Raw genomic sequence first — 213,879 nt, 5'->3', positions numbered from 1 at the left:
ACATAGCCTATGTAAAGCAATTTTCAACTTTTTTTTTAAGTTATACAAAATTCAACATTTTTTTTAGAAAGTCAGATTAATGTTGGCTAATTTAAGTTGATTTTACTTTTAATTTACTTTTAACTTAATTTAATTTTAGATCTTCTGACAGTTTTCTGTCTCTTCTCTTTGTGTATCTGAAATTGGTTGAATCTTACCACACCTTCTCCTCCATGCAGGTGTAAATTAAGTCTCTTCTCAAGAAAATTCCCAAGATTATTAAAATGAGGAAATAATAAAAAAAAAACCTCCATCGTATGACGTCAAGAGGGCAGAGTTGACAGCGAGGCATGACAAAAATAACTTGGGAGGATCACCAAGGTTATCAAAACATTAAGAGGTTCAAGAGGAAAGCATTTAATCCCCAATAAAAGGCAAAACAAACAATATGATAAATAGGATTATGATTTCAGATGTTAAACCATAGCATTCTTTAATTATAAACACAACATCATCATTATTACTCATGGCTATTAACATAATTCTTTCAGTGTCATAATCAATTATCAAATAATTTTGTTATTGTTCATCAAGAGTGGCCCACTGAAAATGTTTGTCATCATACATTTATGATATAATACATATCACATACACACATGTTAATTGAATAAATGTAAACCCTCTTTTACTTTAGTTCTTCATTATTTTGTGAAAATATTTTGGAGTTTTAAAATACTTTAACCCTTATGAAAATTAAACATGTTTTTTACTACAAATAAAACCAACAAACTGTGGTTATTGTAGTAACCACAAATTAACCATGGTTTTGCTAAAACAACAGAAGTTTAACCATGGTATTTGTAGTAAAACTGTGGTTATACAAATGGTAATCAATCCGCCAAAAAACTGTTTACTACACTTTTACTGTAATAAAACCACGGTTATTTTTTGTTAAAACAAAGTAGGCTAGAAATAAGACAACAAAGGTATGCTCGTCTACAGTATATATGCCAGAATATTTACTATTTTATTGTCCTGGTTTACATTTTGTTTCGAGACAATTTTTCCATATGAGTATCATAAACTACATTACCCACAATCCCCAAGCGCTGTGGGTTTTTTTTTTTTGGTTTGTTTCCGGGCGCGCTTCGCAAAACTCATAACGGTGTTTTTTATTAAACCAAAACCTTAAGCTGTCTCTATCATGTGTACAGTCGTTACCGAAGGTTGTAATTTATCCTATTATAGATATAACAAGATCTCATAACTCTTTTAAGGTTTTATGTGTGTGTTTCAATGGCAAGCAAGAAGTTACGGAGGACGGGCGTCTCAGCTGATATCTGCGAGCGACTCAAGCGGCATCAGGTGGAAACCTGCCAGGTAAGAGAGTTCAACCATCCCGACCTGCTCTTTTATCATATTAGTGCCCATCTGTTGGAGGAACCGTCGTACAGTGAAGACTTGTGTAACTCTGCCCTTTAGGATGTTCTGTCCGCCACTCCCGTGGAGCTCATGCGTCTGGCCGGACTCAGTTATCCCGCTGCTCTGGAGCTCCTGCTTCTGGTCAGTAAAGCTTGTTCACCGGCCTTGAGAACTGTAAGTCACACACCCCATTAAGTCTTGTTGACTTAACGCGCGAAGCCTTACATTAGTAGTAATGTTGTTTTTGATGGCAGGCACTGGATTTATGGAGGAAAAAGGGAGAGCTGTGTTTCTCCACATCACTTCCTGTCCTGGACAGGTTACTGCAGGGAGGTCTGCCACGGGGTGCTCTCACTGAGGTACAGTGGTCTACTTTTGTATAATTCTAAATTGACATTATGCCAATTATAACCCCTGTCATGGTGTTGAATCCCGTTTGTAACGTTACCACTAAAGGAAATGAGAATCTCTTGTAAATTATTATTATGAGATACACAGTCGAAATTATGACACACTAAAGCTAGGTGCACACTATGGGTTAAAACTCTTTGACTATTTTTCAAATAAAAACTTTCCTGTATCATTTATTGATGAGCTTTTGCTTAATAACAACGAAAAAGGCCCTACTTTCTCTAAGTTTAAAAAAAAAATCACCTCAGATAAACAATTGGAACAACCATATAACAAATGTTACTGCTTGTAAGTAAGTAGCCCTTCCTAAAACTTCCTAGAACTGTTTGGAACTTTCTGGAATTTTCAAGAACAATCAAAATCTCTGTATATAGGGCACAGGGACTGAAAGAGAGAGAGAGAGAGAGCAAACTCAACTTGATACTGTTTGATATTTGTTTCAATGGCTATATTTAATGCTGCACAAGGTAAGTGATACTATCTTACAGAAGAATAAGGCTATCTAGTGTCTAGACTAATAATCTTGTGAGATCTCACAAGAGAAGAAGAAGTAGTGTGTCTTTAGAAGAATCTTCACTAGAAGAAACTCGCAGAATGCCACGTCAAATGCTAATTATTGGACGGTACCAGTTTCTTGGAGCAGAAATCAAAGGAAGCCAGGAGCGAATGGTGGTCATTTTAATAGAAGTCACAAAATTATGGAGGAACAAATTGAATTTTCCAGTTGAATTTATTCTTCCATAATTTTCTGACTATGTACATTTCCTCTTTCATGTTTTTAAGCGTTCATCGATTTATTATACAGGAATAGTCAAAAAGTTATAACACTAGTGTACTCTGTGCGATTTTGGACATTATTTGGCCATCTGAGACAAATTTTGGGGATCCTAAAAGATATCTTGCAGTCTTTGATCACTAGTTTGAAATGTTCGCTGACAGCAAGTTTGATTAATGACCATTGCGAAATTCTGGCAGTGTCAGAAATTTTAAGGCACAGTCCTACAATGTGCCTTCTCCTACAATAACCATCAAATAAAAAAACCATAGGAGCGCAGAACATAACGACGCGTAGTGAGACAACAACAAACTGCCACTTGCTATACACACACATCTTAGTTTTTTTCCCCTAGTTTTCTTTTCAAGAAAAGCCATGATCAAAATTAATGCTAGAAATTGTTTTTGTTATCTAACTACAATTTCATTTGAGTTTCATGAATGTGTCATGGATTGATGATTTAAAACTCCAGATGAATTTTCTTGCGTGCGTTCGTTTTTAATGCGTCTTGACTGCCGTACGGTCTGACTTTTATGACATCTGTGATCCTACAGTAGGGCTGCACGATTAATCAAATTTTAATCACGATCACGATTTTGGCTTCCCACGATCAAATTAGCGTGATCAAGCAATATTTAAAATGCGTCATTCCGTTCACAGAATGCTCCGTATAAAATTTTTTTTTTTTTTTTTTTTTTTTTTTTGCAAAGCCAATCTAGCGCTCCATAAAACACTGTCTGATCACGTGCCTCCATGAGCCACAGTGTGCTCGAGAGACCGAGTGTGTCTGTGCGCGAGCGACAGAGCTCGAGAGTGATGTCCAAGAGCGTGCTCCACAGTGCGCAAGTGTGTCTGTGTGCGAGCGACAGCGCGCGAGAGATACCGAGTGTGTCTGCGCGCGAGAGAAATCGAGTGTCTGCATGCGAGATATACCGAGTGTGAGCATTAGTAAATTGTATTAGTAAATTGGTACATACTAAATAGTAATACATAATTTGGGGTCTGGCCAATGGGTCTGCCCTATCTCGGAAGACTCTTTCATGCCTGAATGCTCGTCTGAGTATTAAAACTTCCTCATCAACTACATCATCCAACAAAGGGCAAGCCATTGTGAAAAACAAATCTTTAGTCTATATATACTACATATTGACCTCGTTACAGACTTATTGAAACCACATTTACAACTTAATGAGCCATTTCTTATTATCTTATCAAGTGCAATAAAATAGCCTGTAATATATTGATATTTTTTCTCATTCAACTGTACATTTCTACTCTATACTTGCATAGATATACATAGTCTATATTCTATTTCTCATATTGTATAGTTCTTTTGCATTGTGTTGGCATTTATTGTGGACAGCAAAGTTATAATTTTTTCAGGAAAATCTGCTTTCCTCACTGCAGGTGTATGCCAATAAACACTTTAAATCTTGAATAATATATATATATTCATCAAACCTCTGACAGTGAAATGAACAACAGTTTTCAATAATAACTAAAATAGCAGTACGCATACTTAGATGAATGACAGTATATCTAGTATTTTAATGCAGGATCATGAAGTGACATTAATATCTAGTAGGATTTAGGGAGGAACTAGCCGATAAATCACTAGGATTAATCTTAGCCTGGTTGTTAGCCTGCTCCAGAGCAGGCTAGCTGCAAAGTGTAAATCTCCATAGTAACTTAATGTAGATTAATTTAGCCTCCCTTCATGCAACCGAGTCAGGGCTAAATTCAGCCAGGATAACTGAAAAATCACAGCTTAATCCCTTATCTTGCTTTTGTGCAATACCCCTCAGGACTGATTTCTTCTCCAAAAACGTTTGAGTACCACAAAAAAATATTATTCCAAAACTCAGAAATCTCAGAGCAAAACCAAAAAGTATGAGCATGTGTCCCGTCAGATCTCTCTGGCATCTATCGCACAACAGGGAAACTGAAGGGTAAATTTTATTAAGTTTCGATTTGGTATAGTGTAATCTATGCAACACTTTAAACTGAATAAGTTGTAATCTTGCATTAATAGAACAGGTAGGAATTCGTTTCAGTCATTCTTCCCAAATCTCATTTGAGATATTAATTCCCACGTCATTTTCCCATGCTACTTTGATGTGATCAGAAGAGACTGGAAAATGAGATACAAACAAGGAAATAAACCGTGTCACCAACTGTTTGGCATTAGAGGGTTGACCCAGAAGATAAAAAGAAAGTGGCAAATTTTCCATCTATATAGAAGTCCTTAATCATGGTCAGTCCTTTGCAAATGTCTTGTTTTGAACTATTGTTTAATAAATATAAATAATTCGAGCACATAAACTTTCATATGGAGGATTAAATAAGATTCAGTTTATGCAGTAAGATTTGACAACCAATCACTGACACTGTACCACAACCAGGTTTTAAGTTTCTTAAGCCTCAAATAACAATGACTCTGAATTTTATCCATTAATCGAACTTCCTTAGTTCTGCCTTGAAATGTTCTCATTTGGTTACATTCTGTTATGGAATATTTGTTTTTTATTGATTATATTTTGAATTTTATTCACATCCATTATGCAGGTACAATGCAAGTTTATATTTTGCTTCCTAAAATATATTTACACAATGTAAAATGTAAAATAATGCCTGTCACGGAATGGGTAAAACAGGAAGTGTGGATACAAGTGCGGGTAAGGATGTTAATTAAATAAACAAAACTACAAACAAAACAACCCCGTGGGGGGAAAAACAAGAGAGAACTCAGCCAGGCACAGAAAGCACGAGGGAAACATGGACAACGAACCAGCACAGGACTGCAAACTCAGGGAGACTAAATAGGGAACAAACAAAGGAGGGTAACGAACAAACAGGTGGGGAAGATTAATCAATTATCAGGTAATGAGATGGGAGGGGCTGACTATTGACAAGAGAGCACATGGCACAGGAATACAAGAAGCCATGTGCTCACAATAAACCAGACTAAACTAAAACACAGGACAAACCAGTAATGTCAGAGTTCTGTCACCAACAGAAATATAATCCAGACAAAAGTGACAGAACCCTAAAAATTGCCCTGTTGAAGTTTTGCTTTATATTTTCTTTATTGTTTTCTTTATTTTTCTTTATTCTTTAAGGAGACGCACTGAATTTTGGTGAATAAGAGGACCTGTTTTATTTTGATGCACATATTTGTACATTAGCAGGAATGTAGCACAATATGGATGTGAAAGCAGTTATAAATAGCCTATGTGACGATAAAATTTGTTTTGGTTAAAATCAACAAATAATTGTGATAATTAATCGTGATTTCAATATTGATAAAAATAATCGTGATTATCATTTTGGTCATAATCGTGCAGCCCTATCCTACAGTGTGACACGGATTACAGTGGGGATCATGTTAGTACATTCTGACAAGAAACAGTTGTAGATGACTTTTATAAATCGTACAGTGCGCATCCGGCTTAAGTCATCAGAAAAGTCGAAACTATGATGTAAAATGCTGAAATTATGACTTAATAGTATGCCATATGCTTCTATATCATGATGTTCCGAATCCATGATGTTATTTTCCTTATGGAGGAACACAATTTTTTGTTTATTTTTTTTATCCATTATGCTGCTTAGATGTCAGTAAGATCAAATGCCATTAATCATGATGTTAGACTTGCATAATCGTTTATTAAAAGCTTCATCGGAGGAAAAGTTTATCAGTGAAATACAATTTATTTTCCTTACACAAAGCAATTTTATAGCTTTACAAGTATAGAATATAGCACACAAGATGTACAGACTATTTTATGGTGCTTTTCCATTGACACTATGAACTTAAAAAAAAAGAATTCTATGGCCACATACACACTGCAAACTGTTTTGGAAGTGATGATCGCATTTAAATGTGTTCTTTAGAAAAGCAAATCCCCTATTTGTTGGCTTTTAAACAATTATTTTAGTTGATGTCATTGAGAGCCAAATATGTTTATATATAACATAGAAAAACACATACTGTATATATTGCATAAAAACCCATTTGTACTGTGTAAAGTATTATCTGATTTTTTTAAATAATACTGTATGTAAATGATATATTAATAAATAAATAATAGAAGAATAATTTCTGGACAGTTTTTATGAAAGCAAAATAAAACGATAATGCCAGTATTGGTCATTTTAACATGCTTTATTTATTTATTTAGTCAGAGTTTTAAATGACTTTTAAGTTGCTACTTTGAAACAACATGATCTCTGGACCGTAATATTATGGGTTAACTGTAGACCACAAGGCTGATGAGAGAAGCCGCGATGGAGATAGACAGACTTGTTAAAAATCGTGACACGTACCAGCACTGCTCCTTAGATGAGCTGACAGTCAGTGACAGTGTGTGTCTGAAAGAGACTTACTAATTACTACTTGTTCAGCTCCTTTTTCTTCACTACATTAGATGTTTTACAACCTTTTTAAATCCAAGCTATTCAAAGTCCCCCAAAGCTGTACAAAGTTAATAATTTTTCAGAAAATAGGAGTGAATATATATTAAAATAATAAATAAAATAATTCTACGTTATTTAAGCGACATTCATTTATTTGTGAATCAATAAATACAATTATTAAATAAGGAACACCTTTTCAAGTCATTGGAATTTTTTTTTCTCAGAAATAGCAATTTCTACCTGATAAAATATTTTAGCGCTTGACATAATTATATAAAATCTCATTTATAGAAATGTCAGTGCTATTTTTGTACATTTAGTCAATATTTTTTATATTTGATCAATTTCCATGACCGTTCCAGGTCTAAAAAATACCTCATATATATCCAGGTTTTCCAAGACTGTGTGAATCCTGGTTCTTAAATAAAAATCACAGTTCATGAGAGTACATATTAAAATGCCAGTTCACATTTTGATTTTGACATGCAAGTGAGTACCGTAAATAATGGCGATTGTCATTTTCTTTGAGTAAACTGTCTCTTTAAGTAATCATGACACTGTCTGTGTTCTCAGGTGACCGGCCCATCAGGCTGTGGAAAGACTCAGTTCTGCATTATGCTCAGCGTTTTGGCTACATTGCCTAAGAGCATGGGAGGTCTGGACAGTGGAGTCATCTACATCGACACAGAGTCTGCATTCTCTGCTGAAAGGTGTTTAAAAACGTTTGCACGCTCTCCCTGATCTGCACTTTTTTGTGTTTCCTCTTAAATAACCATCTTCTTCTCTAAGACTGATAGAAATGGCACAGGCCAGATTCCCAGAATTCTTCTCGGTGAAGGAGCGTCTGCTGGAGATGGCATCTCGTGTTCATCTCTTCAGGGAATTGACCTGTCAGGATGTCCTGAATAGGTTAGAACTCCTCCCAAACACATAATATTTAATTCCAGTTACTGTACTTTTAAAATAAGTTTTTAATTTAAAAATGACACTTGTCGTTATTTTTCTTTTATTTACGAGATTCACTGCTTTTTAGGTGTTTCCTGTAACTCTTAACAGTAAAGCATGAAGCTTGCAATGCCAATGTCTTTGGTTTGATTCTAAGGGAATGCATGCCATGAACTGATAAAATGCACACTACCAATCAAAATGAAATAATAGCTTGTTTATGTTTTTGAAAGAAGTCTCTGATTTTTTTAAATTTTAGTACATATCTCGTTTTTGAAGTCATGGTTCTGCATGTTTTTGGTACAGCAGTGGGAAAAACAAACCATTTTATAGTTTTTTATTACTAAACAATGCTTTATTGAATAAACTATGTCTGTCTTTAAATAAAAAGTCAATTAAAGTCAATATTACTTCAACCATCAGTAACACACACTTTTCTGTCACAGATTTGAAATGCTTACACTTGTCATTTGGATAAAAATAATTATTAAATTAAAATAATTATTAAAAATATTTTATAATAAGGTTAGAATTATTGCACAACCAGTCTTTGGCTACAGGATGATCTGTTTGTGGCAAAAGAAATTACATGAAAATTACATTTCAATATATAATAATCTATAAAATTAACTCCTACTTTGGTGAGCACATAGACTTCTTTCACAAACATAAAATCGCAATTATTCCAATCCTTTCTCCAGTAGTGTATAGAATAATAAATGCAACTGAATTCGCTTTGGATCAAGGCGTCTGCTAAATGCATTAATGTAAAAGTAAAATGTAAATGCAATGAATACAAATCCTGAGTTTAAAATTGACTACAAGATCATGATGGTCTCTTATGCTAGGCTAGGCTGTATTTAATCTTGTGAACACACATTAGTGGGGCGTTTTATTGCTGCTCTGATGTTACACAGACTGGAGCGTCTGGAGGAGGACATAATTGCTTGTCGAGTGGGGCTCCTTATTTTGGATTCTGTGGCCTCTGTTGTAAGGAAGGAGTTTGACACGTCGCTGCCGGGTAATCTAACGCACAGGAGTAACTTACTCGGCCAGGAAGCTGCTGTACTAAAGTACCTCTCGCAGGAGTTCTGCATCCCAGTAAGATTGTTTACATGGTTGTGTATGTCTGAATTGTTTATAAATATCGCACACTTGTAGTGCATATGGTCAACCACAAGGTGTCGCTATACATTTATGTTTATGCATTTCAGGGCTGTGCTATAGGTCACCTCTATATTTCAAACACCAGAGGGCGTTAGAGAGCCCAGATGAATTAGAAAAACACTCTAGGCCTGTTCACACAAAGCCTGCTCCTTTTCCATGTTATTTGATCTTGGGAATTTCCACACTACTTTAAGATCTTCAAAGATACATACGTGAAGCCTTTACTCACCTTCTGCATCACCAACACATTTATCTAGAGGAGGAAAGATAGGATTGCACCGGAATATGGTTTTCCGCTTCCAACTCATTGAGTTTAACAGCTGGAGGGCTGTTCCAGGATCAGGTTTTGCTCTGTCTGTATTCTTATTATCCACTAGTTTACAACTGAATACATAAAGTTGGTTCCGAAAGTCTGAAGAAAATATTTTTTGAATCATTTACATTTTTATGATTATTGTATAGAAGTACAGTATAAAATAATAGGACGTCCATGTCAATGTAAGCTAATTGCTTCTGAAGTTCTATTTACTTTTGTTTCATTGAATACATATTTCCAGCAAATGATGTTGTAAACATTTAAATTATTATTATTGCTATAGTTATAGAGAAAAAATTAAATACTAAGAAATTCATGTTAATTTATTTTGATTGCTTTTGTATTTTTAATTGTTTTTACAATGTAATATATAATCCATCTAATTACATATTTTAATTATTATTTATTGTTATTATTATAGAAAAACATAAAATATTAAGAAATCCATGTGTGCATTTGTATTTGTATTTTTTTTTATTTAATACATATTCTAACAAATTGTTAAACATTTAAATTATTATTATTATCGAGATATTTATGTTAATTTCACAGTTGAGCTGTATAGATAATCCAACAAACAATGCGTGACGCAGAACCAACAATCATGAAAAACTTTAATAAACACAGAAGAGAACACAACTACAATAACTTTAACACAATGTTGAAGTGAGGAAAAGTGAGGGCTTAAATGCACAAGGACAGATAATCAACAGAACAGGGAACAGGTGTATACTAAGGGACAATGACGACGAATGAATGAAAGAATGACAAGGAAAACCATTACTAGAAACTAAATCGAACAAGACAATGAACCAGAACATGACTATGAACTAAAGACATGATCGTGACATTACACCCTCAGGAAAGCATGTCCTCACGCTGTAAACGTCCAGCAGAGGCGATAGGGGGTTCTGGTGGAGAATGAGGAACTGGAGACAGACATGACCTTGAAGGGGCTGGAAGAAGAGAATCCCAAGGGGGAAACAATGGTGGGAGGAGCCAGGGTAGAGATGGGAGGAACCGGAGTAGAGATTGGAGGAACCAGAGTAGAGATGGGAGGAGCCAGAGGATGACCCAGAGCCAAGACAGGATGAAGGCCCTCAGCAGAACTGATGCCAGGCTGGAGTCAGGAGCCTGACCAAGTGAGGTGGAGACTTGACCAGAGGGGACAAAGGTGGAGCAGATGAGACGTAGAGCCAGGAGAAAGAGGAGCCTGGTGGGGCCAGAGGGGTGAAGGTTTGAGGCGCATCTGATTACTCGAAAGTCCAAGGCAACGATTGACCAAGGTGGAGCCAGAGGGACAAAGACGCCCAGCAGAGCCTGAGGGATGACAGGCCAGGGTGAAGCCTAGGGCGAGCCAAGTTGGAGCCGATGGGTCGGAGGGCATAGGTAGAGTCCGGGGTTGGAGGCTTGAGGTGGAGATCAGGGATCCACAGACCATGGCGGAGCTGATGACTGGGAAGCCCAAGGCGGATCCGTGCAGCCTGGCGTAACCACTGGAGGAGCTGAAGAGAAACAGCGGAGATTAGGGATGGGAATCAAAAACCGGTTCTTCTTCAGAACCGGTTCCCAGTGAACCAATTCCTTGGAACCGTTAGTATGCCGATTCCGCTTATCGGTTCCCCACGTTGCAAATGTGTCATGACGTCACAAGCGCGCTGCGTTATGTTGATTCAGAACGCAACAAACATGGCATCGAGGCAGAAGCGCAATGGTTATATTTCACGCAAAAAGACGACAATATGTGAGGTGCCGTCTAGGGCCTTAAACAAACTTCATTAACGCACACATATGAAACACTAAACGTATACTAGTCAAACATAAATGTATACTGCTGAATGCTCAAACAAATACATATGAATTGCACAACGACACACCTAAATTCGCTCACGCATACACGCAAACTCTACACACACGAGATGCGCGAAACTCTCCAGGCACATACTCATTTGAGACGTGCGCGCGCGCACACAAACTCTCCACGCACATACTCATATGATGTGCGTGCGCGCACACAAACTCTCCACGCACATACTCATATGAGACGCGCGCGCGAACACAAACTCTCCACGCACATACTCAAATGAGATGCGAGCACACACAAACTCAAACTCGCGCACATACTCAATGAGAGTATGACGGCGTCTCATAACAATATGGTCACTTGTTGCAACACCTGTAAAATTTCCATTTCGTCAAAGGGGGGGACCTCCAATATGCAGAAACATTTGGCCACACATCATGAACAGACTTTAGTCCCATGAAACTTAAACTGGAATGTCACTGTTTCTGTCACTGCGACTTAGCGAACAGGTGAACATGCGCACGCACACATCACTTTTGAAGTAAAATTGAGGATGCAGTGCATGTAATGCATCGAGATATCGAATTGAACTGTATCGATGACATGATAATCGTAATGAACCAAACCGTGAGACCTGTGTAGGTTCACACCCCTAATACTCTGTGGTGTGTCAGCGAGATAATAATTATTAACAAACAAATAAGTTAAAAGTTCAATAAGTTAATACGAACAAACAAATTTGTACTTATTCCCTCACCCAATGAGAATCGATAAGATAATCGATAAGGAATCGAATCGATACGCAATATCGATAATGGAATCGGAATCGTTAAATTCTTATCAATTCCCATCCCTAGCGGAGATGAGGCCGAGGAACTGGATGGCTTTGGCAGAAGAGGAGGAAAAGGGCGGGACCATCCAGGACGAAGGACCTTTGGAGCTGGGCAGAGCCAATGGCAACGAAGGAGACTCGGTGCTTGATGATGAATGAGATTTGTTGCTGGATGAAGAAGGAGACTTGGTGCTGGTTTGACTCAATGGTGACAAAGACGACTTTTAACTGGGCTTAACCAGCAATGACGACGACAACATGGAACTGGACTGAACCAGCAGAGACTGAGACAACTTGAGACTGGACAGAACCAGCGGAAACTGTAGACCAGCAAATATTGTCAACAGGACAAATAACCGATCTCATTTCACGCAACTCAGCAACGAGAGTGTGGACGGAGCTCCAATCCATTCCAACGAATTTACTAATATGCCCTCTACGACAGACGCTGATGCTGGCTCACACTCCTGGACAGATTTTGTGATGGGCTTGGGCTCCGGGATGATCGTGGCCTCTGGAAATGGCCCTGGCTCTGTTTTCATGGTGGGCTCTGGCTTTTGATCCGCTGCGGGAATGGCTGTAGGCTGGCTGGGCTCTGGGACCGGAGTGGAGCTGGCCTTGTCCTCATTCACTTGGCAGATGGTAAATGGCAAGTTGCACTGCACCAGCACCCACTCTACATACTTTGCGAAGCTCCCTCAAGCACCATCCATGGGTGCATGCCTTTGACCCCGTTGAGGCTTGTTGAGGCTGGTGTTCAAGAATACGCAAAACAAGCTGTCAGGGTAGTGGGTAAGGCATGCCAGATCTAGGAAGTCATGTGATCACGATTCCCCTGCTCCAGCAGGAGGAGACAAACAGCGGGTATATCCATAATTTTATTCCTCTCTCGTTGTTTTACCGGATGTATGCCGTACAAAGAAAACAAAGAAAATAAGCTGCTCATTTCAAAGAGGAATGACTGAAGTGCTTGTTGATACTAGCCCCCCGATGGTCGAGGTCAAAGCTTAATGGTCCGATGCTTCTATAATAGTTAATGTTTGTTAATTGCCTCTGTTTTTCTGTACGCTTTTGTTTTTGTTAAATACATATTTCTAGCAAATTAAAAATTTAAATTATTATTATCATTATAGAGAAACATATAAAATCCTTCTAAATTAATTTTAAATTTTTTAATACATATTTTGATGTTATAATCACAGCAATTTAAATAAAGAAATTTAATTTTCAATTAAGTTATACTACAATTGTCTGAAAATACAAAATAGAAGCAATTAACACTAGATGTCTTAGTATTTTTTATTTCTTCCTTTTGCTTTACTTTTTTCTGGATTAAAATTTGATTTTGAATTCCAGATTTTCAGACTTAAGTTTGGACTCCAGTGTATCTACAAACTATCATTTAAAATGGGTTGCCTTACAAATGCAGTTACAGATCATGTTTATTGTTACTTGAGGAAAATTAGGATGGATCTATCATTTTGTTGACTATTTTTGTGCTTTGTTGACATTAGGTTTAAATGTGTGTTTCAACAAAATACTGGGCATTCCCTTACTTCAAAATGACTAGTCAACTATTCTCAGAGGACATCTCAGGCTGTAACCCCAAAACTCATCTGATCTGCAGTTATTTGCCTCTCGTCCCCCTCCAGCCATGCTCATTTTAAAGATAGCTTTTGTGTTTTAAATCAGTGCAGTAAATGTCTGGCTTGACACTGCCAGTGGCCACAAGTGAGTTTTAATACTGCTTTCCACGGCAGTAGAAATGGGCCTCAACATGAAACCACATGGTAGATAACTCTTAGAGGTAGGTAACTATGTTATAGCCCCCTCACACACATAAAACCTCATAACCGTAAAATAGGTCAACCCATTAAGTTTCCAAAATAAAACCTTACACTTTAGCAAGAGCCAAACCTTAATGAGGTAATTAAGTTTGTTCTCCCAAGATTTAGAAATATAAAGGAATGTTGAAATATTTTAGGTTTTGGCTGATTGCTTTTATTTGTGTAGTTTTGATTAAGAGAGCGGTGGAAGACATACACTAGTGCAGTGGCTCACTTTAGGCTGCTTTAAATACAATGTTTGATCAAATCAGAACATTGATCTAGTTCCAACAATGTTAGCTTTTTGTGTGGAAGCTTAAGTACTGTTAATGACATACTGCTATATTTTAATTAACACCAATATTCATGTACTTAAGATAGATCATGTTGTAAGGCCCTCAACAATCCCTTGTTTGACCCCTGTGCATATTTCTGGAAGAGCCCTATCAGATAAGCCTCTAAAAACTCACACATTACACAATAACATTTATTACAATGTAATTTCATGCGAATACATTTCATATAATATGTATTATAAAATAGGATACAATTTCATCTTGAAACTGTACCTGCACAATTTCTGTTGTCAACATTTTATTTTATTTTAAATATATGTAAATGTTGTGGATATTTTTTATTTCAGAATTTGTACAGTAGTGGTCATTTATATCTTTCACCATTGACAAAATTGCCATCACCTTTTTCATATATATAGTATCTCACAAAAGTGAGTACACCCCTCACATTTTAGCAAACATTTTAGTATATGTGACCCTGGACACAAAACCAGTCACATTGGTCAATTCTTTAAAATTGAGATTTATACATCATTTATACACCTGAAAGCTGAATAAATAAGCTTTCCATTGATGTATGGTTTGTTATGATAGGTCAATATATGGCCGAGATACAAATATTTGAAAATCTACAATCTGAGTGTTGAACAAAATCGAAACATTGAGAAAATAGGCTTTAAATTTGTCCATTTATGTTTGCGATTGTGCTGCATTCACTCAAAAAAATAAATGTTTTATACTGTATATTTGGAAATTTACAAAATATCTTCATGGAACATGATCTTTACTTAATATCCTAATGATTTTTGGAATAAAGGAAAAAGCGATAACTTTGACCCATGCAATGTATTGTTGGCTATTGCCACAAATATACCTGTGCGACATGTGACTGGTTTTATGATCCAGGGTCACATATCTACTCAAGGGACAATACTATAGAAGTGAATATAATTGCATATTTTTGAGTAGTCAATGTGCTGCTTGTATAGCAAAATATATTTACTGTCTTCTGAAAATAACTCAACATACAGCCATTAGCCAGCAGCCCTGTAGCCCAAGACTGGTTGCCCACTGAAGCTAAGCAGTGTTGAGCCTGGTCAGAAGGCTCAGTCGTCCCGTCGTCCCAGAGGGAAGCCTCTTCTGAAGCTGGCTTACAAGAAAGCCCGTAAACAGTTTGCTGAAAGCAACCTGTCCAAGCGCATGAATTACTCGAACCATGTCCTGTGGTCTGATGAGACGAAGATAAACTTGTTTGGCTCAGATGGTGTCCAGCATGTGTGGCGATGCCCTGGTAAGGAGTACCAAGAAAATTGTGTTTTGCCTACAGTCAAGCATGGTGTTGGTAGCATCATGGTCTGGGGCTGCATGAGTGCTGCTGGTACTGGGGAGCTGCGCTTCTTTGAAGGAAACATGGTTTCCAACATGAACTGCAACATTCTGAAGCAGAACGTCAAATCAAAGCCCTCCCTTCAGAAACTGGGCTGGACGGCAAGATAACGACCCCAAACACACCGCCAAGATGACAACTGCCTTGCTGAGGAAGGTGAAGGTGATTGAGCGGCCAAGTATGTCTCTAGACCTGAACCCTATTGAGCACCTGTGGGGCGTCCTCAAACGGAAGGTGGAGAGACACCATGTATCCAACATCCAGCAGCTCCATGATGTCATTATGGAGGAGTGGAAGAGGATCCCAGCAACAACCTGTACAGCTCTGGTGAACTCCATGGCCAGAGAGATTAAGGCAGTGCTCGATAACAATGGTGCTCTCACAAAATATTGACACTTTGGACAGTTTCGACATGTTCACTTAGGGTGTACTCACTTTTGTTGCCAGCTATTTTGACAATAATGGCTGTATGTTGAGTTATTTTCAGAGGACAGTAAATATATACTTCTATACAAGCAGCACATTGACTACTCTAATATATATCCAAGTTTAATTTCTATAGTATTGTCCCTTGAGAAGATATACTAAAATGTTTGCTGAAATGTGAGGGGTGTACTCACTTGATACTGTAGATACTGTATTTAGGCCTATGCATTTCCCTGTTTAAAATGTACTTACCACATGGTCCAATAAATAGTATTATGTAATGAGTTATATCAACATTTGTTAAGTAGCGTGATGGAATTCAATATCCGCTGAACTTGCATAGTGTCATCAGACTGTTTATTCTCATCTTTGTGTGATCTAATCTAACTGGACTAAACTGCAGTACAGATGTTTCTCTTCTGTCTCCCTCAGGTGGTTTTAACTAACCAGATCACCACACATGTGGGCGAGAAGGTTCACTGTCCTCAGAGGAATCAGGCAGATGGTAAGAACAACCTTCCATTCTTCTGCTGGAGTCTAAACTAATTTTTGAGAATGTTTTTGTTTAAAATTACCGTGTTTTGGGATTTAATGTGGAAATTTAGACTAGAAATTCCTGTCAAGAGGCTCTTCTGTTTCATCCGTCCCTAATGAGCCGTTCTCTGATCTGGCTAATGGAAGCCATCGTTCCAAGCTATTCCGAGATGGTATGTGGGATAAATGAGCGTCAGATATGACCTTCCACACAAGCAGCTCTTTCAGGTTCTTCGGAACTACATCATTGACCCTGGAGAAGATGTTATTACTCTAACCAGGGGGCTGAAAACACGATCCACTCGTTCAACAAACATGTCTGGGCCTTATGCGAATCCCACAACATCTCTGATTCCATGGCTGTGCAGTGACCCGTGTCTTCTGTCACTGTATATATGGAATAGTGCAAGTATACTCTGGCGTACATCCAGGTGTACAGTTGAAGAGGGTCTTGTTTTGGGACAGCTTTGAGAAAAGAGAAACAGGCTCCGTTCTCATGTTATCTAACAGACACGTTCCTGTCCTGTAACATTACCCCCAGACATAGGTTTCTTTACATCTCACTGTTCCACTCGGCAAGGTGGAGTTACCAGGAACTCTTTCTCCCACTCATTTGCTCTGTATCTTTCTCTCACACATGCACATAAATGCTTTTCCATCTCTTGGGATTATGTAGTGAAAGAATGGCCCTTATACAGCCTCACCCTGTTTATCTCCATCCTTGGTCTTATCTGACCTCTCACTTAAAGGGATGGTTCATCCAGAAATGAAAACATTGTCAAACATTCCAAATTCATATGACTTTCTTTGTTCTGTATGAACACAGAAGCAGAAGTTTGTTAGATTGTTCACACTGATCTTTTTTCATATAGCGAAAGATGATGTGCACAAGTGAGAAGATTTTTGCGAGTTTTTCACAAATAACTACTCAAATTTCTGTCTGTGATATCTCACAAAGATATCATGGATTCAGAAGACTTTAAATAAAGTGGGCTATGTTAACAATATTATCATGATATCTATAGAAATTTTGAAAAGAAAAACGCCAAAACTTATTCCAGTGCAATGATAAAATGCACAAATGTTTCGCCAATCATTATTACATATTCGGGTCTTTAGTGACCCCTATCTATATCTAACACGGATGGATCTCTACCTGACACGATAATTTAAAACTCTACTGATATTAGAGTAACATTTATAGAAGAATAAAATAAAGTATATTTTGTTACCTTCTGGAGTTTGGAAGGGTTCAGTTTGAGCAGATGTTTAATATCATCATCACTGTCCTCTTCAGAGCTCATTTCCCAGTACATTCAGCATCTGGCTCATATTTTACATCTCAAACATATTCTCAAAACTATAGTTTTCAACATCTTCAAAATCAATATTTTGATAGCTGACAGCTTCTTCACCAGATCCAGCATCAAGTGACAGTGACAGTAATATTTGATTGTGTTCAGTACTTGCTCTGCAGAAAATCACTGAACCATTTCAAGTTTTGCTGATGATACCTCCTATTCTTTTGTTTTCTGCCTGCAGTAACTATGAGTGAAATTTCACTTCATCATTGTGTTTCAGATATTGCCACCTTGTGTAATAAAGGTGAATTGCACTTATTCGGTCATCAAAGATTCAGTTGTGCTGAAAAAATATACTTACGACTAAAATGCTGTACTGTTCTGCCAGGTCAGTAGTTGGCGATGTCACTTTGTAAAGAAACACTACACGGCCACAGACTGAACACATAATATGCGAGTGCATGTCACAGTTTTCACAAATTCGTAGTTTACACAGAATTCTGAAGTTTGCATAATGTTCAACAACATGCACTTTGAAACCCATTTTCGTGTAAAACCCCATTGTTGTGCAAATGAGTGGCAAAGTTTTTCATTTTTAGTTGACATTTACTAGTCATTTACTAGTTTCATTGACGTTTAATCTAAAATTTTGTTACTGTGTATAGTTAACAAACCCCAAGAGGACAGTTAAAAAAGTCTTTATGAGCAGTTCATTTAAAACAGCCTAGGCCTAATTAATATGAATTAAACATTCCAATCTCATACAAAATACCACTGAAAAATATATGCAATATCAAAGTCTGAGGAACATGAAATTATTTTTTTCCGCTCCAGATATACAATAACATAATGTGATATATTAAAATGTAACATTAACGACAGTTATTTGAACATACATTTTGTCAAAAATGTTGTACATTTTGTAAAAATATAGAGCAATAAAGATATTGAATAAAACAACTAGTATTTCCAGTGCTGACTAGCTGCCGTATCATTTTTTTGACTTGTCTCACACATTCCTAATTACGGCAGCCAGTTCATGAGAAAATATGTTTTTCTCTTGGCCTTGGTATTGGAAACTACTTTTGAGGTCTTTTGTTGAAGTTGTAGACAAAAGGCCACACCTGCAGTTTGTATCTGCTTCCATAGTTAATCTGAGATGTTGACTATTGTCCAGAATAGTAGTTGCTCTCGGCTACAACTGGCTGCTGCTTAAAGCTTGTGATGAGGCCAATACACATAAATCATAACAGATCTCAGCAGATTTACTCACCATTTCCGCTTTAGTCACCAGCCATTGACTTCAAATTACTTTTGGGGTCAGATTTGATTCCAACGCATCTAGTGTAAGGTCTGTGTGTAAAAGAGGCCACTGTGATTTAGTTCAGAGCTCCTCAGAACACTGATAAGACGGCTATTTTGTCCAGTACAATAGGAAAAAGCATGACAGAGGAGGTTTCCTTTTGTTTCATTTTCTCCTGCATTTTTGTAACTTTCTAGAGGATTTTAACATGAGGATATTATGTTGTGAAATTTCCTACAAAAAGGGAGTTTGTCACATTGTTATTTTTTAGGTATGAAAATGCTTTACGAAAACATCAAGCAAACTCAAATCAGGGGTTTAAAAGCTGTGGTAGCTTTAGGTAAGATTTATTGTCCAGTAGCTACACTAAATAAAATCCTATCATCCCATAAAAACGGCAGCTGGGTTTGCAAGAAATTCACTGTTAAAAATACAGTGACAATATTATAAATATTATGAGTATTGTATATTTTACAACTTATATTTCATTAAAGTCTCCCAGGTGTTGGAGATCAAGCTTTTAATGTTGTTTATATATCTATGTGGTGTTTTTAATATGCTTTAAAAGCATAACCATGTGCAAATTCATGTCAACACCATTGCTGAGTACAGTTTTAAGGGGAAAATAGTGAACCGAAGACCGTATTAGTGGGAAGTTCGGATTATTTTGCTGACTCAGATCTTTGAATCCCGTTCATTAAAAATAACAAATTTCGAGTAATTTCATTAATTCCAGCAGAATGCATTTAAAATGTTACAAGCTAATAGCCAAATTTCCCTAACACATCAAATGTTGATTGCATTAGAAATAAGATAAAAATTGCCATGCAAGGAAAAGGCCAAATTATGAGAAACAGAAAAAAAAATATTAATTAATTTATCTGGGTCTTCAGATTATGCAACCTGTTAGTTTACCTCACCTCCCAATCTGAGTCTTTCGTTTATCCCGTGACATCCTCATAAACTGAGCTATGCAGTCTGTAGTACCGGATACAGAATTGATTAGTTCACATTTCAAGTCTATCGACTTCGGGTTCGAGTCATTCGTCATCACGTGACAGCCCCATATAGGCTGAAGCTATGCAGTCGGTACAGGATACAGAAGTGATTAGTTCATCTCTCTTTGGGTTCGAGTCGTTCGATTTTATGTCACGTAACTGACATGATTTTCCTCATCATAGATAAAGTTTAAAGCATTACCAACTCTATAGTACCACATTCATATGGAAAAGAACCATCATGACAGAAATTCTAAAAATTATACATTGAAAGAAATAAAAAAGCTATAATTTGAGACCAAAAACATAGCATGTAACTGTTGAAAAATCTGACTACGCGCTTGTTTATGTGAAAGTTTGGGAATTATGAACTCATTTATGTGTCCAGCGCTGTCACTTCACGTACACGGGACAAAAGAATAAAAGATTTAGAAGAATCAGACCCCGAAGACTCGAGAGATGAACTAATCATTTATCTTTCCGGTACTGACAGCATAGCCTCTATGGGACTGACAGGAAGAACGAAAGACTCGGAGCTGACCCCGAAGACTCAAGAGATGAACTACTTGTTTCTGTTTCCAGTACAGAACCTATTGGATGTTGTGCATGAGCGATCAACACAAAATGAACGAATCACTCTCTGAGACAACTCTGTAGTCCCGAGTTATATTTAAGATTCGTTCAAAATGAACGAGTCGTTCATGACTGACCTATCACTAAAACACGGTTTGAAATCGCTGGTGTTTCTGACGTCACAAATTACCTTGTAACCAATCAGGTCACCATGTGATAGTCAACGAGTGGATCTCTGAGCTGGTGTGAGTGAGTGGAGCCGGGGCTAATTTGCATATTCATAGAACCGCGAATACTAAATGAGGCAAGGGCGTAGAGTTACATTCAAGCTATTTTAAGGCATGAAGAATTTTTTTCAAGGAAAAAAAGCTTTAAATATGTAATTCTGGTTATCAAAGATGAGGGATTTAAGAGATAAAATTATTGACTACAAGGGGGACTTTAAGTAATATAATGTTAATATACCAATCTACTTGAACTCCCAAAATCTACTTTTTATCTTAAAATGTATTGAAATCAAAAATGTAGACAAAATACTATCAGATGCTAAAAATACTCACATGACACTAAAATTAACTAAATAACAGAAAATGTAACACAAAACGTCTAATGTATGTTAAAGGGACTATGTGTAGTTTTTTAGGTATTTTATTATCTAAAATCAATATTTTTATTCATAAATATGTCCTCAATGGTGTACAAATACCTCTGGCAATTATCTGACTTATCCTCGTAAACAAAGAATTTATTATCTTTATACATGTGACAGGTAGGTCCACGGAGGCTTCCATGTCGTTCCGCCATCTTGAAAAACCATAATAGCAGAGAGGGTCAAAAAGTACTAGGCCAACGCGTTTCCACAATTCGTTTTCGTTTAGAGCCAGCGTCACGTAACTGAAAGCAGCAGAAACGGAGGAGCAGAGCAGTGAGAGGCCCTTTACTGCCCCGGCAAGTTTAAAAGGGTGCATTGCACTGTTATTATTCATAGTGTAACATTCGTTTGTTCATTGTGTCAAGTTGCAGTTTGTTTGATATAACAAACCTGTTCACCCGAAGGAAAACTCGACGAAGTGCTGTTAGAAGACATCCTGTCATAGCTTTTTGGGTTCATAACAGCTACCGTAGATGCAACACGCATTTGAAAAAGCGCTGGAGAGCACAATTCGTTTCAATGCCAAATACAATTTCACTGCTAGATGGGAGAAATTCCTACACAATGTCCCTTTAACAACTTTTTTTCTAGCCTTCAACCTAACAAAAATTAGAAAAAACTGAGACTTCTAGAAATTGAATTTTACCATTTTGCATTGTAAATTATATAGAAATTAGTAGTTTTACAAAATAAATATTAAATTGACAGTATTTTACTTTCAGATTACATATAATGCAATGTTAAACCAATCTGTAAGGTAACTTAAAGTTAAAGCAGTTAACCGTTTTGTACTGTAGCATTTTTACCATTTTTACAAATGGTCCTCTTACCATGAGGAACTGGACTGGATTATGCACGATGCAAGGGTTTTGATGTGTTTTTACTTTGCACGTAAATGTCTTAACGAATTTTAAAGACATTTTTTCTTTTATCCAGTGCAAATTGATAATTGTGCAATCAAAGTTTAAAGCAGCTATAATTTAAATGTAGAAATGCAATCACCCAGTGAGAAACTAAACTGATCAATTTGTGCAAGATCTGACCTTAAAACGGTGTAATTAAATGGGCCTCCTTAAAACCAACTAGTCATTTAAACAACCCACCAATGAAAGCATATCGTTTGCAGATATGCTTGTATATGTAAAACAAATCAGCAGATGAGCTTTATAAACATCAATGAAACATTCACAAATGTTTTTTTTTTGTTCCAGTAGGAGGAAAACATTAGAGAGAAGACTGTTGGAAAAATTGCACCTCTGCATGATTATTGGTGCAATTCAGCTTTCAAACCAAAATCAGCCCAGAGGACAAAAGAACTCTGCAAATTTTTGAACCACTTTATCTTTGAATCTACATCACCACATGAAAGCCATTCCCTTGTCTATGTCCAGCCCAAGTCAACAACTCTCCCATTCCCCTGTTTGACAATCCATCAATGAAAACATTTGGACGTGCTGAATTTGGTGCAAACGCAAATTGGATCCTATAATAACTGATTTGCAGAGTATTAAAAAGACTGCTGATTGAATTCTTTGAATAGCCCTGCTGTCACAGTGTGGGAAAGCAGAACCCATGGCTTCTGTTGGGATCGGAGAGAGTAGGCGGATTATACTGAAACCCCGAGCATTGATTTAAGAAGCTGGGTCTTAACTGGGCGTCACATTTGTTTAGTCTGGCCCTTTCCAACCTTATTACCATGAACTCGCATTAAGTCGCACGGTCATTAGTCTGTGATTTTTTTTTTCAGACATTGTTAGGGGAATCCACTTAGAATGAGTCGTTCCTGTTGATAGCGCTGTATATTTGCACATGGTTTTAGTGCCTGAGTCACTATATATTAATTATGCAAATAAAGTAACCCACAAAATCTGTTGAACACAATTCACACAATGCAGTTCTCCATCTTGCAGGTCAGTTCTGAGCGGAGAATACAGCAGACTACCATTTTTTGGTGTATTTTACTGGGACTCATCTCTTAAAAATGTGCTCATTTACACACATCGGCATGTAAGTGTTTATTAGCATTAATAACTTGCTGACTGACTACATTATTTTACTTATTACTCAGATACTCACCAAATAAATATGTGGACATGAAGAATTGGTTTAAGTAGTCGGTACAAGTTTTTATTGTAAATGAAAAAGATCAAGATGAACATTACAACAATATTAAAGTAATATTAATATTGAGGTCCACTAAGGTCATTTTCACTACAGTCCTATAATCGATAACTGAGATGCAAGATGGTTGCAGTTGCATTTGTATTAAATAAGGAAGCGAGTCTGTGGTGTGATACTAGACACAATACTAGGTTTTGAGAAACAAGAAAATGAAGATTGTGTTATCTATTACTCGCATTCATGTCTTTCCAAACCCATAAGACTTTTGTTCATCTTCAAAACACACATGAAAATTTTCATGAAACCTGAACTATTTCTGTCCCTCTATTGAAGGACAATGTAACCAAAACTTTGATGTTTCAAAAAGTTCATAAAGACATTTAGTTCACCCCAAAATAAAACAAAAAAAGTCATCATTTGCTCACCCTTATGTTGTTCCAAGTCCATATCACTTTCATGCTGGTATAAAACACAAATGAAAATATTTTTAATGAAACCTGATAGATTTCTACATCTCTATTTAAAGTCTATTCCACATAAACGTAATCCATATGAATAGAGCGGTTAAAGTCTTCGAAAGTCTTCCGAAGAGACTCGATTGCTTTATATGATGTTCAGATTTTATTAAGTCTTTTACTCACATTCAAACATTGATCAACAAACATACAGAGCACATAAAATATGGTAAACGGAAGCTCAAACGTGCTTGTATGACGCACAAGAACCAATTGGGTTCGTTCTGCGTGTCAAGCAAGTACATTTACCATATTTGATGCATTCTACTGTATGTGTATGCGTTGATGCACACAATTACCTAAACCATTTACTTGAAATACCCCCTGAGATTTATTTCAATAATTTCAATGTTCACAGTTCTCTGATGTTGGTCACATGACATGTAGGCAAACATAAAATATTTCATCAATTTAAATTTTTTTTTTTAGTGTTTATTAATTTTATTTATTATTATGTTATCAGCTTTTTTTTTAAAAACTCATGAACCCCATGCAGTTCCCACGTGAACCCCCAGGGGTTTTTATATATTAAACCACTCTATTCATATGGATTACTCTTACCAATTAAAGTAGTGGCGGTTTGAGTTACACCGAACGAAGCGGTCTCGTATGCGTTGATTCTGGTGAATTTTAGGAATGCCACAAACAGAATGAAGTTTTCCAGAGAGCTGAGTTAAAAGGTTGCAATGCTCTTCTTATTTTATGTCTTATTGATCAATAGAAAATATACACAAACATCATTTTTAAGTGAAATTCAGCGTACGAAATCTTGATATGGTAAATAAAAACCTAAATGTATTTTAAAATGAAATTTCAGTTGTTTTGCTCCAAAAAGAATGACTGACTTTATTTAAACAGTATTTAGCACCTGGTCCGGCTGGATTGCGTGTGTTTAGTAAGTAAAAAACAATTTTGTGGTAAAATTCTGTGTGAAAAGCGGCGCTGTTTAGTGAATTCGCCCTTTTTATCCGTTAATGTGAAACAGAGCTCAAAACCCATCTGGAGCTGTAAAGTGTTTGGCTATTATTTCCAGTTTTTTTTTTTTTGGGGGGGGGGGGGGGGGGGGGGGTATTGAGGATGTTGTTTTTTTCAGAGGAGGGGCCTTCCAGACATCCAGTTCACTGACATGCCGTGCCAGCCTTTTCAGGTTTCATCCACACTCGACTTTCCACAGGAAATGTTTTGAGGAAGTGAGAGTTGCTGATGTGACAGTTGTGAATAGTATTGTCAGATTACAGCATGGTGCTTAAAATGTTACACAACACAGAATCATGAGAAAGACACTCAGACCGTGACCTCAGAGGCCCTGGCTCTTTCTGGTCGCGGCACAGTGGGCGAACATAAACACGCAGGTGTGTTTACATAGCAGTTCGAAGAAGACCCGGATGAGTGTTATGTCAATAGTAACATTGGTAACTTCCTCAGGTGTCTGACCCAAAGAAGCATTTCCATTGTTCTTCGGGCTTATCATCTGTTCTACACTCAGTCCTTAAACCGCAATAATGACTCAGTGGCTCCAAGTATTCAAGTGATTCACTGTAGATGAGTGATTTATAGCAATTGGGGAAATGGTGCAATATGGCTAAACAGCTGAAAGCAAAGTCCAAAATGAACCTCCTAATGTTGGGTGAAATGAGAGAATGTACTAGCTATAAATATTTGTTACTGACTATGAAACTGTATTTTTGCATACGCTATCATTCAAAAGTTTGGGGGTCAGAGTGTCGGTGATCAGATATGACACTTTAAATTGATTAAAAGTATATTTATATTCTTACAAACGATTTCTGTTTCAAATAAATGCTGTTCTTTTGAACATTCTGTTTATCAAGGAGCGCTGAATATCACAGTTTTCCACCAAAAGTTAAGCACAACTGTTTTCAACATCGGCAATATTAAGAAATGTTTCTTGAGCAACAAATCAGCGTATTAGAATGATTTGTAAAGGATCATGTGACACTGAAGACTGAAATAATGATGCTGAAAAATTCAGCTTTGCATCACAGGAATAAATTACACATTCAAATAGAAAACCATTAACTTTTTTTTTTTTTTTTTTTTTTTTATAAACAGTACTACTGTTTTTACTATATTTTTGATCAAATAAATGCAGCCTTGGTGAGCGTAAAAGTCTTCTTTCAAAAAGATGAAAAAATCTTACCTCAAACGTTTGAACATAATATAGCTAATTCACCTGAATGATGACATTAATTAAATGTGCAACTTTGGTTGAAAACAGCCAGTTTATGCACATGTTTTCTTGTTCGATAAAAATTGTATCTGACTCAAAAAAAAAAAAAAACATGTCATAAAGAATGTCTTTTCAATCTGAATCATCATTTAAGAGCGATTCAGGTGATCATTGTTACAATTTGGTTTAAACTATCTTACAACTCTTACTTTTGAACCGTTGTGGATCATCTTACATCTTACAGTTCTAATAAAGCAACTTGTTAACTGTTGGCAAACTACAGTTTTATATACTGACCAAAGCCAATTTTTACTCTAATTTGGCACTTGACAAATGTAAAGTTTGAACCCTGACTGTATGAAATCTGTTTTGTTTTTTTGGCCCATCAGTGTCTACTGAGGAGGAGTCTGGGTTTGTGACAGCAGCGCTGGGAAACACATGGAGTCACTGTGTTAACACACGCCTCATTGTCCAGTATGAAGACACAGAACGTAGACAGGTAAACGCCCTTTTACTCTGTGGGAATTAGCAAAATTTTGTTTGCCATAACGAACAAATTCAAAAGACACCTAATCAAGTGACCGAAATATTTAGTAGATATACACATTAAAAATATACAGTTATTCTCTTGGGAAAATGGACCAAAGTTACTGATGACATAATTTTGAACCACACTGTTTTTTAGTCCAATTAGATTCTCTCTAGAATGATAATGTCCCTCCCCTAATAGAGTGTAACAGTTGAGTTCCGGAAATTAACATTCTGTTCATTTTCTGTTTCTGTTGATAGGGAAATTTATTTTTAACAAAAACGTATAAACCTTTAAAAGACACACCTTTTGTGAGCTACGACGTTGCCATCCGTTCACTTTATTATAACTTGTTTTTTTAAATAATCATGTTTAACAGCAGAATTTGTAGTAAAAAAACACATCACCCATGATGCTGTACAGAAAATTCCACCAATCAGAGTCACGGCATTCAAATCATGCCAAAACAGCTCTGTATGGACCACCCACTCTTATGAAGCTCTGCAAATTATGTAATTGTCTCCCTATGCGCTCAAAATATTTGTATACATGTGCGCATATTTTGCAATAAACTTAAAATATGTTGTTTCCTTAAATTAATCATTTTATATATTTTTAATTTGATTGTAATTCGCAATGCTTCATGGGATTGCTGCTCTTTACCTCATTGAAATCAATAAAAGTCTTGAGCCTTTGTCTTTTCATCCGATTTTCAAATACTTTTTTCTTTAAATAAAAGTTTTTGATATTGCGATTCACTCATAGCTGGTTCAAAAAATAAATGGAAAGAGACTTCCACAACCAATGCAACTTAAAAAGTGGGCCATCTGTAAGTAGCAAATCATGATTCAGAAATTTATTTTTAAAGAAGACACTATCTTCAATTTGTCCCCCTAAACTTCCTGCTTCAACATGAAATACATCAACAAAAGAAAATAAAACCGCGATTTCATCTTTAAGACAAGATTAAAATAAAGAAAACACCAGCCCTTTCATTGTCTCGGTCTACCCTACTTGTTTTCGTCCTGTCAAATAATGGCATACCTCATTGCCTGTACACCCTTAGAGCCCTGCAGACTTTGTTTTTCTCTTTTCCGACTGAGCTCCCACCTAAAGAAAGGCACACTGATAGAGAGCCAGGGGTCCAAAACTGCTGGTACACAAGGAAGGCAATGGTGCCTGGCTCTTTTGTGCGGTTCAGTAGCTCTGGCAGTGCCACTTCAGTGAAAAAAAAAAAACCTCAGAAACTCCCTGCTTTTCCACCATTTACTGTGGATGTTATCCATTAGAGGTAAAGTCATTCTACTTCATATGTGAAAGATGTGCGTTTGGGTTAAAGTGAGGGGGATCTGGGCTGGTTTGGGTGGCTGAAAAGCTTTGGTTCTGTGTGTTACGGTGCATCAGTGAGGAATCGCATTCACACAAAGCAACTGGCAGCAGGTTTGTAAAAACTAACTCATTCTTAACCACAAGTAACAAGATATCCCTGCAAAGGCGAAACTAAGGAAATGCTCCAGTTTATTTTTACACAAATAAGCCTAGAGCAAATCTTTCCGTCTGTGGACGGTTGACTTGAGACGGAAATGCCTTTCATTTCATGAGTACACAAGTTATAAAGCAGTCATATTTAGCAGAAGGCACAAAAGCTTCATTTGTTTACTTTGGTTTGAGGGGTCTGATTCATTTCCGATGAGTGTTTTTGCGCAACAGTTACCAGACAGTTTCACCCTTCACCTCGCGCCTGTTTCCTCTTTTGAGTTTTGTTGAGTAGTTTTCACTAAGGTATCTCATTTTGAACAAGGCGCACCCCTAGTGCAGGGTTTCAATATTAGAGGCTGATGACAAAAGGAGTAATGTAGATTCACCAGAATCTCTAATAGGCTTTGACGCAGGTTGCCGGCAGACACTGCTGAGTCTGGTAACCCAACGCTGCTGCTTCCCTACAGGCTGTTTTCCAGGATTTTATGCTTGCTTTTATGCCCATTGACGTAGCAGCCAGATATATGCCCTTTTTGTTGCATAAGGGGAAGGAGTTCAGACATGTTAAATAATGAAGTGCAAGTAGGGTTATTAATTTAGTCTGATACATTTTGTAAAAACAAACAAAAAAGTGCTTTATTTTCTGATGTCCTTTTTTTTGTTTTTGCTGTGGAGTAAAGATATAAAATAATATAATATAAACAAAATAAACAATACTTCATCTTCTAAAGCCATTTTTTAATTCAGTGATTCACTTAAAAATGAGTACCACAATAATAATGTAATGCCTTTTAATGTTTTTTTTCCCCCATAAGTGTTGATGATACATTTTCCAAAATAAATGTTGTTCTTTTGAGCTTTCTGCTCATCAGTGAATTCAGAAATGTTAAGCAGCACAATTGTTTTCAACATATGATAATAATAATACATTTCTTGAGCAGCAAATCATCATATTAGAATGATTTCTGAAGGATCATGTGACACTGCAGACAGGATTAATGATGCTGAAAATTCAGCTTTACATTCACATGAATAAATTACATTTTAAAATATATTAAAATATATCTTAAAATTAGGGATGCGCTGAAACGAAAATTCTGGGCCGAAACTGAAACCGAAAATTCTATATGCACTGGCCGAAAAACGAAGCCGAAAAATGACCTTTTTTAATAATTATTTATTGTACAATAATTTTTTTGTTTAATTGAATTAATAATAGACTTTTTAATTAAATTCATTAATTTTATTGAATCTGATTTTAACACACCAAAATTGGTTAGAAAATATATTAAAATATTAAATATCAATATATTATTCTTCATTCAGTTCTATGCAACATAATTAGGTTAAACAGATAAAATTTTTGACCAATTATCAAAATAAAGTATAATCCTAGAAAACTATTATTGTCAGAGCATGTGAGCAGATGGCAGAGAGCGGATCAGGGAACGAGAGGGAAGCGTCATTTTACCAGCATTGCCCAGCCCGGCTTTACCACACCAAGTTACAGCACAGTATAGGGCTATTGCAAACAGAAACAAGACTACTCTTAGTACACAGACATTTTATATCGGGACATTATTTGAACAGACTTTGTTTTTCTGGTGAGCGTGAGCGGTACATAAGTGGAGCGTTTGCTTAGGCTGTCAGCGACTGAGCAGAGAGCGCAAACGCATGGAGCGGAACATTACGCAGAGCAAACTGGGAGCTGGTACAGGTGTAACTGCTCAGCCAGTGTCGCTTCGAGTTTATCTCATGTGTGCATCTCGCAAAGTTACAAAAAATGTTGCGCCAGAGTAAAACCTGGCCGCATATATTTTCAGCCTTTTTTCTCTTTCGGCCCAAATCCAAAAAATGCCATTTTCTGAACTTTAAGTGGATCCCTACTTAAAATAGAAATATAATTGACAGTATTTTTGATTAAATAAACATTTGCAGCATAAACAAACCACTTTGGTGAACATAAGAGATTTCAAAAATATGAAACAAATGACTGACCCAAAACTTTTGAAAAATTGTGTGTAATTATTAAAATAATAATTGTAATTAGTAATTACTTAGTTCTGGCATGACACTAGATGGTGCAGGCTGATACTGTAGGTCTTTAACTCATTTTGTAGCAATCATTTCATTATCAACATAGCACAGCTGATTGGTTGCTGTTGCATCAGCGGCCAATGAGCTGCAGCTCAACATTCAAACAAACACAGGTAGTGTTGCTGTTAGGAGTCTGCAGCACGCTTTCAGAAACCCTCCACCTTCCCCAGCTCCACCTGTATAGATCTGCTAATGGCTTAATTCATGTATGTTACATGTGCAGAAGCAGCATGTCTTACATGGTCACAGCAGTGTGTATGTGAATGTATTGGCAGTAGCAGCAGCAGCAGCGTATCAGATCTATTCCGCCAAGACCAAATACATTTTCACTGCCATATCTTGCGATAGTTGTCATGACATAATTCATTAAATGCATATATTAATCAAAGTAATTCTGATTAAGTCAATTTTCAGCCCTAATTATTAGCGATTACACTTTGGCCTTGTATTGGCCTTGTACATGGAATCTCATTCACGGTTCCATGCTGGTGGAATGACCTACCAACCCTCGTCCGTAATGCAGAATCCCTGACAGCATTCAAAAGACAACTGAAAACTCATCTCTTCCGTGAGCACTTAACATAAAAAAAAAAAAAACCTGTCTCTTGAAATCTCCGCTTGTCTGGTTTATGCTACTCTGAGCAATGTTTGAACTTTGTATTCTGAGCACTTCTTGCGTTGTTTTTGCCTCTCCACGATGACTCGCTTGGTTTAATCCTCAAATGTAAGTCGCTTTGGATAAAAGCGTCTGCTAAATGACTAAATGTAAATGTAAATGTAAATGTATTTATACCGGGGCCATGAAGTGACATTGAGCCCTTCTCTTACACTTCTACATCTCTTCTTGTTTCTTGTTTTAGATTATCATTGCCAAGTCACCCGTGGCCCCTTTTGCTGTGCTGAGTTACACTGTTCAGAGGGAGGGCATACGTCTTGAGGGTGAGTGTGCTTAAAGAACAGTGTACTGACAAAACTGAACCTTAAAAACATGACACCAGTGTAAGGCAGATAAGGACATGTTACGATGTGGAAATGAAAATGATAGGAATTAATGTGGTGTTGCACTAAGTGCGCAGTAACTGGTTTTAGGTGACATAAAATTGACATATGGAAATTGTTTATGGGAAGTACACATCCTCAAAAAGTATATGTGTAATATTTTAAAGGGGTCCTATTATGCTTTATACATTTTTAACTTTCTATAAAGTTTAATGTTGCTGTTTGGGCATAAAAAAATCTGCAAAGTTACAAAGTCACTCAAAAGAGAGTTATTCTCTATATCAGTGTCACTGTTTCTTCCGGTAAAATACACATCATAATATTCCTCATTTAAATAATTTCCGCTCAAATCATGCTAAAAAATGGGGTGAGGCCTGGTTGAGTTTTATTACTAGTGTGAAGCTCGCGGTAATGGGAAGGGGTTGATTTCCCAAACACACTCAAAGTGGTTGACCAATCACACAGCGTTACAGCCAGACTGGGAAGAGAGATGCTGCAACAATGTAAAATATTTAAAAAATAATGTGGTTTTTGAACATTAAAGCACAAATAAAGGGCATAATCGGTCACCTTTAAGGTTTAGATTTGTTTTAGTCATGCAATGTGTATTTCAGTTGTTGTATTTTCGTTGTTTTTATGCGACTCTAGTTTTTAGTAACTGAAAGTCACACTGTTTATTTTAGTGTCATTAATCTGAATCATAAAAAAATACCATGGTTGGTTTTTCAAAAAGCTACTAATACAAGTACACTCATTTGTGCGTGTGGTTTGTGTTGTTAAACCTTCTGGGTCAGAACTTCTGCCCACTGCAGTTTAACTTCCAGGACCTCTGGCTGTCCTGTCAGGATCATTTGAATTCATCCGCGGGCTTCACAGTTTACCTCGGGGCGGTTTGTGTGGATTCCCAACACCACAAAACTTTAATGGGAAACATGATATCGGAGGAAAAACACAGTTGGGGCTGTTTTGGCTCTTCAGCAGAGGTTTATGGTGGTGTATATGTGGTGGACTTTTAACAGCACTTGGAGAAGAATTCAAAAGTAATTCACCTTGATGAACTCGAGTTCATTTTCGGGTTTGGAATGGAAGTAGTTTGCTTGTGCAGTTTTACTTAATGCTGTGATTGATATCAGCAGTATCAGTTCAGCAAAAATTAATAACAATGAATAATCGAACAGCTCACACTTCCTGTTGACGCCTGTGCCTCATGCTGATACGAGCTCACATTCAGGAGCTTGTTCTTGTTTTTGCTGGGTTTTATTAGAGGAAGCAAGTACTAAATTAGCACATTCGGTGCTTTTGTTTAGAGAGATGCTGTAGATTTTGTCTGGGAAATTAGTGTAGCGAAAAACATTTAGTCAAGTCAAGTCATCCTCATTTATATAGTGCTTCTAACAATGTAGATTGTTTCAAAGCAGCTTTACAGAGATAATATAATTTAAGGTAACAGAGATTGGTTTAGTTTTATAGTGGTTCTTGAAAAATGTTTTTTCCAGCTAAAGTTAGTTTTGATTGATTCACTTCCATCTAAATGATAGTTTGTTATTAAATTAGGGGCCGCTAAGACGACACCGTTCTCTCTAAACAGACTTTAAACGCGAACCTGTGATAGACGCTGATGGTGTTCACATGCGCATTAAGAATTGATTCTATAGTTATGTGCGTTTGAATATATGTGCGCAGGTTTGTAATTCCTTACAAACCATGCCTAAACAAACTACTTGTCTTGTCTATAAATTTTGATGCAGAATTTTATTTTATCTTATCACTTCGGGTAGGTACGTGAACCAAAAATTCCACAACGCTTTATCTGTAGAGTGGTATAGGGATCCTCCATAGGGAGAGGCTAGTTGGCACTTCAGCACTGCATTGTCATCGGGTCCAGGCGAAAGTCCTTCGTCAGATCTGAAAACGGCCTGGATCCGGCAGGCTGCAGGAAAACCTTGGGATAAACAAAGACACTAAAATTAGCGTAGATGGCATTCTTCTTATGATGTAACGAGTACATCAGGATTTAAGGGAAGTGTTCCCAGTTCCGGCTGACCTATGCTAAGCAGCCTAATATTGAATTATAGAAGTCTATAGAGTGTTATGTGAATGCTAGGTCAACGAGATGTGTTTTTAGTCTAGCTTTGAACTGACAGACTGTGTCTGCTTCCCGGACAATGTTAGGAAGATTGTTCCAAAGTTTTGGTGCTAAATAGGAAAAGGATCTACTGCCAGCAGTCGATTTAGATATTCTAGGTATTATCAACTGGCCAGAACTTTGAGATCGCAATAGACGTGAAGGACTATAATGCGTTAAGAGCTCGCTCAAATACTGGGGAGCTAAACCATTTAGTGCTTTGTAAGTAATCAGCAATATTTTCAAATGTATACGATGTTTAATAGGGAGCCAATGCAGTGTTGAGAGAACCGGGCTAATATGGTCGTACTTCCTGGTTCTGGTAAGAACTCTAGCGGCTGCGTTTTGAACTAGCTGTAGTTTGTTTATTAAGCGTGCAGGGCAACCACCTAGTAGAGCATTACAATAATCTAGCCTTGATGTCATGAACGCATGAACTAGTTGTTCCGCATTTGTCAATGAGAGCATATGACGTAATTTACAGACACTAGACAGGTGACTTTCAAATGAAAGATTGGTATCAAAGAGCACAGGACGACGAAGACTTAACAGAGCATCCATCAAGTTTTAAACAGTATTCTATGTTATTACGTGTGGAAGTTTTTTGTCCAATAATTAGAATCTCTGTTTTTTCAGAATTTAGTAGTAGGAAATTACTAGTCATCCAATTTTTTATATCAACTATGTATTCCGATAATTTTGTGAATTGGTGAGTTTCGTTAGGTTTGGAAGAAATATAGAGCTGAGTATCATCAGCATAACAGTGAAAGCTAATTCCATGTTTCCTAATGATATCTCCTAAAGGTAGCATGTACAGAGTGAAAAGCAGCGGTCCGAGAACTGAGCCTTGTGGTACGCCATAATGAACTTGTGATCGATAAGACATCTCTTCATCTACTGCTACAAACTGATAGCGGTCAGATAAATATGATTTAAACCATGCTAATACTATTCCACTAATGCCAACATAGTTTTTTAGTCTATTTAAGAGAATGTTGTGGTCAATGGTGTCAAATGCAGCACTAAGATCAAGTAACACTAATAGAGAGATGCAACCACAATCGGATGATAAGAGCAAATCATTTGTGACTCTAATGAGAGTTGTCTCAGTGCTATGGTGCGGTCTAAATCCTGACTGGAAATCCCCGCAGATATCATTTCCTTCAACAAAGGAACACAGTTGTGAGGATACTGCTTTTTCTAATATCTTTGATAGAAAAGGTAGATTTGAGATCGGCCTGTAATTGACTAATTCTGTAGGATCAAGTTGCGTTTTTTTAACAAGTGGTTTAATCATAGCCAGCTTAAAGGTTTTTGGTACGTATCCTAGAGACAAAGACGAATTAATGATGTAAAGAAGAGGATCTATGACTTCTGGAAGCATCTCTTTCAAAAGTTTAGTCGGTATAGGGTCTAACATACATTTTACAGTTTGCAAAATTCTTCCTCTCCTATGGCAACGAATGAATCAAATTTTACCTCAGGGAGACTATAATGCACTCCCTGATGCGATGCTGTAGTAGACGGTTGCATTGTTATAATTTTGTCCCTAATATTATCAATCTTATAAGTGAAGTAGTTCATAAAGTCATTACTGCTGTGTTTCTTGGAAACTTCTGGGCTTGAAGCTTTCTTTTTCGTTAGTGTAGTCCCTTTTTCAAATAAATACCTAGGATTATGTTTATTTTCTTCTAATAGGGTTGAAAAATAAGCAGATCTAGCAGCTTTTAAAGCCTCTCTGTAAGCAATCGAGCTCTCCTTCCATGAAATCCGAAATACCTCTAGTTTTGTTTTCTTCCAGTTGCGCTCCATTTTTCTGGCTGCTCTCTTAAAGGGCATATTGCAGGTTAGAGGACCCAACGAGTCAATGTATAGAAAAATAATGTAGGAACTATATTTTCTTTAAAATATACTTATAAATACGCTACAGAAGCTTCTGGAGACGTTTTTGTGAGAAATTGTTACTTCCGCGTCTGAAAATAGGCGTGGCGGGCGTGACGTAACGGGCGGGAGAGCGGTCGATTCAGACAACAGGAAAACAATTGATCGCAATGACATTTCGGACGCTGAGGAAATACTTACTCGTATGACGGACCACAGCCGTACAATTATGAGCCTGCTATGCTGCCAAGAGAGCAGGGACCGGCCAGGATTAATGTTAGACAGAACGGTCAGAGACAAATTGAGTTGTGGTGTGAGGAGAACCAGTGGAGAACAGGAGAGGTGTCTTTTTGAGAGACCAGTGTTAGCTTATAACTTAGATATACACGTTCGCTAACGATGTACACTGTGCTCACAATATTGTACAGATTGTTACCATCGTACATCAGGCCAGCAGACATGAGTATGTTTAGGGTAAATACTATTAAATGTATAAAAACTATACTTGAGTATGTTTGTATTGTACTAAAAACATACTCAAGTACATTTTAACACATATTTTTCACCTGGGTTATAACATAAACAGAAAATTAAAGATTTGAATATTTAAACAACCTAGTAATTTTCATTTTCAATTATAAGTTGCCTCTATTAAGGGTATGACTACCTATATCACACTATTTGATGCCATTGGTACAGTATAAGACGATCAATATTCTTGCTTCGGCATCCCATGTTAAACTCCATCATATCGCCGGGATAATAATCCTACGATCTGAAGTGAATGCTACACACGACCGCGTTTTTCGAAGCGGATGCGGAAGAGAAATCCCGTCTCTTCACCTGCACAACCCCCACCAGGCACGAAAGATATATAGCACCGCCCTTTTTCTTGTTATGGAAACCTGTGGACTCAATGTCCTGACGGGCCGGAGTTTTTGCAACCTCCACAAACACAATAATTTACCATGATGATGATAAATTAAAATACAAAAACTACAGAAACCACACTGACTCACGATAGCTCTTACTTAATACCAGCCTACTCTGCAGTCTGCACTGAGCTGAGGCTTCCTGTCGTGACATAAAATTACGTGATGTTGAAAAAAAGCCGTTTTTACGCGCAGTCCAAGAAACACTCACTTTATCTACTAAATTAGTGCCCTTATGTCGTTTTAAAACATTTTATATCCAGCATTAACTTTTCATATGGTATTTTCATACAAGGTTATATATTAATTTAGATTTTTTTTTTACCTGCAATATGCTCTTTAAGGGCCCGGGTGTGCTCGTTGAACCACGGCGTTGGACTATTTTCTTTAATCTTCTTTAAGCGCAACAGAGCAACTGTGTCTAAAGTGCTGGAAAGGAGAGAGTTAAAAGTTTCTGTTGCAATATCAAGTTCTTCTAAGCTATCTGGGATGCTGAGATGATGAAACTGATTAGGAAGATTATTGATAAAGCAATCTTTAGTGGCAGAAGTGATAGGTCTAACATACTTGTAACACGGAGTTGGCTTTGCAGCCTTGGCTAAATGCAATTTACATGAGACTAGATAATGATCTGAGATGTCGTCGCTCTGCTGCAGAATTTCAACAGCATCAACATTGATTCCATGTGATAATATTAGATCTAGAGTATGATTACGACAATGAGTAGGTCCTGACACGTGTTGTCTAACTCCAATAGAGTTAAGAATGTCTTTAAATGCCAATCCCATTGCATCTTTTTCATTATCTACATGTATATTAAAATCAACAACAATTAGGACTTTATCTGCAGTCAATACTGATTCTGATAGAAAGTCAGCAAATTCTTTGATAAAATCTTTATGGTGCCCTGGTGGCCTGTATACAGTTGCCAGCAGAATTCTCAAACTTGATTTATCGTTTACATTATATATTTTTACATTAACCACCAACACTTCAAAATAAGTATATTTAAAACTAGATTAAGTCCCTTATGCTTACAAAGATTTAGGGCTGCAACAAACTACTATTCTGATTTTCTATTAATTTTATTTAGTTGATTGATCAAAATAATTAAAGGTTATTCCACATGAAATGCCACATGTGAAAAGAGAATCTTCTGTTGCTGAAGAAACTGCCACATTTCCTTTAGAATGGAAAATATACGTATGTCCTTTGTCATTGAAAGGTTTGTATGATTTGAGATTTGAGTTTGTATGAAAGATTTGAAAAATAATAATAATTAAGTCCCTTATGCTTACCAAGACTGCATTTATTTGATCAAAAATACAGTAAAAACAAAACATTTTATGAAATATGATTACAATTTAAAATATATGTTTTCTATTTTAATACATTTTAAAATGTAATTTCTGTGATGGCAAAGCTGAATTTTCTTCAGTGTCCCATGATCCTTCAGAAATCATTCTAATATGCTGATTTGCTGCTCAAGAAACATTCTTAACATAATTTTAAAATATTTGTAGAAACTGATCCATTTTTCTTTGACGAACAAAAAGTTCAAAAGAACAGCATTTATTTGTAATATTTTTTTTTTAACAATTTAAAAGTCTTTATCACTTTTTATCAATTTAATATGCCCTTGCTTAATAAAAGTATTAATTCCCTTCCTATATATATATATTTTGTGCAATTTATAGGCTACAAATGTTCTTAGATTAGCCAAATGTCAATAATTTACTTACAGTTGTGCAATATTTAACAAATGTATTATCCAGTTTTTTTAATGTTGGAGCATAGATGTTATGGTAGTAATGATGCCTGAAGGAAGAACCTGAGAAAACAGAAGTCTAAGCTAAAATATTTGGTAACACTTTATTTTAAGGTGACAAAGTTACACATTACTACATGTACTTACCATAGTAATAACAGTAAATTATGCATTATAACAAGTAACTAACCCTAAACCAAACCCAAACGTAACTCTATAATAAGTACATGTATTTAATTAATATCACTCTGTGCTTATTTGAGTAAGTAAAATGTAACTACGTCACCTTAAAATAAGCGCAACCAAAGATTTATTTAAAGGTATAGCGGAGGATTTTCTTTTTCCGGGTGGGTAGCCTATACTATTGGTCCACCTAAGTGTCAATCATTCTGGTGATATGTTTACGTAAGGCCGTCGTACGTGCTCGTCCCTTCTCCGCATGCGCACTTTCAGGTGTATTATGTGTGATGAGTTACGGTTTCAGCCATTCCTTTGAAAATGGCTGAGGGTCGAAAGAGAAAAAATGTATACGAAGTGTATGATAAGAAGAGAAAGGCCGCAGAATATATAAACAAGACCAGAGTGATTTTGGGTGAATATTTCACACGCTGGCGTGCGCTAAAAGCACAGGTTGTGCTTCCCATTGATGCCGCAGTCGCGAAGATTCTACTAGACAGGTAAAGTTTGTCATGCTATATTGAGAAATTCATTTAAAATCACTGCTAGTAAAAGTTAATGTAAGCTATGATTAGCGATGCTAGCTCTGGCACAAGTCATGCACCGCGTAGACACGGTAAACATCTCAATTTGTCTAAAGTAGCCTTATGACCAAATGGTAAATTGTATCATGCTGAAATATTCTAAAACCCTGTGTGTTCATTTTCGATAATTACAATGTGTTCACCATAGTATTTATTTTACAAATGCAACAAGCTACTTCTCCATTGCATATCATGGCTTGAGTCCTCGGTCACTCAACACGTTTAATAGGCGCATGTGCATTTTTAAAAAAAATTGGAGAGGGTGGGTCTTCTCTAAAATTCGGAAAGATCCTCCGCTATAACTTTAATATTTTCTGGTTTAAATTGTCACCCCAAATGTGTCATGAATTTTTGGTTTCAGTCAAGAATTAGTTTTTCGTTGTATCACTACATCTAAGCAATTCCCTATTTCTGGACTTTGCTGACAAAGCTTCTCTATGAAGAGATTGTGTGGTTGTAAGTCTTTGTGGTGGAGAGTGAGAAAGTCTTGTGTGTGTCCAGTTCAATCCAGCTATTGAATAGTTTTGCTGTGGTCTGGCTCTCTGCATCAGTTGTGTTAATCAGTCTCTCTCTCAACAAGTGCATCTTTGATGTGTGGCTCGCAAAGCCTGCCAGCTTTAAATAAAGACCCTGTATGAGAAAGACATTTGAAACACTCTTCACACACTTCTCTCTGAGCTTCTTACACAACGTCCTCAAGTCAATCGCACACACATACACTAATGCTTCCTGCCAATATTTGATCTTAACACGCCTCTCTACTTCACTTTAATCCAGAAATGATTATTGTTGGTTACTGGTATTTGGGTGATGCCAAAAATGCTAATGCAAATTATTGAAATAATAGAAACCTCAACTTCCTCATCTGAAACAAACACCTCTTCCTCCAACCCAAAATATGATTTATTTCTGTCACATGACTCTTCAGAAATCATTCTAATATGTGTTGCTGCTTAATAAACATGTCTTATCATTACCCCTACTGAAAACTGTGCTGCTTAGAATTTTTCTGGAAACCCTGAAAACCATGATTTTATTATATAATTATTTGATTAATAGAAAGATCAAAAACAGTTTTTTATAACATTCATGTTTGATCAATTTAATGCAACCTTGCTGAATAAAAGATTTTCGGTTACAGTTTATTTTAAGGTTACATAGTTACACATGTAACATACACTTACTAGGGGTTGCACAGACCAGTCGACTAGTCGATTTTAATGGTCTGCCATGACACTTTAAGCTCGACGTCAACTAGTCACTGATCATTCATGGCCTATAGAGGGAGCAACAGGAAGTCCACTTTTGCCCTCTGTTTCCAACAGTTAAAATGACAAATAAATGCCATAGAGTCTCAGCTCAAAGTCTAGGCTTATTTGTTCATTAATGATGTCATCAGCCACTAGTCGACTCGATTTTAAATCACATAAATGTTGACTCTAAATGAAACTCCTAATACTTACTAGTAATAACAGTAGATCATGCATAATTACAAGTAATGAACCCTAAACCCTAACTTTAATCTTAACCCTACACTAATTACATGTAGTTAATTCATATTATTACTTATTTGTATAATTACACTCTAACAATGTCACCTTAAAATAAAGTGTTCTATATCAACTAGTTGACTAGGGGTCTCAATTCAATACTATTTTTTAAAAACAACATGTGACAACTGCTTAAAAACACAAAACTTCTCTCATTTATAAGAAAAAAATGGAAAAATATACAATGGACATGAATATTTTGGCACTTAACCTTTAATTATTTAGCATGGTATACTGTACCAGTCAACTCTGCCTTATCTTGATAAATGACCTCATTACTTCTAACTCATTCGATATTGCTGTTATTCCTACATGTTGCGTAGCTTCCTTTGCCAAAGGTGTCATGAGACATTTTTGTGTGACTTGGTAGGATTGATGTGAAGCAGCTCAGGCTCCATAGACATGACGTGAAGCCACTCAAGCTCGGTAGACATGAAGTGAAGAATCTCAGGCTCGGTGTCAAGGTCAATCAAGTTACTTTCCTCCGGACCTTTGACGAGGATAGTAACGGAGGATTCATGAGGGACGATCCCGAAGGGACGAGATTCTGGACGGGTGGTCTCAGTAGGATGAGACTCAGGACGGGCAGTCTCGGTGGGACGAGAATTTGGACGAGCAGTCTCGGCGGGACGAAGACAGGAGGCTTGACGTAAATATCAGGCTGGTCAGGCATGACGTGAAGATCAGGCTGGTCCGACATGACGTGAAGATCAGGCTGGTCCGGCGTGACGTGAAGATCAGGCTGGTCAGGCGTGACGTGATGATCAGGCTGGTCCGACGTGACGTAAAGATCAGGCTGGTCCGACGTGACGTGAAGATCAGGCTGGTCCGGCGTTACGTGAAGATCAGGCTGGTCAGGCGTGACGTGAAGATCAGGCTGGTCAGGCGTGACGTGAAGATCAGGCTGGTCCGACGTGACGTAAAGATCAGGCTGGTCCGACGTGACGTGAAGATCAGGCTGGTCCGGCGTGACGTGAAGATCAGGCTGCTCAGCCGTGACGTGAAGATCAGGCTGCTCAGCCGTGACGTGAAGATCAGGCCTGGTCAGGCGTGACGTGAAGATCAGGCATAACGTGAAGATCAGATGGTGATGGTGGTTGAGTGGAGATATCATCTTCAGCCTCACCCACAATGAAGGCTGATCCACTCAACAGAAGCACACGATCCAAATATCGTGCGAATGACTCTGGTCTTACCGCTGAAGTTGGTTGGTGCAGGGGATTGTCCAGTCCGAGCCCGAATACTTTCAGTACACCGATCAGTAGAAATTTGATGGGTGTGGGAAATACCCATATTTCGTTTTAGGGTCGGTTATTCTGTAACGATTGGAATCCACTGAAGACGAAAATGAAGATATCAAAGTTGATATAACAAGAACTTACAAAAGCCAACAATACGAAACGGCGTGCAAGGCACAAACATGTGCACTAACCAAAAACAATAACCGACACTGAACACTGACATGAGAGGAACTTAAATACACAGAGGAATAAAGAGGACAAAAGCTGAAGATGGTGAGTGGTGATGATGATTGCTGGCAGGTGCGGATAATGGTGAAGGAGGTGCAGGTTTGAGCCAAGGAGGATGCTGGGAACTGTAGTGCAGACGGGGGCCCAGTCCCAATTCACCTACTTATACTACGACCTAAAAGTATGTACTCTTTTTGTGAAGAAAAAGTACATACTTTTGAGTGTGTAGCAAAAGAGTAGGCAAGCTTTGGGACATACTATCACGTCATCTTTAACAGACAGATCTGTTGCGTATCCTGTCATCGTAAACTTCCCTGTCAATCATCTTGTCACAGTTAAAATCCTTCATTCAATCTAATTTGATTTCCTACTGTTTCGGATAGCACGCTCATCTGCCAGTCGTGGGTCTTTCATGCGGAGACTCTCCTTGTGTGTTTGCAATTTGAATATAATGATGCATTTAAAAGGTAATGACTAAACGTATCTTTACAAAAGTTCACAATGCTGCTGCAGATGCAATATAACGTAGACAATGTTGAATAAATACATTTTCGTTTATCTAAACCTCTCTACATAACCGCCGGACTCGCGCGTCCTCCATGTCTGTAGTTTTTTAACACTTTTCACTCGTGTTTGTAGTTCTAACCGAATCCTCGTCCGACGCGCGATGGGTTGTGGGCAATATTAGCCATTAGAGTGTGCATCGATCTGCACTTCGGATTCTGTCCGGAAATAGTAGACCATCCGGCTATCTTTGGAACACTCATTTCAACATACTACGATTTGGGACGTACTAATTCTATTTTCGAATACTATTTAGGACGGATAGTATGCGAATTGGGACTGGGCCAGGGACTAACACATGACAGTGACAGAGACGGTGACAGTGACGATGACCATTAGGTGGTAATTGTGACAGATTGTTGCAAGGTCTCGACTGCATGCAAATAAGCAATCATCAGTCACAAGTGATTCTGTGTAGTGTAAACCGTGTAGTTTTAAATGAGAGCACTTGTGCAAGTCCATAACTAAAACATTAATAAACTGAGGAACACAATTCTCAGCTTGTTTTTCAGTTGCGGGCTTCATAAAGAAAAACGGCATGCAGTTGATGCCTACAAAATAAGTATTTTTAAAGTTAATTATTTTTATCAAAATAATCTTGATCGCAATATATTTAGAGAAACAATTGATTGTGATTGCCATCATAATCGTGCAGTCCTAATACAAGGCAGATTGGAGAGGAGAGAATGCAACAAAATATATACAGTATTACCCAATATCTCACATGTCTGGGATTGCACTTATGGGTACATGATTGTTTAACAGCCTGCTGGGACTCACAATGGAGCACATATGGAACATGCTGTCACTGCAGAATAGAAGAGCTGGACGGCACTGTGTGTGTTTGTGTCTATCTGTCTGTCTGTCTCCATATGGTCGCCCTTTTTATCTCACCATGAGCAAGAAGTGACTTAAACTTGCTTTCATAAGTTACAGTAAATGCCGTAGTGCCAGATGATATAAGCATGCTGACATTAATCATGAATTTCCCTCTCTCTCTCCTCTCAGTCTTATTTAGCACATGCTGATTCATTTGACTTAGCTTACAGCTTCACACCTAAACAAATATCAGGAGCCGTCATTTAATAACTCAGCAGATAATGAGCTCTTAAGACTATCACTATGAAAAATTAAGGCCATAATACTGATGAGTAATACATATGAGGTCTATATTACCGTTTACACATCATAATCTCAAAAGAACAAAAGGTAAGAACAAACTTATGCCTCACATGTCTTATTAACATGTCACCATCCATCCATAATAGTAACATATTCATGGATAATCACCTAAGCTTTGCCAAATGCCACTTTGAGGAGAAAAATCTTTAGCTTTATTGTCTAAGGGTCTAACAAAGCGTAACTCCTGGGTCTACCATTAAGGGCGACCTAGGACAATTTAGAACTTTGGGCTGAGAAATATACTGTACATATTAAAATAGTGCTCAAGATTTTGTCTTTAAACCCAATTTATTTTGAGAGTTGCATACAACAACAACAACTGAAATACACATTGCATAACTAAAACAAATCTAAACCTTAAATACAACCTAATATGCCCTTTTTCAAAGTCTTGATTTTGTTTTTGGGGTCTAGTAGAATGGGTTTTTTTGCTATAATGTTAAAAAGAAAATATATATATATTTTTCAAATATTTTACATTGTTGCAGCACCTCTCTTCCCAGTCTGTCTGTAATGCTTTGTTTAGTTCTTGTCTCTATGAACTCACTCCTTCAGAAAAACGCGATGTGCTCTAATTGGTCGGCTGGACTGTGTGTTGTGATTGGTCAACCTCTATGAGCGTGTTTCGGAAATGCCACACCCTTTACCATTACTGTGTGTTTCAACACACAACTCAGCAAGACCATATTGTGATGTGTATGTTATCGGAAGAAAACTCAAGAATACAATCAAGGTGTTTCAGGGAGTTCAGAAACAGTGCTTACTGATATAGAGAACAATTCTCTTTGGAGTGGCTTGGTGCTTTATAACTTTGCAGACCTTTTTCATGCTTAAACAGCAACATTACTCATTAAGGAAAGTTGAAAATGTTAAAAAAGCATAATATGTCCTCTTTAAATTGTAATTATAATTTTTTTTTTTTAAATATATATATATATATATATATATATTTGTACAGTATTGGACCAGTTAACACCTGAGTCATTACACAAACAAAATGAGATATTTCATTACCATTTCCCCTGTATGAATTTCTGAATTTTTATCCAGTCAAGAGGATTGTAAAACTTATTTTGGTAATATGATTTCTTGGTTTTTAATGTCTTTCGTTCCTCTTTTATTACTTGTCGTTTGTCATATTTTGCTTTTTATTAATGTTTCCAATGCAAGAAATAAGAATGCGCATAAGAAGCTCTAGGATTTTAAAGGAATTTTATTTATTTGAATCCCAAGTTTGCTTGCTTCCAGCCAAGGGCAAAGGCCAAGTCATTACAGAATGACTTGTGAATATTGGTCTGGTACTGTAATAGTTTGCTGGTAGAACCGCACCTTGGCAAATATAATGTAATGTGGTGTACCACTTATGTCTTGCCGGGATATTTGCAAAACGTGTTCCTTTACTGGTCATTTTTATATTTCAGTACAACGTTCTGCTCTTAATGAAATGTTGTTCTTCTTGCAGAAGTTGATATTTTCTTGAACATCTATGAGAAATGCAGACCGCATCAAGTCCAACTTGATCCGATTCTTATCGAATTGAAACTTGGACTTGTCACACGTTAATTATTGGCAAAGGAAAATTTGCTCCAAACAGCAGACTGACTGTCTATAATAAACAGACTCCAGGCTACATGTCCAAACTTTCTGTGGTTGTGCCCCTATCTGGAAGAAACCCATGTGATACTGCAGATCTAATGCAGACACGTGCAAGGTTTCCTGAGAGTCTTGCGTAGCCAGACCTTCAGACTGATGGCAGAAGGTCTGGACTCCATAGCAAATTTCATTGGCTAAGGATCGCCCAGGGGCCTTCTGGCTGACATGTAAAGCAACCAATCACAGTTATTTTTGTTCCGTATAATGCTTAGGGGCATAAAAATTTAACGTTGTTGTCCCTACAATAACAGACTGGTGTGTAAAACTCATGGACGTATTTTAAAGAGTCTATGCCGCAAACTTAACATACTATACATACTTTTGAAAATTATGTTTTTAGTTGATCCAGATAAGCACTCATTGTCACAATTGTAAACACAATGGCTTGGTTCTTCCACAAAGGGGTTTGGCGTCACTGCATCTTTTTTTCCAGACGGACCATTAAAGAATGTGACATACACATCTCCTGGACATCCTGTAGATTTCAACCAGATGACTTGAATCCTGAAGTGTTTCCAATTAAGTGTGCCATCGTGGGCGTGACATCTGAGGCTGAGACTAGGTTCCCTTTCAGTCGATAACGTCGGACGTAGTGGACGTCGACTGAAATGGGATCGCGCCAGAGAGCCTATCATCTTCGAGTACTATTGAACGAGCCAATGTGATTGGCGTGTGTGATTTGCATCACACACACTCCACCCCGCAGCGCGGGTATAAATACGGAAGTGGATGCACGCACTAGTTGCCTTTCGCTTCGGAGCCGTTCGTCTTGATGTCTCTGAAGAGTGCTGTGTTCTACAACGAGCGAGTGTGTCGGTGTTCTTGCGGGAAGACCTCCCAGTGTCAGTGTTCTACAGCGTGGTACAGCGGTGATCGCGAACTTCTCAGCTCTCAACTGCTGTTCTAACAGCATCAAATTTCTATTGTTTGTTTGTGTGTTGACGGTTGGTTAGAGGGCGAGAAGGGCGTCTTCTCATGCTGTTACACTGGAGACTTTTTCCGCCGTACATCTATCAAATGGCTCAATGACATCGCAAATATGTTGCGCTGATTAAACAGCGGTAAGGTAAAAATAGATTGAGCAACAAGAAGACGGCCCTGCATCTAAAAACTAGACGAAAATGTTAGATAGTGACGCTTTGGGAAGCGATCCAGTCAGAACTGATGTCCTGCGTTTGTGGTAGATGCGCACATTTGTACTGTAACGTGCTGATCTACCCAGCGGCAAACGGGTTGACATGCGCTGCATGTCTCATAAAACGTAAAAAAAAATTAAACGTCTGGGAGAATGAGTAGAGCAGACATATAGATCTGAATAAGAGTGACGACGCAAAAAAAGAGCTCTATTCGTTATGGTTTTCTGTGCGCACACACCCGACCCGAAGCATGCAGCCATGCACATAGACAGCGCGCAAGGACTGAATTGAGCTCTCTTGTGTGTCTGAATGGACAAATACACACAACATTATGTCAAAATGTTCGCTTTGGAGAGTATTCATGTAAACTATGTTGGTTATGTCTTAAAGAGTTGTGAGTCTATCGGATGTGCATCGGTGCAATTGGATTCGCATGTCATGGATGTCTTAAAGTGACAGTGGGTAATAAACCTAATGCGGTCTGTGTCCTTAATATTGATCAAGCAACAAAAGAAAAAGAGAAAAGCATGCAGTGCTCGTTAATAGCTTTAATAAGGATTCATTATATTTAATTCAAATAAATATGTCTGCTGCTTGAACGAATAAAGAATGATGTATGCAAGTAGTTATAAAGAATGCATATATCATTCATTGAAAAGAAGACTGTTCTACTTTAGGAAAATGGTTTTATTTAATTTTAAGATATTTTTTAAGTCACAGTAATCTGTATCTGTATTGCATGTTCAAACTTTAAAATCATTCATAATAACAGGTTAATAGATGTTTACTCCGGAAGTATGTGGGTTTGGAAATTTTAAAGAAATTCTAAATTAATGCATTGCAATTGAACTAAACCCATTATATTTTAGTCATCTGAATTGTTTTAGTTTTAGTCCAGTTTTAGTCGACGAAATACAATAAGATTTTAGTCAACTAAATCTACAGTGGATAAACATTTTTATTTTGGGACGGTTGACATTCACTTTAGGACGGTTCAAATTGTTTTTCAGGACGGAGGTAAATGAAGTTAGTCTGGAGCCCTGCCAAAACAATGTAGCAACAGGCCTGCAGATTTGGGGCATCTTGCATGCATCTCAACTCCGCTTGATTAATGCGCTTGACCAATAAAACACCTGAAATGCCCAATTGAGCTGACCTCGACTGCGACACGGATGTGTTGTTTTGCCCCCCAATTTGCAGGTCTATGAATGCCCCTTTATCCCTTAATTTCCTGGAGAGAAACTACCTTGCCATTCCTGGGGCGCTGATAAGGCTACAAAGCTGGTCTTTTACACACATGATGCTCAGGTCTCGGATTTTGCTGAACGATTCTTCAAAATAGAATCACAATCGCGATTTGAAACATTGCGATTAGCTAATCGCAAGAGGCTGCGATGTGGATGTGTAATGAAAAATATGTCCCAGATCAAAAGCATGACTGCCCTCTTTGTGTGGCAGTCTTATAACCAACTGAGTAAGCGCACCTCCGTTCTACCCAAAATAAGCTAACCATCTTTTGTATAGAATGTAGTGTTAATTTCGTATATGCCTATACGTGATGAAAATCTTCGTTGACTACCTTTTTTTCCATGACAAGACGAGACGAAGACGAGATGACACCAACTTCATTAAACAACAACTGACTAAATAAAAATGCAATATCGTTGACGGAAAAAAAAAACTTGACCAAAATCACTCTTTGTTTTTGTCAGGGGAAAAAAAAGAGACGACAAAATATTAAAGACTGTTTTTAACAAGCTGCTATGAGCATTCATGCTTGCGGTTGCCAGATTTCAACAATTGAAACCCCCCAATCAGAGCTTTTCTGTTAAAGGTGCTCTAAGCAATGCCACGCGTTTTTTAGGCCAAAACATTTTTTGTCACATACAGCAAACATCTCCTTACTATACGCTAGCTGCCTGTCCCCTGAACACACTGTAAAAAAACACGGTCTCTGCAGACACGGTCTCTGGGGTGGTGATGGCACAGTGGATAAGACACATGCCTTTGGTGTGAGAGACCCGGGTTCGAAACCACTGAGACACACCTATGTGTCCCTGAGCAAGACACTTAACCCCTAGTCGCTCCAGAGGCGTGCGACCTCTGACATATATAGCAATTGTAAGTCGCTTTGGATAAAAGCGTCAGCTAAATGAATAAATGTAAATGTAAGTGACACCGGCTGCAGAAACGGCAACAAAAGCAAACTGGGCTAACCCACACCACGAAACATAACAAACTGTTCCAGCCAATAACCGACAAGAAGGATTTGGGGGTGGGGTTTGGGGGGTTAGTGCACGGATAAGGAGGAGGGAGGGTCTAGCTAGCCGTTTTGTTTGACAATACTTTAAACGTCAACAAGAAGTGACGTCACCCAACATCGCTTAGAGCACCTTTAAAAGAACACGTTTTCTACCCGGTGTTTTACTTAATCTTTGCAATCCGGCAACCATGCGCACACGCTCTCTCTACACTGCTGAAGAAGCTCGGATGATCTGAAAACATCGACAGACAAGTAACCTGCAGTTTATCAATCTCAATATGAGATATGAGATTTTCTGCTTAAATGAAAGTGTCAGTCAGTCAGTCTGTGTTCTGTCACGAGCTGCTTGCGTTGTCTGCTTAAAGTAAATCTGTGATCAAACCTTCTCATTGATGAACTGCAGTAAATCCAAACATGGATCTTGACTATAGCCTATTGATTGTTGCTAAATAACTGCACTTATGCACCTGTGTATGACAATGTCATTTTTTTTTTTTGCTGTCATTTTAAATAGAAAAACATTTAAGTAATTTGGATTTATTGGATTACTAGGAATTTCACAGATTTAATTTGAGAGAAGTTTCTTGCTTTAACAGTAGGCCTATATGATAAATAGCCTATAAATCAGGAAACTAGATGAGGTAAAATAAACCATGTGTATAGGTTGACATTCTCTTGATTTGTGCTTATAGGTGAAAGTGCAATAATTCTGGTGAAATGCATTTCTCAAATGACAATAATCGTTATGATTATAATTTTTAGCAAAATAATTGGGATTATCAACTTAACCATTATGCAGCTTGACGAAAACTAGACTAAACAAATACAGGACATACATGGTTGACGAAACATGATAACAACTAAAAAGGACACATGACTAGACAAAATAAAATAAAAATAGCCTACTGCATCTGCTAGACTACAAGTTAGTGGAGGGGTTTAAAGTTAAAGGCATGTTGTACCCCTTCAATTTAGAGTGTGTGCTCCACACTATTGAGAATATTAAGCTGAAGCTTGACTTTACCAAATTCAATCGCAAATCAAATCGCAATCACAGTATCTGTCAGAAAAATCGCAATTAGATATTTTCCCCAAATCGCAGAGCCCTAGTCTCGGGCATCAGAGGCTAGTCCTTACTTAGAACCTCAACAATACTTTGCACAGTACACGCATCCTTCTTACAAAATTGTTAAACATTACATCCTTGAGGTTTAGTATTTGAAGTAGTACATTAATTCTATGCAGAAAATAAAACTCATTGACCTCAAATGTGTGATTCAAGGTAGGTTTGCAGTTAAAGTCTGAGATAACCTGGGATAGTCATGGGGTTAGTCATACACCTCTCTGTACCTAAGAGATGAGTGTAGGTGTATATGCACTTTAATGATTAACCTTTACACCAGTGTTAGTGAGGTCGCAGACGGCAGCTTCTGGTGTAGGTCAGAACACAACAGCTGCTTGTAGGGATTAGCTGTCTATTTCTCCCTTCTAGCTGTATCCCCCCCCCCCCCCCCATCACTCTCTCTCTCTCTCTCTCTCTCTCTCTCTCTCTCTCTCTCTCTCTCTCTCTCTCTCTCTCTCTCTCTCTCTCTCTCTTTCAGGCTTTAACACATGTCCTCTTTCAGATCAGTAATTTTGCCCAATGATTTGTTTCTTCAAGTTTCTAATTACCTCCTAATATACAGTATTCTTCACTTAAAGGCTTTATGTACACCTCTCGCCCTTAATGCATTCAATATGAATTGTATTATCACTGTACCAGATTTCCTGCCTTTTGCTATTGGCATGATGCTGCATTTGAATGTTCCACTCTTGCTGAACTCTAGGCAAGTAGCTGAATTGAAACATCTAAGCAGTACTTTTCATTGTATAATTGTTTCCCTTTCCCTTGACTTAATGCTCAGAGCAAGCTCAGGCTCAGCTAATGTGATATAGCTCACTTACATCTTTTGAATTTAATTATTTTAAATTGTAATAAAATTATTATAATTATTATTATTTATTCTGTTGTCTAAATAAAGAAAACGATTGAAAACACTATTAATGTCTAATTAAGGGTAATCAGAATGTAAAAAAAAAATATATTTTCACCAAGGCTGCATTTATTCCTGTGAAAGCTGAATTTTTAGCAGCCATTACTCCAGTCTTTAGTGACACATAATCAAAAATGATTATATGCTGATTTGCTGCTCGAGAAACATTTATTGCTATTATCAATGTTGAAAACAGTTGTTGTGTATCTCCAACAGTGTTGGGAAGGATACTTTCAAAACGTATTTCGTTACAGAATACAGAATACATGCCCAAAAATGTAATTGTAATGTATTCCGTTACGTTACTCAATCTGAGTAACGTATTCTGAATACTTGTATTACTTCCACATTGAGTTGCCTTTTATAAGTGTAAGAATGCGGCCATCAAATCCGGCTTACAAAACAGGCCTATTCTGGTGGGGTGGGGGTGCGGTGGTGACGCGTTCATGTAACATGTAAGGGCGGCGCTGCCAATAAAGTATCTAAAAGCTGTCACAAAGAACCCGCAAAAGTAATGATTATGAATATGTCAAATATAGCAAGGAGATATTTTATTTTTTTATTAATAAACAAGTGTTTTCTTTGTCAGTGTCGGCTAAGATGAAGTTGACTATGCTGACTCACGATCTTCAGTAGTGAACGCGCCAGAGAGAAATGCACATTTCATACGGATTACATAAGCAGAGAGCAGTCTGTAGTCTGTTTTCTTTCGTTTTGAATTGTTCTGTTTAAAAGTAGACATGTCTGTGAGGCAAGTAGGCTACATTATACGCTGAGTTTCGGTTCATTTATGAGACGAGCTCCAGTTCACCCGCTGGCGCCTCCTTTTCTGATTATCTATCGTCTGCTATATTTACTACTTATTTATTAAATCCAGGCAATTGGTTGATGAAACATTGATTAAAATTAAGATACAATTAATACAAAACGAAATTCAATTTTTTGTGCTTTCTGTTGGATGTCTCTGTGAGTTTTAAAGCATCTTTTAGTGCCGCTTTCAGAGTGCTCAGGTCCTTAACGGAGAACTGTAACATCCATAACATTGTTTTTCCTCATAAATGCGAACACGAAAAATAAAATAATATAAAATGAATATTTTATGTTATGTGGAGACTGAGAGCCAACCCTTCTTCATACGGTGGGTAGTAGTATTACTTTGGTTTGCGCAGTGTAATTCACAGAATTACTAAAATATTTTGCCACCTAAAAGTTAAATATTGTTTTGTGTCACGCATGTTTCCCTCATATTAAAAATAAACCCCATGTGTAGACAAATATTTTTCTAATGTCTGGACTCCTTTATTAAGGGAGTATGGATATAAACAGACGTTTCAATATATTGGTATTAAATACATTTTCTGAGAATCTATATTTCAAGTTTTGACTGTAAATGTCACGTTTATAACGGAATTGGCCAATTTTAAAGAATTTATCTTCAACTAGTTTTGTGGTGTAGGTCTATGTATTTTATAATGTTAACTTCAAATAATACTAGTAATTTGAAGATGTGGTAGCATTGGATCTGGACGGGAAGACCCAGGAAGATCCTCGCTTCTCTTTCTTTAATGTGAAATACTGTTTGAATTTCCAAGATAGAAACGTATTCTTGCCCTGGATCTGTTGTTACGGCTCCATCTACCTCTAGCTCCTGCTGCTCCTCTTCCGACTCCATTGTGACTTCACTGATCAGCAAACCGTCCATTTTTTCGTTTTCATATTCGGGCCTCTGGGAAATGCATGGAGTTGCTTTAATTTATTTAGAGAGTGAATAAACTTGTGAAACAGAGAAGTATCGTCATGTAATCCATTGATTTTAAAAATGTAACTATGTTCTAAATACCAACTATTTAAATTGTAACTGTAACGGAATACAGTTAGTCATAATTTGTATTCTGAATACGTAACGCCGGTACATGTATTCCGTTACTCCCCAACACTGATCTCCAATATTATACGATATTAATGAATCAAAAAATATTTAATACTAGCTGATAACTAGCATCTGAACTGAGACTTTGTCTCTATGAAAATAATACAGTTAAGTTTTCTAAAAAGCTGAACTTCAGCTGTGCTGGCCCAGCTAAAACAATGCTACTTTAGAATTGTCTTAGCCCCACCTATGCACTATTAGATTATGTTGGAAAACTATGTAATTCCTTTAAATGACAGTAGTGTTGGATAAGATTATTTGGTCCAACCTCATAGGATTGTGGTTGGACTGACAGAACTTTCTTTCTGTAATGGGCATGAATAATCAGGGTCTGGAATAATGCTGCCCCTGTTGCTACTCTACAGCTTAAGTCTCTGCCTTTAATGAGAGGGGTAACAGGCCTAGATGGCTGGAGGCAAGGGGAAGCCTTTGGAAATGGCAATATCCTTTTGGAATTATATTGCCAAGTTCAACTTTGATCCTTTGGAGAGGGGATTTTATTTAGGCCAGCATTGGTTCTGCTACATAATATTATTTGCACACCCTACCTCTCTCTGAAACTGCTTTTTTATCCCCAGCAAATGGTTAGAGATCAGTACAGTTGTTGTAGAGAGGAGTGTAGAAGACTGTATAAAGAGGTGGCTTGATAATGAGTTGGCTACCATATTTGTGGTCTCAAGAAGTGGTCAACCCCAATGATGTGCTGCTTTCTCTTCATTATCTCATTTTCCCTCTCTTTGTGAAAGGTGTAAACACATAGAATCACAGAGGGAGCTAGGCTGGACCCGTCAAAATAGGCACTGGTTTTATTTTCTTGCTGACAGACCTGTGTGTGGTCTCCCAGGACTTAGGAAACAGACCTAATCAAAGAGGTCAGAAACCATGACCATCAAGCTTGGCTCAACAGATCAAGCTAATGCACAGCTTTTTTCAAGACACTATGCAATCTGCAGAAACGACTATGTATATATTTATATACAGATGTTTTGAAATGACTTACTATAATGAATTACTTCTGTGGATTTGTTCATTTTGTTGCCCTAAATGAGATAATGCAGAACCATTGTATTTTTCATCATCAAGCCGAACAGGTAACGTTTCTTTATAGTGTCGTCCTCTACTATTCCTGGCTGCTTGATACGGTTATAGTTTATTTTATGTATTTATTGTTATAGTATTTCCTTTATGGTGCTTCTGAATCGGGATTAGAATGTATAAGACCAATTGCGAGTTGCCACATCACTAAACCCAACATGCTTTTCCTGTCATGATTGCGTTTAGCTAACCTTGCTGAGAAATCAGAGCATGAAGCGGTTCGTAATTGTACTGTACCAAACCGCGTTCTAATGAAAATACACTTGGTACTGTTATTCACCAAGCTCAGAACTGTTCGGCCTAATAGTGAAAAGGCATTTTAGTTTATGCAAGTTTTGTTGTTACAGTTTTTGGTAAGAAACATTTGCGATCATTTGAGTAAGTGTATTGCTATACATTTGATACAGTCCTTGCACGGTGCTTCTTTCAAGTTACGTGCATTGGAATGTTTTGAGTCCATCCATCCAGCCATTCATCTTACCACTTATCCTCTCTAGGGTTTGCGAGGCTAGATATGTTTTAATATGTTCTAGCAAATTTCCTCAACAAATACTTCTAGTTTCAGATAAAGCATGTGATGTTTCACCTCAGATGTGCCTTTGTGTATGTAAAGAATATCAAGTGCTGGGAATCCCCAGTGTAATCGCTTCAGGCTGAATTAGCCTGGATTTAGGGCTGCCTGATGCCGCAAAACACAAAGCAAAGTCAATGAATGACTGTAAAGCAATCACCATGAACTACAGAGTCTGTAGTTGGGTCTTTTGGCAAGCTGTGTTAGGTCATAACACAACTATTTTACTTGCATAATATTTACTTACTGGATAATTATAAAGGAAAAGATTTCAGGTTCAAGAGCAGTTGATGAGAGCCGCTGGACAGTTAAGGGTTAAGTGTGTTTCCTGGAGGAGAATAAATTAAATGTGGCCATAATCACATTGCAGGAATGCAGTCAGTGTACTCTTGTGAAACACCCCCTAAGCCCTGGCTCTGCTCCACTCTCTCAGCGCCTCACACAAAGATGGCTTTGTTATCTCCCCCCTCTCCCCTCTCCTCTCTCTCTCTCTCTCTCTCTCTCTCTCTCTCTCTCTCTCTCTCTCTCTCTCTCTCTCTCTCTCTCTCTCTCTCTCTCTCTCTCTCTCTCTCTCTCTCTCTCTCTCGACTTTTTATTCCTTTGACTCCTTCTAAATCTCAATTGCTTTTCTCTATTCCAGTTTTACTTTTTCTCTCTCTCAGCCACTTAGTCAATGTTCCTATTTTCCACTTTTACTTTCTCTCTTTTTCATGGATTCTGGGTTTTTTCCCATACCTTTCCCTACTTTTATTTTGTTTGTAAGATCATATTTCTGGACTGCTGTTTCATTTTGTTAATGTTGTGTTATTGCTTGTTTTCTCTAGAAGAAAAGCTTTATGATTTAAAGAAAATAAGTTTCTGAAAGCAGCAGCACAGGAAAACATTTTTACATTGCCCCCACCAAACACCTAAACAAACTATATTTGTGATTCTCATATGGGATAATTAAAAATATCAATAACTATGTTATTTTCAAAAGATGCATTAATGCAAAATTTTGTTCTCCTTTGTCATTGATGATCGACTTAGTACCGACCAGTTTGCAAAATCTCAATTGAGACCTGACCAAAATGTCACAAAAACATAACTTTCTTGCTGCATTGGACTTCATGCTTTAGTTTTGTTGTAAGACACTTCCTCAAGTTCATATTAGAGACATTGAGAGAACTCCTGCTGAGAGGCAGTTCATTCTCGGTTATTGATTTACCCAGGTGTTGGGTAATTCTTGGTGAATTATTTTCCTCCTGCCTGATCCACTGGATAAAAGACGTGCAAGAACTGGCGGGTTTTCTTCAAGGAACCGTCATCTGCTCACATCTTGGACTGCAGCTGCTGCTCTGTATTCCAGCCACACGTGCATCCATGTGAATATGGAAGCAACAAACGAAAGCCTCTGCATAAGCCATGTTTCTCTTAAGATTCATTCTGTTCACAGGTGCTGGTTTACCAGTGCCCATTGAGACGCAGTGTATGTGTGTGCGTGCACATAAGCACATGTGCAGATTTCTGTCTGTACTTATGTGAGTGTCATTGTTGAACAGAAACCCCCTTTCTATTTAAGTGCTAAACAGAATGACTCACCCTGTCACAGCTGCAAATGTCCACTCTCCCAGAACTGTGTTCCGCTTTCAGCAGAGGGCATTGCATACATAGGTACCAAAACCCAAACTCCTGAAAGTAAAATGGGCTTTGCATTACACTTTCAGGCTCTGAGTCAAACCTGGACAGATGACTGTCAGTTGAATTCATCTTTCTAATCCCTGAGGTCTACCCTAAAAATGAGGAGGTTAAGTTCAGCAACATGAACTACCCTGACCCTACCTCCCATAAAAAAACAAGCCTGCAAACAATGGTGATTACTGTCAAGGGTGGTTATCATCCAATTCATTAAATTTATATCGAGATTATGTAAGGGCAATTACACAACTGCAATTCCCCCTTTCTGTCCTTCATTTTGGCTCTCTTAAAAAGCCACAGTGTCCTCAAATCTCACTGAGGAAATAGAGCATTTCTGAATCAGAACATTTTTGCTGATGTCCCCAGCCTTGGCTCACAAAGGACAAAACGAGGCCCTTATTAAGCTGCCCCTTTGCCAGGCCACATGGAGGATTTGCGAGTTCAATGGGATCTGCAGGAACAACAAGGGAACAACGAAACTCTTCATCCTGTCAGGAAAGCATGGCAGAGGATCCTAAACCTACGGCCTATTTTTCTAGACAAACTAAGCAACTTATTTGAAGCCTGGGTAACATGAAGGTGCCATTTTATTTACCCAGCGTGTCTAAGCTGAAGCCTCACATTATCTTCACACAGATAAACTTGAAACAAAAGGCCTTGGCTGACTCAATGTTTCCAGTAGGGTGAGGAGTAAAGGGATTTTACAGAGCTGTACCATGTGTCTTGGCCAGTACCACACTGACTCATTATTAGCAATCAGTGTTGGATCTGGATGGCTTTAGCTGCTGTGGTTCTGCGGGGTAAAAGCTCCCATGATTGTGAGACGTTTTTCAAGCTGCTCATCTCTGTAATTTAGCAATTTGGTTTGATTATTGTGGGGGTTTTGTTTCGACTGCACCCAAAATAGCTAAGGCTTATGAGAAAAGGGGGCTTACTAATGATTTCTGTTTCCTAAGACTTACAGCATGCTACTCAAGTGCAAAAACACATTCTAGTGGGGCTGATCCACTAGAGTTGTCTCTGTGCCCAGACAGTTTTACTGATGTGTCCCCCTAAGGATAAGTTTTCTGGACTGCAGTGCTCCAGGTGAAGGGGCTCTTTCTGTGTTATGTTATACAGCAGCAGGTTTCACTAAGGTGTTCATTTCAAGGAACCTTTTATCTCCTCCTCGCAGCCCTCCAGACTCCATCTGAGTTCCATAAATCAAAGTGGCAGAGTTGCTGGGGTTAATGCGAGAGCCCTCAAGAGGAGTCTTCTCTTGTTCACTCTGTGCTTGTCCTGGATCAGCGAGTTGGGCATTGCGAACCGGATCATTTATTTTACATATGTACTACTACATGTTCACTTTTGCTCGTTCTAAGTTCTCAAAGCTCTAGCATTCCATTTCCAAAAGGGCACAATGAAAAATGGTGAGTGATAGGCCATGTCCGCGCCTCCTAAAGCTACAGGTTTCTTTTCGCTATTTCCTGTCTTGCCAATCTTGCTAAAACTTGCCCCATGTGTTCTGCTTTATGGAGTAATAAAAAAAGCGTAATAGCTCTCATCTATTCTTGTTAACAGCACAGTGTGCGCTTGTTTGAGTGTGACAAAGGGTGAGAGAAAGGCTGTATATTAAGGGAATTTGGAGCAGCCCGCTTAAAGGCATATGTAAACATTTACGGTTTGTCTCAAGCTGCTGGTGTGATTACAGAGGCCGTACTGTACAGAGGCAGTGGAATGGAAAATGCAGAGCACATGAGTATGAGTGGCCTACTTGCTGGAGAGCATTTCCCGACCACTCTGCTTCATGGTATTAGCAGGGCGCTGCCTCTCGAAACGAATGTGTTACGTCTCATATAGAGGCTTGTTAGGAGATCCAGTCAACATCCTTCTGCACTCTGTTCAAGTATGTTTATGGGTTTGCTTATCTCCAGATTGAATAGATGTTTCGGCGGCGTAGAATGACGCAATGGAAACCAAACCAGATGAAGTGAATAATTATGTTTGTAAGCAGTATATTCACGCTTATAGTTATGGAATACCAGTCATGTGAAATCATCACTAGTCATAGTTTTGAAGGACTCATCCAGAACCAACCCTCTTGTTTTGATGTGTCATATGTTTTGCTGATTGTTACTTCTATGGGGATTTGGAAAAATCACTCATGCCTGTTATTACTCCAAGCATGGAAGTTGCCAGTGTGTGGGATGCTAATATCACTCTACAGAGGTTGTGCTAGCTTTAGTACACGAGTCTTAAGTGCGTTTACACTGATGATGATGTGCAGTGTCAAAGTGATGGACATCATTTGTTTTCTATTAGAGTTTTCAATTTAAAAAGATAAGCATTGCAGAGCCTACCAATGTGAGTGCCTACAGTGATCTTCCACCCGATACAGATTTTTATCTCTGCCGATAGGAACTGCTTCACTGAGTGTTGAAGTTTGATGTCTTTGCCTTCTATTTTTGGGCCCCATCATGAGGTTTTAACAGAAAATGAAACAAGTCTAGCACCCAGCCTCATGGGAGGTGTTGTTCTCATGAAAAGCCAGAGCTTGGGAATAAAGAGGTTTCATTATAAGCATCACAGCCACAGGAATGACAGTGGCAAAACATAGCTGGATGTGTATTTAGCCATGTTCTACACTGTCTTCCCCCTCAAACCTGGTTACATAAAATGTGGTACTCATTTCCCTCAGCTGGTCACTAGGAGTATGTTTTCTTGGGTTTTATAGGAATACATATTGTTGGTCATTTAACTGCTTCCTTACCAAGAATCGAAGTATTGTAGATTGCAATGGAGGTTCAACCTAAAGGCTCAGTGGAGCCTTTATTTCCTCCCGCAAACTTTCACTCAAATTGATACCTGTTTGTATACTGTATATCTGTATAATACCATGATGTCAGCCTGTGCCAAAGCAAAACCAACCCCTATTTTTCTTGTCTAGTATATTGTGGAGTAATTTTTTGAAGCAGTTAACAGAAACATGAGACAGTGGACAAGATCTAAAGGGTTGCTCGTAGGTCAATGCAAAATAAGAATGCCCAAGTGTTTTAAAAATACTATTTTAAAAATGTAAGTTTTTAGAAATTAATTGATTTCATACTTACAACAAAATTTACCTGAATTAACCTTACTTCCAAATATCTTATATTTTAGTATCTTAATGAACTTTAGTAGACAAAGTCATGGTGGTCAGGTGACCTCGATGATATAACTTCCTGTTTTAAATTTATGCTTTATGTTTTCCAGGGAATGAAAACCCAGAAAGTTCTTTAATGCATGGAACAGATCCAGGGCTTCAGCCAATCAGAGTGAGGACGGGGTTCATCTACAACCTCTCCCAGGCCACGCCTTCTTCTTGCTGAGAACCCTTGGCTGCAGAACGTAGTGGCTGTTATTGTCCTATTCTTAAGGCCAGTAAACAAATGTGAAGTGACTAATGTTTTCTATGTCAGTTAAACACTCAATGCTGTCCATTATCTGAAGATAACGAAGTGTGATGATGCATTTGAACATCAAGGTTTTTTCGATGGTCATTTGATGACTATACTGACAACTTCAGTTAGCATGAGGCTATTGAAATTGTAGAGGCACACATAATTTAATATTTATCATGGATATTCCTAACAATTAAATAATATGATTGCTTTATGATTTCTTTCAGGTACACGTCATGGTTAAACATTGAAGGAACATGTGGTGGATCAGCATCTTCTTTATGGCAACAAAGAACGACAGACACAAAGCGGACAGAGCAAACTCCACAAGGTGACGGCCAAGACTCGCCTTGTAGAACATTACCTCAGTTTTCATCTAGTTAGAAAACTGCAACATCAGTCAGCTATTGATTGACAGCCTTAATTTTCCTCTCTCTAGTCGTGTGATAAGACAGCAGTCTTGGCCAAACGCTTCTTGACCCTCACTGGCCGTTGCCATGGCTTCTGTTCCCATGACTCCTGTTCCCATGGTTCCTCTGCCTTAAAGGGAAGTTTGTCTGATTAGATGAACAATGGTGTTATTTTGGGTGGTTCCTCCTTTTTTGGCTTGTTTTGCTTTTGGTTGTATCTACACATATAAGCATTGACACATTCTCAATGGTCTATTCCTTTCTAGTGAGTAAAGTGCAGTAACTACAGCTTTTATACTTCTAACATTAATAAATCTATTTGATTTTCAAATTCAAGGTCTTCTAATCTCTAATTATTTCAGCTTCATTAGCAGATTGTGCTGACAGAGCAAACGACGATCTTTAGCTCTCTCCGCCAGCAGATAAAGTCAGTTTTGACTACCCATTCCGCAATGCTGAGTAGGTGTTCTTTCTGTCTGTCTTTCTCTTTCATCCTCTTTCTGTATATCTCTCCTCCCTTCCCCCCATAAGCAGGCTGATAGGCTGAGAGTTCACATGTTTTGACAGATCATTTAATGGTTGACCTGTGGCGATATCGCTGCCTGTGCCTGTACCGAGGGGCGGAAAACTCTCCTACCTTCCAAAGAAACTCCTTCTTTCCCTGAAACCAGAAGGCTCTGGAGAATAATACATTCATGGTGAATTTAAAAATCAGAGCAGAGAGTCATGAGATACTGACGTGAGTCTAAAATCCACAGTGATCTGTACTCATCCCTCACGTCAGGCTTTCTATGAGTGCCACAATACAAACCAATCACAGCATGCACACACATTGCTTGGGGCTTTATTGTCCTGAGAGATAACACTGTTGAATAATTTCTGTCGAATATCGGTAAATTCAAATTAGCTTTGATTCTTTTTTTTTATTTTTGCAGTGTTTGCTTTTGAACTGATTATACTGGATACTCATGACCTGAAGTCAGTTCTGTTTCAGAACCTTTTGTTTTGTTCTTGGCTCATTTAGTCTTGAGGTTAAACCAACAACCACACATTCCCCAAGCTCAAAACTCCCCAAAATGCCCCTTTTATACACACATTACAATAAATCGTTTCAATTTTCTGACATTATGAACTCTTCTTTGTTTACTCATTGCCCTCTGAAACACTTAGAGGAACAAAAAAAGCTGATAGAGGAATTACAAAGTCTATGTTGCGAGTATTGCTCAACTGCGACTTTGGCCTTATTCTTCGCGTCTGTTCTTAAAGGCCCAGTGACCCACAGACCGTGTGCATTCTAAACAGAATACCTTTTTTAACAATAACAACACTTTTACCAACAGTGACAACACCAAATATGGGATTACTGTTATGCTTTGCTGCATAATTTGGATGGACTCGATCTAATCCATCAACGTTATGATCATCGTTCTGAATCTGATCCAGATGTATTCTTTGACAAAAAACATGCCTTTTTCTTGAAATGTTGCTTTTTTTAAGAAACTTACCCACATTTAAGTGTTGATAATAAAAGAATGCATGAAGCGAGAATAAAGCAGGTTTTTTTGTTTAAAAGCAGAGGGTCTGTTCTTTCTTTTGATATATTGCAATGTTCAGAATCAGATATTCATACAACAAAATATTCTGGGGGCCATCCAACTTTTTTGAAAATGATCAAAAGTGCTGGCTGGCAACTTAAAAAAATAAATAAACGCTGGCGAGGAAAGTGTTAAAATATAAAGGCAGCTACTTGAATGAAATATGTACTTTTTAGAAATGAGGGAAAAAAAGAAGTAAAATGGTTAGTAAATGACAACAGGTTTTTCCAAGACCAAAAGCTAAAGCAGTGAAAATGCTAAACTTTGTACTATTCAGATGGCCATCTGGCTCCTATCTGCCATGATTGTATTCATGATCACAGCTTTCCTCAGGAACTTAGCTTGGTATGCTCTCTCTAAGGGAAATTAAACTACAACCCAGCAAGGACTGACAGTGCTCGCAGAGCATGGATGCTTGTTCAGTGACGTAGGGAGCAAACACGTAGACCCCTCCTGACTGTTGCTACAGTAACAAACTGTCTGTTCTCAAGAGGCCTTTTTTTTATCTAGTAGTCCAGTCAATGCCAGTACTTTTGAAAGCAACCCAGAGATTCCAAAAGCCATTGACATCAGTGCCAGGGAAAGACATAGTTTAGGGGCTTTCACATCCTTACTATTGGGCCGGGACAGAATTTTGATTTCCTGTGTATGAGCACTTTTCCAGGAAAGCAGTTAGAGCATTTTAGCTGGTTTAGCCCCCCCTTCCCCTTCACATGGTATGAAATAATAAGCACAGCTGTTTGCGTTTTTAGTTTAGTTTATTACCCTTGCTTTGCCAAACTTACAAAAAAACGTTCAGAGAGTAATTCTTGGTTCTTTTGTCACATTTATCGAGCTTGTCATTCGTGTGGAAATAAAGCAAAATGTCAGTTTGCTTATAAATAGGTATTTTATTGGTTTAAACTGCAATCTGTCGTTACAAAAGAAAACATATTGATGTGAACAGCAATAGCTGCTAACATAGGACACATTCAAATGTAGCTCTCTCAATGTCAATCCTGTTAACCTCGAATTTCCACTAAAACCTATATAATGAACTCTGGATTACAACCCTAGAAGGTACAAGACTCTTGGAATGTACTGTTAGGCACTTAGCAAGTAGAAGTGGTCCAAAATCTGTAAATAAATAAGAATTTTGAGTCATAACAAATCAAAACAACACATGCTTGCTGGTGTACGTAACATGGTTTCAAAATGGGCAAAATAAATACACAAATGCATATTTCACAATTCCCTTATTAACCGTCAATTTTAGACATGTCAGATCAGAGGTTTGGACACCGCGGGGGTCATGAGATTGGTACTATAATGCATTTATTGTCTGTGATTTGTTCATTCCAAAAGAAGTCTTAGTGAGAGGATCCCAGTCTAAACATCAGATTTATAAAATCACAGGCACAGGACTGTTATTGTCAAGAAAACTCAGTTTACATTCTAGACGGTCGGAGCCAAATAATAAAGGATTATAGAGGCATAAACATCTTGAAACTGCAGTCCAACATTAGGGAGAAAAATAATAAATAAATGCAAAACAATCCTCTTGCATTCTCATTTTAAATTAAGCTTCACTTTAAAAATAAATCAAAACGTAGTTACAAAATGTCATTGCAGTATAATATATTAACTGTTGAAACTTAACGAAAAAGGTCTTCACAATCTTACGATTAATACGGAAGATCATAATTTAACATAAAGGAAAATATATTCTATTGTTTCATTATCCAGATAAATACAAACAAAATAAAAAAAATGCTTACAATCAGCAATAAATACATTTTGATAAGTTAAATAAGCACTGACAAGCAAAACTTTCAGTCTGAAAGTTCTCATTTCCAAACAGAAAATACCAACAATAATTGTAATGATGCAATAATAACTATATTATAACAATAATAGGGGAAATACAATATTGAATTAATGATAGAACATTTTAACGATCGGTTTACAACGAAAAAATTAGTGGCCACTGAAGTCACATCTTTAGTGGTAATATGAACAGAAGGAATAAAGGAAGGATGTCCTCTCTCACACATGTTCTCTCTTACATAATCCAACAACCAGCAGACACTATTTTAGCGTAAGGGATCACATGTTCTAGGGATAATTACCATTTAGCACCACTAGACGTACAAATATCTCTCAGAATGTTTCATACAAATCTAAGATGAGTTTTCTACCCCAGATCTCCAAAAAATCGACGTGAATGGAAAAGTAGGAAAGTAATTGTTTGATAGGCACTTAAAGTCCTGACGATCTACCGGCGAGAGTTTTCTGCAAGAAAAGTGGCACTTTCAGGTCTATAAAGCACATCGTTGCAATAATATTCAGTAGATTCTTTGAACAAGAACATCCTCAAACAATTTAGGAAAAACTATGCTCTTTAGTTTGAACAAAATTAACTAAATAGGTATTTGTTTAACATGTTCCACTGAGGATTCCGAGACCTCAACCATTTGAGCGGGCCTAGAGGCAAACAGTTCTGGGTTTTTTTGCATTACATCAGGCATGTTAAGATGTGGGTATTTGCTCAAAGTTGATGCTACAGGGTAATATGCTATCTGATTTGACTCAGTGGCTACGAAAACACTGTACTTTATTCCACTTCTCTGCTGTAAACAAACCGAGGACAGGAAGGGATTGCTAGGTGGAAAATTACTCTATCTTTGCTTTGTCCCTCTCAAGGCCTGAGATCTCTGAGGGGCATGTTTTAATCATCAGAGATAGAGAGTCTGCTGAAGATGGGGAGGCGACGTGTCGCATCCAGCACGGGTGACTCAGATCCGCTCTGGCTGCCCAGGCTGCTCTGGTAGCCCTCCTGGTCGGAGAGGGAGTCCGGAGGGCTTGGAGGAGACTCGGACATGGGCCTGAAGAAGGAAGGTGCGGTAGGTGAGTGAGGACCGGGCAGATCAGGAACAGTGGTGCCACCTAAACTGGGCCCAAACAGGTTGGCGAGCTCTTGACTCGAGTAAGTGAAGGGGTTGCAGGGCCACTCGTTGATGTCTTCGGTGGAAAATATGGGCGGAGGTGTGACAGAGGTTGGGCTGTCCTGGGAGCCACCTGAGCTTGGGAAACCGGCAAAACTGTAGCTGTGATGAAGGCGTGGGCGCTCCATCTTGTTGAAGGCAGAGAGCGGAGGGGGTCCGCGGCGCTCCTCTGCGTTGTGGATGAAGTGGCAACGCGGCCCGTACGGGCAGTAACCAATGCTGTGGAAGGTGCGACAGAGCTCGGTCTTGTACTTGGGGTGGCGATTTAGACTACGAAGCTCGTGCATCCCGTGGGCAAACTGGCACTTGTCACCATATTTACAAGTGCCGTTCTCCTCAAAGGGTCTGCATAGTTCGGTTTTATAGCGGCTTGAGTTGATCTGGCTGTTTCCGTTGGCACTAATGCACGTGATGTTGCTCGGCCTTAGACGCTCCCCAGTTTCAGAGAAGGACCGGTCACGAAAGCGGTTCTCCTTGTTGTTACTGCTCCCATTCATGGAAACCGAGCCTTCCATCTTGAGACTGTTAATAAATTGGTTCTGCATTGATTTGGAGCTGGTAACGGACACAGAGTGGCGACGCTGGTAGAGTCCCATTGAAGGGGTACCCACCACCTTCCTGTCCAGCAGGGACCCGGTGGGGGTAAAGGGGATATTGGCACCGGTGGAGGGGACAGACTGTATATGGGGACTGGAGAGGGGACTGTTGTAGGTCATCATCTTATTGTTCTGAAAATAAAGTAAAAAGAACAATGTCTCAAAAATTTGGCATGATTATGACTCAATTTGCTCCAAATACCACCAGTGGGAGTTTATTACATGCTGATTTTATTTTCTGTCTTCAGGTCAGCTCTAAGGTCTGTTTTTAAGAGATAACACTAATGACCAAGCACTTTTAACCCACACAGCAATCTCTTTAAAAGTGAAAGGTTTATTAAGTCATAAAACTGAATGTGCAAGACTCATGTATCATCTGAAAAGGTGTGCATTAGCATTATGATTTATTGCATAACCAATAACTACGAAACACTCTCATTAAGTTACAAAACCTCATTACTTTTTCTGGCTTTTTCTATAAGGTAAGATCATATGTATTGGGGATTGATAAAAATGACCACCCAGGCTATGTTTGAATTCTAGGTCAAATGTGTCTGAGACAACTTTGTCCATTTCATTGCATCTTTTTGTAATCTTGTTCACTGCGTGTCAGGTTTTTAAAAGTGGCGTGTCAAGTTTTATGCCAAAAATTGTGTCATCATCACAATTCTATCACAAATTCTATGCTGAATGGTGAGCAATACTTATTTTTTGGTACTTTTAGTACAATACTTATTACAGCACATGGTGAGAAATTAAAGTCGTAATTGACTGATGATATTCCCATCAGTTATAACTCTCAAACATAATTAGCAGTTGGTTCAATTAAATATTATGTGACATTATAGGGTGGATATAACTGATGCCAAACACTACTGGCTCTCGCAAGTCATGTGATAGCGACACTATGTTTAAAATGAATAATGGCTTCAGAAGAATCACAATATTGCTCACCAACTACTTTTGCTTAAACATAGGTGTTTAAAACAATTATCCATTTTGATTAAAGCGAAACGCCACCTAATGACATTAGCCTAACATCTCCTTTTGTATTAGAGGGATAGTTCACCCAATAAAGAAAATTCTGTCATCATTTACTCACCGGTATGTTGTTCCAAACCTGCATGAGTCTTATTTTGATCTAAAAAGAAGATATTTTGAAGAATATTGGTAACCAGACAGTTGACGGTAGCCATTGACTTCCATAGTAGGGAAAAAAAAAATACTATGAAAGTCAATGGCTACAATCAACTGTCTGGTTACCAATTTTCTTCAAAATATCTTCTTTTGTGTTCAGCAGAAGATAGAAACTAGTACAGGTTTTGGAACAACTTGAAGGAGAGTAAATGATGACAGAATTGTCTTTATTGGGTGAACTATCCCTTTAATAAAACTACACTGGAATGGCATGAGTGAGTCATTTTTTTAATGTCGGGTCAAACAATCCTTTTAACATTGGTTTAACTTTTAAAAGCACATCGCGAGAACCGCCTTGTGTTTAGTTTCAATCCGTCCAACTGTTGTATGAAACGCATACGCCCCTTAAAGCGTTCTGCTTAAAACTATTGTGCTTCTCACAGTAAGATTGCATGTTCACAGTACTGTAATGTTGCATGGCTTATATAGACCTTTATATGCTCACAGCTAGCCTATAGATTATTTTAAAGGATAGGTGTAACTAAAGTAATACGATAAATCAATAAAATGCCTTCGTTTTAGGTTGGAACTGCTACCGTTTAAAAAAAGGTCAATAAAAGTAAATCCATTAGCCTAAGTCTAACCCATTTTCCCCATGTTAGAGAACTTGTTTTATTCCAAACGAAATCTAGATTTGTGGCCTTCCCTGTTGTGTATAATCGAATCGAGAGCAAATAATGCAAACCTTTAGCAGCTATGCGTTTAACTAATGACGCATAAACGCAGATGAATGTAACTAATCTAATCCATTAGCTTTCCTTAATCGATCAGCAATCGATGAATGCAGATCATGAGATGCACAAAACTAGATAAAGTTCACAAGCAAGATTCTCACTCTCTCACTCACTCACAGACACACACACATAACCCAGAAAAGTTTGACATCGGTGTAGAAAACAGCATCACAAACTACTGCTGCATTTTTATGAGATATTGATCTGTTTCGCACACATGTAACCTGATAAAATGCGTAAAACTACTTCCCCAAAAATATTAATTACCTTATTCGTCACTTCGTAATCGAAGAAAGAAGACACGATGGTTGCAGTCATTGTGGAATCGGGAGTTGTTGAAAATACTTAAAAGTTGACAAACATATGGTTTGTTAAGGCACGGTGGGAGTATTCCTGTGTTTGAAGGGTCTTTGATATAGTTCTGCCCCGCAGAGAGCCCCCTCTGTCCTGCCAAAACTTGCGCGCATATCCTTTATAAAAACTTGCGCAGTCTTCCTGGTCAAGTAGGCGGGGCTGTTTCAGGCCACGCCCCTGTGCCGTACGTCTCTCTGGCGCTTTGACGTGATGTAGACTCAGCTGATTACGAAACTTCATTTCTACGAAACTTCATTACCATACATTTAATCACAGCCTGGAGTTCTTCCCGAGCGTTTTACTTAACCCATTCAGTGCATTACAAATATAGCTGTTATATTTAAATCAAACAACACAAATATGAATTTGACTAGGCTATTTAAAGTGAAGCAAAGAGGTTACAGTAGCCGATTTCACAATATCATATTGAATTTTTATTTTTTTTTGTAATTAAATTTCTATTTTAATGGACAGTGGGTCTCAGTGTATCTATAAGCAAAAAACTGTAGGCTATTGTACATGAATAGAAAATCCAGCTATTAGTTTAAATTTTTAATGTTTCAGTATATTTTTTGAAAATCGCTTAGGCTACATTTCAATATACAATGATTTTGTATTCATTTATAATGTATTTAAAGGCTCCAAATAGAAGTATTATTTAAGGCGAGACACTGTCTTAAGGCAAAAACAGTTTTTTTTTCATGCATCTGTCAAATTTTCATGCATCTGAATTTTTTTCAGACTAGTGGAAGGAAACATCCAAAATCTAAACATCCAAATCTCAAAATTAGTTGTTTTTCTTCTGCAGAAATCTCAGAAATCTCCACTTCAGCAGCACTTACATACACCAAACTTCACAGTAGCCTATTATTCCTATCTATAGTCTGAAGGTTTTTACACAGTGGTTTGTACATATATAATTTGCATAATTTTAGACAACATTTTATTCCTAAAATGACAGTATTTACTGATTTATGTAGTGATGAAAAGAGATATCCAAAATCCCTTCTTTGACTTATATAAAAAAAAAAGAATTTTGAACTTGGCTTTATCCAATGTTCAGATTTTTGTTCTAGTAATATATGCAAATTAGTGCATATTTAATTATATTATGCCTCATTTGCATATTCAATACTATATTATACTTTTTGCCATTCCTAATGTAATCAATCAACTGGGGAAGTATGGTTATATCTATTAGTTATTTCTTTTTACCCTATTCACCTGGGGTGTATTGCCTTAAAAATATGATCATAAAATATAGAGGTGCATTTTGAATAGAAGGAAAGCATGGTCTTTTTTTCTTAACATTTTAAAGAATGAAGTGAAGGAAAGAATGCATGAGTGAGGTAACGTGAAAGATGCATAAAATAATTTGGCTTGATTTAGTCATTTTTATTTAGTTTTTATTTAGCATGGTATTTAGTAATTTCCTTGTCTCTGAAATGTGCGTGAAAAGCTTGTGATGTACATAGATTGTTTTTTTCCTTCAGTTTCATTTTCCTTAATGATTGAGTTTTTTTATTTTTTATTTAATTTTTATGAGGCCAACTAACTTAAAGGCATTGATTGATGAAAAGAACGCACAGTATACAGCTCATGCTGGACAACAGAAACCAGCATATTCTTCTTTACTGTTTCCAGGGTCTTGATCCTGAAAACCCAGGCATTGGCATGTTTAGCATGTCTCTGATAGTTTCTGGTTTCATTTATGTTGTTTTCTCCAAACATTACCTGAAAATTATTTCTGCAGATTCAGCTGACCCATCAGGACCTCCTGTCCTCGATGCTTTGTCAACTGTAACGTCCCTCGCCAAAGACCCTGACCTTCGGTTTCAATTTTTATCAGAGCCTTAGAGCTGTATCCAAAGTATTCACAGAAGTGCTTTTCAAAGTCTATTTCAGCTTGTTTTGTATATCTAGACTTTAGTAATCATGCTGAACTACCAACTTTAAAGTAGTAGTTCACTCACTCTCATGTTGTTCCAAACCTATGACTTTCTTTCTAATGAGGAACACAAAAGACGATTGTTTAAAAATGTTTTGTTTTCAACAGGGTTCAATCGTTTGGATCCCATTTAGTTTCAAAGTATCTCCTTTTGTGTCCCACGAAGAAAGAAAATCAGACAGGTTTGGAAAGACATAAAAGTGAGTAAATGACATAATTAATTGTTTGATGAACTACAAAAGTCAAAAGATCACTATATTTCTTTAGAATTAAAGGTGCAGTAAGCGAATTCTGAGAAACAATGTTGACATTTAAAATCAACTCAAACACACCCCTCCCTTCATTGCTCCGCCCCCAAAATGCACATAATGTTAGAGAGTATGGGCCCTATCTTGCACCCAGCACAATTGACTTTGTACAACGACGCATGTATCATTCCTGTTTTGCACCCGACAGCAGACTTTTCCCTCCACAGACACACGTCGATAAACTAGGGAATGAACTTGAGCTCCCGGGGGCAGTTCAGCGAAAAGAGGAGCCGTGTTCCGGCGCAAACGTTCCCTGGTGCTATATTGCAGTTTCAGAAAACAATTCCGCCACAGACCAGGAAAAACCTAGTCTAAAGTGAGTAGTGTGTTATTCAGATGCTATGTTAAGGGCGCATGCTTGGGCATAATGTAGCGTGTGCACAACGCGCACACTCTCATTTATACAGATGCAGCAGTTCCCATTTTTGCAAACCATACACAATTTCAAGGGAAATATTACCACACGAGGAAAATCAATGTGGTGTCCATGAATATGTGAACAAATTGGCATAAATCTACCTTACACATTTACCCAAATTATTATATGCCTGTTTAACCAAAGCTAATTTGGTTTCTCCCATCCCCATACAATGTCACTTCTCTGTCTTTTACGGCCCTGATGAGAATGTCGGTCTCCTCGGCTGTGAACCACTCCTGGTGTGCGTCTCGCAAATCCGCCATCATAATAGCAGTCTGCCATGGAACAAGCGCGCGCCTGCTTTTAAAGGGAATGTGAGATGACGCTCTGATTGGTTTATTTCACGTTACGCCCAAACCACACCTATGAGTGTACCACACCTCAGACCGAGATCCGCCCACAAAGTTACTTGCGTTTTAGATCGTTAAAATAGGGCCCTATGTCTCTTTATCATAGGTGAAGTGAAGCAAAATAATGCTTCGCAAAAAAATGAAGTGAGGATGACGAACAAACGATAAGGAAGAACACAATATATACAAGCAAGAGTTGGTTGATACTCTCCAGCAGCACACAAGCTCCAGATGAACAACAACACTCAAAACTGTCCTGTTACTAGAGCTAACATTACAACAACAGCATATCTTGGTCCTTTGAAACATTACTCACACATGGAGTAGAAACAACGCAACCTTGTGTCTGTTTTAGGCCTACCCGCTTCGTTCTCTCCAGCACTGGAAAGCTTTTCTAAAATTAACGTGGGTCCTAAAGCTGTTACCTGATCCTAACCCTTCTATTTCCAGTGATATTCCTCTATTGTAATGTCTCTCTGTCATCTCTCTTTCTACAGTCTTTCTTCAAATCTCCCTCTAGTTTACTTTATTCATTTTGGGGTGAACAATTCCTTCAAGTCATTGTAAATCTGTTAAATGATTTTTACCTCTGTAACCAGTCATACCTGACCCGATCCGAGCGGGATTCAATCCGAGGGCTCCGGCATGGGAGGCAGGTTCATTTACAAGGACGCTAAAGACCGTAGCCACTAGTGTCAGTCCCAAGAGCGCCTCTTTAGATCAGGTGAGTGAAGTTTATACGCACAGCTCTTACTGGCCTACATAACACTCACTTCCCTAAACCTCACCCCCATCCGGGTCACAGCACCAAATGTAACCGGTCCTACTCGACCAACTCCGAGTGGGATTCAAACCGGGGTCTCCAGGGTGAGAGGCGGGCACGCTAACAAGGACGCTAAAAACCATAGCCACTACCGTCAGTTTTTTTTTTTCAACTAAAAAAAAAAATACAATGTTACTTACATGCCACATTTTACTGTACCTAAACTCAGTATTGGAGGGAAATATTTAAAATAGCTTACTGTTTATCACATTCAAGGATTGTGTTAGAATTATGGAAGGACTTCAACTGGGAAGACATGTTTTTTCATGTTGTATCTGGTGGGAAGCTCTTTTTTCAGGTATTCTCCATTTTATTAGAGATTCATGAGGGATGAGTTTATTTTGGAGTTTCTAAAAGGTTGTTCCATGGAAAATTTGTTTTCCCTGAAGCACTTAAAAAACATAATCTCCTCTCAATTGAGTCCTTCCAATTACCCAACAGTCCATTTGTTGTTTTTGATGCATTTTCACATCAATAAAAGTATGTGTTCTGGATGTGACTGAATTTACAGAACAAAAGGTCACACTTGAGCAGGACTTCCAACAAACTCAGAACCTGAACCGGCACAAACGGCCAAGTCAAATTAAGTTTTGTTTGTCTTTTGGGTGGGTGACCGCAGGGACTAGTCCTGTTATAGTCCCCGCTTGTGACCATAGGTCATGTTTTGCTTCCTATTCCGTTTATGACATTAACTCAGAGATTAATTGCTGAAATTATTCAGTGAAGTCAGCGGAATGTGAGTCAGATATGATTGATCCTGTGAGAGTAGAACTCGCAATGGAAAATAAAACCAAAAGCAAGGTGGTGACATTCCATGGCTCCAAGTCTGGATGTGATTAGCCTGTAATGTGAAACATATGGGACAAAGACAAGAAAAGAGATGGATAGTCCTTTGTACAGACATTCTCTAATGTAAAGATGCACACATTTCCTTCTCTCCTGTCTCCGAAGTGTAAAAAGTGTCAGAGGAAATGGAAAGTAACAGAACAACGGCTAGGTTTGTGGTGCCCGAGTGGCGTACAGAAACTGCGGTTAGCTGTGCTGTTTCAGGTTAGAGCCTATTTCAGAGCAGCATTGCTAATGTGAAACAGCTTTTAGATTCAAACCTGTGTGAAAGGACTTCCACTTATGTTCATGCATTGATATGAAACCGGAGAACGTGTACCCAGGCAGCTGTCGCTTATAGCTTATGCTTATTATCATCTGCCGTGTCCTGATTTACCTCGGTATGGGCATCTGAGGCTGAGGCTGTGGCCTTGGAGATGGCCTGAAATCACACTTGCATGATACTGATGCTCTACAGGTCGCAGCAGGCCACATTCGCGCATGACTCGTGTCTAAATCATCATGGCTGAAAATGCAAAGAAGCACCAAAGCCATGCCTGTCTTTACTGTCATAGTGAGTCACCTGAAAACATCTTTCAAAAATAATCCGAACCAGTTTCCCTCAGCTTTTATTGAAGGCAGTACAATGAGTTCATTGTCAACCCCATAACAGTTCTATCCTGATGATGCACATGTTTTTTTTTAGCGTGTTAGTGATCTATTACGCACCAGGGATTTATCATTTGATGCTTATTCTTAACAGATTTCTCTGCTCCAATCATGGTGCCATTGGGTTCATGTTTGCAGTGAGTTTATTATAGTCAATTCTCAAAGCCATTTGAATTAACTGTTTTTTTTTTTTTTTCAGATGGATTCAAATAATCTGCAGTTTGAGCTTTTTCTTTTCCATTCTGTAGGAAATGTTCCTACCGTCCACATGTTTTTCTTCTGTAATGTTATATGTGTAACCATTAGCTTTACCTGTAATGCCAACTGCTGTTCCTCATATCTTGCCTCTGCTTTTTTTGTCTCTATGTTTTTGCAAATTGGTAGCAAATTTGTTTGAATTTGTTGGATTGTTTTAAAAAAAAAAATAAGTACAAAGTTTCACCTCTAACGTCACCCCTTAACCTTAACCAGAATGGGGCGTAAGCAGGTCATCGGAAAACATCTTGACCAATTTAATATTTTGATTTAGCATTTAAACAACGCTCAATTGGTAGTAAGGGGCCCAAAGTGTGCCAATAAAAAAATATCACCTGCACCATTTACACCACAACCAGGATGGATCCATGCTTTCATGTTGTTTATGCCAAATTCTGACCCGACCATCTGAATGTCACAGCAGAAATCGGGACTCATCAGTGTTGGCAACGTTTTTCCAATCTTCCATTGTCCAATTTTGGTTAGTCTGTGTGAATTGTAGCCTCTGTTACTTGTTCTTATCTGACAGGAGTGTCACCGGTGTGTCTTTTGCTGCTGTAGCTCTTCTGCTTCAAGGCTTGTCGTGTTGTTTGTTCAAAGATGCTCTTCTGCAGACCTCGGTTTTAAAGAGTGGTTATTTGAGTTACTGTTTCCTCCTTTCCATCAGCTCAAACAAGTCTGGCTGTTCACCTCTGACCTCTGACATCAACAAGGCACTTTTACCCAGAACTGCTGCTCACGATATTTACTCATTTCTGACCATTCTCTGTAAACCCTAGAGATTGTTGTGCGAGTTGATGCCATGTGATTGGATGATTACATATTTGCGTTAACAAGCAGTAGAACAGGTGTACCTAATATTATTTATTTATTTATTTGCAGATTTATGTAGCTAATGACAATTAGCCTATAACACATGCATGTTTGAGAGAAAATACTTGATTATGATTTTTAACTGTGTTCAGGGTGATTAATTCAATTGTTGTTGTTTGTTGTTAAACTCATATTTACATTTGGTAGAAGCTTTTATCAATTTGCATTCAAGAAATTGGACTGAACATCTGCATACGGAATCAATCCTGGGAATCGAACCTATGAATTTGGGGTTGTTTGCGCCATGATCTAATGTTTGTTAATGCAAATAAGTTGAGGGATAGTATTTGGAATAGGAAGCCCCCTAATTGAATGGGTTAAAAAGTTCATTTCTTTTTGCACTCATTTTATTTCTCCATCAATATTCAGTCATCAATATTCAGTCATATGGACTTTTTGCCCTGTTGTACCCAGAGCCCAAAGACCTTGGCAGGAACTGTAGTTTTCCCCAGACTGATGATGTGTTTTGTTATTGAAAATGAGTTGGTTTAATTCTCAATAGTGTTTTTATGCCAGAATGTTGCAACTTGTTGCATCTCATTGCTGATATTGTAGACATGCCCATGTAAGATAAAGAGGGAACGAGAGAAACAGCGAAAGAGGAAAACAAATCAAGGGGAAAAGGGAGTGCGGTGATTTATTTTGGTTCACACACTGTGGTATGTTATTTCACAAGAGGCCCTTGGCCAGATAAGGGCTTTGTGTTTTAAAATATGATTGATCGTGGAATTCTGCTCCGTGCACTTACGACTATTACGCTCATATATTGTTATATGTAACACAGAAAAGAGATAAAAGACATAATTTCACAAGAAAATCCAAGTCGCTGTCATACACAACATTTCTGTTAAAAAAACAGAGCCAAAACTGTTGTGTCTAGAGATCCCACAACATCTGGGAGGTTTAAGTAACTTGAACAGATAGACACATCTGCTGTGATTTGTGTAGGCCAGAAATGTTTGTTAAAGCTGCAAGAAATCAGGCATGTGTGATAAACAGAAAGGACACTGTGTAAATGGAGAGTTTTCAAATATGTTGCAAACTTGGCTCCGATTTGTTGAGATATCAAAATGTGCTATCAAAAGTCACAGATTTGAACTGAAAGGAACAGATAAGGAACAAATCTGTGATAATGTACACATCCTCATGTTGTTCCAAACCTGCATGACTTTATTTCTTCTGTGGAACAATAAAGAAGATTTTTTTGAAGAATGTCTTTGGCCCAAAACCACATTGACCCCAATGACTTTCATCGTATGAACAAGCAAATTTTCAAATGATCTTCTTTCTTTAAACAAAGTCAATAGTTCAATCAAACATAACTAAGCTCTCAAATATGAGACGCAAAGTCAAAAAACGCACCTCCAGAGTCTCCTAAACTAAACAAGCAACTTTTGAGCTTCATTAAACATCCCAAGATGTTTTATATTACTAAACAAGAGCCTCAGATGAACTCACTGACACTCAGGCCAAAGCTTAAGTGTGTTTTTTTTAAAAGCTTTTTTATCTGCATTGGATTATTCCTTTTAAACAAGTGTTAAGCACAAGGGAAGAATTAAATACAGCCCATAATAAAATGGAATTGGATGAGGACCTTATTCACTAAGATGGAAGACAGGAAAAGTCAACAGTAGTTAATTTGAAAGGAGTAAAAGTGAGAGTGGAGTGCAGAGAAAAAGAGGGAGTAGGAGGGGTGTGCATTGTCACGCTGCTGGAATGTTGTGCGGGCGTTTGTCGGTGTGACTAAAGCATTTCCCAGAGATGTAATCTGAGCAGGCAGTCTTCAGTGTTAGATTGGTGTGCAGGTCCAGGTTTTTTGAGAAAGAGAACAGTAAACAAAGTAGTACTATGCTACTATAACGTTCATGGGTGATTAAATGTGGCCTGAAATTACCCTGTGCTTTCTGTGGAGCTCATCACTGGCACATTTTGATTCATGCATCCATGAATCAATTCAAAGCATGAATTCAGATTTGTCATATTAGTTCGTTTTAAAGGCACAGTTAACTCCAGATTGAAAATGCTATAATATTTACTAACGCTCATGTTGTTCTGATTCCAAACCCATATGAGTTTCTTTCTAAATGTTTGTGGAACTCAAGAAGTGTACTTTATAACAATGTCCTGGCAACTGTTTTCAAAATAAAACTGGTCTGAAGGTCCACTAAAAACAGTCTTCACGCTATCTGATCATAGTTATGAGGATATGTTTGCACAAACTCTGCACAATTTGGCACTGTAGTCAAGTCACGTTTATTTATATAGCATTTTATACAATAATTACTTTAAAACAAACATCTTTACAGTATTAAATGTGAAAAAAACAAAAGAGTGTCAGTTTCACTTTCAGTTAGAATGACACCTTCAATTTCTATTTTAAAATGACTCTCTAATGTGTTCTAGTTTTTACTCAGGCCTAGCAGTGATGGACTGAACCGAAGAAGATTTCCATGTCAAAGAAGGCAGAGCCCCAGAGCCAAATCTACATATGACATCATCGCCAAGAACCAATGGCAGTTCGAAGGTGTTTACCAGCCGGAGCAAATTTTTCTGCAAAGTTCGCTTTGGTAAGCTGTTTCAAACTCCAAACGAACTTCGTTTTGGCCTCATTTTGACCATAATCAAAGTTCAAGTACAAGTACTTGAAGTACATTTAAGTCTTCTAAAGCCATACGATAGATGCTGTGATGAACAGAACAAACTATAAGTCATTATTCACTGATAATCTTTCCCTTCAGTGAGCCGACATTGTGACTGAAGAATTGAAACAATGAGTTAAACTCAATAACCTGGGGTGCGTTTCCCATACTATGTCATAATAACTTAACTACCATACAATAACAATAATTAGCTAGTCACAACTGTTTCCCAAAAGCGTAGGAAGTTTGTCATCTTTCACTTGAACCACATTGGTAGAACTGTTGCAAATGACATCACACAGGTGATTTACTAGATGTGAGTTCAAATTAATGTCAGATTATTGCTGTAAATAATGAACATGGCATCCGATGAGTACTTTTATTTATTTGTTCTCTGTTATTTTTCTCTGTTATTTTTGTACAATGAACTATGTTGGTGACGATAGAACTTGCGACCATAGTTGGCGCATAAAGATGCATTTGGTAAGCAGCCACCAGATCAGTCAGTCAGATATTCCTAAATGAATCGGATTTTGTGAAATGGATCAAGGATTTATTGAAAAGATATGACTTACATGAAACCATTTGGTCTTGAATCAAACTTCTCTCATGAACTTTATAGCAGAACTTCTACCCACATAGTAGATCTATTCATCTTTAGCTTCAAGACTTTAGAAAAATGAAAGCATACAAGTCATTGACCACTTTAATAGTACTTTATTGATTATATACATTTGAGTGGGCAGTGAATCCTTCAAAAATCCACTTTTTGTGTAGAAAGAAAGTCACACAGGTTTGAGGCCTGTTGCATGAAGCTAGTCGAACAAACTAGTTTTCAAGAACAAGAACAAAGAGTTTCAGAGTACGTTTAGAGTTGACAAAACCATAGAAATCCACCCTTGTTTAGATCAGGTTCAGCAGGCTCACAACGCTCGCACGTCCACATTTTGCAGAGTTAGATGCGTTACTGGGTCAACATATTTTGTTGATCCTGGATCAACATCCTGGTTAAAAAAATGATGTCAATGATTTTGTGATTAACTCTGAAGCGTGACATGCAGCGAACAGCCAATCACGTGGAACATTGATAAATAACTAGGAATAATATAATAAATAGAAGGCAAGACAGGCAATTTTTTCAGTATAAACAGCTATAATTTGGAGCAAGAGATACAGGGGGAGTGGCTTTATTGCATCAGATGTATGTCACTTTGCTAACAGATGATTGGTCTCCAGACAGCATGGTAGTGTCGGCCCAGATCCGGCCCACACCTGGACCTGGATCTGGACCGACATTATGTTGCTGTGTTGGTCCAGTTTTGGCCTCCAGATCAGGTTAGCCTTGTAGCGCAAGTTCCCATGGCAGTGATCTATCTAAAAACCAATCCATGTTCTTGAGCCCGAAAAAACAGAGTTTGCGCAAACTAATCTAAAACTTACCTGGGAGCAACCGAAACCGGCTTCATGTAACAGGCCGCTGGAAGGATGACTAAATAATGACATTTTCATTTTTGGATGAACTAACCCCTACTGGAAGACTGATTCAGAGTCTAATGTAACAACATACCATGTTGTTTTATGTAATGACGGATAATCATGTGCAAATGAAAAAGCCATCTAACTCAGTTGAAAGGAGCCTTGGCGTGTCAAAAGCATTGCGTGAACAGCATAAAAAACACACCCTATAACTCTTGTTCAATTGCTGAAATCCTGGGAAAAACAAAGGCAGATTTAGAGGATCACGAAATGAATTAAATTCATCTGTTTTGCATTAAGCTATTAAGTGTTTTGGTGAGAAAATATCTGCCAGGTGAACATATGCAAATACAGTAATCAGTCACGACAATCACTGACTGCAAGTAATTCTGTGCCTAAACACTATGTTCTGGTTGATAATGACACATGGTACAAGAAAGCAGTATAATTTATTTTTTCTAGTTTGCAGCATTGTTACCTTTGGACCATGACGTGTTCATTAAACGCAAGCTGAAAACATACTTTCATACCCTGAATGCAACAAATTTAAGGGAAGTGTAGTGCTTAATAAAGGTCATAAACAAAACCAATGACCACAAAACGTCCACTACATTGATACACAGAGATAACTGTTTGGAACCATTTGAAGACTTTACGGTAAATTAGAGCAGTCTGGAATATTACATGTTTTTCCACCATGGTTTGTAAAATGAAAGGGATAGTTCACCCAAAAAATTTAAACTCCATCATCGAATAATCACCCTCATGTCGTTCCAAACCCATAAGACTTTCGTTCATCTTTGAACACAAATATATTTTTAAATGAAACCAAAGAGATTTCTGTCCATTCATTGAAGATAAAAAAATCATGAAGATATTTTATTGTATAAATATTCAGCGGTTTTATCCAAGACGTCTGAAGAGGCACGATCACCTTACATATAAACATTGAACAACGCACAATCAAATATGATAAACGGAAACTTAACTGTACTTTCTTGACATGCGAGAACAAACCTCTCTGGTTCTTGTATGTCATGTTTGAGCTTCTAGTTTAATCCGAGAAGCCTCGGATCAAACCACTCTATCCATATGGATTACTTTAACAACGTCATTTTGTCCTTTTTAAAGCATGCGGATTTTGGCTGCATTGACTTTTAATGGAGGGGCAAAATTATGGGAGAAAATTTCTTCAATTTTGTTTTAAAGATGAAAAAAGTCTTGATCAGGGTGAATGAATTTTTATTTTTTTGGGAGAACTAACCCTTTAACCTACTAAATAAAATGAAATACAATTAAATACCCCATTTGTTGTGCATATGATAACATGTTTATGAGTTATCAATCAATACTTAGAAATATATATATATATTTATATATATATATACATATATATATATACACAAACAAACTATTCTAACAAGTTCTGTGAATTTCTTTTAATCATTTTAATTTGACTTCCTTCAATTCAAATGTGAAATACAACTCTGCATCCTGTCTGTTACCTCAAATCAGTTTAAATTAGAGACTTGCACTCTTTTGACTTAGGTCATGTAAGCAACCACTCAGTAATCGCCAAGATAACACCCTAGTGATTCTCTAAAAGAGACTTCTACTCATAACACCAAGAAACTACAACAATCGTTTAAAACATACTTTTAAATCGAATCTTTTAAAATGACTAAGTAACTTTGGGATCAAAGCAGTTTGATGTATCTAACACACTGTCATCCTGATTTGCAAAGTTATATTTTGTCTTATCCTTAGGGCCTTTGCCACTACAGTATCAGCTGACAGTACCTATGCATTTAGGTCACTGGCTCTTTCCAGGGGATTGTTTTTGTGGTATTTGCATTTGTGATATAACAATCCCTATTGTTCAATTGCAGCTCCCGTCACTGTCCAGAGGGGAAATCAACACGTGAGGTTGCGGATCATCTACGAGACTCTTCTGTAGTCGGGAGAGAATCTGCAGTGCCTTGGGCTTCAGCCGGACTCCAGGAGATCTAGTATTTCACCTCACATGAAAGAGAAGCCTCGCTTTTGTGGCCGGAAGATTATCCCTATTTATTCCCATTCCTGAAATCTAATCCTTACAGGACAAGAGCAGCAAGATAAAGCTAGACAATGAATGACGCAGATTTGTCCTTTCTCTTGGTTTTGATCTGCCCCCATTTGATTCTTTTTAGAGTGTTTAAATTAGTAGATTTGATCTGTTTTCTTTTACAGTGACATTGTGGCTTAATAGGAAGATATGAACTTACAACCTACAGTAAGTGTTAGCTTACTTAAATCCTAGTCAAAACTAGTTGTCTGGTTGAAACCTCATGAGTGACTCAACATACATAGTGATTGTTCTATGTAGACTATGTAACATCTATGACAATTGTTCAGCTCATGAACATCTTTCCAAAAAACGTATTTAGGCGAAGGTGAGTTGTTTGTAAAGGCGGTAGGTCTATCTCTCACTGCTTCTTTTACATTCGCATAAATTCAATATGGAGTCCACCGTGTGACTAAGGACTATAGGGTTGATGTTAGCATGTTGCTAAGCTAATGGTGTGATACAGCACATTAATAAAAAAATGTCATGGCACAAATTGGGTCAAATGGTATAATTTTAATTAGCTTTAATTTCAGTTTCTCTATTAAGAACTATAGAGAAATGTGCTTTTGGAATACTTAGAAACTATTAGAAACATTTTAATTTACACTAGATATAAGAACAATATCTAGTGTTTAATTATTAAGAGTTTGTTTGTTCATAAAGTTGTACATTTATTCCCAACAAAAACCTTAGTCTGGTTTGGAAATGTAGAGTGTTTTATCACAGTAAACAATAAATGTTTTGCTAACATTCCAATTAAGTTATTTCTGAATGTTTTTAAAACATTCTAAAAAATGTTAGATGAACGTCTAACTAAACCATTCCAATATATATAAATAACATTTTTGTGCTAGCGTTTTGAGAACTTTTTTTAAAGACCAGATAGCTTAGAACAAATGTTCTATTAATGTTACTGGAAGAAAGTTTGTTAATAACTTTGAGAGAACCTTGCCAGAACATTAGCTGAAGTTCTGAGAACATTCCCTGAGCTGGGAATCTGCTAAATACGTCAATAAGGCATGAAGATTTTAAGAAATTATAAACATTATAACATCATGTTATAACATTATAATTAGCACTTTGAGACTGATAAAGGCACATTACAAATAAAATGTATTATTATTATTATTATTATTATCATGATTTTCTATAAAGCTTTGAAACAACGTGTATTTTGAAATGCTCTATACAAATAAATTGACTTAGACTTTGACAAATAACACTCTAAGGATGTTTCTACGCAAACATTCCATAAGCATTCAAATATTAATAACATCATAAAGACGTTCCGAGAAAGTTGTTCTAAGAACGTTTTTTCTCAATGTCATCAGAATGTTCAAGTAAAAATAATATTGTAAGGTTGTTTCAATGAATGGTTAAAGAGCTCAAAAAAATAATAACATACATCATTTTACACAGTAGCCTTGGGCAGTCCATAATGTGGAAGCTCAATCAACAACATTTGTGGCATAATTTTGATCACCACAAAGAATTATAGATTAATGCAGGGATGAGGTATTTCTGTAGGCCAACGTTACGGACATTAGCATCATCTTGGTTTCCTTCGACAAATACCCAGGATTTTTCCATTAGCTTTTGGATTATTCCAGAAAGTATGGTCTATGACTAACAAAAGCTTGTGGTTCTTACACGTTTTGTTCATTGTGATCATCTTCACAAATTAGCATAACTGAATTGTATTGAATTTTGATACAATCAATCGTAAATACAATCAGCAGATGTCAAAAGCTAGGCTAGGCTAAGGTAGGCTAAATTCAAAAGCTAACGTAGGCTATATGAACTGCACAACAGTCACATGACATCAACGTCACCATCACTAGGCTATAAAAGCAGACTAGTAAGTAGATGAGTTTAGCTGTTCCGTTTGATGACGTTATTGTACACGGCAACCTCTGTAGTCACATTCAGCCACTTGTTAGCAACCACCTTTTTCAAGAATAACAAAAGCTTTAAAAAAAACACAAGGGCTATTACTAATGTATTTTATGTCATAGAAAAAAAGAAGAAAATATCTTGAGCTTGTGTTCGTCACATAACATATTTCATGCATTTGACCAAAACCCTATTCAAAAACCCCACTGACTTCAGGACGATGGAGCTGGAAGTGCTAAAATGCTAACTCATTTCAGGATTTGGCCTATACAGAAATATGTTATCTCTGCACCACTCTTGAGAAAAAAGAGAAAAAGTTACAGGGCATGCACAATGGAAATGAATAACACATATTCTTAGTTTTTAGAGGATTTAAGAGCAGAAATGTAAAGCTTATTTTAACAAAACACTTTCTCTGTTAGAACTGTTTTATTTGAGCTGTAAAGTTGTTTAAATCAGCATTTTTACTGTCATTCTTTAATGTTTATGACACTGTATTGTAAGGATGAGAGGAAATGAACTTTGGTGGTAATAATCAGCATTATGCTACGGTACAAATGTTGTCGGTTGAGCTTAACTTGTACTGAGCCTGGAGTATTCCATTAAATGCTTTCTAGGTAAGCAGCGCTCTATTTTGGACAGATCTAATGTGTGAAACAAATGAATTAACACTGATTGTTTTGACAAAGAAAGCTTCTTCCCTAGGGGATCATGAGGGAATTTCCAATCATGCTTTTTCTTACTTTTTGGCACCCTATATCCCTACTACCACACCACTTCAGAGCGAGACTGTGAACCTTGCACCGTTGAACGGCTGCCAAATTCAACAGCATGTGGTTTCGCAACACCTCCGTCACCCTGATGAACCACACTTCACTTTATATCTACACTTTAGCTTTAAGTTATTTGTTTACTACTGTATGTCAGCCTTGTAGAACCTCTGCACCACTTAACTAGTTATCGCTACATTTACTTTAACTGCGCTGTACTGTCTGATGCAGATAACAAAAGAAGCTGTTTATCTTCATGGCCTGTATCCAAACGGCCATTCTGCAAGGTCATTGTCGTTGATGACCTAAGCTCAGTCTTCCTGTGATATACACATAGCCGAACCTGAGACAAGATGATGTCACCGTCTATTTGAAGTGTCTGAGGCATGACACAAGTCATAGCCTCACAGGAAACGATAGATCTATTCATGTTTTCATGCAGTGGCACCTGCAGCTGAATGGCTTTACACACTGTGCATACTGCATACCATGAGCGCTCAGTCTGACCTGAGAAACGTTTTCCATACGAGTATGTCATCAGTTATTATGTACGTCCCTTATATCTGTCGACTTAACCAGCGATGCCAACCGTTCATGAATTGATCATTATTTTGAGTTGGTTCATTCTTTTCAGTGTATTGGCCAAACAGTATAAATCGATTCACATTGGTTCAGATCGCCTCTAACTGAACCATCTGAAGTAGTTTCTCAGTCAGAAAACAAACATGTTTAATGTGCTCAGATTATTTTTTAATTAAATAAAAGATCAAAACAAGACATGGTTTGATAATGTTGATTATTGATGTCAATCCATCTGTACCGCTTATTATATAGGGTTGCAGAAGTACTGGATAATTACTGAAGTATAGCATGGTAAATGATAGGAGTAAAGCGGTTAGGGGAATGTTCTGATAATGTTAGCAAACTTTTAATCCTGTTTTGGGGACGTTAACCCTTTCCCCACCAACGAATACCTCAGGTCTTTAGTGACCCGGGATGTCATTCACTACCCTTGTCCTTATTCATTTTTAGTAATCCTCAATCAAATCATTATAAATTATAAAATTATAAAAGAAGCCTGTGTTTTCCATACATTTTTTGTGAATATTGTAAAGGGTCGCTAACGACCCGAGGTGTGCACAGTGTAAGTTTTTTTCTTTCTGCACAACAATAATTGAATCTTTGATGACCGAATAAGTGCAATTCACCTTTGTTCCAGAAGGTGTCAATTACTACGTTTACAAGCAGCCAATATTCGGGTTATGGTTGGGTTAAGGTCACTATTCGGGTTTCTGAAACATTAGGAATAACCCGTTTACATGCATGAGCAGAGAGAGTTACTCCTGTATACATAGAATTGCAATATCCCGGTGAACTGTAAACGGCGACGCACGGTTAGCGTCTGGACGTACGGACAACCTTAAGACGCAATGTGCGTCATTTACGATTCTTCTTCCTGTATCCAAAGACAATAACAACAGCAGCAGCACGCGAATAATGAATAGTTTGGGGCAGATAACGATCACCTTTGTTCACGCTTTAGTGCTGGTACTGACCTCGCTCCAAAAGTATGCTGTGCTGCGTCTCGCCATGTTTACTTCCGGTATACTGCATGTGGGTTTTTGTATGTGCCGAGAAGTTCCTCTACTCAAAAGACCAAGATTCCTTGCGAATAGAACATGCGCAGAACACAAATCACTATTGGGATATGCCGATATGCGTTTACATGACAAAAAATTTGGGTTAGAAAAGGGGTACCCCAGGGATCATATCCGGGGTTTTAAAATCCGGGATATGAGCATATTCAGGGTTTTGCCGGTGTTTACAAAAAAAATTTTTTTACTCTAGCTTCATGCGTTCTTTTTTATCAACACTTTTTATCAACATTTTTGTCAAAGACTTGCACAGTCCTGTACCTCTTCATGGGTTTGACATTTCCTTCAGTAATATTGGCCAGTTCTGATTTAGGTTATATGCTGTACGTTGAATGTTGATCGTTTTAGCTTACATGTGAGTAAGCAATGCTTCTATCACTTGTTTCTGCTTCTTCTTTGCTTGTTTTTGGATTCTGAGATTCTATACTCTTTCAGAAGATACGTAATAGCAGCCCAAACTGTATAACAGTTAAAACATGGATTTCTGGAAAATTCTGTGAATAGTGGGGAAGCGTCGTGCCATAAATGATGAAAAATTCCATCAATGGCAGAATTAATTTAAAATATTGCGTTCTGATAACTGTATCTTTCAGAACTAAACAAACAATTGTAAGCTGGGTAAGCAGCCATTCACACCAAAAGTGTTTTTATGTCTGCCTGCTGTGTTTTTCCATTGTTTTCCCAGAAAGAAATGTGCTAGACAGATGTCTTCTACCATTTTGTTGCTTTTTGCAGTTTTTGGTTTTAATTCGTTTTTTGAGACACTTTTTATTCTGTTCAGGTGTTGTTCTCACTGATCGGTGTGTTCAAAGAGTCTTAAAGTGTGCAATGATTACATGAATGCTTGACATTCTCAAGAAAATTTTAATTTCATTTTTAGCATGAGCATATGTTGTTTTTGTTGTTAAAAAAAAAAAAAAATCTCCCCTCTGTGTGTACCATTAGATGAATTCCTGCAGAAGTCAATGACACCTTCATATACTTTCCCTGGTTGTTGTAAGTCATTCCTCTGCAGTTGGAAGTTCTGTGGATGTTGTCTCATACTCTGTTCTTGCAGAGACACATGACACATAACCAGACGTGTTCATGAGCTGATAAGAGCACTAAAGCAATCCAGACTTTATGGTTATTACATCTATTCAAGATCAAACACTGAGCTTTGAGCAAGTCAGACGGTGGCTTTGGGATTGGGTCGGTCTCACACACAAAGAGCTGCACGTGGTTGCTGTGTGAAGCCATAGGGTGTGGGACAGGCGCGAAAGAACTGAGTCAGTATATATCTGGGACTTTGTTGTTTCTCCAGTAAACAGAGCACCTGTCTTACCTGCCGAGCTTGTGGCTAGTGTCAGATTCAGCTGTTTTCTCATCTGAATTTCTTAGAAGTGAAGGAAGCTTTCCCTCTGTTAGCACGTGCACACTCAATATACACACTGACCATGTCCCTTCTGTACCCTGGTACATCTTATTTCCCACTGCTATGTGTAGTTGAAATTGGATAACAGATTTCTCTGTATCTCAGGGTATTTTGTGATTTTGTGATATCATGTGTGAGATAAGATGGAACTAATCGATGTATCCAAATAGAGGAGGGGAAGCGCTGGCCAATGCGAGCCACAGGTGAGGGCAAAGACAGACACTGCCCAGAGAGTCCACAGAGCAAACACATGTTAAGTGGACCAGGGTTCACGAGGGAAGAAGGAAAGCAGGACAAACAGTGATATCTGTCATGCCATTCATCAAGTACATTTATCAGTGGTGCATAGCAACACAGATATACATTCATACATCCGTATTGAACAAAGAGGGGAAGAAACACAAATAAAACAGATAAAAATAAGAAAAAAAAATATTGTTGACAAAATAATATATATAGTACAATATACATAATATATACAATATAGTTTTTTAAATTATTATTATTTATTAATTTATGACAAAAGGGAAGAAGAAAAACTAAGTATAAACTGTAGTCTTTGTTATTGGAGCTGAACATATCTGGAACATTTCCAAGCAAGGGTTAGTTCACACGAAAAGTAAAATTCTGTCATCAATCACTCACTCTCATGTCGTTCCAAACCCACAAGACCTTCGTTTATCTTCGGAACACAAATTACGATTGTCTATTTAATTAAATCTGAGAGATTTTCGTCCCTCCATTGAATGTCTATTCACCCAGAACTCTGCTGTGGTTTGATCCAAGTCTTTTGAAGAGACATGATTGCTTTATATGAGCAGATTTAATGTAGGCTTTTATTATCTGATCATTATATAAAGCAGCCGTAACTAATCCTTAAACTGACTTGAATGACTTGTAAAAGAATATATGAAAAAATCACTAGCTTTTGGCCCAAAACATACTCTACACAAGTATGTGACTGCAAACAAGGCAAGCATTAGCGTTAACTGTTTTCTATGGTAACTTTTCTATTTCAGGTCAACCACTGGCATTGGCAGAGCAACAATTTGAGGAAGTTTTTGAGTTGGTTGAAGTTTGTTAAACTGCTAGCATGGATACGTCTGTTGTAATAGTGGACATTTACAGGTAACCTCATCTCCCCCTTGAGTTTGTAACTTCAGCAGGACCACAAAAACATATAGTTACAGTATGTACAGTATATACAATCAAATTGTGCACTTGCAATGAGTTGGCAAAGCATTTGCTTCTGAGATTGCGTACGTGCGTAGAATGTTTCTGACCTTCGGCAAGCTTGCCGTCTGTGAAAGCTAGCCAGTGTTAATCAGTTACCCTTCTGACGTGACCTCTGTACAGACCTCTCTCTTTAGAGCTTGACCTAGAAAATACCTGCAAAGAATAATACAAAGACACACCCTGCAAAGTCACCATGAAATCAATATGGACAAATCTTGTTTTATATGGAATATTGCAGTAAATATTATAAATGATTTGTCCACATGGACAAATTTTTTAACTCATGTGCCCTCATAATTTTTAACCAAAATAACTATCCCCCTCTTCTCTTCTCTGATGACATATTTACAGTTTACCTGTCACTCAAATGAGATCCACCAATAGCAAACCACAACCATAATGCTTTTAATGCTTTTAATAGTTTTTGCAATGCATTCTTGGATGTAATCGGACTTTGACCCAGAAGAGACCTGCAAAGAACGAGACACCATTAGTCATGATCCCATTTATTTGTATATTGTGTCCTCATACAGTATGTATGGCTATTGGTAAAAACAGATGTTATGTATACATGAAATCACGTGTTGTTTACATCCGTACCGCTTCTTGGCGCTGATGTAAAATCAGACAATAGCTCTTTTATATTAATGTTTACGAGGCAAAGACAATAAATGTCACCGTGGTCTAAAAATTCTGGCTTGCATGTTTTATGTTTTCACCACCATTGCTTGCTTGGATGCCTAAACAACCATGAAGCCCTAAAGCAAAATATTAGTGTCAACAGGTCTATGGAAAGAGAAAAGATATGCTAGATATGCTAGCATGTTGCAATAACTTTTTTTTTATCTTGCACTAAACTTTTATTTTTGCTCAACATCCCTGAACAAAGCAGTATTGTCACTTTGAGGGTTTGTCTTAGAAATTGATTTATATCTTTATCTTTATCTGCCTGCTGAACTGTCAAAAACATGCACTCTCTTGTAGGTTCGATATGACAGCATCTGCCAAAAACATCCATTTAAATGTAGACATGGGATTGGCTTCTTGGCAGTGGCAATGAGAAATGTCTTCGAAAATCAAGCTTAGAGGAGCAGGAATGCTTGCTTTGAGTATGTTACAGGATTCTGCCTGTCCACAAACCGCAGGATAAGGATTTATTGCCAAGTGCTCTCCCTGAAATTGTTGTTCAACCCACCGCATAGAATCACCCCAGAAATTATAATGAAATCACAGACATTAGCACCGTGACGGATTAGAATAGCAGCATGACTTTGGAAGTTTCTTTAGGACTTTTGGATAAGAACCAGTTGAGTGAAGATGGTCCAAGCACTTCAACAAACTTTTGGAAATTTGTTGTCTGCTTTTTTTGGAAAATGCACAATTTGAATGCAGCTTACTCTGTGCCATTTCATCCACCTTGTAACAATCAGCACAGGTAAACACAGTATTTAGAGAGAAATGAGATCCGGGGTGTAAGTAGGTAGTCATTTAGCAGGTACAAACATTCATCAGCACATGTCATTTCCGATAATCAAGTCTGAGTATGAATCAACTGACCGTTGACGGGGGGAAGTTTCCCGTAACCTTAAGAACACTCGAAGCCAAGGCTTGCAGACAAACACTCAATCTCCAAACACAACTTTTCTCCCTGGCTCAACCCTGCTTCAGTCCAGATGCTGTATTCCCACCCCCACAGAGAAGAGGGGAGTTGTGTTTTCCGATGGCTTCCACATGTCGAGCGGAGACATGGCTGAGTGATTCGCCTCCATCCAGGGACTCATCAGAGAGCAATATTATGTGCCAGGGGTGACAGTTAACAAGTGGGAATTGATCTTTGTTCTACCAGACACCAAACTGCAGTTTTCTCTCTCTCACCTCATTTCCCCTCACCAATAAGCTCTCGAAGACTGTTTATTGGTGCAAGATGCAGTCGATGACAAAAGATCTATGGGCTTAGGGTTCTTGCATGCAACCCTAACATTCTATTTAACTTGTCTCATGTTACATCTTAAGCCGGGTGCACACTGTGCGATTTACAATAGTCCTTTACGATTGTTGCTTGTGAACACGATCATCACTGTAAGATCTCAGTCATCAATGTCAGACTGTACGCGTCAAAAACAGATGCATGCAAGAAAACTTGTCTGGAGTTTTCCATCATCAATCAGTGACACCTTCGGTGACAGTGAGCTTCACTACACGCAGGATTGAAATGGTGGCTACAAAGAAATCTCTAACGTAAAATTTGGTCATGGCTTGTCTTGAAAAACAAAGACAATTTGACGGTCATCATAGGAGAAGTCACACTGCAGGACTGAGAGTCAAATCTTCTGACACTGCCAGAATTTCGTCTGAGGTCAAATTTGATCGCGACGGTCATTAATCTGCTGTTGGTGAACATGTCAAACTAACGATCAAAGACATCAGATTTTAGCCGAGGATCAGAGGAATCTTTTAGGATTTGTAAAATTTGTCTCAGACGGCCGAATCGTGGCCAAAATCGCACAGTGTGTACCCGGCTTTAGTTCTTTCTTTGTAAATTGCGTCACCAGAATAGTATGTGCGTACTATATGCGTGGGGACGGACTAAAGGGACGGCACAACCAAATACCGGATGTTGCAACAACAACAGATGGCTTCATTGACAAGCATTTGTGAGAGGGTTTAAGAGATACCTGCAACTTTAGTTCAAAAGAGTACAAAGACATTTTTATCGGTCGTTGTGGATGAGCATGGAACTGTACACCGAGGAGTGTCCAATACCATCGCAGGGCACCGCGAGTGAAGGCCTCTCGGCTGATTGAGGACCGAGGACCGAAAGGATAAAAGGAGGTGTGACAACACTGAAGAATAAGAGAGGACCAGGCCTGGAATTTATGTTGTGGTTTATTATGTTTATATGCGGCAGTCGTCTGTGAGGTGCTGCCGCTTTACTTTCGATTTGTTGTTTATTTTTGGGATTAAAGTTTATGTTGAACGTACACCAGTTCCCGCCTCCTTCTTCCCTTATCAATGAACCTTGTTACAACAATAAGTTAAGCAACAAAAATAACTGTGTCTATGCCCTTTCATTGCAAATTTTTCACTGCGTGTCTTTAGTACTTTTACCGACACACAAACACAAGTTATAAACAACAAAAACATGAAGAAAATTCATCCATCTCTTGTAAACATTTTGGGCCTGGTTTCTTGGGAAGATTCCAACAATGCTCTTTGCTCTAAAATGCATCTGAACACACACACGCACACACACACACACACACACACACACACACACACACACACACACACACACACACACACACACACACACACACACACACACACACACACACACGCACGCACGCACACACACACACACACACAAAGTGATTAATCTGTTTTTAACAATTTTTGTTTGAAGAAATGACCAATATTACACAATTACTTACTGTCAATCTTTTTTTCTGACACACTGTATATAATCTTAGAGATAAGAGTGTAGCACAGTGCTCTACTGTACTGTAATCTAATGTTTTACAGCAGAGAGGGTTTATGTAACTCATTTCACTCTCAGGGTTCAGCAGGACAAAGGATGAACAAATATGTCTTCCTGGTAGAGGGTGCGGCACACATGAATTAATTTAGTGTTTAAATGTTGGCTCCTATTATTAAATGGAGAAAATTACAGAACATAAAAGTTGATTAATAGCATTTGTGTTTTAAACCATTTGGAAAAAGTCAACACATACAGGAATGCCTTACTGCTTACAGATTGCCATTGCTAGACAAATAAAAAATCAGAAAATATGCCAGAAAATGTTTTTTTCATTAGCTTTGGAAGCAAGTCACAAAAGTAGTAGTGGAAAGTTCGGAACATTTTACTCACTCAGATCTTTGAATCTTGTTCATCAAAATTAACGAATCTTTTTTTTTTGTCATTTTGTTTATTTCGTTCATTTCAGCAGAATGTATTTAAAATGTTATATGTTAGCCAAATTCCCCAAACACATCAAATGTTGATCGCATTTAGAATAAGAAAAAAAACTTGCAATGCAAGGAAAAGGCCAAATTATGAGAAACAGAAACGATTAATTAATTTTCTTGGTCTTCAGGCTATACAGTCTGTTAGTTTACCTCACCTCACGAAGCTGGTCGTTCATCCCGTGACATCCTCATAAACTGAGCTTTGCAGTAGTTTACCTCCCGATCTAAGCCGTTCGTTCATCACGTAACAGCCACATAAGCTGAGATATGCAGTCGGTACCGGATACAGAATTGATTAGTTCATATTTTGAGTCTTCGGGTTCGAGTCATTCGTTCATCACGTGACAAAAGAACGAAAGACTCAGAAGAACCAGATCCGAAGACTCGAGAGGTGAACTCATCATTCCTCTTTCAGGTACAAGAACCCATAGGATGTTGCGCATGTGTGGTCAACACAAAATGAACGAATCACTCTTTGAGACAACTCGGTAATCCGGAGTTATATTAAAGATTTGTTCAAAATGAACGAATCGTTCATGACCAACCCAGCACTACACAAAAGGTTGTAGGCTACCAAAAAATGGAGGCCAGTAGAAAAGTCCTAATGTTGTTACTCTTTTATTGTCAAAATATGCTATTATTTCTTGCTATTAAGGAAAACCGTGAGGTAATAGGATTGCACACAGAGTGGATATTTAAAACAGTTTTACAATACCAAAGTGAAGTTAACTATAGTATGGAAGCTTGTTTCCACCACAGAATAAAAAAATATATAATAGACAATTGTGACTTTTTTTCAATTGCAAGTTATAATGTCAGAATTGTGAGATAGGCTATAAACTCATAATTTCGAGAAATAAAATTAACAATATTAAAGATTTAAAGACAGAATTAAAGTATCAGACAGCAATTCTGACTTTTTCCTCGCAATTCTGTCTTTTTGTCTCTCGCACTTGTGAGTTTACATATCGCAATTCTGACCTCTTTTTCTCAGAATTGTGAGAAATAAACTAGCAAGTTGCAAGTCCAATTCTGATGCAAAAAAGACTGATCTCAAGTATGAGTTACAAAGACAGAATTGCAGAATTGAAAAACTCATAATTCTGACTTTATAACACACAATTGCGACTTTACATCACGCAATTCTGAAAAAAGTCACAATTGTGAAATAAAAACTCGCAATTACTTTTTTATATTTTTTATTCAGTGGCGAAATCAAGCTTCCATAACAGCAATATTACAGTAAATATCAATTAATCAGCATATTGTGATATTGTTGATTTTCATTGTTGGATACACATTCAAGAGGAGGGACAATCGCCAGTCATCATAATTTTATGTTTTTTAAACTGCCTACTTTTTCATGCTTAATTATTGTCTTGTAGATAGTAGTTTATATAACATTTTTAAAACCTAAAATATGAGATGTGCTTTTGAGGAAAAGTAATTGGACACCAATTTGTACCCTATTTATGGTGCCTAAATTAAACTGACGTTGTTTTGAATGCTCTTGCCTACTCATAATCAAAGGATTATTCTTTGATGTAACATACGACCTTAACCACAGAAGTGGCCCCACCCATTTCTCTCTCTATGCCTGTTTGTGTGTGTGTGAGTGATGAGAAAGGAGGAAGGCTTTGTGTTAGAGAGGATGAGAGGTGTGTGTGTGTACTTGGTTATACATTAAGGTTATACATTAGTCTCAAATGGGCTTCAGACAAGGGCTAGAACAAACCGTGCTGTTATGTAACAACGTCCATAGGAGTGTCTTGCACACAGAGCTCCTGGTACAAATCAAAATGCCATTCAATTTCCTGTCTCCCTCTGTTTCTATTCTTCTCTCTCTCTCTCTCTCTCTCTCTCTCTCTCTCTCTCTCTCTCTCTCTCTCTCTCTCTCTCTCTCTCTCTCTCTCTCTCTCTCTCTCTCTCTCTCTCTCTCTTTCTCTCTCTCTCACACACACACACACACACATGAATTTGAGCTATGCATGTTGTTATTGCTTGTTAAAGTGCACCATTAAGACAAAGTTGGCATGATTTTCAAAGACCTTAAGGAATTATGATTTGCGTCACTGAACGCACGGCCCATACAAAAGATTTAGGGCAGAATGGAAGAGTTGAGTAGCCTACAGGAAGTGAAGTTGGGACGGATGACAGAAAACCAAGACTACAGTACAAAATGTTGCTCTCATGCTAACTCTAAATGGACACCACAGTGATGTCTATAATCATGCCTATTTTCCAATCTTAAATCTACACGGGCATCTTTATGCACAGTCTACTTCAGACATCAGCACACAGCCTTCACGAATCAGAATATTTGCTTTTTGAGTTTTGCGTGTGAAGAGGGCTGTTTAGCATTCACACTGCTGTTGCTCACTATCAAATTCACCATATGTTTAACCAACGAGCAGCTGGATGCTTCACCTGGCTTTGATGCCATGGGAACGTGTCTTCCATCACCTTTGTGGTTATTTGAGCGTAGGCCTACATTTTTGGATTTATTGGTAAAAAACTGCAAAGTTGGCATTTTTGAAGATCAAGTTTTAGACCTCACTTTTGGAGGAATAATACTAACACATTTTATTGTGCTCAATGTGCGTATGTGCAAGGAAAATAATGACAGCCACTTGAAATTGTTAAACCAAATGTCATAACTGCAAGCTTGCATTCAGATCTGCCTCCATTTTATATTGCAACGCTGAAACCACACTTAGGATATTCACTTAACTATGCTATCTGCTGTCTGTTATAGTGCGTTAGCAAATTTCTCACATTATATTATTTGCATGTTCTTAAAGTCAGCATTCAATTAAAGTTGTGATAGTGTTTTCTTTCCTGTTGTGATGTATATTTGAGTGAAACGACTTCTCAAACAAGAACAAAAATAGGGTGGACTTGATTTTATCCATGATGAATCGATTGGATGGTTGTGGTTTGCTTTTGGTCGATCTCTTGTGAGTGATAGATTGCCCCGCACTCACGCTAGTAAATGCATCATAAAATAAGAGATTTCACTGTGATAGTGAATTATATTTTGATTAAAGATTACGCGGGCACAAGAATTACATTTTTTTTAAAAAAATGATAAATAATTTATAATAAACTGCAATATTCCATACAATTGTTCAATTGATTTCATGGTGACTTTAATATTCATTATTATTCATATTAGCTCAACAGAAACTGAGCTGCTGTCCATGTGCAACCTGAGAGAAGACGTGACCAAGAGAAGCCGTATTTGAGCGTAATTTAATATTGTTAATTTAAAAAAAAAAACATTTGCCATTAACTTTTAGCGTTTTCTTAATCTCAGACCTTGTTATTGTTAAAGCTGCAGTAGGGAGTTTTGAGAAAATGTTGACTTAGCCTGAAAATTTGAACAAGCACAACTTGGGGTCCAACCCCCTTGCTCTCTGCTGCGCTACAGCTCCTCCCTCCACAGCTCCTCCCCCACAGCGGAGCCTGCCGTGAACGCGCAGGCTAGTAAGCAGGACCACCGATGACGGCGGATTATAAACAGTTATGGAACATTCACTAATAGGGACGAAACATCAACAATATGCTTTACATTGACTATGGCCTGCCCATACTTTGACTACAAACCTGGTCCTCAAATCATTATGTATTTTGCAATACATGTAACTTTCTAACGTTACACTCTTTCTATAACTTATAAATAGCTAGTAAGATAACGTTAAAGGATTAGTTCACTTTAAAAAAAACTTTTGCTGATAATATACTCACCCCCATGTCATCCAAGATGTCCATGTCTTTCTTTCTTCAGTCGAAAAGAAATTAAGTTTTTTGATAAAAACATTCCAGGCTTTTTCTCCATATAATGGACTTCAATAGGACACAAACGTTTCAAGGACCAAATGACAGTTTCAGTGCAGCTTCAAAGGGCTTTTAACGATACCAGACGATGAATAAGGGTCTTATCTAGCGAAACGATCGGTCATTTCAAAAAGAAATAAAAAAAATTAAGTTTTATAAGCACAAATGCTCGCCTTGCTCTGTTCTGTGACGCACGTTTGTGATCCTGTTCGAACTCGTTCATCAAAATGAACAAATCTTTTTTCGAGTCATTTCGTTCGTTGAATGAACGAAATGACTCGAAAAAAGATTCGTTCATTTGGATGAACGAGTTCGAACAGAAGAGTCACGAACGACGGTACGCGCTCGCGCTGTGCAAGAGAGGGGTGATCAGCGCGTACACGAGCGTGATTGACACTGCTAAGACATTCCTCCTGGCTCTGATTGGTTGTTTCTGACCGGGAGCGGTGTATTTCTGCAAAAGGCTATAGGACCACAGGGAGGAGCCAGAGGAGCTTGATTTTTTTCACAGATTATCTGTCTGGTATTCTACTGTCAGGACATAATGACAGTTTTAACAAATATTTGTTTACAAAAGCTACCTACTGGAGCTTTAAGGGTTAGTTCACCCAAATATGAAAATTCTGTTATCATTTACTAACCCTCATGATAGCAAATCGATCGCTTTATATGATGAACAGAATTATTTAGCCTTTTATTCACATATAAACATTGATCAGCGAACATAAACAGAAGCTCAACGGAACATGCTTGAAACATGAAATCAAACCTCATTTGTTCTTGCAGAAGCTCACATGTGCTGTGTAACACGAGAATTAACCTCTTGCAGAAGCTCAAATGTGCTGCATAACATGAGAATTAACCTTATTGGTTCTTGCTGAAGCTCAAACGTGCTGCGTATCATGGGAATAAACGTCATTGGTTCTTGCTGAAGCTCAAATGTGCTGCATAACACAAGAATGAACCTCATTGGTTCTCGCACGTCAAGTGAACATGCTTGAGCTTCTGTTTATCATAACAGATGTGTGCGTTGATGAATGTTTATATGTGAATAAAAGAGTAAATTAAATCTGTTCAACAAGTAAAGTGATCAAGTGTCTTCAGAAAATTTGGATTAGTTTTAGGATCTCTTTATGAATTTTTTGAAGCGACAAATTGGTAGTTGCATGGACTGTTAATGGAGGGACAGAAATCTCTCAGATTTCATTAAAATATCTTCTTTTGTGTTCTGAAGATGAATGAAAGTCTTACGGGTTTGGAACGACATGAAGGTGAGTAAATGATGACAGTATTTTAATTTTTGAATGGAATAACCCTATAAAAAGCCAAATAGTTCCTACGCCCCTGTGGAATAAACATTGAATCCAGAAGGAGTTAAGAGGATACCGTATTACATGCGAGAAATATGCACTCACTGCACCCAATGGGCTCAAACTGCTACCTTGGGTGCCTGATGGCTTCTACGACCAGGCCAAAGTTCACACCCCACCTCTGGGTATATGGCTACTCTGTTGAGTAAACTGTATTGAACCCTCTGACCTGCTGTGGGGTCTGAGGCTGAAGGATAGAAGCCAGTGTTGGCTGCCCTCCACAGGCTGGGAGGTCTGGCCTCTGCAGTGGTGAAGTCTTGCCGTCTGTTGGCGGTACTTGTGCCTTGTGGGTAACCCATCCTGTTTGTTTAGCAATATCAAACCGTCGGTTTACAGAAACCCCATGGCAATGCTCAAATATTATTCCACACCTTCCCACTGACGAGAGAATAAAGTGAAACTAGGCTATATTCTAACCAAGCAGAACTACACGGGTTTGGAATCATGCGAAGACAGGGGCGAGGAGTTGTGTGAGCAATCTTGCGGAAGAGATTCTCTCTGTTCATGGAACCCTTGTATTTTTGGTCTTACTGAGAGTCAGATTAAAATGAACTGTCAACATTATTTTAGACAGTGGGAATTTTCCATTGTGGTCGAGGGCCAAATTGCACTTATCCTGTGCATTATGCTTGACGGGCATCACATGAAAGTAATGAATTGATATGAAAGATCTATTTAGGAAAATTATAAAACTTAATATTAATTTGATTTTGTTTCATATATTTTTTTAATTGAAAAAATTGTTTATCTGATAAAAAAATGCTAAAATCTTCATCTGCTTTGACATCTTCATCTAGTTTAATTTATATACACACCTAAACTGGACCATTTCGAACCATTGAGGCTTTAGTAATGAACTATTATTTCAATTAGTTAGTTAGTGGCGCAACCTATTGGTGAAAATATTGAACTTCAACTTCAGGCAGCATTTTAAGTTGTTTAGGGTGGCATCAGGATTATTATCAGTAGCTAAAACTAATCTATCAAATTGAACGAAAATTAGAGCGAAAATAAGCATTGAGATTACTCACTAGAAATAAATAAAAATAAAACTGAAGTTAGAATAAACATAAATAGTAATCTTTCAAAATAAAAACAACTACAAAAAAATGACAATAGCACATGGTCAAATTACTGAACTAAGTAATTTGTAATTTTCATAAACAAAAAAAATTATAAAAAAGTTTATGAAAGTAATTTTCATGAACTATTAAAATAAAATAAAATAAAATAATAAGAAAAACTAATTCAAAATATTACTAAAAACTATATAGATAATACTAAAATAACACTGGGTGGCATTTTCTTAAATGTCAAATAATTTTTCAGACAATTTTGTTTAGTTTCGTTGTCATTTATTTATTTTCTGACATTTCTATTACAGAACCAAAAATCCATGTAGTCTACATAAGTCTGCAGGTCTCTATAAAAAAAAAAAAAACAAATAAAACAGAAACGAACAGAATGATCAGGAATTCTGTACTGCTTTCATTTTTTTTTCTTTTTTCAAAACAAGATATGCTATTTGCATACTTACATATACACTGTGATGGAATAACTGTAATCCCATACAGGTGTGACTGCTGAATAGGGACATAAGCTGTGTTTTTCCTAGTGATTTGATCTATCACCAGTATCCCATCTCTGTAAGGGCATTCTCATCATGAATAAGGAAACACTGAGCCAGCCAGATCATGTTAATTCAAATCCATAGAGCTGGAAGGATAAGCATGTGTCAGAGACTCACCTCTCCCAGTCAGTGTAGTAAAAGTGTCTGTTATAGACGGCCAGGCTGAACGGATAGTCCAAAGGATCCTGGAACACACGTCTCTGAGTCCCATCTGGAGATATGCACTCCAGTTTCTTTGAGCCTGGGGATTTAGTGTTCTTTTTTATCTTAATATTGTACTGCATATGATTGTAAGTCATGTTCAGTGTTGGTTTTGTTTTTACTCTTCTGGATGACTGATTCTTGACATTGTTTGTTTGTTACTATGGTTTCTAATTAGTTACACACCTGTTCTTTGTTTTGTTGATCATCATTTACTGTGTATATAAGCCATTAGTTTTCTCAGTTCTGGGTTCGTCATCGTCAATGTTAAATGAGTAGCTGCTTTATTAATTCTCCATGTTCATTAAAGTCTCTAGTTTCATGCTATTCCTGCGGTTTGCGATTGTTTGGGTTTAACTACACAGTACTCGTGACAATGCCTTATATGTAGGTGATAAAGTCAGATATTATATTTTAAAAAGACTTGTACCTGCATCTGCCCAGCACAGGTGATTTGTGGTGAAGTCCAGTGTCAAGGCATTGGGCAACATGAGACCCACTTGCACCAGGACTTTCCTCTTATGTCCCTCCAATGATGAGCTCTCTATTTTGGGAGCATCACGGTTCCAGTCGGTCCAATATAAAGTTCTGAAGAACACATACAGTAGATTAACACTTTCAAACAAATCAGGTAAGTGAATATATTGATGTTTATTGCAGTATTACATAATGAAGATGTCAATGTATATGCTCATAATTATACAAAATATATAACATAACCATTCAAAAACCATTTGGGGGTAAGTAAGATTTAATTTGAAAGAAAAAACTTTTGAATATATCTAGTTCAGCTATGAAACTCTAGATGGCGCAGGCTGATATGTCCATCCCATTAAGTCAGGGAACAGACTCACAGAGAGATGGTGAATACACAATCAAGTAGTTTATTTACAAGGTTTAGTGCACAAGGTGAGTATTTCAGAAAATATCAACTGATGTGAAGACGAGGAACAGTCCAGGGCCAGGAGAGGTGCACCACACACACACACAAACACATACCAGAATGTTGCTTCAAATATTATATGTTATGCTCAATCTTCAAATATTTAAGTCCATGTATCCTTCACTTACAGGTTTATGAAACAAACACAAGGAAAACTGGAGACTGGAGAAAGAATTCAAGGAGATGAAGATGTGCAGACAATCACAGAGGTAGGTTTCATAGTACAGAAAATAGTCCAGTACATCTGATAGGCCAAGTCGTAGACCAGACAATCATGAAGTGTGTGGTGCAGGCTTTAAAGGCCCCCTGAAATCAAAATTTAAGTTTTTTTTTTTAGCTTTTAGTATGAATATGTTAGCCTTAAGGTTATGAAGAAGCTGGTGTGTTCAAAAGCAATGACACAATTTGCATTTAGGAGATATAAGCATTCAAAACTTACAGTCCCTTACTTCCGCTAAAATGGATCAAGGATTTTTAAGACATCACCATGGACTTCTCATCACATCTTCTGTCAAATCAAATGCTCTCTAGAATCTAAAGCATCCCACTCCCTATACTATAAATACCACATGGCCAAAGCGACCATTGACACGTCACAGAGCAATATTGGAGGTGTGTGTTCGGTTGCTCAAACACTCAAGTTTTATTCCGTTTTCCAACTCTACTTTGGTTAAGAATGAAATGGCTTGAATGTATATCCACACCTCTACTATTGAATCAAACGTATCATCAGCGCTCGTATTCGCTTCCATGGTGCTGTCAAGTATGACTTGCAGACTATGAGGTAAACTTAACGCTATTGGCTATGTGAAAAGTGGTAGGAGCCATTCAATATGTCCCGACCTTAGCTTCCTGTTTCAGTGGAAATTATGTCAATGCATCATACAAAGCTGTGCCTTCCAAGGCACTTCAGTGGGCCTTTAATGGTGTGGAACTGATGTGGGTGGTTGATTGCAGGTGATGGTGGAATGTGTTCAGGTGGGAGCCAGGAAGGATTATGGGAAATTAAGTTCTGAGTTGACAGCTGATTGTGACAGTATCTGACACCCCCCCCCCCCCCCCCCCTCGCAGAAGGAGTGACCTCATGCCAAACAGAATCACACCAGGAGGGAGGGTGTGCGCCATGGTGATGGAGATGACCGGTAGGGAAGAGGTGAGCAGAGCGGTGCCGGCTGGATGGTGTTGGCGGTGCAAGAAGGATCAGGCTCTATGGTCAAGACAAGGGAACTATGGATGTTTGAGCTCAAATCACTGGGGTTAGGAACGCCCTTCGCACGCCCAGCAGATTGAGTTAAGGACCTTATCAGCCGGCACCATCTAGAGTTTCATGACAGAACTTTGTATATAAATATGCATACACAGTAAATTAAGGATTTCGATCTCATCTCACTGACCCACTCTTAGCATCCACTATGATGGCTCTGGGATTGACCAAATCAGAATCAATCAGCACTTTTCTGTTCCTGCCATCCAGACTAGATGTCTCAATCCTGTCTTTCCCACTGTCCACCCAGAACAGCCTCCTGTGCACAGTGTCCACTGCAATTCCCTCTGGCTGGACCAAGCCTGGAATTTCACATTGTATGATGTCACATTGAATCTGGGGGTCAGTTGCACAAACTGCTGAGACTAGTTTTACAAGTTATTCATAAAGTAAAAAAAAAAAAATTTAAAACATTTTTGAATCTGAAAAGTAAGACTGATTACCTCTTGCATAAGCAAGTTGGTCAGACTAATTTTTAAAGGGATACTCCACCAGTTTTTCTTATTAAACTATGTTATTCCCTTAACTAAGACGAGTTGATACATACCTCTCTCGTCTCAGTGCGTGCACTATATCGCTCTGTATTGCCGCAAAACTATGTTAGCACTTAGCTTAGCCCATGCATTAAATATGGGCCAAGCAGAGAAGCGACCAAACACTTCCACGTTTTCCCTATGTAAACACAGTTACTTGAGTAGTGTAACTTGACCTGGGCTGGTGACACAAAATAAACCGTTGCGCTTTTCTAAGCGTTTAAAATTGATGACTATATTGTATGGCGGAATACCATAACAAGTGCTTTTGAGCACTTCGACTTGGCGCAATAATATCTTCACTCGTGAAAAGTCCTCTTACCGGCTCCCGCTTCCTCTCCCCCTCCCTCTGACATTTCCGTCAATACAACCAACGTGACATGCGCCGGTAGTAGTAGTTCGAGCGGAGTTGACGAAGTAACAGGTTGTTGGAAGCTAGTTTGTGTACAATAATGGTTAAAGCGTGCATCGTAAAGGGTTGTGAAAATAAGGAGAATGTACATAGTGCTGTCATTTTTCACCGAATTCCAACACACCACATACAGCGGAGAGCTTGGTTGAGTTATACGGTTTAAGGCTTATACTACATGTTTCTTTCTGAGCTCAGTCCTTATCTAAATAAAACAGTAACTTTTTATTTCCTGTCTCAGAAGCGCACTGATTTCACAGATTTGTTACTCAGCTAAGGTTACTGACACTTCCAGGACAACTAAATACCATGCAAAAGTACACTTACAGCGTTGGGTGATGATCCTCTTTCTTGTGTAAGTGATCTGAATATTGTTGGTGTAGCCTCATCCTTTAGGCGTGTTCCTGTGCAGGTATAGTCCTCCTTTGTGAAATGTTCGGAGCAAACACGCCACTTCTTCAGAGTCATCAATGGTGTTTTGGGATTCTTGTTCAAAGCAGCTAACCAAGCTCTCCGCTGTATGTGGTGTGTTGGAATTCGGTGAAAAATGACAGCACTATGTACATTCTCCTTATTTTCACAACCCTTTACGATGCACGCTTTAACCATTATTGTACACAAACTAGCTTCCAACAACCTGTTACTTCGTCAACTCCGCTCGAACTACTACTGCCGGCGCATGTCACGTTGGTTGTATTGACGGAAATGTCAGAGGGAGGGGGAGAGGAAGCGGGAGCCGGTAAGAGGACTTTTCACGAGTGAAGATATTATTGCGCCAAGTCGAAGTGCTCAAAAGCACTTGTTATGGTATTCCGCCATACAATATAGTCATCAATTTTAAACGCTTAGAAAAGCGCAATGGTTTATTTTGTGTCACCAGCCCAGGTCAAGTTACACTACTCGAGTAACTGTGTTTACATAGGGAAAACGTGGAAGTGTTTGGTCGCTTCTCTGCTTGGCCCATATTTAATGCATGGGCTAAGCTAAGTGCTAACATAGTTTTGCGGCAATACAGAGCGATATAGTGCACGCACTGAGACGAGAGAGGTATGTATCAACTCGTCTTAGTTAAGGGAATAACATAGTTTAATAAGAAAAACTGGTGGAGTATCCCTTTAAGACTCCCCAAATAGTCCCCATAATGGATAGATGGATAGACGGATGATAGATATAGATAGATGGATGGATGGATGGATGGATGGATGGATGGATGGATGGATGGATGGATGGATGGATGGATGGATGGATGGATGGATCACCTTGGCTGATTATAGCCTCTGGCTGAGACCCAAATACTAAGGCCACTCTGTTAATGGTATGTCGTCCAAAATCTGTCCAATATAACATGTTCTCCTGACAGTCATAGTCCATTCCAATCACAACGGAGTCCTGCAATGATATTCAAACATTATTTTTCACGATTAATTAGAACAAGACAGCAATAGGTTTTGAATTTGGATATAATCAAGTATTGTGGTTAAGGGTGGTCTACCTTTAAGGCAAGTAAAACAGTGGAATTGTCTTGAACTAGATCTGTTTCATCAAGAGGAATGACTGCAATATGTGAGGCTTGTGCATAAAGGATAGCAGGCCCTGAAGGGGAGGAGCTTATGACAGGAAAAGTCAATTCATTGTTCAATGGGGGGGCATCCCCTGAGATACCTGACAGGTAAAAAGAAGAGATTAATATGACCATCTAGGTCTACACGATTTGGAGAAAAAAAAGGTGTTTTTTTCTTGATTTAATCATGTGCGGCACTACACTAATCTATAGTATATAATGCCTTGTCCACACTAATACATTTTCGTTTGAAAACGCATCTTTTTCTCTCCGTTTTGGTCTTCCATCCACACTGGGACAGTGTTTTTATTGATGAAAATGAAGCTTTTTGAAAACACTCTCCAAATTGTATGAATTTGAAAATGCAGTTTTCGCATTGTAGTGTAGACTTGCAAAACGGAGGTATTTAAAACCGATGATTTAAGTTTAGTCATTTGACGCATATTTTACCAATAGATATTCTAATGCATTCTCATCCTTTGGCTCATATGTGACGCCATATGACAAAACGGCGAAATACTACGCACATGGCACCCTTTATCGTCAATATAACACGCACTGTGATGGGTAGGTTTAGGTGTTGGGGTAGGGTCTGCGTCTCATATTCACGCTAAAAGATGCCAGTCAACTTTATGACGCCTTGGGTTCGCGTGTTATATTCACGCTAAAGGGTGCCATGTGCGTAGTATTTCGCCGTTTTGTCATATGGCGTCACATATGCCGCCAAAGGATGAGAACGGGCTCGATATTCATGTTATATCACTGTTATGTGATGTTCACTTTCACTCTGTTGGTAAAATATGTTACTTTGCACACTGAGCCACAAGTAGCCTAAGTAGAGAAGTACTTCAAAAGTGTACAAAGTAACACCGTAAAAAGTGTGTCTCACATGTCTCACATGAGTTATAAACATAGACAGTAAAAGAAATGGACACAGCGACCCCATTGATTTCAACGGAGAAGACTGAAGCCCGATTATTGCACTTCCTGTCTGATGGCTGAGCGATTGCGCAGGCTCAAACTGAACGTGACGACAGTCTGACAGTTGTATATCTTCTAGTAGCTGTGGTAAGACAAATCTGAATCACCTAATTCCTCAAAAACGTTGTTGAAATATTTTGTCCCGTTGTTCCCTTTCGTAGTCACTCCGAGTTACGTCGGATGACGACGAATGGGGGTTTCGCCTAGAAAGCCAATCATCTTCGTGTATTATAAAACGAGCCAATGGCGATGAAATGCCATGGGTCTGCGGAATTTGCATAGCGTAACTCCGCCCCACCTCGTGGGTATAAAAGGAGGACGCTCGGCAACATGCAGATATGTTTTCGCTTCGGAGCCAAGAGCTTCTCTTCACTCCACAAGCCAATCCTGACTTCATCTTCTGTGACGAGCGAACTCTCCGGTGTTGGTGTGACGGCGGTACCCAGCGAGTTCACATTGCCTGCGATCTGAGCAGTGATCTGCCAGTCTGTGTGTTTCTCCCTCGTCGCCTCAGCATCGCTGAGTTTTTTCTCTAAAAGAGCTGCACGTGGCACGTCTTTTTAAAGATGTCTCGCCCGTGTTCTTCTGGGTGCGGTCGTTTCCTGTCTTCATTTGATGGGCACAATCGCTGCTTTGCGTGTTTGGGCTTAGAGCACGCTAAAGCAGCGCTTGTGGATGACTCATGTTCCTTCTGTGGGAACATGGCCATCGCAACACTGAGGTCTAGACTCAATGATCTCATTCGGGAGAGAGTCCCCTCATCCACACCCCGATCTACATCCTCCACGAGAGGCTGTACTTCGGCTGGTGGACAGGGTGATCTGAGGGTTACGGTGTGGGACAATCCGACGATGCGTCCTCGGACCACGCCCCCCTCTACAGTGTTGCAACCCGCGAGTGCCGCGGTGATTCTACCGGGTTCATCCTTCGATGCCCCGCGTGTTTCATTCGGCGCTCCAGAGGAAGACTCGATGTCGATCGCGGCATCACAAGGCGGGCAAGAGTCATCGGGAAGTGACGATGCGGCTGCGTTGCCTCCTTCTGGAGCTCCAGCGTTGCCCGTATCAGATCCCGAGATGACGGCCATGCTCTCCCGGGCCGCCGCGAGCATCGGGCTTGAGTGGAACCCTCCGCCCTGCCCTGAGCGCTCGCGGTTGGATGATTGGTTTTTGGGTGCGGCTGCCGCCTCACGGCCACAGCCAACCCCAATGCCATTCTTCCCGGAGGTGCATGAGGAGTTGACGAAATCATGGAAGGCTCCCTTGACCTCCCGTGTCCGTTCGTCAGCTTTCTCCGCTTTTCCTCCCCTCGATGGGGCAGCCGCCCATGGGTACACTGGGATTCCCCCGGTTGAACGCTCTGTTGCCATGCAACTATGTCCTCAGAGTGCTTCATCTCGTGGTAATCCTAAGCACCCGTCCAAGGCCTGTAGATTCTCGTCCACCTTAGTGGCGAGGTCTCACAGAGCTGCAGGACAGGCGGCTGCCGCTCTGCATGCGATGAGCACCTTGCAGGTCTACCAGGCCCAGCTGCTCAGAGATATGCACGAGGCGGGGACTGACCCAGGGCTCTTCAATGAGCTGCGTGCCGCCACTGACCTCGCTCTCCGAGCGACGAAAGTGGCCTCACGCTCCCTGGGTCAGGTGATGGCCACCTCTGTGGTCCAGGAGCGTCACCTATGGCTGAACCTGGCTGATATGTGGGACGCCGAGCGTACCCGTCTGCTCGACGCCCCCATATCCCAGGCCGGCCTCTTCGGCGGAGCGGTTGAGGACTTTGCCCAGCAGTTCTCAACCGCACAGAAGCAGTCTGAGGCGATTAAACATATTCTGCCCCGACGGCCTGCTGCTGCCTCCACCCAGCCGTCGGTACAGACACCTCAGACTGCTCGCCGCCGAGGGCGCCCTCCTGTGGCTCCCTCCCCTCCCGCACGGCCCCAGCAGCAGCCTTCACCCGGGCCGCGTCGTGGAGGAGGCCGCAGGAAGGCGCCACAGCCCTCTCCAGCCCCGCGCCCCGCTAAACGCCAGGCTAAGCGGCGCTCCTGAGACGGGCTGCTCAGTGATGGTGTCGTTTTTTTCCCAGGAGGTGGTTGCAGGCCCCCTCCTTCCCCCGGCGGAGGGCCGGGGGAGAATCTTTTGTTCTCCCGCTGCCCACCCACGGGTGGGCAGTACCCTATTATGGTCAAAGAAAGAATCAATACACCCATCACTGAGCACACAGAGCCGGTTGACAGTGCGCGACGCCCCCGGGCCTCGCCGCTCTCATCCCCCTCTGTCACAGAGTTCTCGGACCGCAGTGTGTGCCGCCTCCGGGCCTCGCCACTCCCGTCCCCCTCTGTCCCGGAGGGTGCGGGCGACAGTGTGTGCCGTCTCCGGACCTCACCACTCTCGCCCCCCTCTATCGCCAGACCCCTGGCAGAGCAGACCCCCGTGGAACGCTGGTCCTTCCCTGGTCTCCTCTGTCAGGACGCGGAGCATGACCGCGCCCCCGCTCCGGGCCGCTTTGCCACCCTCGCCTGGGCTGGTCACTCCGCTTCGCTGCCCCTCCGGGGGGACGCCTGTGGTTCGTATGACCCCGCTGGTTCAGTATCTGACAGCTTGGTTGGAGCTTCCCAGCCTTTCTCGCTGGGTCGCCAGAACTATCAGGCTCGGCTATGCGATTCAGTTCGCACGGTCTCCTCCCCGCTTCAGGGGAGTTCGCTTCACTATGGTCGGTGGCAATGCCCCTATCATGAGAGCGGAGGTTGCTACCCTGCTGGCGAAGGGTGCAATCGAGACTGTCCCTCCAGCCGAGATGAGGTCAGGGTTTCACAGCCCGTACTTCATTGTCCCCAAGAAATCCGGTGGGTTACGGCCGATCCTGGATCTGCGCGTCTTGAACCGCTCCCTTCACAGGCTGCCGTTCAAGATGCTCACAGCCAAACGCATTTTCGAATGTGTGCGGCCACGGGATTGGTTTGCAGCCATAGACCTGAAGGACGCCTACTTTCATGTCTCCATCTTACCTCGACACAGACCGTTCCTACGGTTTGCTTTCGAGGGGCAGGCATACCAGTACGCGGTTCTCCCCTTCGGGCTAGCCCTGTCTCCTCGCGTCTTCACGAAGATCGTCGAGGCTGCCCTTGTTCCCCTTCGGGTACACGGGGTTCGCATCCTGAACTATCTCGACGACTGGCTGATCCTAGCTCACTCTCGAGACCAGGTTTGCGAACACAGGGATCTTGTGCTTCGGCACCTAGCCCGTCTGGGCCTTCGGGTCAACTGGGAGAAGAGCAAACTCTGCCCCGTGCAGAGGATCTCTTTTCTCGGTATGGAGATCGACTCGGTCGCCATGTCCGCGCAGCTTACGAGCGAGCGCGCACACTCGCTGCTGACTTGCCTTCGACAGTTCGATGGCAAGAGTGCGGTCCCACTGAAATTGTTTCAGAGGCTCCTGGGGCATATGGCATCCGCAGCCGCAGCAACGCCGCTCGGATTGCTTCATATGAGACCGCTTCAGCTGTGGCTTCGCGATCGAGTCCCGAGGTGGGCATGGCATCACGGCACGTTCCGAGTCCCAGTGACTCCGACCTGCCGTCAGTCCTTCACTCCGTGGAGGAACCTCAGCTTTCTACGGGCCGGAGTTCCCCTAGAACGAGTTTCCAGGCATGTTGTTGTCTCCACAGATGCCTCTTCCACGGGTTGGGGCGCCATGTGCAACGGACATGCTGCCGCGGGCTCCTGGACAGGACCCCAGCGCCTTTTGCACGTCAATTGCCTCGAGTTGCTGGCAGTACGCCTTGCCCTGCACCGTTTCCTTACGTTGCTCAGGGGTCAACACGTACTAGTCCGTTCAGACAATACCGCTACTGTAGCGTACATCAACCGTCAGGGTGGTCTACGCTCCCGCCGTATGTCGCAACTCGCACGCCACCTCCTCTTATGGAGTCAGAAGCACCTGAGGTCCCTTCGTGCTATCTACATTCCGGGAGATCGGAACTTTGCAGCCGACGAGCTGTCACGGTTTCGGCCCATCTCCGGCGAATGGAGACTCCATCCCCAGTCGGTTCAGCTGATTTGGGACCAGTTCGGGGACGCACAGATAGATCTGTTTGCCTCTCACGACTCGACCCATTGCGCCCTGTTCTATTCCCTGACCGAGGGCTCTCTCGGCACGGATGCACTGGCGCACAGCTGGCCGCGGGGCCTACGCAAGTATGCGTTTCCCCCAGTGAGCCTTCTCGCACAGACCTTGTGCAAGATCAAGGAGGACGAGGAGCAGCTCATTCTGGTTGCGCCGTATTGGCCCGCCCGGACTTGGTTCTCCGAACTGGTGCTCCTCGCGACAGCACCTCCTTGGCCAATTCCTCTGAGGAAGGATCTCCTTTCTCAGAGACGGGGCACCCTTTGGCACCCTCGACCCAATCTCTGGAGGCTCCACGTGTGGCTCCTGGACGGGACGAGGCAGGTTTGAGTACCCTGCCACCAGCGGTGGCGGCTACCATCACTTCCGCTAGAGCATCGTCCACAAGACATGTCTATGCGTTGAAGTGGAACCTCTTCGTCAACTGGTGCTCTTCTCGTCGAGAAGACCCCAGGAAATGCTCGATCTCTGTCGTGCTTTCCTTCCTGCAAGAGGGGTTGGAGCGAAGGCTGTCTCCCTCCACCCTGAAGGTGTATGTGGCCGCTATCGCCGCATATCACGAAGCAGTTCAAGGTAAGTCTCTGGGGAAGCACGACCTGATCGTCAGGTTCCTGAGAGGAGCGAGGAGACTAAATCCTCCTCGTCCTCCTCTCGTTCCCTCTTGGGACCTCTCAGTGGTCTTAAATGCCCTGCAGAGGGCTCCCTTTGAGCCTCTGCAATCAGTGGAGCTTAAGTTCCTGTCTATGAAGACAGCGCTCCTGGTTGCATTGGCCTCCATCAAGAGGGTAGGGGACCTGCACGCATTCTCCGTTGACGAAGCGTGCCTGGAATTCGGGCCCGGTCACTCTCACGTGATCCTGAGACCCCGGCCTGGATATGTGCCCAAGGTTTCCACCACTCCCTTCCGGGACCAGGTGGTGAACCTGCAAGCGCTGCCCCGGGAGGAGGCAGACCCAGCCTTGGCACTGCTCTGTCCAGTACGCGCTCTCCGCGCTTACGTAGACAGAACGCAGTGTTTCAGGACCTCAGACCAGCTCTTTGTCTGTTATTGTGGGAGACTGAAGGGAAAGGCTCTCTCAAAGCAGAGGTTGTCTCACTGGATAGTGGACGCCATTGCTTTGGCTTACCAACAGCAAGGCCGACCGTGCCCCCTTGGTGTGACAGCCCACTCCACCTGGAGTGTGGCTTCCTCTTGGGCTCTAGCGCATGGCGCCTCGCTGGCAGACATTTGTAGAGCTGCAGGCTGGGCGACACCCAACACATTCGCCAGATTCTATAATCTCCGAGTGGAGCCTGTGTCCTCTCGTGTACTCGCTTCAGTCAGCTAGTACTGGACCCGCTCAGGTGTCTTCGCTTGCTCGCCTTTCCACTCCACGGACTGGATACGTGCGATTATTCCTCAGGTGAGCCTTCCTCTCTGAAGCCCTGAGTTCCTCCAGCACTGTTGATGCTGGCGCCAGTGTCTATTGCCTGGGCGTCGGCTAGGTGCCTCCGTGTGCATGGTTCCTCCCTGAGTAACCCCCACATGTGTATTTCCACTGTAAGCCTCCTTGAGCATGTGTCTTTCCCTTGGCAAGCCATCTTGCCCTCCTGGAGTTGAAAGTTGCCACCCCTCGGGCTGGTCACTCCAGTGTTCCTCCATATGTAGCCCTCCGGCCATATGTGTATCTTAAGTCCTCCCTACGGGTAGGCATGCTGCGGCATATCTCCTCTGAGATATGCTTCCCAGTGTACCTTGGTATTCCTGTGTTAAGTAGGACTCCTTCGTCTGTGCCAGTATCACGACAGGGGGATCAGACTTTCGCAGGGCACTGGAAGACAGCTGTGAAGGTGGCGTGATTTCACGGGGACCCCCATTCGTCGTCATCCGACGTAACTCGGAGTGACTACGAAAGGGAACGTCTCGGTTACATATGTAACCCTCGTTCCCTGAGTAGGGAACGGAGACGTTACGTCTCCCTGCCACTTCCGCTGTACCGCTGGGTAGACGCCTGAGTTCAGTCTCGGCTCCTCAGCGAAGACATATCTGCATGTTGCCGAGCGTCCTCCTTTTATACCCACGAGGTGGGGCGGAGTTACGCTATGCAAATTCCGCAGACCCATGGCATTTCATCGCCATTGGCTCGTTTTATAATACACAAAGATGATTGGCTTTCTAGGCGAAACCCCCATTCGTCGTCATCCGACGTAACGTCTCCGTTCCCTACTCAGGGAACGAGGGTTACATATGTAACCGAGACGTTTTTATGGACTCTCTATCTATGGGCTTATCCCTTGACTTTATGCCTATATGTCCCCCCGATTGCCTCATAGACAGTAAAAGATTGCCTGTGAGCTTCTCCTCCTGTCTATACGGTAATGTCTCCATTGTGCGACATAAAGTCGCGTGGTTATGACGCAATCGTTAGCCTGTTTTTAACAAAAACGGCTTTTACGGGGCCATAACGTAAGAAACAGAGTAATGGAGCATTTTATACATTGTCGTGTTTATTTAGAAATAAATAATGGACAAATTAAGTCCTTGGACGCCTCAGATGTAAAGTTATTCGCTGTCAAAATGACGCCAAAATGAATGGGAGTCAATGGAATCCTAACAGCAGGTGAAGTTCTGCTACAATGGCGGCTCCCGCGAGGCTTCAACTTCCAGCTGATGGATTACCCCCTTGGTTATAAACTGCCATATTTTAAATTGGCAGGGTCACCCCCTCATGGGGGCAGCCATATTGAAATCCCATGAAACGAATACTGCTCATTTTATCTTAGTATTCTGCCTGTTATCAGACTTTTGTTGAAATTCAGGGCTGTCGCTAGAGAGGAGAAAGTTGGTGGTGATGATTCTATGGGCCTCTGTCATTTGAGGGGCCCCTGTGATTTGGTTTCGGTATGTTTCGAGCAGAACGAGGCCGAGGGCCGTGAGAGAGCGGCACGAGGTGGCGTGATTACTGATGAGCGCCACCTGTGCGACGCACCGGTCTCGTATCTCTCACGGAGTAGCGGAAGCATAAAGGAGGAGCGATGACAGTGTGAGATCGAGAAAGGTCAGATCTGGATTTATGTTGTGTTGTTTATGTTTTATTATGTGACAGCAGTCATCCGTGAGGGGCTGCTGTCTTTTACTTTCGTTTTGTATTTGTTTATTTATTTATTAAAGTTTATTGAATGTTTGCCGGTTCCCGCCTCCTTCTTCCCATAACATCTGAACTGTTACATGGTATTTTCAGCGTAATCAGTCCAAAATAACTTCATTACTCACAGGGGGGCTTTACATCATTGTAGGACCGGGTTCCAATAATTTCCACGCCTTGGTGGTCCGCACACCAGCAGAAACTGCTGTTGCCGTAACATTGCACAGGCAGGAAATTTCCATGGGCGTCACACAGGGGCATGTAGTCCTGAGGGGACGGCTGACCATTATAGTGACTCATGAGTGCAAGCTTCCAGCGCTCGCACACAGTCTCCACACGGGGAACCAGGGCAGCTGAGTATGAGACACAGTACACAGTGTCAATTTTACTGAGTAATGTTTCTTTTGGAAAACACTGTGAAGACATTTTCCTGAAATTCTTTAAAATCTGTGACCATTGACCGCATTCATATATCTTGCCTCAATGAATGACTATGTGAGCGTTAATTACAGTTAGGCCGTCCCATGAAGGATAACTATGTCATATATAGTTGGAACTGCATACCACTCCCAACACACACATGGAATTCAACAGTGAGGAACAGGAACATTTGGCAACATATTGCAACTTTTTTTTTAACAACCTCAATGTCAATGAACTGGTATATTAGAGCAGAATAAATATATAAATTAAAACAAAATACCAGACTCTGTTGGGATTCACTATATGTATGTGTAAAATAATAAAGTTTCTCTGGGGAACGCAAAAGTTTTGCAAGAGAGCGCAATCATTCAAATATGTTTTTCATAACCATGTCATAACTTTAGGGGCTCCGAATCCAATTCATTTGATTCTTTAAAGAATAGAAAGTTCTCTAGAACAACATTTATATGAAATAGAAACCTTTTGATTTACATTAATACTTTTATTCTTGACATGATGCATTAAATTGATCAAAAGACAGTAAAGAAATATATAATTGTACAAAATATTTCTATTTCAAATCAGTGCTGTTTTTTTATTTTCATTTCAAAGAATCCTGAAAAAAAATGTATCAGTTTCCATAAAACTTTAAGCACACCTGTTTTCAACACTGATGATAATAACGAGAAATCTTTATTGAGATGATTTCTGAAGGATCGTGTGACACTGAAGCCTGGGGTAAATGATACTGAAAATTCAGTTTGCTCACAGGAATAAATTACATTTTAAAATACACCACAGAAAACAGTTATGCTCAAATTGTAATGACATTTCACAATATTACAGTTTTTACTGTATAATAATATGCATGCAGACTTGGTGAACATTAACTTCTTTCAAAAAGTTTTCCCAAACTTTTAAATATACTGTATATCCTAAAATATCAGCCTGATCCTAACAGACCATGAGGGGATGAAAATAAAAACCCATACCTGGCTGATCACAGTTGTCATGTACTGTGCCAGGCATTGTCCTGGTACCCACTCTCTCCTGACCTCTATTGTCAACACACCAGCAGTGTCCAGTGGTGCCCAGGCACTGCAGGGGTTTGTACTGCCCTTTCTCATCACACTGAGGAACGAAGGCTTCCAGGCCACGGTACATGCGTAGACTCTCTTGCAGACTGTCTCTGTGTTGCTGGCACACAGTTAATGAGGGTTTGGACTTCTCTAGTGTAGAAATAAACACAGGACCAAAGAACATTTATGGGAATGCAGTACATGCAATGATGTGATTAATCGAAGTCCTGGAACAAAAGATGTTGTTTCAGGAACATGTTCTAGTTGTTTTCAACCACATCATGAATGATTAAACAACGCAATTGTTTTCAATTGGTTTATAATGCGACAATGAACATAATATTTGACTTGATTTGTTTGCTGGACTTTTGTGTTATAAGCAACGAGAACAGTCTGTTACTGAGCTGAAAGGGGAGGAAGCATTGTGTGTTCCTTGATATATGTGTGGTTTACGTGGTGGCTGGCAGAGGAAGCCGTCGCCCTTGTATTCAGGCCAACACTGGCAGTGGAACGAGCCCTGGGTGTTGGAGCAGGAAGCAAACGGATGACAGAGCTGCAGGAAACACTCGTCGATATCTGCAAAAGAAGAGAATGATGGGCCTCCTCTGAAATTAGATGCTTGAATGTGCACCACATGTGCAAATACATGTATAAATTACACTTGTAATTCAAAAGAGTCAATTGTCCTCAATAATGAAAAAGGGTTGAATGATCATGATTCATGAATCACTTTAAATCATTCATAAAACAATTCTTACATAAAGAATTTCTGTAATTTATGAATGATTTTACATATGATCTATACATAAATTTGTCAAGTTTAGATTTTCGCCATCCCATAGTAAAATGTAAGTAACAAAGTGACAACATAAGTATGTAAATACAGAAATATGTAAATTTATGCAACAGTTAGTTGAGTTAGGTTGTCAATTTTTAACGACATCAGGATGCATGGCAGGCTGCGGTTTCACTTTATTGTGATGGTCCCTTTACACATTCTGTTGACTAGAAGTAACGTTGCACTTACATGTCTACTAACTCACATTAAAGTGTTAGTAGAGCATTAGTAGATTGGTAGGGTTAGGGTTAGAATAAGTAATCCTAGATGATATGTAGTTGCAAAGTTGCAAGTTAGTAGAATGTCTGTTGGGGAAAATCACAATTAGTTAACAGATATTAAGCAGACAGTCAACTAATACTCTAATGAGAGTTAGTTGACATGTAGTTGCAAAGTTGCAAAATAAAGTGTTACCCAGGCTGCCAGTCATTATATAAGTGGCAGGAATCATTACACCAGTAGCTGGCGACTCTTCCTGTGAGTGAGTCATTGAACCATTTACTCAAACGATTTGTTCAAAAATGAAGATTCATTCAGAAACACAAACAACACTGCTGTGTTCTGCTTGGAGATGCCCATGGTTGTTTCTGCTTTGGCTTAGTTGGGATCAGTTTTCATTGTCGGTCCAAAAATAAATGTAATTGGAAATATCGTGTCTAAAACATGGGATGCTCAATATTAACTTCTTGCATGGATCTGCACTTCAAATTTCTACCAGAAACAGTGAACTATACGAGTACCTCTTGGATACTCATTTCAACATACTACAATTTGGGACACACTAATTCTAGTTTCGAATACTATTTAGGATCGACAGTGTTCAATTAGGATGCAGCACCAGTCTCTGAAACCACATGACTTTGCCAGTTTGATACACACTCCGGATCACTGATTCAAACAAAATAAGCTAAGTGAAGCAATGTTTCGAAAGCAATCATTACTAAACGTCATTTTACATAAGTAGGAGCTCTGTTGGTCTGAATATAACCACGGCTATGATTAACTGCTGATTTTTGGAACAGCACCCTTTCTTGCGTGATATTTCTTTTCCGTCACGTTTTCTGACACAACACTTCCCCGGCAATCTATGTTTTTTCTGTTATGTGATAGGGGTTGCATAAGAGTACTGGTTCTCCGGACCAAAACACATGCGTTTAAGCAGTGGTGTAGTGTACGTGATACGCATGTATACGCCGTATACCCACTAGAAAATATCAAGGATTTCCGTATGCCCACTAGGAAATGTCAAAGATCTCCGTATACCCACTTTAAAAAGCGTGAGGATTCGTAACAACATCGTTTTGTGAAAGAACTTTCATTCATAAATTCACCCCGTCTGTGTTTGCGCAGCGACACGGATCGAATAACGGAATCCACCAACAAATGTAAGCCTACTGTAAGGCGGAACGTCACGCAATTTGGCCATTTTTGAATGAATAAATAATGAAGTAATGATACAATGAATCAAATCTCGATATGTACTAGTGTGTAAGGAACTCAGCTTTTTGGAAATATTAATAATCAATAATATCTTGTTATTATTAATTATAAATATTTGGGTCAGTTAATTGGATTAACTTGATGTGGCTGAATTAATATTACAATCAATTAATCAGTTCTTCCAACAAACTCTTTTGATTATTAATTTATTCTAAGAAAAGGGTATCTTCCATGGCCACCGAAGAATAATTATTTCTTCGCCTGTACAGTACTTTGAGCCAGTAGCAAAAACCGTGATCGTAAAGTGACTTGTATTGCAAACAAAACAGAACCAAATACATATTATGTACAAGTTTTATTAACTAAATATAGATATTTATATGAATATAAATAAACTAAACAACATACACACATGAATACATAAATAGGTTAGTGATAGGATGAAATTGGAAACCGGAAGAGGGTCTATGAGAAGAACCATCAGAATTTCATTTTCACATTTCATTGAATTGAATACTTGCATTTGTAATGGGAACAATTCTTGAAGTTGTTGAAAATTTAAGTCGTTGATGGTTCCGGCAGTGTCAAGTGGAAGTTAGTTGAGCGTTCTCTTTCTCAGGAACGCATGACTGGTTTGGTCAAGGCCTGGGACTCTGTAGAGGCCACGCCGAGCACCCAGGAGAAGTGAGGAAGTCGGAAGGATGGGTGATTGGAGTCGTTGTTGGTTGGAGTCTTTGTTCCAAAACTCTTGAGATTGTCCTTGGTTCTTTGTGAGAGAGTCATCTCTCTCCTGCCTGAGCCCATATCTGGTTGGAATCGAGGCCTGCTGGGCCCTGGGGCCCCCGTGGAGGGGGAGGGGGTTCCCCAGTAACACCAGAACAGTGTTGCGGCTGGATGAAAGAACTAAGAGCGGGAGGTCACATGTGGACTGTCTCTAATAAGGCCTGGAAAAGATCCTCCCCTAAGGGTTGAACTCGACCAATCAGAAAGGTGACATGTCTGAGAGGGAAAATGGCTCTTAGTTGATTTACGGATCTTTGTCCCTAGCATGATTATACCTTCATTAATGCTCAGATAGCTATAACACATCCACACTGCATTCTAGAAGAAGGTGATGTACATCAAAGTGTGAGTCATTAAATGAGGATTAATTAGGTAGGAGGCATGATACAGGTGAGGTTACATTGATCGTTAGTTGGTTGTATACCAGGATACATACCATAATATATACCTAATAGTACACGAGACAGTAAACCATTTACACTGTTTCTTTCACAGTTTTATGCATGTTCATTTATAGATCAGTTAGTCTATGATTAATGCAGCAAAGTCTGTTTTAAAGAGGATTTCTGTTTCATAGTCTCTCTCTTGAGTATGTGGCCACATTCCTCGGAGGTCGTAAAATCTCCTTATCATGCCCTGTAACATGACACTGTTTCTGCCCTTGTGTTTGTTCATTTGGGCTGTGTGAGGAGTTTCATAAACCTTTGTATATAATGAATAATTAGTATGTGTCTGATTGGTCCATACCCTACAGATCCCCCCTTTCGATCGTTGTTGTCCCCCCTCAGGGACAACCACGAGCGAAGTTGGAAGTGCAGAGAGATCAGACACACACTTGTCATAGAAGGCTGGAAGGCCATGGTGGCCTCTGGTTGCTCGTGTCTTCTGGAGCGGTGGTCGTTCCACGGCTGGTGATGTGGACAGTAGCCAAGTCCAGGTCTCTGCAGCAGGTGTTGAGGCAGCAGGTGTTGGGGCATTCTGAAGTTCATTAGTTATGGGGCAGGTGTTTCCTTGTGGTTGCAGGAAGTCGTTAGGCCTCTATGTAGCATAGAGAGGTTTTCAAGCTGACCTGGTGTTGGTGGCCGGAGGTCAGAAGGTGGTTGTTACCCTCTCAGTCACGAGAGATCTGAAGGATTGAAGTGTTGTTCTGTCCTTATGGTGGTGCTGACATAAGCTTGCCTAAGCTGAGGTGGGCAAGGAGTCGGAAGCTTGTACCTTACAGGACTCCTCGGGTGAGTCCTGTGCAGGGAGCAATTTTGCGTGTGTCAGCGGCTCCAGTAACTCTGAGGCAGGTGCGTCCAGCTGTCCTTGTGGAGCCTCAGATTGACACCTGTGTGAAGGGTATGGAAGAGGATGCTGTCGTTGACAGCCGTTGGTCCTCCTGTGGTGTTTGCAGGTTGAGGGTGCTGTCCTTGCTTGACGAAGTGAAGAATAGGAGGAAAAAGGACAGCTTTCCTATTCAAATTATGCTTATTATCAATCCTCAGGACTATAGTTATGCCCTAGTAATCGTTGAAATTACTTGTGTTGCAGGGTCATAAAAATTTTGCGTGTGTCAGCGGCTCCAGTAACTCTGAGGCAGGTGCGTCCAGCTGTCCTTGTGGAGCCTCAGATTGACACCTGTGTGAAGGGTATGGAAGAGGATGCTGTCGTTGACAGCCGTTGGTCCTCCTGTGGTGTTTGCAGGTTGAGGGTGCTGTCCTCCATGGCTTCTCCAAGGGGCTTGGCTGGTACCTGGGTTGTTGCCATGGTGACAGTTCTGTTCTGGTCCTGGGCATGCACAGTCCAGCTGCATTGAATATGGTTCGAACCTCAGTCTCTAGCTGGTCTGTAAGGCTTGTGACTTGGATGTCAGCAGCCATGGGTGGAACAGTGTTCCTCACGATGGCTTGTCAGTCTTTTCGGTCTCCTATCCGGTTAAGGTCAGGTTAAGCAGAGGATCTGCAACATTTTGGCACACTTGTGGAGAGAGATTAATGCATGACCCTAGAAAGTTCAGAGCCACGGTTTAATGGGTTCGCTAGATATGTAGCATAAAGCTAGGTATTTCATGTGTAGTTAGCTAGTGAAGTGTGTATTGTATCCTTATCATCTTAGCTGTGGATGTTAGGAGGCTAAGACTTGTGTGGTTCCGAGAGTATTTCCTGGAAAGGGCATAGCCGAGATGAAATAAATGGCTTAAGATGGTTCTTATGACTAAAATATTTCTCTGGACTTAACTGGTGGTTCACTACGGCTTGACGAAGTGAAGAATAGGAGGAAAAAGGACAGCTTTCCTATTCAAATTATGCTTATTATCAATCCTCAGGACTATAGTTATGCCCTAGTAATCGTTGAAATTACTTGTGTTGCAGGGTCATAAAAATTTTGCGTGTGTCAGCGGCTCCAGTAACTCTGAGGCAGGTGCGTCCAGCTGTCCTTGTGGAGCCTCAGATTGACACCTGTGTGAAGGGTATGGAAGAGGATGCTGTCGTTGACAGCCGTTGGTCCTCCTGTGGTGTTTGCAGGTTGAGGGTGCTGTCCTCCATGGCTTCTCCAAGGGGCTTGGCTGGTACCTGGGTTGTTGCCATGGTGACAGTTCTGTTCTGGTCCTGGGCATGCTCAGTCCAGCTGCATTGAATATGGTTCGAACCTCAGTCTCTAGCTGGTCTGTAAGGCTTTGGGCACAGGTCCGCTCCTTGTGGGACGCTGTGATCTATTATGTGAGGTTGTTTACCTTCTGTTTTATACCCATAAGGTGGGGTAAGGAGATGAGAATCTTGATCACCCCGGTGTGGCTGTAACTCTGGCTTGGGTCATGGGTCGTTTGTCCTCTTCTCTCATGGTGCAGTTCCGTTGGCTCTGGTGCCGTCGGATGTCAGCAGCCATGGGTGGAACAGTGTTCCTCACGATGGCTTGTCAGTCTTTTCGGTCTCCTATCCGGTTAAGGTCAGGTTAAGCAGAGGATCTGCAACATTTTGGCACACTTGTGGAGAGAGATTAATGCATGACCCTAGAAAGTTCAGAGCCACGGTTTAATGGGTTTGCTAGATATGTAGCATAAAGCTAGGTATTTCATGTGTAGTTAGCTAGTGAAGTGTGTATTGTATCCTTATCATCTTAGCTGTGGATGTTAGGAGGCTAAGACTTGTGTGGTTCCGAGAGTATTTCCTGGAAAGGGCATAGCCGAGATGAAATAAATGGCTTAAGATGGTTCTTATGACTAAAATATTTCTCTGGACTTAACTGGTGGTTCACTACGGCTTGACGAAGTGAAGAATAGGAGGAAAAATGACATCTTTCCTATTCAAATTATGCTTATTATCAATCCTCAGGACTATAGTTATGCCCTAGTAATCGTTGAAATTACTTGTGTTGCAGGGTCATAAAAATTAGTGCACTTGTTGAAAATAAACAAAATCACAAATAAAGGTGTCTCTGGTTCCTTTCTGGGCCCTATGGGAAATGGAACCACATTTGAACAAGAGAGGAAATGGAAATAAATCATATACATGACAGAATAGACAAGTGAATAGCTGACTGCTATTATTATCGAAGTAAAATAAAAATAAAAAGGACTTAGGTGAGTGATCAAAACAGCGGGAATGATCTGAAATTGAGAATAATCAATAGCACTAGTGACTAACCTTTAGATTTGCCTGGACCAACACTCCATAGTGGGTCACAGCTGTTGCGTGTTTAAGACCACACCGTGTGTGTCCCTCCAAAGGTTTAGTCAACATGCTGATGAAAATTCTCATAACTATAAGAATTCTTCTCTAGCTACACAGCTTACATGTAATTAAACTTGGGTTTAATTGACAGGGCATCTGCAAATTTAGCCTACAGCGCTCAGCAAGGACTATGCCTAAACTAGTGAAGGTGAAATTCAGCTGAGAAGAATTGAAAGTAAGGAAAGAGAAAAATTAGAAACCCTAAATGGGGTTAAAGAAAGTATTTTAGAATACTTTGCGCTGTATACATAAAAGCTGTAATTAAGGCTTCAAGTAAATGATGCTAACCGCTAACTGTAGAAGTTATTATGGAGCTTAGCCTAAGCTGGATGGATGCTAGGTTAGCTTAGCTTAGCCTAAGCTGGATGGACGCTAGGTTAAGTTAGCTTAGCCACATAGGCTGGTTTGTTTACAAAATGACGTCACGAGTTAGCACTTCCTGTGACAAGTCGTTGTCATGGGAACCAGTGCATGTCAGAACAATTCAACAGTCCCTGAAGAATGTCTGCACATTTTAAATGAGATATGCATGTTTAAACGGGTTAAAAGGGGGCGCCTATACTTTAAGTCTTGTTAACCCCCCCCCCTTTTGTGCAGGGCTGGGGAAGCCTACGCTGCTTATGCGAAGTTCAGCAGGGTACATCTTTCTCGTGGGGTCCATTTGCAGTTGGTTGGACTGTTTCAGTTCTATTTGGACCACATCGAGCTGGTCTATAATGTTGCAGAATCGCTGAGTCAGTGTTGGGACTTCAGCTCTGGCTGCAAGCCGATGGCTTCAGCGTCTCTCTCTTTGAGTTCAACCAGTTCCTCTCTCGTCTGTTGGCAGCTGTCAGAGCCGCTTGAAAACTGGTGATCTCTTTCAGTTGCTCCACGCTGTCAGGGTCTCTGCATCTGTCCTGTGCCTTCTCCCGTTAAGCAGGGTTCGTTCTCTGTGGAGTCCTGTGGCTGGCAGCGTTAGTTCATTTACCTCCTGTTTGAGGCCTGCGGGAGCATGGCCAAGGAGAAGATAATGCTGGTCAGCTCTTGGTGGCTCAGGCTGGGTGTCAGACGTCTGCTTTCGTTGTTGCCTAACTGTTCCTTCCTCTGCCGTGGCAGGTCGTTGCCTGCTTCAGGCTGAAGGATGTCCATGACACTGCTCTGCCGGGTCTTCAGGTGGTCCTGGTGGCAGGGCCGGGTGTCCGAGGCCTACTGGCACACTTGTGGGAACACGAGAGAGAAATGGCAAAGGCAAATGCAAGTTTCTACAGAGGTGGTGAGCTATCTGTGTGGGAGAATGGCTATGTGGAGCATCTAAAATTTAGTGTTGGTGAGCACACACAACAACAAAAAAAGTTTTGAGTATCTTAGTTGACGTGCTTTAAGCAGCATCGACTGATGACTGGGCTCTTACATGTCATAACCTATTACTCAAAAATGCTGATGGTTCTTCTCACATGTTGTGCTACGAGAGTAACAGATAGAGCAAAACCAAAATAAAACAATAGGATGAAACCAGAAAAGAAGAGGAAGAAAGGAGTGTTTTACCTATTTAGGTTTAGCTAGAAGACATAGATAAACAGGAGTCACTTATGGGTTATGCTGCTGTTAGACTAAGCTACCAGGGACACATCAGACATCTCAAGGTCCAAAAGAAGAAGAAGAAACAATGGGAAGTGTTTCCAGTTCTGTCTGGGGCCTACTGTGCGTTTGTGTTTAGCCGTACTTCATGTATTTAGCTTGGTGCTAAGGAGTGAGGATGGGTAAAACACAGACAGGAAGTAGGATATTAATGGCCTGTGTAACTCGCTATGGAAACAACAGTCGCTAGATATTGTAATCCTATAGAGAGAGAGAAGATGAGGATAGTGACTAGTGATCTAAAATAAGGTAAAAGTAAAGTTAGAACGTCCTTATAGCTCTAAGAAAACTAAAAGGAAAGGGAAGCGTATCAAGTAATTTAATTAAATTTCTAATTTAGTTAAGCCCTTTTTTTTCTTTAGCTGAATATAAGAATTCAGGCTGTAACAAAAGTAAATAACTAAATTGAAATAAAATCAAAAAACATTTATGTAAACATTGTGTGTTCTCATAGCTCTGGTAACTAGGGGGGAACTTGAATAAGCAAATTGATTTAATTAAATTCCCAATTTAATTAAATTCAACTTAACTGAATAGGACGATTCAGGCGTAAAGACAAGTGTCTATGAATATTAAAGCTCAAAAATACTGCTATTGAAATAAACTCTTAATGTTCTGCGTGTTTCTTTGAATGAGCGCTCAATGTGTGCTCTCCTACACACTGACGCGCGCGATTGACACTCGTGGTGTTTTCAGCGTCTATGAGGAGGACATGCACACATTTGAACTTCATTGCAGAGCTTTTATGAGAGTAACTTCACAAGAATTTTACCATTTCATTTGATAAAACTATCGTCATTCATTCGTATCATATACACACTCACAAACTTTAAAGTCTTCATGACAACCTGTCAAAATCAAAGTTTTGTATAACTTGAAGAAAATATAACAGAAATATATTACTATTGCACAGTAGAGTATACTTCAAGTAGGCCTAATAATAATAATTATAATAATAATATTAGTTTATTAAAACACACAGAAGCTTAAATGTCTTTAATTTACAACACACTAAAATAAAAGTTTGTAGAGATAAATAAAGTAACTCGAGGGAGTTATGAAAGAAATTGCATAGTATGATGTACTTTTTAAAATAATAATAATCAAATCTATTAAAACAAAATTTTAAAGGAATATCACACAAGTTTTTAAAAAGTAAATTTTTATTTGTGCTTATAATTTTTAAGTCTTTTAATTGTCAGCTGATAAAACCTGTGCTTCAGGGACCATATTGATATAACATTTAAGGCTAAATGTAGCTCTTTACTGGCTTAGTTAGATGGCGATTAACACTAAACAGTAGAAAATTGGTGGTGGTGGGGGTGGGGGGGTTGGCTGGTATATCACAGTATACTCACTACAAAAAACTAGACTACACCACTGCGTTTAAGGCTATATTTAGACAGCCAGCAAAAATCTATTTTTTCAATTATTCAGATTTTATCCAGATGGGTTTTCAAAAGTCTGGATAGAAAAAAACAACAACAAAAAAACTCAACATGAATCAGATTTTTTCCAAATCTGATTCAAACCACGTTTGGAGTTGGTTTGAAGTATGATTGCAATCAGATTTTTTCAGATGCGTCTCATCCTGGATGATCTGGACGCTCAAATCTGATTTCAAATTGTCTTTTGGTTCACTCTTAATGCGACACACAACACCGAACCTCTCATACAGACATTACAAAACACAGAACACTTACCCACACACACATGCAAATCGAGGTCAAACTCATAGCCAGGTTCACAGTGGCAGTGATGTCCACCCGGCATGTTCATACACTCAGAGTGAGGACCACAGGAACTGAGCCCATCAGCACACTCATCTACATCTGGATCACAGATTCGAAACGCAAACCCATTCATCACTTTAACTAGGCAGTCATTTATTAAAGGCATCAGAAGATGACACACAGTCTCTAAGGGAATTAGAGATTAACCAGTTGACTCAATGTCAAAATATAACAAAGATGAACACTGAAAGATCTGTACCATAGCAGTTGCGTCCATCTCCCTGAAAGCCCATGGCACACTGACAGTGGTACTGAATGCCATCCCCTGGCAGACAGAGGGCCATGGGGTCACAATGGTGCTTCCCAGTTGAACAGGGGTTCAACTCCACAAGCCCAGGGAGCTCACCTGATAACATACAGATACAGAAATCTTCAAAGTCCTCAACAAGATCCAAAATGATGTGAAATATAACTAAGAATGACCCTCATGGTTTGGTTAATAGTATGCTCTAACCTCCTACAGGTCCCACTTGGTTGATTATGGCATATCTAAGGGTGGTTCCTTCTGTGAACGTGACCATCAGATGCTCCACATTCACCTGCTGAAAGTCCGGTATGGTCCATGGGCCATGCGCACAGTTACGGAAACTTACATTCTGGTGTAGCCGGTAAGAGAACGTCTCGGATCCACCATTTTCTGACACCACCATGTACTCTTGCAGTGATGATGATGTCACAACTGAGCCATAAACAAAATACTTAACCCATAAAGCTCAAAGAACACTAAAGCACTAACTTTAGACTTGAGTGGCTTATTGCTTTTAAAAGACGTGACAGCTCTATGATAAAAGACACAAATGTCCAATAAAGAGTTACATGTGTTTATTATTAATCATTATTGGAATAAACAATTCTTCAGGTAATTACTCAAAATTATGACATACAAATTTGAATTGATGGCATATTAAGTGATAATTATGAGATAAAATCTCAAAATTACGAGCTAAAAATTCATTATGACATAAGTCGAACTTAGACTTCCCATGTCATAATTGACTTTTCTGAATGCACATTATTTGTAATTATGTTTTTTTCTAGTAATTTCTACATTAATGTGATCATTAGGACTTTTTATCTCAAAATTATGTGTCTTAATGTGTCATTATTTCGAATTTATGAGATAATGTCATAATTAAGACACAGAAAGTTGAAATGATGATACACATCAAAATTGACTTTTGTTACAATATATCTATGAGATAAAGTCATAATTATGACACAAAATCTAAATTATAAAATATGGGGTGCCGTTTGTAAAGCGGCTCACGCTGAAAATAACAGCAACATTTTGTCACATTTAGCTTCAAACAATGTTTAAAAACTGGTATGAATTTTTGACCGTCACTTTTTAGCACATTTACAACAATATTTGTCAACTTAGAGATATTTTAAATTGTTAAATCTAAATATTAAATGTTACACCTAAATGTTACATCTAAATGCTAAATCTAAATCTAAATGTTAAATCTAAATCTAAATGTTAAATCTAAATATTAAATCTAAATCTAAATCTAAATCTAAATGTTAAATCTAAATCTAAATCTAAATGTTAAATCTAAATCTAAATATTAAATCAAAATATAAACCAAGCGGCAACCTCCCTGTCTCTCTCTTGAAACCAACCAAGTGAATTAAACTGCATTTTATTGACTGGCCGCTTGAGCCTGGGAGCAAAAGTGAGTCAAATCTGTATCTCCCCCATGTTAAAAAGCCCAACTTTACAGCAGAAAAAAATATGTTTACAGCCTGGTGTCTAAAGTTGTTTTGGTCTATACAGGTAATTTTGCCCTTCATGACAACTGTGAGGGGGGTGAATTTTTTTATAACTCATCCGTTTAAATTATATTAAGCCTTAAAATGCTGCATGATCAAGGGCATGGCCACTTGAGTGACAGGTGGATTGCGCTGCTGTCTAGCCGTTTGTCTGCTCTCTGTTAGCGTCACGTCACCTCAGCTAATTCCAGCTGCAGAACTTGCCATCTCTGCCGTGTTTATACTTCTTTCGGGATTATTTCATAAAATTTAATACGCACCTTATACCTTTGCCCACGGCGTTGGATTCCGTCATTGTCGAGTATCGAAAGAACAACCAGCGCTGTTCTTCAGTTGTTTTCCTCTGTGAACATGCACTCATGGATGTCTGACAATTTCGTTGCTTTTTGGAGTTCAGATTTAAAAATGCATTTTCAACCCACAACTGCTGTTCACAGCATTGTTTGTGTGTGTGTGTGTCGGTCTCGTGGACGTTCCTCAAACTGAGAGTGTACCCCGATTACACCGCCGCTACCCCTGGGTGCTTCAGCACTGAAAGAGTTTTTATGTCTTTTCTTTGTTTTTTATTTTCAAACTAAAAGAGCAACACAAGCGTGACCCTGCGTCCTTTTCAGGATGTCATTCCATTGTGTGTTTCTGGGTGCGGTCGTTCCCTGGTGCAAGCAGACAGCAACAATTGTTGCCTCTCGTATTTGGGCGTTCAGCACGCTGAGGCAGCTTTTGTGAATAGCTCATGTTCTCATTGCGGGAATATGACTATGGCATCGCCAAGACTCGCTTACCTCAAGGGAGGTGCAGTCCCCTCGCCGATGCCCAGATCTAGTGTTTATCCTGGACCTCAGAATAAACCTACTTTTGCGCATGGTCAGGGTTATCTGAGGATTACCTTGAGGGCTTCCCCGCCGAGGCAATCTCCACAGGTCCCTCACGCCACTCAAGCACTGCCGCCGTTGGAACTTCCAAAGGAATGTGCTTGGTCCTTATCATGGACGACCAGGCGTGTCCTTTGGGGCCCCACCTGACGATCAGATGTCGATTGCAGCATCAACAAAGGAGCAATTTCTGAAACCTCTGGGTCCCAAGAGGGTACGCTTGGCGGTCGACGACGCTATGCTTTGTCACCCTCAAGCCCCTCTTTCATCGCCAGCGAGCAGCAGTGGCTGTGTTCCGGATGCACTGATGCCTCCGCACACTCACTCTGCCCTTCGACGGAAGCAGGTACGTGTTGCACCACACACTCAGACCACACTCCGGGCCGCTATGCCGTCCGAGTCGGGTCCCTGCATTCCGCCACGCTGCCCCCACCATCGCTGTCTGTGGTGCCGTTGGTCCCGCTTGCGCGGTGTATGGGAGTCTGGCTAGCGCTTCCCAGCCCGTCTCGCTGGCTCATCCGTACTGTCAGACTCGGCTATGCGATTCAGTTCGCCCAGCTCCCCCTGTGTTCAAGGGCATTCTGTTCACCCGTGTTCTGGCGGACAGTGCCCCTGTGCTCAGGGCAGAGATCGCAGTCCTTCTGGCGAAGGACGCGATCGAGTCGGTCCATCCAGCCGATATGAAGACCGGCTTCTACAGCCCGTACTTCATTGTACCCAAGAAATGCGATGGGTTGTGGCCATTCTTGGATCTTCTTGGGTGCTGGCACACGCTGCCTCGCTGACAGACATCTGTAGAGCTGCGGGCTGGGCGACACCTAACACGTTCGCTAGGTTTTATAACCTACGTGTTGAGCCGTTTTTTTCCTGTGTGCTCACTTTAACCAGCCGGTACCACCGAAGTTCACGCTCTAGTGTCGGCTTGCTGCGCCACTCCCTCCACATGGAGCGGATACATGCGCTTCTTTGCTCCAGTCGAGTTCCCCACTCAGACGAACCCTGTAGAGTTCCTCCGCAAACCTTCGGCAGTCAGACGTTTTGGAGCGTCTGACGCCAGGCCTAGTGTTCGTATGCTTGTGTAACTTGGGCTAGGCTGGGTTCCAGATGTGGTGATCCCTGCGGCGATCCCATATGCATATTCTTCCATGATCAGCTCCCTGCGGTGAGCCCGTGTCTTTCCTTTTCCAGAGTCCGCTCTGCCGTCACTGCCCGTTGTTGCCTCCCCCTTCTCAGGCTGGAGCCACCCCAGTGACATTCCATATGTTGCACTGCCCTCCGGCCAGTCCATATGTGTATTCTCCACATGTTACCTCCCTTCTGGCAGGATGTGGCTTCCGCAGCGTCCCTCTCCCCTGGAAAGGCACGCTTTCCCAGTGTTATCCAAGAGTTCCACTGTGTGGGTTATAACGGAACAGCAGTTTGAACTCCCTCTACGCAGGCCTTCCACCCCGGCCAGTTGGGGGTCTGAGAGTCTTGCGTAGGGCGCTGGATGTGGCAGCAACCGCGGCGTTTTCTATGGGATCCCATTACATCGAAGTCACATCGAACGTGATCGACTGAAACGGAATGTCTCGGTTACTAATGTAACCCTCGTTCCCTGAAGGAGGGAATGGGAGACGTGACGTCCCGTCGCCACGGTTGCTGACCATCGCTGTACGGCCGTCTCAATCTCGGCTCCTCAGCGAAAAACAATGAGTGCGTGCACCTGCTTCATGTTTATACCCGCGCTGCGGGGCGCGTGACACTTTTCACGCACGCCAACGTTCATTGGCTTGTTCTGTAGACACCCGAAGTTGATAGGGCTCCCTGAAGTGATCCCATTACGTCCCATTACGTCGCCACGTCGACGTCACGTCTCCCTTTCCCTCCTTCAGGGAACGAGGGTTACATTATTAACCGAGACGTTCAGGGCCATTGCTTAAGTTTGTGCCTATGGTGTCTGGACAACCACTGGACAACAAATGTACTCGTCACTGCCCTGACCTGCGAAAATCAGCCTTTTACATTTCAACCAACCGCTGGGCCGTCTCATTCATCATCAAGCAAGGATACGTGAGAATTGCTTTTAATTTACCTCAGCTAAATAAGATACAGAAATTATACAAACACAACCTACAACTTCCTTGTCTATTGTGACATTTATTTGAACATCTTCTGGTCAGGTATGACAAATATTTAACTTTATGCCTAAAGTTGAAACCAAAATGACTAATGATGAGTAATTGATTTCAGCACACTCCTTGAACAGGCAGCGACTTAAGCGCGTACTGGTTGCATAATGTTTTTTCCTTTTTTTGGAAACGCACAGGGAGAAAACATTTATTGTAATCGCTCACACACCTGTTTTTTTTCCTTTGAATTTCCGTTGAATTTTTTCGTTTTATTTTCTCACAAATGTATGACTTTTGGAAGTGCAATTTGATTACCATATGCTTAATAAAGTTGAATTAGTTAACCCTCTATGTCATTTTTACTCTTCAAAGTGTACACTTGCAGGTGTTGATTATAATTAATTTACTGTTAGGCCCATAATAAATAAGGATACACAATATTTTAAAAGTATATAATTATCTTACATATGACTAATTAAAATTAACCACAAAACATAACATGCTAAATGGGGGATATCTATATCTAGCATATTAAAACATATAATTGTCAGAACGTCGTCTCTCAGTTGCTGAATGTCGCGCAACAACGTTGCTACAGGCCTGTCGCGTCTTACAATTCTACGTTGTTACAATGTTGAAAGCACGTAGACAGCGACGTTGCCATAGCAGAAATGCAACGTGCCACAGACGTTCCCCCAACGCAAATGTGTTTGCTGGGTTGTGACCTGTAGCCATAATAGCCAGCCACGAGGGGGCTCATACCTCCCCCATACCTTTCATAAAAGTGACACTAAAAACTCAAAGTAGCCTACTCTTCAAATACAGTTTCTTCAAACGTGTTTATTATTTTAGGTAGTTATTATCACGATAATCCATGTCCAAGAGTCCATTTCCCTGGATGAGATGGTTTTTATTCGTTATTTGACACTACAAACACACACTGACCTCCTCAAGCTTTTATTTTGGCACTTCCGGTTACAGGCATTTTGAATTTGCATATTAGTTAAATATTCACTTTCACCCGAAACATTTAAATTGAACATTTAGATTTAGATTTAGATTCAACATTTAGATTTAACATTTAGATTTGGATTTAACATTTAGATTTAACATTTAGATTTAGATTTAACATTTAGATTTAACATTTAGATTTAGATTTAACATTTAGATTGAATATTTAGATTTAGATTTAATATTTAGATTTAACATTTAGATTTAGATTTAGATTTATCATATAGATTTAGCATTTAGATTTAACATTTAGAATTTAGGTGGAACATTTAATATTTAGATTTAACTATTTAAAATATCTCTATGTTGACAAATATTGTTGTAAATGTGCTAAAAAGTGACCGTCAAAAATTCATACCAGTTTTTTAAACATTGTTTGAAGATAAATGTGACAAAATGTCGCTGTTATTTTCATTGTGAGCTGCTTTACAAATGGCACCCCATGATGAAATAAATCATAACTAAATCAAAATTTTATTTTATGTTATAATTATGACATCTCATAATTTCACCTTAATGTCATAATTATGATTTTTTATATCATAATTTTGACTTTTTATATCATAATGTCTTAGTATATCATAATTTCACATTTCAGTTTTCTGTTTGTGTGACAATTATGACTTAATATGTTATAATTATGACTTACGTAATTATAATTTTCTTTTCTTTTTTTTTATGTGGCAGATATGGGCTTCAATACTCGCTATTTCTGTGTTGAGTTCCAGACTGGTTTTTAAGTGAACTTAAAGGTTTGGAACTTTTTTTTTTTTTGTGGAGCACAAATAGACAAAGTGATCGGCGATATGGTGTGTAAAACGTATGTTAGTATAAACTTCTTGTTTATTGAACTGTTTGTTTAAAAGCAATATCACACTTTAAATCATGTGGAATTACTGAACCCTAGTCATACCCTCCAAGATTGCTTAAAAAATTACCTGATTGGTTGTATTGGTAGGTCTCTTTATATGGCAGAATATGAACTTTAGCACCATTGGGAATAGTAGGTAAATCTCCATTGATCCTCATGTTAAACGTCAAGTGGTTGAATGAATCCATTCCTTTAGCCTCTTGAATAATGGTAACACGCTGGCCTTGTGGGCTGAAAACCAGTTCTGCCCAATGAAAAAACTCAGCACCTGAAGAAAATATGTTTTTCTTCTTTAGAGTGATATGATAACTGTAAAAATATAATGTAATGAAGCTTCAGATTAGAAAAAAAAAGACAAAACCAACAATAATACCAGTTATGCTGAAGCCATTTGGATGGTTTTGGAGCTCAAGAGCAAACAGCCAGCCAAATATGGAGACCAGCGGGCTCACAACCATCAGAGCCCAACCTGCCTGAGCAGGGACAGGACTGATGGAGATGTACACGCGTCCTTCTCCCACCACAGCAAAGCCATGGATGTCCACATTGTTTAGCTGAGCCTTAGTGTCTCCAACAGAAACACTTCCACTCAGCTTTCCACTTAAAGGCTGAGAAATACCTGTAAAAACAGTCTCATCTTCCACAATTGTATAGATGGTATCATAGTCACAAGAAATGATATGAAAAGAACATACTAAACTACAAAAGCTCACCCATGGGTAAACATTGTCTTCCACTCCCATAGTAACCAGAACGGCAATGACAGCATGGACCAGTTGTGTAGTCTGTGCAGTAACCATCCTGGGAGCAGAATTTCAAGTGCACGCCACACATTTTGGTTCCATTATTTGAACCAGCATGTAGTAGTTCTTGGTTTGGTTTTAATGGCTGTTGAACAAGTGAAGCTGGGGTGTCCATTTGGGCCTCAGAAGTAGATTTATCTGCAGCTGTGTTTGATTCTTCTGTAATGTAGAGATCTTCATCTGTGGTTTTGCACAAGCTAACAAAACCCATAGAATCAGACTTGGAGACTGAAGCAGGAACTACCTTCTGGAATGGGAAGCGGCTGGTTCCGATGTGGAAAATCCACAGTCCATTTAACCCGGTGTTCCCTGCCCTGAGAGTTGCATAGATAATTTACCATAAGGTTCAATTAGTTAACACAGTTGTTAGCATGAGTTAACAATGAACTGTTCTTTTACAGCGTTTATGGTAACACTATACAGTAAGGTATCATTTGTTAACAACTAATGCCTTAACGGGGACCTATTATGTCCTTTTTAAAAGTCTTGATTTTGTTTTTGCCGTCTACTAGAATAGGTTTTCATGCCTGAATGTTAAAAAGTATATATTTTTTACGTTACATTGTTGCAGCACCTCTCTTCCAAGTCTTTCTCTGTTTAGTTCCTGTCTCTATGAAAGCCCTCCCTCTGAAAAGCACAGTGTGCTTGTCACGGTTGGTTAATCCACGATCTTCTCCTTGTCTTGTGCGTGTGTGTATGTGCGTGCTGATTGTTTTGTGTTTGTCAGATCGTTGTTTGGTGCTTTCTCTCATGTTGTTTCCTGTTCCAGTGTTCCTCGTCTGTTCTCTCATCTGCCCTGAGTTGGTGTGCCGCTGGACTTTGTTCCTGATCTATCGCTGAGTTCTCCTCGTCGTACTTCACTCTTCACTCTGGGATTCACCGCACCATTATCTTCACGTGGCACCCAGGATTAGCCCATCGAGGTCCCTGTGTCAAGCTCTCTCATGCTGCCCTTGGCTTCGGGACTGTCTTGTGCTTGTGCTAATCAAGAGATAATTTTTTACTTGCAACTTGCATCCGCGTGTATTTACGTAACAGAACGATCTGACCAACATTATGGATGCAGCAAGTTCCGCCTCTCTGACTGAGTTCATTAACCATAGTATCAACCGGATGGATCAACAGCAGGAGAGTATCTCGGGCACGGAGCGCGCTGTACAGGCGCTCGTGACGCAGATGTCCGAGCTCACCCACCAGTTCCAACTCCTGAGAAATCCCACTGCGCCAACCGCACCGCCAGTTCCCCCCACACCACCGGAGACGAACAGCCGACCTGAGCCACGCCTACCGGTCCCAGAGAGCTACGCTGGTGAGCCGAACTTTTGCAGAGCCTTTCTCACAAGGTGTTCAATGCACTTCTCCCTACAGCCCAGGACCTTTGAAAAGGAGGAAGCCAAGGTGGCGCTTGTACTCACCCTTCTCACGGGTCGAGCGTCTTTATGGGGAACGGCGGTGTGGGAGAACCGAGACCAATACTGCGCCTCGTTCCAGGCCCTCTCCGCAGAAATGAGGAGGGTTTTTGACCGCGCGGTGGCGGGAATGGACGCTGCCAGGCTCCTCGCGGATCTGAGACAGGGTGATCGTTCAGTCGCTGATTACTCCATTGAGTTCTGCACGCTGGCAGCGGAGTGCAACTGGAACGAGGAGGCGCAGTGGGACCTATTCCTGCATGGGCTGGCCGACCGTGTCCAACGTGAGATTTATGTTTTGGATCTTCCCCACAGACTCAATGGACTGATCGACCTAGCCCTGAGGGTGGACACTCGTCTTAACCGCCTGGATCGTTACACTCGTCCTAACCACAGACTCAGGGGCGCTGAGGGTCGATGGACCGGCGAGAGAGACACGGTCGGTCCCGTCGTCGATCACGAGCCCATGCAGGTAGGGAGAGCTCGGCTTCCCGGGAGGAGAGAGAGAGGCGGAGATCACAAGGACTTTGCCTGTACTGTGGAGGGACGGGCCATTTCATACACTCCTGCCCGGTAAAAGAGCAAGCCCGGTAGTAATGAAGAGGCTACTATCGGGTGGGATCTCCGCCGAAAAGTCCTCACCATCCACTCTCCTTCCGGTAAGACTGAGATGGGCAAACCACACACACACACATGTCAAGAACTGTTGGACTCCGGGGCTGAAACTTCAGCTCTCCATTACACCACTTACCCGTCATATCTCTGTTAATGCTCTCAATGGACAGGAACTCCCCAACATATCCCTTACAACCAACCCCATAAGCCTCATCACATCTGGAAACCACACAGAGATCATCCCATTTCTCCTTATGGACTCCCCGTTAGCACCCATAGTTTTAGGTCACCCTTGGCTGGTTCAACACAACCCTAGGGTGGATTTGGGCTTGAACTCCATCTCCACATGGAATGAACATTGTCATGAGTCCTGTCTTGTATCTGCTTGTTCGTCTGTGTCTGGTTCTGTGTTTCAGGAGAAGGCAGCAGATTTATCAAATGTGCCCACAGAGTACCTCGACCAGAAGGAGGTGTTCAGTAAGTCCCGTGCTGCTTCTCTCCCTCCGCATCGTCCCTATGACTGTGCTATAGATTTACTGCCAGGTAAGTCTCAGCCTAAGGGCAAACTTTACTCTCTTTCTGTTCCTGAGAGGGAGGCCATGGAGAAAAATATTTCTGATTCTCTGGCAACTGGGTTCATTCGACCTTCCTCTTCTCCAGAGGGGGCGGGTTCTTTTTTGTGGGGAAGAAGGATGGTTCTCTGCGACCTTGTATTGATTACCGAGAGCTGAACAACATCACGGTAAAGAATACTTATCCTTTGCCATTGATGTCTTCAGCCTTCGAGAGGTTGCAGGGAGCATCGGTCTTCATGAAATTGGATTTATGCAATGCTTATCATTTGGTTCCCATCAGGAAGGGGGATGAATGGAAAACCGCTTTTAACACCCCCAGGGGGCACTTTGAATATTTGGTTATGCCATTTGTGCTGTCCAACTCCCCAGTGGTTTTCCAGGCACTCGTCAAAGACGTGGTCCGAGATATGGTCGACCAATTCATATATGTCCACCTGGATGACATATTGATTTTCTCATCTTCTATCCAGGAACACGTGCAGCACGTCCGACGAGTACTTCAGAGGTTGCTAGAGAATGGCCTTTTTGTCAAGGCGGAGAAATGCGATTTTCATGCACAGTCTGTTTCTTTTCTAGGATACATCGTCTCGTCTGAGGGAATACGTATGGATCCTGACAAGGTTAAGGCTGTGGTTGATTGGCCAAGTCCAGATTCCCGTAAGGCCCTACAGAGGTTTCTGGGTTTCGTCAATTTCTATAGGCGTTTCATTCGCAATTTCAGCCAACTAGCCGCTCCTCTGACTGCCTTGACCTCCCCCAGAACTGCGTTCAGGTGGTCCGATACAGCTGAGGCTGTATTCACCAAACTGAAAAGTTGCTTCATTTCGGCTCCCATCTTGATAGCCCCTGATCCTTCACGTCAGTTCGTGGTGGAGGTCGAGCATCAGAGGTGGGGGTACGCGCAGTTCTTTCCCAACATTCTCCAACAGACGACAACAGACGACAAGATGCATCCATGCGCGTTTCTTTCACACCGTCTATCTCCCGCCGAGAGTAACTATGACATTGGTAACAGAGAGTTGTTGGCAGTCAAGTTAGCGTTAGAGGAGTGGCGTCATTGGTTAGAGGGGTCGGGGGTACCCTTTATCGTCTGGACCGATCATAAGAACTTAGAGTATATCAGAACTGCCAAAAGACTCAACTCCAGGCAGACTCGGTGGGCTCTTTTTTTCGGACGTTTTGCCTTTTCTCTATCGTACCGCCCGGGTTCCAAAAACATCAAACCCGACTCTTTATTACGGATTTTTGACCATTCCGAACGCCCGTCCACTCCCGAGTGCATTTTACCTGAGAATCTATTTGTCTCCAATCTCACATGGGAGATCGAGTCGAAGGTCAAGACGGCCTTAGGAGGGGTAACGCCTCCGCCTGGGGGTCGACCGAGTCGGTTATTTGTACCGGAGGGATTACGGTCCGACGTCATTCGATGGGGGCATTGTTCTAACGTGGCTTGTCATCCAGGGGTTAATCGTACCAGTTTTTTGGTCAAGCAACGATTCTGGTGGCCATTAATGGCTCGCGACATCCGCAATTTTGTTTTGGCTTGCTCGATTTGTGCCACTGGTAAGACTTCCAATCGACCCCCAGATGGGTTACTCCAACCGCTGTCTGTCCCTTCAAGACCCTGGTCCCACATTGCGCTAGATTTTATTACCGCCCTCCCACCCTCCCAGGGCAAGACGGTCGTTTTGACCGTAGTGGACCGGTTCTCGAAGGCAACTCATTTCATCCCCTTGCCTAAATTACCCTCTGCCAGACAGCGGGAGACAGCGGTGACTGTCGTTGACCACGTCATTCGTCTTCATGGCCTCCCGATTGACGTGGTCTCCGACAGAGGGCCCCAGTTCGTGTCCAAATTTTGGCAGGAGTTTTGTAGACTACTGGGAGCGAGTGTCAGCCTGTCCTCCGAGTTTCATCCCCAGAGCAATGGCCAAACCGAGAGAGCCAACCAGGATTTGGAGAGAGTGTTGCGATGTTTGGTATCTAAGAATCCTTCCTCCTGGAGTCAACAACTCTCGATGATTGAGTACGCTCATAACTCGTTACCAGTGTCATCCACGGGCCTATCTCCATTTGAGTGTAGTTTAGGTTACCAGCCACCGATTTTTCCTAGTCTGGAATCCGAAGTCGCGGTCCCCTCCACTCACGCCTTCGTCCAGAGGTGCCACCGCACATGGACCAGAGCCCGTGAGACCCTGCTCCAGGTGGGGGCACGCACCAAGGCTAAGGCCGATCGCCTCCGGTTGAAGCCTCCCGTATACGTCGTCGGTCAAAAAGTGTGGCTTTCTACTAAGAACATTCCTCTCCGCTCCGTTTCCAATAAATTAGCTCGAAAATTCATCGGCCCGTTCGCTGTCACCAAGATTATTAGCCCGGTGACAGTCCGACTCAAACTTCCTCCTGCGTACAGGAGAATTCATCCCGCCTTCCATGTCTCTAAATTAAAGCCCGTATTTCATTCACACGTTAATCCGCCGGTCCCTGTTCCCCCACCGCCGCGACTCGTAGATGGGGAACCTACTTATTCGGTAAACCGTATTCTGGACTCGAGAAGGAGGGGACGCGGATTCCAGTATTTGGTGGACTGGGAAGGTTACGGTCCGGAGGAGAGAAGTTGGGTACCTGCTAGGGACATCCTGGATCACTCCCTTATCGATAATTACAATCGGCAGGTAGGTTCGTCGGGGAACGCCAGGAGGCGTTCCTAGGAGGAGGGGTACTGTCACGGTTGGTTAATCCAAGATCTTCTCCTGGTCTTGTGTGTGTGTATGTGCGTGCTGATTGTTTTGTGTTTGTCAGATCGTTGTTTGGTGCTTTCTCTCATGTTGTTTCCTGTTCCAGTGTTCCTCGTGTGTTCTCTCATCTGCCCTGAGTTGGTGTGCCGCTGGACTTTGTTCCTGATCTGTCGCTGAGTTCTCCTCGTCGTACTTCACTCTTCACTCTGGGATTCACCGCACCATTATCTTCACGTGGCACCCAGGATTAGCCCATCGAGGTCCCTGCGTCACGCTCTCCTGCTGCCCTTGGCTTCTGGACGGTCTTGTGCTTCTGCTAATAAAGAGATCATTTTTTACTTGCAACTTGCATCCGCGTGTATTTACGTAACAGTGCTCTGATTGGTCGGCTGAACCAATGTGTTGCGACTGGTCAACTGTTTCAAGCGTGTTTTGAAAATGTCACGCCGTGGATTTGAGGTGGAAAAACTCTCTTCTGCACCAGCTTGCACTAGCGGTTCTGGTTTATGCTGCGTTCATATGCGTCATATTTACTATAGTTTCAAGATGACAACAGATAACGTTATATTCGGAGCTGTTCACGTCCTCGGACTGGGACTATGCACTTTTATGGCACCACTATCAACACCTAAATTAATCTGCAGCGGTCATGTGTTACAAGTAGGAGCTCTCAGAAAACTCCTACCTTACAAGCTGTAATTACGAGCTCTATGAGGACATGAACGCTATTGTTAAAATCACACAATTATCTGAGGGAGAGCAGAGCCAATTCATAAGAAAACACACACATGCATCCAGTTTTTTTTGCAAAAACGAACTCAGTGAAATAAAAGTCGCCTTCAAGCTCAGAGATTCTCATTTATGTTTTATGGTGCGTGCCCACTGGCGCAGAGCAAGCAGAGCAGAGCGAGTGTTTTCAATTCTTGGCAATGGAAGTTAAGTTTCACGCTCGTGCGGTGCATTGTGGGATTGACAGCAGATATGAGAAAACGTTGAGAGCAGCCAAGAGCATCAAAAGGTTGGGCAGTTCTCGACTTTATGCAAATATCAAGCGAAAAATGTGGTTGGCAGCCATTCGCTTTGAGATTCAGGAAGTGACATCTGTCTTGAGCATTTAAAAATGTGCATGGTTGTGCCAAAGTTTATGACGGATTTAGTGCGTAAATCATACTGTTTACACAGTGGACGCTTATATATATGACATGATAGACATGATATCTTTACTTGAGAACGAAGCAAAGCTTGCCTATTTTCAAATGTTACTCGCATGCATATCTGATGATTATGTTGCCCCTGTGTTGAAAAAAAAAAAACATAGATTAAACACACTTGCTACAGACGCCCCAAAGCAGAGGCGTTATAGCGTTTCCAGTAACACTGATCAGAGTTTTGTTAGTTCCCGGAAGAAAATTCAAGACTACAATAGAGGCGTTTCAGGGAGTTCAGAAACAGTGCGCACTGATATAGAGAACAATTCCCTTTAGAGTGACTTTGTGCTTTATAACTTTGCAGACCTTTTTCATTTTAATAATGTATTAGTAAATGTTGAAATGAACATTAATTAAGATAATTCTGTAGATGTATTTTTCATTGTTAGTTCATGTTAACTGCTTTAAAAGAGTTAACATGTTAAAAATAATAAAAATTAAAGTAAAGCATTTACAACATTTATTGCTCTAGGTTAATGTAATAACTACTATTTTTTACATTTAGTGTAGTAAATGACATAGTGTCCATAATGAAGAAAAGTATACATATGTAGTTTAAAATGACTGTGAAAAAAATTTCAATTTGCAAACATCATATTCGGTAATTTAAAAATATCATAAAGTTTTGGGGAATTGCACATGGCATTTCACAACCTGACTTAACCTTAATTGTCATGTTTAAACAATTCTACTTCAGAAATGTTGTAATTGATTCATAAACTGTAGATGTTTTATCATGTTTTTTGTTTTAGTGTATTATCAGTTTGAATGAATGAACAACAAGCAACAATTAATAAACCTATAATTCAGCATTAAATAAGTAATGTCAATGAATTACCATTCTTGAAATGGATAAAAGAATAAAAAAGGTTTCATACACTCACTTATGGAGGTTATTGGTGGTCTCATCAGAGCAAATCAGTCTGTAGAACAGCTCTTCTGTGGTAGACGTATCACCTCTACTAAAACCAACCTGAAGTTTAGCATGTCCTTTTGACATGTTAGTATAATTGTGACTGATATTTAGCATCTGCTGCTCATCCTCAGGATACAGGAACAAGGCATATGTATCTGATTTATTACCAGCCAACACAACCTGGAAACTGGTTACCTACAAGTCAGAACAGCATAGTCAATATTGATGATAATAGCATTACAAAATCAAAATATTACTTTCTTTGAAACATTTAGGTACAAAGGCGGTAACATTTTATTTTACCGTGTCCGTGTTACACGTTGCATGTAGTTACTGTAGTAATAACTATAAATTATGCGTACTTACATGCAACTAACCTAAACCCCAAATCCTAACCCTAACCCTATAGTAAGTGCATGTAGTTCATTATTATTACACAATACGTAAATACATAATTACACTGTAACATGGACATGTTAAAATAAAGGGTTACACTTTATTTTCAGGTGTCATTACAGTGTAATTGTTTATTTAAGTATTGAGTAATAATAATTAACTACATGTACTTACTATAGGGTTAGGGTAGGATTATGTTTTGGTTGAGGGTTAATTGCATGTAATTATGCATAATTTGCTGTTATTACTACGGTAAGTACATGTTACAAATGTAACAAGGACACTGTAAAATAAAGAGTTGCCAAATAAAGTGTAACCAAAAAGCCATGTTAAAGGAATACAAAAGAATGTTACACAATGTGTAAATGGTGACTGGAGTAGCCTGTCCTCTTCACATGCAACGTTGTCCCATGTGGCGATGACTGTGTGGCTGGACTTAAATGTAGAACCAGTGAAACCACACTGCACCATTTCAGAAGCCCGGTTTAATACATCTAATGACTCCTCCACACGGTAAAACACAGATCCTTTCCCATGTCCCGAACTAATGTCTGTCAGAAAAGGTGCAATGGCTGAGAAGCTCAGAGGAAACATGGTTCTTAAATACTGACTCTCTTCAGGAGGAAGCTGAAGGGACAAGAAGCCATTTGTGGCAACCTGAGGAATGGAGAAGATCCCTGTGTGGTAACTCAAGACTTTTCATATTGTATAATAATTGGATGCATTTTAATATTTTAGCTCATGATTTTGAATGACAACAATAGCAATTCAATTCACTGTTAAACTTCAGACTCCACATGCTCAATAGATCTGGCTGCATATGCAACATTCATGCAAAAATAATGGGGAAATAAAACTTTTTTTTTTTTTAGAATGTAATCGCAACAAATAGTGTGGCTTACATAAAGAACGTTGAACTGCACGTTGTAGAACTGTAATGGCTTTTTAAGCTTCAGGGCTTCAGAGAATTCATCATCACCTTCTTGAAGAACTGAATCCCCTTTAGATAATCCGAAAGGGAAAAGTGCGTCCTTTTGAAGCGCATTCATGAAATAAACATTTGTAAAAAGTAAAGCAAATACCCAGGAGTTCTTCATTTCGAGACAAAGCAGCTTCGATCTGGAAGCACTTGAATATAATTGTCCCAGAAGAAGTTCATGAGATGTGACCATGTGGTGATTTAAAATGAAAGGATGCCTCAACCACAAACCACATAGTTACCAAAATGTCTATGGGAGGGTTTTAGTAGGCGAGTACAAAGCATCATCCAATGCTCATATTGTCAGAATACAGGCACTGAGACAAAGGTAAGTGAATCCAAACACAGTTTTATTTAAAGTGACACAAGTGCAAACGTGAGTATTCAAAGTTCAGGTGCAGATTCGGTGAAGAGCACAACGTGCGGGGCATATTACAGGTGAGCAGGTCCTCTTCAGGTTAGTTGATGTCAAGCAATCACAGTTCATTAATACTTGTCTTTTCTCTTACAGATGCAGTCACGAGCAAGTAAACTCAGCGTGAACACAGGGAACTCAGGTGAATACCGGATCTCGGGAAACATGGATTCAGGCAGGCTTTCTGGAAACGGTGGAACAAGGATACAGAGGTTAGTAATTCACAGGTGAGTATATGTTACTTCGCAGGTACTGGGTGCATCAGAGACTTCGGGAGACGATGAATAATGGTCTGTTCTTGTTGTAAGATTGACCAAGACTGCGGCTGTGGTGAGTGTTTTTATGGAGCTTGCTAATGAGGCTGCTGATTGTGAGCAGGTGCAGGTGATAAAACTCAGGGGAGAGTAATTGCAGGTGCGGCAAAGAGGATTCTGGGGAATGTAGTGCAGAGATAGACGGTGAACCGTGACACATGTGTGGTTGAATAGAACAGAATGGATAAAATAACAAAAGGTGTCTTGCACTCACTTATGGAAAATAGAAAATATATAATAAATATTTTAAAAAATTACTTTAATTTACAGAAATAAGGATAATTAAAATTTTTTTTTATCTAATTCTTGGAACACTTGGAATCCCCTAAAATATTTTTCTGGCTGAAAATAAATGTTGGACAAAAACAAACAAACAAACAAACAAAAAACAAAACAATGGAACTGAAGCTGTTTGGTTACTAACATTCTTCAAAATATCTTCTTCAACAGAGGAAATAAATAGGTTTGGAATGACATGAGGGTGAGTAAATGATGACATTTTTTTTGTTTGTTTTGTTGGTTAACTACCCTTTAAATGTACAAAGCTTTAAAACAATTACAGTTTCATTTAAATAATAAAATAGTGAAACAGTCTTGGAAGTTCACTATGTCCTTTATTTACATAAATTAATAAATATAAATTATACAGTCACTGAAAGACAATATTGTTCTGCAGTTGCATCGGTTACTGCTCTTGAACTCTTAGAATACTCTATGTAGAGCCCATGTAATTGTTTTACGAATGTTCTGGATTTTCTGAAGGAGGAATGCATGTCTTGACTGGTATTTAAGGTGCAAACAACAGGTCGTTGTCAAGGCTCTTGGCTGTCTGAGTGGGTGAGATGGTTGAGTTTGTCTATTGAAATGACATGGACTTGGCAAGGGGTGGAACTTGCCTTGGATGAACAGCTACTTTGTTTTCAATCATTTTTGCTTTCATCTGGACAGAAATGTCTTCCAGAAATGCTGTGAAACCTGTTTGTCAGAGGGTAGAAGTAGAGATTTAACCGAGTATCATCTGCATTTGAATGATAAAGAAAGCCATTAGATTTGATAACTTTGCTTGTGATTCAGTGTAAAGGGAGATTAAAAATGGTCCTAGTACTGATCTCTGTGGAACTCTAGTTGATGTGATTTTAATGTCAATATACCATGAGTGCTCTATGAGCACACTTTGCTCCATTAATGATGTCATAATGCAAGTTATACAGTGGTTCCCATTTCTATTCTTTTTTTATTTTTTTTTATTTTTACTTATTTTTAATACAATAATGTTTAAAACATTTTAAGCAGGAGGACTGTTGATGATATTATCTGTTTTGTTTTGACATACAAAATGTAAAAGTTGTCCTCACCTCCACATGTCTTAACTTTACTTGTGTGCAATGAGAAATGATGTCTCTTCTAAAACTCGTGTGCATCTTAAATATTCCCCACTGGGAGGTGTCATGATGCAGTACAGATGGTAAACTAAGATTTTATACCCATTAACTTTACATAACTTCAAACAATGCATGTCATTTGCAAATAAATAACATGTAATGCCATTTTATTTTAAAGGGAAACTAAAGCCTAAAACAACTTTTTTTAGTTAATGATCGGTAAGACTGAGGCTTTATTAGTGATGTTCATCGATTCGAGTACATTTTTTGACATTTGGGTATAACGTGTTTTAATTCTACAATATATGGTGTAAAAACGTCTGAGTGCTGCCCTCTTCAGGTCGAACGGTGGCTAATGCAGTTGAATTTTCCTATTGCAAGTTGTTTCCCTGGTGACGTAAGCAGGCACCAGCTCACCACACACTTGGTACGAGCTCACCACGCCCTTGTTACGAGCTCACCACACCCATGGCATAGGCTCAGCCCTTGGTATAAAAAACATCTTGTTTTCAAAACCACTGTAGTGAGTCAGGAGTTGGAATTGTGAGTATTGAAAACGATCAGGATAAGGTATTTTAGCATCTATTTAGCATAGCATTTATATAGCTATTTATATTATTTTGTGAGGCCTATTGTTAATTAACATAGTTGTTAGTGTAGTATTGTTAGAAGCATAGTTAGTTAGTAGCAAAGTATTGCATCAGTTAGGATAGCTTCAAGTTAGCATAGATTTTTAGCATTAGCTTTATCTGTATTTAGTACAGTGGTTAGGATGGGACGTTAGGTGTAGTGTTGCTGGTTGCAACAGCACTGCTGGACTGCATAGCTTTCCGGCAGACTTGGATATTAGGCACCAGTGGTTGCATGCACTTAGCCAGGAAGACCGTGAGTTCCCCCCTAGAGCTGGAGTGTTACACCTGCATTTTACGCGGGATTTCTTCTCCAACGCAATGGAGGTGGAAATGGGCTTCTCCAAACAGCTTGCACTGAAAAGCGACGCAGTGCCAAACGCTGGTCCTCCTGCATGGACTCCACCACCTCAGAGGCGACTTGATGTGAGTGAGCATATGTTTTTAATCACAATTTATGTTCCTTCCTATTAGGCTAAAGTTAACCCTCTGGGGTCGACAAATGCGCCAGCGCGTTTTGCTGGATTTTTTCACATAGCAGCAAAATAGACTTAATTTGGTCATACAGACTTAAGAAATACGAAGAAAAATATGTCTACTTTTTTATGTGTTCACTTACAATCGAAACAAAACAAAATAAACAGGGTATTCTTCCTGCCTCTCCTTCTCCGTGAACTTTTTTTCTGGAGCACGTCTCTAAACTTAAACAAAACTCAGCTAATACTAGTCACACAGGCATAAGCAATATATCTTTATAAACATTTAAGTCTCTGCTATTAAATTATCTAATTCAAAACAAAAACTAGTGTTCTCTGTTTGTGTAATCTGTATGAAAAGATAGAGATGTCAGTAGTTTTCATGGCAACTCATTATCTGCTAATGTGAACATGCCTACAGAGAGGCGGGTCTCAGGTGCACGTCCCCCCGTCCTCGGTTCGTTCCCTCTATCTCCGCTGGGCTCTGCCCACTTTTCCATTTCCATTTTACATATATGGAGAGGTTAGGAGTCAGGGTGGGTGGAGTCAGGCTCTGACCAGGGGTTGAGTTACCCTTTAAGTGCTATTTATAAACTGATTTAAAATTACAGTTTATCTCGATTGCAAACACACTATAACTGACTCAGGCCCAATTTCCCAAACCATTTGTGGTGAGCTGGACGAGGCCGAGGGCCGTGAGAGAATGGCGCGAGGCCGGTGGCGTGATTACTAATGAGGGACACCGGTCTCATATCGCTCACAGAGGAGCGGAAGCATAAAAGGAGGAGCGACGGTCGTGAAGGTCGAGAGAGATCTTGTGAAAATCAGTGAAAGTATTTACTCATACAGGTATAACTAATCTTTAGACCAAGTCTGCAAAACAGTAGGCACATTATGTGTTATGTTGGGAGTGTTTTATTTATTTAACAAGAAGTTCAATTTCACACCAGAGCTTGAAACGATAACCTCTTTACTCTTTTGTGTCACTCACACTCATAATGCCTGCGCACACGTAAACCCGTAACCTTGGCTACCCTGGAAACCTTGAATTAGATGGTGGGGTGGGCTCACTAGGGCGTGCAGGTAGAATATCCGGGGGGGGGGGGGGGGGGGGGTGATTGTAACGTGTGCGAGGCATGTGATTGTAACGTGCGCGAGGGGTGGCGTGTGCACGACCTGTGATTGACAGTCAGATCTCACACCCCCCTGCGCTGATTGGACCCGATGATCCGGGACAGGTGGATTTTTCCAAAACAAATAACACGTGCCCAGGTGGAGTTAGAAGCTCTGTTTTTTTTTCTAAAACCACTTTATTTATGTTGTTCTGTCGGATTATAGTGTCAATTTCACTGAATATGATCAAAAAAATTTTGCCGACGGCAGCTTTAAGTGCTCACAGAAGACTTCAGTAGGCTACTGTTACAGTACTTTTTTTTGCATTTCTTTTGTCAAGGTTGTCCCTCTCAAAGTCAGTACTGTGATTTCACAAAGTCCCAAATTATTTATCTAAAAAACTTGGAACTGTTTGGTAGCAGTGTTTTGAATCAATCCCACCAGTGTGTAACAAACATGATGTCTGTGTTTTGACATGTGTTTTGGTGGTGGTTGAGGAGATTCCCCCCTCTATGTAAAGCGCTTTGAGTGCCAAGAAAAGCAAAAAAATAAATGTAATTAATTATTATTATTATTATTCATTATTTTGACAGTTTGTATGTTGTGTCTAAAGGCAAAGTTTGAATAAGGATTCAAAAGTTAGCTGTTTGTAGCGTTTTTAAAATTGTGTGTGGAGATTTGAGAAAATAGTGAGTAGTTCCCAGAATTGTGTCTAAACAATTGAGAACAAACTGTAATAGGCCTATATGATATTATTGTATAGCCTATCTAGGCTAATTTATTGTTTGCTATAGATATTTATGAATATTTTAATTTAATAATTTATAAATAATTTAGCTATTTATTTAACATACTGAATTATAATTATCTATATATAGAATGAAAACTTATAGCATTAAGCATACTGCACTTCAGGAGGCTACCTATAGCATTTAAAAAAATCCAAATCATATTTTAAATCATTTGATCGCATTTAAAAATCTACCTGACTAATAGCCTACTACGTTTGCTGTAGTGAGACATTAGCTGTTGACATCAGAGCATGCTCTGCTGAAACTCCTCCTCACTCTCAGGTTACGCTCGTTGTTCCTCTCGTTTGAAAAGCATGGGCTGTGCCGTGCGTAAAAGTTTGGCTCCACTATAAGTATGAAGCCTAATTCTTCTCTGCTATGATACATCCTTTTCCTCAAATACACTTCAACCAGCACACAATTACGCCAGGGTGGATAATACAGAAGAAGAAGAAAAAAACGTTTTTATGGCATTAGACCCGAAAAACGTCAGTTGCCAGGAGAGCCTCGATGTCTCCGAAGGATCTCCCACAATATCTGCGATCATGTTTTCCACCGGTGTCCTTGGGAATGTGGTCGCATTAATTCTCTTGGAAATACGGCGGAGGAAACAACCAGCATCTTTGTTCCAAGTGCTCGTCACATCTTTGGTCATCACAGATTTGCTGGGAACTTTCTCCGTCAGTCCTCTGGTTTTAACTGCGTACTTGAGGAAGCAGTCTTTGCTCGGGATGAGTGAAAACCGATTCGTTTGTGGGCACTTTGCGTATGCGATGACATTTTTCAGCATGGTAACTCTCGCAATTCTTCTTTCCATGGCTGTGGAGCGCTGGCTCTCCTTAGGGCATCCTTATTTTTACGAGAAGCGCTTGAGTAAACGCTGCGGGTACATCACCATAGCTCTCATTTACTTGCTTTGCGCTCTTTTCTGTGTCACACCTTTCTTCGGTTTTGGGAAGTATGTTCAGTACTGTCCGGGTACGTGGTGCTTCATTGAAATGAACCCAACAGAGGCCAAGCATAAAGTGTTCAATATCATCTACGCGACTTGCTTGCTCGTGATGATTGTATGTACGGTTTTGTGCAACGTGTCCGTCCTCTATAATCTTTCACAAATGTACCGAAGACGCAAGGCGCACCAGAGCTCTATCCGACGGCAGAAAGGTCACAAGAGGCATCGGTCCATCGCGAAGGAGGTAGAACATCTGGTGCTGCTCGGGTTCATGACAATAGGATTCGTCATATGCTCTCTTCCTCTTGTGGTAAGGCAGTTTACTGACTTGACAAACACTCTTTAAATGTTTCGCCTACACTTTTTCTTATGAGAAGGGTGTTCAATTTTCAAATTGCAGGCTGTAATTTTATGTTAATAGTCCGTACAATATGTTTACATTTTTCAATTATACATGAATTTATCAAATAACGACATATAGAATATTTTTCCAATTACAAGCCAATGAATTTCACCACTGAATACAAAATAAAAAGTAGGCTATTTGCGATTTATTTTTATCTCACAATTGTGACTTTTTCACATCTCTCATTTCTTATCGAGTTATAAAGTCTAAATTGTGAGATACAAATTCACAATTGTGAGAACATGTCAGAATAGCAAGTTTCTATCTCACAATTCTGGCTTTATACGTACTTGCAATTGTAAGTTAGTCTTATCTAGCTATAGCTAATATATTAACTATATATTAGCTTATATAGCTAATTTAAATACTGATTAGTGTCTATTTCAGTTTTCGTTTTAATAAAACAAGTGGGTATTCTCAAGGGTGTAACTTTGGTTTGAAAAGTGTGTGTGTGTTTGTGTGTGTGTGTGTGTGGGGGGGGGGGGGGGGTGATTTCCCCCACAAAATGGGGGAATTTTCTTTTCCGATTTGAATCCCATTTCCTGCATTGTCATACATTTAGGGACTATGGTGATACAAAATCCAGAAAATAATTAAGTTGATTATAGTGATAAATTCTGCCAAAAATAAAAGTAGGCTATATGTAAAACAAAAGACTTCTTACTTTTTTGTTGTTTAATATAGGGGCCGATTGACAAGACTTGATAAAGTTAAAATGTTCATCATTAATGATTTGTGTGTAAATAAAATTGAAATTATGTGAGACCCAATTTCCACTGTAATGTAAAAACAATATAAAGACAGTATATTTTATGAATGAAGGTCAGTATCACTGATATTTATAGCTACTGATGTCTTGATGAAAACGATTCCCCCCCCCCCCCCCCCCCTCAAATTTGAAACATTTATTAGGCCTCAAAAATATAACAACTTTTAATTTAAGTGGACTTTAAACAATCCTCACATAAACCCATAATAAATGTCATATTTACCTGTGCCCTTTCTGTCTATAAACCATCTGTACGAAATATACAGAAATTGAATAAGGTTATCAAATAGTCTGCACTGCATAAATTATAAATTAAATACAGATTTTTCCTTATTAAAGCTACAAACGTTCTTTAGACAAGATCAGCGAGTAATTTGCTCTGTTCGACTTTGTTAATAGTTAACTTAACTGATAGACAGAATTGGCTGCTGTCCCTTTAAGATCTGTCGAAGATGACAAGATCTTACGCATTTCATTTTCTCATTTACTCTTGACGTTCATTTAAGATTTTATTTAACTCGTTTAAGACTGTTCTTGTGAGGATACAATTGACAAAACGGACATATTGGCATAAATGTGTGTGTGTGTGTGTGTGTGTGTGTGTGTGTGTGTGTGTGTGTGTGTGTGTGTGTGTGTGTGTGTGTGTGTGTGTGTGTTGTGTGTGTGTGTGTGTGTTGTGTGTGTGTGTGTGTGTGTGTGTGTGTGTGTGTGTGTGTGTGTGTGTGTGTGTGTGTGTGTTATTATTCAAGCGCGAAAGAGAACTGGATTCTGGCGCGCTGTCTGTGAATGTCCTGACGCACACGACGCACAGACAGCGCGCCAGAATCCAGTTCTCTTTCGCGCTTAGGGGACGACATGTTACTAGTACCATTTGAACTAATATAGCCTACTAATTATAGTCATTCAGAATAGTCACTAGGCCTACTAGACAAATAATCCCAATTGCCAATAGAATGCATTGGCAGGTGTGTGCAATATGTTAACAAAAAAAGTTAGTTGTCTCTATTGAGTTAGTGACTAGCAGTTTGAAGTTAATAAATACTAGTACTAGTGACCCAATGAATACACACTAGTCACTATAGGAATATGAACTACTAGGCTATGTAATGAAAAGGTACAAGTGAATGAATCGTTTTTAAGAAACTAAAAAAGAAACTTGTAATTTGAATTACTTAGTAGTGACTTAAAAGTAGGTAACCTACTACTACATAAAATTTGAACTAGTTATAATTTAAATGAATACATATTTGAACTGCTTGCCATATAAAGTGGCCCTAAAATTGATTTAACTAAATATTGAAACAAGCAGCATTTGGTATCAGGACAGACACATCAGAATAAAATGTTTGTTATGTTTTCCCGTATGAAGTATAAACACTGTTCAAAATGTATCCGCCAAATTCTTACACAGTAACATGAACAATGTAATGGAAAAGTATGAGAATGTTTTTATGCTGATGCTTTTGCTGTTTTGTTTTACTGTTTATGCACAGCATAAAGTTTAACATTATGTTCTTGTTTTCATAGATTCAACTGTACATTTCCTGCCGAGGAGGTGAAAAAAATGTTCTCCTACCCCTTCTTTTTGTATCGGTCAACCCCATCATACACCCCTGGGTCTTCATCATCCTCAGTCCCCCGGTACCTCGCCTGCTCTGGGACAAGATGTGCAAGACCATAAAGTCCAAACCCACACAGGAGAAGGTCCGCAGCATTCATCCAGTCCTGTATCAGAAAAGCCCTCCTGGAGATTTAGAAGGAGGCAGTTTGCTGAAAGTTTACACGGGAATTCCAGGAACTGCTGGCTCCTGATTTCTAAAACTTCCCTGTGTTTGTGGGAATGACTATGGAGTGATTGCTCACCCATATTAGGAAAATAACGGATGGAGAAGTTTCGGGTCACTGGATACCTGAACAGATGGATCTGAGACTTCAGGGTGAAGGAGCTGGGTGGTGTTGCACCTGTCATGGAGAATATAAAATATTATAATTTTTTAGCAAATTACATCTATTTATTGTCATTTATTTATGGAGAGAAAAACATTTTTTGTTGATTTAAATGGAGAGTCGTGCTTCCTGTTTCAACTGTATGCATGGGGGCTGCGGTTATCTTTCTTTGTTTTGACTTCATGCTTAAACAGGTTTGCTTTCTACATTCCGTTACAAATATATACACGACTGAATCATGTCACAGCAAGTCATTTCATTGTGAAAACGTTCTGTGACTGATGACAGTTATTTGGAGGGGAGTTGAAGCACTTTAAACTGAGGAAATACAAGTTAATGCATCAAGGAACTGTTTTGGATCAGTGATGTTCAGAGGTATTCACTTATATGTTTAAAACTCCTGGAACTCAAATGCTAATATGTGTTAATTCTGCCATGATTTACTCACCCTCATGTTGTTCCAAAACTTCTATGTAACAAAAGATATTTTGAGAAACGTCTGTTTTTTGTTCATACAATGGAAGCCACTGCGCTTCAATGTTGTTCAACGTTCTTCAAATATTTTCTTTTGTGTTCTGCAGAAGACAGGTTTGTAATGACGAGGTTGAGAAAATGATGACAGAGTTTTCAGTTTTAGATGGACAATCCCTTTAAGAGCGTCCTAGCGATCCTCTTAAAGGGAAAAAGTTTAATTCCACATAAGTTGTAGGCATATTTTGTTCCATGTCTCAAGAATAAGTGGATAAACTTAGCTGTAAAAAGCTGTAATGTTTATCAGAAGGATCACTGGACATGTTCATTCTGTGCCTTGAGCAACACCTTTTCACCCTTTATAACCTTTCATCTGATAAATTTACAACCATGACTCAAAGTCAAGTCTAGCAGCCTTGAGAGACAGTTTTTATTTGAGCTCCTCAGACATGACCATTCCCAATATCACTTAACAAATTTAGGACATCATGTTACAAATAGTAATTCTTTCCATCAGCTCACTCCCTCAATTTGTTTTGGTTTTACAGCCCCCACAAATGCTGAACTTAGTATTCTTAGTAACTCATAAAATATGACAGAAATGTCCTTTGGAAAAGAATTTCCTTGTTTATAAGAATTGATTCCAATAAAGTGACAGTGTGGTCTCTGTTACAGGAACTGTTAGAGATGTTATTTCTTTGATAAAGTCAAAGTATTCCGAAATTAGTGTTTTATTTGTCTAGCTTTTGTGGCAATTTGTCACAGATGGATTATGGGCACCTGATCTAAAGAGATTATCTGTTCTGTGTATTTTCTTTTGTTGAATTGGTGCTGGTTTATACACCCTTCACTGTAGGATAAAGCACACACTTTGATCCCAAGATCCTGGAACTTTTTAAAATGGATCCTCATTTTGAGCAGAGATGTATAAATATCTTTAACAAATAATACTTTTCTTTATTTTGTGGGTTATTCACTTGTGCATCCAAGCAGGAGCCATCTTTGCAAAACAGTCTCAACCAGTCGAACCACGAACGCCGTGCTACGTGAGCTGAACTGTGACTATCGACCGCACGTAGCACAGCGTTCGTGGTTTGACTGGTCGAGACTGTTTTCCAAAGATGGCTCCTGCCTGTATACGCGAAGTGTACTGTCTTTATAAAGTATCTTCTTATTAAATTGTCTGTACACTTACAAAGTTCTCAATGCTTCGGTTTGCAGGTAGGGACCCTCATTTATGTTACAGTGTTAGTGTGGGGCTATTTTGAGCCTTGTTAGTGGTATTAACTAGCGATTTTTATTTTTACTTATTCCATGCCCCATACACTAGCATTATAAGCTAATCTGTGGTTAAACTAAAACCAAGGTTAAAACTGGGTACATTCGATTATCATGAAAACGCATCCCAGAGAACGGTCGACTCGGTACCCATGTTTTATTTAGCTCCAGGTTCATTTTTGGCCGGAATTGTCCTTTAACAAATTACAAAAATAAAAAAATAAAAACAGCTGACACGTGTGCTGTGATGCTGATGTAGGGAATACAGGTTCGAAACTGGGTTGCATCATTTCCTTCTAGGTTCTTGCTTTGCTGTCCTTTCAAAAACAAATTACGCATAAAAACTGCACATACAAATTCAAATGCTGTCCTTTCAAGTCACCAACTTTGGTGAAATATTCCCAATCCTTCAAAAATGTTTCCACACTGCTGATACGAAATGAAGTTTTATGTAACAAAGTTCGGGAGGAGGACGTTCAATCAGCACAAGAGGAAGCAGGTATAAATATAGCATTCCCTTAGCTCCATTCCCATGACAGTTTCACAGCATCCCTCCACCACCCCATCACCTCACTCTTGGCTGGTTTTCTATCCCAGTAAAGGGGGGATTACTCTGTGTTCGGGCCAAATTCCGAGCTCGGAGCCCTCTCCCGGACAGCACACCAAATACGCGTAAATTACTACATCTGATTTCATGTACATGTGAATTCGTGAAAGTCCTGAAAACAAGGTAAAAAAAAAGAATGGAGAAACCAAATGTCTTTTAAGAAAAAAAGAATAACAACAGCCAAACTATGTCTTATCTCGCTAATTAAAAGTACTACATCCCCATGCAAGGGTATAAGTCCACCACAGATCCACTGACGCAGGGTGTCCCACAGGGCTCAGTTTTTGGTCCGTTACTTTTTATCATCTACATGCAGCCACTTGGTGATGGCATACGCAGATAAGACTTTATTTTCATTGGTATACTGATGACATCCACATCTATCTTACCACATCTTCTGATATTTAATATCACTGCATGTTTAAGACAAAAATCAAACACCGGATGTCCCTGAACTTCCTCAAACTAATTGACAGCAAAACCGAAATAATGCTGATCGGTTTCAGCAGACCTGCAAGTAGAATGTACCTGTCCTTTGACATACATAGATGGGGTTCTTATAAAACCTCCACCCCTGAACGTAAACTTGGTGTTTTTAATTTATTTCTATTTTTTCTTTGTTTCTCATATTGCTTTAGTTGTTAAAAAAATCTTTTTATCACCTGTGTAATATCGCATGTCTCCGCTCCTCCCTCAATCTGGCTGATACAGAAACCCATGTTGTTCATGCACAGTGGAAAGGCGCTATACAAATTAAACTTTTTTCTTCTTTTATAGAGGAGAATTTTAACAAACACACCGATGCATATTCTTCATTCATCATTTTGTAGTCAATTCAAGTATAGTCACCTTACAGCACTTTTTACTATACAGAATGTTTCAAGAAAAAAGTAATTGTCTAGCCTAGCTTAGTTTAATTGATTCATTTCTGGTGTAAAATCATTAGTTATTAACTTAGGGGCCGCTTACATGACAGTTTTCAACTGAAAACAGAAAACTTTTTAATGCATTCTGGTTGTTCATTTACAAACTTTGAAGTAGTTTTCAAAGTGCAAGATTTTGAAAGCGATACCGTTATCATCTCTGTGTAAACTTCAAAATGCCAACCTGTGTGGGTTTTTGACCACCATTTTTTGAAGAAAAAGTAGGCTACATTGCCATCTTTCTCCGAACAAATTACTAGATAACTCATGGATCAATTATCTGAAATTGAGATTTATAATTTTTTGAAATTGAGATTTATGCTGTATAAATAAGCTTTCCATGGATGAATGGTTTGTTAGAAATATTTAGTAATATTTGGTTGAGATACAACTATTTGAAAATCTGAGGCTGCACAAAAATAGAAACATTGAGAAAATTGCCTTTAAAGTTATCCATTTATGTTCCAAATTGTGCTGCATTCATTCACGATTTATTTTTATTTTTTATATTTATGGTAGGTAATTGACTAAATATATTCATGGAACATTATCTTTACTCCTACAGTCGTCACATTCAAATCCAGACTCAAAACACATCTGTTTAGCAGTGCATTTACTGAATGAGCACCGTGCCACTGTTCGTCCGACTGTTTGTCTAAATTGTAAAGTACTTGGAGGGGATTGACTCATGATGGTCAAAAGAAACACTGTGGTGACTAGTACAGATTACTAGTTCAGACTAGTACAGATTATTAGTCTGGTGGGTTCAGTTAATCCACCGGAGTGTTTGACCCAAATTTGTGAGCAAGTTGTGAGTGCTCACCTTTTCAAGATCTCTCTAGAGATGTCTAGAGTCAGGCATGTCATGGGAAAACCACAGAAAAGAGAATCAAAAAGAATCAATATGATAAACCAATGTACTGTATTTTACTTTCTTTTTTTATTCTAAACTGTTTTAATTAATCTTATTTCGTTTGATTATTTTAATTTCTTCCATATAAAGCACTTTGAATGGCCATTGTGTAGGAAATGTGCTATATAAATAAACTTGCCTTGCCTAATATCCTAATGATTTTTGTCATAAAAGAAAAATGTATAATTTTGACCCATAAAATGTATCGTTGGCTATTGCCAGAAACCCATGCTACTTGTGTCTGGTTTTGTGATCCAGGGTTACAAATTATGACTTCCGAAATTCCTAGGAGGACTTAAATGCACAAACAAACCCAGATAGGGACCAAAGCACATTTGATTATCTTTTTTTTTTACATTTTGGTTTAGGGCTGTGTGCGAAAGCAAATTCCCCAATAATTACGTATATTTATTATTTCTTTAGATTTCCTTTTTAAACATGAAGGGTACAATCATTCTGAAAGTCAGAACATGCAGCTTTACCACAAGAACTCTTGGTGAAATAATACGGAATATTTTTCTATTTTCTATTCATAGCAAGACTAACTTACTCATGATTTCATAGTTTTTGCTGTCTTTGCTATTCGACCCGTCACACAGATAGGGCACAAGTGTGTGTAAGATATTTGAACATAATTCGCAGAGAATTGAGAAAACATTGCCTGGCACACTTGGACTCACATCAACACCGGGAACAACACTGAGAGATTTCATAACAGCAGTCAGATGCTTTAATGACCATTCTGAAATGACTCAACAATAGCAAGAGTTTCACTTTGAGAAACTTTTAAGAGAAGTTACTCAAACACCAAGTAAACATTAACAGAGAAAACACCATTTACTGAGTAACCATTGAGAAACCTAATTACCTGCTGAAGCAATTTTCAGTAACACATTCTCATTGTCGTTGAGAACAACTCAATAAAGATTGAATTAGACTGTAAAAAATTATATGAATAAGTCATGGCAACATACTGCATGTCTTTCCATTACTTTAATCCAAAAGTTCATCTTATTTTCTTAAGTTATACATGATTCAACTAGACAAGATAAAAATAAAAAATAAAATACTTGAAAAGCCATTTTGATTATACTTAAAAAATGAAAGGCACACTATGTAACCTTTTTCATCAGCCCCAGGGCCACAAATGTAATCTGTGTTCCCGGAACTCCTCAAAAATCTGCGCAGATTTCCACAGAATTTAAACGTGCGTCAGTGTGAACAGGCCTAAGCATGTTTATCCAATCAGCACAGAAAAAAACAAAAATCACAACATAAGTCAGCTTATTTGAATTAAAGTAAATTATAAACACATTTAAAGTAAACATATGAAGTCATTGATGACCTTTAGATGTGCATATTGATAATGGATTTAATACCCATTAATATCAATAACGTAGAAAAATGAAAGCATTACATAATTAAAATGCCATGCAGACATGTTCATATCAATGTTCTGTACCTAAAAAGGTAACTTTAGCTATTTTTTTTTAAATGTACTTAATCATTTTTTTTTAGGAATGCATTTATCAAATGATAAAGGTCTAAGCAGAAAGAAACGTTTAATATTTGTATAAATAGGCCCTAGAAGGAGATAAATGTATTTTTATATCTTAGTTTTCTGGGAAATTATCAGAGTTCATAAGATATATATCTTGGATATAATCCAGAAATATTTTTGTTCCTTTTGAAATCCCTGCAGTAGAGAGTCCACCAAACCTCAAAATCATGAATGATTTCCCTAAAGGCAACTAATCTATGATCATTTTAGCATTCTTAATATTAAAAGACAACTAAAAATACTTTTTTAAAATTTAGATTAATTTAGATTTATTTTTTTCAAAAGGTAATATGAATTAAATGAAATTAATGTATTGCCCATCACAGTTTGTCAAATATACAAATAACCATCAGTATATTATGTAAACTATACTATTATATGACGCAATCATATACAGTATTGTGTGAGTGCATAATTCCGCCTATTTCAGAAATTTGGTTGTAATGCAATCCAAAGTTCTTGGCTGTTTCTCACATTTGTAATATACAAATCAGATCATAAAACAAGCCCTGGGGTAAACTGCTGAAACATGCAGTGGTGGCACAGATAAAAACATCTCCTAGACTGTGTGTCTTGCAAGAGCATGAATCATGATGGTGTGAGGGAGCGAAATGTGACTATATGTTTCCCAGATTCATGAAAGTCATTCCAGGACTTGTCTCAAAACATGTTTTGGATCTACAGTTTTTTTCCCGCACAGAATCGCCCGCAGCTGGAGCAGAGAATTTAAACCTGCCATTCACATACTGTACGTTTTTTTTGTTTGTTTGTTTGTTTGTTCGTTCGTTCGTTCATTCATTCATTCATTAATTCATTGTCAAAATGTTTGTAGTACCCCTTACGAAAAAGAAGTATACTTCAAGTTAATTTAATGAAGTATATACTTAGTAATGTTCAAGTATATTTTTAAGTATAATTATGTAGTAAGTATACTAATGTCAATATGTACTAGTAGTAAACTTGTAAGTGTACTATTTTAATACCGCTTGGGACTAAATTGGCCCACTTTTAGTATATACAAGTATATTTTTAAGTGTACTGTAAGTGTAACATTAGTAAACTTTAAGTACACACCTAGTTTATAATTACGTTTCTCATTTGAACTGCAAGTGAACTAATGGGTGTATACTAGTTTACTATTTTAATGCTTGCATCAAATTTTTCGTTTATGAAAGTACACTTTGAAGTATACTCTCAGTAAACTACTAGTTTAGTAGTTTATACTACAAGTTTTCTTTAAGTGAACTTAACATTATACTTATAGTTTACTATTTATATATTATTTTGCACTTTCAGTAGGCCTGTGCTACTATGTTCAAATGTTATTTTAAATACCTTTAACTGTACTTTAATTTAAAAAAACATTTTATTAGATTCATGCATCCTTTTTTATCAACACTTGAATGTTGTTAAGTTTCAAAAAGAAAGGCAACATTTTAAACAAAAAAAGTTAAGAAAATCACATTTTTGTCAAAGACTACGCCTTTATCAGATTCAGAATGATGATCAAAACACAGATGCAGTAGATCGAGTCCAACACCCACAAAGCTTCACAGTCATTTTCTCTTCATGGGTTACGCTTCATTTCATTTGGAAACTTTAAGCAGTTTTGATTTACATGCTGTTTAATGTTTGATGATCACATTATTTTACATTTGCGTGAGCAATCTTCTATCACTTGTTTCAGCTTCTTCTTCTCCTGTGTTTTGATCCGGAGATTCTGTACTAGAAGATGTGTCATAGCGCCCCCTACCGTCTAGCAGTGAAAACATGGATAGCTGGGAAATTCAGTCAATGGTGAAGAAAAAGCATAGACAGTAAAAGAAATGGACACAGCAACCCCCTGATTTCAACAGAGAAAACTGAAGCCCGATTAAAGCACTCACTTCCTGATGGCTGAGCGACTGCGCAGGCTCAAACTGAGCTTGACAACAGTCTGACAGTTGTAAATATTCTAGTAGCTGTGCCAAGACAAATCTGAATCACCTAATTTCTCAAAAACTTTGTTGAAATATTTTGTCCTGTTGCTTTTATGGACTCTATCTATGGGCTTCTCCCTTGACTTTATGCCTCTATGTCCCCCCGATTGCCTCATAGACAGTAAAAGATTGCCTGTGAGCTTCTCCTCCTGTCTATACGGTAATTTCTCTTTTGTGCGACATAAAGTCGCGTGGTTATGAGGCAATCGTTAGCCTATTTTTACTAAAACGGCTTCTACGGGGCCATAACGTAAGATACAAAGTAGTGGAGCCTTTTATACATTGTCGTGTTTATTTAGAAATAAATAATGGACAAATTAAGTCTTTTGTCGCCTCAGATGTAAAGTTATGTGCTGTCAAAGTGATGCCAAAATGAATGGGAGTCAATGGTATGCTAACAGCAGGTGAAGTTCTGCTACAATGGCGGCTCCCGCGAGGCTTCAGTTTCCGGCTGATGGATTCCCCCCTTGGGAAAAAGTAGCCTCTCCCCTCCTACATACTTCCACTCAATTTTAATTTTCCTTCAGTAATACTTCTATGTACAAATGAAATGAAATGTACGAGAGTCTGGTGGGACCAGGCCAAGGAAAAAGTAGCATTAAAGTAAATTCCATTGTACACTACCAGTGGACTAGCCTACACAAAAAATCAGATACGCAGAATTCGAAACATATCTGTTTTATATCAATATTTTAATCAATATTTTCAAACAATGTAAGTTTCATAAGACTGTATATGAAAAACTATGTCAAAAAAGTAAATTTAATAGGCTACTCAATCAAAAGAGTTAACACAACTACAAAAGACAACAACACAAGACAATACAAGTATACTTTTAAGTATATCTCGATCAAAAGATTGAGTACAAGTACAGGCCAAATATACTTGGACTTTTCTCTCAGTATAAGTCAACCATTCTGAAGTGTAATTTTAAGTATATTTCTGAGAAGTACGGTACATAAAGTTTATTTTTGAGAAGTATATAAAATGTAGACTGAAAGTATGCTTTCTAATTTTTTGTTGAAAATAAGTATACTAATAGAACACTTGAATAAACATATTTTTTTGTAAGGGATTATTATCACTGTGTACAAGATCATGTTCAGGTCCATGCTTATTTTATTTACTCTATAAGCTATTCCACCTGAAAGCTTGTTACTATATAAACTTGAACATGTTAGTTTATAAGACAGTGTGTAGGCTATATATGTTTTTTAAAAAAGTATTGAATAAGCTACTCAATCAAAATAGTAAACAAGTACAAGCCAAGAATACTTAGAATGCTTCATTATACTTTTAGGTAGGCTATATCTCGATCAACAAGTACAGGCCAAATTTAGACTTTTTTGTCAGTATAAGTCAAGTACACTTAAGTGCAATTTGAAGTATATTTCTGAGAAGTACATAAAGTATATTTCTGAAAAGTACATAAAAAGTAGACTGAAAGTATACTTTCTTATTTTTTAGTTTAAAAGAAGTATACTCAGTCCCTCCAGGATTTCGCGGGCCTTTTTTGTGATTGTTGCGGCCTAAAATGCCTGATGTTGCGGCCACTTTTCTAAAAAGTTGCGATGAAAGTTGCGATGTACTTTGGGATTTGTTTGTATATGTTAAAACAGCAAAGGTAGATAGATGGGATTCTTCACCTCTGTAAAGATGAATGTGTATTTAAAATGGGTCATTTACAAATTTTTCAATACTCTTAACAAATTTCCGAAACTCTTAACACAGTTAGCACTGCAATCGTCTGTGTAAGCTATACTAGTAAAACATTTCTTGTTGCTTTAACACAAAATGCATATAATTAACACAAATTTAAAATGCTTGAACTTCTTTTACACACAAGCTCTAACAAGACCAAAACAATGGATTTTTACTGGCAAATTTACCAATGCTTTAACACTGGTATTCTTTAAGTATGTCAGAACAGATAACACCTGTTCTAACCCTAACCTTACAGGCTAAAGTCAAGGTAAACAGCTGTTTATACACAAATGTATCCCCTGTATTTTATTCTATTGTTACTGAGAAACAGCTGATTGAATTATGCAAATATATACATTTATTTTTATTTATTTTATTAATTGCAGCAATTCTGTCTTTGTCTTCGTTTTTTCATTACAGTAACCGTACATTCTATAAAGCACTCTGAGATGGGTCTTTTTTCATTGAATTTCTGCAGAAAAAGACCTAAACCCAACAAAACTGTAGAGAGGCTTCAAAAGAAACTGCAGTGCAAAACACAATCTATCATCAATACAATACACTGTCTGTTGTATAATACCTGACACATAAAATAATGCAGTTTCTGTAATTCCATCTGATGTTAGTGTTTTTATGACATTGTGCTACGATTGACTAAATCTTCCTGTTGGACGAGAACATATATGTTAGTGTTTTGAAAAATTATTTGATTTTGAGACATGTTTGTGTATTGTTGCTAGTGTAGCTATTATTGTATTTTGAAAATTAGTGTTGGAGTTTAGTTTACAATGTGTGATTTTGAGCATGAAATTACAGTTTTTCTCAATTGCTAAAACACTAAGCCCTATTGTCTGAACCAAATGCTCAGTTGTCTGAACCCACTGATTGAATCAATCACTCTTTTGGCAAAACTATAAGCACTTTTCACCTGTTCAGACACAACTTGCCAACACATTTTCATTGTGATGCATCCCGTGCTGCATAATGGTGAGCACAGGTGACAAAAGTCAAACACAATTAAAGCAAAGATGTCACCGCTTGAACACAACAACTCAAAATTGATCACACTTGTGGCTAATGATGTGAGGGACATATACAGTAAGCCAGTTCAGAGAGCACTGGTTTGTGAGGCCCTACAATGGACAGAAATCTGAGAGGAAGAGTTCGTGTGAGAGGAGGTCGAGGTGGTCAGCGAAGACAAAGAACAGTAATATCTGATGAAATCAGAGCTACTGTGATTGACCATGTTCTTGTCCATGGTATGAGCATGGGGGAGGCTGGACAAAGGGTACAACCAAACATCAGTAGACTCACTGTGTCCACCATAATCTGAAGATTTAGAGAAGAGAACAGGTAATTACCTTTTTTTGACATTATAATACAGTATGTAAATGTTGACAGCAATTACTGTATGACATACTATATACTGTACCACAGTATACTGTAAGTAAATATATGTTTCAGTACATCACTGTACCAATGTAGTGTAGAATTGTAATGGAGGGTTGGTCTAACTGTTTGTAGGCCTGGTATTCCATGTATATTTTTTGTAACTCCATGTTCTATTTTTGTAGAATTGAAAGACTGCCACATGGGGGGTCACTAATCCTCCACACACCAAGAGACCCTAATTGTTGATATGGTCCGTGAGAACAATGCCATTAAACTGAGTGAAATTCAGCAAAAGATCATTGAGGACCATGTAAATTTTGAGGGTATCAACAGTGTCAGCCTCTCTACTGTTGATACTGTCCTCAAGCGCAACAACTGAGCATGAAACCGCTATACAGAGTGCCATTTGATCGCAACTCAGACAGAATCAAAGAGGAAAGATTCCAGTATGTACAGGTTGGCATATATCCAGACACATTCAATGTTGATTACTCTAAGTTGTGATTTACTGTAGTGGCCTAAATCACTTTTTCCATATCACTTACAAAACTATATCTATTTCTAGAGAGGGTTTTTCAACTGGATGCAATGGAAAGACCCCATGAATACATCTACATGGATGAAGCTGGGTTTAATCTCACCAAAAGGAGAAGGAGAGGCCGTAATGTGATTGGCCATCGGGCCATTGTTGGTGTTCCTGGGCAGCGTGGTGGCAATGTCACATTATGTGCTGCCATCAGCAATCATGGGGTTGTCCACCATCATGCCAACCTGGGGCCCTACAACACTCACCAGCTCCTGATTTCCCTCAATCACATGCGAGATGCTCTGTTAGGGCAGCAGGATGAGCATCCCATCTATGTTGTTGTTTGGGACAATGTGAGTTTTCACAGAGCCCTCCAGGGTAGAGAGTGGTTCAATATGAACCAAGGTTTTATCAATCTTTGCCTTCCACCGTACTCCCCTTTCCTAAACCCCATTGAGGAATTCTTCTCCTCATGGCGGTGGAAGGTATATGAACGCCAACCTTACACCAGGGTAAATCTCCTGCAAGCCATGGGACTTGCCTGTGGTGACATCGGTGTGGAGGCACGCCAAGCCTGGATACGGCATGCCAGGGGGTTTTTCTCCCGTTGCCTGGCCAAGTCCTGTGGCCTGACCCAGTACGGAGACATGATGCTGTGGCTGAGTAATGCACTTATTTGTATATTTTTGTACTTTATTTTTACACACACACACTTACTGTACACAAGTGGCAAACGCATAAGATTTCTGTTTGTTTTTACAAGTGCTATGTGTAAATACACAAGATTTCTGTTTTGTCTTTTTGTACAAGTGCTAAATGCACAGGTTTTTTTTGTTTTGCAACATGCATTTAGCCTACAGTGAACAATAAACATTTATTTCTCCAGCTTCATGTACTGAGCATTGTGTTTTCTATTTTTCTACGTAGTGTTTAGTGACTGTTCAGTAGTGTTTTTAATTTTGATTGACTCGGGGCACGATTTGACAACATAGTTCAGTTTTGAGCACAGATTGAACTGTTTTGAGGTGAAAGTTTGGTTTTGGAAGAAGAGTCTGAGGTTTTGTGAATGTAGCTTGAAAATTGGGTTTTGAGTTCACAGTTTAGAGAAAAGGAGAGCAGCTTTCAAGAAATGTGTCTTAGCAATCGAGAAAAACTGTAACTGTTTTGCCAATTGTGTGTTGTAGGTGTGCTGGTGCGTTAAGAGTTTAGGAAATTTGTTAAAAGTAGGCTATTGAAAAAAAAAATTCATAGCGATTGTAAAAAACGGTATGTAGTAGAAATGTGAAATTATTTTTGAATTTGCCATTCCCAAGCCACGCCCTACCGGTAAGAGAGCGCAACAACAAGGCTATCTACTAGTGAGTCTCCGTGACAAGTCTCTCCGGGATTTCGAGATCGCCAAAAATGTCCGGGATTCGGCTTTTTCGTTCTGCAGTCGCCATTCATTATATTTACTGTGGCGAGCAGGACGAGACTGATGGCCGCGGGAGAACGCGAGGGATTACAGATGAGCGACCTGTGAGACTCACCGGTCTCGTATCTCTCACGGAGGAGCGGGACTTTTCTTTTATTGTTATATATATTTTTTATGCATGTTATAGGTTTACAAAGTGAAAAAGCCCAAAGTCCACCCCAAAGGGACTTACCATGTCCCAGAGAAAACACTGTTCAGCATCTGCTCTATTGTAGTCCAGCCTTTACTTCAGAGACAAATGTGCTCACTTTGTTACACGCGTTATAATGCCCGCCTAGCTGCAAAACATAATGTTGCATGTAACTTTGAAATGTGTTTTACTTTTACCTATTTTGTAAAAAAGAGTGTGTCGCCCGTTGTGTGAGGAGAGTGAGCCGCTGCGTGAGGAAAGTGGACGACGCTTTGCAGGATACCGCAATGATTGGTCAAAGTTTCAGAAAAGTTGCGGTGATTGGTCAAAATTGCAAGCCGCACTGAATTCACGGGGATTCGTTGAAGTTGCGTTAATTGTTGCGATCGCAACATCGGGAAATCCTGGAGTGACTGCATACTAATAGCACACTTGAATACATTTATTTTTCGTAATGACTCTCATCTCTGTTTAAAATATTTTTCTACTATGTTTAAATCCATTCATCAAGGTCGGGTTGCACCAGCCGTTCCTAAGTTCTTTCTAAAATTGGAACGTAAGTGCACTTTAAAAAACAAACAAAAAAACAAACATATTTTTGCTGCTTGTTCTAAAGCTAAAGCAACCCAAATGCTATATAAATAATAATATAAATACTTAATCCCTTTGTGCTGGGAAGACATTAATCATTTTTGTTGCATTAATTGAAACTGGGCAGTGCATTAGTCTAGATCAGGAGAGTAAATGTTGAAATTGTGGCTGTGTTGCATACTCTCTTGACTAGCTAGGTAGCCTGCTTAATTTGAATAAGTATACATTGTGACCGCTAAAAAAGTATGTTCTATATATTGTATGAATGTTGTTTGCATGTAATCTGGATGTAGGCCTACTACATTTGCCATTTTGTCATTATCATGTGACCTACCAGTTGCATCTTCACTGCCATTCACAAATCCTCTCTCGTGGATCATATGCACACTTCAGAATATCTCCAGAAGTAGGTAACCCGGGTACTTTTTGCATACTCTTTTGTAGGCTACTGTGAATTCGGACATACTAATCTTTGGTTGCACCTTTTCTTTTTACGGAAGAATGTAGCTAGTAAGTCATAAGCTCTCCGTAAAGTAATGCGTAGCCTCACATGACGTTTACCCTCAATGATATAATAGCAGTATGGCAAGCCATTTTAACTTTTATTCATTTCCAGGATATGATTTCTTGATACCAACAATTCAATTTTAACTAGTTAAAATTATAGTTATTGATATCAGGAATTAGATTTATACTAGTAACAATGGCAATTTTTGATATCAGAAATTACATTTCCACTAGTAACAATGCTAATTCTTGATATCAACAATTATATTTTTACTAATTAAAATGCTCATTCTAGATATCAAGAAATGTATTTCAACTAGTAAAAACTATAATTCTTGATATCTGTAATTGTATTTTCACTAGTGAAATGTCACCATAGGCTGCCATTCAAAATCAATTGTTGATATCAATAATTGATTTCTGACTAGTTGCAATTCCAATTTTACATATAAGAAATACAATTCTTACTAGTAAAAACCTTTATTTTTGATATCAAGAATTCAATTGTCACTAGTTGAAATGTCTATTCTTGATATCAACAATTGAATTGCTACTAGTAACAATGTTCATTTTTGATATCAATAATTCCATTTTCACTAGTGACTGTTAATTTCTGATATCATGAATGTGATTGTTACTAGTAAGAAAGCCATTTTAGATATCTGAAATAATATTGATATCAGAAATACATTTTCAGATATCAAAAATGAAAGTTTTTACTAGTAGCAATTAAATTGTTGATATCAAGAATAGACATTTCAACTAGTGACAATTGAATTATTGATATCAGGAATTCACATTCTTACTAGTAACAATGTAATTATTGATATGAAAAATATATTTCTACTAGTAAGAAATCAATTGTTGATATCAACAATTAATTTTGAATGGCAGCCTATGGTGACATTTCACTAGTGAAAATACAATTACAGATATCAAGAATTCAATTGTTGATATCAAGAATCTAATTGTTGATATCAAGAATTAAATTGTTGATATCAATAATTAAATTGTTGATATCAAAAATGTAATTGTTGATATCAACAATTGAATTGTTGATATCAAGAATTCATATCCTGGAAATGAATAAAAGTTAAAACGGCTTGCCATATAGCAGCCTTCAAATGTGTAAGCAGAAGTTCTGTTGAAATGCCATGACTTATTCTTGATTCTAACTTCTTTTGCCTCATGTAACTAATGGTAAAATATGTTTCCATTGAACTACTGAATCATAGATATGTTAATATGTAAAAAATATTCTGCTTTTGAAATTAAAAAGGATCAGTAAACAAATACTGATACAAAAAAAACAAGAAATTACATTTATTTATTGTTATTGATTTTATTTGACATGCAAACATGTGGCATGCTGTTTAGGTCGGGTTAGTGTTGAAGAGCCTGCAACAAAGTAGTTTTTTCACATAATGTTTGCTCTCTAAAAGTGTAAGTGAGTGTAAATGTCAGCATTGGCATATACAGTGTGTCTAAAGGATGGAAGTCTGTCAGGTAAACAGTCCGGTAAACAAGAGCTATGGTCCAATGGTCACTCCAATGGTCATTCCAATGGTCACTTCCTTGTCTGAGACTTACACATATTTAATTGAGTTTTGTTTTAATGTGCAACCCAAAAATATTTAGCTGTGCGTAAGTTGTAACTTAGTGCATCTTTACCTCAAAAATCAGACTGAGTTGTAATTTATGAAAAGCTGATGCACCTGGTCCCAGATTCCCCCAAAATCAGTGCTATAAAATCCCTTTAGGCCTGCTAGTGTTTTGTAGAGTTGTTAGTTGTTATATACTTCATTATGAAATTCCCCCTCAGCTAACAGAAGGCCAAACAGAAATGTCTGTGGTTCCCACAGAGACCAAGGGTTTGGCATGTACAAGTGAAGCAGCTGTGTTTACTTACAAAAGTTTACTCATGCTCTCTTTTGAACCGCCTTGAGCATCAACAGTTTTAACTGTCTTTACAGTGGCTGTCTGGACGTCCTTTAAGAGGAACACACAAATGCTTCATGTAAAGTTGGAATCACATCATCTTTGCAAGCATGCATAGTAATGTTTAGAAAATGAACATGAACAATCTGCATAAAGATGTAAATTAAGCAGTATGATAAAGTTTATTTTACGCCATAATCTTAGTTTGTTTCAAAATGTTCAATGCACAATGGCACTTTTTTGTCAGAGGTTTTTTTTCTTTGTAATATAAAGTAACATTAAAACTGACTAGACTAAATTAAATTTGTATAAATTAAAATTATTTGAAAATTATCGCATTTCATTGTTTTACCCTTGTCTCAAACTAAGATTTTTAATCTTCAATAATGTTGTTTTTTTGTTAGAAAAATATGGCCCTGTTTACACCAGTGCGTTTTTGTTTTAAAAAGTAGAACTTTTGTTATGGCTCCAGAGTTCCCTATCGATATGGTTCACTCGAAATGCGTTGCTAGACGCATTGGGGAAAATTAAATTTTCTGTGATTACTGAAGCCTTATAGAATCACGCAGTGCAACTCCATGAGCTAATGGTCGTGCCAGGGATCTGCACAAACCTATGGTGCTATAGCCCGCCAAAATGGACTGGACTACCCATCTATATAAGCGGGCATTTCACAGTAGGATCTCTGATTAATTGTCCTTCAGCGACGAAGATCTTCTCTTCGCTGGACTACGATACAGAAGAAGGCCTTTTCGCCATCAAAGAGCCTCGCAGCGGATCAACCTGACTCATCGCACCCTGTAAGCAAGCTGACGACCTGCCAGCAAGCTGATTTACAGCACTCTGCAAACAAGCTGATTCTGCCGTCTCCCTTGTGGCTATCCGGCGATACAAAAGAGCACATAACTGAGCAAATTTTCAAGTGCCGTTGCTGCAAACGTTGTGAAACTTTTCATAAGCACAGTGAGTAAATTGCCTGGCAGGGGAAATCCCACGCAGAAGCAGCGCTCACCGAAACGAGCTGTTCTTATGAGCAGGAGTCTCTCCTCTCTGCACACACAGATCGCTTTCTTTTCAGTGAGCGGCTCCGCCCCTCTCACGCTCTCCCATTCTCTTCCTCCAAGGAACCTCGAAGGAAGCAACAGCGGAGCCAGAGGAGTGAGCTCATGCCGGCGCAGATCCCCGGTGCCTCACTATCCCCACAAAGAGAGGATTCTCAGTGCTCTTTTCCCACACAGACCAGCGCCCCTCTTCTGGAACGAGCAGCCTGGTCTCGTTCAGGGGATCCGAAGAGGATCTCTCTGATGACAGTATGTCATTGGTGGCTTCAGACACGGAGGATTGGTTAGGCTCACTGGATGATCCTGTCCCCCGTTGTCTAGAGATCAGAGTGACACTAGAGCTGGGGTGGATAGCGAGTTAATACGCATCCTCTCAAAGGCAATCGAGGAGCTTGGATTGGAGTAGTCTACTCCTGAAGAGCCAACACGTAGCCACTTGAATGAATGGTTCCTGCTGGTGTGCTAGTAGCAGGTACCTCGTCAGAGAGCAACACTATTCTTCCCCGAGGTCCAAGACGTGGTGCGCCTCCGTACTTCAACCTTCACCGCCCTTACCACTATTGACACGTTGATGAGGGCTATGAGAAAATCCTCCTCTGGATGAAGCTGTGGCCGAATCCGGCCCTAACCCTGCCGTGTTCAGAGAGGTGCGCAGTGCACCTGACTTGGCCCAGGCTATCAGCAGAGCCAAGAGGGGGTTTAGTGGTGTTGGAACGCCACTTATGGCTAAACATGATGGAGATTTAGGACGCAGACAAGGCTGCCTTCCTCGACACCCGAGTCTCCCCCACCGGCCTGTTTGGCCCCACGGTGGATGGTTTCACTGATCATTTCACCGCTACACAGAAGTCCTCGAAGGCAATGAGCCACTTCCTGCCCAAGCGCTCCAGTTTTGCAACTGCTTCAAGTAGCCAGAAAAGTGTGCCAACTCAGCAGCCCGCGAAGCCTGCGCCTTTGACTGCTCAGCCTAAGCTAGAACCTGAGCCTTGACAGAATTCCCTCCAAGCACTACCCCTTCCTTAAGCGCCAAGGTGCCTGGCCTAAGATAACGCTGGATCCTGTGACACACAGGTGATCCTGTGATCCTACAGGAAGGAAGAGGAGGGGGCTACGTCTCGCTGCGGCCAGACCAACCCCCCAAACAGCCTCGAGTTTGCCTTCCCACCCCCTGTTCAGTACCGGGTGTTGGAAGCGATGTGCTTGTTGCAAGCATTTATGCACATTTATGTCCACGCACCCACGCAACTGACCGCTATATCCAACAAAATAGAAAAAATATTCAAGAGCATCCCCAGTGTCAAATTGAGTTGAACAAACTGAACAAAATCATATGAGGTTACACGCTGCAATTCGCTCGCAGGCCCCCTCACCTTAGGAGCGTGGTCTGCACGTTGGTAAGGACCAATGTGACTCACGTCCTCCACACTGAAGTAATGAATTTGCTGGTGAAAGGGATTGTAAAAGTAGTTCCACTGGCCCACAGCAAGTCAAGCTTTTAAAGCTGCTACTTCCTCATTCCCAAGAAAGATGACAGTCTCATACCCATCCTCGATCTCAGGCATCTGAACCACGCCCTTATGAAACAGATGTTCAAGATGTTAACATTGAAACAAATCATATCGCAAGTGTGCCCAGGGGATTGTTTTTTCTCATCATGAAAATGACACAACAACTGAACATGACATTACATTCTTGCACTGCAGCAACACACAGTCCATGTAGTCATAAAAATACCCTCGAGGACCATACTCATATAACGTAGTCTTAGTCAAGGTGTTAAGTCTCAAATAGTAGAAGGTGCAGCAGCGGTTATCCAAAAACTCTTTTGTATGGTTCTTGAGGGAGGCGATCGCCCTTTGTTATAAGGAGAAGTCTGATGGCTGCTAGATCCGTTTTATTTCTAAGTCTGGTGTTCTGTAAAGTCTATTCAATCAGGTACAGTGAGGCAAAGCTACGGAAGAGGATTAGGGCCAAGCAATAATACAAAAATAAAACCATCTCGAGATTAAAGTCATTACAATGCAAAATTAAACTCGAGAAAAAAAACTCGAAATACAATCTTGAGAATAAACTCATTAAATATCGAGAATAAAGTCGTTGTCATTTCACTGTCATTTCATTTAAGTGTTATTTCACTGTCATGTCACTGGTTGTCATTTCATGTTGGAAAAACCAAGTACATTGCGCAAATTGGACTGATATTTTCTTCTAAAAAGAGCTAGCCGTTTGCAAATTCTCTTTAAAGTTCGTATGCTAATTATTATTCTGTCATAATTAGCTAAAGTTGATAGTATTTCTTTGTTACTGAAAGAAAGTCTAAAATATAGCTTAAATAAGTGACCCAACTCTGCCATGTCCTCTATCAGTAGGCTATGCAATAAACACTGATCGAATGCGTTATTCTCTTAGTTTATTCTCTTAGTTTATTCTCACGATTATTTCGACTTTTTTCTCGAAACTTAACAAGTTTTTTTTCTCGAAACACAACGACTTTAATCTCGAAATTTAATGAATTTATTCTAAAGATTGCATTTCAAGTTTTTTTCTCAAAATTTAATGTTTTTTTTCTCGAAACACAACGACTTTATTCTGGAAATGTAATGAGTTTTTTCTCGAAACACAACGACTTTATTCTCGAAATGTAATGAGTTTATTCTCAAGATTGTATTTCGACTTTTTTCTCAAAATTTAACGAGTTTAATTTGGCAATATAATGACTTTAATCTCGAGATGGTTTTATTTTGTTTATTATTGCTTGGCCCTAATCGTCTTCCGTACAAAGCGGATCTAAAAGCAGAAATTACTTTATTTATTTTTTTAAATGAACAAGCCGTCATCAGATTTGGAGCAATGTGACGTACTTTTGCACAAGCCACGCCCAAGACTGTTGATTGACACTGCAGTTTTAGCGTAGACCCGCCCTGAGTGAGCAGTACAAAAGTCCTTTTAGGCAAGTCATGTCACTCGGCCGCCATCTTGGCAACGCCTCCGGGCAGCTATTTCGGACTAACAAGACCAGACTCCTAAATGAATGAACTCCTATCTAAATGAATGGGCAGAGAGTCAGAACTGCACTATCACTTGTCACCAGGACATAAAAACTGCATGTATAGAAACAGCAGTAAAATATGATAACGATCGCTGAAAAAGTTTGATGACTTTGCCCAAAAATAAGGTTAAAAACGCCCTTTTCCCCACAGGTTACACTTTTACTACGCATGCGCAAGGGTTCTCTCCCTCTCTGCCGTGCGCGTGCTACCCGGTTTGAAGAACAGTATGTGCGAGCTCTTGCTCGCTCGCTCTAGATTCCGGGAGATTTTAACTAATTTGCGGGCATCATGGAGCCGCTATTAATATGGGAGCCGCTATCAATATGGGGGAGACTCCCGGAAATTACAGGAGACTTTGGATGGCTGATATTTACACAACTCACACCTACACTGCAAATCAAATCTGCCGCCTTTTCAAACAGTAACATATTTTCCGCTGTCGCAAACCTCAACTGTGCGCATGCGTCAGTGGAACCAGACGATAGGCTTAAATGTTTCCTGGCTTGACTGTTAAAAGCAGACGATTGGCTTTCCAGCGGGAGGGGCGGGACATGTGCATACAACTGACATCTTTGGCGTTACGGGTTTTCCTTATAGACCTTATGCGCCAGAGAAACAAAGGCGCTGCCATCTTTGGAATATTGTCTTTGAACTTCCATTTTTGCGGTTGCTCTGAATATTTCTATGGCATTGCTGCCCAGGAGTAAGCTTTTGAAGTGGATTTACTTAATTTAAAGTTAACGAAAGTTATCATGAGGATTGTAATGTTTAAAGCAGATGTCTTAACAAATGTCAGTAGACCGGGAAGATTTTAAAATGAGACGTTCATTCATAAATAGCAAGATCGTTGTGAAAAAACAGACTGGAAGACAAAGACAACGAGCGCAGCGCTTAAAAGAGGCGGGGCTACATAAGGTCTAAATAGTTGTATTGAGGATTGAGGAAGTGGCATGTCTCTATATAAATAGTCTCTGGCAGTACACAGTCCACCATTGTTTCGAAACGATTGAGGTGTTTCGTTGTTGGATATAAGAATGAACATAGCAGCCTTCATTTACTGTCGTTGTTACTCGAGGATGGATTTGTACCAACTGTTCTTTATTCAGCTTACAGTCTAAAGTCTCTGTACAGGGATAGACACTAAAACGGAGCGTTTTTCTGAGCCCCAAAAAGTGACAATTTAAACATGCTGTAAAAAATGATCTGTTGGGTATGTTGAGCTTAAAATACACATACAGACTCTGGGGACATCAAAGACTTAATTTACATCATATGAAAAGGGGCATGTAGCAAAGTTCGTTATTGTAGGGAGAAAGAAATAGACGGGGTCGGCTTGCTGTGGATCATGTGTTTTATTTTAATAAACTCTTCAAAAAAGTACTTTTTCAAAAAACAAGTTAGCTCAGTGCGCTCTCTCACACAAACTCTTTAATAACTTCTCATTCAATATAATATATCTCTCCGCTTCCCGCTTCCAGGGGTGCTTCTCAATATCCCTCCTCGTCTCCTCGCTCCTCTGTCCTCCATCCTATGACCCGGAAACCAATCAAGCACAGCCATCTTGAAGGACATCTCAATTCTCTAATTGCACCGCGAAGAGTCGAGGATCGAGGAGTGAGGAGGCTTTCAGAGGAGTCATGAGCGAGGATACACAGGTGTATCCTATGCGGGAGTGTTTTATTGACTAAACGTGACGCACGTATACATTCTCCTCCCCCTTCACATCGGTCACAATAATTTGAATTTATACGTTACCCTTGCTGTTTATATAAACTACACATCTCACATATTTCAACAGGGTATCTTGCTTTATTATTATTCATTATGCATTTCTTAAATAAACAAACTTCAACAACATAAGGGCAGATCCTTTGAGCGCTGCTGATGACGCTATGAAGTGACGCTCGAGTGATCAAGTATTCCAATGTATAAAAAAAACTTTCATTAAATTCCTCCGTCCTCACTTTCCTTGCGTCCTTCCCTCACAACCTACAGGGGGAGGAGCTGAGGCGCTAGGAAAGGAAGCGAGGAAAGGAAACGAGGATGCACAAATAAGAAATGAGAAGCACCCCAGGTGGCTTTTATGCTTCCCCACTGCAATTGACCCTTCGCTAAGCCCCGCCCTCCCTACTGTTGCTTCGCCTGTCAAGCCTTCGCGTCTGGCACGTTTATTGTGTAGCTATGCACCGGTGTCAGACATTCCCAATGAGATAATTAGTAATTTTTGGCGAACATGTGAAATATCTGAGAGAGGAAGTCAAAAGGGACTGCAGTATGCATTCGAGGGATATATCCACGACATAATATGCAACCGATAAGCGAATAATTTCATAGAAATTTAAGCTAAAGCGTACCAGCGCAAGCAGCAGCCATCTCATACACTGACCATTCAAATGGGAAACACACAAATTGAGGAACAGCTATGTTTGTGCACAGCAGGGTAAGTGAAATGTGAAAATAATCTAATAATTAGAAATCAAACAGTTTATCCATAAATGTTGTGGAATAACACTAACACCGGGAAAACCGCGATCGGATTGGGTTAAAGTTACTCAGTCAGGGGTAGTAATGTTAGGCCGTCAATTAACAAAATGCTGAAATATATTTTAAAGTATGTCAGTGAGTCTCCGTCTTGTCTTTAATCGTCTTATTTTACGTTAAAATATGCATTATGAACAAAGAACCGTCATTATTTCCAACTTCCAAGCAATAGGTGTTTTTGTTAATCCTGTCGACATTTAGATGTGAATGGTGTCTCCCACACTGCTTGAGCCACGCACATCATTTCTCCCCTTGGCATTTAGATTTTCGGCAAGGAAAAAAAATCACTCCCCCGTCCAAACTTTTATACCGGGTACAGGGCTCTCAAGTCTCACACACGCATTTTAACCCGTTCACACGCTCACACGCCACACCTTGTATTTCTCACGCTGAGGAGTAAGGGAACTTGTCCCGCTACACAATTAATGGACGAGACGCAGGCAAACGGAGGGAAGTTCTCTGCCGAGTTCATAGAATCTGTCTCGAGTTATACAGAGTTAAATGCTAGCTACCAGCCAATCAGAAATTAGAATTAGTTGTTTCCGGGTAAATTATGTGTTCCCGCTGCAAGCACGTTCGTTACTAGACAACATGCGCACACACGGAGTGGAAGTTGAAAGAGCACGATCTGATGAATGCGGTTTGCGGACATCTTCATTTACTTTATTTTTTTTTAGCATTTTGATTTTACGATTCCTGGACGATATCTCTTGCCTGTGAGATAAAAGACAGTGAGAGCTGATGTTGAGGAGTATAGCCAAATTCGTGCTAAATTATTTTTGATGCATTCAAAAACTCTCCAACTGCTTTTAAAGGGGTCATCGGATGCAAAATACACTTTTATAAGGTATTTGCAAATAAATGTGTCTTTGCAGTGTATGGACACAATCACCATGCAATGAAAAAAATCCATTCACTTTTTTTTAATCCTCAAAAAGCCATAAAGTTGTGGCTCATTATCATTTAAAGAGACATGCACCGAAACGGGTCACTGTGAACAGAGCTGTTTTTGAAGAGGTAAAAAGGGTGTTGTTTTACACAACCATTGAGAAATTTTAACCAAAGTATGTTACGAACTTTACATGAAGACCCAAAAGAATCATACCAACTTGTGGAAAATGGGCATCCGATGACCCCTGTAAAGGTGACCCCTGTAAAGCCATGAAAGGTGTTGTTATGACACAATGTTATGTACATTGAGCACTGATGTTCAGTTGGCTTGTTTGGGGTCAAATTTATTTTTATTTTTCAATAAATTTGTATTTTTTAAATATAACTATTACTTTATTTGGATGAATTTGTCTTTTTATCAGATCTAACAATTGTTATAATTTCCATTTGTGCTGGTCAATTATGAACAATAGGCAAAATTGAACTGCTAGCAAAAATTGAAGCGAATTTGGTTGGGTCGAGGGACCGCTGCTGCAAATATTTGGGTGGCTCCTCCCCTAAATCTCACTCTAAACTTTTGATAAAACTTGAGAGCCCTGCGGGTATCAGATTTACCAACATGACATCATGACTTTGCGTAAACATACACGCCACTTTCAAGTCAAGTGGCGTGTTATCTATACGCATTTTGAGCAATCCGCGTGTATGTCCACGCCGAAATCTTTTGCGTGTATGTCTACGCCATTAAATGTCCGAGTGATTCCGCGTGTATGTGTACGCCGTTAAGTGTCCGAGCGAAACGAAGCAAAATCTATATCTACATCTGTGGAGCGATCTTTTTTTTCCTAGGATGGTAGGAGAACACTCATAAATGGTATTAACCCCAGTGACGGGTAGGTTTAGGGACGGGGTTGGGGTAGGTCATATATCTATATATACATAATACAGTAATATAACGTTAAGTCAAAGGCGTTGATAAACACGCTGAAAAGCGATTATGCGTGTTGATAGCACGCCAAAAATGGAAATACGAATTGGCGTGTCATACATACGCCATGTCATGAGATCAGTCTGGATTTACACAGTCCATAGGCGCTTCGGCATGTTTGCCTCGCTCGAAAGCTTGCCAGACCCTAGTTATGGTTGATAACACGATTGGCCAGTGGTGGTTTTCGGGCGTGGCTTAGCGAAGGGTCAATTACTGCAAACCAGTGCCATAGAGAGAAAGAGTTGCGACACGCTTTGATGTCGCCGCTATGGCTGTCACGTGGTTCATGTAAGCCCCAATAGTTCCAAAACATACGCTGGCTGTCATGTTCTTCTATGGGACAGACAGCAGCGATTACATTATTGAACGGTAAATATAAAATAAAACACACACCCAAGTACTTTTTCAGCTGTTGCTGCATTATTGCATTTAGTTAATGTCAGTTTTGCATTTGGAGAGGCAGGGTGAAAACGAAATACTGTATATTACTTAGATTTTTAGGGTTTTTTCGGAGGGAAAAGCTTAGTGTTCATGTTCGCATGGGTAGTTGCACTGGCTTTAGCGGCTCATCTGATGATGGACGTCTCATGATATTTATTTTAGCACAACTGGGCTGTATTAGGCTATTGATCTGTGATCTTGCTAATAAATTCCGATTCAGCCATTAGCCTACCTTCGTGAACACGCAAAGAGGTCTGCAGTGGCGGTCCGTTTAGAATTCCAACCAACATAAAATATATTAATTACGCTGTGCATGTACAAATGAATGATTTAGGAGGGAAATGGACTGCTCCCATAACGTAGAAAGCAACGACTATATTTGCAGCAATGTTCGGTAAATATTAACTTCATAAAATGAAACCGGAGAGATAGTTAATGAGTGAATTAACTATGTTCCTAAATACGTAGCTAAATAACTGTTAACGGGATTCATTTCAGTATGGCTAATGTACCCCTTCATCCTACCCTAATCATAGACTAAACCATTCATCAGAAAACACACATAAATACATGTATACGATGTACTGTGTACAGAACACATGTATATATATTTCAATCACACATTACTAACCCTAACCCATACACATAATATATTAATTGTGTGTGTGTGTATATATATATATATATATATATATATATATATATATATATATATATATATATATATATATATATATATGAATGCATGTGTATTTATGTAGGCCTATTACAAAAACACACATTTTGACAAATATGCATAATATACACACACAACCCTAACCCATTTAAATAAATGAATGGTGTGTGTGTATGTATAATGTGTATATATATATATATATATATATATATATTATTAATAATATTATATATTATATACATCAGGTTACCTTAAGTTAGCTAACGTTAGTGTCACATTTAGCTATAGCTGCAATTAACCTATTATCTTCCAATAAACTAACTAAAACTGGACTAGATTTACGAGAGGTCGGCTAATGTGTGTAAAAGTAAAACAATACAGTAATTTCATTAATTTACCAGCGAGCGTACTTCGGAAACACTGAAAATGAATGGGGTTCAATGCTGGAACTATCAGTGTTTGGAACTATTGGCTGCTCCACGACACACGTTACTTCCGCATTCCAAAGTTCCTATGGCGGTCTATGGGAGTGTCGCAACTCTTTCTCTCTATGGCACTGCTGCAAACTAGATCAGGTGTTCGTCATTTTGCACTTGACCTACTTACTCGTTTTGCTCGTCTCCCAGCTCTCTCTCCCGTCACACGTCCTGAACCACGTGTATATATATATATATATATATATCTTCAAACATCACAGTTTATGTAAAATTTTCAATGAATTTCTCAATTTTTGGAATAAATAAAAGGGAGTAAATGTAGTAATAATGTGGTTACATTTTTGTTAACAGTAACATTCAAAACTTTCACTCATCAATAAAATGTTATTGATCAGATACAATATGGCTTTAGTTAAAAAGCTGTGATTGTTTTATAAGCTTACATTACAGCTGCCTAACAATTGTGGTGTCATTTCAATCACACCGAACCCCTACTTACCCCTGTAATTGTTTACCAAGGACACAATTGTGTTAGGGTACATAATTAAAAAAAAAATTAGAAATCATGTTTTAGTAAATTTTTATTATCACATAAAAAGTCATAATTAAGACATATTAAGTCATACCTTGAGTTTATGTATAATTATGAGATAAAAAGTAAAAATGATGAGATAAAAAGTAAATTATGACACATTAAGACATACTTATGTGAAAAATTAAGTTATGACAATCATAAAATAAAGTCAAAATTAGCAAGCATTTGATTTGTATTAAATAGTCGTATGGAAGCCCCTTTCCACCACACCCCCCCCCCCCCCCCCCCCCAAAAAAACATGCTTTTGTAAATCAAAATTGAAATTATGACATAGCAAATAAACCTGTCGGGCACTCTAAGCCGAATTGTGGTTGAGTATTCTGTAATGATGGAGGACTCAGAAAAAAGGAAGAGCTGGATCCAAATCTAGTCAGGGATTTATTAATGAAAACACACAGCCAAGATCCAGGAACAAAACAAATAAATCCACAGGAAAACAAACAGCTAAATCCTCCAGAACAGAACTGAGTCGCACCAACATACAGCCAAGTAGGACAAGACCTGGCCAAAAACAACAAAAATCGCAGGGGTTTAAATACACAAGGACTAACAACATAACAAAACACACCTCGGAACAATCAAGCCTTATAATGGGAATCCAATCAACTAAAGGACTACAAAACATACAGAAAATTGCATAAAAGACAGGAGACAAGACAGGGGAACACAGGCTGGGATGATGAGAATAAGAGTCTTGTTAACATGAAATTGTAAGAATTTGCAAAGACAATATAGTTGTTGTTGTGCTTTCTTATAGATCATCTCAGTATTGGATGTGAATTTCAACCTATTGTCAATCAAACTACCAAGATACTTACAAGATTTCACAACGTCAACCACCTGCCCCTTAATAATGGTACTCTGAGGAACAGGGGGCTTGTCTAAAATCAATGAGCATTTCTCACTGATTAATTACTTTTGACATTTCATTTCATAAATATGACTTACTGTGATGTTATTTTGTTATTTTTTTACTTTTTATGTCATAATTTTGGTTTTCAAAAGTATTATTCTTTTTTCTAATATCGCAGAAATGGGTTTCCATAACCATGAGTATATATATGATTAATCAAATGCTAGCTATGAAATTAGCCTGTGCACGACAAAGAAGTCAGCCATTTTATTCCAAAAATGCTTAAAATGTAATTTACGCATGTTATTTCAATCACATAATGTTATTGGGGAAAACACAGTCAGCAGGGCAATAGGATATAAAGGGAGCACACACTCCAGAACCATTAGGTAATGATCAGACACAAGACGGAGAACACAGGGAGAAGGTAATAAAGAGGGTAACAACGGAAGACAACTTTTTGAAAACAATACCGTTATCATCTTCATGTAATTTGAATTTGTGAAAACGGTGACGTCAGGTGCATGCATTTTACGTGTTCAGTCTATAGGCATGTAGTGTTTCTTTACAAAGTGACATCGCCAACTACTGACCTGGCATGAATAATACAGCATTTTTTATCGTTTTTGCGGATCCGTATGAGCGGGGATCATTTTGCCAATGTTTTCATCTGCATGTACGTTAATAACACAAAGGAAAAACATTTCATTCTTTAGTAGTACATTGTTGTCATGTAAACGTACTCTGTAAATAAAACCAACCTGAGTCAGAGAACCCTGACAGGGAAAAAAAAGACTAATAAAACTATTTTGCTGTCATGACAGAAAACAGATGAAGGAAACAGATGCTGTAATTTATAAGGAGTTAAATGTGAAGGAGATAAACTGTGTTTAGTGAAAAGTGAGAAATAAAAACATATCTCTCAATGAGGATACAAATTATATTTTGTGTTTGCTGCATGGCTCACCACTGTAAACATGTTCCTTTACTCTCATTAAAACTCATATAAACAGTAGACACCTTCTGTAAAAATGCTTGCCAGCAAACAATCCACTCTCATTTCAAATAGCTAAATAAAACACAAGTAGGCCTGTTATTTAGTATTTAATCATAATCATGAGATAAGATAACCTAAATAATAAATAGAGCTTTTTGCTTCACATGGTTGATTGGAAAGGAAGTGTGAAATCTGGAATATGTCAATGGACTCCAGGCCATTTCCTGGCAGAATGCTGCCTAAGGCACATTCCTTTAAATGGCTTCATCTGCAAAGCAATGAACTGTGATTAGCTCAAGCATTGCAGATTGTCAGACTGTCTCAACAAAACAAAGCCACACATTCTTTGAACCCTAAATCACTGGCACTGCAGGACACAATATAAGGCCTGTTCACACCAATGACCATAATGATAAAGATAACGATAAAGATATAGTTCTAAAAATCGTTCTCAATATTAAAGAATAGCAGAGTTCACACCACAGCTATAACGATAACGACACAAAGAAACTATGTCGTTGGAATCACTTTCAGAATGATTTTATCCAGCTGATGAACCATCAAAACCTGGACAGCTAATCAGAATCCATCCTGCTATAACTAACTAGAGCATTTAAAGCGCCATACAAGCACACATTTAGAATAAACAGAACAATATCCGCTGGTGTGGACACTAATATTGTTATCTTTATAGTTATTTTATAGTTCGCTCTTGGTGTGAATGGGCCTTTACACTGACAACAAAACAATAATTTAAAACAGTCTGTGTTCAGGTTATGTCCTAAATATGCCCTATATTTAACATTAGTGACTTTTTTTTTTGAACAAATTTGAACAAGTTTTTTTTTGAACAAAAAGTAAATGGCTAAGCTGAGCCATTTACTTTCTAAGTTGTCACACCTTTTATTCATCAAATGTACTTTTATTAAAGCACATTCTTTGTCTTATTGTGCGTTATATTATGGAGCTGTTGAATGCTTGATTCTGATTGGTTGACAAATGTTCTAAGGTGTGCAATTATTTTCATGGAAACGCACGGCTAATGTAGTTCCAGGCAGGTCTTGACAGTTCCATATCATTTCGCTAAATGATTTCAGTTATTTCACAAGACTTTACAGCCTACAACAACAAAAGGACCAAATCCCACAACGACACTGACCAAGCAAATAAATATAGTAAACAATAGGATAGTTTTTTTTGCTACAAAATTACGTTTTTTATGTATTATGCATTTATTAGTTATTTTGGAAAAGCACATCTCTATCATGTGTAAGTCGCACCCTCTCTCCCCCTCAAACGCACACATACGTATAGTACGAACACACACACACTTGTCTTGCCAGCGCTGCTCTGACGATTTTATCAGTAAAATAGTTTAGTAACTTAAAAGCTACATGACGTTTCTCACTAGCGAGGTGCACTGCAGATAAAAGTAGTTTCGCTATTAATAGACAGTGGTGCTAAACACTGTTGAGAGACGCAGAGACTGAGGTAATTCACACACTTTAATCTCTCTCTCTCTCTCTCTCTCTCTCTCTCTCTCTCTCTCTCTCTCTCGCTCAAAAACCCAGTTTATTCTTATTTTGCACACAACTGGGCAAAAACAATCAACAGAAAAATGTTGCTGATGTCCAAAGGTGTGTAACAGTGTAAGTATATTTTTTCTGCACAACAATAATTTAATCTTTGATGGCTGAATAAGTGCAAATCACCTTTATTCCACAAGGTGTTAATGTCTGATACACAATGATGAAGTGATGTTTCACTCATAGTTAATGCAGGCAGAAAACAAAAGAATAGGAAGTATCATCAGCAAAACCTGAAATGGTTCAGTGATTTTCTGCAGAGCAAGTACTGAACACAATTAAATATTACTGTCACTGTCACTTGATGCTGGATCTGGTGAAGAAGCTGTCAGCTATCAAAATATTGATTTAAAAGATTTTGAAAATGATAGTTTTGAGACCATGTTTGAGATGGCGAATATGAGCCATTATGCTGAATGTCACAAACTCCTCTGAGACACAAAGGTTGAGGATCCAAATGCATTTTGTATAAAGGCTTATATATGGTGAGCAAACAAGAAGAAGAGAAACAGGTGAAAACAATGAGTGATGATGAATCCGGGCTCCAAAAGATCACAAATTTGTATTCTATATTTTATTCTTCTGTAATTGTTACTCTAATATCAGGAGAGTTTTATATTATTGAGAAAGGTAGAGATCTATCCGTGTTAGATATCGATCCGGGTCACTATGAGACCCGAATATGTAATAATAATTGGCGAAACATCCATGCATTTAAGGGTTAATTACAGTATTTTTCTAAATGTCGGGAATAACAGGCCATGTGTTTAATCGCCCATTTATCATCATCTTTGATGCCAGCTTTTCAGCTTCATGTGCGTCATTTTAATGACCTGCCATAACAAACACAACACAGCACCTTACTCTCTAGGTAGGTTGCAACTCACAGATAGACTTCAGATCTAATAATGTTGTCTGGCTCATCAATATTGAGACAACATGTCCCCACGATTGACTCTTACAGCAACAACCAAAAATCTACCCATTCTCTCTATGGAGACTCTTATCTATACGAAGGCCAGATGTCTTGTCTCTGTGTCAGTTGTATAATGTTCCCAGGCTCCTTTGCATGAGCAAGATAATTAATGAGAATTAGGTCAGTCATCTCTTAGCTTTTAGTCCTTATAAAGCAACTAAACAATCCACCAGAAAGAGTAGTTCATGCACTTAAACTGACTGCATAATAAAAGTTGAGAGGAAGTGAAACTGAGTCAGGATTGGCTGTTGTGAGATTCGTGGTGAACTGAATTCAAGTGTTTCCCACTGTACTTATTTCCTGGATCTGACGAGGACGTAGACATGGCGTCAGACTTCCCATTAAAAGAATGGTTAATGCTGCTGTCATTGCAATATTCACTGATATCAAATAAAATTACTGCAGTAAGTCAAGCTGCTGAGATAGCAAAGATTTGAGTCGTGGAGATTTACTGATATTTTCTGTTCAAACAGACCGAGGATTAAATGATAGATAGTAAATCCCCCTTTTGGCTGTGGTCTTATTCTTATAAATAAAATAATGCCCCTTTAATTGTATTTTTCATTTGTTTTAGTACACTGAATTTACACTAAATCCATTGTTCACCACAGAATGTGCTCAACCTCAAAGCTCTCTGGAACCACAGAGCTCTATCGGACAGAATCACAGATGGAGCCATGATGCTAAGAATCAACTTTCTGCTGCTTATTAAAGGAAAAGTTGCCCAACAATGCAAAATCTGTCATTATTTACTCACATGATGTTAGTTACATTTTTTTTTATCACATGTTGTTTTGCCACACATTGAAAGTTCATAGTGACCACAATCTGTCCAGCTTTTAAAAAAAGAACAATATAAAAGATCCCATAAAATCGTTTATATAATAATTTTCTGTGAGGAACAGATGGTAATTCACTGCTATTCAGTCGTTATTAAATAAAGAAAGTCATTATTCAACTTTAATATTCATTAGCGCTGTATGATGAAGGTTTCCTAGTGATGATTGTTTTGTAGAAAAGACACGTGATGATTTAAAAAATTGTGTTCCACAGAAAATAAAAACACAAAAGATTGCATGACATGACTTTGAGATATAATTAAGATATAACTGACATTTTTGACTGACATGCATAACTGAAATGCTGTAAACAAGTTTGTACTCTGTGGGGAAAATGGTCAAATGTTCACCAAGAGGAAGTGATAAAATCCAGAATCATGGTTTTAAGCTCACATTGCATGTAAACATTTGTCGTTGACATCAACTTTTAGTTACACTGTTTACCAAATAATTTCTTGGTAACACTTTACAATATGGGTGCACTAATATGCATAAATTCATGTTTAACTAATGCACAGATAATCATGAGTTAAAGTATGACTCATGAAGAACTAAACCATTAATGAATTATTAATGCATCAGCATCTAATAAAGAGTCTATATGATTAATAGATTAAGTAATAAATGAAATGCTATCAATTAAATGTGTCATTGTGTATTAATTCCTTAATAACATATTTTATTAACTAATAGTGTAAATGAATATCTTAATTACCACAATGGGTCAAAGCAATGTACTTCAACTTCCAGTTGTCTGCTTTAATTAATCATTAGCTAATGATTTAAAAAGGTATCATTATGTTATGACTTTACTTGTTGAGGCACATGACTATTAACTAATTGTTAAGTAATATGTAATTTTGGTTATGACATCCACACTATGGATTTCAATTTCCAGCCTTCTACAACCAGGATTCACTGTGCCAGATTAACTGCCGCATCCAATAGTTCATGGCACAGGAGAGTGTCAGGTTAAAGGGATAGTTCACCCAAAATTAAAATTCTGTCAGTATTTACTCACCCTCATGTTGTTCCAACCCCGTAAGAACTTCGTTCATCTTCGGAACACAAATTAAGATATTTTTGATAAAATCTGAGAGCTGGATCACTCCTTCATAGTCCATAGGCTTCTTCAGGGATTGAAACTTGCCAGCCCCGGAAAGTTATTAAAGACATCGTTAAAATAGTCCAAGTGACTACAGTGGCTCAATCTTAAATTTATCAAGCGACGAGAATACTTTTTGTATGCAAAAACAAACAAAAATAACGACTTTATTTCAACTATTCATTTCCTTCTCTTTGGGCCTCTAGTCAGTTAAACTAGTGTAATTGCGTAGAGCTACGTCACACATATGCTCACTATTGGCCGACGCTGGTCATGTGTGTGATGCGTGTGACGTACAACAACAGAAGCTTACGCTATTACACTAGTGAACTGACTCGAGGCCCACAGAGAAGGAAATGAATAGTTGAAATAAAGTTGTTATTTTTGTATGTTTTTGCGCACAAAAAGTATTCTCGACGTTTGATAAACTTAAGATTGAGCTACTTTAGTCACTTGGACTATTTTAACGATGTCTTTAATAACTTTTCGAGGCCGGCAAGTTCAATCACTGAAGAAGCCTATGGACTATGGAGGAAGGATCCAGCTCTTAGATTTCATCAAAAATATCTTAATTCGTGTTCCGGAGATGAACGAAGGTCTTACGGGGTTGGAACAAAATTACCCCTTTTCCACCAAAAAAGAACTGGTTCGGAACTGATGCTGGTTCAAAGTTAGTTCGGAGTTGGTTCAACTTGCAAACCTTCTCAGAACCGGTTTGTTTTTCCACTGACTAGAGCGCCCAGCGAACGACGTCATTACGTCACTGTGTATGTCGCCATACGTCTCAGCTAGAAACGCTTGCAAGTACAATATTACTTTGGGATTATCTCTAACTCGTGTACCAAGAAGGCTTTAAAAACAATTGAAATATGTAAGTCTTTTAATCTTTTCCTTTGATATGTAATCATTTCTGATTAGTTATGTACCCCTGTCTTGTGAATTTTTTTCTTTCCGTTTATTTGTTCTATATTGTGACTGTTTTCTTCTTTGCATATATAATGTTTTCAATAAAAAAAAATTAGAAATAAAAAACAGCTAGAAACGCTTGCGCCAACTTCAAGCATAACAATTACAATGGCGGACTACATCGTGTTTCTGCAAATGTTTCTCCTGGCTTTGCGGTCAGAAAAGATGTTTAGAACACATCTAAACCCGCCCCCAGCCCCCGCCGTAAGCATGACGTGGTAAAAGAACGGTTCTAGTCCAGCAAAGAGTTGGTGCCGCTTTGGAACCAGTTTTCCTGGCCGAGAACCGGTTCTTTCCTCCACATCAGATGCAAAGATGTGATTCTATGAGGGAGGAGACAATGCTCAGCATCGAAACACAAATAACTGGTTCGCGAGTAAGCACCGGCTCCGAACCGGCTCTCTCAAAATGCTTTGGTGGAAAAGGGGTACATGAGGGTGAGTAAATACTGACAGAATTTTCATTTTTGAGAGAACTATCCCTTTAAGCTTGAGCTCGAGGATTTAAGGCAGAACACTGAGAATATGTGGCCGGGCTCTGCTATTTCATAACACTGTGTCTAGACTGGACAAAGACACTAGAACCCATTATAACGACTCGGTTACTAACGTAACCTCGGTTCCCTGAGAGGAGGGAACGAGTATTGCGTAATGCTTACGCTATGGGAAAACTCCTTTTCTCGAGAAATATTGAAGTCTTTATGTAAAACGCATTGCAGCTGCACAGCATACAGCAATGAGCGAGGCAGCTCGGTCATTGGCTGTGCTGCGGCAACTTGCACGAACCAATGACGGGGCGACTCTGAACCCGCTTCCAATGAGCGTGCTTCGCGTCCACGCGCGTCAGAGCCCGCCAGGATGGGCGTGGCCAAAGGCTATATATTGGGCGCCCCGTCGTCTGAGTTCTTTAGGTTCAATCGACTGAAGCAAATTGACCAAGCACAAGCACGGCAGATTACGCAATACTCGTTCCCTCCTCTCAGGGAACCGAGGTTACGTTAGTAACCGAGTCGTTCCCTTTCGAGAGGTCTCTCCTATTGTGTAATGCTTACGCTATGGGAACGCCATGTAAAACGCCGTGCGTGCTGACTTCGCTTCTATTAAGCCTCTATTAATTATCCAACGAGCCAGCCGAAGGCGGGCTTTATAAAGGGACAACGTGGAACGGCCCAAAGGGCGTCCAAAGACACACAAAAGCACATTTTTATGTACTGTCATGTATGAAAAATCCTCCACATCAGATGCAAAGATGTGATTCTATGAGGGAGGAGACAATGCTCAGCATGTACACACCCCAGCCTATGCATAGTTAGACCGACAGTATGTTAGAGTGCAATGAGGGGATCTGTAGGTTATAAAACCTGATAAATGTGGACGGTGAGGCCTAGCCTGCAGCCGCACAAATATCTTGAATGGGTATCCCACTCGACCACGCCCACGAGGAGGCCATGCCTCTCGTAGAGTGAGCTCTGATGCCCAAGGGGCACTGAAGGCCCTTGGCTTCATAAGCCAGCGCTATAGCATCAACTATCCAGCGCGATATTCTTTGCTTTGACACAGCCAGACCCTTAGTGCGGCCGCCAAAGCATACGAACAACTGCTCTGTCTGTCTGAACAGGGCAGAACGTTCCAAATATACTCTGAGTGCCCTGACCGGGCAGAGTAAATTAGCGTCACTTTCGTCTGCTGGGGACGATAGCGCGGCCAAAGATATCACCTGTGCTCTGAAAGGAGTAGAGAGCACTTTAGGAATATACCCGTGTCTTGGCCTGAGGACAACCCTGTTGTCGTTAGGTCCAAACTCCAGGCAGGTAGCGCTTGATGACAGCGCGTGCAGGTCGCCCACTCTCTTGACCGAGGCGAGAGCCAGCAAGAGAGCAGTTTTGAGCGAGAGCTGTTTAAGGTGCACAGTTCGGAGGGGTTCGAACGGGGCACGCTTAAGTGCGTCCAGGACCGTGGTCAGGTCCCAAATCGGCACCGAGGGGGGGCGTGGGGGATTTATCCTCCTGGCGCCCCTCAGGAAACGAACAACTAGGTAGTTTTTCCCTAGTGTGCGTCCTTCGACCGGCTCATGTGATGCCGCTATGGCAGCCACATATACTTTGAGCGTGGAGGTGGTGCGGCCTGCCTCCAACAGCTCTTGTAAGAAAACGAGCACACTCGGTACTTCGCATGTGTCAGGATTCAGGTTCCTGGGCTTGCACCAGTCACTGAACACCTTCCATTTCTGGGCATATAAGCGCCTCGTAGAGGGCGCTCGTGCCTCAGTGATGGTTCTCAACACTCCACTGGGGAGGTTCCCGGGAATCCGTTGAGGGGCCACGCATAGAGGGCCCACAGATCGGGGCGGGGATGGAGGATCGTCCCGTTGGCCTGCCTGAGGAGATCTAGCCTCAGTGGGATCGGCCATGGGGCAGATTGTATCATCTGCATCAGTTCTGGAAACCACGTCTGGTTTTTTCCAGAGTGGGGCTACCAGGAGCACTGCACATTTCTCCTCCCTGATCCGACTGATGACCTGGGGTAGCATCGCAACTGGAGGGAAGGCATACAGCGGGCGGCTCGGCCAGACTTGGGCGAGCGCGTCCGTGCTCTTTGAAAAGAAGAGGGGGCAGTGCGTATTCTCCTTGGAGGCAAAGAGGTCGACCTCTGCTCTGCCAAAGGTTTGCCATAACCACTGAACCGTCAGGGGGTGGAGAGACCATTCTCCTGGGAGAACTTTGTCTCTGGACAGCATGTCCGCTCCCTGGTTCAGAACGCCTGGCACATGCGCTGCTCTCAGCGAGCGCAGGTTGCGCTGGGACCATAGGAGGAGCTCCCTGGCCATCGAGTGCAGGGAGCTCGATCTGAGTCCACCCTGACGATTTATATGCGAGACTACCGTCATGTTGTCCGTTCGGACTAGGACGTGCTCGTCCTTCAAGTACGGGAGCAGGGCTCTGAGAGCCAAAGCGACCGCTTTCAATTCCAGACAGTTGATATGTAGGCGCTTCTCCGGGTTTGACCACAAGCCGGAGACAGGCCTGCCCTCGTAAAGGGCCCCCCAGCCTATTTTGGAGGCATCTGTCGTGATCATTTTTCTCCTTGTGTTTACACCCAAACTCACGCCGGACTGATACCAGTCGACAGCTTTCCAGGGCGCCAGGGCTTTTATGCAGCCGTGATTTGCCCTGATTAAAAAGTGGCCCGAGCGCCACGCACGAGTGGGGACACGGCTTTTGAGCCAGCGTTGGAGAGGACGCATGTGCAACAATCCTAGTTGGAGTACAGCTGATGCTGAGGCCATGAGACCGAGCATCCTCTGAAACCGCTTGACGGGGGCGCGCGCGCCCGCTCTGAACGATGTTGCAAGGCGCCGGATAGTGAGCGCGCGCTCTGATGAGAGGCGCGCCGTCATCTGCACTGAGTCTAGCACTATTCCCAGAAAAGAAATATTCTGGCTGGGGGATAGCATGCTCTTTGCAAAATTGATTTTTTTTTTTTTTTTTTTTTAGACCTAGGCACTCAAGATGACTGATAATCCAAGACCTGTGTGTCACTAACTGGCTCTCTGATTGTGCTAGTATTAGCCAATCGTCGAGATAATTCAGTATTCGCACTCCCCGCTGTCTCAGGGGGGAAAGTGCTGCATCCATACATTTCGTAAATGTACGGGGTGCCAGTGACAGGCCGAATGGTAGTACTGTGTACTGGTATGACTGTCCCTCGAAAGCGAATCTCAGAAACGGCCTGTGATGAGGCGCTATTGGAATGTGAAAGTAAGCGTCTTTCAGATCCACTGACAGAAACCAATCCCTCGGGCGAACTTGCGCGAGGTTATGCTTGGTAGTTATTATTCTGAACGAACGAATCATTAAAGCTTTGTTCAGATGTCTGAGATCTAGAATGGGGCGGAGACCGCCATCCTTTTTCGGGACGAGAAAATAGCGGCTGTAAAAACCTGCCTCGCTCATAGAGGGGGGGACTGTTTCTATAGCGCCTTTCTCTATCAGTTTGAGCATCTCGGTGCGTAGAACATGTGAAACATCTTTTCTCACTTTCGTCTCTACCACCGCTGTGAAGCGGGGCGGTCTGCGAGTGAATTGAAGCGAGTAACCGTGTTTTATTATGTTCAAAACCCACTTCGGCATGTCGGGGATATTTTCCCAAGCTTTCGCTCGCACAGATATGGGCTGACTGCTGGCTGGGGGCGTGTCGTAGTGACGTATGGCTCCCGTCAGCGAATCGTTCTGTGTTAACACCGAGCATACAGCTCTCAGCGGCGCGGACGCGCGCTGAGCAGCTCTGCTGAATGCAGAGTGCAGGGGTGCGTGTGAGATTCCAGGCACGCTCGCTGTAATGCTCACAGAGTGAGATGGGGCAATGTTTGACACTGTGTGCATAGTGCTTATGGGTGGGGGTGCATATACTGTGGTAGGCACGCGCGCCACTTTCATAAAACTTCCCGCTCGTGGCGGGGGGTTTTTGGCCATATAAACAGTGTTTGTGAGTTGGGGTGCGTGCATAACAGCGGGCACACGCGCTACTCTTATACAACTTCCCGCTTTTACTGGGGAAGTGTTTATAACTGTGGGAACAGTGCTTGTGTGTAGTGGTGCATACGTAACAGTTGGCACACAATCTACATTTATGGGGCGTCCAGCCTGAGCTGGGACAACATTTGGCACTGCGTTGACAGTTTTGAAAAGTGGGAATGCGCACTTTGGTGTGGACACGTGACCCTTTAATGACACAGGCAGAAAATAGCTCTTTATGTGATTTCTGTGTGTCGCCGTAAAAACGGCGTTTGTTTGCAGGTGGGCGAGCTGTGTGGCTGGCACATTGACTGCTGTATAGACATTTCCAGCCGCCTGTAAGGGAACTGGGTAATGCTTTAGGCGTTTTGGAGAGAACGGTCCGGCTTTTGCGAGACACGCGCTCTCCCTTTTCCTCCCTGTGGCTAGGAGGACTTACGAGGCTCTGGGTTCAGCACAATCCTGGGCCGAGGTCCCTGTCGCTCGGGCGGTTGCTTCCTGTTGGCCGAGCGCGAGCGGCGTCGAAAATCCATTTCAGGTTTGGGCTGAGAAACGGGGGGCGCCGTCTTAGCTCGCTGCTGTTGAGGCGGCCGTTGGCGGCTCTGCGATGAGCTAGATCGCTTAGGCAGGAAGTGACGCATAGCCTGTGAGTCCTTACGGGCTTCGGTGAAGCGCTCGGCGAACTCCTTCACCGCTGGTCCAAACAGGCCGTCTTGGGAGATCGGCGCATCGAGGAAAGACGCCTTATCTGCATCCTTCATATCAGTTAGCGTCAGCCACAGATGGCGCTCAAGGACAGTCAGGTTAGCCATAGCACGGCCGATGGATTGGGCGGTGGCTTTTGTGGCTCGCAGCGCTATGTCAGTGGCGCTGCGCAGGTCCTTAAATGCCTCAGGCTCGGGTCCAGACTCGTCCATACTGCGGAGAAGTTTGGCTTGAGACACCTGTAGGACAGCCATAGAGTGAAGCGCTGATGCAGCTTGGCCGGCGGCGGCGTATGCGCGACCGGCGAGAGCTGACGTGGACCGGCAAGGCTTCGAGGGATGAGAAGCCTTAGCTTTCCATCCAGCGTTGGAGGGTGGACACAGGTGGTTGGCCACGGCCTCCTCGAGGGGTGGAGTCCCCTCATAGCCTCTTTCTTTTGCACCGTCCACGGAGGAGAGCGACAAAGAAAAAGAGGGCTTCAGGCGAGCGGAGTGCGGGGCTTTCCACGACTTCGTGAGTTCGTCGTGAACTTCCGGGAAGAAGGGGGAGGGTCTTTGTCGAGGGGCCTGTCGGCGCCCCTGCAGGAACCACTCGTCCAGTCGGCTGCGGGCGGGTTCTTCCGGGGAAGACCAATCGAGCCCGAGGTCTTCCACGGCCCTGGAGAGAACGCGGACGATCTCTGAGTCCATGCTGGAGCCCGCGCTCGTGCCTGCTAGTGTCGACGGCGCGGGGTCGAAAGACGAGCCCGGCCAGTCATCGGATGCAGCATCGCAGGAAAAACTGTCATCCTTGTCATCGTCATTCCCTGACGCGCCAAACGAGACGAGCCCCATCGCTCCGCTGGAGGGGTGTTGGTCCGCCTGTGTGAACTGGACTGGCGGCGGGGAATCTTCGGGTGGCGGTGAAGCACGCGGGGATTGACCCGGCGTGACATCACTGCAAACCACGTGCTCAGGCAGCCTCTGTGAGCGGCGTTTTTTCTTTCGCGGCTCGACCAGAGGAGATGGCAGCACGGAAGAGGTGGGCTCTTTCGCGGTGAAGACGGCGAAGCGAGCGCGCAGCTCGGTGAGGCCCAGGGCGTCACACTCGGGGCATCCGCCTCGAGTAAGGGCAGCCTCTGCGTGGTCCGGTCCCAGGCAGCGGGCGCAGATGATGTGGCGATCCCCGTCTTGAAGAGGGCCTCGACACGAAGCGCAGGAAGGCATTTGACGCCTTGAAAATTGCTCTTTTAGAATAAAAGTGTCGCGGGGGCGAACACTGATTAGCTTTGCAAAAAGGATATAGCGATGCGCGTCGGATGGCTTAGCAGAAGGGTGATCGAAGGCGGCTGAAGGCGCCGGCGTCCTCGAAGCAGTCCTGCTGTAGGCTTGTCGACGGTGGCGGCGGCGAAAGACTCCAACAATCCGGAGGATCAGCGAAGAGAAGGTTCTTTGCTGAAGGAGATTAAATCTAAAGAACTCAGACGACGGGGCGCCCAATATATAGCCTTTGGCCACGCCCATCCTGGCGGGCTCTGACGCGCGTGGACGCAAAGCACGCTCATTGGAAGCGGGTTCAGAGTCGCCCCGTCATTGGTTCGTGCAAGTTGCCGCAGCACAGCCAATGACCGAGCTGCCTCGCTCATTGCTGTATGCTGTGCAGCTGCAATGCGTTTTACATAAAGACTTCAATATTTCTCGAGAAAAGGAGTTTTCCCATAGCGTAAGCATTACGCAATAGGAGAGACCTCTCGAAAGGGAATCAGTGATACTACACTGGATTCGACACAATGCTACATGACACAACAAAACCCCGACAGTAAACTGATGCCACTCTATTTCTGATGTACTCCGAGCTCTTGCGCTACTTCTGTTATGAAGGACAAATGGACTTGCAATGGTCTGTCATGTCCAGTGTAAACAGCTGTAATGGTCTCGTCCAGTTTAAACACGGTGTAACAGCGGTCAGGAGTTCAGATTCTGGTGTGCTGATATTTGTGTGCAGCCGAACTTACTCATCCTTCAAACATTCTCTGACATTACATTCACTGCATGTGCAACTGTCAAAACCCATAACCATAATGACATATTACTTAACAATTAGTTAATAGTCATGTGCCTCAACAAGTAAAGTTATAACATAATGATACCTGTGCAAATCATTAGCTAATGATTAATTAAAGCAGACAGCTGGAAGTTGAAGTACATTGCTTTGACCCATTGTGGTAATTAACACATTAATTTACACTATTAGTTAATAAAATACGTTATTAAGGAATTAATACACGACACATTTAATTAATAGCATTTAATGTATTACTTAATTTATTAATCATATAGACTCTTTATTAGTTGCTGATGCATTAATAATTAATTAATGGTTTAGTTCTTCATGAGTCATACATTAACTCATGATTATCTTTGCATTAGTTAAACATGAATTAATGCATATTAGTGCACCCGTATTGTAAAGTGTTACCAATTTCTTTCATTTACTTTTTCAGTAATTCTTTTCTCTGGATCTGCATCCACAAACTCTTCATATGTTTCTTGTGATGTGAGCAAAGTTAAAACTTTTTCTTTTGTTTCTATACAAAATATAAAAGCTCAACAAATCCAAATTTTGGGTTCTTTCAAAGTAACTCAAATGCTTGAGATTATTATGAACTTTTACACACAATTTTTTTCTTTCATTTATTTTGAAATAAATGGCTGTACTGCCACTATGTGGTTAAGCTGCCTCGGTTGCACCGAGTTTTACAGTGTGGAGGGAGTCATGGTCAATTAGAGTTGTTAAGAGATGTACAAATATGCACATCCTGTTGCCTCAGAGCAAATATGGAACCAACTTCTCAGGAAATAATTTGTTTTTAATATGACACACATCATCAGAAATCTTGCAATAATAAAACATACACCTCCAATCCTGAAAGTTATGGATGTGGTCAATGACAAAAAATGAACAAATTGATGAGAAGGACATCTAGTTCTTCTAGTAATATTTCTTTTTGAAGGGAGAAGAAAAACATTTACAAAAATAAAAAGTGTATGTAGTACAGTAGGGGTCTGAAATTGGCATCCTTGGTAGATATGAGCAGTGAAAATAAATGTGTTTAAAAAAATTAAATCACAAAAAATCAATTATTGCTTTGCTAGCTAATTTAATCAGTTCATTGAATCAGTTCTTTGTGAGGGACAAATGAAAAGGATCTTAAAAGGATATTGAAAAGGATATTGAAAATGATTATTTATTGAAAAGGAACCTTTAATTAAACAGTCAATAGAAAACATTTAGGAGCACACTAACCTACAGACATTAAACAAATTTGATTCCATAGAATAACCTCGGATTCAGAAGGAACAGTGTGGTTTTCGTCCTGGTCATGGAACACTGGGCCAGCTCTACCCTCTCCAGGGTGCTGGAGGGTGCATGGGACTTTGCCCAACCAATCCACATGTGCTTTGTGGACTTGGAGAAGGCATTTGACTAGGTGTTTCTCAATGTCAAGGAAGGATCCTCGGAAGCCGTTATTTCGAGGATGCTACGTCATCGACATCCGTCGAAGGACTGTTCCAATGTCGAGGATCCTCAGAATTTCAACCAAGGACTGAGCCCTTCGTTCGAAAAATATCCCATACACAGGAAAGGATGCATATGTGTAGCCTTCGCGCTCTCAAATCACCCACAATCCTATGCGCTAGCTTTGCTATCTTGTTCAAAAAATAAAAAAATGTCAGACGTTAACGGAGTCGGAGCAATAACGGGGCAATATGCTTGTACATGTAATTACCATACATTTGTTATAACCGGTGTACATATAAGTAAAGTTTAACGTTTAAATGCCAGTACAAATTACTATCGTATTGATATTACAAATTATACAAATATATACAAATTACGTTATTGATGGCTAACTGAACCGGACCTGTCATTTAGCTTGGTTGCCGTCACCGGCATTTCTTTTATAAATAACTAGTTAAGTTGTACAAAGTAATTTAACATGGTTAGCAGAAGAGAATTCTTTTAAAAGCATTTAAAATCGTACTGGCCCCAAACTTTTGAACGGTAGTGTACATCACAACTTTTTGATCTTTTTGAATTTTTGCAGCGCCAAAAGCGGACCTTTTCACTGACGTAATGACGCAATGACGTGCACTTGCTAGCCTGTTCCATTTACGTGTTCTCCGAATGCTAAAGAGGAGCCTCGCCTAGCCTCTGAAGGAAATGACTTGGAAGGATCAATCCTGCCAAGGAAGTATCCTTGACATTGAGAAACGGCTACTGTGTCCCTCACGGTGTCCTATGGAGGGTGCTCTGGGAGTATGGGGTCCTTTGCTAAGGGCTGTCCGGTCCCTGTACGACCGGAGCAGGAGCTTGGTTCGCATTGCCATCAGTAAGGCCCATGACACACTGGCTGGGTCGCGTTTTCTGTGTCTTTGCACACCAGAAACGTGTCTGACGCGGCGCTGCTGACACGGATCACCCTTGTTCGACATATGGGAGAGAGTTGTGGAAGCCCTATACTTCGTGTTAAGCATAAATATAAAGCCTACTGATAAAGACACTGTCAGCAGTATTGACAGCAAAATAGACTACAGAATATTTCGTTCTGTATTGACAGGTGAAATATTTGAAAATTGATAATTAGGCCTATTTATTTATTTATTTTTAAATTAGGCCTATATTTATATCTGAATTTGTCAAAACCTAGACTTTCAACCATCAAATTGTAATATATTTATATGTATTCGTGTACAAAATAACGTATAAACATCTTTTCCAATTCTATTTTGCCTGGAAACGCTTCCAACACGCTTGCGTGTCGCGTGAAAAATAGACGTCGGTTCTATTTCTAGCATGCACGTGTTTTCTGCGCGGTTCAAGCCGCGCCTGAGACGTGCGTGTCACGCAGGCAGTCTGCAAGCTCTAACCTGTTAAAATGAGAGCCGAAATAAAAACGGACACGCCACGCAGCTGAGCCGCTTACGCCACGCAGCCAGTGTGTCATGGGCCTAAGTCAGACTTGTTCCCGGTGCATGTTGGACTCCCGCAGGGCTGCCCTTTGTCACTGGTTCTGTTCATAATTTTTATGGACAGAATTTCTAGGCGCAGCCAGGGGCCGGAGGGTGTCCCGTTTGGGGACCACACGATTTCGTCTCTTCTTTTTGCGGATGATGTTGTATTGTTGGCCTCATCAGACCAGGACCTTCAGCGTTCACTGGTGGGGTTTGCAGCGGAGTGTGCAGCGGCTAAGATGAGAATCAGTTCACAAGTGAGGGAAGGATGGAACGGGACATTGACAGACGTATCGGTGCAGCTTCTACAGTAACGCGGTCGATGTACCGGTCTGTCATGGTGAAGAAGGAGCTGAGCTGCAAGGCGAAGCTCTCGATTTACCAGTCGATCTACATTCCTAATCTCACCTATGGTCATGAGCTTTGGGTCATGACTGAAAGGACAAGATCCCGTATACAGGTGGCCGAAATAAGTTTTCTCCGCAGGGTGGCTGGGCACTCCCTTAGAGATAGGGTGAGGAGCTTGGTCACTCGGGAGGAGCTCAGAGTAGAGCCGCTACTCCTCAACATTGAGAGGAGCCAGCTGAGGTGGCTCGGCACCTGTTCCAGATGCCTCCTGGACGCCTTGCCGGGGAGGTGGAGGGATTATGTCCCCCGGCTGGCCTGGGAATGCCTCAGTATTCCCCCAGAAGAGCTGGAGGAAGTGCTTAGACTGCTGCCCCGTGACCCAGCCCCGGATAAGTGGAATAAGATGGATGTATAGAAGGATGGATGGATGGATGGATGGATGGATGGGGTCTTTATTTGCCAAATATTGTGAGATTACATTAAAGACTGCACACAAACAATAATATATAATAAACTGGATGCTTTTGGACACTCATGTCAAGAAATGTATTTTATCTGTCTTTAAGTCCTTAAACTGGATTCTGAGTCAAGTATAAAGTATTTTAACTGGTCTTTAAACTAAAGTCTAAGTCACATCTACATTCTTTAAACTGGATTCTGAATCAAGTCTGAAGTCTTTGAACTAGTCAAGACTGAAGTTTTAAACTGAAATCTGAGTCAATTCTGAAGTCTTTAAACTAGTCAGTCAAGTCCGAAGTCTTTAAACTGGTCTTTATAGGCCCACTGAAGTGACTTGAAACGTGCGGCTTTGTATGATACGTTGACATAATTTCCACGGATACAGGAAGCTTAGGCGGGACTAGTCTTTAAACTGAAGTCAGAGTCAAGTCTTAAGTCTTTAAACTGGAGTCCGAGTCAAGTCTACATTCTTTAAACTGGATTCTGAGTCAAGTCTGAAGTCTTAAATCTAATCTGAGTTCTAAAATGGAACATTTCATCATCATGTTAACATTTTCGTGATGTCTCGACTAAAAGTGGCCCCAAAAAATGTATTGCCTGTTAGCAGATTAACTGTTAGCAGTGCATCATTGAAATCTCTGCAAACGGTAGGGGTTCCCAGCAGGATATTCCTGACTGTCCCATCTCAGTATGAGAAGGCTAGGCGCGAATGGCGCGAATAGCGCGTCTGCTGCGTTACGCGCAAATTATTTATTTTGTGTTTTTTGTGCATTCACGCGTTTGACGCGAATTTGCGCCTGTCGCCCGAGTTGAAAAATCTGAACTTCTGCGTCAATTCGCGCCGCGTTAACCAGGAGCCAGCTTGCTGCTGTCACGTGGTGAAGTAAATGTTGTATCACATAACTTGATTTCAATATATGTGCCATGATCCTGGTATCCTTCTCTTTTACTCTGCCTCCCTCTTCTGGTCATACTCGTTATTACATCATCTTAGACACTCTCATTCACTCTCATTATAGCATTCACCTCCAGCCGTTTCTCATTATTCCATCTCTCCTCCCTCTTCTCCTCACCTGTTTCCCACTTTCTCTGATTCTACTCCCTATTTCTAGGCTTACTTTTTCCTTTGTTCTTTGTCGGATTATTGCCTAATGCTGCCTAATGCTGTGTATCTACCTGCTCGTGGATCCAGTTGTGTTGCATCATGTCCTGTCCTGTCTTGTCTCGTCTCCTGCCAGAATTATTCTGATGACATTGTTTCCTTGCCTCTGCTTTATCCAATCTCAGCAAACGTGAGTGGTCTTAGGTTTGGCGTTTTCCTACACATCTCTCTACGGACCCAGCCAGTCTCTGCCATCTGGGATTCCTGTTTTGCCACATATTTCTGTTTCATTGACTGAGAGACTTTCTGTTACATTTTGCCAAAGACTGTCTTCTGTTGAAGTTTTGCCAAGCGGCCACCTGAGTTGTCTCAACTGAACTGTTATTAAAGATCATCAGTGTACCTTGTGTTTGGGTCCTCTCTTCATCCCACCTGACAATATGAGACATTCATTTTGAATGCTATTTATTCCATATCTAATCTAGATTATATGAAACATTATTATTATTCTAATGTAAAGAGAACCAACATACTTTAGTGCAAGAACATAGTTCGTGTCTAGACAGTGTTGTGTGAGGGAAAAAAATCACAGGACAGTTTAATCACATTTGTAGTAGCCTAGGCTGGCTCCATTTATCATCAAAACAAAAATAAATTACAGATTACGTTCGTGAGGGCGAGGGTGATCCTCGCTCCGATGCGGTACAACAGGTCATCAAACTGGTCGCGGGACAGGTGGAAGTACCGCTGAAAGCGGCCATCATCCAGGCGCAGCTCCTGGAGCAAATGGTGAAACTCGCCAAATTGGGTTCACCTCCGAAGGGTCTGGTGGACACAAATACGGCGACGATGATCCCTACGCCGCTTTTCTGCTCTCCAGAGCGATCAACATTAGCCGTCTTGTAAAAAGATGGCCGCCAACAATTTCGCCTCCGACTCGCTTGACGCGCGTAAATTTTGCTTCAAACTTTTGTTTTTTATGTACGTCAATTTCGCTCTTGACGCACGAATGGATTCAAAGTGTACACGCGTATAACTAGATGTGGCAGGCGCGAATTTGACGCTCAATTCGCGTCTGGTGTGAATGCACAGTTAGAGTAGATAAGCATATCACTACTCAGAAAAGCAGTCAATGGGTATATCCTCTTTCACACCATCTTCATCCTTCCAGGCCCTTGTACCTTCTCCTGAACCCGAGAGCACGGCTATCTGTCCAGGAACGGCACAGACGCCTAGTTAACATGTTATGTTTGTATTGTGGCCTGCCAGGTCATCAACACCTGTCCAGTAAATCCAATGCTCATCAGTTGAAGAGAGGACCAATACTCTTCTGTCTGTCATTTAATGGTGAGGTTCGGCCCGTTCCAGCCCTGATAAATTCTGAGCTAGTTGCTGATTGGAAGATTCCCAACACCAGATTTAAAGAAACTACCCTAACTAGTACAGTCTTTGATACTATGTTGACTACCTTCACCCATTCTACGGCTCCAGTGTTACTTACTTATTATTATTTTGCTTTATTTTTATCCTAGAGCAAATGCAACCACAGCTATAGAGCATATTCTGAATGCCTTAGATAGACTGGAATTAATATCTCCTAAATTTATTCTGGGTGATTTCAACCACTCCTCAGCAAAAAAACTTTTTGATAAATCTTTTTGGTTTTTATCAGTCTATCACATGCACCACTAGTTTGGGGAAACTATTGGACAAAAAAATAGTTGGCTCAATGGCAAATTGATCTATCGCTTTCCCCCCACTTGGTTCTGCTGATCACCATATGCTATTGTTTGCACCAGCATATTTACCGGTTATGAAAAGCACAGAGAAGGTTGATAAAGTTTTTGAACAGTGAACTAATGACATTGACAGGTTACAAGGATGCTTTGAAACTACTAATTGGAATACGCTTATCATCTATCAATATCAATTAGCAAATGGAAACAGTGACATCGTATATCTCCTTCTGTGTGGATAATATTATTCTTAGCAAAAGGGTTACCATCTTTCCCAACAGCAAGGCCTGGGTGACTAAGGAACTCAAGGAAATTTTAAATAAGAAAAAGAGAGTCTTCTACATCGGCTCTAAGTTTGAAAAAAGGAGTTCAACAGAGAGGTTAAGCGTGCAATTAAAACTTCTAACCTGAAATACAAGAACAGTACTCAGTACTACAAAAACATTTACTCAGGGGAACCTCCATAAAGCCTCCATACAGCAGTTAATATTGCTCCCTCTGCTTGTAAACGGAAATCATTTCTACAATCATTTCTGACTCTGCCCTCACCATAGAAGGTGGTGCGAGCTCTTAGGGCCGTTACATAGTCAACGCATCGGTACGCGTCCGCAAGGCCACACATTTGGCTACACACAAAGCCAAATATGTCATCCTAGTTTTTGATACTGTAATGATAAACAGGACGGAAGCATTAGCAAGTGCCTTGGTGTTTATTAACAATGGCTAACTCAGGAAACTCAGAACAGTCAGATGCATAAATGCAGTACTCAGCGCAAGCAGACAGTCACTCAGAGAGAGAGAGTCAGACCAGGAACACAGACAGCAGGAGAGTGCGACGCAGGGACTAAGACGGGCAATCCTGAGGTGGCTGAAGGTGATGACGGTGAACCAGGGATGAGAACGAGAGTGAAGCAATCCGTATCCAGAGAACGGGAAACACGAGGAACACAGGAACAAGCACGAACACGGGAAGCATCAAACAACGATCTGACAAACAAGAGATGATAGACAGGGCATTAAATAGGCTGGTAGATGATCTGCTGCTGCCGCTGACAATGACAATCAGCGGTAACGCCCACATGAAACAATCAGTGTAACGAGACCCACCCACACAAACACGCCAGACCTGGGGTGGTTTCCCAAAAGTATCATTGGCCAACTATGATCGCAATTTCCATTGAACTCAATTGGTAACGACGGAACTTGCAACCATAGATGGCTTTGGGAAACGCACCCCAGAATGAGACAGCGGATCTACCAACCGTGACAGATACGCGACGCGCCGATGCACACAATACTATGCGTTGTCGGTGGGGGCGACTTTGCAAGTATTGTACATTAATTCAAGTATATTATGTTTACAGAAGAAGGTTTGAATACAATAGCGGTGAAGAGGAAAAATTATGCGAGCTTATATGTATACATCCGCATTTATATGACACTTCATCGCAATTACACTCCAATAAAATAGCGTTGGAAAATGCCTAACCTAATGCCTAAAATGCCTAACCGCCTATCTCTGCGCTGCCTTTGTTGCCGCCAATGTAAAATCAGCTATATCCACTCCTCTTCAGTTGCCATATTGATCTGAATATCACGTGACCTGACTCTACTAATATCACCCGACTCTACTACTCCCTATTCCGTGTATTGCATTTCACGCATCGCCCATGACGCTTGTGTCTGCTTGCGTCTACTGTTTAGACTATGAAAGTGAGCACATCGCTCGCGTTGCTTCCGTTGACTATGTAACGGCCCTTAGGAAGACCAAAGCTAATCCTGGGCCTAATAATATCTGTGGCTGAGTTTTAATACACTTTTCAGAGCAGTTGAGGGGTGTCACGGTCTGTTTCAAAACTCTTTGGACAGTGTTGTAGTCCCTCAGCTGTGGAAACATTCCACAGGTATTCCAATACCAAAAAAATAGTTCCATCAAAGCCCTAAAGGATCTCAGGCCTGTTGCTCTCACCCCTCTTGTGATAGAAGCAATGGAGAGGATTAATACAACTTATCACAAAAGTAGTTTGCATATAACGCACAGGCAGAGGGGTCGATGGCACAAGTGTATTTATCACAGACATTGTTCATGAGAATCTCGAGTCTACTAACTCCACAGCCAGACTTTTTTTGCTGACTTTTCTTATTCAATACCCTACTATAGGTCGAACTGCAAATGCTTAGGTTGGCTGGAAGGATTTTACAAGACCCTTCAGATGTCACGTTTTCTGACTGGCTCCCTTCAAAGTGACAGCTTTGCTGTCCAGGCTGTAGGACACAAAGGAGAAAGCCAAACTTTATTGCTAACGTGGTGTAGCTTTTAAATTCCCAACCATCTGTGACCCCTTGTTTACCATTCTTTACCATAACATTCTTTACCATTCATTGCACACCAACTGAAATATTTCAGGTCTTTTATTGTTTTAATACTGATGATTTTGGCATACAGCTCACGAAAACCCAAAATTCCTATCTCCAAAAATTAGCATATTTCATCCGACCAATAAAAGTAGTGTTTTTAATACACAAAAAGTAAAACTTCAAATAATTATGTTCAGTTATGCACTCAATACTTGGTCGGGAATCCTTTTGCAGAGATGACTGCTTCAATGCGGTGTGGCATGGAGGCAATCAGCCTGTGGCACTGCTGAGGTGTTATGGAGGCCCAGGATGCTTCGATAGCGGCCTTAAGCTCATCCAGAGTGTTGGGTCTTGCGTCTCTCAACTTTCTCTTCACAATATCCCACAGATTCTCTATGGGGTTCAGGTCAGGAGAGTTGGCAGGCCAATTGAGCACAGTAATACGATGGTCAGTAAACCATTTACCAGTGGTTTTGGCACTGTGAGCAGGTGCCAGGTCGTGCTGAAAAATGAAATCTTCATCTCCATAAAGCTTTTCAGCAGATGGAAGCATGAAGTGCTCCAAAATCTCCTGATAGCTAGCTGCATTGACCCTGCCCTTGATAAAACACAGTGGACCAACACCAGCAGCTGACATGGCACCCCAGACCATCACTGACTGTGGGTACTTGACACTGGACTTCAGGCATTTTGGCATTTCCTTCTCCCCAGTCTTCCTCCAGACTCTGGCACCTTGATTTCCGAATGACATGCAAAATTTGCTTTCATCCGATAAAGTACTTTGGACCACTGAGCAACAGTCCAGTGCTGCTTCTCTGTAGCCCAGGTCAGGCGCTTCTGCCGCTGTTTCTGGTTCAAAAGTGGCTTGACCTGGGGCATGCGGCACCTGTAGCCCATTTCCTGCACACGCCTGTGCACGGTGGCTCTGGATGTTTCTACTCCAGACTCAGTCCACTGCTTCCGCAGGTCCCCCAAGGTCTGGAATCGGTCCTTCTCCACAATCTTCCTCAGGGTCCGGTCACCTCTTCTCGTTGAGCAGCGTTTTTTGCCACACTTTTTCCTTCCCACAGACTTCCCACTGAGGTGCCTTGATACAGCACTCTGGGAACAGCCTATTTGTTCAGAAATTTCTTTCTGTGTCTTACTCTCTTGCTTGAGGGTGTCAATGATGGCCTTCTGGACAGCAGTCAGGTCGGCAGTCTTACCCATGATTGCGGTTTTGAGTAATGAAACAGGCTGGGAGTTTTCAGCTCAGACTTTCAACCATCTTCAGCTTCAGCAAGTTCTCAGGAATCTTTTGCAGGTGTTTAGAGTTAATTAGTTTATTCAGATGATTAAGTTAATTGCTCGTTTAGAGACCCTTTTCATTATATGCTAATTTTTTGAGATAGGAATTTTGGGTTTTCATGAGCTGTATGCCAAAACCATCAGTATTAAAACAATAAAAGCTGAAATATTTCAATTGGTGTGCAATGAATCTAAAATATATGAAAGTTTAATTTTTATCATTACATTATGGAAAATAATGAACTTTATCACAATATGCTAATTTTTTTAGAAGGACCTGTAAATATATATATATATATATATATATATATATATATACACACACACTTTTGCACTGATTTAGCACAAAGGGATTTATAAATGTCTAATAAACTGCACGTCAAGCATGTTGTCTGTCCTTTCCTCTATGTTGTTCTTGTACTGTCCGACAAAGAGAGTAGAAATATGCTCTAACATAAGCAATCTAAATAGAACTAAACATTTTGTGCTAATCATACTTTGGTGTATCTGCACTTTTTCACAAAGACCAACACTGGGAAGTTTAATGTTTTTTAAAAATAAGGAGCAAGTAAAGTCTTGCAAAATCCAAGGATCTGAGACTGAAGGTGAGGGTACAGCGTCAGTGCAGGAGTCTTCAGGATCCACTGAATCCCCTTTGTGCTTCTTGTGTTGAAATAGATAAAGTAAACAAAAACGGGATAAATTGTATATAGTAGTCAATATATAATACAGTTATAGTATTTGTAATACCCCATTTAGCCTAGTGTGATTTGATCTAGAAAATGGCTTTCTGCCGTTTTAAGCATGGTTTTTAATCTTACTTTATAAACTTCCATCTCCTTTTCCCATCAATACAAATCAGCTGAGCTGAAACATAATAGACAGGTAATAGTCAACAGATACACAATGAATAAAAAACTCCAACCCTTCGTTTTTGCTTACTCAAATATGAAATCTAAAATAAGGATTTTATCCCCGTTATTGCACATTTAATATGGAATGAAACCGATATTCTCATTTTATCAATTACAACTATCACACTCCCCAATGTTATATTTAACCCCTGTTTAGAAGTCTTTCCCTCTTATTACACAACGAAGGATAAACATGCATTAATAGAACGAGTTTAACCATTAATAGGCTGTTTGTGGTTTGTTATGCGGTATTAACTTTATCCAATGACCTTTATTTTACCTGACAACGTCCCCTAAAACTACTAATTTAGAGAGCAATAATCAACTAGAATGATTTAATACATAAGTTAATTTGATTCAGATGTACTGATAATTTACAATCTTATTCTTTAAACGTCTTACCTTTTAAAAGTGCATCACAAACGGTCTGTTCTGCTGTAGCTCTAACGCGCTGCTGCTACTTCCGGGAACTATTGAGAGGCTCCACGAGCCGCCATTGCAGTAAAAAAAACGTTCCATTGAAGTCAATGGAGTTGTCGCAACTCTCACTCTATATGGCTCTGGGTACAACTGTCAGTGCTGAAACATTAACCATAACGCGTTGTTCATTATAAACGTGGGATGATGAATTTTATTGAGAACGTCGTAACGTTACATAGAAAACATGCCGTAATATACCCTGAGTGTAAACATTAGCCGCATTCATCGTGAAGCGTGCAAGCAATTTGCAAAGATTCATATTTAAAGGTTAATAAAACATTCTCTTGGTCGGCGTTACGTCACAAATCATGTGACCTGCATAGCAACAAGCTGCCGCCGTGTATGAAGGGTAAAACAAACCGAAGACACAGCCCGAGGCAATGTGTCAGTTATGGGTATTAAGAGACTACTTTGTATTAATGATGCATGGTATGTGAATGTATGTCGGTGGTGAGAAGTGAATGTAATAAAACACTCATGTAAAGCGCTTTGTGACTAGCTAACGTTACCGCTACATGTCTGATAAAGGCGCTAGCAGCTATATGAATACAGATCTTCTTCTTCTATTACAGAATGTCTTATCAATATATATAGACATTCTCCTAGCGCCTGCATTGACCAGGTACCACAGAAAGATGTCGCTTGTAGGTTTAGCATTACAATCTTGTCCCTATCGGCATCCAGCTGAGTCCTGGGAGAACAACCCAAAAGCATGGCCCAGGCTCGAGTATCCAGACATATACAATTACCTCATCAAATCACCTCGTATGAACACCATGTGTACATACCATGTGTCCTACACTTGCAGTCATGTTTAAATACCCATCAAGCATCGATTACATTAACTATGTAATCGATTTTTTATTCATTAAAAAAAAAAACTGTTCATTCAAAAGCACTGTACAAGCTGTGCCACTAACAGACTGAGCTCATAACAGCCACTTTGTAACACAATGTCAGTGAGGGACACCGTTTTTTCAAACAAGCCAATAAAGGCTAACTGCATAAATGTATAGTTTTTAGGCATGATTCTCGGCGCTTGTTTATCTTCCGCTTTCGTGTTGCTTAATGGCGGGCGCTTGTTTGTTTTACCCTTCGCCGCGTTGCTATGCGCGCGCAGTGCATTATAGGAGTAAAAGTCCCGGATGTCCGACCTTGAGAATACACTCACTTCTTTGGAGGTGCAGTTTTTAGGACCAGCTTCTTAGCAAAACCAGATTTACACTGACCCTCGTTTAGAAAGCAGTCTGGTGAGAAATGATTAGCGCAAACATAAAAGCATTGACATTGATCGTTGGGATATTCCCTTCAAAAATAGAACTGGGCCCTCATTAATTTATGGAATTAATTGTTAAAGAATAAATAAAATAGGCATGTTTTTGGAAAAAATATCTAATATTTGAGTTACATAAAAGCTTTTTATTTGTTTTTTTTCCTAATTGTCCTTTAGTGGTCAAGAACCCCCCCCCACCCCCAAAACAAAAATGGTTTGGCCACTGATCAAAATTTGATGTTGTCATTTGATTTGAAGTTCAGTAGGCTAACGCTACACTCAAAATGTCCGGACAGCACAAGTCCGGTGCTCAGTAAAGAAAAGAGAAGAAGAAAATAGAGAGCTTCGAGAGATGTCCTAAACAAATATTTTTAAAAAGGTGGTGACGGTGAAGCTGGAACTAACATTAGTAACTTAAAGTCAACGTAGAGCAAGGTAAGAAACAGCGCAGCCAACGTTTATGAGTGTTGTCAAAGACCCGGTACTTCGGTTTCAAGTCGGTACAATTTTTTTTTTAAACGTCACGTTGATGCGCGTGCATGCCCGAAGCGTGTGCAGTTGCGTCCTCTTCATAAAAGTGCTGAGACATTGCGACCGGCGGAGCTGCTGATGTGGTGGCTGTAAATCCACTTGTTGATAAGAAAGGAGGAAAGACCCACATATGGAAATATTTTGGATATTAGCTTATAATAGCGACGCGGCGCACTCGTTTTTACAGCCACGCAAGTTCATTGTTGCATAGCAACAACAGACGCCACGGGAGAGCACGCGCTTGTGGAAAGGAGAACGCGGTGCGAAGCGCTTGCATTAGCTTACTTCTAGATATATTTATGGAGATGAGAAATAAAAAGCTTTCTGAAATGCGTCACTGTCGGCATCGTGAACAGATAATGGGCCAGATCCGAGTCTATTTTTGCTGCGCTGCTCATGCGTAATTAAAAGTAAGTGAAAGCACACTTTTGATGGACAAAAAATAAATATGATTTCACACAAAAAGTGCCCAAAATGCACAGATTTTGCATGTCTAGTGTGTTTTAACAAGAACTGCAGTAGGCTATGTAAGAAAAGAAAATGAAGACATTTATAGAAAATGTACCCATTTAAACGTGTTTTTATTATTCAGTTTAGGTAAAAGTAGGCTATATGGTGTTTTATAAAAAAACTGGAAGTCTGCTGAAGATGGAAGAGCAGGGGAACAGGAGAGGAAGAGCAAGGGAAAAGGCGCCGCCATCTAAGAATATCTTGTCCCGGGCCCAGGCTAGACTGTCAGCTGGCCTGCGTGTGACTTACAACACAAGCTTACGATATTAAATTCTACTTCCTGCTCAGCTACTGTTCGGACGCTCTCGCTTACTGCTCCGCGCTTTGCTCTATCGCTTTTATATTTCTATATTTTATCTCCTTTTATCACCTAATTTTAACTTCAGCAAATCAGCACAGTGCTCAAACGTTTGGATTACTACAAAAAAAAAGCAGAATTATTTTATTCAACCAGCCTCCCACTGAAAGCTTACATTCCGGGGAAGAGAAAACAAAACTGCCTACATTCATAAGGATAAGAAAATGCCTCCTCTGGAATCTACTTGCTGCTCCAACTGCCACAGACTTTTACAAAGGATTGCAATTCTTGAAACAAAGTTAATTGCGGGACCACCAAACCAGACGGAACACACAACAGAGCTTCGTCATGGACGTCCTCAGCATACAGCCGGTGAGTCCCATGAATCTAGTCCTTCTCGACAGGCCATACTGAGTGTAGAGAAACAAGCCGATCGTTTTACTAATCGATGGCACAAACAGGGTGCGAGACCCAAAGGCACTCGAGACATCAGATTGTCACGAGCATCACATATTACTGCAGTAGCATCCTCTACCCCAGATACGGCTCTGACAAGGACTGCAAACACTGGTCTCCTACCACCGCCTATACATCTTGAGAACAGATTTGAAGTATTAATGAATGAGGAATCCCCAAATTTGATGAATGTGATCACACACAGACAGAATCAGCCAGTAGCTAACACTGATGCTAACTGGGGCTCAAGGTCGAGCAGACAGCGGCACTCAGCTCACAGCGCAGCCGGGCCCAGGACTCTGATAGTGGGCGACTCCGTAATCAGAAACATTAATAGCAGGGATACAACAACGTGCTGCCTTCCACAAGCAACAACATCTGATGTAAACAGGGAACTTCAGAACATTCTGATGAAACATAAGACTGCAAATCGACTCATCATTCATGTGGGGAAGAATGATATTCATAAAGAGCAGTCGGAACTTCTTAAAAAGGATTTCAATGAACTTTTTGAAACACTTAAAAGACTGAAAGTTCAAACATTCATCAGTGGACCACTCCCAGCAAGAGGAACAAACAGGTTTTCACGGTTGCTTGGGCTTAATACATGGCTGCAAAAAACCTGCAATATAAAAGGAGTGAACTTTATTGACAACTTCAATCTTTTCTGGAGTCAGAGGCAACTGTTTCAACAGGATGGCCACCACCCAAACAAACTTGGTTCAAGAGTGCTAAAGGACAATATCTACTTCTCCCTCCGTCATCCTTCTGCAATGTGTGCCAATCCACTCAACCTGAATGGCACACACACACCTGGATACAGTATGAATGACCACAGGATTTCACTTCAGCCCCTGAATGGACAAGCGGTTGACACATCACACAAGGACAGTGATAACACCACTCAGCCACAACAACCTCTGCTCACGGACACAATCTCAGCTGAGCCCTGCCCACAGAGCTCACCACAGACAGACTGTGACATACCAGCACTGCTCCAAGATACAGCACCCAAGGATGACTTTCTGGAAAACAGCCAGGGAAACCAGGACAGCACATTACAGCCTCCAATAACACCAGAGCAAAAATCACTCTCACTGGAAACATTATCACTCTCTCCAGCATCTCCACTTCTGTGCTTCTCAGAGAAAATGGAACAACTGGTGCACGCTGGAACTAGACTATCCCACTCTTTTGCTGCGAGCCCCCAGATACCAACCAAAAAACGCCAGGCCCCACAACCACCAAAGCCTACGGGCCCAGCTCGCCCTCCCCCTCCCCCTGTGAGAGCTCTTCGGCCTCTGCCACAGCGCCAGGGCCCACACCCTCCTCCAGCGGCTCGAGGTGAACCAAAAACAACTGATACCAGCTCTCAGTGATATGTGTCGGGTCCCCGCTATGATAACAATAACTTTCTCAAATGTTTACAGAACAAGCGGGAACCCAGTGTGCCTGTATCTTTTTCTATTGCTGTTCAATTACATGATAGAAAGTCTAAGGCCTTCAAAAGCCGTACAGCAAACCCATCTAATCTGGTGCCTATTACACGACATACCAAGATTGCTGTGGGGACAAAAAGTAAGACTGTTAAGTTAGCACTTTTAAACATCCGCTCACTTAAAAATAAATCACTTTTAGTCAATGACTTAATAACCACATACAACCTGGATTTTATGTTGCTAAATGAAACTTGGCTAGAAGAAAGTTGCAGTGCAACAGTCCTCAATGAAACAGCCCCTCCTAACTTTACTTTTATGAGTGTCTGCAGAGCTGTCAGAAGAGGCGGAGGTTTAGCTGCTCTTTATAAAGATGTCTATCAATGTAAGCAAATATCATTTGGGAATTACCCGTCTTTCGAATATCTGGGTATTGTGTTAAAAGGTGCTCCACGCATTTTACTTATCATTGTTTACAGGCCTCCAAAATACTCTCCAGCTTTTGCTGAGAACTTAACAGAACTGTTAAGTTCTATTTCCTCAGAGTTTGACTGCTTTGCCATTGCTGGAGATTTTAACATTCACATAGATAATGCAGAAAACAATATGGCAAAAGAAATCAAAACTGTTTTAAAAACTTTTGATCTGACTCAGCATGTACATGGAGCCACACATAATCGTGGACACACTCTAGATTTACTTATCAGTAAGGGTCTAAACATTTCATCAATTGTTATTAAGGATGTAGCACTGTCTGATCATTTTTGTATTTTCTTTGATATATTGATCTCTCCTGCCATTGAAGCTAGATCTGTGTCTGTCAAGAAGAGATGCTTAAATGAGAACACTAGTGTACTATTTATGAAGGCTATATCTTTAACACCAAGCATATCTGCTGACTCTGTTGATTTTCTCCTTGATTCTTTTAACTCAAAAGTTAAGAGTGTAATTGATGATATTGCTCCTGTGAAAGTCAGGAAGAAGAGTGGCAGACAAAAAGCACCTTGGAGAAACTCAACAGCAGTGCAAAATATGAAAAGACAATGCAGAAAAGCAGAGCGCATGTGGCGGAAGACAAAACTTGTAGTCCATTATAACATCTACAAAGACAGCATCCATGCTTTTAATAAGGAACTAAGCAAAGCTAGACAGACTTTTTTCTCGAATATTATAAACAGCAATATAAACAACACGCGCACTCTTTTTGCTACTGTAGAGAGACTGACAAACCCCCCAAGCCAGATTCCAAGTGAAATGCTCTCAGTGAGAAAGTGCAGTGAGTTTGCTTCTTTCTTCTCTGAGAAAATCAATAATATCAGAAAGGTGATCAGCACATCCTTGAGTTGCGCTGGTGTCAGGCAGATCAGACAACAGGACGAGAAAGTAGCCACTATGTCTGATTTCGAAGAAATTGATGGCAAAATTTTGGAAGAAACCGTACAGCAACTAAAAACATCAACCTGCGCCCTTGATGCACTTCCCACATCTTTTTTCAAAAATGTGTTACACAGCTTAGAAGCAGATCTCCTAGAAGTGGTAAATGCCTCACTTCTCTCTGGGAGTTTTCCGACCTCCCTGAAAACTGCTGTTGTCAAGCCCCTCCTGAAAAAGAGCAATCTGGATAAGACCATATTAAACAACTATAGACCGATCTCAAATCTTCCTTTCATAGGCAAGATCATTGAAAAAGTTGTCTTCAATCAGCTGAACAAATTCTTAAGCTCGAATGGATACTTTGACCATTTTCAATCTGGTTTCCGACCGCACCACAGTACAGAGACCGCGCTCATAAAGATAATAAATGATATTCGCTTAAATACTGATACAGGCAAATTATCAGTGCTGGTACTACTCGACCTCAGTGCTGCATTTGACACTGTCGATCACAAAATACTTCTTGACAGGCTGGAAAACTGGGTCGGGGTTTCTGGGATAGTCCTAAAATGGTTCAGGTCATACTTAGGAGGCAGAGGTTATTATGTGAGTATAGGAGACCATAAGTCTGAGTGGACATCCATGACATGCGGAGTCCCTCAAGGCTCAATTCTTGCGCCACTCCTATTCAACCTGTACATGCTCCCAATGAGCCAAATAATGAGAAAGAACCAAATCGCTTACCATAGCTATGCAGACGACACACAGCTCTACTTATCCCTATCGCCTAACGATTACAGCCCCATTGACTCCCTTTGCCAATGCATTGATGAAGTAAACAATTGGATGTGCCAAAACTTTCTTCAGTTAAACAAAGACAAAACTGAAGTCATTGCGTTTGGAAACAAAGATGAAGTTCTCAAGGTGAACGCATACCTTCAGTCTAGGGGTCAAACAACTAAAAATCAAGTCAGGAATCTGGGTGTGTCTCTGGAGTCAGACCTTAGTTTCAGTAGTCATGTCAAAGCAATAACTAAATCAGCATATTATCACCTGAAAAATATTGCAAGAATTAGATGCTTTGTTTCAAGTCAAGACTTAGAAAAACTTGTGCATGCTTTCATCACCAGTAGGGTGGATTATTGTAATGGACTCCTCACTGGCCTTCCCAAAAAGACCATAAGACAGTTGCAGCTCATACAGAACGCTGCTGCTAGGATTCTGAGCAGAACCAGAAAATATGAACACATCACACCAGTCCTCAGGTCTTTACACTGGCTGCCAGTTACATTTAGGATTGATTTTAAAGTATTATTACTGGTATATAAATCATTCAATGGCCTAGGACCTCAATACATTGCAGATATGCTCAGTGAATATAAACCCAACAGATCACTCAGATCATTAGGATCACATCGGCTAGAAATACCAAGGGTTCACTCTAAGCATGGCGAGTCTGCTTTTAGCTACTATGCCAGCCGCAGCTGGAACCAGCTTCCAGAAGAGATCAGATGTGCTCCTACAGTAGTCACATTCAAATCCAGACTCAAAACACATCTGTTTAGCTGTGCATTTACTGAATGAGCACTGTGCCACTGTTCGTCCGACTGTTTGCACTGTATTTTATTTTATGTTTTAATTATTCTGATTTCTGTATTTTATCTTTTATTCTAAACTGTTTTAATTATTCTGATTTCTTTTGATTATTTTAATTTCTTCTATGTAAAGCACTTTGAATTACCATTGTGTATGAAATGTGCTATATAAATAAACTTGCCTTGCCTTGCCTTGCCTATTACACTAGTGAACTCACTCGAGGCCCACAGAGAAGGAAATTAATAGTTGAAATAAAGTCATTATTTTTGTTTGTTTTTGCGCACAAAAAGTATTCTCGTCATTCGCTAAACTTAAGATGGAGCCACTGTAGTCACTTGGACTATTTTAACAATGTCTTTAATAACTTTTCGGGGAACAAGTTTTAATCCCTTAAGAAGCCTATGGTCCTATGATCCTATTATCCAGCTCTCAGATTTAATAAAAAATATCTTAATTTGTGTTCCGAAGATGAACGAAGGTCTTACGGGGTTGGAACAACATGAGGGTGAGTAATTACTGACTTAATTTTCCATTTTGGGTGAACTATCTCTTTAAGGATTGACGATCAAAACAAGGAATCGGCGGATCGCAATCATTCGGAGCCTCCTCTTTACGTGTGGACAAAATGTTCGGTTATCCTCACAGGACCTACTGCTCAAGGTGGTTTGTCAGGTGACAACTGGTTTGTCAGGGGATTTTTTTTTTTTTTTTTTTTTACAGAAGGAGCCTGAAAAAACTGTTAAAGAGCTTTCATTTTCCATTTATGACCATGTTCCTACTGCAGAGTGACGTACAAATGAATGAAAGCTATGTGATAAACAACTGTTATTGTAAACAAAGGTAACTGAAAGTAACGACTTATTCTAAGAAATGTTCAAGCTCATATCCAGGCGTCAAAGCCTCTGGACATGCTGGTGTTCATTAATGTTTAATCTTTGACATCATTAATTAAAAGTATATATTAATTATATATTAATATATTAATTAAAATATATTTTTTAAAGCAGTCGCTTCTGGGTCTTAAAAAAACTACAGATTTAAAAAGATTCTGAAGAAATTATTGTAACTTGCTTTTACTAACTTGTTACTTTAACTTGATTATATTCCTTCAATGAACGTGATAAAATCAATGTAAAGGGTTTAAAATCACCTATTAAAAATTCACTCAAATTTATTTAAAATCAAGAGTTCATGGATAAAGCTCATATCTCAAATATGTGGGGTTAACAGAAAAAAGTACAAAGGAAATTATGTAACTGAATGTTCTTGTCAAAGATAATGACTTGTTTTGAGAACCTGATATCTTTATAGAGATGTTTAGAGTTTGAGATATGAGATTGTCCATCCTTGCTATTTGAAAGTGATTACAATTAAAACACACATATGCCTATTGTAGCGAAAGGAAAAGTATCTTTGACAGCACCATTTTCTGAGAAGTCTTGGTCACACTTTATTTTACAGTATCCATCATGTTAAATAAAGTAAGCATATTTTATGCAACTAACCTTAAACTAACCTTACAGTATACTTACAGTCTGTAGACACTTTAAAATTAAGTGCATCAAAGTCTTTAAGAAAGTAATATATAAATAGTATAAATAGTAATATATGATCTTATTAACTTGTTTTTGCGTCATTTGCACTTGATATCATAACTGGGACTTTCCGATCTGCTGTGAGAAAAAAAAAGAAGAAGGAGGTGCCAGAAATGCATTCACCAGTGGAATCACACTGATCACAAGTGGTTCAAGCTCTGCCCTTCTTTAATGCGCTGCATAAGTGTTGAAACACTTCAGACACAAAACACAAATCACTTTCTGCCACAGATATCATTTGAGAAATTATGTCTGGTAATGAAATAGCCTGTTTTTCAGGTGCAGCGCAGAACTCATTACAGTCATGGTATCCAAGTAACAACTACACAAGGTAAGTTTAACATGCACAGGCCTATTTGGTTTGGCTTCACTTACTAGATAAATTACTTACTTATCAAAGATTAATCCAGAAGTGTCTAGCACTTTTTCTTTTTCTTTTTTTGTGTAAATTGTGTTTTCAGTAAAAATGTATTTTATTTAAATAAATAGCACAGTATCATCTATGGTCACTATCTATTGAAATATTTATTTTTATTTTATTATTATAATTATATATATTTTTTTTTTAGCCTACCGAGTTTAACCAGTAATGTACCAGTAGGGCAGACACTCAGGTACAATTATTTTATTTTAGTATTTTTCCTTGATGAATATTATTTAATTTGATACACCAAGAGTTAAAAAAATGCTTTGCAATTCATGTTGATGTTTGTGTTTTACGCTCAACAGGAGGCAACTGATGGTAACCAGCCAATCGTTGGCCCTGTTAGCCAATAGATCAGTGTTAAACAGGTATAATTTCTTAATTTGTTACACCAAGAGTTAAAAAAAAAATGCTTTGCAATTCATGTTGATGTTTGTGTTTTCAGAGGAGTAGCGTTATCATCTAACTACACAACAACGCTCAGCAGATTGTCGCCCCGGGTACTCCGTAACAGGTACTATTATACAACTATTAGCTATTAGCATCAATTTAGCCTATCTGTGCACCTTTTAAATGTTTATTATTATTATTACAGTTTTTCTCAGTCGCTTTGATACATTTCTCAGAACAGTTCAATCTTCACATTGTGTCACTTGTGCACATCAAAAAAGCAGTTTCTCATTTCTTTGAACAAGTTGCAAATGCTTTGGTACATCCATGCAAATGATTATGTACAATTGTCTGCTGCCTGTTACATTATCAATTGCTTATGTCATGTTAATCAAAATGTATTATAATGGGTCTCTGTTGAATAGTCTCACACCGCACAACATTTAGGCATTAGTTCATAGCATAAGTCTTTCCATGTGTTACGTGCTGGCAGAAATGAAGCAGAGAGTGAATCCAATCGCAAGCACTTTATTTAACAAACGAGTAATCCTGAGGGAATTCAGAACAGGAACATGAAGACGAAGACGACGAGAGGAATAGCAAACATAACAACATCAAGAACTCACAAGGACTGAACTGAAACACAGGGCTTAAATACACTGGCAAACAAGATAACAAGGGGGCGTGGCTAATAAGAAACACCTAGGAACAATTGACAAGACGCATGGCAAACAGGGAATCACATGACAGACAAGAACAAGGAACAAGACACAAAACCCAAACCGTGACACCATGCAAAATGGTTGAACAAGTTGTCATAATATGCATGTACAGTTTTTCCTAAGGAGATTGTCCTATGTTCGCATTTCTACTTTTGTTTTTATTCGTCTTTTTTTTCCTTTGTGCTATGCAGTGCTGTCTTTTCCTTTCTGTATCGCAATGACATGGTCTATCAACAAATTACAGTACAAACAGTAAAAGCGTAAATGTGAATCTTGTCCAGTCTCTTGCAATCAAACTCCCACATACACTAAGGTGTGTAACCTACAATTTACAATAATTGTCTTCAAAACTTAAGCCACAGTTTACATCTGAACATCCCTTCAGAGTACACTGTTATATTGACAACATGACAAAGCAATTTGACTGCCTTATCCGTACACAATGACACAAGGACTTGACTGATGGCACTGACATGTTCATTGACACAGAAATTTACCTTTGAGAGATGAACTAAGGATTTTGAGCAAGAGACTGGCTTTTGCAGGTAATCCATGGGTAATCCATTTGTATGAATTGTTTTGAGAAATGCACATACTGTTTTGCAAATGTCGAGGATGATTCGACAAATGTACCAAAGCAACTGAGAAAAACTTTAATTCAAATGGCAAAATATCCTTTGTGCACACTATTTGATTGACATATTTCGTTTTCTTCAAATTTTCAAAGATTAATCCAGAAGAAATGTCTAGCACTTTTGTGGGTTTTTTTTGTTTGTTTTGTTTGTAAATTGTGTTTTCAGTGAAAATGTATTTAATTTAAATAAATAGTACAGTATCATCTATGGTCACTATATTGAAAGATTTATTCTTATTTTATTATTATAATTATATATATATATATATATATATATATATATATATATATATATATATATATATATATATATATATATACTGTATATATATATTTAGCCTATCGAGTTTAGCCAGTAATGCACCATTAGCACTGATACCCAGGTACAATTATTTTATTTTAGTATTTTTCCTTGATGAATATTATTTAATTTGATATACCAAGAGTTAAAAAAATGCTTTGCAATTCATGTTTGTGTTTTACGCTCAACAGCAGGCAACTGATGGAAACCAGACGATCGTCGCCCCGGTTAGCCAATACATCACTAATGTTAAGATACAGGTATAATTTCTTAATTTTGCACTATTATTTTTGTGTTATTTTATTGTTTATTGTCAATGTCTCTCTGCACCTTTTAAATTATTATTATTATTATTATTATTATGTAGTAGAAGTAGTATTTCAATATATTTTTTCATTTTATTTTTTCAGTTCATTATCTCCAAGTGAACCAAAATTGGATAAGGATGAAAATTGTCATGGTGATGATGGTGATAAAGATGATAATTCTGATGGTGATAAAACTGATTATGATGTGGAGGATGGTGCTGATGAACCAATTGAACCACACAGCGCCGGATCTAAGAGAGCATGGTAATACATCAGCCAGACAGAGAGACAGACAAACAGACAGCCAGACAAACAGACAGCCAACCAGACAGACAGACAGACAGAGTCAAATCAAGTCAAATCAAATCAAGTCAAGTCACCTTCATTTGCTCTTTTAACAATATGGACTGTTTCAAAGCAGCTTTACAGTAATAATAGGAAATTAAAGTAACAGAGATTGTTTTGGCTTTACAGCAGCTCTAGAATAAAGTTATTGTCCAGCTAAAGTTAGTTTTGATTGACTTCCGTCGCAACGATCATTAGTTATTAACTTAGGGGCCGCAAACATGACACCGTTCTAACAAAAAATTCTTTAATGCGATCCGGCCGCTCATTTTCATAAAACAGTGCCTAGTGACCGATAAATTTTTTTTTTTTTTTTTTTTTATCGCTTACGCGTAGCCACGTGAATCAGAATTATCCCGACAACGTTTTATCAGTACAGAGGTAAAGGGAAGGAGGTCTTCACAAGGGAGAGACTAGTTGACACTTCAGGACTGCGTTGTCGTCGTGTCCAGGCGCAGGTCCTTCGTCAGATCTGGATACAGCCTGCATCCGGCGGACTGCGGTAAACCTCGGGATAAACAGAGAGTCTAATATTAGCGTAGACGCCATCTTTCTTATAATGTACAAAGTACATCAGGATTTATGGGATGTGTTCCCGGTTCCAGCTGATCTAAACTATGCAGCCTAACATTGAATTATAGAGGTCTATAATGTGTTATGTGTATGTTAAGCCAAAGAAATGTGTTTTTAGTCTAGATTTGAACTGACAGACTGTGTCTGCTTCCCGGACAATGTTAGGAAGATTGTTCCAAAGTTTTGGTGCTAAATAGGAAAAGAATCTTCCGCCAGCAGTCGATTTTGATATTCTATGTATTATCAACTGGCCGGAATTTTGAGATCGCAATAGACGTGAAGGACTATAATGG

General features: G+C 39.8%; 6 protein-coding genes across 11 annotated transcripts in view; 4 read left to right on the top strand and 2 right to left on the bottom strand.

Moving 5' to 3' along the window:
* The first annotated feature begins 1,092 nt into the window (after positions 1-1,092).
* rad51b (RAD51 paralog B) lies at positions 1,093-61,285 on the top strand. 6 transcript variants are annotated; one of them, XR_013200041.1, is made up of 12 exons: positions 1,108-1,359; positions 1,462-1,575; positions 1,656-1,760; positions 7,577-7,713; positions 7,793-7,912; positions 8,866-9,049; positions 16,435-16,507; positions 26,580-26,689; positions 31,156-31,234; positions 59,116-59,279; positions 59,531-59,634; positions 59,743-61,285. XR_013200041.1 is itself a non-coding variant. In XM_077221014.1 (11 exons), exons 1-10 carry the CDS (start codon positions 1,276-1,278, stop codon positions 59,229-59,231), a joined length of 1,122 nt encoding a protein of 373 aa, XP_077077129.1. In that variant the 5' UTR covers positions 1,093-1,275; the 3' UTR covers positions 59,232-59,279; positions 59,531-61,285. The 6 variants fall into 6 exon arrangements, 4 of the variants coding, with proteins under 4 accessions (XP_077077129.1, XP_077077128.1, XP_077077130.1 ...); XM_077221014.1 differs by having other exon boundaries at positions 1,093-1,359; positions 59,531-61,285; XR_013200042.1 differs by lacking the exon at positions 31,156-31,234 and having other exon boundaries at positions 59,531-60,049.
* On the top strand, positions 59,933-80,351 carry LOC143729680 (uncharacterized). Its single transcript, XM_077221028.1, has 4 exons — positions 59,933-60,172; positions 70,797-70,921; positions 76,046-76,209; positions 79,647-80,351. Exons 1-4 carry the CDS (start codon positions 60,166-60,168, stop codon positions 79,765-79,767), a joined length of 417 nt encoding a protein of 138 aa, XP_077077143.1. The 5' UTR covers positions 59,933-60,165; the 3' UTR covers positions 79,768-80,351.
* Positions 62,179-67,354, bottom strand: zfp36l1b (zinc finger protein 36, C3H type-like 1b). Its single transcript, XM_077221018.1, has 2 exons — positions 67,087-67,354; positions 62,179-65,020 (listed from the first exon to the last, which is right to left on the bottom strand). Exons 1-2 carry the CDS (start codon positions 67,135-67,137, stop codon positions 64,016-64,018), a joined length of 1,056 nt encoding a protein of 351 aa, XP_077077133.1. The 5' UTR covers positions 67,138-67,354; the 3' UTR covers positions 62,179-64,015.
* Positions 80,352-97,338: 16,987 nt separating the features above from the next.
* nid2b (nidogen 2b (osteonidogen)) lies at positions 97,339-162,045 on the bottom strand. Its single transcript, XM_077221000.1, has 22 exons — positions 161,812-162,045; positions 147,892-147,943; positions 147,558-147,725; positions 138,658-139,333; positions 138,110-138,412; positions 137,328-137,554; positions 129,812-130,215; positions 129,472-129,717; positions 129,166-129,366; positions 122,915-123,139; positions 122,660-122,806; positions 122,371-122,499; positions 112,730-112,852; positions 112,190-112,426; positions 110,903-111,127; positions 102,478-102,647; positions 102,245-102,374; positions 100,174-100,345; positions 98,267-98,424; positions 97,753-97,876; positions 97,543-97,649; positions 97,339-97,428 (listed from the first exon to the last, which is right to left on the bottom strand). Coding segments are annotated over exons 4-22 (3,600 nt in total). The 5' UTR covers positions 138,928-139,333; positions 147,558-147,725; positions 147,892-147,943; positions 161,812-162,045; the 3' UTR covers positions 97,339-97,426.
* On the top strand, positions 144,148-149,906 carry ptger2b (prostaglandin E receptor 2b (subtype EP2)). Its single transcript, XM_077221017.1, has 2 exons — positions 144,148-145,116; positions 147,509-149,906. Exons 1-2 carry the CDS (start codon positions 144,322-144,324, stop codon positions 147,791-147,793), a joined length of 1,080 nt encoding a protein of 359 aa, XP_077077132.1. The 5' UTR covers positions 144,148-144,321; the 3' UTR covers positions 147,794-149,906.
* A 48,043-nt stretch (positions 162,046-210,088) lies between the features above and the next one.
* LOC143729013 (uncharacterized) overlaps positions 210,089-213,879 on the top strand; it is a 7,089-nt gene continuing 3,298 nt past the window's right edge. The window contains exons 1-6 of the mRNA XM_077219993.1: positions 210,089-210,220; positions 210,459-210,503; positions 210,619-210,681; positions 210,759-210,827; positions 212,552-212,620; positions 212,771-212,932. Of these exons, the coding sequence (XP_077076108.1) occupies positions 210,138-210,220; positions 210,459-210,503; positions 210,619-210,681; positions 210,759-210,827; positions 212,552-212,620; positions 212,771-212,932 (491 nt within the window). The 5' untranslated portion in view covers positions 210,089-210,137. The remainder of the gene's footprint in view (positions 210,221-210,458; positions 210,504-210,618; positions 210,682-210,758; positions 210,828-212,551; positions 212,621-212,770; positions 212,933-213,879) is intronic.

Source organism: Siphateles boraxobius, unplaced genomic scaffold, assembly GCF_051911475.1.
Source record: "Siphateles boraxobius isolate OS27281-9 unplaced genomic scaffold, OSU_SipBor_1 8, whole genome shotgun sequence".
NCBI classification, from domain to species: domain Eukaryota; kingdom Metazoa; phylum Chordata; class Actinopteri; order Cypriniformes; family Leuciscidae; genus Siphateles; species Siphateles boraxobius.
Note: the sequence above shows the minus strand (reverse complement) of the source record. Positions and strands in the feature narration are given on the sequence as shown.

What these genes read in the sequence shown, in the direction of transcription:
- zfp36l1b (XM_077221018.1), bottom strand. Translation starts at nt 67,137, where the DNA reads ATGACTGCAACCATCGTGTCTTCTTTCTTCGATTACGAAGTGACGAAT. An exon ending in ATTACGAAGTGACGAATAAG is followed by an intron (nt 65,021 to 67,086) that starts GTAATTAATATT and finishes CTTTATTTTCAG; the next exon opens with AACAATAAGATGATGACCTA.
- nid2b (XM_077221000.1), bottom strand. Translation starts at nt 138,927, where the DNA reads ATGGTCACATCTCATGAACTTCTTCTGGGACAATTATATTCAAGTGCT. An exon ending in ACCACCAATAACCTCCATAA is followed by an intron (nt 130,216 to 137,327) that starts GTGAGTGTATGA and finishes TGCAACTCTCAG; the next exon opens with GGCAGGGAACACCGGGTTAA. An exon ending in CGATTTGCATGTGTGTGTGG is followed by an intron (nt 112,853 to 122,370) that starts GTAAGTGTTCTG and finishes CTTCTTTTGCAG; the next exon opens with ATATCGACGAGTGTTTCCTG.
- rad51b (XM_077221014.1), top strand. Translation starts at nt 1,276, where the DNA reads ATGGCAAGCAAGAAGTTACGGAGGACGGGCGTCTCAGCTGATATCTGC. An exon ending in GTTCACCGGCCTTGAGAACT is followed by an intron (nt 1,576 to 1,655) that starts GTAAGTCACACA and finishes TTTTGATGGCAG; the next exon opens with GCACTGGATTTATGGAGGAA. An exon ending in GGAGGGCATACGTCTTGAGG is followed by an intron (nt 31,235 to 59,115) that starts GTGAGTGTGCTT and finishes TATGTTTTCCAG; the next exon opens with GGAATGAAAACCCAGAAAGT.
- ptger2b (XM_077221017.1), top strand. Translation starts at nt 144,322, where the DNA reads ATGGCATTAGACCCGAAAAACGTCAGTTGCCAGGAGAGCCTCGATGTC. An exon ending in TATGCTCTCTTCCTCTTGTG is followed by an intron (nt 145,117 to 147,508) that starts GTAAGGCAGTTT and finishes TTGTTTTCATAG; the next exon opens with ATTCAACTGTACATTTCCTG.
- LOC143729680 (XM_077221028.1), top strand. An exon ending in AGAGCGCCTCTTTAGATCAG is followed by an intron (nt 70,922 to 76,045) that starts GTGAGTGAAGTT and finishes AATGTGTTCTAG; the next exon opens with TTTTTACTCAGGCCTAGCAG. An exon ending in TTTCTGCAAAGTTCGCTTTG is followed by an intron (nt 76,210 to 79,646) that starts GTAAGCTGTTTC and finishes GTTCAATTGCAG; the next exon opens with CTCCCGTCACTGTCCAGAGG.